The 219,758-nt window shown below is 36.7% G+C and overlaps 28 protein-coding genes, 1 long non-coding RNA gene, 1 other non-coding gene and 2 pseudogenes across 39 annotated transcripts; 18 read left to right on the top strand and 14 right to left on the bottom strand.

Moving 5' to 3' along the window:
• The first annotated feature begins 4,985 nt into the window (after window positions 1-4,985).
• On the top strand, window positions 4,986-5,766 carry LOC121764933. Its single transcript, XR_006042662.1, has 2 exons — window positions 4,986-5,287; window positions 5,375-5,766. It is a non-coding gene; the product is annotated as an uncharacterized LOC121764933 (long non-coding RNA).
• A 7,051-nt stretch (window positions 5,767-12,817) lies between these two features.
• LOC121765307 (rhomboid-like protein 19) lies at window positions 12,818-15,724 on the top strand. The gene is made up of 8 exons (XM_042161402.1): window positions 12,818-12,935; window positions 13,081-13,208; window positions 13,974-14,034; window positions 14,151-14,317; window positions 14,718-14,823; window positions 14,950-15,152; window positions 15,229-15,369; window positions 15,478-15,724. The coding sequence occupies exons 1-8, from the start codon at window positions 12,912-12,914 to the stop codon at window positions 15,578-15,580; spliced, it is 933 nt and encodes a 310-aa protein (XP_042017336.1). The 5' UTR covers window positions 12,818-12,911; the 3' UTR covers window positions 15,581-15,724.
• Window positions 15,725-15,835: 111 nt separating this feature from the next.
• On the bottom strand, window positions 15,836-22,957 carry LOC121765306 (annotated as a pseudogene).
• A 7,692-nt stretch (window positions 22,958-30,649) lies between these two features.
• On the top strand, window positions 30,650-38,694 carry LOC121766160. The gene is made up of 4 exons (XM_042162511.1): window positions 30,650-31,143; window positions 31,629-32,528; window positions 34,037-35,167; window positions 35,366-38,694. Exons 1-4 carry the CDS (start codon window positions 30,903-30,905, stop codon window positions 38,299-38,301), a joined length of 5,208 nt encoding a protein of 1,735 aa, XP_042018445.1. The 5' UTR covers window positions 30,650-30,902; the 3' UTR covers window positions 38,302-38,694.
• A 2,240-nt stretch (window positions 38,695-40,934) lies between these two features.
• Window positions 40,935-43,572, bottom strand: LOC121766063. Its single transcript, XM_042162395.1, has 4 exons — window positions 43,317-43,572; window positions 42,379-42,532; window positions 41,961-42,257; window positions 40,935-41,658 (listed from the first exon to the last, which is right to left on the bottom strand). Exons 2-4 carry the CDS (start codon window positions 42,511-42,513, stop codon window positions 41,068-41,070), a joined length of 1,023 nt encoding a protein of 340 aa, XP_042018329.1. The 5' UTR covers window positions 42,514-42,532; window positions 43,317-43,572; the 3' UTR covers window positions 40,935-41,067.
• A 1,754-nt stretch (window positions 43,573-45,326) lies between these two features.
• On the bottom strand, window positions 45,327-48,956 carry LOC121764632 (general transcription factor IIF subunit 2-like). The gene is made up of 6 exons (XM_042160654.1): window positions 48,653-48,956; window positions 46,933-47,041; window positions 46,581-46,711; window positions 46,358-46,432; window positions 46,097-46,240; window positions 45,327-45,650 (listed from the first exon to the last, which is right to left on the bottom strand). Exons 1-6 carry the CDS (start codon window positions 48,911-48,913, stop codon window positions 45,534-45,536), a joined length of 837 nt encoding a protein of 278 aa, XP_042016588.1. The 5' UTR covers window positions 48,914-48,956; the 3' UTR covers window positions 45,327-45,533.
• A 751-nt stretch (window positions 48,957-49,707) lies between these two features.
• On the bottom strand, window positions 49,708-54,188 carry LOC121765942 (transcription factor GTE6-like). Of its 2 annotated transcripts, XM_042162240.1 has the most exons (9): window positions 53,982-54,187; window positions 53,342-53,428; window positions 52,786-53,019; window positions 52,480-52,560; window positions 51,550-51,774; window positions 51,325-51,423; window positions 51,162-51,220; window positions 50,494-50,644; window positions 49,708-50,350 (listed from the first exon to the last, which is right to left on the bottom strand). In XM_042162240.1, the coding sequence occupies exons 2-9, from the start codon at window positions 53,426-53,428 to the stop codon at window positions 50,105-50,107; spliced, it is 1,182 nt and encodes a 393-aa protein (XP_042018174.1). In that variant the 5' UTR covers window positions 53,982-54,187; the 3' UTR covers window positions 49,708-50,104. The 2 variants fall into 2 exon arrangements, with proteins under 2 accessions (XP_042018174.1, XP_042018175.1); XM_042162241.1 differs by lacking the exon at window positions 52,480-52,560 and having other exon boundaries at window positions 53,982-54,188.
• Window positions 54,189-54,973: 785 nt separating this feature from the next.
• Window positions 54,974-58,133, bottom strand: LOC121763257. 2 transcript variants are annotated; one of them, XM_042159232.1, is made up of 7 exons: window positions 57,862-58,133; window positions 57,010-57,084; window positions 56,842-56,909; window positions 56,592-56,732; window positions 55,968-56,009; window positions 55,435-55,712; window positions 54,974-55,365 (listed from the first exon to the last, which is right to left on the bottom strand). In XM_042159232.1, exons 1-7 carry the CDS (start codon window positions 58,074-58,076, stop codon window positions 55,231-55,233), a joined length of 954 nt encoding a protein of 317 aa, XP_042015166.1. In that variant the 5' UTR covers window positions 58,077-58,133; the 3' UTR covers window positions 54,974-55,230. The 2 variants fall into 2 exon arrangements, with proteins under 2 accessions (XP_042015166.1, XP_042015167.1); XM_042159233.1 differs by having other exon boundaries at window positions 57,010-57,089; window positions 57,862-58,000.
• Window positions 58,070-58,141, bottom strand: TRNAP-AGG. The gene has a single exon. It is a non-coding gene; the product is annotated as a tRNA-Pro (tRNA).
• Window positions 58,142-58,171: 30 nt separating this feature from the next.
• LOC121763258 lies at window positions 58,172-61,152 on the top strand. Its single transcript, XM_042159234.1, has 2 exons — window positions 58,172-58,317; window positions 59,466-61,152. Exons 1-2 carry the CDS (start codon window positions 58,260-58,262, stop codon window positions 60,116-60,118), a joined length of 711 nt encoding a protein of 236 aa, XP_042015168.1. The 5' UTR covers window positions 58,172-58,259; the 3' UTR covers window positions 60,119-61,152.
• Window positions 61,153-64,611: 3,459 nt separating this feature from the next.
• LOC121764534 lies at window positions 64,612-65,313 on the top strand. Its single transcript, XM_042160543.1, has one exon. The coding sequence runs from the start codon at window positions 64,612-64,614 to the stop codon at window positions 65,311-65,313; it is 702 nt and encodes a 233-aa protein (XP_042016477.1).
• Window positions 65,314-66,100: 787 nt separating this feature from the next.
• LOC121766018 (mRNA-decapping enzyme subunit 2-like) lies at window positions 66,101-70,264 on the bottom strand. Its single transcript, XM_042162349.1, has 8 exons — window positions 70,132-70,264; window positions 69,014-69,165; window positions 68,596-68,723; window positions 68,232-68,327; window positions 67,677-67,829; window positions 67,284-67,387; window positions 67,139-67,206; window positions 66,101-66,583 (listed from the first exon to the last, which is right to left on the bottom strand). Exons 1-8 carry the CDS (start codon window positions 70,212-70,214, stop codon window positions 66,402-66,404), a joined length of 966 nt encoding a protein of 321 aa, XP_042018283.1. The 5' UTR covers window positions 70,215-70,264; the 3' UTR covers window positions 66,101-66,401.
• A 2,495-nt stretch (window positions 70,265-72,759) lies between these two features.
• On the top strand, window positions 72,760-82,832 carry LOC121764533 (receptor-like protein 35). The gene is made up of 2 exons (XM_042160542.1): window positions 72,760-73,117; window positions 80,986-82,832. The coding sequence occupies exons 1-2, from the start codon at window positions 72,760-72,762 to the stop codon at window positions 82,830-82,832; spliced, it is 2,205 nt and encodes a 734-aa protein (XP_042016476.1).
• Window positions 82,833-85,530: 2,698 nt separating this feature from the next.
• LOC121763253 (receptor-like protein 7) lies at window positions 85,531-88,357 on the top strand. Of its 2 annotated transcripts, XM_042159215.1 has the most exons (2): window positions 85,747-85,894; window positions 85,957-88,357. In XM_042159215.1, exons 1-2 carry the CDS (start codon window positions 85,868-85,870, stop codon window positions 88,171-88,173), a joined length of 2,244 nt encoding a protein of 747 aa, XP_042015149.1. In that variant the 5' UTR covers window positions 85,747-85,867; the 3' UTR covers window positions 88,174-88,357. The 2 variants fall into 2 exon arrangements, with proteins under 2 accessions (XP_042015148.1, XP_042015149.1); XM_042159214.1 differs by having other exon boundaries at window positions 85,531-88,357.
• Window positions 88,358-90,637: 2,280 nt separating this feature from the next.
• On the top strand, window positions 90,638-93,499 carry LOC121764532 (receptor-like protein 7). Its single transcript, XM_042160541.1, has one exon. The coding sequence runs from the start codon at window positions 90,638-90,640 to the stop codon at window positions 93,497-93,499; it is 2,862 nt and encodes a 953-aa protein (XP_042016475.1).
• A 2,377-nt stretch (window positions 93,500-95,876) lies between these two features.
• LOC121765781 (homeobox-leucine zipper protein HOX9-like) lies at window positions 95,877-105,950 on the top strand. Its single transcript, XM_042162008.1, has 18 exons — window positions 95,877-97,463; window positions 98,182-98,341; window positions 98,795-98,883; window positions 98,969-99,059; window positions 99,139-99,237; window positions 99,487-99,600; window positions 99,696-99,779; window positions 99,986-100,138; window positions 100,232-100,306; window positions 101,183-101,289; window positions 101,827-101,989; window positions 102,871-103,053; window positions 103,201-103,281; window positions 103,864-103,986; window positions 104,300-104,598; window positions 104,875-104,980; window positions 105,210-105,359; window positions 105,595-105,950. Exons 1-18 carry the CDS (start codon window positions 97,225-97,227, stop codon window positions 105,748-105,750), a joined length of 2,472 nt encoding a protein of 823 aa, XP_042017942.1. The 5' UTR covers window positions 95,877-97,224; the 3' UTR covers window positions 105,751-105,950.
• Window positions 105,951-106,944: 994 nt separating this feature from the next.
• On the top strand, window positions 106,945-117,916 carry LOC121765348 (endoplasmic reticulum metallopeptidase 1-like). 2 transcript variants are annotated; one of them, XM_042161460.1, is made up of 15 exons: window positions 106,945-107,085; window positions 107,268-107,651; window positions 108,008-108,246; window positions 108,685-108,841; window positions 109,088-109,165; window positions 109,387-109,461; window positions 109,553-109,672; window positions 110,257-110,409; window positions 110,504-111,029; window positions 111,128-111,284; window positions 111,456-111,565; window positions 111,704-111,816; window positions 112,184-112,541; window positions 112,623-112,973; window positions 117,537-117,916. In XM_042161460.1, the coding sequence occupies exons 2-14, from the start codon at window positions 107,310-107,312 to the stop codon at window positions 112,928-112,930; spliced, it is 2,736 nt and encodes a 911-aa protein (XP_042017394.1). In that variant the 5' UTR covers window positions 106,945-107,085; window positions 107,268-107,309; the 3' UTR covers window positions 112,931-112,973; window positions 117,537-117,916. The 2 variants fall into 2 exon arrangements, with proteins under 2 accessions (XP_042017394.1, XP_042017393.1); XM_042161459.1 differs by lacking the exon at window positions 117,537-117,916 and having other exon boundaries at window positions 112,623-113,353.
• Window positions 117,917-119,054: 1,138 nt separating this feature from the next.
• On the top strand, window positions 119,055-121,718 carry LOC121763488. Its single transcript, XM_042159507.1, has 3 exons — window positions 119,055-119,448; window positions 120,178-120,571; window positions 121,254-121,718. Exons 1-3 carry the CDS (start codon window positions 119,298-119,300, stop codon window positions 121,522-121,524), a joined length of 816 nt encoding a protein of 271 aa, XP_042015441.1. The 5' UTR covers window positions 119,055-119,297; the 3' UTR covers window positions 121,525-121,718.
• Window positions 121,719-123,860: 2,142 nt separating this feature from the next.
• On the bottom strand, window positions 123,861-126,957 carry LOC121763715 (auxin response factor 18-like). 2 transcript variants are annotated; one of them, XM_042159778.1, is made up of 4 exons: window positions 126,920-126,957; window positions 124,915-126,039; window positions 124,264-124,832; window positions 123,861-124,168 (listed from the first exon to the last, which is right to left on the bottom strand). In XM_042159778.1, the coding sequence occupies exons 2-4, from the start codon at window positions 125,989-125,991 to the stop codon at window positions 124,096-124,098; spliced, it is 1,719 nt and encodes a 572-aa protein (XP_042015712.1). In that variant the 5' UTR covers window positions 125,992-126,039; window positions 126,920-126,957; the 3' UTR covers window positions 123,861-124,095. The 2 variants fall into 2 exon arrangements, with proteins under 2 accessions (XP_042015712.1, XP_042015711.1); XM_042159777.1 differs by having other exon boundaries at window positions 126,574-126,951.
• Window positions 126,958-134,628: 7,671 nt separating this feature from the next.
• Window positions 134,629-137,771, bottom strand: LOC121764008 (GATA transcription factor 8-like). Its single transcript, XM_042160101.1, has 4 exons — window positions 137,522-137,771; window positions 136,827-136,869; window positions 136,213-136,474; window positions 134,629-135,715 (listed from the first exon to the last, which is right to left on the bottom strand). The coding sequence occupies exons 3-4, from the start codon at window positions 136,468-136,470 to the stop codon at window positions 134,990-134,992; spliced, it is 984 nt and encodes a 327-aa protein (XP_042016035.1). The 5' UTR covers window positions 136,471-136,474; window positions 136,827-136,869; window positions 137,522-137,771; the 3' UTR covers window positions 134,629-134,989.
• Window positions 137,772-152,525: 14,754 nt separating this feature from the next.
• Window positions 152,526-157,985, bottom strand: LOC121765217 (protein ENHANCED DISEASE RESISTANCE 2-like). Its single transcript, XM_042161267.1, has 20 exons — window positions 157,053-157,985; window positions 156,572-156,646; window positions 156,424-156,477; window positions 156,218-156,336; window positions 155,943-156,070; window positions 155,811-155,857; window positions 155,627-155,727; window positions 155,389-155,484; window positions 155,255-155,319; window positions 155,105-155,176; window positions 154,869-155,015; window positions 154,511-154,794; window positions 154,369-154,432; window positions 154,121-154,296; window positions 153,824-153,925; window positions 153,645-153,695; window positions 153,419-153,562; window positions 153,247-153,342; window positions 153,001-153,102; window positions 152,526-152,907 (listed from the first exon to the last, which is right to left on the bottom strand). The coding sequence occupies exons 1-20, from the start codon at window positions 157,197-157,199 to the stop codon at window positions 152,809-152,811; spliced, it is 2,169 nt and encodes a 722-aa protein (XP_042017201.1). The 5' UTR covers window positions 157,200-157,985; the 3' UTR covers window positions 152,526-152,808.
• Window positions 157,986-158,104: 119 nt separating this feature from the next.
• LOC121765218 (dolichyl-diphosphooligosaccharide--protein glycosyltransferase subunit 1B-like) lies at window positions 158,105-162,265 on the bottom strand. Its single transcript, XM_042161268.1, has 9 exons — window positions 162,117-162,265; window positions 161,916-161,960; window positions 160,727-161,358; window positions 160,271-160,418; window positions 159,740-159,919; window positions 159,556-159,624; window positions 159,036-159,125; window positions 158,448-158,597; window positions 158,105-158,336 (listed from the first exon to the last, which is right to left on the bottom strand). The coding sequence occupies exons 1-8, from the start codon at window positions 162,219-162,221 to the stop codon at window positions 158,469-158,471; spliced, it is 1,398 nt and encodes a 465-aa protein (XP_042017202.1). The 5' UTR covers window positions 162,222-162,265; the 3' UTR covers window positions 158,105-158,336; window positions 158,448-158,468.
• Window positions 162,266-163,154: 889 nt separating this feature from the next.
• On the top strand, window positions 163,155-166,286 carry LOC121764923 (receptor-like protein 7). The gene has a single exon (XM_042160957.1). The coding sequence runs from the start codon at window positions 163,163-163,165 to the stop codon at window positions 166,097-166,099; it is 2,937 nt and encodes a 978-aa protein (XP_042016891.1). The 5' UTR covers window positions 163,155-163,162; the 3' UTR covers window positions 166,100-166,286.
• A 501-nt stretch (window positions 166,287-166,787) lies between these two features.
• On the bottom strand, window positions 166,788-175,854 carry LOC121764531. Its single transcript, XM_042160540.1, has 9 exons — window positions 175,193-175,854; window positions 174,186-174,542; window positions 173,886-174,038; window positions 172,287-173,433; window positions 172,106-172,136; window positions 170,348-170,975; window positions 169,152-169,514; window positions 168,663-168,815; window positions 166,788-168,153 (listed from the first exon to the last, which is right to left on the bottom strand). Exons 1-9 carry the CDS (start codon window positions 175,767-175,769, stop codon window positions 166,964-166,966), a joined length of 4,599 nt encoding a protein of 1,532 aa, XP_042016474.1. The 5' UTR covers window positions 175,770-175,854; the 3' UTR covers window positions 166,788-166,963.
• A 2,037-nt stretch (window positions 175,855-177,891) lies between these two features.
• On the top strand, window positions 177,892-182,018 carry LOC121764530 (annotated as a pseudogene).
• A 4,990-nt stretch (window positions 182,019-187,008) lies between these two features.
• LOC121764994 (ACT domain-containing protein ACR10-like) lies at window positions 187,009-190,613 on the top strand. Of its 2 annotated transcripts, XM_042161022.1 has the most exons (7): window positions 187,010-187,410; window positions 188,135-188,359; window positions 188,749-188,854; window positions 189,274-189,431; window positions 189,486-189,595; window positions 190,009-190,293; window positions 190,385-190,613. In XM_042161022.1, the coding sequence occupies exons 1-7, from the start codon at window positions 187,257-187,259 to the stop codon at window positions 190,520-190,522; spliced, it is 1,176 nt and encodes a 391-aa protein (XP_042016956.1). In that variant the 5' UTR covers window positions 187,010-187,256; the 3' UTR covers window positions 190,523-190,613. The 2 variants fall into 2 exon arrangements, with proteins under 2 accessions (XP_042016957.1, XP_042016956.1); XM_042161023.1 differs by having other exon boundaries at window positions 187,009-187,410; window positions 189,274-189,595.
• A 910-nt stretch (window positions 190,614-191,523) lies between these two features.
• Window positions 191,524-195,221, top strand: LOC121766167 (protein SEEDLING PLASTID DEVELOPMENT 1-like). The gene is made up of 9 exons (XM_042162519.1): window positions 191,524-192,242; window positions 192,500-192,714; window positions 192,803-192,953; window positions 193,039-193,230; window positions 193,339-193,501; window positions 193,587-193,942; window positions 194,024-194,200; window positions 194,287-194,448; window positions 194,758-195,221. The coding sequence occupies exons 1-9, from the start codon at window positions 191,757-191,759 to the stop codon at window positions 195,040-195,042; spliced, it is 2,187 nt and encodes a 728-aa protein (XP_042018453.1). The 5' UTR covers window positions 191,524-191,756; the 3' UTR covers window positions 195,043-195,221.
• A 570-nt stretch (window positions 195,222-195,791) lies between these two features.
• Window positions 195,792-200,008, top strand: LOC121764926 (glycine-rich RNA-binding protein RZ1C-like). Of its 2 annotated transcripts, none has more exons than XM_042160960.1 (4): window positions 195,792-195,913; window positions 196,061-196,199; window positions 199,019-199,524; window positions 199,610-200,008. In XM_042160960.1, exons 2-4 carry the CDS (start codon window positions 196,086-196,088, stop codon window positions 199,854-199,856), a joined length of 867 nt encoding a protein of 288 aa, XP_042016894.1. In that variant the 5' UTR covers window positions 195,792-195,913; window positions 196,061-196,085; the 3' UTR covers window positions 199,857-200,008. The 2 variants fall into 2 exon arrangements, with proteins under 2 accessions (XP_042016894.1, XP_042016893.1); XM_042160959.1 differs by having other exon boundaries at window positions 195,828-195,953.
• Window positions 200,009-200,501: 493 nt separating this feature from the next.
• On the bottom strand, window positions 200,502-204,298 carry LOC121765582 (U-box domain-containing protein 14-like). Its single transcript, XM_042161781.1, has 4 exons — window positions 203,712-204,298; window positions 202,427-202,543; window positions 201,911-202,336; window positions 200,502-201,824 (listed from the first exon to the last, which is right to left on the bottom strand). Exons 1-4 carry the CDS (start codon window positions 203,991-203,993, stop codon window positions 200,748-200,750), a joined length of 1,902 nt encoding a protein of 633 aa, XP_042017715.1. The 5' UTR covers window positions 203,994-204,298; the 3' UTR covers window positions 200,502-200,747.
• A 394-nt stretch (window positions 204,299-204,692) lies between these two features.
• LOC121765583 (amidase 1-like) lies at window positions 204,693-208,504 on the top strand. Of its 2 annotated transcripts, XM_042161783.1 has the most exons (10): window positions 204,693-204,852; window positions 205,409-205,561; window positions 206,206-206,330; window positions 206,430-206,555; window positions 206,704-206,889; window positions 207,228-207,378; window positions 207,453-207,621; window positions 207,715-207,849; window positions 207,924-208,062; window positions 208,364-208,504. In XM_042161783.1, the coding sequence occupies exons 1-9, from the start codon at window positions 204,734-204,736 to the stop codon at window positions 208,059-208,061; spliced, it is 1,302 nt and encodes a 433-aa protein (XP_042017717.1). In that variant the 5' UTR covers window positions 204,693-204,733; the 3' UTR covers window position 208,062; window positions 208,364-208,504. The 2 variants fall into 2 exon arrangements, with proteins under 2 accessions (XP_042017717.1, XP_042017716.1); XM_042161782.1 differs by lacking the exon at window positions 208,364-208,504 and having other exon boundaries at window positions 207,924-208,201.
• Window positions 208,453-210,933, bottom strand: LOC121765585 (ras-related protein RABF1-like). Its single transcript, XM_042161785.1, has 8 exons — window positions 210,720-210,933; window positions 210,381-210,457; window positions 209,625-209,708; window positions 209,443-209,537; window positions 209,232-209,337; window positions 208,933-209,022; window positions 208,756-208,842; window positions 208,453-208,675 (listed from the first exon to the last, which is right to left on the bottom strand). The coding sequence occupies exons 1-8, from the start codon at window positions 210,742-210,744 to the stop codon at window positions 208,634-208,636; spliced, it is 606 nt and encodes a 201-aa protein (XP_042017719.1). The 5' UTR covers window positions 210,745-210,933; the 3' UTR covers window positions 208,453-208,633.
• Window positions 210,934-214,888: 3,955 nt separating this feature from the next.
• Window positions 214,889-218,419, top strand: LOC121765584 (probable protein S-acyltransferase 15). 2 transcript variants are annotated; one of them, XR_006042846.1, is made up of 8 exons: window positions 214,889-215,362; window positions 216,275-216,367; window positions 216,448-216,549; window positions 216,627-216,695; window positions 216,913-217,011; window positions 217,107-217,202; window positions 217,369-217,645; window positions 218,182-218,419. XR_006042846.1 is itself a non-coding variant. In XM_042161784.1 (7 exons), exons 1-7 carry the CDS (start codon window positions 215,090-215,092, stop codon window positions 217,462-217,464), a joined length of 828 nt encoding a protein of 275 aa, XP_042017718.1. In that variant the 5' UTR covers window positions 214,889-215,089; the 3' UTR covers window positions 217,465-217,843. The 2 variants fall into 2 exon arrangements, 1 of the variants encoding a protein (XP_042017718.1); XM_042161784.1 differs by lacking the exon at window positions 218,182-218,419 and having other exon boundaries at window positions 217,369-217,843.
• Window positions 218,420-219,758: the final 1,339 nt, after the last annotated feature.

Raw genomic sequence — 219,758 nt, 5'->3', positions numbered from 1 at the left:
TGTTTTAGTGTACTTGGGTTATTTTCTTACACTTAAAACCCCAAGGTTACACTGATATGGCATGACAAACTATGACTTTGGCGTGTGTCCACTGAGTGCAATAAGTACTCAGCCCTGCATGTTGTTTTCTTAATGTGCAGGTTGAGCGACGATGGGGATGACGAATGTTGAGCAATTAAAGTCAAAATTGTGTTTTTACTTTGCCTTTTGGATGGTGTCGTGTCGTCATACCCGGCATTATCTATCTCTTGGTCTGTTCCGCTGCTTTGTAATCCGATACAATGTTTTCATTTAAGCTCTGTTTACTTTAACTTTAGAAATGTCGCTACAGTACATTGTTTTGAAGTGAACTTCCTCTAATTAAACGTTTTCGGGTCAAGTATTCTTGTTCTCCCCTTTCTTCCCCGCTTCTTTATTCCTCCCCTAGTCGCGGTCCACCGTACTTCCTATCCTTAGGAAATGCGGGCGTGACATTATCAGAATTTTAACCATTTCAAGCATATTCGAAAAATAGCCAATAGCCATACAAATTATCGAAATTGTAACCATTTCAAGAATATTTGAAATATATATGTAAAATATTGAAAAAATATTTGAAATAATTAAAAAATAGCCATAAACATATCATCGAAATTGTCATCATTTTAAGAATATTTGAAAAATAGTTGAAAATTAGCCATGCACTCATTGAAGAAATTACTAAAAAAACATACTTATATAATTAAGTCACAATTAAGTATTGTGTGATAATATAGAGATGATTATTACCCATATCCACACAGAAAAATAAATTTACCCATTACCCAATCTGAGACGGAGGGAATATAAATTTTTTAAATATTCTATTAATATAATAAATTTACCCATTACTAATGCATTTAAAGCAAGATATTTATTAATATTCTATTATTAGAATATCTTACAAAATTAAAGCAAGATATTAAAAGATATCGAAATGATAATTAGAAAGATAACAAATATATATATGTGTGTGTGTGTTAAACTTGTAGACGGAGAGAAAGAAGCAAGACGATCACACATGGGAAATTGGTGCTTCAAGGCTTTATTACAGCCAGAGGTTTTCTTCATTTATTTGTTATTTTTCAAAAAAATTGTTCTATTTTTGTTTAAATTATCTTAAACCTCTTTAAACTTTCTGATATAATTTGGTAAAAATGAAGGATGATTTGTTTACAATTCTACCGCAAGAGATCGCGAAGGAGATCCTACGCAAACTAACGATTAGAAGCATTATAAGGTGCAAGTGTGTTTGTCAATCATGGCGCCATCTTATAGAGGGGGTTGAGTTTGCGACCTTGTATACTCCGGAACAAGGTTTGGCTTTCGCTCGTAAGAGCCATGAGTACGAAGTCTTCGATGAGGCTTTCAAGCCACTTCTCCGAGTCTCGTTGCCTATTCCTAGAGATAATTACGGTTGTGTTGTAATTGATTCAGCTAACGGTTTGCTCTTGGTGTGGAATAAACACGTTCATATTCTTTCCATAAGCAATCCAATGACTCATGAATATAAAGTGCTTCCTCCTCCACCTATTATACCTTTTGAAACCTATGCTGTCATTCTTGGATTTGGATTGAGTAAAATATGTGGGCAATATAAGATTTTATATGGTACATATACATATAAATCTCGGTCTTGGTCTTGTTATGTATACACTCTAGGAGGAAGAGGAGGGTCGTGGAGAAGCCTAGCAGTACCAGCACTAGAACTTCGTATACGACGTCCGGTTGCTCCATTTTTGAATGGAAATTTTCATTGGTTGACATCAGATTTAAGCGGAAATGAATTGATATGTTGCTTTGATATTGAAACTGAGCTTTTTACTAGTCTTTCTCTTCCTGACAGAGTAGAATATTGCTCTCAACTACGTATTTTAGAGGATCGACTATGTTTTTGTTCGTGCTATATTTCTCATATTGTTATCTGGAGGATGAATTCCTATGGAGATACAAATTCTTGGAGTAAGGTATGTACGTCCAACAACCTACCACATACCAGAGGATTTGTTTACCCACTCAAAATATTAGCAAATGGTGACTTGTTGTACGCAACGGAGTATGATGATAATTTATATATCAACTCCAAAATGACTGGAATTATTGTGAAAAGTGGTTTTTGTCTAGGAAAGTACTTAACTTTTTCCAACATTTCTTTTTACACCCCAAGCTTTCTTTCTCTCACGGCTATGGGGATTGACAATGTTGAGTCATTAAAAGACAAAGTATTTCCTAAAAAAGTGTAGGATTCGTACTCTTGATGGTCTATTATATTTTTTCCTTGGATTCATACAGTTTTTTGATTATATGTGTAACATGCAAATTGCAATATAATTGTTATAAAATATAAACTATTTTGGTGGAATACTTGTGTGAATTGGTATATTGTGAAGTGGTTTTAATGTCATCATAAACTATGTTCGATATCTGTTTCTAAAAATTGTGCATACATTTATATCATGATGAAATAAAAAGGAAAAAAAATAAAATAATTTACAAGCCTTGAACTCATTGAAAGAAATTTTGAAATTTGGAATAACCAACCGTATGATAATTTTTCGTACGGAACAAGATTCTTCACAGTTCAAACATTATTTTTTCACATTCGAATACTAAGACATTTCGTGGCTGCCGGGAATTCAATCTGATCCGTAGGCGAGCTGTCGCTCGGCTGGACTTGGACGAGTTCAAAGAGCTCGACTTGTTCATCCGTTGCCATTAGTGTGGTCAAAGCATTGATTAAACGAGATGGATCTAGGTTGTGGACCGTCAAATTTGCATAGTCAGGCGTGACTTCCCCAACTATTGGACGCCCAGTACGATGTCAGGACCATGAATTGCTAGCACAAATTGTTATATGCATGAAATTATGTTAATTCATGTTTCATAATACTATACATTGTGTTACCATTAATGGGCTTATATGCATGAAAATTTTCTATGTGATTTACATAACATTAGAAAATAATGTGATTGTATAATATACACAGACCAAATTTTCTATGTGATTTACCATATCATTTCTTCAATTGAATCCTTTTCTATGGTACTCGAAAGTCAAAATGTCGTGTTCACCAGTATTAAGTGACACCGAAACGTACGAAAAATGAGTAGATATTTTGCATTTTGTTGTTTACAACGTTTTTTACCTATATATATTATCTGCATCCAATTTTAGCAATTCATTTCGGTGGCCTAGTTGGTTGCACAAGCTGCCTTCGGTCCCTGGACATCCCGAGTTCAAATGCCTTTGGGGACTTTGTGTTTCACTACTTTCTATTTATTGAAACATAATTTCTATTTGTTCTTTTTTAAGCATCATATTCTACTTGTTATCCGTAAAATTTATATTTATATTTTATATAGTGATACACAAATAGAAAGGTACTACTCTAAAATCTAACCCCATTTTGGGTTTTGGAACCACTTACCTAAATCGCATTTTTCAAAATTTATAAATGTAAAAAGTAAATGGATAAAAATTTGAGTTTAATATATAAAAAAAGAAGTAAAATCGTTATTTAATAGTATGACATTTATATGTAAACGATTAGAGATAGCAGTAGCTAAATTTCAATAAATTCTAGCCAACTTTGACATAAAGACATTTAAATGTTAATTTGGTACGACCCGTCAATGTGAAAATTAAGTCAAGTTATTTAGAGGCCATTTTGGTCAAATTTTCAATCAAGCTTATGATGCTTCAACTATTCACAAATGAAACAAGCGTATAAAAAATTATTTCACATCGTTGTAAAGTGAGAACTTCTAATTTTCAATTATTTTAGGATGGAGCCTCATAAAATACTGACATGACATGGTATTGGCTCATTGACTGACTAAAATTTTAATTAGCCCAATAGTATATAAGTAAAAAATGAATAATCGACCTAGATTGAAACCATAGTCAAAGTTTAATGGACTCCACCTCCTAATACCAATTGATTTTTAGATGGAACACAAACAACTCTTTTTTACTCATTATAACTTCAATTCATGATAATACTACAGCATATTTTCCCAATTATTCTTATCCCTTATTTCCCCATAGAACCAAATTGTTACATGCATGAATTTATGTTATATTATTTTTGTTTTTGCCTAAGTCACCATATCAAAAGTCTTATTAAGAGTGTATCCCTTAAATTGAATACAATAAACTATAGTACTATTAATGGGCTTATATTTAGGCCTGATAATGCCCCATACAAAATAAGCTAATCATTGTCTAACCAAACCAATGAAAAGGCACCTCTTTTGGTTAGATATATCATTACATTTATACTTTTGATATTCATGTGATTTTTTATATTGAAAGAAATACATTGGATTGTTTTCTATCGTACTCACTCGGCTCTTAAAAAAGAGGAACAACATGAATTTTATTAGTATAAAATTTGTAAAGTAAAAAAAGATATGAAAAAGTAAAAGAGAAAAAAAAAAGTAATGTAACTAGTATTAGTGAATTAGTGTTAGTGAATTATAGGATTTATATTAATATATTGTTAAAAAAATTATTTTTAGATTTAGTCTAGTTTTGGAGATTAACTCAAAGTGATAAAACTGATTTATTCTTTGAGGATCAATAGAGTATTATAAGATATGAAATTTCATCAAACTCTAGTTCTAACAAAATTTCTAGCACTAGTACTTCAACAATAAAACTACTACAAAAGTAAAGAACCCCAACTATATATATTTAAAAATTCAAAGTCTTATATCAAACTATTGAACTGATCAAATGATGCTGTACTAATTTTCCCTTCTAAAATAACAACAACAACAACAAAAAATCAATGTATAACTACGTCAACTTTTCAGTATCCATTAAAGCGATTGTTTAAAATACTCATGTTCTAATCCACCGTTGCTATTATGTCACAGTAATTTCTTCTATGTGATTTACTTGCCATTACCAATAATGTGATACACATAAACCCAATTAAAATTTATATTCCATACAAAATTTCTTCAATTGAATTCTTTTCTACGAAACACTAAAGTCAAAATACCATTTTTCATCCTTAAATATCTTCCCCAAAATATTTTCAGACTTAACTTGTTCACAAGTTAACTGAACTCCACACTCTTCTCTTCCCACATTTTTGGAGTGAAATCCCACATTCTCTGTGTGTGTGTGTGTGTGTGTGTGAAGTTTGATGAATTTCAACCACCTGATCTTCTCCTCTTCCCATCAATCAAGAATTTGCAGAAGCTCAAGTCCAAAATGGCAGAGACATCATCAACAAGAGATAAATTTCTCTAAATCTGGGTACTATGATATTGTGATTCAATAGTTTTTTTTGATGTTTCAATAATTTGATATATACATTTTCTAATTTTTGTGTCTTTATTTCAGAGAAATTTCCTCTTTTTGGGTGTGTCTTCAGCTACCCTAAGCTGGAATGCCAAAAACAACCATATATTAGGGAATTTGCAGAGGTGAAAAACAAGAAATTTGTGATAGCTAAATTGGGAAATGATCCATTGAAGATTAGTAGGAAAAAGGAGTTGCTCTAATTATTGGGACAAGCATTGGCACAGGGATTCTTGCTCTTCCAAAGAAGACTTCCCCTGCAGTAACTCTCTTATCTCTCTCTCTCTAGATTTGCTTAGACATGAAACAAGATTATATGTAGAATTGAAGTGCATAATGTCATTAATTTGCCCATGATGAAATGTGGGGTGTGAAAAAGATTCAATTTTGTGCATATATTTCTTGCAATTCCACTTTTTATTATTAATGTGAAATGTGTTTTTGTCTTCTATCACGTTGGGTTATGACTAAAATGAGTTTTCTTGAGAATGAAATTAATAGACTTTGTTAGAGATAGTCTCTAGGAAAATATTGAACATAGTACTACTAACTAGCTAAATATTGCTTGCTTGCTTCTGATCTAAATTTTGTAGGGGATAGTTCCAAGTTCAATAAAAATGACTTGGTGTTGGGCATTTCTGTTGATAGAGGCCCTCTTACTAGTCGAGATCAACGTCGCTTTGCAGACGAAAAATCATAATAAATAGTTAAAGTAGCGGAAAAGTAAAGTAAGAAAGAGAATAATGTAGAAAAGAGTCTGTTCATATTATTCTTTCTCTTAATTTACTTTTCCTCCATTTTAACTATTTATTATGATTTTCAAAACAAGTGCGAAAAACGAAAGGGTCATCCTCACTGAGACTTTGGAGTACAAGGTTTCTGTATCCCTAGCCCGTGCTCGATTCCTCCCAGTCACAATAACTCATTCTTTCACATTTTTCCTTCCCCTTGAGTCATATGTTAGTTGTATTGTTTTTCTAGTACCTTTTATTTTTTTTATATCTATTATTCATAAAAAAATTATTTTTCTATTTTTTATAAATTAACTTATCAAAATCTATTCATAATTGATAATATTAAATATATAAATATATTAAATAAAATTATTGTAAATTATTTTTAAAAATTTTGTTGTATTAAAGAATAATTTATGATTAACTTTTTTTATCATTTATTTTAAATTTTATTGTGGTTTTTTTTATAAAGATGTATGGTCATTATTATCATTTTTTATCATCTATATTGAATTGTTGGCTCTTCTGACATCGGGCTACTTTTATCGAGTTATTTAAAAATATTCTACAACTGTAACATTGAATTGGACCTCTCAACGTTAAAATCACGTATCTACCACTTATACTACCCAAAAAAAACACAAGATTTCTACCAAACAATAAAGCTTCTTTTATACATGTAACTAATGCTTGTGATTATAAAAAAGTTCACGCTTTACAGATACATTAATCTAGAACAATTTTATTTAATTTCACATACATTTCTATCATGAAGACTTGTCGCCTTAAACTTTTAGTCCTTGAAGACTAAGGCCTATTTTCCTTCATTTTATCACATTTTAAAAAAATTACTCCATGAAATATATATAAAAAATTAATACTACATGATAATGATTATACAAAATCCATGGTTTGACTCATGATTATGTACCTACCACTAACAAATTGATATCATTTCTCACACTATTTCTTTTATTCTAATTATTTCTTGTCACACCAAATTCTTTGACTTCTAAGTAGGGCGTGCTTATTTGTTCTTAATTGCTTTATCAATAAAATCACCTGGACCACAACTATATGGTTATTCATTATGTTTTGATAATTTTAGATGTCGATATTACATGTGTAAATCATAAATGTATATAGTACTCTGTATACATATTGCCGCTAATTGTGAAATGTAAAATGAAAAATGCCTAGAAATTGAATATGACCGCTAATAATTTTTATTGTTAAGGACTTTAAGAGATATTGAATCTCACCGCTAATAATTTTTATAGTACTCCTTGTAATGCAATATAAATACGAACAATTATTACTTTTGTTGTTTGTTAATTTAGGGTTATGATCAATTAGCGATCTAAAATTGAGACCAATTTTTAACAATTAGATTAGGAGATCTAGTGGTTGATATAATGTCAAGTGAAAATTTTAAATGAGTATTAAATAAAATTGAAGGGTATTAATGTCAATTCTCTCTTATTAAAATTATCATAAAACTTTAAATTTACGTAACTCTTTCGATTTATATTATTTTTTTCGCAAAAAATATATCAAATTAAAGGTAATTTTATAAGGATTCTAACGAGATCTCACTTGCATATGTTCCGACGACGTTCGGATGATGAAATTTGATAATTTTTGTTTCAGTTTTAGTAACATATTTTTTATCAGCAAATACATCAAAAAATCTCAATATAATGCATATACAATCTCAATATATTGCATGTAAAATCTCAATAGAATATAATGCATGTGAAATCTCAATAAAACTGTGTTGATATTTTGTCTACTATTTATTGATATTAGTAAGATTTAATCTCATCCACTCATTTTAAATCTAAGGGTAGAGTTTTGATCTTAATTTTGGATTATGATGCTATAAGCATTAGAGGAGGACCCCGTTAATTTAATACCAAAAGGTGGATAATTATGTGCATATACTCAATTAGTCATTTTGAGTCCAACACACGCTATATTTAAGCTACGAATATTATCACACAATAATTTATAGTAACTATTGTTTTACAAAATTATATACGTATTTTCTAAAATTCCGTGAGCTCCATATAATTACTATAATTTATAAGTACCACAAACAAAAAAAATGCATCTTCTGTGTTACGATTGCAATAAATTCAACTAGAATTCAATATAACTTTATTACTCTATACTTCACATTGTTGATTTCATCGTGTCTTAAAATGTGGAGGTCCAATTTTTCGTCGAATATGGAAGTGACAATTGTACAAACCTTTTATGATTATTCACCTTACTGTAGTTGACTTTATTTTATTTTTAATAAAATCTGAAAATAAAATTTACTAAATCCATTGCCCACAGCTTTGATATAGTAAATCAGAGTTACATAGTTGAATTGTTTGCAGATCAATTTAGTATTAGTGAATTTGAATTTGCCAAACAGCTTTGATTTACTAAAAGAACATATAAATGCATGCAAAATGTAATTTTTTTATTATTATTTGAAAAACGAATCTAAAGTCTAGCTATGACTATGTTATAGATGGAAGTATTTGTTTAATATTTTGAGCCTCATAGTTAAGTGCGATAAAGTAGAATGATAAAGACGATTAAATATTTTAATGAAAAAAAGGAGAAATATTTATTTTCAAATATATAAAATAGACTTCTTAAGTAATATAAACTAAAAAGGAAAGTTGGACTTCTTGAATGGAATGGAATGAGTAATAGAGATTAGAGATCATATTGAATTAAGTATTGATATAAATATAGATACAAATTTTATAATACTATCGTCGTCGATCGGTTCCACAATCTTTGTAACCTAACTTCATTAATAATCTATATTCTTTGGTTGACACTAAGACGTATATATACCTTAGAGTATTACTTAATTTTCAAGGATTTATGAAAATGAAGATTTATTGTTTATTTGTGATAGATTGAGTTTAACCAGTACTCGTATTGGAGCGGATTCGTTTACTTTAGTTAATCTATAATCATACTCCTATATTTATTCAATACAATTTTTTGTTGCATTTCCTCTAGCTATTTCAAATGTCACCTTTTCATGCATGAAACGGGACACGAAAAAAGAATTCGAAAACACAATGATGGCATCTTGTGAATTCTATATCACTAATTATTATGTCGTAGAAAATGCAATTTTTTGAAAAAATAAAAAAAATTCTGTTCAGTTTCTAGCCCTACTTTATTTTGACTGGTTATCACCTTTTCCATTTGTCCCTTCTTTTATCATACCGTGTAGTAATAATTTTTACACCATGACATGCCTTTATATATCGTTTAATTTAATTATTACAAGCAATGCGACTGATAACAAAATGTGTACATAGTCTCGTTAATAGATAGCATTAGATATGAGTATTATATTTAGTTCAAATTTATGCTTTCTTTTAATCGATGAAAAAATTGATCGATAACAAAATATGTACACAGTGTCGTTAATAGGTAGCATTAGATAGGACTATTATATTTAGTTAAAATTTATGCTTTCTTTTAATCGATGAAAAAATTGATTATCTTCAATCGAATTGTTGTCGGCGTCGGCAATATTAGTCTGATATAATCCACTTTGGGTTTAAACTCGCACAGATTTGTTTTTTCCACTCGAACATGGGACTCGACACCAACCTGACTCTGATACCATTTGTCAGGATTGTCGGCGTCGGCAATATTAGTTTGATATTGTCCGTTTTGGGTCAAGCCTGCGCGGATTTTTTTTGGTCATTCCCAAAAGGCTTCAAACTAATTGGGGTTGGATATGAATTATATACACCTTCCAACTTCCTTCAGATTTCCGATGTGGGATTGGTTTGTACTCTAACACTAATTATTATCAAAGATTAAATAAACTTTAATGTATATAGAATCCGAGCTTGCAAAAATAAAAATGTTCGATCGAATTCAAATAATGCGACGTGCAAACAATTAGCCAATTTTCACAATTTAACTAGCTATCAAAAAATTGTTGCTAAATCAAACCTTAACGAAGAAAAAAACGAATTAAGACCAAGAAAAAAAGGACGCTTTCAAACTAAACTAGGATTAGGGAATTTACATGAACCAAGTTACAACCTATTCATTTGGATATCCCTTTATGACTAAAGTAGTACGATACTACCGATGTGTGCATCCATACGTGTATATTAATGAAGTCATTTTTCTATTATTCTCTTTGCAAAAATAATTTCTGTCTTAGTATTATCTCTCGTACCAATAAATACCCCGTGATCTCTCTCTCTCTCTTTTTAAACCCTACAATGCTCCACCTTTGACTGATACGAAACCCCACAAGCAAAAACCATCATTACACATACATCAAAGAAACCCTTTTTTTGCATGAATTTAGTTTTATGTATGTTGTTTATGTGTTTAAGTGTGTGTTTTCATCTTCTTTCTTTTCGAAAAGGGGTTTGAATGATTGTGGTTTCTACCTGCAACATTCTTTTTAACCTTTTTTGACCCATTTTTGCCCTTTGATCTCCAATTTTTTCTACTATATATAGTCGTGTATGTTTAAACTACAAGAGCACCACTCACTCACTCTCTCTCTCTCACACACACACACTATCAATCTCTCTAGATCTCTCTCACACACACAATATAACAATTCAACTAGTAGTATTACATGCAGGTAGAGCTAGCTAGTTTGCATTGTCTCCCTCACACACACTTACAAGAAGTTGCTAGTATTGAAGCAAATCAAGTGGTGTGATATGTCCCTATAAATTTGACGGGCTATTCGGGCCAGCCCACGGGTTGCGGGCTACACTGACATCCCTAGATATATACTTCTCTCCCTCTCTCTCTCTATATATCGTATAAAATACTAGCAAATTTGTAGTATTTCATGAACGAATTTGTATATGTATACACGTACTGGCGTACTGATTAATATGCCTGGCTCCCTGTATGCCATCTGCAGAGCTTGTCGAAGAAAATCGACGGTCCTTTGTAGATGGCGTATGAGGAGCCAAGCATGCATCCGATACATAGTATATGTGTTCACTTAAACTATGAATCTTTTGAAACAAAAATTTAATAGATCGGATACTAGGAAGGTTTGTTAATTTGCGAAATAGGAGTTAGATTACTAATTTATGCAAGTGAAGTCCCATTTCACATTTTTGTTGGCGTGACACATTTTCGAATTTTTATTTTTTATATTTGATTTTGATAATTTTATATCGGATATATGACTATAGTTTGGCACTTTATTTCAAGTTTTCATGGTAAAATTTTTTAATCTTCAACTTCAAATTAGTAAGCTTCTTGTTGCTAGTTCATTTGTCCCGTGTGTAGATACTAAAGTAAATTCGTTGTATAAAATAACTAGTATTGTTTACTGAACTTAAAATATGAAGTGTTCAACCCTCACGGAGGCCGGCGGTGATGAGTTTTTTTGTAGCACATCAGATTCAATAATTTTATATACTATTCGATATAGTGAATTGACATACTGAGGATAATAAAGGGATCAATAATAATTGATCACCCCTAAATATATGTATGCATTAATTGACGTACTATTTCTCTAAATGGGCAAAAGGGATGAGCCCCAAACCCAAAGTGCTCCCCACATCCCGGCCCGACAAGACATTTGAAATGACGTAAATCAGGTTCTCAGCGGCCCGCTAAAGGGGAGGTTAGCTGCCCACGAAATTGAGAAATGTTACTCCCAACCTACAGGGTATGAGACCATGAATAGTTGGTTACACGAAGAAAATGAACCGTGAACAAATCAAGATTACTCCAGCCTCAAATTTTAGGGTAAATAGTAGTAGTATTACTTCAAATTCCTATTTTTTTTTTATCATGTTAGGGTTTTAAAATTTCAGTGTGGCTCGTTTGATGCCAATGTGTAGCAGAGTTGGAAAATGGATTCTTATCGCGTTTGGCCAAAATATGATTGTTTGATTTAAACAAGGACAATGGTCTCTAAAACCGTCAACTTGGGGCTAGTATATGCTTTTTGCTTAAACTTTCAAATTGGTGTGTAATATTATAAACTTTTGCGAACTATGTCAATTCCTCAATTCAAGGCGACCCTTTATTTCCGATGTAATTTACACAGGCGTGTCATCGCTGACATTATATGTGGAAAATTTGATAACTAAACAAAACATCGTCATTTATGGTGTGCTAAACGGCATCATTTTGTTTACCATTTGTACAATTTACATAATTGATTTAGCATTGCTTCATTCGAATATTGATCTCTATTTTTCCCCTTCTTCTCGTCCTCAACTTATTTGATCGATCATGGTTTAGTTTATTGAAGCTCAATTCTTCATTCAATTTAACCATGCATGAGCTAATTATGAAGTAAATATAAAATTTTACTCAACTTATTTGATCGATCATGGTTTTAGTTTATGTTGTTTGATCACATTACAACCTTAACATTTCATACATCATTGTTATTTGCTAAAAGTTTGAGATGTATTTTTTAATTTTGTTTCGGACCTCAACCCGTCCATTTCACTTGAAAACGAGAAGTATTGGTTGGAAAAAAAGTTAGAGTATCAAATCTTATTTAACGAACAAAATCTAATTGAATTGATTTAGCCTATCGAATTTATCGAATTACAAATAAATACTAGTACTTCAGAAATATCACCATAGTACTATTTGTCAAAAAGTAAAAGGGCCAACTCCAAAAATTAAGCAAAGTCTAAGGGGCAAAATGAAAATTTCCCAAATTCAGTTTCTCCATCACATTTAATTACTTAAACCCAAAATCAATACTCCATTTATAAACAAATTAATGTCAATTTCTCAAACAAGTTCAACACACAATCCAAAGATTTCCAAGTAGATTAGATCAGTCCACAACCACAATGAGCTCCCAACAGCTCCCGGGAGTAAGTTCTCCATCGCGGATCACACTATAACAAGCTCACAATTCATGCAATTTAGTCGTTAATCAGTCAATTTTTCGTCAGATCTGAAATGGATTCCGACTGTTTCTGTTTTAGGCTCTGATTCTGTTTCTATTGCTTGAATTAGGGCGGAGTGAGCAATTACAGTGGATACACAAAGCTGTGCAAGGGATTGGCGGTGGTGTTGGCTGGCGGTCACATTGTCGTTCAGATTTTTCCCTCTGCGGTTTCTTATCTTGCTCTGATTCCGGCGAAGTAATCTTCTTGTTCTTTTTTAAAATAAAATTTAAATATGCATTTTCTAGGTTTCATTGTTTTCTTGCTATGTTTATAATTTGTGGTATTGTTGGTTGTGTGTGTGTATTGTTTAATTTAGGTTTAGAGGGTTTTAGCTGGTAGGTTGTGCTAGCTGGCCCGATCTAGGTTGAACTGCGGTTGAGTCTCTGTTTCATGCGATCAAGGTAACAAGATCAGTATTTAAGCTTGTGGCCTTGCTAAGTAGAAGAAGTTTCTGAGAGTCAGGGACAAAATTTGAGGGGCCGAACTATGTTATGCACCGTTAGACTAAGTGTTTGAAGTTTATAATACTTTTGAAGAACATTTATGCAAATGTCTATTATCTATGATGGTCTACATCAATGGCATTGTCTAAATAGATCGGTGAAAACCCAAAATGATTGGCTAATGTTTCAGAAACTCGTAAAAGAACATTTGATCTGCTGTTTGGGAAGGGAATTTAGGTGGTTTTGTTTCGTTGAAACTGCATGATGTTAGTTTGGTTGTCGAGGAGAAGGTTAGGCTAGTTTGATTCTTATCGACTAATACTATTGAATAAGAACAATGAATACATATATATGATCATTGGATTATAATATTTGGCATGCTTTGCAAAAGGCTTATCCCATTTCCTGTTATATTATGTTAAGATGAAAGTTTGAAGCAGTATTGGATTTATCCATATTTCCTTATCTACGTAAAACTAAAAACGCTTAACTTGACTTCCTGTCTGATTTGCCATAGGACGATTCCCTTTGCTTGGAATCTCGTAACTGCTGGATATGTTGAACAGTCTATACCTGGGGTATGTCATCTCTTATTCTGTAACCTGTTAAAAGCTGCTACAATTATCTATATTTATGCCCCTTTTCTTTTGGTCTCTGTGTGTGTGTGTGTAATCCTATAACTGTAACCTTGCAGGTATTTATCAGCATCATCGGCCTCCTTTTCATTGGAAAGCTGCTTGAACCCATATGGGGTTCTAGGGAGTTTCTGAAGTTCATCTTTGTTGTCAACTTTCTAACATCGGTTTGTGTTTTTGTCACGGCAATCTCCTTGTACTACATTACAACACAGGAAAGTTACCTGTAAGTGATGCAAGAAATTTTTTAACCTAGAGTTATTTTTTCATGCTCATTTCTTTAAGCCATTTTAATTTAAATACCTCTATTGATATTTGTCTTTCCCTTTTTTGAAATATATCTTGTTGCTATATTCATTGATCATTGGTGCGAATTCCCCTTAACCTTAACTAGCTGAGGCAGAGCAATTTAACTTGGCTCCAGCTTACAATGATCGAATATGTAAATGCAACATAATTATTTTGTTTATCCATTTGCCTGACTCTAAGAGTTGTATCTTAGTGAATCTTCAGTTTGCACCACACCCCCATCTTCAACACAAGCTCTGGTTCACTAATTACTTCACAGTACTTGCTACTGAAATTTCAATCAAGTTGTACTTGATATCCTTTCTCCTTTTTTGCAGCTATTTTCCTATTTCGGGTTTCCAAGGGGTTCTTTCAGGATTTCTAGTTGGCATCAAACAGATTATACCAGATCAAGAGCTCTCTTTATTGAAGATAAAAGCTAAAGTAATAATCTTGATTTTGGAAAGTTTTTTGTTAAATAAATATTACTAACACATACTAAGTGAAGTCCAAAATCTCAAACCCTCTTGATTGTTACTTATTGATGCCCTTATTTTCTCTCTTATGCAGTGGTTGCCTTCTATTGCACTGTTGTTGTCTGTTGTTGTAAGCTTTTTCACAACAGATTCAGCAGCACATCTTCCTACTGTAATTTTTGGCACATATATTGGTTGGATTTACCTCAGATATTGGCAAAGAAAATCAGAGACAAAACTAAAAGGCGATCCAAGCGATGAATTTTCTTTCTCTACTTTCTTCCCTGAACCCCTAAGGTAGTTTACATTGTTGTCGACTCTTTTTTCTTATAATTGCAAATCTTGGTGGTTAACTTCGGCTTGTGGTTTGCAGACCTGTAATAGATCCTGTTGCCACAATTATTGAGCGGCTGCTTTGCGGAAGAAGATCTGAATCCTCAGATGAAAGTAGGGGCTATACTCTTGGAGGTTCAGTGCTGCCTAGTTCAGATCCTATTGAAGCATCAAGGAGGAGGTAATCTTTTGTTTGCCTATTACAAAGGAGAGGATTGATTTAGTTGACTGATTATAATCAATTAATTTCTTAATTAGTTGGCTGATTAATTGGCATGCTTCGTTTCAGGGAAAGAGGTGCTCGGGCTCTTGAAGAAAGATTGGCAGCTGAGAGTCTGACTGCTCCAGGAATGACCGACGAAACAAAAAGAGATGCAACTGAAAATGTTTAGGAATTGCAAACTTGATATGACTGAATTTCCAGATATGTATATCTTTACATGCTTGTACACCTATTTGTTAATACATAGTTTTTTATTCTATGAGGAATTTCCGTCATATTTTGGTATGATTATGATATGGATATCACTTATGCATGTTTTATTTGGCCACTGTTTTTGGTTGTGGTTGTGGGATCATATGTTTTGAGCTGCCCGTCAATATTGTTGTTATGTCACAACATGTGTGTCTATAAGTTGCTATGTATGTATATCAGAAATATGGATTATAACTAAATTTGTGTGATCATCATATAAATTCACATATTTCAAGATGTTCATTCACCACTTAGAGCTACTCATTCCTGATGGATCTGGCTTATCTCTGAAAGAGAATTCCTGTGAACTAAGTTCAGTATCACTTTCTTCTATCTGACCAGATATGCTGTTCCTCGCCATATCTTCAATATAGTGGTGGCTGGGATGTGCTGATATAGAGCCATCCATCCCCGCTAAATTCTGCCTATTTCCAAAAGAGAAGTTCTGCGAACTAGTTTCAGTGTCATTCCTTTTCATCTTACCTAGATGTCTGCTCTTCCTCATCGTATAATCTATATCACGGTGGCTGGGAGATGCTGATGCTCCTTCACCACCTTCTCTACCTTTGTGGGTATTATTATATTTCATGTGCTCACATAAGAGATGCACTGGTGAAGCACCTCCATCAGCAGGGGTGCTTCCCCCAGATTGCCTCCTCTGTCTCAGTCGCTTGCTTGCTCTTTGGCGCCATGTGCGTAGCGCTGATGCAACTCGCTGACTGAAAATGACTGGCTTGACTGATGAGCCCATCTGAGAAAATGATACTAATAATAGTCATAAGAGAGTAAATCAAAGTTTGTGTTTATTTTCTGTTAAATCTAGTCATGTCCTTAGCTATAGCAGTAGCAGTTGACGCTACCTGTGTGACTAACGCATAGAGGGGGAGGGTTACGTAGCTGCATAAAACCTGTATTGTAACACTAGCAGAATGAAAAAATAGGGACTCTTAGAAGCTCGTGAAATAGTGTGTTGAACAATGGTGAAAGCTGTAGTATACTTACCCCATCGTTATCCTGATTATCATCTCCTCAAGGTTCTCGTGGTAGCAAGATGGGAATCCAAATTCGTACTAAGGAGCAAGAGATGGTGGTTTCAGGGTTCCGTATTGGAAAGTAAGATATACTTTCTAGAAGATACTGATGTACGAGACGTAATAGATAGATAGCTATGCTGCTTACCCAACTCCAGGCAAAGAAAGCAAGCTGAAATGCATTCTGCAGGAAAAAAAAGCACGAAAAACTGATTATATTAGCTGGATCTTGGGATAACTTTACAGAATTAAAATTTACTCATTCAGTTTTAGTTAATGTCTTGCTTCTTGAAATGAAAATTACCTGGAAAAGAACAAAGTGGATTAAGAATAGGATCAATCGTGGTCGACTGAACCAGAACAAGTCGTCGCCAAGCTGTACTACTGGAGTGCCCCTGACTATAGCTCCTCTCTGTAGAATACTTGTTCCCATTTTAGTTATGATAACTTGGAATTTCGCCCCGATCAGAAGAATTATCTGCATGTTCATGTTAGTTCTTCCTGAGTCGAAGAAAGTACTGTAGGCTATGAGATATGCGTATGTTTGCACTTACAATTAGAGGGATGAATGGCAGCCAGAATTGTGAATACCACCCTATTTGTAGAAATACAATACAACAGGATAGATGGTGAAAAGTCATTAGAATCTTCAACTTATGTGCATGTACTATACAGGAAGATAACATACACTACGGGACTGTACTGTGCAACTAGTTCAACTAGCAACTACTTATTGGTTGGCCTACGGTTTAGAGGAGTCTACTTAGTATACCTACTTACATTGAACCGTATATACTTTTTTTGTCGAATGAAGATGAATGTGAAATAGTTTCTAGGCGAGGCCGTGGATGAAGCCACGACATCTCCCTATTTTCCTTTTTTTGGTGGACGTTATAAGAAGTGTGAGTTTCTTGACTCACCATTGGTGTTGTCACGCCCGCATTTTCTAAGGATAGAAAACCCGGTTGATCGCGACTAGGGGAGGATTAAAGAAGCGGGGAAGAAAGGGGAAAAACATACACATTTGACCAAAAATTTACTAACTGAATGAACTTTGAAAACGTCATATTATTATCCTAACAACAATACCAAATCTAAGAAAAAGAATGGACAAAAACAATTTGTCAACGAGTTAGACTCTCCACGGATAAACAATTCTAAAGAAAATGACTCTTAGCGGAAGCGTTCAAGACACGGAAAATGCCGAGTATGAAGACACGACAAATCCAACAATTATTAATCATGACAAAACGATCCATGAATTCTGCTCAACATCCTCCACGCCCATCGCCGCTCAATCTGCACATTAAGAAAAACAATATGCAGGGCTGAGTATTTGATGCACTCAGTGGACACATGCCAAAACATAGTTTGTCAAGCCATAATCAAGTGACCTTGGGGGTTTTAATTAAAAGAAACCCAAGTACACCAAAACATATATTTCACAAGTTCGGTCGGCCAACCATTTTCCATCCACATTCACCATCACCATATCTGAACATACATGACAAGGAACGTGGCCACGAACCAAGTCACTAGACCGGCCAACTCCAAAGAGATAGCACACGATCTACGGGGTGTACACTAGTCCGAGCAGGGTTTGCGGCCCTACTGGGACCCGAATTCGATTAAACATACATGGCATAGCCACTTCAGATAGGTTCATTCAAAAACAAAACATGGCAAGACAAACACTTTCCACCTCCTTTCACATAAAATGTATTTAGGACATAGTCCTTATTTAAAAAGAAAGCCCACCTCAAGTGCTTAACTCCTCAACACTTCCTTGTTCCAATCCGCAACACGTGCACAAATTCACCCTTTTTGAAATATCATGATATGCAAAATTAGACTTTGCTAAATAAATAATTTAACAATGCATGCATCCTAAGTGTGTGCTCAATTTATCCATTTCTCTTTTCTTAGCAAAACCTCATATCTCAAACTTGTTCCAATGTTACTCTAAAAATTAAGAAATCAGTCTCGTCAACTCAAATGGCCATTCCTATTAAATCAAACTAAAGTATGAAAAAGAGCATGTATCTTAAAATACTCCCAAACCCCACACGTCAATACTCCATGCCCACATCTATCTGTTTCCCAACTACTCAAAACAAAGAAAATAAAAAGTAGTACGTATACCCAGCAACTACGCCTATTAAATAAACAATTTAATAATAAAAAAAAATACTCCTAATCAGAAACAACAAATAAAAGAATTTAGCAAAAACTTTCAACATCACACGTATATACTATATATATACTACTAGTATACTCCTCAACCCCATTTACCATATCATGCCAATCCACACAAACAATTTAACCTGCAAAATATAATAAAACTAAAGAAATAATAAACTCAATATTAAACTAAAGAGATGGAAAGGGGTGAGTATCCTAAACAATTAATAAAACTAAAGGAATGGAAAGGATAAGTGTGTCAGTACGTATACTCCCCTTCTCGCCAACACCCAGGCATCTCTTCCATCTGAAAATCAAACCTCTCTGTTCATCGTCTCTCTCTCTTTTTTTTTCCATCGTTCTCAAAATTTTCCTCTCTCTGAAATCAATCTAAAATTTAAAGTTCGGAAACTACAAGTTCATCTCCCTCCTTATTTCGACCATAACTATTCTCCCTGCCTCTCTCGGCCTCTCCTCTTGGATTCAAAAAGGGAACAGACGGCAATTCTCATCCCTCTCTGTGGTAAGTCCCTCTCCCCTTTCCCCCAAAATGAATCTTTTATTAAGTTTCTAATTTGTTCAGTTCACATTTTTTTTTTGGGGGGCAGACAAGGAAATTTTGTGAATTGGAATTGCAGAGAAAAAAAAGGCCCCTTCTAAGCATTAAAGATTGAAGCTTTAGGAGAGAGTATCATCATTCAACAAGTTTCGGGAGAATTACAGTGAATATGTGAACTAAATCATGGAATGGAATGCAGAGACTATCAGAATTGTGTATATACCTTCCCGAAGAGGCAAAACTTGCAGAAGAGAAGGTATTGAAAAATCGCAACTCTCTTGGTTTCTCCCTCAAACTGCGATGTCAAGAATTTGCGTTGTGAAATCAAGAGTATTTGAGATTTTTTTTTCGTTTCAATGGGAGGAGAAAATTACCTTAACAGAGGAGGAGAAAAATTGCAGAACGGAAGACGGTAATTTGCTGAGATTAAGGGAAGATATATATGTATGTGGCGTAAAAGGGGGGGGTTATTTGGTTGGAGAGATTTTAGGAGTGAAGGTTTTGGAGAAGGAAAGAAAACGTGTAGAAGGGTTAAGGAAATAATGGCTATATTAATAATAGCCCAATTGAATAAGAATAAATGGGCTAAAAAAATAGACAAAGATGATAGGCCCAAATATATATAATTTTAGTACCTTGATTAAATTATGGTGTTTTATTATTTTAGTACTTTGGTGTTATTCCAAGTACATTGTAAACGAACGCCCAAATTTTCCCATCGACGATTCTCGCGTCAATCTCGTCGACAATTTACACCACACAATTAATCAACAACACGACTCAAAACATTCGTCGATCTTTCGATAAAACATATTCATAGATTGTCGAAACAAAACAAGGACGCTTAAATAAAAAAAAACCCCAAAAAGAAAGGAAAAAGGCGGGCGTTACAGGTGTTGGTGAGGAGGAACAGAACAGCTGATAGCCATATCACAGGGCTGCAACCGAGACAGAAAACGAGCTCGATCGTTCAAACTGGTGCTATCTACAGAAAACAAGAAGGAAAGTCGAAGAGCAGGTAAATTGTCTAACCTTATTCCAACTAGAACTTTGAAGTCTTCTTCCAGTGATCTGCTGATATACTTTTGAAAATTGAATGTTGCTCGGCTCTGAGAGGTCGGATTCAGATGTGCCTGCAGTTCAATTGTGTGAAAATGTAGCACTAAGAATGCTCGTGCAGAAGCGACGTCGCTTTGTTGTGATGACTTACTGTTATAAATCCATGTCTGAGTGTTAAATAGTCCACTTTTGCTACTGATGTGAAAAATTGCCCAAAGAAACAGCCCTTCACGTGAGAAATGGAGATGAATGAATGAGTCATATACTTAAGCTTAGTAAAATAGTATGGGTTAAATCATAAAAAAATATCAACTCCGACTTGATTTTGATTTTAGACATTTTATAACACGTTGGAAATAATTAAATAAAGTAGTTGAATTTTTGTACAATTTACTCAATCATCATAGTATAAATATACATTGCATTTTCAAGATATTAAAGCAATAATTATAAAATAAATAATACCAAAAAATTAAATTAAATTAATGAAAGGGTATAGAGCATTTTACAATCCATAGGAGGATGGGATACTTGGTCCAAAAACGCAAATGCCTTCGTGAAAATGATGTCTCCCTCACAAATCTGAACCTCTCCGGATCTGCAACCAGGTCGAGACTAATTTTTGTTGACAACCCAAAATGATAAAAATAGATTATTTTTGGTGAATATAGGAAGTATAGTTTAATTATTCATTTCATTATAGTTACCATTGCTGCATTGGTAGTTAACCGTCATTGTCTCTTCTTCCCATGATTTCCATTTCTTTATCTGTATCAATACTCTCAGTAAACAGTTATAATATTTGACAAATCTATCAAATCTGCATATCATTATCATACAATTATTGCATATGTAATATTCATTGGTAAAATAATCATACGATTACTTATAAATATAGGAGAAATAATTTATTACCTTTAGTCCACCCAAATTTAAGGTTGTGACGCTGCATATTATGTGAGAAGCAGCCAATGCAAAAATGAATATATGAAGCTGGTTGATGCCATATGCTGAGACAAGTTGTACCTTATCCTGTAAATGTTATACCCATGAGAAAATGATAAAGTATGAGTATATCACGGATATGTAACAGAGGTTGATTATAGTGTATATTATATACTAGAATTTTTATAAGGACATATAAACATTGTACTAAAGAATCATTGACAACTTTCTTAAATTAATAACTGAGAACTATGTCAACAACATATATTACAGATGTCAACACGAAGGCATTTGTATGTCAAATAAATATAGTTGACATACATATGTCTTCTGTTGACATCTAAATTTATATTTCAACAGAAGACATACGTATGTCAACTACATTTAGTTGACATACGTATGCCTTCGTATTGACATCCATAACAAAGTTGTTGACATAATTGTCAGTTATCAATGTAAGAAATTTATCAACTGATCATAACTCTTGTACTAAATGTATAAACTCATTGCATTCGTGGTAAAAATTAACCACACTATAAAAGTTTCCCCCCTCGGTATCATTTGAACCACAGTACAACATTCATCCAACAAGAAGATGCATCCATCGTAAATTTTTATGACCAAATGAATCGTAATGTTTTAGTTTCACACTATAATAGTGTGTGTGTGTGTGTGTGTGTGTGTATGTGTATGTGTGTGTGTGTGTGTTTTGGACGTGGTGCTATGGATCTTGATATTGTTTACCACTTTTCTCTTTGCAAGGATGCCATGAGTGTCCAACGTTATAGGGAACACATAATTCTGAAAGGTATTGTTGTAAAAGTGATAGCAGCAATGACATGAGCCCCAACATCATAAGCTCTTAAATATACCAAAAAAATGAAATATCATTAGGAAAATTATAGTATCAGTACACAATTCAACATGAGTTGCAGTTACAAAAATGAAGTACTCCATAGTGGAGTCATTTTGCAATTTTAAGACGTTCCATAATAGTGGAGTCATTTCTTTTTCGAGCAAAAGTAAACACATTTATTCTTCCTTTACTTAACTCATTTAACGCAATTTTTCTTAAATCACGTGCCAAAATGTAGTACTACCGTGGAACAGATGGAGTAATTAAAATAACACTAACATACTACTAGTATTTACTCTTCTTGATGATATCTCACGTAACATGGAAATACTAATTTATAGAGTACAAAGTTCGAAATTACTAATCAAATTAACCTGTCTTAATCTTTTCAAGTGCTTCACATAGAGACGATCTTCTCTTTTTATTCAACCACTGCAACCAAAATACACAATAAATTCCATGAAATGTTACTATATATAAACACACACACACACACACACTAAAAAATGTAATAGAGAAAATATGGTGTTGTATTACCGATTCAATAACATGAAAGAATTTCTCAACGAGAATTGATATAGCAATCAGCACAAAGCAAACCACCGCCACCGCCCACGTCGCCGTCGACTCCAGCGACCTCCCTTCGTTCATTACTACGGCCATTCTCTCACTCTTTCCTCTTTTGTAAGTATAAATTTGATTGAACTTTCATATATTTGCAAGATGTAATATATTTATATAGAGTGAGAGAGAGAGAGAAAGAGAGAGATTTGGTCAATAGAATTGAAATTACGAGTCAAGTGATTATGATAGATGACCTTGACTACAACAAATTAATTAAGTTTGATACAGTTGTAAATAAATCAATTAATTGTGTCAATATTGATATATTTGGATGTGCAAACATGTACTCCCTCCGTCATTATCTATTTACAATTGTGTCAAACATGTACTCCCTCCGTAGTAGAGCCGTTTCATTTTCAGCACTCGTTTTGAAAAAATGATAATAAATCATTAAAATAGAGAAAATATAAAATAAGAGAAAGAAAAATACATAGAAGACTCTTAACTATATTATTCTCTTTTTACTTTACTTTCTCTCCACTTTAACTATAATTTTTCGAAAACGAGTGTTCAAAATGAAACGCCTCTACTACAGAGGGACGGAGTATTATTAAATTAATAAATATGATTAACTTTTCCTAGTTAGAATAAATAAATATCAACTAAAGTGATTAATTGCATGTCAAGTATTACGCTCATGGATGGACATCGCACACGTAAGAGTAGCTGTAAATGTATTTAGTTAAATAAGTATAAATAGCAACAAATTCCAATATTTAATATTTATAGATCAAATTATCTACGTGGGGTTGCAATCGTTCTCCTCAAGTTGACAATCCAATGATATTTTGAAAAGTCAGAATATTGCACACACAAGAGAACTTCGAGTATGTCTGAAAAATTTGCACACACAAAGAAAATGTAATCGATTATAAAATGTATTTTTAAATAGCTTGTTTTATTATTTCACGAAATTTATAAGATGGGAATGGGATTGTCGACTTTCCAAGTGATGGAGTTGATACTAATATTTCCATTATATGACTTAATCATCTAAAGTCATTTTTAGACGAATCGTGTCAAGATTCAACTAATATTTCCATCTATATTATGACTTAATCATCTATAAGAGCATTTACAATGGGGCCAGTGGCGAATCCAGATTTTTTGAATTGGGGGTGCGAATTTTACACTCCCTCCATCCACGAAAATAGGCAAGTTTTACCATTTTTGTCCGTCTACGAAAAATAGACTAAGTTCAAAAAGGGAAGTTTTCAACCAATACTAACCTTACACATAATTCTAAATATGGACCTCACAATCCACTAACACTCATTCCACTACATTTTCTCTCCATCTATCTTACTTTTTCCTACCTCTCTCTTACTTTACCAATTATATATTAAAATCCGTGACATTCACAATTTTGTCTATTTTTCATGGACGGAGGAGTATTAAATATAACACATTAAAAATTCAATAATATTTAAAATAACATCAATATTCAATTTTAAAGTCAATAATTAAACTAAGAATTAGTATCACATGAAAATAGTTATAACATAATAATACAACAAAAGAATAAAAAGTGTAACCTATCAAACATCTAATAAAAAACATGAAGACTAATTTAATTTCCGAATTCATATCAAAGTATTAAAATGTTAATAAAATAAATAAATAAAATGCAACTACCTAATATCTAAAATAAAAATAGAAAAAAATTTTATACACATACATTAAAAATATAAATGAGATATAAAAATATAATAAAATACATCTACCTGACACTTAAGATACAAAAGCAACCTAAAATATGCCTCAACAAAAATATGAGACAGTAGGGAATCAAACACGAGTCTTTCCTGTTGAGAAATGATACAACAACCACTAGACCAAATAAGGTTTTTGTTAAAGAAGTATCAGTAATACATTAAGAACACATTATTTTGGAGGTACACTTGTACCCCTTGTTCTTAGCTGGATACGCCAGTGAATGGGGCGCCCGAAGGCGCACCCGATGCGTGCCATCGTCCTCGGGCGCGCCATCGGGCACCATTGTGGGTGCCCGGACGATGCGACGCCCTAAGCCCACGCCCTATGCTTCGTCGGCGGTAGAAGCGCGCCCGATAGGCCATCGGGCACCATTGTGGGCGACGCGGACGATGGCGCGCCCGATGGCACCCGTTTTTATTTTTATTTTTTAATGCTAAATTTGAAAATTTTGTTTAAATGCCCTCTGCCCCACCTTCATTCGTAACATTTCATTACACGATTCCACTCTCGAAACTCACATTTACTACGAAATAGATTCAAGTCCCAAATAGTCCGATGTTTGGTGGTGATGCGCGTTGGCCGGGTACAGAACCCGACGAATATCGGTCGTTCGACGCCAACATGCAGCAATATGGAGCCGTCTCCAAACCGACCCGTCGCTTCTCCCTCCGCGCCGCCGCCCCCGCCGCCAGAAAGAAGCGGATCCGACACCGCGCGTACAAGTTGCCATCTCCGGCAACGAATGAAGAGTACGCTCCCGGCCGTACGAACTACCAGCCGGATGAAACCCTCGTCTTGGCGAGGTGTTGGGTGGATATATCGGAGGACCCGATATTCGCGAACAACCAGAAGCAGCTCGCGTACTGGGAGCGCATCGCCGAGCGCTACAATGAGGCGAAGCCGTCGAGCACAAACAAACGCCAACCGGAGCAGCTCCGCAAGCACTGGGATCAGGTGAAGAAGCAAGTCAACCAGTTCGCGGCGGAGTACGAGAAGTGCTTGAGGGAACAGGGAAGCGGCGAGAGCTTGACCGATGTGCGCGATAGAGCGCTGTTGTCGTACCAGTCCATGTACGGCGACTTCAAGCTTTTCAACATCTGGGCGCTCTTGAGGGACAAGCAGAAATTCCAAGGCGGGATTCTGCACACCGGTGCAACAAAGAGGACGAAGACCACCGAAGCTGGTGGTTACACGAGCAGCGAAAGCGGAACTCGTCTGGTGGACCTCAACCGGACGTACGCTGAGGATGAGAGTTCCGGCACACCGATGTCCTCCCGGCGTCCCATAGGCGTCAAGGCTGAGAAGAACAAGGGGAAGGCGACGGCGACAACATCCTCGACCGCCTCCACCCCATCGCCGATCCCGGTCCCGATCCCGACCCCGAGCCCGACGGCCGCCGCGTATGTGGAGTTGACAACAGCCTCGATGGCGCGGACGTTGTTGCAGACGCACAAGGCCCTCGAGAAGTGCACGGACCCCGGCCAAAGCCGAATACCTCCGGGGGGGTTGATCGATGAGTTTTGCCGGAAGTTGGGAATTTCGTAGATTAGCCAATTTGAATCGTGTAACTTTTGTTAATCAATGCAGTCTTCGCCGGTTTTTATTTAATCGTTGTGTTTTTTAATTAGTTTGCATTATATATTTGAAAACATTTAAATTAATTAACTAAACAATAATAAAACCTATAGGGCGCGCCTTAGGGTGTCCCATAGGAGGATAAAAAAGATGACGTGGCGGTGCATAGGGCGCGCCTTAAGGCGCCCCATTGCTAATGCCTAAGTCATTTAAAGACGTAACATGTCACTATTTTTCAAAGAAATAAATTTGAGAAAGATATATAGCATCATATGACCGGAGTATATGATGTATATCACTTGTGTATGAAATGGTCTTCCAATTCTTTGCATTTAAGTCCTTCAAGTCTTGACTATTTCAAATGTAGGCCTAGTTTTTATGTTTGTCATGAGTTCGATTTATCTCTTTTACATACCCCTCTGTCCCATGTTAGTCGCACTTTTCTTTTTCCGCTCGTCCCAAACTACTTACACTATTTATATTTTAAGTAAGAATTAAGATATTTAATTAATATATTAGAGTTAATTAAGTATTCCATTATTAAATGACTCTTATTATACTTAATATTCTAATTTAATTATACTAAAATATCAATCCCAAATTAATGACTTAAAATGAAGAGTGCGAGTAATATGAGACGGAGAGAATATAATTATTTGAAATTAAAATGGGGATGTTTTATTTTTTAGGTGGGTGCTGATATTTAAGATATTGGAATTATAAATTTAAATTTCGCTGATACTTTTTAGGTCGAATATGTCGTATTTCGATATAGTATTGTAATTTATTTTTTATATCTTTTGACCAACAGATAATGATTACATAATTCTCCTCCTATCAAGGAAGAAATTATAAATAAAAATATGAATATAGAAATAAAAATGCTTGAGTATTTACAGTGACGTGATAAATTGATAATGTAGTGGTATACTGTAATCGTGAGGACAAGTTGGACCATGTCAATTTCAAAGCTATTTTTTTAGTTGGTTGAAATTATGGGTGCTTAAAAGCCCATTAAAGATTGTTACAAATATATGGTTTATGAAGCAAGAAATAATCACTCATTGGGTGTCAAAAAAAAATTTAAATAAATAATCACTCATTGGCTTCTAATCCCACCAACTAATTAAATGTGATACCACATTTGCGACAATCCTTATGGGATAAAGAATTTATAAATGGAATATTGATATAGTATTTTATATCATAGAAAATACAATTGATTTAGTTTGGGAGGTATTGATAGATAAATCTTTTATGCATCTAGAACGAGGTCTCGCGTTCACTTCATATTCTTTTGGCTTCGGTCATTAAAAGCAAAAATAATATAATTTGCTATCGAAAATAATACTATTGACTTATTGCTAACCTGATTTTGGGTTTTGGGTATTTTCTTTAAACCACAAATAAGTTAATCTATAATTTGACACATATTAAGTCATACTCTAATGTTTTAATTTGAATTTTAATAAGACAGTAAATCTTATAAAATTAGCTGAAAATAATAATGTCGACCCACAGTAAAAAGATGAAATTATTATTCTTCATTATCTTTACTTCCCTTTATTGACATATGGTGATGTTTGTTTTTTAGTAGATGGGCCTACCATGTTAGAAACCCAATTTGTTAAAATCATGCAAATGGGGCCCATTGAAAAATAAAGAATTAAGCAGGCTTCCAGAAAATGTTATGTGTGACAATACATAAACACAAATCATAATAAATAAAGATATTATAAAATAAAGGTCTACCTCCTGCATAAGAGGAGGCAGTAGCTAGAGCTATCAAATAAGGGTGGTTGGCCAAATAATTGTGGGTAAAATATTTTTCCTTTTTCTAAGTAATATCACTATTTTGAAATGTTACCTCTTTTAGGTTAATTTGTGTGTGCATGTTGAAGTGGGTATTAATATGTCCATACTAATTAAAGATGCATAAATCCATAATGTGTTCGAATATTGTCAACAACGACTAAACTTAATCAAACAACTTAATTAATAATGCGGGAAGCACGCAAACGCATTGATCATCAAAGAATTGAATCTGATTGCCTACCATCACATTCGGTCGGTATGAGTAAAAGTACTTTAACATGACATGATATACTTAACGACCATACATAATAAAAAGTGATACCATGACCAATGACGGCTAGATAAATAACTTTAATGAATAAGATCCGAGTCGTATTTAACCATCATAGGTTAATAATAGACTAAAGTCCTAATTTGGTCCTTAACATATTGCGTTTTTTTTTATTTTGGTCAAAAACATTATCTTTTGAATTATTCGGTCCCTCACATTTGAAATCGGATCACATTTGGTCCATTTTGGACGGTTCCGTCAAATTTTTGACGGTTTTAATTACCTGGTCACAAATCTGTCACTAACTGGGAAAAACTGATCCGTCACAAATCCGTCACAAACCCGTCACTAATGCGTGACTACGTACACATGCATAAAATTAGTATTTGTAAAGTATATAAATATAGGTATTTACTTTATTAGACTTTATAATTAAATGAAAGTGTATGTAATTGTGTACTTATAGAAAAAGACCCAAATTTTATTAGGCCGCCGCTAAAGATCCGATTTTTTTGCCGTTTGCGGAATTTTGGCTGGAGGAGGCGCCGCCGTTGTCGAGGGAGAAGAGAGACCAGAGAGTGTTCCTCCCTCTAACATCGCAAGATTTCATCTGGGCTCGAAGAATTGGATCAAAGCTTCGTTCTTGGATGCCGAGAATGACTTTGTGCGGCGGAGCTCGGGGAAAAAGGAAGTCTTCGAGGGCTTCTGAGGCAGGAAGAAGTTGTTGTTGCTGGTGGCGGCGGGTTTCGCAGCGGCGGAGGAGGAGGAGAAGAGGGCTTTGATGGCGGCGGAGGAAGGGCGGCGGGAGGAAGAGGGGGTGTTGGCGAAGGATTTGCCGGCGAGAGTGGTGAGGCGCTCGCAGAGGCAGATGGGGCAGAAGCCGGTGAAGTTCTCGGCGGGGTGGCGGTCGCAGCTGAAGGAGGATCGCTGTGGCTGCAACGGCGACTGCTGCGGCGGCGCTGTTGGGTCTACGGAACTGGGTTGATTCATAACCGTTGGAAGCATGTGTCCCCGCCAATTAACAACATTGCGCTCCACAATGTGAAGCTTTCTTCATCGGTGACTCCGTGTGTGTGTGTGTGTGTGAGAGAGAGAGAGAGAGAGAGAGAGAGAGAGAAATTGAGGAGACATGAATTAAAGAAGACGAAGGGAAGGAGAAATGTTTTTTACTTCTCTTTCTTTTTAATGTAAATAATGGCATTTTTTGTAAATTTTGCCAACAATCAGGGTAATTTTGATATCCAAATATGATAAGTAGGAAGAGTGACTCTTAATGGGGGACGAACCGAAATGGAAAAGAGTGACTCTTAATCGGGGACGGAGGGAGTATTTAATTATCATTATTCTAATAATAGTACTTTCATGCCTCAATTTCCTCCTAATTTATGTAACTTACACGTAAATGACTAAAATGATAATTAGTGACGGATTAGTGACAGATCAGTTTCTCCCAGTTAGTGACGGATTAGTAACCCAGTAATTAAAACTGTCAAAAATTTGACGGAACCGCCCAAAATGGACCAAATGTGATCCGATTTCAAATGTGAGGGACTGAATAATTCAAAAGATAATGTTTTGGGCCAAAATAAAAAAAACGCAATATATTAAGGACCAAATTGAGACTTTAGTCTTAATAATACAAAAAAGTAAAAACACTTAAATAATGGAATCAAAAGAAAGATTTGAAAATTCCACATAATAAAAAGTCATTTCTATACCGATCTTGATCAATTAACACCTATACTTATCTACATATTTAGAAAACATGATTTTATAACCATGATGGAATTTAGTTGGATTCCAAGCATCTAAAATTTAGCAAACTTGAGCAACCAAAAAGCTACACTCCCTGTAATTGGGATGAACCACACTTAACAAACTTTATCCAAAAATTACAAACAACAATACGAAATCATCATTATCATCAATATATAAACTATAAAGTAACAAAACGAGAAATAAAGTAAATCCACATGTATGTTTATAAATTATCACAACTCCAATAAAGGTAGCGAAATAAATCAAAAAATCAACATACAAATTGATTTTAAAATAAATAAAAAGCCAACGTACAAATAAAAAACCCGGGGTAATAGGCTTTCCAGAAAGTACAACTTCTCACTGCACAACGTATTTTGGATCAGCTCACCTCATCCCACCCCCCCAAATGGAAAAGAAAAAGAAAAGGAAAAAGGAAAAAAAAACACAAAATCCCTAAAGAAAAAGAAAAAGAAAAAGAAAAGAAAAGAAAAGAAGGTTAGAACTCTCTCACCACTCTCTCCATCTCTCTACTATTTCTCTCTCCTCTTTTTCTTTGTCTCTTATCATTTCACTTCCCCTAACCCCAGATTTTCTTTCCCTTCTTCCTCTTTTCCAACCCCCCCCCCCCAAAAAAAACCAACGCAGAAAGGAAACGCAAAAATTCACAAAAACCTACATAATTCCGCCCCTAATTCGCCCAATTGCTCGGCTCTGGAACCCTGATTTCTCCCCGCCGGTGATTCAGCGGCCGTTGATTTTCCCCCGAGGCGCGAGAGTCCTGTTTTGGATGAGACTGAGAGGCGGCGCCGCAGAGAGAAACGGGAGCAGGAGAAAAATTAATTTTTGATGCCGCCGGAGCAATTGCCCTGGGATCGAAGGGATTTCCGGAAGCACGAGAGATCCGGCTCTGACCCGCGCTTCGGTGGCGGGGGATTCGGCGGCGGGGGCCCACACAGATGGCGGGAGCAGAACCACCACCCGCACGCGCCGCCGCCGCACCCCACGCCCTACCACCACGGCCACAACCAGAACCACCAGCAGCAGCAGCGCTGGTATTCGGACTTCCGCTCGCGCCCTATCCCGCCCGGTGAGTCGTCAATTTGTGGAATTGATTTTCTTTTTCTTTGCCTTTTGGACTGAAATTCATCTAGAAAATTTTAGGTTATAGAAATTTAATATAGGTTCTTGTTCTTGGTTGGAAAAATTAGGTTGTTTTTTGTTTATGATTTTGGCTGTGTGTGGGGGTAAAAGTGGGTTCAGATAATTAAGCATAATTATTTATTTCAGAGGCTTGATTTATTTTGTATGAGTCAGTCGAAGGGGAGGTTTCTATAGACAATTATCTAAGCAGATCTGTGACATATAGAGGCTAGCAGTTGTAATTTGGTGAGTGGGTGGTGTTTCAATAGATCTGAGCTCTAACTTGCTAATCTTTTTTGTTGAAAATATGTAACTATAAATTGGTGTTTTAAGTTATTTGAATGGCTTGGTTTTTTGTAAGGGATATATATGTTTCTTGTGTTGATTGTTTCTTTTCCTGTTCTTTTGGTTTTGGAATGTTTCTGGCTGAAGGTCATGGTAAGCAGGGTGGTTGGCACATGTATCCGGAAGATGCTGGTCCTGGGTTTATGCCTTTCGGGTCTAGGTATGGTGACAGAAACATAGAAGAAGATAATTTTCGCCCTTTCGGAAGTCGTGGAGATGGAAGGTATTTTAGAAATAGCAGGGGAAATAGGGGAGCATCGTTTAACCAGAGAGACTGGAAGTCGACATCTTGGGAACCTGCTGCGTCGTCCGGTGCGAGTGGTCCTGGGAGACCCACCGCAGAGGTTAATACTCAGAAGTCTGTAGAGAATGTTGAGACATGTCATGATAACAACAATAAAAGTAATGGATCTTGTCATCCTCCTCCTGATCCCTTACCAAGTCCATCTCCGCCTCCTGTGAAAGAGAACAATGAGAAGAATGAGGATGGTGGTGATGAGCCGGCCAGCTCAGATCATAAGTCAGAGAAAGAAAATGGCCTGGGATCGATAGATTGGAAACCACTTAAATGGAGCCGGTCTGGAAGCTTGTCTTCAAGGGGATCTGGTTTGAGCCATTCGAGTAGCTCCAAGAGTATGGGAGCAGAATCTGAGATAGTAGTTGATGCTCAGCAGAAGATAGTGACACCTGTTCAGTCTCCGGCTGCTGTTTGTGCTGTGCCAGCTGCTCCGGCTGTTTCTGATGAGACCAGTTCCAGGAAGAAGCCGCGCCTGGGCTGGGGTGAGGGTCTAGCAAAATATGAAAAGAAGAACGTTGAAGGCCCTGAAGATGTTATAACAAAAGATGGCTTGACAGTTTGTGTGAGTGATACAGAAGTCATGCAGTTGCCTTCTGTCAACATACTTGATAAGAGCCCAAGAGTTGCATGCTTTTCTGATTGTACTGAATCTGCTACTCCCACTTCAGTTGCATGTAGTTCTTCGCCAGGTATATATTCCTAACTTCTGTATATGTCCCTTTTCTGTGCTGTTATATTTGATTGGTATTACCTGTTTGTGCCCCTTTTAGCCCAAAAAGGAAATAAAAAGTGATTTAAACGTCTGTCCTGCCAAGGAAATAAACTGTTTCATAAAAAATGCAAGCTAATGTATTACGGCTGTTCTTACCACAATAGATTTTCCTTTACTATAGTTTTAGTTAGTCAGAGACCATTTGCCTGGCTATACCCTGTTTAGCAGATGATGCACTATCGTTGAGTGTTGGCTATACCCTGTGTAGCAGTTGATGCACTATCGTTGAGTGTGAAAGAAAAAAATGTGATTAGTTAATCAATTTGCATTCTGAGGAAAAGTTGATAGTGGGCACTGCTCATGCATGTGGCTTCTGTTACACACAACTCCTGCAAGTAGTTCACATGCCACATATTATCATATGTAGAATTACTTTAGTGTACTGTTGACGCACCTTAATTAGCTCGTGAAGCAAAGCTGTGAACATGCTAGTTTATCTTATTTGTCAAATAAGAAGATAACCGATTTTTATTTTATTTTTATAAATGTTCCTCTCAGGGTTCTGTTTTGTTAATTTATTGTTAAAGCTGGACTGCAATCACAAAGGGTCTTTTGGTTCCTCTTCATTTAGTTTTGAGTTTATACCAAAAGTTGATAAGTTTGTGTTTTGATTGAAGACCAAATATTCATGCTCTTATTTGTCCTCTTCCAATAATTGAAGATGAAAAATATTTGGTTCTTATATGTAGTGTTGACTATTTCTTATTGCATAAATTGAGTGCCAACACGATAACTGCTGTGAAAGGGTTGTATAGACATTGGAGAGATGAGTTAATCAAATTTCGGCTGAGAATGCCCATGATCTCATCTACAATTATGTAGGATGTGCAATAAACACAAAGCTAATAAGTGATTATCTGGATGTTACTCCCAGAGGATTTAAGTTAGTGTCTCATGGCTCACATACAAGGGGAATACTATATAGTGGAGTAAAAATAGTTGATGCTTGCATCCTTGTATTCTGGATGGGGGGTCTATTCACTTTATCACTTACATGTTTATTATCGTGCCATTAGTGAAATTATTTTCACTTTAGTGGTCCCTTAAAGAAATTTCTCATTTTAGGTAAATATGTTTCCTAATTTGGTGAACTATGCTTCTATATCTACCTGACTGTGACAATTGAGATTTTGCTGGTACCCCCTCCTTCCCATGGAAGATGACCCCTTCCTTGGGTGACATAGGATTTATGCTGCTTTATTTTGTGTGTTAAGTGGAGAGAGTAAAGTAAGAGAGAGGAAAAAAATAGAGGTAAAAGTGTTTCCATTTTTAGTAATGGGTCATCTTAGTTGGGACAAATTATAAAGGAAAGTGGGTCATCTTCAGTGGGACGGAGGGAGTATCTTTCTTGATTAAGCTGTCTCCTTTTGTCCTCACATGTTAAAGGTTATCTTCTTCTCATATGGAATCTATTGTACCTCACAGGTATTGAGGAAAAAGAGTCTGCCAAGGCTGCTAATATGGATCATGATACCGCAAATTGGAGCTGTTCACCCAGTGCTATGTCCCATGCTCAGTATGACGGACCAGCTTTTAATTTGGAAAACTTGGAGCTCACATCTATTGCCCATTTAAGCTCTCTGATAAATGAATTGCTACAATCTGATGAGCCAAGATCTGTGGAAACTGGTTATGCACGGTCCACCTCAATAAATAAGTTACTGGTATGGAAAGTTAACATCCTAAAAGCAATTGAGGTGACTGAATCAGAAATTGATTCGCTTGAAACTGAGATGAGGTCACTCGTACCCAATGGCCCTCATCCAACTGATTCCAGCTTGCTACCAGGAGAGTGCCGATTGAAACCTTGTGAAGAGAGGCTTGATGGTTCTAGTTTCACTATTGGACCTGGCCCATTGCGAGTTGATTCATCTGGAGCAACGAATTTTGAAAATGTAGCTGCTGCGTTGGAGGATAGCCATATGGCTGTGAAAGATGAGGAAATTGACAGTCCAGGTAGTGCTACATCTAAATTGGTTGAGAAGCTGCCTTCTGGGGAAGATGCCTTTCCTTCTGAGCCACGGCATTGTGTTGAAGGTAACAAGAGATCGGAGTTTGGTAGTGTTCATAGGCCGGAGCAATGCTTGGAGGACGGTCCTGGAAATCATGATGAAACTTGTTGTACTGATGATCATAAACTTATTGAGACTAGTCAGAGTGGTCTTTCCTGTGATGGTGATACACATTCTGATGTGGATCATATTTACGACTCTATTTTGTCTTCAAATAGAAACTCTGTAAATACTGCGATGAAGGAGTTGAATAAGTTATTGCCCGCACAGCAGAGTTTTCTTGATTTTTCTTCCTTACTAGGCGCCTCTTCTTTACAAAGTGGCCCCTTGGTAATTAAGGACAAGTTTTTAAAGAAAAAGAGGTCTCTCAAATTCAGGGAGAAGATTGTCACCCTCAAATTTAAGGTATTTCAGCATTTCTGGAATGAAGGCCGTGTAGTTTCAATAAGGAAACTTCGAGGAAAGTCTCATAAGAAGTTTGATCTAAGTCATACTGGTTTAAGAAAGTACCGTTCTGCCAATCGAGCTCGAATATCTTATCCTGGTGAGTAATTGTTTGCTTCTTATATTCCTATTCTGCTCATACCCTTTTTTTTGTTGGATTCCTTTATAATTTGTGCTCACAACTTCAATAATGGCAACGTGAACTTGCTGGAGTTATTGTGGACATTATTCTTACACCTCCTTTTATTTACTTTATTGTGGACTTGTTTGAACTTGATTTCCCAATACTGTATTGCAGGTGGGTGCCCCACAACAGTTCCTGCAGAAGAAGTAATTGACTACACTACCAGGTTGCTTTCAGAGTCGCCATTCAAGCCCTGTCGGGCTGCTCTAAAGATGCCAGCTTTGATTTTGGACAAGGAGACACGGATGTCAAGGTTTATTACTAACAATGCACTGGTTGAAGATCCTTGTTCTGTTGAAAAAGAGAAGTCTATAATCAACCCATGGACTGCTGAAGAAAGGGAACTTTTCATCGATAAGCTTGCTATTTTTGGGAAAAACTTTGGGAAGATTGCATCTTTCCTGGAACATAAAACAATAGCTGATTGCATAGAGTTCTACTACAAGAATCACAAGTCGGAAAGCTTTGAGAGAGCTAGGAAGAAGCCAGAGTTTGCAAAGCAAAAGAAGTCTCAATCTAGCACCTACTTGGTAGGCAGTGGTAAAAGATGGAATCGCGAAGTGAATGCTGCTTCTCTTGTTATGCTTGGTGAAGCTTCCATGATTGCAGCTAGTGTCAATGATGGCATAGAAACTCAGCAGAGAAGTGCATCTAGGATCAGTTTTGGAGCATCTAGTTCTCACAAAGTACCAAGGGGTGAAACTCCATTGCAGAGATCAAACAGTCTGGATATGTACAACAATGAAACTGTGGCTGCTGATGTGTTGGCTGGTATATGTGCTTCCTTATCATCTGAGGCTATGAGTTCCTGCATCACGAGCTCAGTTGACCTTATCGATGGGTATCAGGATAGGAAATGTCAGAGAGTTGGTTCCTGTGTGAAACGGCCTTTGACTCCTGATGTTACACAAAATGTTGATGACGAATGCTCCGATGAGAGCTGTGGGGAGATGGATTCTACTGATTGGACTGATGAGGAGAAATCTGCCTTTGTTCAGACTCTTTCATCTTGTGGCAAGGATTTTGCAATGATATCTCAATGTGTCAGAACAAGATCCAGTGAGCAGTGCAAGATATTCTTCAGCAAGGCTCGAAAGTGTCTTGGATTGGATAAGATTCGGCCTGGGGTTGGCACTGGTGTCTCTGATGCCGGTCATGGAGGCAATAGTGACACCGAAGGTGCTTGTGTTGTGCAAACCTGCTCAGTTACTGGAAATGATGGTTCAGATTGCAGGATGGAAGAGGATGTCCCACCTGTGGATGTTAAGCTGAGTAATGAATCTGATGTAGCAGTAAAACACAATTTGAAGCCTGATTGTAGTGGATGTGTTGGTAATGGGGGACCATGCCCTTTGGATTCTATGGATGTTGAACCGGTTGGGGAGAGTTTTTTGGGAAATGCTGTGACAAATGACAATCCAGCTATAGACGTCAATGTGGATGAAGTAACGCATGATAGTGCAAACCATGCAAGTGGACACGAGCCTGAAGTTACAACATTGGCCGTATTCTCCAAAACTGACTCTATAGGAATTAACAAGGGAGATAACAGTGGCCAGCAAAATATATTAAGTGAGGCTGATAGCAAGGCTGTGGCTGAGATTTCTAATGGGCCTCAAGGGGAAGACAACGAAAGGAAAAGGCCTATTTTAACTGAGGGTAATGTGGAATGCAAAAAAGTTCAGGACAAGAGTGCTAGTTCCACTGAAATTACTTCCGTTAGCTCTGCAGTAAATCAGACTGAGTCTTTCCCTCAGGTTGTTCGGAATATTTCCCATCCCTCAGTTAATGCACATTCTCTGATGCAAATTAAATTTGGATGCCAAACGGAAGCCGACCCCCAAACCTGTTCAGAAAAATCTCGTCCCATCTCAGCAGAGCAGAATGACCACTTTGCTTCTGTGGAGTCATCGACGCTGTTCTCTGTGCCCATCAAGTATCAGAGGCACTCGAGTACTAGTGCTTTGTCAAATGTTGCCTCTAATGGGATCAGTGAAAAGGATCCTAAGAGAAGTGTTAGGACAGTGAATGGCCAGCAGCAGCGTATTTCAGGCTACCAGCAGCCGGATCCAGATAAATTTTCACAAGTACTCAGGGGTTACCCGGTTTCTGTGCAGACTGTGAAGGAAACAAATGGGGATGTTAACTGCAAAAAACATATACCACTTCATAATATCTCCAAGCGGGACGATAAGTTTCATACAGACCGGCGTAGAGAATTCTCCCTTCAGAAGTGTGTTACCGGCCCAAAGCATCAGGCTGAAGTCCAGGCACCCTATCCAACCCAAGATAAGAGCAGGGACCATTCGAGACCCCATTCAGGGAGCTCGTCTGATGCGGAGAAGCCTTCCAGGAATGGTGATGTCAAGTTATTCGGAAAAATCTTGACATCAACCCAACAGAAACCTGATTCTTGTGCAGAAAGGGAAGGCGGTGAGGACCAGCACAACAAACCAGTTTGCCAGACACTGAACCTGAGATTCAGGAGTGATCAAAAGGCCACTAATTTAGATTCACCTCGTTCAAAGTTTGACTGTAATAATTATATGGTCTCTGATAATAGTCCTAGGAGTTTTGGTTTTTGGGATGGGAACAGGACGAACACGGGCTTTACTCCTCTGCCTGACTCAGCTCTTTTGCTAGCCAAGTATCCTGCCGCCTTCAGCAATCATCCGATGCCTGCTGCGAAATTAGATCAGCCAACTCTACAAGGAGTCATTAGAAGCAATGACCATTCCTTAAACGGCCTCTCTGTATACCCAAGCAGGGATCCAAGTAGCAGCAATGGAGTAGCAGATTACCAGGTAATAAGGAATCGAGAATTGCCTCCATTCGCCTTAGACATGGAGCAACAATCGAGAGGAGTAGTTGGGGTCGGAATCAATGTTGTTGGGAGAGGGGGGATTCTTGGTCAGGGCCCTGGCGTTACTGACCCTGTTGCTGCCATCAAAATGCACTATGCAAAAGCTCAAAACCTAGGAATGCAGACAGGCAGTGGAGTTAGAGAAGACGATGCATGGACGACGAGTAATGGGGATGTGGGGAAGTAGTAGAAGCGGGAAGAAGGCTTTTATCAGAGGCCACCGTGCGATAAGGTCGCTTGTTGTCGCATTGTATTATAGTTTTTATGTCACCAACTCAGCAGCCAGCATTAGAGTAGTGGACAGTTTCCAGAAACCATCCAATTTTCTTTTCTTTTTTTGGGTCAGAAGATTTCTAGATTTTGTAATATTGCAGGAGCCGGTTGTATTTGTTGTATTTGGTGGATACAGAAATAATCTGTCAAATAGATGTGGAGGAGAAAGAGAAATTTCTGTTTCAGTGCATCTTCTTGTAATGTGGATCATTACCCCAATGAGCTTCACAACGGTATGAGCTCTACTTAATTAGCATCTCTTTTCACCTTCTTTGTTATGGCATATCTAGTTTTGTTTGTTCGGTTATGAGATGGAAAACTGTGTCATTTATTCGTGGTGGGAGTAATATTTTAGTCTCTGTATTTGTGTTGCTGGATATGTTACTGATTTTTTGATTGTGCATCTTTATTCTTTCACTATCTTATTGTTCAGTAGAAATATTTTCAGAGTAAATCTGGTTCCTGTGTATACTGTATAGTCTATGTAAGAGAGGTAAGTAAAACAAATCACGTGTGGTGTGGCTATCAAATTTTTGATTGCGAGTCAAAACCTACCCACTCCTGACTTTCAACGAAAAGGTTGGTGGAATAAAGAAAAATGTTGATTGTGACTCGAGATGAATAAATCTGATTATAGTATTAGCATAATATTTCAACTTTGCTTAAATATCCTTATTACAATATCTTGTCGTGTCAAAAGCGGCTATGCCGGCCCTCCTCTTTTCCCAATAACCGAATATGTATGCCCACTCTTATGTATAGCATCTTTACTCCCCATTTTAAAATTTAACAATGCAATGTCCAATGACCCTCTTTGCTAGAGAGAGAGACTGTTTTACGGCAAGATGAAATAGTGTGTGTGTGTGTGTGTGTGTGTGTGTGTGTGAGAGAGAGAGAGAGAGAGAGAGAGAGAGAGAGAGAGAGAGAGAGAGAGAGAGGGTCCACAATGGTGGCCCTCGAAGACCACCAAAGTTGGCTCGGCCACGAAATGTGGCTCTCCATGGCCCTCCGCAATGGTAAATAAACAAAAACAACAAGGGCCACGAAATGTGGCCCTCTCCAAAAAAAAATTGTTTACTTTTTTTAATTATATTTTTTAATTTAACTACAACAAATGTCGGGGTCTCTGGTGTACCCATCAACTGTTCCCATGTGAATCTATCAGATTCAGACAGAGGAGACTGAGTGTATTGGAATTGGGAGGATTGGAAGTGCTGAGACGGGTTGTTGATACAAATTTAACCCTTATGTTTACATACCTAGAATAGGTGGGAGAGGAGCAATGATTTCAGTCATCTGCTCAATGGAAGAGATAAATTAGCTAAGCATCATGTGCAAAATGTTGTATACTAGAAGACCATTGATCCATGCAAAAGGATCAATTGTAACTGAAACGAAAAACATACGTGTTAACTGAAAAGAACCAAGTAAAGAAGATTATTTTTCCCCCCTTTTTGACTACCTCATTTGTTGCAGGATGTGCAAAAGCTACATGATGAGCATGTAGATGGTAGCCACAGTCACCATGAACGGGTTTTTCAGGCCTCTCGTAACCTCTGAAATCAAGTGAAATACTATTAGAATTTAGTGTCCACTACTGCCTTGTGAACTATATATGATATAGTAGAAACATAAGTAAAAGCAGCAAATAATGGTTATATAGAATACTGACTTGACACATCGGAAGTTTGAAACCATGTTCAATATGCCAACAATTGGAAACTTGATATATAATTTTTACATCCAAATCTGAAATTAGTAGCAGATGCAACAATATTGCACTTATAGAGCAGGTATTTCAACTTTATAGCACAGAATTGTTTCAATCACTGTTTATGGACAGAGGAAAACTCTTCCCATAACAATAATTGTGAATTTTCTTTAATATCAATAGCAGTATAGGCTTCTGCTTCATATTGGAATATATGATAAATGCATGCCATGCAGGAAGGCAATGACAATGTCTAGCAGAAACAAGTCATATAGCTAGAATGATAACATTTCAGGACTTATTCATACCCATCTTGAGCAAAACTTTCATTGACGATTTCTTGATCTGTATACTTCGGTTGCCCATCTGTGTCATAAAGAGGATCATCTGCACCAGTGGGAAATTCTTACATGATGATTGATGCCACAAAAGTAACAGTGCTCCTTATATAAACATTCACTTATGTTTCTTGAAGATTAGAAAGCATCTAGTGGTAGTAATTAAGTATCAACATAAAAAATATACTTTGGACCTTACTTTTTGGTAGAGTTAAGTTGTTCTACATGTTTCAAAACCACTGAGGTAAGAAGATGTTTTAAAATATAGTTATACACTCATATAAGAAGAAAACTACAACAATGATGTTATAATTGTTGTGAAAAGCTGCTGAACATTAAACAGCTTTCCTGCTATATTCAATTAGGTTGTTCAAAGAACAAGAGAAAAGGATAAAAGAGTAGCTTGATAGCACTTCAGAGCTGCTTTTTTTTATTTAATTGATCTGTTCACTAATTCAATGAAATAAACGCTACTATAGTCTATAGTAGCAACTAGCAAGGCAAGAAAATATATCATTATTCATTGATACATGTATAGAATAAATACAAACTCATTACATTTTGTATTAAATCCTCGTTAAAAGGTGTAAAACTCAGCAAAGCTTTGGAATATGGTGAAACCTTTGTAAATTTAGCCGAAAACATGAGCCGATGAAGAAGAAACCAGCAAAGAAGCCGGTTTCAAAGCCTCAACCTCACTGCAATGGCCGCCATGAACTCCGGCAGCACTGTGCTGAGTAGCTCCGGCTGGTGAAATCATTTTCAGCCGGAGCCTCTCCGCCCTCGAACCGATCACCTGCCCGAGAATAGAAGCCCCGATGGTGAACGCCATGGCGGACTTCGGCATCAGCACGGTTTTGCGGAGCATGCCTATGAACGGCACGGCTGCATGAACCGCGACGAACCACGAAGGCGAGAATTTATCGGTGTGCTCTCTCCACACGCCTAGAGGCACGTTTGCTGCCATGCCCAACATGCCTATAACGAGTACTTTTGCGGGCAGTGGCTGTGGCCGGAGGTTCTTAGCGAAGGCTGTTTTTGCTAGGGCGGCTCTGGCGGCGACAATTGCCGGAGGACACCTTATGTGTACCCCAGGAGGGGGCTGAAGCGCCTTTGCTACGAGAGGGACGACGCGGTTCACAGCTCGGTATGACTTTGCAATGGGACAGTTCCCGTTGTTCAACCATTCGTTGCTTGTTGCTTCGTGTTGCGATTTACCTCCCTGAAAGATATGGAAGACTGTGAGACAAATGGAACATGAATGATTTTAGCTTCAAACAACAACTCATTCAAGAAAACTACACAAAAGCTAAACTCATTAACAAAAAACTCATGTAAGACCGTCTGACGAGTAAAAACACGTAAGATCCAACGACATAGACTGAGTTTTAGTGTTTGGATCCAATTCATGACTCGTCTCACACAAGACTCTCTCAAATTTCGTTACGAAGAAGGAATAATCGCTAGTTAAGTCATAATAGGACTATGACAACTAATACAAAACTACACATATCCAATTACTACCTTTGAAGAAGAATCCTTTTTAGATGAATGTGATTGTTTCTTCTTTGAGTTCTTCCACATCTCAGAAAACGCATCAAATCCGAAAGGCCCTCCGTGGCCAAAGGAGGAGAGGCTGATGGCTGCTGCATTTGCAGCCAGGGGATTGAATTGAGCTGACGATAATTCTGAATGAGGCTTCTCTGCGGGAACAAAAGGCTTCTCAGAAAGAGGAACGACACCATTCTGCCCGTGGAAAACCCTGAATGCCACATCAAAATTTGGACCCTCCTCAAAAATAGGGCCTTTCCCGTCCCTCACCTGAAAGGAACGAACAATTGAGATCAAGACAATACAAAGCATTCAAAGAAGATATAAACGACCGGGTACACTAAGTAATGAATGTATTAACATTTGAAGTATAGCACGATCTTCAACTTACCGGAACAGGGAAAGCCATGGCTCTTGAGAAGGACAAACTAGTTGGCGCGTTAATGTTCTGCAAAAACGGACACCTAGCACTCTCCTCGCTGGAAGGAGAGCAGTCACCATTGAAGTTCCCAAAGGCGAAATCCATCAAATAAAATTCAATTGATCTGCAAAAGAATGATAGTGATTTATTAGATAAGACATGTTTATACACAATAAAAACCACAAGAAACAGAACTAGGAAAACACAAATCAAGATTACACTACTTTCAAGCTAAAATAATACTCTTATTGTGTATACGAACAACTAGAAATGTGTATACAATAGCACAAAACAAACATCAATGTGAGGAGTAAAATGATCTCAAGACAAGTATCTACAGCTTTTAAACACGGACGCATTCTAGATACTATCCTAGTACATTCATAGGCCGATTTTGTACATGATCTTTGCACAAGGCACAAGTTTAATCACAAAACATCAAAATATAGAATAACTTCACAAACATCAGAAAAGCAAAACCACCATTCTTTAAAGCTCTACTTTGAAAACCAACAATTATGATTTATGAATGTGTAAAATTGATTTAGCTCATTATCAAAATATGATCAACATAATCAATCATCCTTTCCAAGCACCTTCCTTAAACAACACATCAAAACAATAAAAGATCAGAAAAACAACATTTTTCCTATTAATTCTCCCCCTTCCTTTTCACTTTACTTGAAGGCCAATCAATGAACAAAACAATGCAACATATACTCAAGTAAAGTACAGAAAAGCATAGAATATCAACCATAAAAGTTGAAGAATTACAGCTAGAACACACACACACACGCACACACACAATCCCAATCATATGATTAAACAACAAACTCTCAATTTCACAAACAGTACACGATCAAATCAACAACAAAATGCAGAGCCAGAGGCGAGAAATTGAGCCACACCTAATTGCAACAAGTCAAATGCGGAAATGAGCTGAAATCAAATGAAAAAGATCTCTAGAAAAGGGAGGGAGAGATAAATGGAGTAGGTTGGGTAAAGAAGTTGGAATTGTGATACGATTGAAATGCTACAAGTAGTAGGAATCTAGAGAGAGAGAGAGAGGCGTGTGCTAGAGAGAGAAAGCGACCGCATCAACGCCACAAGCCGGGCGGCTGGGCGAGTGCATGCCGCAGTCTTCCTTTGATTCTGACGAATTACTTTTCCAATTTTGTGTTCAATTTTGGGAAAATTCGTTGGTCAACTAACATCTGCGTGTTCTTTTTTTTATAAAATTATAATTTGTGCCCCGATAAAAATCATTATTCGGTTTTGGCCCCTATAAATTGATGGTTTCACGTTTTACAGCCGTGATTTGCACTAATTAATTGAATTACTTTAAAACAAATAATATATCGTTGTATAGTTCAATGTTTAAACCTTTTTATAAATATATCTCAATGTATTGAAAATTACGGTAAAACAATAGCCATCAGCTTGGGAAAGAAATTTTAAAAAATTATTGAGAATTTAGCAACTTTATTTCAACTTCTTACACTTGTTTCAAGCATGAGACACTGTTAGAAGGAGAATTCGGAATTTTTCTATATAGATCATAGTATTTTTCTGTTTACACTAGAAACGAATAATATTATAATCTTCATAACTTGTTTCTTTATTGAATTGTTATCTATAGCTAAATTAAATCTATTCATTTGTTGATATCTTAATCGAGATGATTTGTTATTGTTTTACGGCAACTTAACACTAGTCACCTCTAAACGGTTATAAGTTAACTTATGAGATTGTTTTGGCTGTTGGATTTAAATTTATGAGATTATTTAGGCTACATTGATGATAACTGATAAGTTTAGTATTCTATTGTAAATTTTGATGTGTTGGGGCATATTAATGAAAAGCAAAAGTTGGAGTGTAACTATATGACTGAAATATGAAACACATTATTTTGAAGTAGAAGGATCTTGTCTAATTTGAATTGTCCATTTCAGAAATATAGTCACCCATTTTAGAATGGATTTATTTAATAATTGATGGACCCTGGATAGTTAGTCATTTCCCACATTTGTAGGGAGCTTCTATTGAATTAGGGGATAATATTAAAGTATTCATTAGTCATAGGCATTTATGTTGGGAACATTAAAAAATTAAAAATGGTTACAAAATGACCAACTCGTGGAATCTTTGGCCACGCCTATATATACATATATATATTTGTTTGTAAACCATAGTTCCTAAACGTATTCTATTAGCTTCAGTTATAAAATCTTGATGGACGTAGATAGAATTGTTTTTTAAATATGAGGTTGTTGACTCAACCACTCCTAGAAATAAGGAGTAGTGTTTTCAGTCAAAAATTCTGAAGTAAATTGCTAATAAAAATTTAATATTGACACGTAAGGAGTTCACAAAATATACTCCAAAGTAGAATAATTAGTTAGTAATATAACATTAAACTTCAATCAGAGAACAAAGTCTTAAATATAGCATTCACACTACAGTGATTATCAATAATATATGAGGTGTGATATTATTCACAGCCACAAGTAGAGCTAGAGATGTAGAATAGGTGGGTCGGCCCAGCCCGATCCGAGCACACTGGACCATACGATAACTCGAGTAGGGTCATGCGAGCCAGCCAAAAAATCTAACTATCTACCGACGAGCCAGTGCAGCCCAACCCCATTTCCACATTTTCCATGTTTAAATTGGGATGTGGAAATAACAACAGTTTTTAAATAAAAACTATCCACAAAAATAGAAAACATTTAGATCTCATGATTCCAGATCGCCATGGATCTCCATGAATTGGGAATGCAATTTCAATTGCTGTTTCCTCAATTAGTATTTTTCACCAGTGAAATAATCAAATAATCAACAAAAATATTCAAGAAAATAAAACAAAAAATACTATACTTTTATATAATGAAGGGAAAAAAATTTAAGTGGGAGGAAAATGAATTTGAAGAAGTTCACATTAATTGTCCAAAGTGGCAGATATATAAGTTCATTCAAGAACGTTACTACAAGAATCGAATGACTACAAAATGACTAAATATTCAAAGTTTAGAGGTTACCACTTACCACAGACAACATCACAATACCAAGGAAGTTGCTGATAAACTTGGACATCCTCTCATGTCCATCATTCAAAATGATGTAGTTTAACTAGCATCGGGGGTCTCGTCTGTCCGATATTCAGGTTTAAGCTCGTACGTTCCTTGGTTGGCTCCCTTGTTATTGTAAACGCACAGACTCTTGAGCATATCTTTGAGAAATTGCTGCCACAAATGTCGTTGAAGAGACATCAGTCTGTGTAGTATATGCTACGTTCGACCTCAAGGGTGAACTGAGCAAGAATATCATGCACAACTCAAAGATGAAGCTATGACAAAAATGAGCTGACCACTTTATCTTTTCTTGGAAAGGGAAATTAGAAACAACTAGTCATTGAGCAATGCTAGGGTCGTAAAGAGATCTATTGCATGACCAGAAATTAAGCAATAAGCGGACTAACTACAATGCCGTTAGCTAGATGCAAGACATAAGCGGATATGCACATGAGTAGCCCATGGGATGACATATGCATAAAAATGAGTGACTAACAGCAGATGTTGATGATATTACGAATGATGCATGATATAACAGCTTAAGCTTATTATTGATTCGTTGCTGCTAATGGAGTGAAATCTGTTGTTTTCCCGAGATCAAGAAAAAGCTGGCATACCTCAGGCTGATCTGTATTCTGAACAAGTTGTTTTAGTGTCCAATTTGGCTTTTTCTCAAAGAGCCTAAACATGATCTTCTCCATTTCTTCGGGGTCTTTTCTAGTTCTTTTCGACTCTGACCCCTTGGCTTGAGATTTTTTCTCCTATACACTCATAATGGGTTACATCTATATTATGTTAGTGTGGTTGTGCACATAAAGAAATAGTTAAACAAACTTGCATTTCATAGAAAACAGAAAACAATGGACAATGTAGTGTACCGTTGACCCAGTGGTCTTAATATCATACATTCCCTGCATGGATCTTATACGGAGTCCACTATCATCATTAATGAACTGCATAACGGGGCGAAGACAGAAGAAGAGAGAAGAAAAAAATATAGGGAGACAGAGAGTGAGAATGTCACATATATAGTGATTGCACTGCTGCATACTTACTATTTGATGAAAACTCTTTGTTCAAGAAAAACAATAAACAACTTACCCTTGTTTGTCTGGGTTTAGCCATAGATTTATTCGTCCTCTCCCTGCAATATCTGCCATAGTCTTCAATATTCTCAGAATGAGGCTTCATGTCGAATTTATGGTTGATTGTCCCCTCCACAGAAGGCTTCCCTATATTAAAACATAATTAGCAGAAAAACGACGTCTTCAAATGCTTAAAGTTATGATTCAAGTCTCGAATATGATAGCATCCATGGATAAAATATTGAAAGAAAAGTTGGAACCACAAGCATGTTGCTTCTGGCCCTGATTCAAAAGTCTGACCTTTTAACTTACAGGAAAAGAATAATAAACAACGTGTAACACATCAACTGTGTCAATTGAGTAGTGACCTTGAGATGACTCAGATAATACAGACATTGGAATAAAATCAGTGGACATGGCCATTGAGTAGCGCTTCAGCAAGTTCCTATCTCCAATGCCAGCCAACTCCATAGTAAACTGATAAATGAGTCAAAGTCAAGAGATTGGAGCACAGTTAAATATGGATTCTTCCACCAAACCTTAGGAAAACAAAGGCTACTCCACTGGTCCTTCTTAACCCTACATGCATTAATAGAGAGAATGTTTTGCACATAAAATGGAGACATGTGTAGCTATTAAAAATATCCTGATATTATTCACCTATCACCGGTGTTCCATCCTAAAACGGAATTTTCTTTACTTATCCTTCATTAATTTTAACAATGATGTAAAAAGTGTAAATATAACGAATATAATTCCCAATTTCAGTTCGCATATCGAACTCCATGTCAAGTCATATTAGGACCACATCTAAGTTAGAGGTAGTATGTTCTTATTATAAATCTCTCTCTATAGTGGCACATGAAGATAAAATTACCAAAAGCTGCCAATATATGAGTTGCTTTTTATAAGGCAGAATATCCAAAAAATCAGACAGAATATATTGAAACATCACTCTTACTCTAAATTTATACATCACTTAAGATGACACAAACAACCCTGTATAAGGCTGACTCCTCCAACCAAACAATTTCCTCATACCACACATGTAAACTGCACCATAGCAGTAACATGCAGAAAAACTTACAGCGACCAAAAAACTTAAGCAATAATACAACTAAAGATGGTTTTTAACTATCAATAACATCTTCACCTTGATAGAACCATATAAACTACAGTTATTTGCAGAAATTTAATCACAATGAATGTCATTTTAAGCAGTGGTGTGAAGGGAGTAGTTTGAAACTCTTTGCACAACAAGATGAACTTTGATAAAACAAATTTCTCAATGGATGACGTCCTTGTCAAGTTTATGCAATTTGAGATTTCTCAGTTTTGCATGCATCTTCTCTAAGTTACTTAACCTCACAATTTACAATGTAGGATTGTAACAGTTTAGGACTGATCAGTAGGGTGATCATTTATCGAATGAAGGGAAAACCAGACATAGTAAGAGAAAGGAACAAACACCACTCTCGAAACAGCAAGCAAAAAAAAGATCAAGACAAAGCAGAGCTACAACAAATGAATAACATACACCACTCTAGCCATAAATAAATTACTACGTGTGTCTCAAATTGGGGGTAATCACTCCAAAGTCCAAACCGAGCTAAGAAATAAAGTACAACCATGAAGATATGATCTTGTATGTGTCAAATTGGGGGATTTCAACAGGAAATTGAGACAAATCGGATTAATAGATTTAAACCACCACATTTTTCACAGTTAGCGCCACCTTCCAAAATATAAACCACAGAGATCATTAGTTTCCTCCCAAACAATTAAATGAGCACAATGAGATTCCGTCCAGTATAAATCCAGAAGAAAATCAGTCTACACGATTAACTAGTGAAATTGAGATAAAAAGCAACAATAATAATGAAATAAACCATGCATGCAAAATCACACTCTATGAAACACCACAAGCTTCACAAAATTCAGTGCGTTGCAATTGAAGATCAAATAGAGCTAACAAAAAATTAAAAGAAGGCAGCGCGGAGAGTTTCAAAATCGAATCGAGAAACATAGGGCAACACATGTCGACACATACTCACACATTTCAGTGTAAATGCGCACACACATATACACCTGCGTGGATGACAAGTCGTCGTTAGGATGCAGCGGATCGACGGCGACGACGACTTTGGCAAAGATTTGGCCGGCGGAAGGGTCGGAGGGTAACGGCGGCGGGGGTTGGTGGTGAGTGGTGTTGCTCTGCATGGCACGTGCGACGACGGGGGGGCACTTCATCATCCACACGCGTCGGTCGGCCTTGCTGGTATCCAGCTGGGCGCTAGTGAGCGCCGCCGCGGGAGCTGAGAATTTGGCGTCTTTCGGTTTCTCCGCCATCAGGATTGAAGACGGCGGTTTTTGGAGTGAGAAGTTTGAGTGAGAGAATTCTGATTTGCTGCGAAGTACGAATCCATTTGATGGTGATATTTTCACCTCGAATTTCGGCAATTATTGTGTGTGGTGGCGCAATGCACCCAGCACTTAACTTTTTTACTATTGATAAATGTATCCCACATAAATTTCTTTATCATTTTTGTCGATTACTCAAAATTAGTCCACTTATTTTTTTCAACCATATTACTATCACACACTCGGATACTCCTACAATAGTACAATACTACCTCTATAAATAATAGTAACACGTCTCACTATTCATTTATACTTGGTTACTTTTCTCTTTCATTTTCGCTTTAAAACTCATTACTTTTCTCTTTCATTTTCACTTTAAAACTCGTGATATTCACAAAGTCTCTATTTTTAAAGAATAGTCAAGATTTACTCACACTGCTAATTTATACCATCAACTTTCTATATATTTTTTAAAACACAAGCTGAGTTGAATTGAGATGGACATTCACTGACTGATGGATTTTTTGTTTGAAAACTCTCTAATGATGTTAAATAAAATTTTAATGATAAATTCAAATTGGATTGAGTTTAATTGATGTCAAATTCTAAATGATGTGCACTGTTTATTTCCAATTAATTTGAACATAAAATAGGATAAGTTAATTGCCTAGTGAACATTTGTTAGTATGTCTTGAAGATAGTACTAGTACTTAATTTTATATTAAAAGTCGCCTAAAATAAATATAATTGAAATTTTCATCATAGAAAATCATACTGCAAACTTCAACCTAAATGCGAATTGTAATTTTATAATTTATCGTAATGTACCATGACACGTTACACTTTAATCTAAATAGCCAAATCCCATCATGGACAAATCAAGAACAGAGACACAAACCCAAATAGCCAAATCTCTTGTCATTTATTGTAGTCATTGCAATATCCTAAGAATTAATAAAACTAATTCAAGGAAAAATCACAAGGGCGGTATGGGAATTCACCATACCGCGAGGCTTCAAAGGTCAGATTCTGCAGCTGCCCTCAAATTCCAAAGTAGCCCTCAGTCATCTGCTACTTGTATGGTTGTCCGTCTATCTTCGAGTTAGACTCTGTTTATGTGCACTACAACGAAGGCTCTGTCTTCCGTTTTTTGGTAGTCTTGGCAAGGGCATCACAATTTTAGCGCTTGCGCTTGTAGTTGATGTTATGATCGCTGTCAGGCGAATTTGGCGAGGTGATATTATTCTTGGCAGTCTTGGCCAGAGCATCACAACTCCAGCGCTTACGCTTGGAGATGATATTATGATCGTTGTCAGCAGCATTTGGAGAGGAGATATTGTTGTTGGCATCTTTGCTCGAACCTCCAGGCTGTTCTTTTAGTATGTCATTCACGAAAAACTTCAACCTCCACAGCGTTGATTCACTCTGTGCTCAAAGAGAGAGGTGTTATTAAATGTACCAAACAAAAAGGAGAGTGTTGATCAGAGAGAGAGAGAAGAGAGAAGAGAGAAGAATATGTTGCACCACCATCCACAGTTGAAGATAAATAGTAGGGGGCTGAAGAGAACCTGAGCACTGATATCAAGCTCCACCTCTTCATCATTTGCTCGGAAGTCGAGGTTACCTTGAGCTATGATCTCCAGTGCCTTATTGAGATCTTCAGGAGATAAATTGGCGAGAGCAACTCCTAGCTTTCTTTTTTCCATTATAGTTATGTTCCTGGAGGAATTAGCTCACTGAAACGTGTTAGATAAAATTACATGGTACTTTTGTAAGGCAATTTTAAACAAGGAAGTGGATTGAAGAGTGACAACTGTAAATTGCAGCACAGATGGATAAACACTATCAGCAATATAAAACAAGCCGATTTAAACCTTTTTTGCTAAGATTAGAGCAGAAAGCTTGAGACAAAAAAAAAGTTAAATCATGTCAAGACACATTCATATAGACGACTTATTTTGTGATATTAAGCAAGGATGGAATAAAGAAGGGATGAAGAACCAACTATCTCTAACAGGAAGTTTTTGTAGTTAGTAGTAGTTACACCTATTATTGTTCTCCTTCAATGTCTATGCCAAGATAAACTCGAAAACGGTTGAATTGGTAGGGGGGTGTTGGGGGGTACAAGTATAAAGCACCATTAGTATAGATCCTTGTAGATGAGCGTTGCTTAGTCTAAAAGGACGAGTTAGAAAGCAGTCCAAAATATTCTCAACAAACATCCACACTTACTAACCTGCACTGTTTAACAACCATTTCTCGGAGCTCGTCTATATGCATATCAATGTCATAAAGCTGAAACACATTTAGGAAAATGGCACATTAGTGATCATGAACATCTACATGATTACACAAATTCTCTTTTCTTCATGTGCTAAAAAATTTGAAATTTATCTTACCTCAGTACTTATATCCCTGGCCAGCTTCGCATGAGAAGCCTCCAGAGCAAGCTGCATGTTTGCTTTTGCTTCAGCTTCCTCCTGTTCTTGTCTTTCTTCCTAAAATACAGATGTACGATCGATATCTCAAATACATTATAAGTATAAGTTGCTTTTGGAATATTGGGATGAGCAGCTAATGTGAAGGTCTACGTTGGGGGCATAAAGTACCCCGGAAATAATTACCTCTTCTGTAACTTTTGGCAAAAACTTTAGCCACTTCTCCTCAAAAATTTCAAGTAATCGCACTGCCTTTTTATGAACTTCACTCTTTTCATCATTGTACTTCATTGCATTTTTAAAAACCAATCGCACATCAGCACATATCTCGCGGACATGCTTGTATCCAGTACCATCATTGGTTTCCATTTGGTTTTTTATAGTACTGAAGTCCATTGGTCTGTCAATGATCTGAAACATGAAGATTACTCCAGGTATAAAATGAGACATATAGGCACTGATTATAAATGTTAAGCATAAAACATTTACATAATTTCCAAATGGGGGAAGAGTGGGCGTAGAGGTATCATAATTTGAACATTCAATAATAATATGCAGTGCTGCTTCCCATACTGGCACAAAACCTATGGTAGAAATTCAATTCTGAGAAAGCTAAATTACATTTCATTAATCAGATTGCAACTCTGAACTGTTCTCTTATAACCATTTGAAAACTGTCAATGGTTAACTTGCACGGAAGAACTACATTGCACTATTATCAACTTTGAAGCCATTCTAGTACTGTCATAAAATCACCAGAGATGCTGGTTTAGTATAATCAATACTATGTGATTAATCAGATGCTTCTAGAATCCATTCTAAAAAAATTCTCAAGCTTTCCAGACTTGTAATGTACTAATGCAGTAAGCAAATCCTTGACCCCATGGACCATTGTACATGACTTTTGAAATATGTAAGTCCTTGTTTTACTTTCTGAGTGATTGTGTTCATATCTGCAATTTAGGAAATAAATATATACACAATATACAAGTTCGAAGTTTCAAACTGAGTTGAGAAGGAAAGGTCCGTAGCTACAGACCTTGTAAACTAGGATCAATGTATATCTTTCATATGCATTTCTTTTTATTTTTGGGTAAAGAATCTAGGAGGCTTTACCTTATAGTAATCATTCAACGCAAGTCCTGCAACATCTACTGGGTGCATAAAGGGCCAAGCCAACTTCTGCAGCCCCGTGATCTAAACACTAGAAAAGGCACATGATAAATCTTTTCTATCCCATAAATCATATTGTATATATGGAAAAGGAGTTTGGAAACATAAATAGTAGCACAAAAAAAGTTCTTTAAATTTACTATGCACATAAACCAGGAGTATATTCTAGAAGAAGCTGGAAGCTGTAGTGAAAATCCCATTGCATGTCATATCATGACACTGTTCAGTAACTTAACTCAAGAGACTTGCCTGACGAAATACACTTCCAAACTGGCGCATAAGGTCTTGCATTCTCTTAGCAGCAGCAGCTTCTCTACGTGAAGCATCCTGTTGTAGTCTTTTCATGCTAAAAACATGTTTCTCCTTTTCCTTTTCCTTTTCCTTTTCCTTCTCCTTTACTTTCGAAGTGTTTCTGGAAGTGCTTGGTTGCTTTGTAGTTGCATTTGAGTAAAACTGTTCAACTTCATTTACTCTTTGCTCAAGCTGCAAGATGGAGAATAGATTAAGACAAGAAAAATATGGCTTGAGAATATGCATGCAACACATATAACGGTCGTGGCATTAGACTGAGCAAGTGAAGCAATTGAATTCTGCATTCTGCAAAAAAGAATATAGGCCAGCAGGTAATAAAATCGACGAATTAGCTCAAACTAAGATCTTAAAAACATATATGAGTGCCATTTTAATCTACTTTTACTAAAAACATTTAAAAGTTCATAGTATATATGAATATAAAATAAAATGACATCATTGCATCATGTAGGCTGAGTACTCAGACCATCATAAACTGAACGAGAATGCTTACTTGCTCAACCTTCGAGAACAGCTCATCAACCGTAGCCATATCTTCTACGTTGGTTGCGCCATTCATTGATGCCTTCACCAGATCCATCTAAACAAATGAATTAAGTTTAGTTCCAATTACTAATTTAACTCTGCAACCAAGATACTTGAATCCCATCCTAATTTTAAGTTACAAAAAATGGTTATTCAAAATTTGCTACAGAAATCCATTAAAGACACCCATAAGCCCCTTCAGTTTTACTCCCGAATCAACGCTCATCCATCAGAAGTACTCCAATTGCGACAAACAAAGCTAAATTCAGCTCAGAACCGAATAAAGTTTATTAAATTCACGAACTGATCATTAGCTCAATCATAGATAAGCACGATAAGATTATGCTGATTTCCTACACAACGAGTAATGCATAATAATTTACCACATGATTGCAAACTACATCACACAAAGATTGAATTTGCCTACACAGACTAAAAAATAGTTGATTTTACTAAGATATATGAACCGAGATGGATTTCATTCATTAAAAACAAATGAACAAGCACATGTATGATACAGAATTTCCAGTTATACAGTTTGCCATATGATTACTGATCACAAAATCGGCGAAATTTAAATTCGAAATAAGTGAACAAATTGGAGCTACCGTGGCTTAGATATTTGGAGTGGTTCTGTGTGTAGAAAGATGAATCTGTTATTGCGCCGGCCTTTTCGACGAGATCCGCCTTGCCTTCTTCCACGTATTCAACGTTTCACCGCCGGCGGCGGCGATGGCGGCGGTTTTTGGGGAATTAGTTTGGATAGCAATGATAATTGGGATACACTGTATAAATCTTGGTTTCAATAATGTGTCAATTAGTAAACATATACTACTACTACTACTACTACATTAACATCTCAACACTTTTTCAATATTTATATAATTACAGATGACTAATTGACTGTTTTATTGAAATGTCAAATTGTATTCAATTGATAATCCATCTATTGTAATATTAGCAAACTTTATTTACTTTTGTAGCAGTAGTTTATTCATGAGTAATGATATGCTACCTCCCCTGCGTGAGGTTCTTATGTGAGCATCACTCTCGTTTAATGCACGTTTAATATTGTTCGTTTTGATTTATATATTTAGTTTAATTCTAATACATTAAAAAATGTTATTGCAATTTTTAATTTCACAAAATTCATAAAAATTAAAGCTCGATTTATTATTTTATTAATTTATTTGAAATTATAGAGAAAACGACGAAATCGAGTTTTGATTTTTATGAATTTTGTGAAATTAAAAATTGCAATAACATTTTTTAATGTATTATAATTAAACTAAATATATAAATCAAAACGAACAACGCATAGTGATGCTCACATAAGGTATGTAACACATAATTTCTCGTTTATTTATCGCCGAACGAAATGTATTATTATATGTATGAATCATAGTAGTACTTAATAATTTTCATAAATACAATTAATTTTATAATAACACTTTTCAATTGGGCAAATACAATTTAATTTTTTCATAAATAAAGTAATGAATTTTATCTTACAAATATTGTACAAAAAATCAATTTACTGCGTACTACCTAATAAAATTAAAATTACGATAAACTAAGGGAATCAGTTATGCACTGACTATACTACAAAAAAGTTGGCCATTTTCATTCATAGTAATAGGATACACAATTCACGATATTAACCAAATATTTAGGTCTCTTTCATTGTTTCTATTGATGTTTCATACTGGAGTATGTCATAAATTCATTCAAAACAACTACATTTAAATCTACTAACTAGTTATAGTCCAAACTAGAAGTGAGGAACAACGGAAGAAAATGAAGATCTTCACCTTCTCTACCAAAAGAAGAGCCTCCACACTAATGAGCCGGAAAACCTCAGCGCCCGGGGACGAGATTCCAAGCTCTACGCACCATGTCATCGTCTACAAACGGCCGCAGAGACCACATCTGGCAATAGGTCTCCAGTTCTTCCTGTGAAGACTTGAGGTTGAGGGAGGAGACTATTCGGTCCTGCAAAGCACGATAGGTCAAGAAACGCCTAGTGATTGTTGTGGCCAGCAAAAGGCGAAGGACGTCTACCTGCATTGTGTAGTCTTGTTTCACCATACTGTATATGATAGCCATCATGGTACCATAGTGTTCAAGATCAGGTCTTCCCTGATCTTGGTCAGTTGAAGTAATAAATGAATTCAAGTTGGAATTAAAATCTTCATCTTTCACAGTTGCAGTTTGCTCAGATGAAGCAATATATAAAACTGAGTTGAAACTATTATCTTCTCTGTTGTTATCATTTGAAGTTTGCACGACGGATGCTGCATTTCCCAGAAAGGATTCGAGTTCATCGACAACAACTTTAGCTGCAGCATCATATTCAGTTTCAACAATTAGCTAAACTCAGAAAACCATAAAAAATAAGTACAGAGCTACTTCAATATAGAACAAATGAAATATCAACTTCCAAGAGAAAGCTTGCTTTGTCAGATTTGCATAATATTAACGACCTTGCAGATACACGAAAGTCGCAAAGATAAGAAATCGCAGATTTGAGATCTCATAACAGTTCTATATCGAAAGAGATTCTGGGCAATAAAAAAAATATGTGAAAGAGCTACCTTTACTTATGTAGTCTTGAAGTCCAAGATGGCATGTATGCACTTCTGCAAGAAATTCACAAATTATCGAGGAAAACAGCAGAACAAACAAGATTGAGTCGCAAAAAACAAAGCTATCACAACACTGGCAATTACTACAAAACAACAAGAACCTATAGAGAGCAGTTTTTTAAGATTGAATCGTGAACTTGCATGCTGCTATGTTTATCCTGACCACTCAACTGGCACTAACAGAAACAGCACGGAATAGCAATGAACACACATCTCGTTGTTGCTCTCTTCACTCCATAACACCAACAAGTCTATCATGATTGTAACCACATAAGAATATCGATGTTTAGTCCAAACACAGAACAAAAAAAGGACCTTCGGAGAGAGAGAGAGAGAGATGAGAAGGTAATTTTAGTCAGATAGACTTTTCTGGCTTATGATAGAAGATATTGTAACAAATCAATCACATAGAAAACTTCAAAGATACATATATCTAGGATCATGGGTGATACACATAAAGTCAGTATGGTGTGAGGAAAGCTGTTTCGTTACGAGACATCAAATAGTTAGATAACTGGGTGCATTAACTCACTTAAGCATACATATATCAGATGAATGCTGTAACAGACTTACACTTGCTCACATTTTGTACCCTGTCATGATTGTGGGCACATCCAGCTTGAAAATAAGACAGAAACCTTCTCGATCCATGAGCATTAATAATGCGCTCCACCAATGTCGAAGTCTTATCGATTGGAGGCCGTCTTAAGAACCCTGCCAGATAATTTTTGCTTATCATCTAACATCATTCATCAATTAATTATTACATGATCGGAATCAATCTGTCCGACTCTCCAATTGCTACTCAGGCAGATTCACTCACCAAGAGCTTGCTGAAAGCTGACAAGAAACCGGCTACCCACAGACACTAGGTCATCAAATTGTCCGATCCTAGCATCGAAGAAAGGGAATGGTTGAGGCTCACACCCAAAAGATGACCATAAATACAATTAGCAACAGAAATCTCAAGTGCACAAGAGTTGAATTCAACCTCATCATGAAATCTGAATATATAGCAACGATTTCCTCTTTCGATTCTCTCTGCAAATGCTCTCCATTTTCCATTCTGCACTGAAAAAGTTTATTAATACAGATGGACTCAACCACAATACAGAATCACAAAGTTATTCAACAACCCATCTTTCATGTTACAATGCTAAACGGTGAAACCCAGTCTCGTATAGGTAAGGCCCGGGATTCAATGCCCATCCACACTCCCCAGCTCAAAAAATAAAAATAAAGATAAATAAAAGCTAAAGGGCGACCCTTGAGGAACTGTGAACTCATGCTATTGCAGAATCACCTAGATTGACCTAGATCATCTAACTTAATATAATCCGGTGACAGAGAAACATCACCAAGCAAATATACCACATTACCAATTCACTTCCATGAACGCAGTTGATGATAAGGGGACCTAAATTCAACATTTACAAATGAATTTACACAAAAAGCTCAAAATGTGTGCTCTTGAGTTTAATCATCGATGCATATATACTAGTAGTAATAATAAAAGGCAAAATTTTATACTGATTTTACACACTAGCTAACTCCATCAGAAGTAATCCGCATTGAATTCCTTTCACATCCAATAACCCTAATTTAACCAATAAAAAAAACAAGACTACGTACACTCAACTGCAACACCATAACCAATAAACAACAATCATTCAAATTGAACAACATAAATGGGAATTAAAAAATCATCTCCACCAATATAAGTACTCGAAGTTAAGACGATGATATCCCCCAATTCAGCTGATAATCCAAAAGTGAAAGTTCATTGCAAATTAAAAACTTTTTATTTTTTTTTGTAAAATTGAATTAGAATTGATAAACATACCTTTCGCCGATGCGATATAGCTGCTGCTGCTTGTGAATTAAAACTTCACACCTTTTACGAAATCCCAATATGGCAATATCAATTCTAGAGAGAGCCCGATATAGAGAGAGAGGAGAGTAAAGCCCAGTATCAACCCTAGAGACAAAGATGTAAAACGAGAGAGAAGAGTAAAGCCCAAGAGAGAAGCCCGAGAGAGAGACACAAAAAAGGGGCATTCCGAGAATTGAACTCGGGACCTCTCGCACCCTAAGCGAGAATCATACCACTAGACCAAATGCCCATTGTTGGCATATTCGTCTCTAACATATTTTATATATAGATTAATTAAACCCTCGCATTCTCTCAAAGGGTTTTATACTACTGAAATCGGAAGCATAATTTCTAGCTCGAGGAGAAAAATGGCGAGAGCTGCGATGTTCCGTTTGCTTAGATCTCAGTCTAAAACCTTCTGTTCAGGTTCTCTATCTCAATCATTCATGATTCTTCAAACTCTCCATATTGTTGCTTACTTGATTTCATCTCTACTGCTCGTAGTATATAAATTTTCAGCTGAATTTTATTGTCTCCGGCTAATTGTGTGTCGTTCTTTCGATAATTTATGTTGAAGAGAATGGGAGAATGATTATAGCTTTTTTATATCTGGAAATTAGAAATGTAGAATTGGGCAGAAATTGGGCTCGTTGCAGTAAGGAACAAAATTTAGGGATGTTGGGACTCGCCTTTTCTTTGAATCAGATACACAATTTTCAAAATCTGAGTGAGTTTGGCTATTTAAGAATCCATTTTTAATCTGTTTTTTGCCCCAAATAGAACTGAGGAGGAATTCATAGTAGTAGTATTTTTGGCAGTGAGCTGGTGTTAAAGACTAGTTTTTTCACGGTCAAGTAGTGATCAAGTTAGTTTTCACCGTAATCCAAGCATAGTTGGAGAGATATTGACAGTTTGCATCGAGTTCGTTGCCATTTTTATGTTTTCATGAGATCAAGCATCGAATTGTTTGAATGTGCATTAAACGTAACACAACAACGCTTTCCTGTATCACGTAGAGCCCGATTCAGTTGTGCTAGATATGTATATATGTTAGCTGAATTATTATGCTCTGAGCTTAGAGTTTTTCCATCGTTTCTCTCCAACTCTCTGGTGTGTCTGTCATGGTCATTTAATTTCATTCATATTCATGTGTTGAGCCCATTTCCGTTGTGCTAGAGGATGATTGTATATAGACTAGCTGCAATTGGCTTCTCCTGTGAGGTAGAGTTTTTCTAATAGTCTCTCTCCAACTCTGCAGTGTCTCGCCTGCTCGTTATACGTGTATTTATGTCAACATCTCTATTGTTGCTTCCTTATGGGACCTTACTTTGTCATAAGATGTATAGGTAGCAAAAACTTGCGGCTGAAAATGGGGAGTCATATTCAGACTAAACAAAAATAGTAGTTGGAAGCGAGCATGCGCTTTAGGACTAGCTCCTTGTATTCATATAATCTTACAATTTAATCCAAGCTGATACTGCTTGGTCGTTGCTATCTGGGTAAACTTGGTAATTCGACATTGCAAAACTAGGTTTCTTTATCGTTGTAATTTATACTGTTGTTCTTTGCATCAGGCAACCACCTCCCTAGGGTTGGTCCGTGGGCCGATGCACTATGCTCCAAAACCAATGCCAACTCTGCAGTGCAGTTTTCTTCCATACAGAGACGATTTATATCTCGATCAGCTGCAGTAGCAGATAGGAACAAGATTAGTATCGGGCGTGAAAACGGGGGAGAAGAGGGAAATGATATCAAGAACTATGAGGTTGTTTACAACGGTCCTATATCAAATACAATCAAGAAAGTGAAGCTCCTCTCACTTTCAACGTGCTGCCTCTCAGTGTCACTAGGCCCCATCGTCACATTAATGACATCTCAAGCCTCGAATGTGATTCTAAAGGGCGCAGTTGCATCTTCGGTCATATTTTTAAGTGCTTCAACCACTGGTGCCCTTCACTGGTTTGTGAGCCCTTATGTCCACAGACTCAGATGGCAGCCTGGCTCTGACAGCTTCGAGGTCGACATGATGTCGTGGCTGGGCACATATTTAACCAGGACCATCATGTTTGCAGATATCCGACCTGCAGAGACCCAGAGGCCATACGTATCATTCAAGGCTAATGGCAATTTCTACTACATCGATGAAGAGCATTGTGATAACAAGGCATTGCTAGCAAGGTTGAACCCTCATGACCGGTCTCGTGATACTGCTTTCAAGAACTTGTGAGGTTCCGTATTTACAGCTGTAACTCTCCTCCTTTCTCCGCATGAACGCATTCAAAACTCTCCCGTGAAGTTTCAGCCTTCAGGCATGAAATAAGGTTATCCCGGTATGTCACAAGGATTACCCCCCTTTTCAAGCAGACACATATAAAACATATATTTCTGCAATTTTGAACATATTTCCTCTCATTTTACATGAAGATGTTCCTCTGTGTGAAATCTTTTTTGCGTTTATATGACTGCTTTTATCGGCATGGTTTATTACGCAGTCAGCCTAGCTTCTCTCTCGTTAACATCCTCAGTTATAAACCAGTTCTTGATTTTGACCCTATATAGATGATTGAAGTCATGTTCTTCTATTTAAAGTGTTTGCCTTTTAAGTTGAGTTTCAAATGAGATGACATACATATCATGAAAATTCAGACACTAAAACAAAATGATGAGTTAGGTTGCCTATTATTCCTACAATGTGGAAGGATTGCAACCTTAGGTTTTCTTCTATGACAGAAGTTATAGTTATAGAAATATGAACGAAGCTTGGTTTTGTGTATTTAAGCCCTTATTCTTTGCCTGGCATGTGTCCATCTAAGACAACCCAGTGCTAAATGATGGAGTTAGGTTGCCTATGTTTTTCCTACAGTGTGGAAGGACTGGAACTTATGTTTTCTTCTATGGCAAAAGTAATAGCTATAGAAATGTGAACGAAGCTCGGTTTTGTGTCTCTAAACCATGTTCTTCGCACGTCGTGTTTGTATCCAACTCGACCCATTGCTCTCCACATGGCATGCGTATACTTAACTCGACCCCATGTTCTTTGCACGCCGTGTGCATATTATCATCTTATTTGATTATAAGGTTGAATTGACTTGAGAGGTGCTGATATAGGAGCAGTGAGTTTTTTTTCTCTCGTTTTCCAGAATAAATTGTATAGTTTGAAAAATATTTTCAAGCCGTTTGTTTGTTTTGTTTGCGAGAGAGAGACTTCGTTGTAATCTGTTTGACTAATAAATTTGACTAATCTGTTTTCTTTTCCTTAAATTCCACCAAATGTTTGATCTTGGTAAAGTTTATGTTCCAAGTCACTGCAAGTCCAAGAACTCAAGACATTACTTAGAGAAAGTGATGTAATAAGTATTCAAGAAGAGTTTAATATGGAATACTTATAAAAGATTAATGAAAATAATAAGGTAAATATGTAAATGGCATCAAATAAAAAAAAACTTTTTCCTTTTTCTACAGTGGAATTTTCTATTTATTTATTACTTCCTCCGTCACACTTGACTCGGCTACTATTTCTTTTTGATTCGTTCCATTTTACATATATGTGGGACGTAAATAGTCCCATTCTCCTAAATAATTTGTCTGGAAAAAAAATGAGTCAACTAAATTGGAACGGATGAAGTATTATTTAAGTCGGAAAATAGAACTTTGCAGCAAATAAATCCAGTCCGCACGCAAACAAAATGGTTGAAGACTGACGCCCAAAAGCAGTCAAAGGGTTGGAGTATTTTTGGCCCCATTTCTAGAATAATGGACCACCACACTTACTATCACCATTTATTAGAATCCCAATCACAAACTTATATCAATAAATCTTAGCTGCCTATACTAATACATTTCAAAATTAAACATGGAGGCTATATTGATACAATTCAAAAAAAAATTTATCAAACGGACCGATCTAGCATGCTCAAGTTGGATTCGTATAGCTAACGAGCATTATTAAATGAGCCTCAAACGAGTGTTTTCAGAAACGAGCTTCGAATAGCTTGTGAGCGGCTTTATTCATCTAGAACTCTTATTATATGGAGTAGTTCATTAGTACTATAAATCGTCAAAAATAGAATCTAGCTTGAAAAATTTATGATATTGCTGATTATAAATTCGATCGTTGAATTATAAAAAAGCTCTCAAATTCATTCCTAGATTTGAACATATTGTGTGTGTTTCTAATGCTCAAACTCAAATATAGTCATTACAACCTTAGCTTAAATTGATTTATCAACCCTAAACAAAATATAACACATACTCCTTCCGTCCCGCACTACTCGCACTTATTTCCTTTTTGGGCGTCCCAAGTTACTTGCACTCTTTCCATTTTTAGTAAAAATTTTCACCCGTCATTTTTGACTTTCCTATACACTCATTCCTTAATCTCCGTGCCGAAAAGAAAAGAGGCGAGTAGCCCGGAGGGAGTACTACAAATTACGGAGTACAATGATGTGTAAAAAAGACAAAAACTTTAAGATAATTTTTTTTGTATGTCAATAGAAATAGGGGGGGCCGTTCAAAGGCGGCACGTGTTGGGGCCCATTTCTAGAACAACACTGATTTGCCCCACATGTCACGTAATTAACTAATTACTAATCAGGATTTAGGAGAACTTTTTTTTAGGGAAATCAATATTGCTAATTAATTGCATACAATGTTTGTTGGCAGCAACCTGCCTACGTAGTATTCTAGAAGACGTGGACACCACTCTGAAAAAATAATTAATTCCTACTATTTAATACTATTAAATAATCACACTCGATTTTATTTGGGGAATTACTAGAAACCATTATATTTAATTGAAAATATAGTAGTATTAAAATTTAAAAATTATCAACTTCATTTATTGTTTATAACACAGTACTGATCTGCCTCACTCTCACATAATATTAATATGGGATGAAAGGAGTAATAATTTCCTCCATGTTAAACATAATTTATTAATTTTGTATATTACGTACGATCCATGAATATATAATTGCCTTTCCATTTGTCATATATTTTGGCGTTGTTAGAAAAAAAAATGTGTTTTGACTTTTGAGGCTGCCCTATCTTCCAACTAGTTTTATACAAGTATTTTCATAAATAAAATACACATATTTATTTAAATTGTTAAATATACAGTTAGTGCTCTTGCTCTAGCTATTTAAGATTCAGCATAAGACTATAATCCTTTTTCTTATTGTCCTTGATCTACATATCTTTTCTTCTAGAAATAAATTACAATTTTATTAAAAATTGATAAAAGGAAAAGTCAGAAATAGTTTGAATTCATTGTTTTGTTAGAAAAGGACAAGAATGGTTGGGCCATAAACCTAATTTCATTATTAGTGGACGGCTCAAATTTGGGAAAATAATATTACTACTAATATATATCATAAATATTATACTGAAAATGCAAGAGAAATAGTATTTATAGCACCCTATTTTCAGTATAATATTTATAGTATGTACCATAAATATTATATTAAAAATAGATTTTGAAGATACATATTTAATTATACCAGTTTCATAAAATAATCGAATGCTATAATATAATCCACAATGATATGGATCGGAGTCATGTTACATTTAGACTAATAAGACATGTCTAAGTTGAGAATGTGGAATAAATATAAAATATAGTTTAACTAGTTGTAGTAGCATATTTTGCCAGAAAATATGCCCCAAAACATGGTATAATTATCGTCAATTTTCTTGTGCGTTCCACCCCACTTCTAGAAAATCACAAGACTGATGACACATGTATATTCAATATAGAGTGTAGGTGTCTAAAATATAATTTTGTATTGCGATTTTTAGTCACGATGCCAAGTATACAATTTGATAGGAGTATAATGTAATCACATCACAACTATAGAAAAATTGTGAAAATGGAGTATTATTATTGTGTAGTTTCATGAAGATAAATAGAATTAATGGATTACATGCCATATTTTTCAGTCACGATGCCAAGTATACAATTTGATATAATGTAATCACATCACAATTATAGAAAAATTGTGAAAATATTATTATTGTGTAGTTTCATGTAGATCATAGGTTTAAATCCCCATAAGAGAAATGGGAAATTATAATTGATCTTCTTTAAAATAAAAACGAAAATAAGATAGACTTAATTAACTGAGTAGCCATCAGTATATCATCGCCTATTTTTAATAATCATCTCTCGTCTCACTTTTGTTCTAAGCTTTTCAACACGTTTATTAAAAAAATACTTCTTTCATTTGTTAATAAATGTCTTTATTTTTAATAACTCATATTTTAGGAATTGTGAAGGATGAGTATAAAAATCACTAGAATATAGATCACATTTGATATATTAACTTTATAATAAAATATAAAAAAGATAAATAAACAAATGTGAGGTAAATTTACTTATACTAAAATAACAAAAGTAAAGTTATACAAATAATAATTGACATACTAAAATGATAAAATGAAACAATCTCATATTTTACATATGTTGGCCTAGTACTTACTTAATATCCCATTCACAATTTCTATTTATTTATCAACAAAAAAAATAATCTCACCTTTTATCTGTCTAGAAGAATGCCATATCCCTAAAAGCAATCATGAATAAACAACAAATCTTACATTTTTTCAGTTAAATAACCACCAAGTCATTTTCATATAATCTATCTCTCTCCAAACCATATATATACCCTCAACCCTCGAATTCCTTCATCCAACTCTCTCAAACCTTTTCTCCCTCTCTCAAACATGGGATTTCAAGACTCTCCCCCTCCACAAACCCTCACACCATCAAACATCCAACAAGAAGAAGAAGAAGAAGAATTAGAAGAAACAGAAACCCTCTCACTATGTGATCTCCCATTATACAGTGATCAAAGCAATGATTGGGATCAACACTCCACCACCACCACCGCCTCCTCCGACCAAGACTACTTCGAATTCTTCAGCCAAGAACTCTCCCCCTCCGCCTCCTCCGCCGCCTTCCTCCCACCGCAAAACATCATCTTCTGCGGCAAGCTCATCCCCTACAAACACCTAGCAACACCCTCACCAAACCGAGCTAATGACAAAAAACAAATCACCACCAACAACCAAACAAGCCCCAACAAAACTAGCCGTTGGCGGTGGCGGCTGACTGGGGCCAAATGTACAACCGCGGCGATGCAGAGGAGGGCGTACAACTCCGGCAAGCAGGTGAAGGTCAAGTGGTACTTTTTCTTATTTGGGGTTTCGAGATTTTCTCCGGTGGTTGAGCTGAGCGACATCAGGAAGAGGCAGAGCCGCCGTCGATCGTCGCCGCCGCCGCCGTCTTCTCCGGTGATGTTTGGATTTAGAGGTGGTGATGATGGTGAGGTGATGGGAGATCGGGGGTGGGGGTTGAGGGGACTGATTAGGGCCCTTAGCTGCGGCGGAGGGCGCCAGCCCACCGTAGTGGCTGCAGGCGGCTGAGCTCCGCCGGAGTGGTTAGGGAGTTATTTAGTTTAGAGATATTAATTCTTGTGCCTTAGTAGAAAACTTGAAATTTTCTTGCTAGTCTATTTTTTTTTCTTTTTTCCTCTGAATCTCTGAGGAATTGCAGATATTTAAAAAATGTGTTTTTTAGTTATAGGGAACTAACATAAATTGACCAACCAACTATTCGTATAAAATTCAAAGTTACCTAATCCCTAAATTAAAACTTTGACTTTCCACTTACGTGACCTGGCTGTCATGTTGAGATTCTAGGTACAATTCATCTAGTTTATAAATTTTAGAGTTGATTTATTAAAAGCATACATATACTCTATTTTGATCAGGGCTTTGATTTTAGACAATTTGTATAAATCATAACAATAATGGTGGAAGTGGTACCTTTTCAATTTGTTGCAGAACAGAGTCATTGAAAAAATTAATGATCAGAAAAATTGGAAATGTATGATTTTTTTGACAAATTGTCATATAAAAGATGAAAGATTGATCAAATTCCAGTTCGTCCAATGCTTTTCAAACAATGAATTATATATAATGAAGTTTATAATATTTGCAATTATCCATGTTATTTCACCAAAAAGGAGACAAATATGATCCTTTCAAAAATTACAAACTTTGTGATTTATAATTAAGTTTATGAAAAATTTGCCAATTTACCCATTTGCCCAACTCACTTTTTGCTACAAAATTTAGAAGCATTGCAAATTATTGCAAAAATATGCAAAAGAATAGAGAGAGGGAAAGAGAGTGCACACCACAAACTATGTAGTTATAAGTCCACACTTTACTTCAAAGAAGAGTCCAACTTAGTAAGGAAACAAATGGACCAAAATACAGTAAGAAAGAGATTAGGGAAGGCAATAAGCAAACTCTCACTCACTCACCCAATCTCTCATCAACAGGTCTCTATGTACAGAAATGTACATACACAGTCTAAACTTCCATTCCACACATGGATATACAGCAACTACGATACCGATATATTGACTTCACCACGAAAGGGGTCACTGGGTCTTCAATATGTGCACGAAAATGCTTTACAACCGGGGGGTCAATTTGTTCGACGTTCAGTTAGAGAATGCAGCGTCCACTGCTTGCAAGATTGGGCCAGTATCGAACCGGAAGCTTCTGAAGGCGCTTACTGGTTGAGCTTCAGGAGGGTGGGCATCAGGTATCGTTTTACTTGGCTGGCGCTCGACTGCTACAGATGGGATTCCACCATTACTGTTTTTAGCCTTCCATACAGTAACTGTTCAAATTTAAGACAAATTGTCAACCAAAGTTTAATCAAGACAACTAGAATCTCAGTCAGGAGACTCATGATTCTAAACCAAAAAAATCGATGTATATGAACTCACAGATAAACATAACTGCCGAAATGCTGCTGTACCACCATATATAAATAGATATGCAAGCATCAAGAAGCCAATTTTTGTAACATACTATATTGGTTTATCCATATTCACCAAGGGGAAGCTGCTTATGTTTAAAGATTAGATATGGGAGAAAATGGAATGTATCTCTGTTTAAAGCATGATGTGATTAATAAACAACATATTAAGAACTAGTGAATTTCCAAGATTTACATAGGGGAATAGCAGAAACTCTATTCACGAAAATGTCAAAGATCTGTGCAAAAGAGAATGTGAGAATATTCAAAACAGGTTTCTTTCTTGGAAGAAGTGGAAATGTAGACGTGAGTTTAGGTAGAAGAGAATAAGTTCTTGTTTGAGCATTTTATAGTCGATAAACAAATAAAGATATATGATGACCAATAAGTGAGAATGATAATGGGAGAAAGGACCTTTTGGAGGTTTGTTATACATAGTTGCTACTTGAGGGGGATGCTTTGAGATCCACGACTTCAAAGATCTGCAGAAAAGATTACCGATTTTTTAGAGCAGAAATGATTAGAAAGTTTTCAACATGAAGATTGAAGAATAACTTACGCCAAAAATGGAGCAACCATATAGAGCTTGAGCCCAGTGACCCCACGAGATATGACATCACCACTCGCTGATTGAAGCTCATCAAGCCGCTGCCATGCAATTTCCTGCAAATAACCATAAAAGTTAAAACAATAACAAAGCTTTTTTAAGGTTGCAACAGATAAGCCTCTGGATATTCATAAGCAACATCATAACACTTTATAAGGGCTTAAAAAATAAATTTGTCAACCACAAAAGCAGCTCAGCTTGCCACTCTTTTGAATGTACTAAACAGAACCGTTACAAGACAATTGGACTGTGATACAGAAAAATAAAGATTGGTACAACAAGTAAAGAGACAATGTATTTCAGGAACTTCCTAAATTCAGATATATCAGAAGGGGAATGACATACACTTATCTCTTTCTTAGTTTGTGGAGCAAAATATGTGTCCTCTTTCACCCCAGAAACTATGTATAGCCTCACTCTCTGCTGTCCGAAAATCATTTCGATGTGCTCGTCTTCATTAAGGAGTTCTGAAACATCAAAACCTGTTTCCTCTAATACCTGCATCCATGACACGAAATTAGAATCTGCTAATACTAGAGCACAAAGAATGCACAAAGAAAGGAATGAGTGATTGGAGGTTAATTAATTATAGCAGATGAACAATGTTTCAAGTAAGATTGTAAGAACCCAGAGTATCAGACTAAGATGTTATCTCTAGGAAATTGTTCCTTTACTCCTAAAAGAGAACACAAAATGAAGTGGGAAATGTATTCTTATTCCGCCTATTTCAGTGTGCAACAGTAAAGACAATCAGAGTATTATATGACTATGAAAGAAAGAGCCCCAAGCAAAACATACTATCATTGATCATGCTTAAAATCAAATTCCAGAACCCTTGTGCTTCAAATTATTCTACAGCCAATCATTCAAATTAAAAAGAGCATAAGAAGACAGGCTTACTTCTCTAATGGCACACTTATGATCTTCCTCGTCTTTGTTCTTCTTTCCACGGGGAAAGCTCCAACTACTTCCTTTCCATCCTTTGACTAACAAGCACTGCAAATAAGAAAATAATGCAAAATCTAAAAATTGGCTAAGTATAATAAGCTGAGTTCACACTCTTTATGCAGAGAGGGAAACGTCAACTCTAGTTATTTAGCACCTAAATTAAACATATAGAGCATGTATAAACACATGAACACATTTGTGATATAAACACATCAATTGAGATAAACAGGCTTCCCTTTTCAATTAAATAGGTTGACTAAGCATATAAATCCTAACGAGGAGACCATATAGATCAGTTATGAGTAGAAGACCTCACCCGTTCATAAGTCTCATCGAGAATAATGGCTCCGGTGACTGGAACTCGAAATTTATAGGATGTGAAGTCCTTAAATATGTCATCTATATGAGGTACGTACGGTTTCAGAACATCACAATTGTTAAACACTGGAATCGGTTAAGGAGAAATGCACACTGTATATGAGACACAGAGCCTTCAAGTTGCATCATGCTTATTTAGATCAGCACACATATATGAAGTCGAAACTATTAGCACCTATCCCTATTCAGAAAAAAAAGAATGAATATGAAAAAGCTGATGAGCAAATGACAACCAGGTAGTAACGAGTATGTAAAACTCACTACAACAAACAAATTTTAATCCTCTTCAACATTTGAACAAATCAGCAAAACCCAGGAATTAGTGAATTAGACTCTGAGGTAGGTCTTAAGGATACATAAGGTAGTAAATTCCTTCAAAGTCAATGACTTCAGTGATGGATTCTTTTCAACAGAATTATCTTCATAAAACCAGTGTGCGTACTCCACTAGAAACAAAATCCTCTCAAAAGATTGCTGGTCTTCCTTGGGAACGTTCAGAACAAACCGACTGCAGAACAACCACAAAAGCAGTCAAGAAACTAATAATCATATTACAAGCTCACTATTGTAAAGGAAAACAACACATGAAATTCGTCAATTTCTCATTGTATAACATTATCAACATCACAACGAGAGGTCAAACAGAAGTTCAATGTATGTCACTCCCTCTTGAATCATGATTTGCTTACTCCTACTCATCTAAATAGACAGAGGTAAAAAGAAACACATATAAATATCACAGTTCACTGTACATAATTGACATCAACAGTTACCCAACAATTCTCAATGACATCCTCTTTCAACCAAAATTACATATAACATAATTACACAAAGAACCCCCTAAAATCATCAAATGGTCCAAAAAGTCCTTCAAATCTCACCCCATTAAACTCCTATTAAAAAAAATCACGAAATTCATTCATCATTTTCTATCCATTACTAACACCACACCATCCTCCTATACGAAACTTGCACTTTTTGCTGGGTTTAATCAATGTTCCATTCAGCATTCAGTTGAGCTACTTGCAGTCAGACCTTCTAATCACTACGAGTTTTATCAATCCCCAGCTGCAACAATCTTCCTCAAACACAACAAACATCTTTCCACTCAACCAAAATAACATAAAAACAACACATTTTCACTAAAAAAAAACCCCTTCAAATCTCACTCAACACTCAACACAACTATTATTAAAAAAAATCACAAAATCCATTCCTCAATCTATAACCACAACTAGCATCACTTCATCTTCCAATGCGCAACTTGCAGTTTTTGCTGAGTTTTACTCAATGTTCAATTCAGCATTCAGCTGTGCAACTTGCTGTTTGCGCTTCTAATTCGTGTGAGTTTTACTCAATCCCTAGCTACACCAACTCTTCCTCAAACACAACAATCGAGTTTCCCAACAAAACTTAATCAGTAGAAATCGAAACTAATTTGAAGAAACGATGAAGTGAATAGATGTGGAAATACCTGCATAGATCGTCGAGAAGTTCCTGAGGAGGGAGGATATTCTTTGTAGGACCACTCGAAGATCGATTGAGCCCGCCTGACATTTTTCTTTCTCTCCTCGAACACTCACCCACTGTGTGTATTCTATGCGAGAGGCGTCATACGGTTTATACAAGTTGCACAAAACGTCGTCGTTCAACAATTTCTCTTTATCTTTTTTTTGTTGGCTATTAACTTTTTTTAATGTAAATATTAGTATAATTTTATCCTACCGTGTATTTTGACGAAAATATAGTTATTCTAAAGGGTAATTAAAAAAAAAAAATTTTATGTTAAATGTATCATAAAAGCTTTCATTGCCATAATGGTATTTCAATATCTCCTACCAAGTACCATGTAAATTTTCTTTAAAATGGTGAGAAAAAATCGACTATCTACTGTAATATAATTATTTCTCCAAAGAAAATGCATAAAATATGATTTAAAAGACTTCCAAAATACCTCTCCTAAAAAGAATACTCTATCAAGGGAAGGATTGAATAATCAAAACTGTACTCAACTGAGCTTTGAAGCCTTTCAACAAAAGCTTGTAATACTGCATTTGCTGCACCCAAAAATTACTTCATCCGTCCCGCAATAAGAGTCCTTTTGATTATGGCACGAGTTTTAAGAAATATAGAGAAAAGTGAGTGAAATAAGTTGGTGGAATGTATGACTTATTTACCATTTATAATAAAAGTGAAATATAACTTTTATTATGAGACGGACCGAAATTGCAAAACTAGACTCTTTATTGTGGGACGAAGAGAATAATATGCAACTATGAGCCAATATAAACATCACAAATGAGAAATTGGGAGAAGTACAATAGTTAATTAGAAGAGACACCTTTTCATCTAATGTTGGATGAAGATGAATACGGCTAAATTTGTGGGACAGAATAAGTAGAATAAAAGAAAAAAAAAGGTTACAGAGCCTTGAGGGTCCAAAACGGCTTCTTCTGAAAGTGACCTTTTTGTGTCTTTTTTAGGAATTGGTAAGATAGAATTGTTTCTTCAAAAGATAAATAATGCTTTTTTATGGGCATGGCATGGCCCAATTCCAGAATTTAGAGACAAAAGCATAATCCAGCCCAATAAAAATTAAGGCTTTCCCAGCCCATTAGCCCACCACATAATTTACCAAGTTAGGTGGGATCAGGTCTGGTTAATGGGCCGAATGGGGGAATTTGGGCCAATCCTGCTGTCCTAAATCTTGTCGAACTTAAATTTATGGCTCGGCAAGGCCCAAGAATTGGCATTTGGTGACGATTAATTAACTGATTACCATATTTTGGCAGATGTGGATATCAATATTTCAAGAACGGAAAAACATAGGAGAGAAAGAGAGAAGTGTGATCGAGTAGGCTAATGAGATAAGCTAACCAAGTGCGTAAAGAAGGGCAGAGGTGTAGATGTTTTCATTTGTTGAGAAACTGTTCGTTGAAATGCTTGAATGAGATGATTTGAGGAAAATAAGCTAGGTGGAGTCTCACATTCAACTATCTTTTACTCCCTCCGTTCCATAGTAATAGAGTCATTTTGCCATTTTGGTACGTTCCATAGTAATATAGTCATTTCCCTTTTTAGTAAAAGTCAACACATTTTTCCACACCTACTTTACTCTCTCTCACTTTTTTCTCTCTTCATCTCTCTACCTTTTTCATTTTCCGCTTTATTCCCCCTTTACTTAACTCACCTAATACATTTTTTCTTAATCTTCGTGCCGAAAAGAAATGGAGGGAGTACTATCAATTTAGACACTGTTAAACTTTAAAGTAAGCCTATTAGTCTTCCAAGTCACGTCTTTGCATAGTCATCTTTGAAAATGTCAAACCTGGCATTATCTCATAAATAGCAGTGGCCTAAACTCACTTCAATCAACACGCTATAATTAATGTACAACTGCATAGACATTGAAGTTTTAGTGAAGTAAGTATAATTGTTAGTCTATCATTAAGTGAAATGGTTGCATGTCGCAATTGTTTCAAAGTCTTAGTCCTTGTAGATAAGGCATAAGGGTGGATGCTGAAATTTGTTTTGGTATTGGACTACATATTCTCAATTTTGCTGAGATAATAATTTTCTTGTATTTCTTTATAAAAGATAGGGTCTTATGCACAACAATTCATATAAATTACCGAAATTTCTGATGATTATACAAATAAGTACTACCTACGTCCCACATTAAGTGTTATATTTTGCCATTTCGGTCCGTCCAACAATAAGAGTTCACTTTTATCATAATTGGTAAGTAGACCCCACATTGCACTAACCAATTCTACTCACATTTTATTATAAAATCAATATATATATATAAGTGTGATTCTGAGTACACTAACTTATTCAACCTACTTTTCTTTACCTTTTTAAAAATCCGCACCCACACTAAATGTGACACTTAATGCGGGACGGAGGTATTATTTTACTTGGTAGGGTCTTAACTCTCTCATTTGCTATAATTGTGTCTGGTAGTGGTTGCATAAGAGACCGTTTGTCACCTCCTCACAGAAAAGACTAAGTCTTTCCATACTGCGATTGTCTATTTAAAGCCACATTCACATATCATCATTTGTACATAAAAAAAGAATCATCAATACCCTCTTTCAAGATGCTTCCAAACTTGATGCTGTTCATTTGTTTCATAATTTCTTCCTCCGTTTTCACTGCCCATTCTTATAACAACAAATGCCTCCGTCATCAGGAAACCTTGTTGCTTCAACTCAAGCATGAGTTGATCTTCAATTCTTCTCATTCGACAAAGCTGGTGCGATGGAATGAAAGTGATGCGTGTTGCAAGTGGCACGGTGTGGAATGTGATGCTTCTGGCTATGTCGTTAGTTTGCAGCTTGATGATGAGGCCATTTTCGGTGGAATTGTGGATTGGTCGAGTCTCTTCAGATTTAAATATCTGCAGAAGCTTAATCTTGCCGACAATGACTTCAACTATACTGATCCCATTCCAAGAGGTATTGGCAATTTCACTTATTTGACACACTTGAATTTGTCACTCGCTGGTTTTTGTGGGCAGGTTCCGGTTGAAATTTCATCGTTGAAGAGATTGGTTAGTCTCGATATCTCCAACAATCCAGTAATTCTCGATCATTCAATTTTGGAGATGCTGGTCGAAAATCTAACAGAGCTTAGAGAGCTCCATCTTGATCGTGTCGATATCACTTCCTTTTACGAAAGGAAAAATTGGGGCAATATTACATTATCACATTCACCCAACCTCACCTCTTTGAGCTTGGTTAGTTGTGGTCTTGATGGCCCTTTGCCTAATTACTTTTGGCAACTTCACTCCCTTTCTATTCTTCGACTAGATTGGAACCATCTTTTAGCGGTATCACTCCATGACTTGATCACCTTTTTTCCAAGTCTGACCACCTTGATGTTGGTTTCTGGGATTACAAGATAACAAAACCGGGCGTAATACAACCCAAAAGAAGGAATACAAAAAAGAACTGAAGTTACAACGAAAATGAAATAACTAAACCAGTATGCTATGACAGCCGAGTCGAGGAGGCCTCTTCCCGCAAGACGAGATACGCCCCGGTAGTGCTCTCGGTTTGGCGTGTCGTCCCCAAAGGTAAAACGGCTACGTCTCTTCTGATGCAGCACCGCAATCAGCAGAGCTCCGGCGAACGGGATGGAGGAGAGGGCAGAGCTTCGACAGAAAGACAATGCAGGGAGAGGGAGAGAGCTTATGCAGAGAATGCTTGTAGGTGTGTGTCCTAATGCAGTGGTATGGCTAGCCTATTTATAGGCCAACCACCATGCAGGGTCAACCAGCCATTGAAGGCTCATCATGGCAAAAACGTAACCGACGTCGGTTACAAGCGTGTGGCTGTAATGTGCCACCCGTGTGTGGAGCGTGTGGATTTCTCACGTGGCAACCGTGACTGTGCCTCGCTTGACGACGTGTCAAGCCACTTGGATTGCTGACTCGGCGGTGGTCCAAAAAGAATAGTTTGGGCCAAGCACCAAGCCCAAAGACCACCCAAAGACCAATTGCCAAGATCCAAGTCCAAGTCCAAGTCCAAGTCCAAGTCCAAGATCAAGATCGAGATCGAGATCGAGATCGGGCCCGAGGCCCGAGGCCCGCGGCCCGCGGCCGGCGAACGCAAGCGCGAGCACGTGCACGGGCACGGGCTCGGGCTCGGGCGGGCGGGCGGCGGCGGCGGCGCGCGCGTGTGCGCGCGTGTGGGCTCTTTCACCCATCTTGGTCCACTATAATTATTAAGTAACATAAAGTCACTTAATTTATACACATTAAAGATGTGTTAATCCTCCAATGTGGGATAATTAACACTAGTTAATTATTCCCTAAGCTCCATCTCCAAGCTTTAATTAAAAGCTAATTATGCCCAACTTTAATCCACTATTTCTCACTCACCGGAAATCGGATTTGAGAAAGTGAATATACTACATTTACCTACGTAAAATGTAGATCGACGCTATGTCATTTAATTTCACAAAATTAAATGTCTCGTCACATTTATTATTTGGTCAAAATCCATTGACCGGGCATATTTAATCCATGATTTTTACAATCCCCCACATGAGTGGAAATAGCCGAATGCATATGCATGCAGACACAAGCTCAACCCTCGCGAGGTATATAAGCATAAGGATAGGTAGTTGTTGACTTTGAACCCTCCATAGTCGACACCATCGGATACACAGGCGGCTTAGTAGCGCGATGCTTTGAACTAATCCCCCACGGCGTGCACCGAGACAATGGTGTTAACACTTAAACACCTCAACCTCATCCGTTCTCACGTTTTGTGTCCATTGCGGTCTTGGACACCACTTTGGATTCATAAGTGCGTTTTTTATGAAGCGACCACACTTCGCACTTACGTAGGTGATTCTTAGTCAAGTACCTTGCCATACTTGGTCTCTTTGAGAATTCCATCTCTTTGAGATCCTTAAGAACCATTAAAAGTCATAGACTTAGCCTTTACCACGAGGCAAGTTCTCCAACACTCTATTGCTCTCTAGGGAATAGATATAGTTTGAGTGTTTTTCCATGAACTCTCATAGCTTAGTTGTCCCTTTGAACCAAGTTCTTGGGATCTCCAGTCATCATGGTTGGGTTACCACTATGACAATTCTTTAGTTTGTGGATTTCAAACCCATTCCCTCTAGCAACTTATTCATTTGATCACGGTTTAACCCTTTGGTTAGCGGATCCGCTAGATTATCTATTGACTTCACATAGTCAATTGTAATCACTCCTGTTGTGATCAAATGTCTCACGGTGTTATGTCGTCGACGTATATGTCGAGACTTACCGTTATAGAAACCATTGTTTGCCCTTCCAATAGCCGCTTGGCTATCGCAGTGAATCAGCACTGGTGGCACTGGCTTAGACCAACATGGAATGTCTTCAAGGAAGTTCTTAAGCCACTCGGCTTCCTCACCAGCCTTATCCAAGGCAATGAACTCCGATTCCATTGTTGATCGGGCTATACAGGTCTGTTTTGTGGATTTCCACGATACAGCACCACCCCCAATAGTAAAGACATATCCACTTGTTGAAAGTGAGTCTCTATTATCGGATATCCAATTGGCATCACAGTACCCTTCAAGCACCGGGGGGTATCTCGAGAAGTGTAGCCCAAGATTTTGAGTGTGTTTTAAATATCTCAAAACCCTCACAAGAGCTCTCCAATGCTCTTTGCTTGGATTGCTCGTGTAACGACTTAACTTGTTCACGGCACAAGCAATGTCAGGTCGAGTGCAATTAGTCAAGTACATAATGCACCCGATGACCCGTGCATACTCTTCTTGTGCAACGGGCTCGCCTTTGTTTTTGCTCAAGTGAACGTCGAGTTCAATTGGAGTCTTAACCGGCGCGCCATCATAGGCTTTGAATTTATTCAATATCTTCTCAACATAATGTGATTGTGTTAAGATGATTCCATCATTCGTTCTTAGAATCTTCATTCCAAGAATTACATCGGCTAGACCCATGTCTTTCATGTCAAAGTTTCTCTTTAACATGGCCTTTGTATCGTTAATTACTTGAGTGTTGCTACCCAAGATTAACATATCATCAACGTAGAGACACACTATAACATGACCGTTATTAGTGCTCTTGATGTAGACACATTTGTCGCACTCGTTGATTTTAAACCCATTTGATAACATCACATTATCAAACTTCAAGTGCCATTGCAATGGCGCTTGTTTCAATCCATATAGGGATTTCACGAGCTTGTATACCTTTTTCTCTTGTCCAGGTACTACAAACCCTTCGGGTTGTTCCATGTAGATTTCGTCTTCTAGTTCACCATTCAGAAACGCGGTCTTTACATCCATTTGATGAATCTCGAGATTGTGCAATGCAGCAATAGCGAGAAGCACCCGGATAGATGTAATCCTTGTTACAGGTGAATAGGTATCGAAGAAGTCATGTCCTTCTTTTTGTTTAAAACCCTTTACTACTAATCGGGCTTTATACTTATCAACTGTTCCATCGGCCTTAAACTTTCTTTTAAGAACCCATTTGCATCCTAAAGGTTTAGCACCTTCGGGCAAATCAACCAACACCCATGTGTGGTTCAGCAAAATTGAATCAATTTCGCTTTGAACAGCTTCTCTCCAATGCAGCCCGTCTGGGCCAGCAAAGGCTACTTTTATCGATGTTGGTTCTTCATCCAACATGAAAGCAATGTAGTCAGGACCAAAAGTTTTTGGTGTTCTGACTCTATTACCACGTCTTAGTACTGTATCTTTTGGATCGGGCCTTGCACGCTTGCGCGATTCAGGTTCCGCATCTGTTGATTTAGAACTAGTGGCTTCTTCTTCCACTTGTTTAGAACTAGTGGCTTCTTCAATTCTTGTCTCAGAATTGGTTGATACTTTTTCCTTATCTTTGCAAGGAAAGGTATTTTCGAGAAATACAGCATTCCTCGACTCAATTGTTGTTCCTACTGTGATAGTCGATATTTCAGACTTGTGAACAACAAATCGATATGCACTACTGTTAAGTGCATATCCAATGAAGATGCAATCAACCATCTTAGGTCCGATTGTAACTTCTTTGGGCGGAGGAACCATCACCTTTGCCAAACACCCCCACACTTTGAGGTATTTGTAGGATGGCTTCCTTCCCTTCCACAACTCATAAGGAGTAACATCTTTTCCTTTGAGAGGGATTTTATTCAAGATATAGTTTGCTGTCAAAACAGCTTCCCCCCACATGTTATGTGGTAATCCTGAACTGAGTAGCAGTGCATTCATCATCTCTTTTAGAGTTCGATTCTTGCGTTCTGCAACACCATTAGATTGTGGTGAATATGGAGCAGTTGTTTGATGAATTATACCACTTGCGTTGCATAACTCCTCAAACGGGGCTACATATTCGCCTCCTCTATCGCTTCGAATCATTTTGATTTTACAACCAAGTTGATTCTCAACTTCGTTCTTATAATTTTTGAACGCCTCTATTGCTTCATCTTTGCTTCTTAAAAGATAAATGTAGCAATATCTTGTGCAATCATCTATGAAAGTGATAAAGTACTTTTTACCACCTCTAGTTTGCAACATCTTTAAATCACATACATCCGTGTGAATTAATTCAAGGGGTTTTGTGCTTCGTTCAACCGAGTGAAACGGCAACTTAGTCATTTTTGCTTCAAGACAAATTTCACATTTATCTTGGATATCCAATTCATTAGCCTTTAGTAAATCTAAATTTACTAATCTTTTAATGGCTTTTGAATTTACATGTCCCAATCTACAATGCCACAAATTTGAAGACTCAATCAAATAAGAGGAAGTAGATGCTTTATTCTTATTGGCCAATGGCTTCGCAACACTTCGAGTTGCTACACTAAGCTTGAAAAGCCCATCGGTTACATAACCTTTTCCGATGGATTTTCCAAACTTATACAAGACAAACCTATCGGACTCAAATACAAGTTTAAACCCTTTATTAACTAGTATTGATCCTGACACTAGGTTCTTGCGGATGTCCGGGACATGCAGCACATCCTTCAAAGTGATAGTTAGGCCAGACGTCATCATGAGAATCACGTTGCCAACGCCGAGGACTTCTGACGATGCTTGATTCCCCATGTTGATCTTCCTCCCTTCAACAGCAGTGTAGGAGGCAAACTTGCTCCTGTCGGAGCAAACATGAGCAGTAGCGCCGGTGTCGATGTACCAGCCTCCCTTGTTATCAACAAGGTTAACCTCTTCAGTGACCACTGCAATGAGGTCGTTCTCATCCCAGTCCTTGAACTCCTTCTCAACGACGTGGGCTGCCGGCTTCTTCTTCTTGCTGCGGCAGTCTTTAGCAAAGTGGCCTGGTTTGCCACACTTGTAGCAGTCGCCTTCAAACTTCTTTGAAGGCTGCTTTCCCTTCCCTTTGTCGTTTGGACGGTTTGGGCGAGGGCGTTTGTTGGAGGGACCGCCCCGCTCCAACAGGTTGGCTTTGGCTTCATTTGGGGTGAAGCCCTTAGCCTTTTGATCACTTTTGCGCACGTCGGCCTCAATGCGCAACTTCACGATCAAGTCTTCAAGGGTCATCTGCTTTCGCTTGTGCTTGAGATAACTCTTGAAGTCCTTCCAACTTGGAGGGAGCTTGTCAATGATCGTGCACCTTAGGAACTTATCGGGCAAGGTCATCCCTTCAGCCACTAAGGAGTGGATGATCATTTGGAGCTCTTGGACTTGCTCCATGATGGGTCGAGAGTCGACCATCTTGTAGTCCATAAACTTGGATGCTACAACCTGTTCAGTCCCTGCAGCATTGTCTATGCTATATTTCTTCTCTAGGCTTTCCCACATTTGTTTAGATGTGGTTACATTGGAGTATACATTATAGAGGCTATCATCTAATGCACTTAAAATAAAGTTTTTACATAGATAATCCCCTTTTCTCCAAGCTTCATAGTCCGCCATGACTTCGAGCCTAGTCTCTTGGTCGCTTGGCGCGGGCGGCTCGTTCTCCGTGAGGAAGTTGGCGACGCCCAATGTTGTCAAGTAGAACAACATCTTCTGGTACCACCGCTTGAAGTCAGATCCTCCAAACTTTGGTGGCTTCTCGGCAGGTGGCATCATTCTTGGTGCCAAAGGTGCCGCAGTTGGTCCTTGGAAGGAACCAATTCCGTTGCCCCCGAAGGAGCCAACAACTTGGTTGGGCATAGAGCCCCCACCATTCATGTTGGGCATAGAGCCCGCCATGGTCGTACCAGCCCCGAAGGGACTAGCACCCGCATGAGACCCGAAGGCCCCAGCATTCGTGTTGATCCCGAAAGATCCAACACTAGTATTGAGCCCGAAGGCACCAACACTCGATCCATTAAAGGATCCGAAGGAACCACTAAAAGTGGAACCAACCGAACCACCAAAGGTGGAACCAGTGGACGCCCCGAAGGGGTTGTCCCAAACCCAAGGGACGGTGGATGAAGCGGCTGGGAAGCCAGGAGTTGGCATCATCGAGGGAATCGATGAAGTGTTGACCGGTCCAGTGGTCGCCATGGTGGAGGGAATGGCGGCGGTGGCGTTGGCAGCAGCAGTGTTGGATTCCGTCGACATCTCCAGCAAAAGGTGTTAATGTTTCGGAAGTTTTAGTTCAGTTTAGAAGTTCAAATTCCTTCAAAGGCAAGCTATCTCGTCTTGCGATTGTTGGTTTCTGGGATTACAAGATAACAAAACCGGGCGTAATACAACCCAAAAGAAGGAATACAAAAAAGAACTGAAGTTACAACGAAAATGAAACAACTAAACCAGTATGCTATGACAGCCGAGTCGAGGAGGCCTCTTCCCGCAAGACGAGATACGCCCCGGTAGTGCTCTCGGTTTGGCGTGTCGTCCCCAAAGGTAAAACGGCTACGTCTCTTCTGATGCAGCACCGCAATCAGCAGAGCTCCGGCGAACGGGATGGAGGAGAGGGCAGAGCTTCGACAGAAAGACAATGCAGGGAGAGGGAGAGAGCTTATGCAGAGAATGCTTGTAGGTGTGTGTCCTAATGCAGTGGTATGGCTAGCCTATTTATAGGCCAACCACCATGCAGGGTCAACCAGCCATTGAAGGCTCATCATGGCAAAAACGTAACCGACGTCGGTTACAAGCGTGTGGCTGTAATGTGCCACCCGTGTGTGGAGCGTGTGGATTTCTCACGTGGCAACCGTGACTGTGCCTCGCTTGACGACGTGTCAAGCCACTTGGATTGCTGACTCGGCGGTGGTCCAAAAAGAATAGTTTGGGCCAAGCACCAAGCCCAAAGACCACCCAAAGACCAATTGCCAAGATCCAAGTCCAAGTCCAAGATCAAGATCAAGATCGGGCTCGGGCCCGCGAGCGCGAGCGCGAGCACGGGCATGGGCACGGGCTCGCGGGCGGCGGCAGCGGCGCGCGCGTGTGCGCGCGTGTGGGCTCTTTCACCCATCTTGGTCCACTATAATTATTAAGTAACATAAAGTCACTTAATTTATACACATTAAAGATGTGTTAATCCTCCAATGTGGGATAATTAACACTAGTTAATTATTCCCTAAGCTCCATCTCCAAGCTTTAATTAAAAGCTAATTATGCCCAACTTTAATCCACTATTTCTCACTCACCGGAAATCGGATTTGAGAAAGTGAATATACTACATTTACCTACGTAAAATGTAGATCGACGCTATGTCATTTAATTTCACAAAATTAAATGTCTCGTCACATTTATTATTTGGTCAAAATCCATTGACCGGGCATATTTAATCCATGATTTTTACACTTGACTCTTAGTTTCTGCGGATTGAATGGTTCTATTCCATCCACCTTTGCTAACCTAACAAAGCTGATTCATGTTGATCTGTCAAATAACTACTTGACAGGTTCGCTTCCTTCTACATTCTTTGAAGGTCTTTCCAATCTCGTTCATCTCGATTTGCAGTACAATTCATTCTCTGGTAACATTCCCCGCTCTCTTTTTGCTCTCTCTTCATTGTTGGAACTTGATCTTCAAAACAACCGATTTAATGGCACTTTTCAAAGCCTTCCCAATCTCACATTGCTTGGTCTATCTTACAATAGCTTGTCAGTAGATGTTGGAAACGTCAATTCAAGCTCATATGGAGGTCTCCAATTAAAAGAATTGTACCTAAATTCGTGTAACTTGTCCAGTTTTCCTGGTTTTATCAAACATTTGGATCTAGAAAGATTGGATCTCTCAAACAATAGTATTCAGGGGGAAATACCTAATTGGATTTGGGGAACACAACTTGAGTCTTTGGTCCTCTCCTTTAATCTTCTAACAAATCTGCAAAAGCCTTATTATATCCCTCCTTCTCTTGACACCCTATACTTGGACTCTAACCAGCTTAGGGATGAGTTGCATCTGCCCATTTCATTTGAATCTAAACTGTCAGTGTTGTTACTTGCTAATAACAGTTTAAGTGGATCAATTCCAACCTCCATCTGTAATGCCACACGGCTGGTTGAACTTTACTTGTATAGTAACAGATTGAGTGGATCAATTCCAACCTGCCTCTGCAATGCCACACAACTCAGTCATCTTGACTTATCTGGAAATAAATTAAGTGGCAGCATACCCGCTTGCCTACTTATAAACCTTACGGATATCAATTTGAGTCGTAATAACATACCCTTTTTCCCACTTGAAAAGATTAGCTTGCTCGATCTGAGTCAAAACAACATCAACGGTAGCATTTTTCCTACGGATTGTGAGCTATTTTATTTGGATCTTAACAATAACAATTTAGAAGGGAAGATCCCAAAGTCCCTTGAACATTGCAAGGGGTTGGAGTACATGAATGTTGGCAACAACATGATGAACGACACTTTCCCATGCATGCTATCATCGACCTTACTTGTTCTTGTTTTGCACTCCAATAGATTCCATGGGGATTTAAGTTGTCACAATAGTTGTCCACATCTCCAGATTCTAGATGCATCTTCGAATAATTTTAGTGGAAGCCTGGAATCAATCAACTTCTCTAGTTGGACGGCTATGATGCTATCGAGTGATGAAAAGTTCCGTATCGACTTTCTGAGCTTTGGCATGACACAAATGGTGAAAGGCCAAATTATGGAGCTTTACAAAATTTTTGCAGACTTTAGTACCATTGATTTGTCCTCCAATAGTTTCTACGGAAAGATACCAAATGCAATTGGTGATCTTACCTCACTTCATCAACTCAACTTCTCCCACAATGCCCTCAATGGAAGCATACCAAAATCATTTGGTAGGTTGAGTAATCTCGAATCACTCGACCTCTCTGTAAACCAACTCGTTGGGCCAATCCCACAGGAGCTCGGAGGGCTCACATTCCTTGCACACTTGAATCTCTCTTACAATATGTTTGTTGGAGCGATCCCAAAAGGTCGTCAAATTCAAACATTCTCAGCTGATTCATTTGAAGGAAACTTGGGGCTATGCGGTTACCCTCTCGACATAAACTGCAGTAATACTAATGTATCGCCGCCAGCTGGATATGATGAAAATGGGGAAGAGGAGAAGGAGATAGAGTGGGAATACGTGTGTGCTGCGGTTGGATATGTTGTGGGAGTAGGAAGCATTGTGTGGCTACTTTTATTCTGTCGAAGCTTCAGACAGAAATACTTTGGCAAAATAGAAGAGGTTGTCGAAGACATGTTCATTGCCAGAGACATGAGAAGAAGGCGTGCAAGAAGAGCAAGGAATCAAGTCAGGAGACATTAGTGTTTGAAATGTACAATTTTATGTTAAATGTATCATAAAAGCTTTCATTGCCATAATGGTATTTCAATATCTCCTACCAAGTACCATGTAAATTTTCTTTAAAATGGTGAGAAAAAATCGACTATCCTACCTAATTTTGTTTTACTTAGGGAGGTTTTTTCTTCTAGAAAAAAATTATAAATAATGATTCCTGTAGTTATTTTCTTGTGACTTTTTAAAATAGCGGAGGATGGACTTTAGAAAATCAATGATATTTTCTATTTACTTTGTGATCGTGATGACTCGAGCTCTTAAAAACGTCTAACCGACTAAACTATACTTTCTCTATCCATGAATAGGAGTTCCGTTTATTTTTTTGCACTTATTTTATAAAAATGATAATAAATAATTAAAATATAAAAATGATAAAGTGAGAGGGAATAACGTAGACAAGTCCTATTATCATCAATTAATGTGCAATTATGAGCCAATATAAACACCACAAATGAGAACTTGGGAAGTGCAGTAGTTAAATAGAAAAGGCATGGCCCAATTCTAGAATTTGGATCGGACTAACAAAAGCATAATATAGCCCAATTGTTTCAAGATAGGAGGATCGGGCTGGTTTCAATCCACGTGTCCTAAACCATGTCGAACTAAATTAAATTTATGGCTCGGCCTAGCCCAAGAATTGACAAGTAGGGAAAATAATATCTTAGATAATTTTGTTCATATTTCACAAATCAACTGAATTGGAAAACAATGCTACATACCCATATGAAAAATTTGCAGATATATAATTAAAATGTGAAATTCACTCAAGTCATCGACACATATTAGAGTCATCTTGTTTTTCGTGGAAAAGCACAAGGAACTTTTAGGACACGGCATTGCATAGTTTTTCTACGACAATAAAGTTTTCAAGTAAGAAAATGACATTCAATCGGGCCGGCCCATCGGGTTTCGGGCCGGGCAGGCCCTGCTCGGGTTGCGGGTCAATCGTGCGGGCTAATCGGGTTGTAAAAAGTTCAACCCTAACCCTAAAAGCTCGAGTTTCGGGCTAGCCCAACGGATTAATCGAATTGTTAGCGATAAGATTAACATGCGATCAATCCAATAAATAAATATGAAAATTAGTTATAATCATAAAATGTAAAATATTTAATTATGATAAATTTGAGATTATGGTCAAACTCAATCATAAACATGATCAAATACTAATATTTCAGATATTTCGTGAAATTTTAATGCATGTTTTAGAAATTTAAATATTTTTTAAGTGAATTTGAAGTTTTTAATTTATTTATTAATTATTATATTAATAAAAATTCAATATATAATTTGTATATTTAATATAAAATTGAAAGTTATTTTTTTAGTTATCTATATTATAAAATTAATCAATGAAGTGTCGAATTAGGAGTAAAAAATAGAATAATAGAAATTTTATCGGGTTTTTGGGCCAGCCCATAGGATTTTCGGGTCTATCCCTAACGGGTCGCGGGTTAATCGGGTGCGGGCTAATCGGGTTTTAATTTTATCGTGCTATAAATTTCCAGCCCTAACCCTATAAATTTAGCAGGCTATTCGGGCTAGCCCACGGATTGCGGGCTACATTGACATCCCTATTCGGCTATTCCTATCATATTTCCGTCAACTGACCACAAAAACCTCAAGTCTATTTCCAAGTCTTTCCAATTCTATAAAGCAACTGCATTGAATTTAGAATTAATTCACATCTACATTTTCATAAAAATTCTATAAACCTTTGAACAATATAGTATATTGGTGATAACGTGTAGAAAAAATCATTTTCATGCATATAACCGTGTCTGTGGAAATTATAATAAGTACTCTCCGTCCCACTAAAGATATCCACATTCTTAGTGACACATGATTTTAGGAAGAGTTGTTAGGTGAGTAAGTAGAGAGAAAAAAATATATGAATATTTTAATGAGGAGGAAGGATACATAAATTTATTTCTAAAATAGAAAGTGGACATTTTGAGTGGGAAAAACTAAAAAGAAAAGATAGACATCTTGAGTGGGAAAAACTAAAAAGAAAAGATAGACATTTTGAGTGGGACAGAGAGAGTATATAATTTTGTTGTCTCGTCAACAACTATGACCAGTTCAAAGTTCTAAATTATACTCCCTCCGTTCCAATAGTAGTGGAGGCGTTTCTTTTCGGCACACGATTTAAATTTTTTTTGTTAAGTGAGTTAAGTAAATGAAGAATAAAGTAGGTAATGAAAAAAAGTAGAGATATAAAGAGAGAATAAAGAAAGTGAGAAAAAATGTGTTGACTTTTACTAAAAGAGGAAATAACTCCGCTATTATGGAACGTATCAAAATAACTTCACTGCTATTAGAACGGGGGAGTAGGTGTTTTTTTTCCAATTATTCTTGATTAGGACTCAGAACGGTCTCAAGTCAAGTCATGGTAGCTTAGATGAGAGTCACATGTATATATCATTTCTATCATTTTCTTCAAATCCTAACCATATAGGCCCTACTTGTGGAATTTACAATAAATGGAGTGTATCATTAATCTTTAGACTATAAGTGAATGATTGAGTTACTTGTGGAATTTTATGCGTTTGATACGGTATGCTTATTTTGCACGATACAAAATAGTACTTTTACATTAACTGAGATGGTCTATTTAAACCCACATTCACATATCTTACTTTGTACACAAAAAAAGGAATTACCAATATCCTCTTTCACCATGCTTTCAAACTTGTTGTTGCTCATTTGTATACTAACTTCGTCCTCCATTTTCACTACCCATTCTTATAATAACAAATGCCTTCGTCATCAGGAAACCTTGTTGCTTCAACTCAAGCATGAGTTGATCTTCTTTCCCTCTAGTTCAACAAAACTGGTGCGATGGAATGAAAGTGCTGAGTGTTGCCTGTGGCATGGTGTGGAATGTGATGCTTCTGGCCACGTCGTTAGTTTGCAGCTCGATGAAGAGGACATTTCCGGTGTAATTGGGGATTTGTCGAGTCTCTTCAGATTTAAATATCTGAAGAAGCTTAACCTCGCCTACAATGGTTTCAATGATGCCATTCCAAAAGGTATAGGCAATCTGACTTGTTTGACACATTTGAATTTGTCACATGCTGGTTTTGTTGGGCAGGTTCCTTCTGAAATTTCATCCTTGACGAGATTGGCTAGTCTCGATATCTCCAACGAGTTTGGCAATACTCTTAGCCTTGAGCACCCAAATTTGGAGATGCTTGTCCAAAATCTAACAGAGCTTAGAGAGCTCTATCTTGATGGTGTCAATATCACTTCTTCAGATGAAAGGCGAAAATGGAGCCACATTGAATTATCACATTTACCCAACCTCACCTCTTTGAGCATGGCTGGTTGTAGTCTTTATGGCCCTTTGCCTACATCCTTTTGGCAACTTCATTCCCTTTCTATTCTTCGACTGGATCGTAACAATCTTTCAGCAGTAGCACTTGATGACCTTTTCACCAATTTTCCAAGTCTGACCACCTTGACTCTTCGTGAATGCAGTTTGAAGTGTTCTATACCATCCACCTTTGGTAATCTAACCGAGCTGATTCATGTCGATTTGTCATATAACTCGTTGATAGGCTCACTTCCTTCTACTTTGTTTGAAGGTCTTTCCAATCTCGTTTATATAAATTTGTGGAGAAATTCATTCTCTGGTAACATTCCCCAATCTCTTTTTGCACTCCCATCATTGTTGTATCTTTTTCTTGGTTACAACCAATTTAATGGCACTTTTCAACTCGACAACTTTCAAAGCCTTCCCAATCTCACTTCACTCGATCTATCCGGCAATAGCTTGTCAGTAGATACTGGCAACGTCAATTCGAGTTCATATGGAGGTCTCAAATTAAAAGGGTTGGGCCTAAATTCATGTAACTTGTCCAGTTTTCCTGATTTCGTCAAACATAATATGGATCTAAAGTATTTGGATCTCTCAAACAATAGTATTGCGGGGGAAGTACCTAGTTGGGTTTGGGGAAAACGACTTGGATATTTGAACTTGTCGTTCAATCTTCTGACGAATCTGCAAAAGCCTTACCATATACCTGCTTCTCTTGAATCTATAAGCTTAGAATCTAACCAGATTAAGGGCGAGTTGCAGCTGTCCATTCCACTTGATTCTCAGCTTTGGTCCTTGTCTCTTGCTAATAATAGTTTTGGTGGATCAATTCCAATCTCCTTCTGCAATGCTACAAACCTCCAAAATCTTGACATGTCTAGAAATAAATTAAGTGGCAGCATACCCCGTTGCCTACTTGAAAACATTAGTGACCTTGATCTGAGTCGAAACAACATCAGCGGTAACATTCCAGATACTTTTCCAATGGTTTGTAGCCTATATTATTTGGATCTTAATAATAATGCTTTAGAGGGGAAGATCCCAAAGTCCATCGGAAGTTGTATGAATTTGGGGTACATGAATGTTGGGAACAACATGATCAACGACACTTTCCCATGCATGCTACCATCGACCTTGCTTGTTCTTGTTTTGCACTCCAACAGATTCCATGGGGATTTAAGATGTAACAAAAATTGGCCAAGTCTTAAAATTCTTGATGTATCATCGAATCATTTTAGTGGAAGTCTTGAATCAATCGACTTCTCTAGTTGGACGTCTATGATGCGTGGATATCTCGATGGCGAATTTGAACGAAAGCTTGACGTGGCATTAATCATGAAAGGGCAAATGGTGGAGCTTTACAAGATTTGGGAAGATTTTAGTACCATTGATTTGTCTTCCAATAGTTTCTACGGAAAGTTACCAAATGCAATTGGTGATCTTACCTCACTTCATCAACTCAACCTCTCCCACAATGCCCTTGATGGAAGCATCCCAAAATCTTTTGGTAGGTTGAGTAATCTCGAATCACTCGACCTCTCTGTAAACCAACTTGCAGGTCAGATCCCAGAGGAGCTTGGAGGTCTCACATTCCTTTCCGTCTTGAATCTCTCCTACAATAAGTTTGTTGGAGCAATCCCAATAGGGCGGCAAATTCAAACATTCACGGCTGATTCATTTGAAGGAAATTCAGGGCTGTGTGGTTTTCCTCTCAGCATAAACTGCAGTAATACTAATGTACCACCACCGGGATATAATGAAACGGGGGAAGAGAGGAAGGAGATAGAGTGGGAATACGTGTGTGCTGCAGTAGGATACGTTGTGGGAGTAGGAAGCATCGTGTGGCTACTTTTATTCTGTCGAGGCTTCAGAGAGAAATACTTTGGTAAAATAGAAGAGGTTGTTGAAGGCATGTTCATTGCTAGAGACATGAGAAGAAGACGTGCGAGAAGAGCCGCAGCAGCAATGAATCGAGTCATCAGGAGGCAGTAGTGTTGGAAATGTTATTTGTTTTATGTAAGAGAGTGAAATAAATAGGGGGTTAAGCATCGCTTGTGTGGTTCCCTATCTGTTTAATCGTGTGCATGTTTTTTCTTAGAGTTTATGAATTTTGGAATGTACGGATTATTTGTGTTTAATTGAGTGCATGTTTGTATTTTGCAAAACTTCATTCAAATATGGTCTCTTCCATTCCATAACAAGTTGGCACTACTAATTTTTACTATCAATATACGCCCTCTTCCTAGAAAATTTATTACATATTTCCATTTGCGTTTGTCCTAAAAAATCTATCACATTTCACTTTTTACAATTTTTTTTAATATGCCTCACATTATACTAACTTATTTTTACTCATATTTTAATATAAACTAATATTTAAAAGTATAACTCATATTTCTCTAATTAATATTTAAAAATAAGACTCATTTTTTCAACTCATGGGCCAGATGGGGAATTCGGGTCAATCCACTTGTCTAAAACTTGTCGAAGTTAAATTTATGGCCCGGCCCAAAATCAAGCCTACTCATTAAGCAACTATATCTTCCACAAGATATGTGATTGGATCCAAATGCTTAATCAAGTGTAAAAAGAAGGGCTGAGTTGTAGATGTTTTCATTTTGTTGAGGAATGTTGTTCGTCAAAATACTTTGAATGAGATGATTTGAGAAAAATAAGCTGGGTGAGAAGTAGCCCACTCCTTGTTTTCATATTAATAAATTATACTATATAATAAAAGTATAAAGTGCCCTAACTATCTAATTAAGATGTTGTTTTGACTAGGGCAAAACAACATTTCAAAATAATTTTGATCTTATATCACAAATTAATTATTATATACAAAAAAATGGAAATATGCAATTGAGTATGAAATACGTGATCGTCGTATGCCACAGGGAATCTATTAAGATTTTTCTCTAGCAGGACAAGAAAAGATTCCATATAGAAAAGTATCATATTGTCTTTATATATATAATAATTTGTCCGTCAACTTAACAAAGATCCAAAATGACTGACCTAGAATGCATCAAATCAATTGCTAAGTCTTTCCATGTCTAAATATTAATTGCACTGAAGTAATTCACGATATTTGCTAAATAACTATACAAGTTCAGTGCAATAATTTATAGTACGATTTTCACGATAATTAAGAAGTTTTAGTTTGAACTACTTCTTATTAATAAAAATATAATACTAATTTTCTATAAACTTTTAGGGTAACAATATAGTACATATCGGTGATTATAGAAAATTTTGTTTTCATTTATATAACTGTGTTTGTGGAAATTATAATGCAGAAAGATAATTTTTGTCTCAATAACAACTAATCTATCATGACCAATTCAAAGTTCTAAAGCCATGATTTATCACCAATGGATTGTTTGGCTGATATTATAGGTGTTTTTTTAAGTAAGATAATTATCCCTCCGTTTCGAGATAATAGAGTAGATGTTGATTTTCAGCATAAAAAATAAAAAATAATATGTGAGACAGAATTGATCTAGAATAAAGTAAAAAATATTAAATGTGTTAACTTTCATACAAAGATATAAATGACTCTATTACGTTGGGACATCCTAAATAGGAAAATGATAATATTACCACAAACTGAGGAGCTATTTGATTGGAACTTGGAAAAACCTCAAAGTTAACTTATTGCACCATTGGCCAATGGCCACATATCAATTCTATCATTTTCGTCAAATCCATATCATTTAGGCCTACTTGCGGAATTTACAAAATATAGATTATTTATTTATCTATGTAGAATATACAAAAAGAACTTATTATTTCCCCATTCCAATAGTAATAGAGTCGTATTCCTCTTTTGATAGTCTCATAGGAACCATTTATGTCTATGCCAAGAATCAACACACATTTAATATCTCTTACATTATCTAGTACTTACTCTTTCCAATTATCTAGTACGTACTAGTTTATTACTTTTTGCCCTCTTCACTTATCTACTTTGATGTCTCTTGTTAAAATTCTTAATATTTTGTCCCATATCGACTTGGTAACGATCCTAGTTCACCTATAAAATTATGGATAATCCTCCTCCTGATAAGGCCTTTTAAGGGGTGAGTGACTCATTTCTAATATGGTATCAGAGCGGGTCTAAGTCGATGATGAAGTTTATCTCTTTATCTCTTCTACCCACGTGATGGAAGTCCGATGTGTCATTCCGTCGATGAAGTTTATCTCTTTATCTCTTCTACCCACGTGATGGAAGTCCGATGTGTCATTCCGTCGGTTAGTGACACATTTCTAATATCTGTCCATTTAATTCATTAAACATTTCTCAAATCTTGTACCATAAAAAACGTCACAGTTACCTTCAAATAGCATTCTTAAAAAGACGTCCAAGTAAACTGCGATTGTCTATTTAAACCCTCACGCACATACCTTCATTTGCACACAAAAGAATTACCATCATTTATCAATATCCTCTTTCACAATGCTTTCAAACTTGTTGTTACTGTTCATTTGTATACTCATTTCGTCCTTCATTTTAACTACTCATTCTTACAATAACAAATGTCTTCGCCATCAGGAAATCTTGTTGCTTCAACTCAAGCATGAGTTGATCTTCGATTCTTCTCTTTCAACAAAGCTAGCGCGATGGAATGAAAGTGGCGAGTGCTGCAAGTGGCACGGTGTGGAATGTGATGCTTCTGGCCACGTCGTTTGTTTGCAGCTCGATGGTGAGGCCATTTCTGGTGGAATTGGGGAGTCGTCGAGTCTCTTCAGATTTAAATATCTGCAGAAGCTTAACCTCGCCTTCAATTATCTAGACTTGAACTACCCTCACAATCTCATTCCCATTCCAAAAAGTATTGGCAATCTGACTTATCTCACACACCTGAATTTGTCACATGCTGGTTTTGGTGGGCAGGTTCCTTCTGAAATTTTATCCTTGACGAGACTGGCTACACTCGATATCTCCACCGGTGCTCAAGGTCGTGAGAAGCCAAATATGGAGATACCGAGGTTGCCTAGTCTCAAGATCCCCACCGTTGCTCTAAGTCTTGAGAGGCCAAATTTGGAGATGCTTTTCCAAAATCTTACAGAGCTTAGAGAGCTCTGTCTTGATTGGGTCAATATCACTTCCTTTCATGAAAGGAAAAATTGGAGCCATATTAAATCATCAAATATATCCAGCCTCACCTCTTTGAGCTTGGTTGGTTGTGGTCTTCATGGCCCTTTGCCTAAATCCTTTTTGCAGCTTCACTCCCTTTCTATTCTTCAACTAGATGCGAATGATCTTTCAGCAGTATCACTCCATGACTTGTTCACCAATTTTCCAAGTCTGACCACCTTGACTCTTTCTGGCTGCGGTTTGAAGGATTCAATTCCATCCACCTTTGCTAACCTAACCAAGTTGACTCATGTCGATTTGTCATATAACTTATTCAAGAGCTCTATCCCATCAACCATTGCTAACCTAACAAAGCTTATTCATGTTGATTTGTCATTTAACTTCTTCAAGGGTTCTATCCCATCAACCTTTGCTAACCTAACAAAGCTGATTCATGTAGATTTGTCGACCAACTTATTGACAGGCTCACTTTCTCCTGCGATGTTTGAAGGCCTTTCCAATCTTGTTCATCTTCATTTGGGGTTTAATTTTTTCTCCGGCTATGTTCCCCGCTCTTTGTTTGGTCTCCCTTCATTGGTGGGACTTCAACTTGGACCCAACCAATTTAATGGTACTTTTCAACTCGACAACTTGAGAAGCCTTCCCAATCTCGCATTCCTTGATCTATCTAGCTTGTCAGTAGATATAGGCAACGTCAATTCGAGTTCATATGGAGGTCTCCAATTAAAAGTGTTACTCCTACCTTCGTGTAACTTATCCCATTTTCCTGATTTCATCAAAGATTTGGATCTGCAAGCGTTGGATCTCGCAGCCAATAGTCTTGCGGGGGAGATACCTAGTTGGATTTGGGGAACACATCTTTTGTTTTTGGCTCTCTCCTTCAATCATTTGACAAATTTGCAAAAGCCTTACCATATTCCTCCTTCTCTTGAAACCCTAAGCTTGCACTCAAACCAGTTTAGGGGCGAGTTGCATCTGCACATTCCACTTGAATCTAGACTCTCGACTTTGACTCTCGATAATAATAGTTTAAGTGGATCAATTCCAACTTCCCTCTGCAATGCTAGACACCTTAGCTATCTTGACTTGTTTAGAAATAAACTGAGTGGTTCCATACCCCCTTGCCTATTTGAAAACATTAGGTTTCTCGATCTGTGTCAAAACAACATCAGCGGCGTCATTCCAGATAGTTTTCCGTTGCATTGTGGTCTACAATTTTTTGATCTAAACAACAATTCTTTAGAAGGGAAGATCCCAAAGTCCATTGAACATTGCAAGGGGTTGGCGTACATGAATGTTGGCAACAACATGATGAATGACACGTTCCCATGCAGTCTATCGTCGACCTTGATTGTTCTTGTTTTGCACTCCAATAGATTCCATGGGGATTTAAGATGTCACACCACTTGGCCATTTCTCCAAATCCTTGATGTATCTTCCAATCATTTTAGTGGAAGTCTGGACTCAATCAACTTCTCCAGTTGGACGGCTATGGTAGTACGAAGTGATGAAAGATTGGCACAGGGCCCTTATCGTCGATTCTCGAGCTCTGGCGTCACATTAATCATGAAAGGGAAAATGGTAGAGCTTTACGAGATTTGGTTTGATTTTAGTTCCATTGATTTGTCTTCCAATAGTTTCTATGGAACTATACCAAATGCAATTGGTAATCTTACCTCACTTCATCATCTCAACTTCTCCCACAATGCTCTCAATGGAAGCATTCCAGAATCGTTTGGTCAGTTGAGTAATCTCGAATCGCTCGACCTCTCTGTGAATGAACTAACAGGGCTGATCCCGGGGGAGCTTGGAGATCTCACATTCCTTGAAGTGTTGAATCTATCTTACAATAAGCTGGTCGGAGAGACCCCAAAAGGCCGCCAAATGCAAACATTTTCAGTTGAGTCCTTTGAAGGAAATCCAGGGCTATGTGGTTTCCCTCTCCACACAAGTTGCAGTCCTCGTGATGACAACCACAATGGCTTATCAACACGAGAACATGATGATTTGGAAGTGGAGAGGGAGATTGGGTGGGAAATCGTATGCGCTGCAGTTGGATATGTTGTGGGATTCGGGGGCCTTATGGGCCTACTTTTATTCCGCCAAAGATTAAGAGAGAGATACTTCGGGAAAATAGAAGAGGTTGTTGAAGACATGTTCATTGCCAGAGATATGCCAAGAATACGTGCAAGAAGGGCAGCAGCATGGAAATCTGGTTAATCACGACTGGAAACATTAGTGTTAGAAATGTTATCTATAATCTGTAAGAGAGTTAAAGAAATAGGGGTTCCCTGTGTACAATTGTGTGCATGCTTTTTATCTTAAAGTTTGTGGGTTGTAAAATTTAATGAATTTTGGAATGAAATGATTATTTGTGGTGCATGTTAGAATTTTGCAAAACTTCCTAGAAGTTCTTTATAATTTTTGTCATATTAATACTGAATTCTTCTCCCAAATTCTATTACATATGTTTAGTTTAAAGCCTATATGAGAGCCTATTACACATTCACATAATGACATATTATAACAAATTAGGGGGGATTGGACCGTAAATGGGGAATATGGGCTACTCCACCTGTCCTAAATATAGTCCAACCTCAAATATATGGCTCGGCCCAACCCAAAATCGAGCCTACGCATCAGACAACAAATAAATTACTACTTATATCACTAGATAAGGCATTGGATCTAAATACTAAATCTTCAATTTTTGGGTCGGGCCGTGCAGCTTTAGATTGGATTGGAGTGTCATCATCACTTTGCAGCTTGATGGTGAGTCCATTTTAGTGAGTATATTTACGAAATGGAAAGAGAGTAAATGGGAGAGAGAGGAAAAAGTAGAGATAATATCGTTTTTATTTTAGGAAATGTTTCATTTTTAATGAGATAATTAAAAAAGGAAAACGTATCATTTTTAATAGGACAATAAAAAAAAGAAATAATAGGATAGAGGGAGTTTCATTTCTAATAAGATAAAGGGAGGAGGGACTCGGGAAGATATTAAACTGAAGCTGAAAATATCTTAATTAACCATCGAGTTTCAAGATGATTTTGGCCAACTATAATTAAAGTATAAAATATCTTAAGTCAGCTATACCGTAAAACAGTGATTTTGATATGCCATACTAATTTTCACTTTTATTTTCAATAATAATCAGTGGCGGATCCAGTATTTGTTATCTGGGGTTACGAATCATATGATAAATAATTACATAATACTAAAAAAATAGTAGAAAATAGCGGTAAAATAATATTTGAAATATTATTCAATTTTGAAACCGTGTACTTTAAAATAAAATAAACCAAAAACTATACATAACATCTAATTTATTTTTCTACGAGTCTTCATTTCCTCAAAGCGATGGGCTCTATCATCATCAGAGACATGTAGAAACATTTCTTTCTCAATGAAAGTCACCAAACAATCATCAAGTTGATCACCAAGTCTATTTCGCAACTTATTCTTACAAACGTCATTCCAGAAAATACCCTCTACACTTGCAGTAGCAACCGGAATAATAAAAATCAACTTGATAAGCAAAAAGACAAAGGTAAGCCACATCCCTCTTTGTTTCAACAAATTTCATTGAAAGAGAACTAAGATCTTGCAATTTCGGAAAGTCATTATCTCTTCTCATATCCTCCATGAATATATCAAGTTGACAATCAAGAGACCTCAAAACAATGCTTGAAAAATTGAAAGGATAAAAAGTTACAAGTTTGAGTACGCATTCTTTGTCAAAAGAAGAGAAGCCATCTCTAGGACTGAAGCAAGCTTATATTCTGATTTATTTCCTTAGATGATTCTTCCTTCAATATTCATAGCTATCTTTTAAAATTTTTTATAAAATACATTACTAATAAAATTATATATATAATAATAGTAGTAAAAATGAAAAAAAATTGGGTACCACTGATAATAATACTGGAATGTTGCATTTAATGTTTTATTCGTCTAAAAATTCTATTTTAGATTCGCCACTGGTCATCATTTATCGCCATTGTAAAACGTGAAAGAAATTAATTTTAAATCTATATATAGTATATAATTCTCCAATGACACTACCGAATACTCTCTTTCGTTCCAAACTAGCCCTATTTTACAATCTACCAAAATCAAAATTATCGGGTGGTTTGTAAATAATAGAAAACCACCATTTCACAAAATAAATAAATTTAATTGTGAATAATAAAGAAAATTATTAATTTGCAACTAATAATATTTGAAATTCTAACTATAACAAAAAAATTAATTCACAATTATAAATACTCACTACTATTAGATGAAATAGATGCAAAAACTTTTAATTTAAAATCGAAAACATTAGTGATAACTAAAATTCACCAATTTACGCTGATAATGAAATGCAATTGCTCTTTCTTTCTTTTTTTTTACTTGTCGTAGTGCTATATGAGTAGATAACTTTTATTTTGATTTATTTCAAATATTTTGTCTTTCAGTATAATAGAATTCATATATATTACCCAAAATTTGTAGAAATTACGAAGCGACCCCTATAATTCGGAAAATTTCAGAAAACATTATTTTCCCTTTCCCAGTTTTCCACCACATCCCTCAAATAAAAAGGGGCCAAATTGAAAATCTGCCCAATGATTTCATTTCACGATACTCAGAAATAAAATTGAATTAGGGCTTTGCTTCGTTTTAATTTGTAGAGTAATTCATATGGAGCATGATTTTCTAATGGCGGTGAATCGAATTGTCCTCCACAGCTGTAAATCATGTGTCAGGGTGAAGCATCTGTATTTTCGTATAGATAAGTGTACATATTGAATTTGATAAACATATGATTTTGTATATATATTATGAGCTCATTACCTTATGCTTTTCTGTTTGTAATGAATTATATCCTTGTGTATGCAAATTCTGAAATTACTGATGCATTTAAGTATATTATTGCAGAATATGTGGGATTGTATATTTATTTGACTGAAGGAGTTGAATTATGAGCATATGTTGTTATAGTATGGTGATTTCTATAAATTTAATTCTTGTGTTGGTTAGCTAGAGTTGCTCGTACAGGATTACCCTTCACTATGCGGATGTCGATGCACACACTGTAAATGCGTGAAAATCATGCTGTGTAATTATAGCTTCTAGATAGGGATATTCCGTGTGTTTATTTATCTTCCTAATTTGGATTGTGGCTAGAGAAATTTCTATGTCCGTATCTAATAATTGCAAATTCACGCTAATTGTGCTTATATGCGTGCTTAATGTGTGTGTATGTAAGTTTGTGTATAGTAAACTACCTTCTTGTAATAATTAGTTTGACGGTGGAATCACTGTTTTGGTGGCTTCAATGTGAAATGGTTCATCTGTTGATTACCAATGTAGAATTCAGTATGCTAATAATGTGAATGGGAATGGTGAATATTTATAAAATTTTATTTTGTAAATAGTAATGGTGAATATTTATGTAGTTTTATTTGTAAGAGGTGCTATACGAAAAGAGAATTGTAACAAATTTGAATTTTTGTAATATTGTTGAAGATTGGGAAAATTTTCACATTCAGCACAGCAAATTTAATGGTTTTAAATGAGTTTTTTACGGACTGAAAAGATTAGCGACTAGTCTTACAGATGCCTTATGGAGATTAGGGGGTTCAAGGACCCTTTCTCATAATGCAATGCATTTTTGAATTGGATTATTAAAAGTAGTATAGGTTGTTTGGAATAGTTCAAATATTTCGCTAGTGAACACGGAATTTGGGCCTTTTGGCTATAAAGCACCTACTACTACAACGGTTTATCGCATCTTTTGAAACCGGGCGTCATACTTTTTATTACTTGTTGTTACGTACTTTTAACAGGATTATAGCTGGATCTGACAAATCATAGTTTTTCATTCAAAAACCTGGTTTCGGAGATATATTTATGTGCTGCATTATAGTTTTAGAGTTATAGTGTTTTGGTAGCAAAAATGGCTAGAACAGAAGTGATAGTTGATGAGAGTATCCAAAAAGGCAAGAGTGTGAGGAAAAGGCGTGAAGAGGGAGGAAAGTATGCTCGATACTCAGAAGATCAGATTGCGGTTCTTGAGAAAGCTTATGCTGTGTGCTCAAACCCAAACCATTTCCAGCGGCAACAGATGATGCGTGACCAACCTGCTCTGAGGGGCATAGACCACAAGCAACTTAAAGTCTGGTTCCAAAACCGCAGGTGAACTTTTTCTTTCTTTTATCGTCTCATTGTCATCTTTCCTTGGGTAAACAAATTACTGATATTCCCCCTTTAGCCATCCCATTCATGATTCTTATGTGGTTGTGATTCATCTATGCCTTTGATACGTTTGATGATTTTAGAGCAGTAGTCAGTTGGTTATGCCGATTCAGATGAGATGCTTAAATGCTGTCCAATCAGCGTTAAATTTTTCATAATACATTTATATCATTGTTGACTACCTTTATTAGTCATCAATATATTCAGTGGTTCATTTTAATCTACCTGGCCATTTGTATATTATTCTGAGTATATATCAGAAATCACATACCTCGAAATATTATAAAACCAAAAAACCTCCCAGTTTGACTGTAAAAGATAACTTCATCAAACTTACTGAAGCCATAAACATTTCTAGGATGCTAGTCCAGTTCAGGTTACATAGCCACCTGCATTTATAACTTGCCGTCAACTCTAGAAAAGCAATGTTACAAAATCCGAAACTTATCTTTAGTTCAATTGTTGAAATTTATTTTGAAATAAGTTCAAGAATGTTTTTCTATTTGGTTTATAAGTGTTAATAGATAGAGACTGATTACAGGAGGGCCATTGGCCACTTAGTTTCCTTAAAGGACTAAATGGTATTCTGTCCAGTTACTGTCGAGAACAAACTTGACACAGGTTATAATACCTCTTTTTTCTTGTTTTCTCTTTTCAGATGTCGTGAAAAGCAGAAGAAAGAAAATGGTGATGTTGCAGCAGAAAACAGGCGGCTGCATGAAGCAAATAAGATGTTAAAGGAAGAGAATGATGGTTTGAATCAAAAGCTGATCATAACAATAAGTGAGAATGGGGAATTGCGGCACCAAGTCTTCAACGTATGTTATTTTTTACTTGCTCAAAACATCTTTAAAGTCAGCATTTGTTGGCCCAAAATTTAAGTACATGACCACTCATAACAAATTAGTAATCTTCCTGATACAGTATTCTGCATATACTTATGTAATCAGTTTTTACATTGAAAGTTGTCCTTTCTAAAGTTTATACATGATCTGGTACTTATTAAAGTATCAGTACCAAATCCTTCTAAATTAGGAAATGATCTTAATGAAATCTATTCTGATACATCTCCATTTGACTTGCAAAATAAATCATGTTAGCTATGAAGTATTACCTGTTACTATCTTGCATTATACAGTTCTATGAAGTGGAAGCTAATTTGTGAGCATAATAGGATGCATATGTGATTGTCTTACTTGATTTGAGAATTTTATTTTGTATGTAAAGTATTTGGAAAACTATCAGCTGCTTATATAAAAATAACTTTGCAGCTAACTTCTATCATTACCACCTACCATATTCGCCATCGGCCTGAAACTAGTAATCCCCAGGAGGTGCCTGTCATTGTTGATGAGAAAGGGTATTATCAAGCGCCAGTAGAATTTTTAGATCTAAATTGTCATCATTTTAATGCTGATTGCACTTTTAATTCTATGATCTTATAGCCTTGTCTCACTGGCTGAGGAAACTAGGACAGAGTTCCTCTCTAAAGCTATTGGAACTGCTATTAATTGGGTCCCTGTTCCATGGCAAAAGGTTTTGGCTCTCAGTCTCTTATTGAGTTATTTTTAAATCATATCCATGTGCTTTTGATCCATTAAAGTTTGTGTTTCAGCTACAAGGTCCTGTTTCAGCCGGCATTGTCTACATCTCATCCTCTTGCATTGGAGTGGCAGCACGTGCATATGTTACAGTACCACTTGAGCCTTTCAAGGTTAAGCCATGTTATAGCAAGTAGCACTTGGTAGATTTATTTTAGATTAGCTTCTTTGTATTTATTCCTCATTATTTACTCTCAATTAAGTTACTGCAAACGAGGAACAAGAGGGATGCTCAAAAGCTGTATTTTTAACCCAGAGATGTTTTTCTATATTACTAATTTGGCATGACCCGACATCGATCCCATTAAGAGAATTTCAATTTTAGTTTGTAATTTTCTTTGATTCATTTGCTCTATATGCAGATAATTGAAATCTACAAAGACCGTACCTCCTGGTCTCGACATTGCCGTAGTATGAATGTCCATGCTCGGCGTTCGGTAAACAATGGGGGAACCATTGAACTGATTCATACACAGGTAAGCAAAGTAAATATTCACTAGCATGGAGGATAATATAGCAAAATCTTATCTTAAACTAGTATTTTTACCAAAACATTGACCTTTGTGTTTAGTATTATGCACCCACTATGGTGGCCTTTGCTCGAGACTTCTGGACAATAAGATACACTTCTCTGTTGGACGATGGCTGCTTTGTGGTAAGATTGATTCTTTGTAAGCAATAGTATTATGTGTGCATCAATAAAGTGACTCACAAATTAGCATTTATATCAACAGTTGACACCAAAATAAGGTGTACCATGGTATGCATATCACATGTAATGGATACATTAACTGTCTCTGTCGTGCTGGATATATACTTTCTCTTGTCATGTTCTTAATTCTTCTTATGTTTTCTTATAAGATATGTGAGAAATCCGTTTCTACTTCTGATGCTGCCCCAAGCTCACCAGCTGCACTAGAATTTGTGAGAGGGAAGTTGCTGGCTAGTGGCTGTATGATTCGCCCTAGTGAAGGGGGATCAACCATATATCTTGTTGAGCACTTGGATTTAGAGGTATTATTCATTTCTTCATGTAACTTGCTGCGAAATTACACATTGGTTACTAGCTTCAGTGAAGGATATATTGAAGGTAGAAATTCCTTACAGGCTTCATCTGTTCCAGAGGTAGTCCGACCTCTTTATGAGTCATCTGAAATTGTGGCAAAGAAGACGATTATTTCTGTAAGTTAACTGTTTAATACAAAAGTGTTCTGGTATATTATATTGAATTACTGTTGTATTTAAAATAATGAAAAATCAATGTAGCCACGATTTAAGTGAAATTGTGGCCAATTATTTAATTTCATCTTCTCCTTTTGCTCAGAAAATAGAAATTTTTGCTATTAGTATTAGATTTAAAGATTTTATAAAATATTCTTATTAGCCATCTAACGAAAAAAGAGATATTGCTTGATGAATTTAAAGATTGCCACAGTTTTTACTTTATTGAGAAAGGTATAACTGGATCAACAATTTTTAGAAACTTGGCTAAAATACAGAATTTGCAAAAGATTTTGAACAGTTTAGTCTGTTAGGCCTAAACATAAATGTCTTGTGGCTAATTGTGTACCATATATTCTTACTTAGCACAAACTAAAAGCCCATCCATATATTGTATTTTTACAAGTGTATTTTATGGAAATACTTTTGGGTTTTTACCCATAACCTATAAGTTTTAAGTTCATGCAGTTCTTTATTATGTTGCAATTGAGTTTTTGACAAAGGGAGTTAAATGAAGAAAATGATGCTTCACTTGTTGGAACTGAAGAAAATAAAATAATAAATGCATTTTTATTGTTACTAGCTGTTTCGTGAAACTTTCTATTCATTAACATTTTCCTTCATACCTTATACGAGTACTATATAACTTTATTTGTACATTAACAAGAAGATGTCTCTTTAAAGGCAATTTTTTTTTCTTGGTTTGCATTTTTTTCGAGGTAGTATCCCTTTGTAATCATCAAATATTATGTTGAACCACACATAGTATCTCAATATCATTGCTAATATAATTGCAAGTTAATTGAGTTTAATTTCTTTCTTCCTTTTCTCATGAAGGTACTCACCCATATTGAAAATGTGGTCAATGAGAATAATGGCACACAGACACTTGATCCCTATGAGGAGCCCACTTTTCGGAGGTCTTTTAGCCACAGACTTAGTAGGTAGGACTCTTGAATCTATGCATGTTAAATTATTATTCTAATTTATATGTCACACACAACACAAGAAAAGGGATCCTGTACCATGCAGTGTTTTATGTTAAACAAGGATAATGTATGAGGCATGGGGCTTCTGTAAAGATGCTAGAGATTTAAGTCAGTATGACAGTATCACAAAGTAATTATATTTTGACAAATAAAGTCATATCAAACTCATTTTGGGTTCAGACTCTTCATCCTGAAGCAGATTTAATTTCATAAACCTCATCTAATGTTATTCTATATTGCTATACCATATAACCGTGCAGTTACTGATTAAAACACAACATAAGTTATAAAAAGAGGATGTAAGCATAGCTACTTTTATCTTTTTATTTTTGGCGGGTACAACCTCTCATCACAGAGTGAGTATTTTCTTTTTTGGCCTCATTTTAGAATGCCAGTACTTGGGGATTTTTCTCCATATTTTGGAGAAGCATTTAGGTGGTGGATATCACAATTTGTATGATATTGCTTAATATTTGTTCTTGTAAAATTTAGGGGTTTCAATGAGGCTGTCAATTGCTTTTCCGAAGATGGGTGGTCAATAATGAATCCTGATGTCTCGGATGATCTCATTATGTCCGTTAAGCGAAAGAAGACTTTTGGAGACTCTGGGAATTTTGATAGCATACTTTGCGTGAAATCCTCTCTGCTACTTCAGGTGAGTTTTTCCCATAAATGGGTAATTTAACATTCTACATTCCAATATTTTTGTTTGTGAATATATGACTAGAACACACTCAGCCTATTTGGATTATGATCTGACCATTTTAACTTGCTATTTTCTAATGACTATTTGATAAGTCTCCTGTGAAATTTTTTTTCTTTTGATTAATGATGATGACATGAAATTTTAATCTGGTAAAATCAATATTATTATATATACAAAATTCCATCAAAAGTAACGTTCGACTATTTGACCTATTTATCCTTATGAGAGCTATGATAGAAAAGGTCATTCATAAGCAATATGTTAATAATTTACGGCAAGCAGAGCAAGATGATGAAATGAATCAGAACATTTGTGCTTTTGTACACTTTATTAGAGATTTAATACAGAAAATACTAGACCATATACAGAGAAGCAAATTACATGGCTAAAGTGATCACATTCAGTTACATGTTTATTACACCTTAATGTGATGGATGATAATTGATGCCAAAAATTTACATAGCGAAAGTACACAATCATCATTTGTAAGAGTAGATATGGGAATAAATTTAGATATATTTATACATGTATGAAAATACTCCCATATTGTTATATTCCTGTTGTCTCGTATTAGTTTTTCTATAGTATTGAATGTGTGATACTAAATGCACTTTTAGTTAATCATTTGACAGAAAGTACCTTAAAACAAGAAGGACCGTAAAACATAATTTGTGATTGTTGTAGATCCTCGATTTAGTCAATAAGCTTCAACATAATTCTTTTGTACTTAAAAATTATATGATGTATGAGATATTCTAGCTGATAAAATCGTATTCATGAATCTTTATCGATCATTTTGTGGGAACAACTATAAGCTTATTTTGTTTCAGAATGTTTTTCCTGCAAGCATGCTGAGGCTTCTGAAAGAGCGCCGATCTAGTTGGATGAATTTCAACTTCACTAGCCACTCTGTAGCATTTTCCAAAGCTGCCTCCTTTGCCCTTCCTGGACTGGGTACTCATAATTTATCTGAAACTACAGTTTTGCTTGGCCACACCAACCATGAGGATGAGGTTTGCTTGAATTTTATGATGCTTTTACTACTTAGTATATTCTAATAACTGATATTTTTAGGAAATGGTGAATTGGAATGATACTGCTATTTACTGAGTAGTCTATAATGTTTCAATCTGTCTATTTTCCTTGTACTCCTATGCCAGATACTGGAAATTGTAAGATTTGATAACATTTTGGATCGTCAGCAGCACAATACTTCTTCAGGGGATTTGTATCATTTACAGGTTAGTTCATAATCTTCTTGTTATTGACTATTCTTAACATTGTGTTCCCCGAAGCAAATCCAACTTTGTTCATTGGTGGTGAATTTTGTCTTTCTATTCTATATTTAAGTGCATATATGCATCACTTTTGAGCTTTCATTTTAGGATTATCATTAGTTATAGGTCCTGTTAAATGTGAAAATAATTTCCACAATTTGTCACAGAGAGTTCTGATAATTGTTTTGACGTTTTCTTTTTCCAATACCTCTTACTTTAAAGTACAGAGAAAAAGTTGTGAACATACTTATTATATAGGTTCTGAATTTTGGCTGACATGCTTGATGTCATCAAACAAAATGATTGCCCTTCAAGGCAGGAGGTGAATCACAACCTTGAACTAGAGATTATATTTGACGACTGTAGTAGTCCATATCTATATCAGAAAATTATAATCAAATTCTAAAATCCATATTTGATCTGTAGCTTAGTAAGTACTAAACAAACAAGCTATTCCTCTTTCTGAATTTAGTGCCTAAACCTGAAATGGATTTGTAGTTGAAATGATTGGTAAGTGAGTATAACTATTTCTGGCTATTTGTGCAGATTAGCAACGGAATGGAAGATAATGATTTTGGGACTTGCTCAGAATTGATCTTCGCCCCAATCGACAGGAATATACCTAATGAATCTGTTCTATTAGCTTCTGGATTACGAATATACTCCATGGTAGGCTCAAATACAGTTCTGTAACTTCTGTTCCCTCTTTTTCTTGCTTTTTCATTTTTCTTTGGTTTGCTATCTTGCTTGATTTCTTCGTACAGTCTTATTCATGTACAAGACATATTATTATCTTTCTAAAAATGTCTATAAGTTTATTGCGTTCTTGGTAGAGGAATGTAAAAGATGGGTGGATTTCAAAATTCTAGATCTGTTGTCCTGTTGATGCTTATATTGTTTGTTTTCTTTTGGTGTCAATTACATTGGTTTGACTGTAATTTATATATTTAATAATTCTATTTTCCTACCAACCACTCTGTAGGGCACAAGTTCACACTCCAATCTGGCATCGAATGAGGGTATTGACAACCCGCTCACAATGGTCATCATAGCCTTCCAGTTTCCATTTCAATCTCATCTTGTGGGAGATGTTGAGGCCATGGCGCGAGGCTATGTTCGACATGTAGTCTCCTCTGTAAAGGAAATCTCTCTGGAAGCAATGCTGCTAGGAGCAACTCCTGAAACAAACTCTATCGCAGCAAATCCGGCCATGGAGTTCAATGTCTCTTCAGAACTGGATTTCACTGTCAACCTCGCCAACTTGATTTGCCAAAGTTACAGGCAAGTTTATGAAATGCTTCTGTCGGAGAAATCCGAAATTGTGATTTATAAAACCCAAATCTATACAATTAAACAAGTATTATGCTCTATTTGACATCCTGGGCATAATCATCAGCATACAAATTAATTTTCTGTCTGACCAAACTGCATTATTTTCTAGTTCTGACAATTCTACCATGTTTGAGGATTTCGCTCATGGTTATGCTGCATTTTCATAGTTTTTGGCATTTAATAATATGCTGGAATAACTGTTTGCTTCTTTTTTGCTTCCAACAGATTGAGTTTAGGTGTGGATATGCTTGGCCTAAACCCCCATTCTACTGATTCACTGCTAGAACAGATGCATAATCACCCGTATGCCATCCTCTGCTTCTCACTGGGGGTACGTTTACGCTGGAATTTTTTTACCATGGAAAGAATCATACTGACATGGCATAGTTTGTATATCTCGAAGTTCAGTTCAGATTGTCTGTACTATAGTTCTTCATGCGATCATGATTTTTTATGATCTCGCCTATCAAATTCTCTTACTTTTCGAATTGGAGAACTGGCAGGTTCAATATGCATCTCATTTTGCTATACATTGACAAACTGCTCCTATGTTCTTGCAGTCGGTCCCAGTCTGCATCTACACCAATCCAGCTGGGTTCACCATGATAGAGACCACACCGAACAATCTGCAGGCGCTCTCACTGGATAGAGTTCTTGGTAGCTCGAATAATTTATTCCTGTATTCCGTCCTCCCAACCATACAACACCAGGTACAATCCAGAAAAAAACTGGCACCCTATGTTTTGATTACAAAACCTTTGCTCATTAATCAAAATGGTTAATTACCGGAAATAATCTAAACATTAACCCAAATTTATTCACATGATTTTAAAACGCTGCAGTAAATGTTGTGTTATTTCTGGGCAAGTTTGGTCATAGAAATCGCTCTTACAGTTTGAGTTTGAGATGCATAGTTTTTGACTCGTGACACTCGATAAATTTCAGGGTTATGTGATACTTCCGCCTGGAAACACTATGTCGATGATGAGCCGGGTCGTTTTGTACGGAAAAGCTGTGGTGTGGCAAGTGCTGGCTGCAGATGGTTCGGTTAATGGCCTCGGATTAGCTTTCATGGATTGGTGCTTCCCTGATATCTCTTGAGCGCTGTGTTGTTGCCGAAGTTTTACTAATAATTTCCACCTGAATTGGTGGAGACTTATATTTCTATTTTCTGAATTGAACTGCAGTCGAACCTAAAACATCATAAATCATTTCATGCATGAATGCATCAATGACTATAGAATTTGATCTATGTTATATTCTGCCAAATTGGTTTCCATATTACTTTGGTTTTTGTTCTATCTTTCTTGGCGCATATTTTCTTTATGATTTTAATTTTGTTCTTTTTTTTTTTGGAATGTTTTAATCTTTGCTGAAATGTGTGTGTGTGAAGCTTTTCGTGCAAAACTATCTCATTTTGAGGAGGGTCAAGATTTGGATCAAAATTCATATTGACTGAGCTTATTTGTGATTTCAAATACCAATGAAATCATAAATACTATTCAAAAATATGTTTAGATTCGGATCTTGATACATCTTACTCAAAGAGACAGCCTTTCACAAATTTATTTAAAAGTATATGACTCCTTGAATTTTTATCCCTCTTTGGTCAACTTAATATATGTAAAATTGAGCAAAGATTTGATACATGTAATGTGTGTAATTAACTTGTTATTATGGCATAAACTTCAATCTAGTAGTAGTATGAATATTTGAAGGAACTTTGCCGGCGCCGCAACTAGATATGATTACTTAATTCATTTAGCCGAAATAATTTTATAACCTTAAAAAGTAGCAGCCCAACTTTTAGTATGGATAAATCATTAATTATCAATAATAGAGAGGAGATATACATCATTAATTATCAATAATAGAGAGGAGATATACATACATTAAAAATAACCGGCTCAAAAAATTAACACTCCCTTATCATACGGCTTTTTTGACTTTTCTATTTTTACAATCATTACTATTATTATTAGGTTATTGTAATTTGTAAAAAATTCTATCCATAAACTAAAATTATAAAAAGGTTTGTAAAAATTTTATCATAATAGTTTGTAAATAAATTGTAAAAAATTCTATCCATAAACTATAATGATTATTATTATTATTATTATTATTACTAGTATATTACTACTATTATTAATAATATTAGGCTTTTAGCTCATCCCTATAATTATTTATTGATATTTCGAGAAATAAATAAATATAGAGAAAAATAAATTAAAAATTGGCTCTATGAAATATGATGAACTCGAAGAGCATACGACGTCGTAGTGAGAGTTTTGACTTCGCAACTATATTTCACAAATCACTGTAAAAGCTGTAAAAGACATCAACAACTCCGAGCCAACAACGAACTCTACTAACCGGAGCTCTCTCTCTCGCCATCTCTCTTGATTTCGACAAAAAAAAAATCCACTCCCAATTCAGGTATTGCTGTTTTATCATGTTTGAATGATCGATGCAAAGCACCATCCCATGTTATCAAAATCCTAAATTCTTGCCATGATTTTGATAACACAAGAATTCAGCTCTGGGTTTCCTATTTTCAATATTTCTTGCCATGATTTTGATGTAAAGCTGCAATCTTGATTTACAATTCATGATTTCAGGGTTATCTCAACTGAATTGACTGTGAACTGAGTTGAGGGGAGATGAGACAGAGGAGTAAATGCGCTTCTTTGAAGCCTAATTCAATTAGTTCTGCTGCTAATCAAGAAAATAGTGGAGGAGAAGGGGAAAGTTCGTCGAGGGATAAGAATGTGGCTCTGATTGCTAAGAGGTCAAGTTATGTAGTTTTTACATTGTTTGTGTTGGTTATATATGGGTCTTGGGGTGTGTATCACTACCAGTTTGAGAGCCTTCCTGCGCCCTTGGCGCTCGAGCATGTCGGGAAGAGGGGGTTCTCGGAGCATGAGGCCATGAAACATGTCGAAGCTCTGGCTCAATTGGGCCCGCACCCCGTTGGTTCTGATGCTCTTGAGAGTGCTGTGAAGGTAGTTTCTTGGCTTCTCATTCATGTCTGTTGAGTACCTTTGCTTGACCTTTTAAATTTCGTTGTTTTGAACTTTTGTTATTGCATATGCCGTATTTGTTGAGTTATGGAGCCTGAAAGTACTGATAATCCAACTTGTTTAAAACTTGATTTGAGGTCTCCGACATGTTTCTTGTTTGTAGTCATGCTGTGACTAATTGAACTACTAATTTCCGTGTTTTTTTCTTGATTTAGTGATTGCGTTGTGCTAATTTTGTAACAGTAGTAAGTAGATGATGTATACTAGAAAACTTGCTTCAACCTGTTTTGTATTTGAGATTTTAATGCACGGCTTCAACTTCTTGTTTTTTGCTGCAGTATGTGACAGAAACAGCAGAAATTATAAAGAAAACGGCTCATTGGGAGGTTAATGTGGAGGTTGATCGATTCCATGTAAAATCTGGTGCTAACATTATGGTTGGTGGACTTTTTAAAGGGAAAAGCCTTGTTTATTCAGATTTGAATCACGTTGTATTGAGAATCACGCCAAAATATGTATCTGAAGCAGAAGAAAGAGCAATTCTGGTGTCCTCCCACATCGACACTGTTTTTGCAGGGTACATTTGCAATATGCTTTCAGTCTATATCATGTCTTGTAGCTTCTCCCGAGATCTGGTTTTCTAGTGTTTCTCGTATTTGTTATCTTCTCTTAAACTCCAATAAACATCCCTTCCTCTAAAACTCACTAAATGTCTATTCAAAACTGGAAATAGCTCGAGGGAATTTGTGATATATTATCTGGATAGACGTTGCATCCATCAATCCATCCTAATTGAATCCTAATTATGATTAAATGTTAATTGGGGTTAGTAAATCCTACTTGGGGTTGGGGGTTTGCCTTTCATGAACGACTTTAGTATTAAGTGGCGACTTTTAGAGTTTTGATTCAAATAAGTAGTACTATTATTCGTTTGTTTTGAACGATGGAGTCAGAAATCTGTGAAGGGGCTGGCGATTGCAAATATTCACTTCTTGTTTTGCCATTCGATTTTCAGGGAAGGGGCTGGCGATTGCAGTTCATGCGTGGCTGTGATGCTGGAGCTTGCTCGAGGAGTTTCACAGTGGGCTCATGGATTCAAGAATTCTGTTATATTTTTATTTAATACCGGAGAAGAGGAAGGTTTGAATGGCGCTCACAGCTTTGTCACTCAGGTTATATTCGCATTCAGCTAATACAATATATAGATAATTCACCACCACCTTAATAAATAGAGGTAGTCCAATTTCATTTGCCAAAATTCTTCCAAAGAAATTTTATGACATAAAGGAATATGAGAATTTATGAAAATTCCGAGTTTCTTATGTAAAATAGATGAGGTGTATAAGTGTTTGTGTGGAACCTGAAGTTTCAATTCTCTGGAGCAATAGTAATATCAACGAAGCGTATATTTTATGCAGCATCCTTGGAGTGATACAGTAAGAGTAGCTGTCGATTTGGAAGCGATGGGCATAGGCGGCAAATCTAGTATTTTCCAGGTATAATCTATACTCGATAAAAACACTTACTCTTATCTTCGTTCTTCCAATGGCTCGTTGTAACTATATATCTGTCGACACATTCCTATCGCCTCACTCGTAATCTATGTAAATTATAACATTGCTCACTTCAATCGATAAAAACAAGCTATATTGCTTTCATAACCACACTGCTTAGTGGATCATATTCCTTTTTGATGTGTTGCTTATTTTTTCAACAGGCTGGTCCTAATCCTTGGGCAATCGAAAACTTCGCTGCCGTAGCAAAGTACCCGTCAGCTCAAATCGTTGCTCAGGTTTGTTGGAAAACTGAAATAATTTTGGAATGATCTCGTCTGCATAACCAAAATCCGTGCTTCCTCCTTACCATATATCTCAATGCTGCAGGATATTTTTTCTTCGGGGGCTATAAAATCAGCAACTGATTTTCAAGTCTACAAAGAGGTTGCGGGGCTTTCAGGTCTTGACTTTGCCTACGTAGATTATACCGCTGTATACCATACCAAGGTAATATGCAAAACTATGCTGCAACTACGACTGATTTAGGCTTACTACTAAAGACGTAGCAATGCATTCTTTATTGTGAGGAAACATAGCATATTTTTTGGGGATAATTGCAAAATAATTACGAACTTATATTCATTTTGCGATTTCAGTCTCCTTTGAAACCTTTGCATATTAATACCAAATCTTTCTTATTTTTGCGATGTCTGGAAATACGATGTGGGCACCAGGCTGGAATAAAGGACGTCGTTTAGTGTGCAATTGAGAGCAAAATTAAAATGTACATTAATCGAATATTATCAAAAAAATTCTTAGTTGCACACTAAACAATGATGTTTAATCTTTCTCTATGGGATTTTTGTCAATGTCGGTGCGCCACGTCATCTTTTTGGTCCGTATAGATGTTCACTTCATCTTTCCCGTGGCCAGAAAAATTAGGGAAAGCCCCAATTGCATATATTATAAATTGCAAAGGTTTGGAAGTGAGGTCAAAATTGCAAAAATGGATATAAAGTTCATGATTTATTTTGCACTTTCCCCTCTATTTATTACAACGCGAGCTTGAGTAACGCCACTTTCTAATGCAGAACGACAAGTTAGAACTATTGCAACCTGGTTCTCTTCAACATCTTGGAGAAAATATGCTCGCATTCTTGCTTCGTGCAGCCGCCTCCCCTAGCCTTCCAGAAAACAAGGCCGTGGAATCCAACGAGGAGAAAGCAATATATTTTGACATTCTGGTATCTTGATCGCCTCTTGTTACGCATATTTCTTCACAAACACTTTTATATATACGCCACTCTAAATTATTGTCTGACTCATGATTCCTAATAGGGAACATACATGGTCACGTTTCGTCAGCGCTTAGCCAACATGCTTTACAATTCGATAATCATGCAGTCCCTTTTGTTATGGACTACGTCGTTGTTGATGGGCGGTTCTTCTGCTGTCATATCGTTGGCCCTAGGGTGTTTGAGTCTCGTGCTAATGTGGATATTTTCCATTAGTTTTTCCGTAGCCGTTGCCTTCGTTCTCACCATCATATCATCCTCACCCGTGCCGTATGTCGCCTACCCATGGCTGGCACTTTGTCTCTTCGGTGCGCCTGCTCTCCTTGGAGCATTCACCGGTCAACACGCTGGTTATATTATCCTCGAATCTTATTTGGCCCGTACTTTCACCGAAAGAAGGAGAAATTTACCTGCTAATTTGCAGACCACTTTGGCGAAGTTAGATGCAGAGAGATGGATCTTTAAATCTGGTTTGGTGCAATGGTTCGTTCTCTTGATGCTCGGAAATTACTACAAGATCGGCTCTTCTTATCTAGCCCTTACTTGGCTAGCGTCACCTGCATTTGCTTGTAAGTTTCCTTGACAGCTGAGGCACATCCCGGCAATAATTATATCCTAATTGTGATTATACCGTTCCTAATCAATCTTCCTCTTCTGGTATGTCTAGATGGTTTTCTCGAAGCAACGTTGTCTCCAACGAGGCTGCCAAAGCCACTCAAAACCGCGACAATTATAATTGGATTGTCCGTGCCCCTTCTACTGTCTTCCGGCATGGTTATTAGGTTGTCAGCTACTATAATGGGAACCTCCATTCGTTTTGTAAGGTAATGGCTCCGGGATCTCTCGTTATCTTTCATTTTATTCTCTTCTCGTGTCTCGTTTCCTTCATCGTATAGATGTATTGAGACTGGTATTAATGAGTTCCTGCAAGTGTTAAAAGATCTCTTTTTTTTACCTAGTTAGACTTGCTTGTAATATGGCTGTTATCGTTGCAGGAATCCCGGTGCTAGCCACGACTGGCTAGGAAATGTCATTCTTGCTATATTCATTGCTGCAGTAGTATGTTTGGCGTTGGTGTATCTACTGTCGTATATTCACATATCAGGTACCCGATACACTGCTATTTCGCTCGTCTCAACTTTTGTAAACGGTTTTCCATCCGAAAAATATATATTTCTATCACAAGAAGGATGGTGAATTTCTGAAAGGTTTATGCTAACGATCGTATGCGCTTCTTCTCTAGGTGCAAAAGTACCGCTTGTCATTGCTACGAGCAGTCTGCTCGTGCTATCTCTAGTTGCCGTGTGGGGAGGCGTCGTCCCACCTTTTACGGAAGATATAGCTAGAGGGGTCAACGTAAGTGTTTGTGGAACCATCAAAGAATGTTAATTTTTTTTATAATGAGTCCATCTAGAGTATAACCGAGACGATACTGGAAAAACCGAATCTTAAGTAGTCGGTTCGGTTTCGGGCGAATCGATCCAAAATTGAACCATTCAGCCGAAACTGAAGCGACTACTTAAAGATTTGGTTTTTCCTAGGCCGAATCTATTGAATAGGTTCGGTTTTGGCCGAATCGACCCAAAACCGAACCTTAGCTTTGGTCAAAATTTCAAAAAATTCCGACCCATCGGTTTGGTTAGGGTTTTGACTGACCGATCACGTGGTAAAGTGACGAAAAAAAGAAGTCATCGTAATATCCTAACATTTTCTTGGTGTCCAGGTCGTACATGTCGTGGATGCAACACGGGTAAACGGTGGAGATCTCGAACCAGTCTCGTACATTTCAATGTTCTCGACGACTCCCGGAAATTTGATCAAGGAGGCGGATCATATCGGAGAAGGATTTGCTTGTGGGAGGAATAGATATTCAGATTTCGTTACATTTTCTGTCAACTACAGTTGCTGGACGGAAAAAGATGCCGGAATCGGCTGGCTGAAATCCGACATTCCGTCGATTCACGTTGCAAAGGATACGAGAGGAGAGAATCGAGAGACTCAAGTCGTCATCGACACCACAATTTCTACGCGCTGGTCTCTAGCGATCAACACCGGAGAAGTCGGGGACTTCCAGCTGAAAGGTATATGCTCTCTCATCTTCAACTCTACAGACACATCGCGCCATTCATTCCGTTTTTAACACATTGTCGTATCGCATACAGATGCGGACTCCGATGAGCTGATTCCACTTGGTGAGAAGAGCAGTGTGGATGGATGGCACACCATCCAGTTCTCGGGCGGGAGGGAGGCGCCGACCAAGTTTCACCTCTCGTTGTTCTGGTCGGGGAACAGCACTCGGACGGCCAGTGCCGGAGACGAGCAGCTCCTGAGGCTCAGAACGGACGTGGACAGATTGACACCGCCGATGGAGACCATTATCCGGAAGCTCCCACGGTGGTGCTCCCTCTTTGGGAAGTCGACGTCTCCCCACACGTTGGCATTCCTGAGCAGTCTACCAGTGTCGTTTTAGGCAACGGGGATGTGAATAATGATTATTAGTTGCTGAGTGTGAGGAAAATAGTAAAGTCCCGAGCTGCCGAGAAGAGTCCCGAGCTCGTAACTGCCGAGAAGAGTCCCGAGCTGCCGAGAAGAGTCCCGAGCTCGTAACTGCCGAGAAGAGTCCCGAGCTGCCGAGAAGAAGGTCACAGCTCCCGAGCTTCAGGAGCCGTCCGATCAAGCGCGCCATCTGCAAGATTGAATGTCAACCGTAGATTCAACTAGCCGTTGGATTTGTAACAGTTTTTTGTGTTTGTTTCAGCTTTCTAGTTTGTTAGTTGTTAAGCTCTCTTATTCGGTTCTCATACATAAGAACGAGAGAGAGATGTTTTCAGTTTGTAACAGATAACATCCATTTTAGATTTTTCTCAAGAAAGCTTTCCAAATTTTTCCCAAAGTGTGTTCATCATTCTTGTTCATTGATTCTTGATTGTGTTTCTCGATACTATTCTAACAAGTGGCGCCGTCTGTGGGAACTATCCGGCAAGAGTATCGATCAAAATCAGATTGAATCGGTGTTGATGATGGCTTCAAGATTCGAAGCAGAAAGATTTACCGGGAAAAACGACTTCAGCCTTTGGAGAATGAAGATGAAGGCGATGTTGATCCAGCAGGGTTTGTCTGAGGCTCTGGCGCCGGCGAGCAAGGAAGGTGAAGGCCAAGTGCTCGATGAAAAGGCCAAGGCCAAGCGCGCAGAGGTTTTTGCAAAGGCACACAGCACGGTGGTGCTGTGCTTGGGCGACAAGGTGTTGCGGGAAGTTGCAAAAGAGACAACCGCCGCTGGGGTTCTTGAGAAACTTGAGGATCTATACATGACAAAGTCCCTCGCAAATCGCCTCTTCATGAAGCAGAGGCTATATTCATACCGGTTTTCGCAGGAAAAGGGAATACTAGAGCAGCTGGAAGACTTTGATAAGGCAGTGGATGATTTGGAAAACATTGATGTTTCCATTGGTGATGAAAACAAGGCCATACTATTATTAAATGCCTTGCCAAAGTCCTATGATCAATTGAGAGATGCCATACTCTTTGGAAGGGAAGGCACGGTTACTTTCCAAGAAGTTCAAAATGCTCTGAGGGCCAAAGAACTGCACAAGAAGGGATGCAAGGAGGCTGAAGTTGTTCCAGAGAGCCTCAATGTCAGAAAGTTCAAAGCCAAGAAGATGTTCAAGAAAATTGGTGAGAATAGCAAGGCACCCTCAATTGATCAAAAGGAGACTCGAGCTTGTTTTTGGTGCAAGAAGCCGGGTCACCTAAAGAAGGATTGCTTCGCTTGGAAAAAGAAACAAGCTGCTGAATCTGGAAAGGGGAAGAACACCACTGATTTTGTGGAAGAAGCTGAGGAGTCCCCTGAGGTATTGAATATTATGGCATATGAGGATGGGAGTTCATGGATTCTTGACTCCGGGTGCAGCTTCCACATATGTCCATGTGTGGAATTTTTCTCTGATTTGAGAGAGTCAACTGGGACAGTTATACTTGGGAACAATCAAGTATGTCATGTTGAAGCTATAGGGAATGTAAAACTCAGGCTGGATAATGGCTCTGAGAAAATCTTGAGCGATGTTAGGCTGATCCCCACAGTGAAGAGAAACCTTATATCACTAGGGATGCTTGAGAAGAAGGGGTGCACTTTTGAGTCCTCGGATGGAGTGATGAAAATCAAGAAGGGGGCCACTGTGATTATGCATGGAGAGAGGAAGGGAAGCCTCTATTACTTGTGTGGAGCTGCAGTCAGGATCAGGGGCAGTCAACTGAACAACATTGTGCCAGAATCTGTGAAAACTTGGCACATGAGACTCGGGCATCCAGCAGCTGGGAGCATTAAGGAGTTGATTAAAAAGGGAGTTATTCATGGGCTGGAAAGCAAGAATGGTGAGCCATGTGAAGAGTGTATTCTTGGCAAGTCAAAGAAGCTCCCTTATCCAAAAGGTAAACATCTATCACAAGCACCTCTTGATTATGCACATAGTGATTTGTGGGGACCCTCCCCTGTGAATTCAGTTGGAGGAGGGAGGTATTATATGACCATAATAGATGATTATTCCAGAAAAATATGGCTATATATCTTGAAGGAAAAATCTGAGGCCTTTACTAAGTTTAGAGATTGGTGCATTATGGTTGAAAGAGAGAAAGGCAGATCTCTGGGCTGTCTGAGGACAGACAATGGACTCGAATTTTTGTCAAAAGAATTTGATAGATTCTGCCAGGATAGAGGGATCAGACGCCACAAAACCGTTCCACTAAACCCCCAACAAAATGGGGTGGCAGAAAGGGCAAACCGCACCATATTAGAGAGAGTAAGGTGTATGTTGCTCAGTTCAGGAATGGAGAAGAAATTTTGGGCTGAAGCTGCTGCAACTGCTGTGAAATTATTGAATAAATGTCCCTCTTCAGCCATTGAGAGTGACACTCCAGACTTTAAATGGTATGGGACATATGGAAACTACTCAGATCTCAAGATATTTGGCTGCCAAGCCTATGCACACCTCAAGCAAAGTAAGCTGGATGCAAGGGCAGTGAAATGTGTGCTTCTGGGATACCAACCTGGTGTAAAGGGATACAGGCTTTGGAGCATTGAACCTGGAAATCACAAGATCATTGTGAGCCGAGATGTAGTCTTCAATGAGTTTGTGATGCCCTTCAATAAGTCACAAGGTTCTGCAAAGGCTGCTGCAGTATCTGATGAAGCTATGAGATCTGGAATACAGCCTGAGGTGGAGCCTGAAGTGGAGTCTGAAGAGGTGGTTCCAGGTGGAGCAAATGATGGAAATATTGATCAGCCACAAGAAGGGTCAGATGCAGAGACTGAGGATCTCAGTCAATATCAGTTAGCTCGAGATAGAGTCAGGAGAAAGAATGTCAAAATGCCAGCCAGATATGCTGACTCAGAGATGCTTTACTTTGCATTATGTGTAGCTGAGGAGGTGGAGTTTGGGGAACCAGCCACATATAAAGCTGCCATGGAATGCAAAGAAAGAAGTGAGTGGATGAAAGCCATGGTTGAGGAGATAGACTCCTTGCTGAAAAATGGGACATGGATATTGGTAGACAAAGTTGAAGGAAGAAGGATTGTGAGCTGCAAGTGGATATTCAAAAAGAAATTGGAGTCGGCTGATAATGTGAAAATCAGATACAAGGCTAGACTTGTAGCAAGGGGCTTCACACAAGAGTATGGAGTTGATTATAGTGAGGTCTTCTCTCCTGTGGTGAAGCACACATCCATAAGGACTCTCTTGGCAGTGGTTGCAAGGCTGGACTGGGAGCTGGAGCAGCTCGATGTGAAAACGGCTTTTTTGCATGGAGATTTGGTGGAAACAATCTTTATGCAACAGCCAGAGGGCTTTGCCAAAGCTGGGGAGGAAAACAAAGTTTGTCTATTGAAAAAGAGTATATATGGCCTCAAGCAAGCTAGTAGGCAATGGCATATCAAGTTTGATAATCATATCTTGGCAAATGGCTTCACTAGATCGAAATATGATGAATGCGTTTATATCAAGAAGAAAGGGGGTCTGGTGGTGGCTTATTTGCTCTTGTACGTGGATGATATGCTAGTTGCTGGTTCAAGCAAGAAGGTGATTCAAGAGATCAAAGAGGATCTGAAGTCAGCATTTGATATGAAAGATCTTGGGAATGCTAGAAGGATCTTGGGCATGAACATTGTTAGAAATAGATCCAAGAAGGAGATTTGGTTGAACCAGTCTGATTACATTTCGAGATTGGTCAGAAAGTTCAAGATGCAAGACACAAAACCTACAGCAACTCCTCTGGCCCAACACTTCAGATTGTCTGTTGAGCAGAAGCCACAAACTGAGGAAGAGAGAGCTGAGATGCAGAAAGTCCCTTATGCCAATATTGTGGGGAGTATCATGTATGCAATGATCAGCTCGAGGCCAGATGTGGCTCAAGCCATCAGTGTAACCAGCAGGTTCATGAGTGACCATGGCAAGGAGCATTGGTCAGCCTTGAAGTGGATATTAAAGTACTTGAATGGAGCAGGAAACCTTGGGATCCTGTTCAAGGGAAATAAGGAGGTAAAAGGGGATGCGTTGGTGGGTTATTGTGATAGTGATTATGCTGGGAATATTGACAGTAGAAAGTCCCAGTCAGGTTACATTTTCACCCTATATGGAAGTGCAGTGAGCTGGAAATCCAGCTTGCAAAGTGTGGTTGCATTGTCCACCACAGAGGCCGAATATATGGCCTTGGTAGCAGCTGTGAAAGAGTCATTTTGGTTGAAGGGGATAGCTGCAGATTTTGGTGTTAGTCAGAAGGCAGTAGCCATTGGTTGTGACAACCAAAGTGCCATCAGCTTAGCTAAGAACAATGTGTTTCATGAGAGGAGCAAGCACATAGATGTGCGTCTGCATTTCATTCGTGAAGAGATAGAGAAGGGAAGGGTGAAGGTGTTTAAGGTAGACACCTTGGAAAATCCAGCCGACATGCTCACCAAAACCTTACCGAGGGAGAAGTTTGAGTTGTGTTTGAAGTTGGTTGGGATGTGTAAAGAAGTTGATCACTCAGCAAATAATATTCAAGGTGGAGATTGTGAATAATGATTATTAGTTGCTGAGTGTGAGGAAAATAGTAAAGTCCCGAGCTGCCGAGAAGAGTCCCGAGCTCGTAACTGCCGAGAAGAGTCCCGAGCTGCCGAGAAGAGTCCCGAGCTCGTAACTGCCGAGAAGAGTCCCGAGCTGCCGAGAAGAAGGTCACAGCTCCCGAGCTTCAGGAGCCGTCCGATCAAGCGCGCCATCTGCAAGATTGAATGTCAACCGTAGATTCAACTAGCCGTTGGATTTGTAACAGTTTTTTGTGTTTGTTTCAGCTTTCTAGTTTGTTAGTTGTTAAGCTCTCTTATTCGGTTCTCATACATAAGAACGAGAGAGAGATGTTTTCAGTTTGTAACAGATAACATCCATTTTAGATTTTTCTCAAGAAAGCTTTCCAAATTTTTCCCAAAGTGTGTTCATCATTCTTGTTCATTGATTCTTGATTGTGTTTCTCGATACTATTCTAACAGGGGAGAAATCAGCAGCTGCTATAATCCTCACACGCACCTCGTTTGAATTGATCGTTATCGTTATCGTTATCGTGTTGACACGAGTGGTCATGCTGAGTGAATCACAGAGAGATTGTTATCGAGTCGACACGAATGGTTGGTGGGAATGATGATTCTTACTTGTTTTTACATTTTATAGTGAAGAAAAAAAAAGAAAAATAAACTATTTAGATGAGTTGTTTTAGTTTTTTTCGTTTGATTTTTATAATTTTTTCAAATGATCAATAATAGTTTTTCATATATTTCTATTTATTCCAAAGCTATGATGACATAAACTCCTAACCTATCTACTTGATGAAATAAAAGCGTCTTACCAATTCAGTCTTACTCGTCAATTATATTTCAGACACATTACGAGTAGGTACGTTTCAAAGCTTGTCTCGATAAATTGTACTCCCTCTGTCCCATTAAAAATGAAACGTTTTCCTTTTTGAGTTGTCATATGAAAAATGAAACGTTTCCTAAAATAGAAATAACTTTATCTCTACTTTTCTCTCACTTACTTTACCCTCTCTTCTTTAACTCACAAAACAACACTACATAAAATCTCGTGCCGAAAAGCAAACATTTCATATTTATTGGGACGGAGGGAGTATATCTCCAAACCTTGTCCTTGCCACTGCTCCTGCTCCGATTTCTATAGGACTGGTGGCCATGGCAGGATTCCTCATATTTAGTTTCGATCTTTCGGTTCAAGTCAATTTTATCCTCGGATGTCTAACCGAAGCAAGACCTCTCATTTACCCTTATCAATTTCATCGTCGGATGTCTAACTGAATCAATCCTTCTCGTACCCTAATTTTCAGTATAAATTCTTTATTAGTAGTATTATTCATACACAGATTTCACAGCTGAAACACCAGTAATCTTTAACAGCCACAATAATCAGGTAGAAATCAAACTAGTGATCATTTGGAGCCAAAAAAGCAATATAGCTTAATCAAGAAATGTCTTTTTCTCAAGCAAAAAGATATTGTTTTTAAGTTCAGATATTTTTAAAAGAGCAGTAAATTTGGACAAAATACATAAGTGAAGATTTACAAATTTACAATTGTCAGTTATCTACCAAAACCAACCGCTTCAGCTAAGCTCCTCTCTCTCTCTCTCTCTCTCTCTCTCTCTCTCTCTCTCTCATCTCTTGAATTCTTTATCAAGAAGCCATTTCAGAAAAGCAGTGAAGAGGAAGAAGAATCCCAAAATCTGGGATTTTTTGATAATTTAGGAGAGATTGCTTTTGTTGTGGGCTTTTCCTATAGAGAGAGATTGCAAGAATTGGTGAGAAATGCAGACAGTAACAACAGTAGTGAATTGCACCAGCTTCAGTCCCAATCTCTCTCTCAAAATCAAGAATCTCAAACCCCACTCCTTTTCCACTCCCTCCAAGATTTTGAATTGTGAAATTCCCCACTCTCCTTCACCTCCACACTTGTTGGGTATGATCAAAATCCAATCTTTTTTATTTCTCTCTTCTTTGTGGGAAATCTGATCAACAGAATTTTGATTAAATTCCTTCTGCTTTGTAGTTTTTGACTGGTATTTTCTTGATTGCATATGATGAAATTGCATGTTGTCATTTATTGTGTGGCTATTTGATGCCTGGCTGATATTGTATTACAGAATTTTGGGATTTTTAGTGTTTTGATTTTTTGTGGATAGGTAAATTCTTATTGGATTATACTAAATTTAATCTAGTGGATTGATGTTGTCTGTCTGTATGAGCAAAATTATACCACTGAATTCAATTTAGAAAGCTTAGAATTGCAAAAAAAAAAGTTGTTACACATTGGTTAGAGCTTGTGAAGATGTCGAAATCAGCATAATTTCGAGGCTTTAGTAAATTTTTGTGTTTTTCTAAGGTTTAGAACTCTTGGAAGTAGAGAGAGTAGTGAGTTTCTTTGATAGTACTGCTTATCGAGTTTGTTAGGAAGCAAGGTGGAAATGTTCGTTCGTTGTATAGAGCAGACGAGCTCGTTCATGTCCTCACTTTTCGGAATTAATTTCATAGCAAAACATGTTTTGTGATGTGTGGTTTTGGAGATTCTATGACTGGTGAAAATCAAGAGAAGAGATGTGTTGTTGAGGAGTTTGTTTTAAGATGTAGCGTTGCTCCATTTCAAATGCTCGTCTCTCTAAGCCCGTTTAAGAGGATATTCACTTTGCAGGGCTTTGCAGGGCAAGTCAAGTGGCTGAGTTGTTCCCGACAACGTCTCCTGAGATTGTTGTCCGGGAGGCCAGGATAGAGGACTGTTGGGAAGTGGCTGAGACACACTGCAGTTGCTTCTTTCCTGAATACTCTTTCCCTCTGGACTTTGTACTGAGATTCGACAGGCTCGTTGGCATGCTGTTTGGGTTCTCGGTGCCTAAGGGCTGCGAGAGGACCTGCCTGGTTGCCGTGATTGGTTCTGGTGAGGACGAGTTCTATATAGGGAGCGATGATTTCAAAATCGGAGGTCTTGAGGGGAAGTTTAGTCTGAACAAAGGCTACGTTGCTGGAATACTTACTGTAGATACTGTAGCCGATTTTTTACCAAGAAAAGGACCTCTTCGACTGAGGAGGTAAGTGTTTTCGATACTTGTCTTCGTCGTTAGTGATTGATATGTGCTAAAGCTGTTGGCTATGGATTGTTTAAAGTCAGAACACTTGAATTAGTCACTGCCTTCGTTGAATATATAGCTCGATTGATTTTTACGTATAGCCATAGACTGGGCGATTATCTGCTCGGGTCTATGGAAGTTTGGTGATCATCACTATTCATAAGTTACTATTGGAAACGGTTTAGTTCAAGGTTCTCGTTGTCGAGAAGATACTCACTTAACTAGGAAGACGAACCGGAACAAGCATGAATTCACTATTCCCAAACCCGAATAACACGACTGACCATATTGATAGTAGAAGTTACAAATGTTGTTATATCACGAAGAATTGTGGTTCTCGATTAGTGTCAACTATTTCGTTGTGAAACTAGACACGAAAACCGTTAAGTAGGCGTACATTGTACGTGTATGAATAGGCGATCTCGTGACTTTTTGTGAGTCATAATTTCGTAATTCTCTTATATTCAAATTGATCTACACGCCTCGTGTAATAACATTTAAGTCGCCCCAACGCATTCCTTTGCACGATACTATCCATTTGTCCGATCCTCGCAACTTTCCATTGTAGTGATCTCATGAGTTTTCGCAATTCTTCTCCAAAAAATGTGGAAAATTGATGGAAAACTTGTTGCATTGTGGACAGGAGAGGAGTTGCATACATATCTAACGTTGCAGTGAGGGAGAATTTTCGTAGAAAGGGGATTGCAAAGCGGCTAATAGCCAAAGCCGAGGCAAAGGCCAAGACGTGGGGATGTCGCGCCATTGCTTTGCATTGTGATCTCAGCAACCCGGAGGCCACGAGGCTCTACACTAGCCAGGGCTTCAAGATCATAAAGATCCCGGACGGGGCCAACTGGCCCCACCCGAGGCTTTCGAGCGACGTGAAGTTCAACTTCATGATGAAGCTCCTCTAACTCCAAACTAAAGTCTCCTGAGTAATATTTAGGTAAGAAGGTTTTTTTTTTTAAATATACTCGATTTTTATTGTAAAAATTGCCAAAAAAAAATGGACTCATGGAGAGGGGATAAGATGTATATATATTGTACAATTTTGGTGGTGGAATGTAGTGATTAAAATAAAAGGCTCGACAAATATTATTTCTGTAAAGCCCAATAAATAAAAATTCGACTTAATCGAGAACAGCCCAATATCAAAAATTTTGATTTAATCAAACTCTTGGGCCTTGCAGAAATATTTTAATTTTTTTAAAAGTAGTTTCGATTAAATTAAAATTTATTTATTGGGACTTTTTAGTAATAGTTGAGCTCGGCCCTTTTGGTTTTGAGTAGACACGTACAATTTTTTTGTTTAAGAAGCATTTTTTTTCCACCAATTTTTTGGAAAAAAAGTTACCAAATCTGGCCTTAATTTTGTATTTCCCCATAAATTTAAGAACGACAACAAAAATTTTAATGCCGAAGATTGGAATTTGAGACTTTCTTCACAAAAATATTCTATAATGACTGTATTCATGCTTGGATAGTAGAAATTGAAGAATGGGAAAAAGGAGCTGAGTTAGCAGAGAAAAAAAAAACAAAAAAAACAAATCCAAACATGATTTTGTGGATATTGAATAATGTATAGGCCAATTCTAGTATGTCAACTTGGGAAAAATCGAAGCTGAGTTGCTAGAAGAATAAAAACAAATCCCAACAACTATATATTCTTATTTAATTTTTCCTTTTAATTTCAACAGTCACATGCACTAACTAGTTGAAATTTTCTAATTAGTTTGCACTGTTGTTCATTATTCACATGTTCCTATTTGGCTGGACCAATTTATAAATTGTATAAGTACTATTTATTTTATATCTTAATATGTTGTACCAACAAATCATTGATTGCACAAACAGCTGTTAATGGTAAGATTAAGACCAATCTGACACTCTGATGAGTATATTCATTGTCATGTTTCTCAATAACTATTATTGTTTGACATTTGTAAATAATTTTATTATTTTTGGTCTATTTCAATATATATATATATATATATATATATATATTTATAGGGTCTTGTTAGGTTGAGATTTTTTAGCTTAATTGAGAATTGAGATGCATTTTCAGCCACTCATTTTGAAATGTCAACTGCAAGTAGATTATGTCAACTAAGGGGTATTATCGTCATTTCATTTCAATAGCCAGAATATCAAATGTCAACAACTCGTATTAAAATGTCAACAACTAAAAAAAAATTAATTTTTTTAATTTTTTTAATTTTTTTTAATTTTTTTTAATTTTTTTAAATTTTTTTTAAATTTTCGCGCGATGTCAACTACTGAGACATTATGTCAACTACGATGTGTAGTCTGCACATCAAATGTCAATAGCTCTGCACATCAAATGTCAACAGCTTATAATTGACATTATATATGTGTAGTTGACATGAATTGTATATGTAGTTGACATTATATGTGTGTAGTTGACATGAATTGTATATGTAGTTGACATTACATGTGTGTAGTTGACATGAATTGTATATGTAGTTGACAAAAAAAAAAATAAATAAATAAATAAAAAAATAAAAAATCGAAAAAAAAATAATTTTTTAAAAAAAATAAAAAAAATATTTATTAAATAAAATATATGATGAAATTACAAATATGCCCTTTCACAATTAATTAATGTAAAAATATTTTCCATGTGGCAAATTCTGGACCACTCATTTAATAAAAATGAGTGGCTTATAATGCATCTCAATTCTCAATTATGCTAAAAAATCTCAATTGATCACAACCCTATATTTATATATATATATATATAGATTAATAACAATATTCACTAAAAAATACTTCATTTGTCTTGAGTAATTATTTTTTGACATATGATTTAAACAAGTTGTATTTCATAGATTAAATTATTACAAAATAGAATTAAAAAAATAAAGTATAAAAGAAAATGTAGACTAAGTGGAAGAGAAATTTTTTTAAAAAAAAGATTTTATTTTTTGTCATAAAAAAGGACTCAAATTATGTGGGGTCATTTCAAAATACGATACGACTCAAGTAACGTGAGATTGGAGAACAGTAAATTAATCAAGAGTGTTCATAAAGAATTGGTAAATTAAAAAAATGTTCATACAAAATTGGTAACATTTCAAGAATTATTTGATGGTAGATTTTACCCAAAATGGTGAACTGTGGTAACATAATTATTGACGTCAAAATAAATCCCTCATTTCACACAAAAATTCTCTAAAATTCATCAAACATTTAAAACTAATTCCTGCATAAATCATGGCAACATAAACCCTTCACAATACCATAAAACATAACTTAATTAGTAAGACATTTCTTCTACATCAATAATTTTGGGGTTCGAGATAGAAAAAATAACATAAACCCTTCTAAAAAAATGCTAAATTATCAAAGCTTCATAGTCCATTGAATGCTCCAAGAACTTGCTTTAGAGCATTCAAATAGAAAGCAAACCTACAACTGTAGTTAACCAAATTTTATGATCTAACGTTAAAAACGGATCGATTTCTTCACTCGTTACCGTCATTGTCGTTGCCCACATCCGTTAGAATCGTAAGCCTCCTTGCTTTCGTCGCGCAATCGCTGCAAGAAGTTGAAAGAAGTCAGTAATGACAGCAATGGTGAGTTTTTGATATGATAAATCGTGCAAGCACGAAAAATAAGTGTCGTGTTCTTGCCTTTCCACCGGAGAGGCTGTTCCCTCGGGCATTGCATCCACGGAGCAACTCTGAGAGATTTGCTGTTCTGTCAGAATCGGCTGACCGAATAGGACGAAAATAGGCGCATTCGCCCCGTTTTTTCCTTCATTGGGTTTCTTTACATGCTGGACAGAGCTCTCTGTTTTCGGATAATGAGGCGAGGCGTTGGAGTTGGGATTCTCCGGGGGGTGGCCGGTGACGAACTTAGGAAGCTCGCTGCCATAATCGAGTGGCTTGAAGTCGAACGGACGAAGTCCCAACTGCAGTTTATTGAGGTGGAGATCCGACGAAGATAACACGAATTGAGCATGCCTGGCTCCCTGTATGCCTGTAGAGATGTTGTCGGGTAAACAACACAAGGGACTGCTTGGACTGAGTGGATTGTTGAGTAGCATCGACAGATATTCCGAATACTGTCGAGGCCTCTTGTTCGTTGGCGAGAACGAGAACGGGGAGAGATGGATCGATGGAATGCTCGATACCAACTCAACCAACCAAGGGTTAACGCGCTTAACATTCTGTAGCAAGTCGGGCTCGTCCCATGCCACCTAAGTAGAAAAGGTCAAAATCAAAATCAAGTCAAAGTTTATACGAATCGAAGTGACAAAGAGCATAGAGCAGATTAGCTACCTGAAGGATTCGCCAAGGAGAATTAGGCCAGTGGATCGGATCATCGACTTGCACAGACGAAATAGTTCCCATGAACCAGCTAATCCGAGAGGAATCTTCCGTTTCGAACGCCATCTTGAATCTGATACCGGGACACCACTGCACCCTCATCGCAGCCCTCACCGCCGACGCCTTGACCACAAACTCCGGCGTGCTTGCGCGCGGATAGTAGACGACCTCGAATGGCTGGCCACTGGCAGCGAGACTCACAGCTTCAATCACAGATTCGGCCTTTACGTTACATTTCTCCTTCACCTCACTCGAAAAACCATACAAACCCGACCTGCCCAACGATGAGCCGCCACTGGCAGCCCCCACGTTCCACCCGGACGAGACCTCGGGTCTGCCCCCGATCCCCAACTTGGCCCTACGTATCCCCACACAAAGCTCCCCATTCTCCGACCTCAAAAACACAATCGAATCCCCCGCCAAAAGCTTCTTCTGGTTCACGAAATTACTCCAACCGGTGGTCAACAAATGCCTCCGAGGCGTTCCCCGATAGATATGCCTAAACTTCCACACCGCACCGTGCACATCCTTCGCCAAGATCGTCTGCACCGGCGGCTCAGCCGTGTAGTCCAGCCTCGGGAATATAGTCTCCGCGCAGTACCTAGGAACAGAGAACCCCCCACCATTGTTCGCATCCGACTGCGTCAACGTCTTAGCAAACGAATTCGGCTTCTCCTTATCCTCCCCGTTCCTATCAAACCCCAACAATCCGACCCCGTCGTCAACCTCACATTCCCCTTCTCTCAAAGGGACCAGCCCGATTTTCGCATAAACCTCATCCGTCCCCGCATCGGCCAGATACCTAATCGACGCTACCCTACACGGTACAAGGGACGAAATTCGGGGGAAACTACGAAAATCGACATTCTTAGCAGCATGCTCAACATGGCCCTGAGGGAAGTAATACACATTGGAATTCAATGGTGGAATTTGAGCCATTCCACCAGCACAAGCATGCCATAATTGAGGATCCAAATTGTTTTCCAACTGATTCATGGGCTTCTCCAATGAATGCATAATATCAATCATGTTTCTCAGCTAAAATCACACCCCCACATAAAAATTCTAGCAAAATCTCTGCATAAAAAGAATAATACAGCAAAGATTAAAGACATAATTAGCCAATAATTTTCAAATAAATACACTATTTCTGCAAAAAAAATCTCAAAAAATGACACCCACACATAAAATTCTACACAGTCAATAGAAAACCTCCATAAATATCTGCATAAACAACATTACAGCAAAGATTAAAAGACATAAGTAGCCAATAATTCAAATAAATACCCTATTTCTGAAAAAAAAATCCAAGCATAAACAATAATAAAGCAAAGATTAAAGACAAAATTAGCCAATAATCCAGATAAATACCCAAATTCTGCAAAACAAAATCCTAAGAAATGGCACCCCATATAAAAATTCCAACACAATCAATAGAAATCTCTGCATAAACAATAATATAGCAAAGGTTAATGCACAATTAGCCAAAATCTCAAAAAAAAAATCATTTTTTTCAATTGGATCAGACCCCAGATCAAAAATCAATCACAGAAACAGATGAAATTGAAATTGAAATTGAAAAAAAAAAAGGTAAAATGAAAATGAACTTACCCAGAAAGATTAAAGATTTGTGTTGTTGAATGAAATTGGAGATAAACTTGACTTGTGTGTGAGTGTGTTTTGAGGTTTCACCTTATCTAGTCGGGGGAAAAGCAAAAGGTGGTCAAATCAAGGGGGAATTGAATTGAATTGAGGAGTTAAACTTGAAGGAAAAGCAAAAAGGTGAAGAATGAGTGGTGGTTGGGAGTGTAGCGCTTTTACACAGCATAAACTGTAACTGAATTTGTGTTGAGTGAGAGAGAGGAGAAGATTTAAGAGAGATGGGGACAGACACAGACAAGAGACAAAGACACACACAACACACAGTCAGTACAGAGTGGGAGAGAGAGAGAGAGACCTGAGATTGAAGTTTCGTTTGCCGACCAGAGGTGGCAGAGGGAATTGATTTTCACAAATGAGGTTAGAATTTGCCTATTTATAAATGCTTCGTATTTCCGGAGTCGTATTTTCGACGCGAAGATAAAGTATTAGAGATATTATTTGCATCTGTTGCATCTTAAGTGGGGCGTATTTTCGATGCGAAGAATAAAGTATTAGAGAATTGATTTCCATTTGTCGCTTCTTACTTGGGGCATATTTTCGACGCAAAGAATAAAATACGATAATTTATTTCCATTCGTCAGCATCTTAATTGGGGCGTATTTTCGACGCGAAGAATAAAGTTTGGAGAAATTGTTTTCATCTGTCGCATCTTAGTTGGGGCGTATTTTCGATGCGAAGAATAGCGTACTAGAGATATTGTTTATATTCGTCGCAACTTAGTTGGGACGTATTTTCGATGCGAAGAATAAAGTATTAGAGAAATTGTTTCCATCCGTCGCAACTTAGTTGGGGCTTATTTTCGATGCGAAGAATAAAGTATTAGAGAAATTATTTATATCCATCGCATCTTAGTTGGGGCGGATTTTAGACGCGAAGAATAAAGTATTCAAGAAAATGTTTTCATCCATCGCATCTTAGCTAGGGTGTATTTTCGACCCGGAAAATAAAATATTAGAGAAAAAGTGCCAATTTTTATGTTTTTTTCGCTAAAAGATAAATGACTTTACTAACTTAAGATAGCTTAAAATCGTAACAACCCAGTTAACTTGTGACGAGGGAAGTATTGTATTTATTTATTTTATATACACAAATTATTTGTTTAAATTAGATTTTAATCAAATAATATTTTAAAATATTTCTGATATAATTAAAAGAAATTTCAGATTTTTTTGATTTTTTTTTATATTTCGATTCTCCTCACATTTAGTTATAAAACTTTTGGATTTTCAACTTCTTATTTTCGATAACTATTTCAAGGTGAGGTAGAATTTGTAATATCTCAATTTAGATTTCTAATTAGGTTCAAATTGGCAAATTTTGATCTGAAATCCTAATGCTCCCCTCGCATACCAAATGATTTGATATGTTTTGTTGAAAATATTTTCATTAATTTCTTAATATTAATTAAAAACTAATGTGGGGATTTTTGTGAAAGTTTTAGTAAGAGGGATTTATATAAATATTTTAGAAGGTATCCTGAATTCAGGATATGTACTGAATTTATAGTTCTTTATTTTAGCGAGGTACAATTATTTTTATTTGTGTGTTATTTATTGAAATATGAACTTATTACAGTATACATACTTTTAGTGTTTTTCATGTGTATAATATTTTATGTTTAATACTCCCACCGTCCCGTCCCTATATAGCTGAGTCGTATTCCTTTTTAGTTGTCCCACTGTAGCTGAGTCATTTCCTATTTTGGCAAAAAGCACTAACTTTTCTTCTCTCTTACTTTACTCTCTTTTACTTTATTCTTCATTTACTTAACTCACTTTTAACACAATTTCTTAAATTACGTGCCGAAAAGAAACGCATCTACTACAGAGAGTAGTATATTGCTTTATTAGTATAGCTAATAGAAGTCCACTATAGTATTTTGAATATTTTTTTATCAATTACTTAAATGGGTGAGAAATACCACTAGATTGCAATTAAATTATTATTCTCGAAACAAAACGCAATTTTGCAAGATGTGTATATAGAATTTATATTTAAACCCCAAATCGAAGGAAATGTTATATCCGTCTTTATTAGTAATTTACTTTAGCCTACATTTTAATGTATTATGTGTGAAGCATATTTCCTAATTTCCAAAAAAAATTAAAAACAATTTATTAAAATATTGCTTCCTTTTAAACATGATGATAAGACAACTCAATGAAAAATCCAATAACTTAGGCTTGTAGTACAATAATGTTTTAATCTCAATACGAACTTTTTTCTGTGAAATTAATTAATGACTACTAAAGTTCAAATAACAATAATAACAACTTCGATGGTTGTCTCAAAGCGTTGATGTGTGAATCAATGGTTGACACGTGTCTGTATCATTAAATTTGTACAGTTAATAGCAATTAATGGAATAAACAATTATTTATTAGAACTATTGACCTAATTGTTGCAAGTAATTAGTCAATACACCGATGTTAAATAAATTTATTTTTCCATTCAATCCTGAAAATGATCCAATTAACTTTTAAACGTCATACTAATGGTTCGTACTTCGTAGACATCAAAGCAATTAAATTTTTATATGTAAGGAGAGATATTTCGAATTCAATCATTATCAATTTATAGGTCGAAAATCCAAATCATCTATTATCTTATTGTGAGGAGTACATATGGGTATATAGGATGAAAAAAATTGTGCACGGATCCAATTTTTTTGAAAATTCAATTAGTGGTCTATAAAATATTAGTATTATTTAATAATTTTATTTTTTGGTAATCATTATAAGAATCGATTATTGAATAAATAAAATAAATACTCTAGCTCCTAGATAATGCTCTCTAATAAACAATCTAAATCGAGTTGCATATCCCTAAAACCAACCACAAGTTAGAGTCTTAGAGATATTATATTTTAATTTTACCAAATTACATAGTAAATTTTTTTGGAATATGCAAGTAACAAACAACTCATATAGAACAAGTTAATGGGCCATTAGCATAGGGGTACAAGATAAGCCAAAAGAACCATCAATTTAGAATATTTTCATTTTAATTATTAATTTTAATTTTTTGTTTTTAATTTTCATTAAGTGCTTAAATTGGTTTAATTCGAGAACATACAAGAAATTATATAGTTGGTATGGTATTCGAGTAAAATAAAAGAAATTATATAGTTTACTTGGTATATATAGCAAGTGACCTTGTAATTAATTTATTTATTTAAAAATCAACCACTATCTACTAGGACGATTTATCTATCGAAAAAATACCCAACTATTAGCCATGATTTCCTTAAAAATGATAAATAAAATACAATTTCAATAACACTAAAGTTATTAATATATCAATAATTAAACAATTTCCCTAAACCAATTAAATAAGTGGTTAGCCGGTCGGAGGTTAGGGTTCCATATAATTTTTTGCTTTTGGATTGAGAATTATAATTCGTTGTTAATTACGTTGTACATGGTATATTTGGTAGTTAATTAGTTTGTTTCTTGTTGTTGTTTTACTTAATTAATTAAGCCCATTGACAAGATTTGTAGTGTTAAAACCAATGATGGATGTGATTATGTGGAAGATTAAACTAATTTAATTACCGTGATAATTTGATATTATACCTCAAAGTGAGATAATGGATAGGATATTAGTAAATCTAATTACTCTATAGTTCCTTGCAACATGTTTATTATCTCTCTATGTTTGGAGGGATAATATCTTCTATATTATGATGATAGTTGATTCTAATTTTAATTACATGAATTATGGCCATATACATATATATATTTGGTTCTGCTACATTCATTAATTTGAGCTTGTCACATGTAATAGTATTGTGCTAACATATTACCATACAAACATATACAATAAATAATGTTTAATCTTGTCACATCTATCATATTTGGTTCTATTGTTCTATAGCTAATAGGGTTGTGATCAATGTCGAACCAATTTTAAAGACCGAACTAGAGACCAAATCTGGGCCATTAGATCTAGTTTTTTTGATGAGATGTGCTGCTGTGTAAATTTTTCGGTCTTCATTACAAGCTCATTTTACTTCATTGTATAGATTTATTACTTCATTCCGTACGTAATACCTTGAAACTACATGTTTTTACTTTCTTCCAGTAGGTTTTGAAATGATTCAACATATGTTTCATTTGAATTCATTGACCTGAGTTTTTACTTTATTTACATTAAAAAATGTAATTTATTCAAGTGTGTTTATTACTTCATTCAGAAACGTTATTACTTCATTGGATAAGGTTTTTACTTCATTCTAGTAGGACTTCACATACTTCATTCCAATAATTTATTGCATCATTCCATGTGTTTATTACATCATATCAGCGTTGTGGCGGTGATGATAGATATTGTAGAGAGAAAGAACGACACGCGACGACGAAACCGCATTTACGTACTGGAATGAAGTAAAAACTTACTGGAATGAAGTAAAAACCTACTGGAATGAATTTAAATCTTTGTAACATGTTTGTATGACTTATTTACCTTCGGATGAATTAAAATAGGCTCGTGATGAAGGTGAAAATAAATTATAAATTTATGCCTCTCATCCATAAAAAAACTAGATCAAAAAACCCTAATTTGGTATGGTTCGGTGGTTCGGTCTTTAAGAGTGGATTTGTGAATAATGTGCCTCTATATATGTACAAATATATCATAATTAGTCTTTTAGGATAAGTTCATATATATGTTTTTTAACATTAGTGCTTTTATCGACAATCTAAACTATTATAGTGATGCCTACAAAATAAAAATGTTAATTTGCAGAATACAATTATGAGACCTACTCAAAATGATGATATGGCAAAGAACAAGATACATGGTTAATAACAACTCGATTAATGTTACTTTATTTTACCCAATTGGAGAGTAAATGAATAGTATTCACATTTTTTCCAACTACACATTTATTTTGTCTTATTATAAAGTCCATTAGCATAGGGTACAAGATAAGACAAAAGCAACCGGCAGTTGATTATCTTTAAGTTGGGAGGAAACAAATAAAATTAGTGCTACTATTTCAGGTAACAGCCACTAAATTATTGATTTTTGTCTTAATTAAAACAACATGATTAATTAAGTTAGCCAATTGGATGTTGCCGTTTCATAAAGCTAGTTTCTGATTGGGTTTAAGGTCACTGTTAATTGCGTTGTGGACATGATTATGTTGTAATTTGTTTGGTTTAATGTACTAAAACTGATAGACAAGATTTTTAGTGCAATAAACAATGGTGGCTGTGATTTTAATTAGTTACTGTATTAATCTATTTTAACGAAGATAAATCACAACCTTATGAAATCAAAATTTCATAGGAGTATACTCCCTCCGGGCATGAATAAAAGACATGTTTTAACACCACATAAGTTTTAAGAAATTATTTTATCTTAGAAAGGAAATACAAGTGAAAAAGTTAATGATATATAAGTTTTATTTTATATATTAAGGTTGTAGTAGAATGTGAATATAAGTAGTTATTGGTATCAACTTTTACAAAAAATGAAAAATTAAAGTAAATATTATTTTTATTTGTGGACACTCCAAAATGACTAAACGCATCTTTTATTCATGAATGAAGAGAGTACTATTTAGATGCTCTTTAATACAATTAATACTACCACACTATTAAATATACATTAATGTATTTATCCGTAAAAAGAATATTTAATAATCTTTTATTCATGAATGAAGAGAGTACTATTTAGATGCTCTTTAATACAATTAATACTACCACACTATTAAGTATACATTAATGTATTTATCCGTAAAAAGAATATTTAATAATGAAAATCCAAGGGTATGGTTGAGCCATAGATGCTCATTTACCCTTAACCAAAAAGCAATAGATTCGGTCATTGACTTTGGATATGAAATTACTTTAAATTATTGGATCAGTTTTCTCATCTACCCAAAATTACTTTAAATTATTGGACCAGTTTTTTCATCTTTTGAGATAACTACAAATCAGTAAAGGAATTAGTCATTGAATTAACTAAATTAAAATAATAATAGATAATAGATAATTTTTTGATGTATGTAGAATTACAACAATATACACATACAAGCTACTATTTGATCAATATTCCATTAACTCATTCACTTCATATTTAATTATAAAATTAATATGTAACTGTGATAAGTGCAAGTTTTTTATTTAAAAGTTTGAGTTAGAGAAGAATGACTCATTTTATCATATGACCCAGTGGGCTCAAATCGGCCCATATAACAATTTGTCCAAATGAAAGTAGGTCCATTTATTCTATGTCAATCAATACAAAAACTTGCTATTTCATTTCTATTTTGACAAAATGCAACAAGAAGGAATAAATTTGATTAGAATTACTTTCAGGGGCAACTAAATAACTAAATCTTGATCATCATCCAACTCTAACTTAATTCACATTAGTACCACTCATTTCTCGAACAATTAAAAAATGGCGAGACGCCAAACGATGTTACCTCTCGTGACATTGATAAAATAAAAACAATAACAAAAACTAAACTAGACTAACCGAACCATGTAAAGTGGTAGTATTGAAATATGCTTAGGTGAACTATATGCAAATAGAAATGGTTGGGAAAGGTCAATAGGAGTACAATTTTTTTGCCTAACTAGTAACTATCCATTTCCATGCAAATTAATGACTTTATTTACTTTTAAGTGAGCGTATCATGCCAAACTTGAATAAATTCTCATTGATTAATCTTCAGCTCAATATTTGAAAACTCAATTTTCCACTATAAGTAGGGGTGGGAATACATCCGTGGCTACCTGACCCGAAAAAATCGGGTACCCAAACCCGAAATCATCTAAAATGTCTACCCAAAAACCGACCCGATATATTTTCGGGTACTCCAATACCCCCAGGTATCCCGACGTATCGGGTACCCAAATACCCGACTCTTTAAATGTGTTAATAACTAATAAAAAAAATTTAAATTTCATATATCAATATACATATAAAATATGTAAATTGACTAGTATCTTTAATGTTGCATTTATTTTGTAGTATAAAAATTCACAAAAAATGGGTCAATTTTATTTTAAAGTATACAATTATATTTATAGGGTTTGGTTATGCAATATGTAAGTAATATAATAAAAGTTACTGATTTAATTAAACTGTAGAAGCAACCAATAATTAGTAAATAAATTAGCCCAACTCTTGAAGCCTCAAAATGGCTAAACCTAATTTAAAAAATGCTTTAAATGATAAATTGGATATTCGGGTAATACCCGATGCCCATTCGGGTTACCCAATACCCGATTCATCTTAATTTCAATACCCAATCCTATAAAATTGGATTTTTGGGTATCCAATACCCGTCGGATATCGAATCGGGTACGGGTAAACCCAATACCCAATATCCGTATTCCCACACCTAACTATAAGGGTTTGAATGCAATTTAAATAGTTTCTAGTTGACTACTTATTAATAGCCCAAGTAAACATCATTCATTTAATTCTAATACCGAAAAAGTTGTTGTTGACCTTATTATTTGCATAAATTGTAATCAAAGCTCAATTTATTATTTTATTTATTTATTTGAAGTTATAGAAAAAATAAATAAATAAATAGATCTTTGATTTTAAGTATTTTATAGACCTAACGACATCAACAATAAAATCTAAAGTAATAAAATCAAAATAAATGTATAAAGGCCCACGGGACAATGATCACAAGTTTATGTTTTCTATTTGTATTTCATTTTTAGGCCCTAATAGAAACATAATTAAAATCTATTACCCTAACTAATATATAAAGTATAAAATATCCGTAAAGGGATTGAAACCATTTTCATCCTAAAAAGACAAAAAAGTGAAAATGGCTTTATGCAAATTGATTATCCTAAATTCAGAGACCACTATTTTTTCCAGAGACCGTTTATGAAATTCAATGTGATATCAAACATTCAAATTTTCATGTATAATCTCCCATAATTTCAAGCATACATAAATCAAGTTAAGATAAAAACATCAAAAAGAGGGCAACTGAAATTTCATAGAAAAAAAAACAAGACAACATAAACCATAAACCAATTTTTAAAAAATCCCTTCAAACTGCAAAAAGAATTTCCCATGAAAGGGATAATCAGACATAGCTATTCGAATAATCTAACAACATCTAGTCCTAAATCTCCCTTTCTTGTCTAAACCCAATCTAGACTCTCTCATTCCTCCTCTCCAACTAGCTAAACTTATCGTCATCAACGCTATGCCCGACACCCCGATCACATACTGTACAACGAACCAACGAACAAAGAAATCGAAATAAAAATGTCTAAACAAGTACCATCGAACTAAACGAGTAGCATCGAACTGATGAAATAAAATACGAGATTTCAGACATACAAGGCAACCCCGTATACCTTTTCTTGCAACGGATTCAGGCCGTGCTCATCTCCACCTCGGCCTCTGAAGTCGTTGGTAGCTTGGTCCTCATCTCAACAACCTTCTTGTGCGAGTTCGAGTGCAGGGACGAGACGAAGGTAGGGCTAGCCGCCGGGCGGTACTCGGGGAACAGGCGGCCGGACTTGTAGCGGACCCCACACGCGTTGCATAGTGATTTCGGCCCCATGGGGCCAGCCCTCCACTGAGGGGTCTTTGTGATCTCGCAGTGCATGCATTTCCGGACGGGCGCCGGGTTATCGGCGAGGCTCGCGGGCGGGGTTATCTTGATCTTCTTTTTCTTCTTCTGCTCGGCTAAGGCCGGTTTGGGGGGCGACTCGGCGAAGCTCTCGTACTCGGCCGGGACGAACTTCGGGGACACCTCAACAGGGACCGGGGGAGGGGAGAGGAGCTGGATGGCGACCCTAGGGTTGAATGTCGCCGGGCGAGGGCGCTTGCTCCGAGCGCGTTGGGCTCCACGCTGGGTAGGAGTAGGACGGAACGGCATAGCATTCCCGCCCGAGAACGAATTGCTACTGCTGTTGCTGTTGCTACTGCTGCTACTCTCCAAAACCGAAACCGGGCTCAAGGTTTCGAATTGGTGATGCGACGGCTCCTTCAGGATGGTCGGGCTCGGGTTCTCCTTCGGTATAGTCATCCCTCCGCCCGAGAACGAATCCTCCACGAAATTCGAGAGCCATTCCAGCTGCAGGATATCCTCATACTGATAGAAAGAAAAACATAACAAAACAGAATCAGCCATATATTTCATCCGACTCGTTTTCCTTTTTGGAACGTCTCAATTAAAGCGATTCATCTCCCAAATATCACTTTCTCTACTTTATTTCACGACTTGACTCACAAATCAACACACCCACGCATTTATTAAGAAATCAAGCAAGAAGTATTCAACAAAAACTCGATTTTTTTCTCGATCTCTCGTTCCCTTCTCCTCCCACCTTATGGAATTCGAAATCACTCGAAACTTTCCCTATCTCGCATTCGTATATGATACATACCATTCATCAAATAAGACAAACTCTAACTAAATTCACAACAAATTAACAACCTCAAAAGTCCACATTCCCATCACCAAATTAATTCCAAATTTGAGCCTGATGTCACACCTAACAACTCCTAACTCACCAAAGACTTCGACAATCCACCAAAAACAATCAATTTTTGCAACCAACAAACAAAAAACAAAGGCCGTTTGCTCACCGGAACAGAGAGCTCAGCAGAGAGGTCGGAAGCAGCGCCTTTGTTCGCAAAATAAAGGTCCGTCTCGGGCAATGCATCGCTCCACATGCTCGGAACATCCTTCTTATCACCAGAGCTAACCAAATCACCCGCTCCAACCGCGCCAGCACCAGCACCGGCACCTCCAACACATTCATTTTCAGGGGGGAACTCAATCAAGTCATCAATTTGATCAAAGAAGTTTGCACAATCAATCTCATCCCCCAAAGTTGGTCCCATTTTCCTGAAAAAAGGAAACAAATAAGAAAAAGTTAAGATACTTGGAAATGAAAACGAGCAAAAATGTGGAAAATTTTGAACTAGAATTGATGCTAACATGCACATGACCTAGAAAAGGGACATTGCTTTGCTAAATGATTCTTGCCAGCTCAAGCGCATTTTAGCATAAAATTCCTCATTCTTTTTTTCCAGTAACATGTAATTTTCACTGAGATTCTGAAAATCTTCTAAAAAATGAAAATCTCAATTAAAAAGGAATAAATTTTGAAAATCAATGTGAACAGAGGCTGCACCAACACTCATAAATTACCATCAATGTTTTTTTTCAAGATGAAGAAGCTTATAATCAAACAAACCTTGTTTTCTTGGGAAATTCAAGTCTCCTCTTAAAAAGAATTCCTGCAGAAAAAAAAAAGAAAGGAAAAATTGTGAGCTAACTGTAATTATAATGAGCTGAAATTGGCAAGAAAATCAAGAATTTACAGAGGCTTATTTAATTCAAACAAGAAAGAAAAAAAAAGGCAAGAATCTTCAAATTTAGTAGCTTAAAATAGAAACTAAAATGAGGGTTTAAAGCAAAAAACTTTCACATTTGAGAGACCTAACAAACAGAAAATTCAGAATATTTTTCTTACTAAAGAATCCAAAATATCAGACTTCACCATTTTCTAAAGCCATTTCCCTTATTTGGACCACAAACAAAAGAATGCAAACCTATAGCTTCAAACTCACATAAAAATCAAGATTTTCTACTGCAAAACACACACACACACAGTGGAAAAAGCAAGCCCCTGATTTCCCGCTTTAAAAAAGCAATCTTTAATCCAAAAAACAGAGTAAATTGGCAGAAAAAAAAACAGAAAATTCACGAATTCTTTCACCAAAGCAAGCATAAACTCACACTCCATCATCTCTCTACAATGCTCATTTCCTCATTCATACTAAAAAAAATTTCAACCACCCCCCACAAATTTTCCCGCCTTAAAAATCCAATCTTTATCCTTAAAAAATTGCAATTTAAAAAAAATCAGAAATGTCAGAATTTTTCTACCTGTTGGCACAGCTCCCAAGAAAGAGAGAGAATTCAAGAACAAAAAATGGAGGAAATGAATGTATAAATGTATCTATCTGAAGCTACCTATCTATCTTTCTATCACTCTATCTCTGTGTTTATATGAAGCTTCTCTCACTCCTAGACTGAGGAGAGAGAGAGAATGAAGAAAGTGATGAAAGGAGAAATGGGGAGTGGTGTGAGTGATTATGAAGAGGTAGAGAGAGAAAAGGACTTAAAAGAAAAAAGGAAAATGTTAGGTGAACTTCTTGCTTCAGAGCAAGCTGTCTTTTGCACTCGCATTTCATTCCTTTGCAAGTCTTCTTCACATACCCCACCCCACCCCACCCCACCAAAATACATATATACGCGTATGCATGTATGTATGTATGTATATTTTTAGAATATGTCTCATATTTGCAGAGTTGGATTCCTAATTGCAAATAATCAAATAGGAGTATGTTTTGAGTATATACTACTCTATATAAGGTGTTTTGAATGGTAATGTACATATCAATTATCAAACACAAGAAAAATATTTTTAATTTTTTTAGTAGTGCATGGTAATGTATTTGGTAAAAAATGATTTCATTATTTTTTATTGTTTGAGATAGAGATTCTCGGTTGAATTTGATTTGATGAATTGAAACGGGGACTCAGTTGACTTTGATTTGATTCGATTATTCTAAAGTTTGACGACAGTACTGCTTATTTTACGCGATTCGTATCTACAATAAAGTTCGGATAAATTTGGTCGGTTATGTTTTTTGGCTGCTCTCGATTAAATGTTTTTTGGAAGATTCTTATTCAGTCGATTATATTTGATGGTTCGAAATATAGACTATCGGTTGAATTTGATTCGATTTGAGGAATTGAAATTGAGACTCAATTGACTCTGATTTGATTCGATTCAATTATTCTAAAGTTTGACTACAATACTGCTTATTTTACGCGATTCGCATCTACAGTGACATTCAGATAAAATTAGTCGGTTATGTTTTTTAGCCGCACTCCATTAATTGTTTTTTGGAAGCACTGATTCAATTTGATTATAATTGATGGTTTGAAATAGAGACCGTTTTGAATTTGATTTGATTCGATGAATCGGAACGGAGACTCAGTTGACTTTGATTTGATTCGATTATTCTAAAGTTTGACGACATTACTGCTTATTTTACGGGATTCGCATCAATAGTAACATTCGGATAAATTTGGCCGGTTATGCTTTTTAGCCGCATTCGGTTAATTGTTTTTTGGATGATTGTGATCCCGATTCGATTCGGTTATATTCAAAACATTGACTTTATTCGATTTTATTTAGAACCTTTGGTTTGTAAAAGTTCATAGTATTATATTTTAGTTTTCGGGTTTTTCAATTCGATTCGTAATTAATATTGTATTCAATAATTAGGTTTTGGTTAGTCTTTATTTTGTGTGTGGGGTGTGAGTAGGATTGGGATAAGCATGGTAATAATATTGTTGACACTTTAATGAATTTTCAATGCTGGCTGGATTCCCTTGAGTTATAACGTGATATTCCGCTGCTTTTTGCTTTTTTTAATTACTTTACTAACGGTTTTAAGGTAAAAATTAAAGTTTTATGATTTATTGAATTGTGGTAATTATGTACTACTACAATCTTGCAAAATTATTATTTGAATAATGTGTCTTGATCCTTGTAAATATTAAATCGGACTCGGAAATTATAATTTGATTATTATTCATATTTGTGTGTTGCGTTATGGATGCTAAATTAAGGAAAAACTTGGCAAATCTAGAATAATTATTAGGGACGATTATTTCTGAAATGTACTAATCCTAATTAACACTTTTTAATTGGATTTGTATAAGAGATTCTCTTTTATTTGTTGGAAATTTGTAATTAGTACAATCAGTTAGTGTACCAATTTTATCTTTTGTCTTTTTATTTTGATATTCCGACTTTTGCTCTGTATCATAAATTGAGCATCATCTATAAAAAGATCCTACTGCTATGAAGTTTGAATTTGAATATTGAAAATATGCTCAAAAAAATTAAATTGAGCTTCATCTATAAAAATATACTTTGAATTTGTATATTAAAAAAGTCTGGTCACTTACGTTACATATAATATACATTATTTATATTTTTCTTCCAAATAATGTTGTTTTCTTTATAAATAAAAAATACTAGTAGTATTTAATTTCTTGGTTGTGATGCCAATTTATAATTTTCAACAGTCATATCAAATACAATTTTAATAACAAAATCTCATTATAGGATAATTGAGAATAAATTGAAATTTTGAAATTTTTGCTAGATTTTTTAAAATTAAAAAAAAAAATCAGAATTGGACCAAATTTTATGATTTTCTTACCAATTTGCCAAGAAAAAATAACAAGACGTACTTCATGCAGAATATAGTTTTTGAGGTACATGCTTCGATACGTAAAGTACAAGCTTTCCATTGTCGTCCATGAATATATGTTTTATACTTTCGTTTTCCTTTTTTCAATCTTATATCAAAGAATATTATTTTTAGTTTGTTTATGTAAAAATGGGATTTTTGGTCAAATTTGTGAGAAATTAATTATTTGAGTAATTTACTAACACGTAGTAGTACTATTTTTTGAAATTATTACTTATCATATATATAAAGCATGCATTTCAATACTTATTACGGATTACAACATTACATCTACTCACATAAATTAGAATATATCATTTGGCAAATTTACTTTATTTTTCCTTTCTAAACTTGATTGCTGGAGAATGACCTCTGACTCTCTGAGTATAAGTTGAATTGAAAAACATCTTATGATTAATGAAATATTAATTGTATTTAATGAAGTTTATTGAGTTGCGTAGCTACTTTACGTTTTAGAAAACTTTGCTATGAACAATTAATGAATTGAATCATAGAATTCTCATATTGTAACTGAAACATTTTAAAAGATACTTTTGTAATTGCAAATTTATAAATTTTGATGCTTATTCCAGTACGATAAAAGTTGGATTAATCAAGCAAAATAACACTATGAAAGTTGTGCTAATTGATTAGAACATTTCGGATTAGTTTTATTTCATAATCAACTTTTGTTGAGCTAAAATCAGTTATATTTGAACAAATAATTAATTTACTCTAGGATTTTAAACCTCTTTATTGGTAGTAGGTATTAACAACTAGAAGGGCATTAGTTGAAACTGAGCATACACTTTAACAAATAACAAAGAAATCTAAGCTATAAAATTGACTTCACATCTGCTTAAATATACAATTAAATTAAAAGTATATCATATATGCATACATTTGAACTAATTTTGCGGTATGGCCCGGAGTTTTTTTTTCTTTAACCATTGTTATACAATTCACGTGTTTATTTGATTAAATAAAAACATAATCAAAGTTTAGGACACAAAAGAAAGTTTCTTAAATTAAGGATAAATTATCTTAATCTTTTGCTTTTTCATGACACTTTTATTTGCATTCTTAATTTTAGTTGGGACATAAAAAATGTGACACCTTTTGAAGTGTTGGTGGTATATTTATAAATAAAAATTAATATCTTTAATTGCATTAAATAATGTCGTAGTCATTTTTTTAGTGAGGTATAAAATTTGGGACTTTAAAAAAATGATCAATACTATTATTCATCATATTTTAAAATATCGTATAAAGTTTACTAGTATTACTATGAAATAATAAATAGATACGATATGTGAGAAGGTGACCCTTGATTGTAAGCATAATACTATTTTCTTTAACTCTAAATATCAGTAATTTTTTTCAATTGCCTAATATATTTAAAGGTCGATAAGTTCATTCCATTATGAAACGATATTCTAGATCTCAAATCAACGGACACACTATATATATTCGATAGTTTTCAAATATTTAAATGGGATTAGAGTAAACATGCTTAAGCATGTTCTCAACATGAGGATCTACACTAATATTCTTGAACATATCAAATTTATTTTTCACTTATTGATATTCAACCTAATTTGATGAATAGCAAATTTTCAAAAATTACAAGTGGTAAAGGATGTAGACCGTACAATATACCAGCTAAAATTCTCCAAGTCCATTTAATTCAAATAAGATAATGATAAAATAAATGACTACGAGGTCAAATATCTTAAATTCGAATTCCACTAATATTTTTTATGGAGTCAAGACATTAAGTCAGTTAAATTTTATTTTATAGTACGATCTCTTTGTTATCTTGAGCGTTCCACCATAATTATTCATGCATACATATATACATATGTTATTAACACATTTGATTAATATTATCACACAAGACTTATACTACAATAAGAATCTTCATGATGATCGTAGTAATTGAGTACCCACATAATTTATATGTCTATCACATATCGTCACAATTCTACGATCCTTATTCTAAATAATTCAATCATCTTATTCTATTTACAGTACATTTCCCTAACTGATTCAATCAAATTATTAAACTTGTGCTATTGTTGCAAATTAAGAACAAAATCGTAAAATCACAAATTTATTTACACTATGCAAAAAAAACAATTCAAAAAGGAGTGTTGCGTGGAATACGGGGGAAGCACATATGCGGCGGAGGGAGTGGGCCCCGTAGCACGTGGCTGGATGGTCGAATCCGATTCGTAGGATCAGACATGTGGCAAAGAGGTGACGGTTTGTGTGGAGCCCACGCGGCGGAATTAGCTGGCTGTTTCCAGCTTGGCAGACATCTCTCACCTGACAGTATCTAGGGATCCGAGCTTCATATATTCTCTTGGTTTTTTTAAATAAAATTAATAATTTTACACTTTTGTCTTTTCAGATCAGAACTCTAGGATTTTGAAAGTATGAAGTTTTGGGATTCAGCAAACTTTTGGACTTTATTCGGTGGATTTGAGGATTTGAGAATGTATTTGGATTTAAGATTTTACATTTTTTTTTCTTTTTAAATGATTTATATTCGGTTGGAATTATATTTGTATCAAATTGTGATCCAAATAATTGTAGTAAATTGAATACAGTGGAGTTGAGATGGATGCAGCTATTCTATTATGAAATAGAGTAAAGGCCAAAATTGGTCCTGAACATATAGTCATTTTACGATTTTGGTCCTAAACATTATCTTTTGGATTTTTTGGTCCTGCACATATGGACATTTGATCATTTTGGTCCTGCACATATGGAAATTTGATCATTTTGGTCCCCCGTCAACATTTTCGTTAAAAACTAACGGTCAACATTATCTTTTGGATTTTTTGGTCCTGCACATATGGATATTTGATCATTTTGGTCCTGCACATATGGAATTTTGATCATTTTGGTCCTTCGTCAACATTTTCGTTAAAAACTAACGGTCAACGGCCGATTTTTGGCTAAAACAATGGGTTGGGTCGGGTCGTGTTTGAGTCGGGTTTGGGTTACACGTTAAGAAAAAAATAATTATTTTTTATTAATTAAAAAATTATAAAACTTTAATTTTTAGTTATTTTATTGATTAAAAATATTATAACGACTAAAACATGATGTTATTATACGATTTAAACATGATATTACACAATAAAATAAAAATTACCAAATTAAAATAATCATTTTTTAATCAAAATAATAAAATTAAAGTATATTAATATTAAATCTATATAATAAAATTAAATAATTAAAAAATTATTTTTAATAAAATCTAAGCATAATATTTTCTTCAAATTCATGAAAAAATTAATTAAAAAATACTATACTTTAATTTTATTAATTAAAAAATATTAATTAATTTTTTAAGAATATTATCCTTAGATTTTAACGAAAATATTATGCTTAGATTTTAAAAAAATATTATTTTTTTCTTAACGTGTAACCCAAACCCGACCCAAACACGACCCGACCCAACCCATTGTTTTAGTCAAAAATCGGCCGTTGACCGTTAGTTTTTAACGAAAATGTTGACGGAGGACCAAAATGATCAAAATTCCATATGTGCAGGACCAAAATGATCAAATGTCCATATGTGCAGGACCAAAAAATCCAAAAGATAATGTTGACCGTTAGTTTTTAACGGAAATATTGACGGAGGACCAAAATGATCAAATGTCCATATGTGCAGGACCAAAAAATCCAAAAGATAATGTTTAGGACCAAAATCGTAAAATGGCTATATGTTCAGGACCAATTTTGGCCTTTACTCTATGAAATATTTCATTTGTTCATCATCTGTAGTATTGATAGTATACCATACGAATTTTTAATAAAATTTGATGAAACAAAAGTGATAAAAAAAAGACAGTATTATTTAATGAAAAAGGATACATTATCATCAGAAAAATAATTTTATTATTAATTAATAGAAATTAATTCGGTGAACAGGCTAAATAAAAGATATGACTATTTTTCATAAAAGGATATATAGTACTCCTACTTTAATTATAGATAATGAGATAAGACCGAATAGTTTTTTCACATGATGTAAAGTTTAGCAAGATATGCTATTGCTGATATAAAGATCTATAGCACACTAACGCAACCCTCTATATATATATATATATATATTTGTATAATTTACGGTTTAAAAAAATACGTGTATTATTACAATGTACAAAATGCATTATAAGAAAAACATATACAATTATAATTGACAAAATGCATTATTACAAGAGATGTATAATTGTATGTGTAACCATGAATTATTCAGCTGTAATATAATTATGTTCAATCTTTTATTTATCAGCACGCAACAAGGGTACGTGGTTTTCATTAGTTTTATTTGAATAATAATTGGTGTTAAATAAAAATTGGAACTAGAAACTGATTTTCTAAAGTATCTATAATTTATAGACTTCTTTTTCAATATTAGATACTGAGTTTATTTCAAAACTATTCAAGAACAGTAACAAAACCCAAATCATGGCAATATGGCGAAACGAATAAATATATTTTATTCTAGAATAATGTTATCTTCTGATACATAATTTGTCGTTATGGAATAAACGAAAGAATTATTCTTACAGAAGGATAATAGGTGTGTGCGCATAATGTATGACATGGCAGTCTCTTGTGGGACCCTAAATCGTGTGTGTGTGTGTGTGAGTGTGTGATTACACTCAATTTGGAACTATATACTATATTGATTCGATTTTCTGTTGAACATTTGTAGTACTATATGTTTATATACTAACACATCTTGATATTAATGTAATAACTCATTAGCATTGTCCCAATCATAGCTCTACTAGTGTATGATTTGCTAATGCTATGATGGATACATGTTTATCTTGTTGAGAAATGTATATATTATGTCCGATATATTCAATAACAGTTTTAGGCGAGTCAAGAGGTTAACTGCTTCTATCGCTGACCCATGAAAGCCGGAGGAATTCTACTAAATTCAGTCATTTAAAGTTGTTGCCGACCTTATAGTGTAATAGCTCAACTCAGCCTTTTAAAGTTGGAGTTGGCTTCATTTTTCATCCGCCGCTCATATTTATATAAAACACATTTTTTTAATGATCAATCCGAATTTGAAAATACTACCCTATGAATATTAGGGCTTTCTTTACTTTCCTAAATATAATCATAATTGTGTCTTCTTAATTCCAAAAATGTTGAACAAACTTATTGCACAAGAGCCATGTGACATTCAAGGGAACACCACCCCACCTATTCATTAAATGCTTTATTTTTAGGTTAGTTTTTTTAGAATTGCTTTAGTTTTTATGTTAAGAAAGTGCACAATAATATGAGTCAAAATCACACCTTTAATGCATGTATTTATAAAGTTATAAATATATTAAATGCTTTTAACGAATGTCTACAACTAATAAAAATCACTAGATTTTGATTTATTGCAAAAAAAGGAAAATTTATAGTTGGGCTCATTTATTAAATTTTACTAATATTATTTTTAGTCAAGTTTTGTGTACATGTTATTTGCACTTTCACAACAAAAGTAAGGACATAGTTACAATGATTTAAATGAAAATACAAGTACTACTTACTTTTATAAATGAAAATCAATAAAACGGCCAATTAAACTAAATTATTCTTAACTATACAACATTAAATGATTTTAGCTCGAAAATGTTATATTTGAGCATGACACTTCCTGCTAATTATATATTAGTTAGTGCTACCTAAAAGTATTAGAAAAACATTTACAAAATAAAATATGAAATAGTTGAGAAGTAGTGACTACTCATATTCGAAGTGTGGGTTGAAGAGTCAAAATCATGCTGGTGTGCCAAATCGATTTTCTTGGTTGTAAGTCACGTGCATACACCTAAGCTTATTAATATTTTTAATATTTATAAAAGTCAAATTATTGGAAACTAATTAATTAAGTGTTATTTATAGTAGTTAGAAGTTTCATATTTCTCCTAATTTATGAAAAAAACATTAAAGTGGAACATTAACAAATCATGTTCGTGCATTCGAATATTTAAACTATATTTAATTTTTGTATTTTATTATATAGTCTGTCATAATATAAAGATAGCAGTAATAGATTTCACGTGAATTTTAATTATTTACACTACTTTTTAATAAAAAAAAACTTTATATCTTGTGAAGTTGAAAGATTGAACACAAATTACTTATTTTCGAATGTAAAATATGCTTACAAAATTTGTAAGGGTTGTTGTGATTGGTCAATAAGGCCCGAGGATCAAGCATTAATTGGCTGTGCATGATTTGGGTGATATACATGGTAGGATTCTTTAATTATATGAAATATATATATTGACTTCGTAATGGTAGCAAATATAAGTAATTAACCCACATTTTTCTACTATAAGTCATACACTCATACTATATTTTATTAATTTAATTCGCCAAGGCTATACATTTTTAAAACGTTTAGAGCATAAAAATTTTCACAAAATTGACATGTCTATAAGTTTGATATGGATTTAATTACTTTATGTTTAATAAATAAGTCGTACTCGCGTACATGTCGATGAAGTACAATTTTTATGCATATATTGAAGTATTCAGGTGATTTTTTTATTAATTATTAATATGTTTGGAACATATTAGGACATTTAGATGGACCTTCTCCAACTAAAATAATCTCTCAATTCAACCTTAGTTTATATTTTAATATTATTTTATTTAGAAAACCAAATAGCATAGTGGCTTTATTTTTAGTTTTGTGTCGGTGGTAATAGGATTTGAATCGATAATACTACAATATAGTACTCCATGATTTAAATAGAAAAATATAATAAAACGCTTTGGCGTCGGTGCGTCGGTTTTCTTAATTCAATGCTAATATATGTTGTGTCGAAATATTTAATTGTGTGCACATGATCAAACGCCTTTCACTTTTGTTTAGATTTTTTTTGAGAAAACTTTTGTGTACATGTATCCTAGATTTGAAAATTAACGAACTACTATACAATAGAAGGGGTTAAGAGCATTAGCAATGGGGCGCCATGTTACGTTTGAAGCGCGATTGATCAAGAACAAGAAGAATACAACACAATAGGTTTTACGTGGCTCGGTTTTACAAACCTACGGTCCACGGGCAAGAAAATGATTCACTCTTTATTGATGTGTGTTTAAGGATGGAATACAATTCAAGAACAACGTATAGCTCTCACTTCTTCACCTCTAATCTCACTTCGCTCAACTCAAAGTTAATCAAATGATGAAGACGGTATACTTTCTTGAATATGGAATGTGTTGTGTGTGTGCATGCTTATGACGTTGAGATCTTTATATACTCAGCTCATAAGCATCTTGTAGCTCGCGGTCCCAGCTCCAACTCACGCGTTTCACAATTGTCAATCTGTTGCGAACATCACAACATCCCTTAACAAATTAACCACCATCTCTCTTTTTCAGCCTTCGATGCACTCCATGCAAATCCAACGGCTATTAAGATTGATGCATGATTATATCCAACACGCCCTAAGGAACGCCCTAAAGCCCGCCCTATGTACCACCACATAAGCATTTTATCCTCCTACCATTCCACCTGCAGTGGGGCGCCCTAAAGGCCGCCCTAAGCATTTTTTTTATTTGAATATTTAAATAACTACAAAAATTGGAAAAAAACCTTCATTTCATTTAAAATTAATACATTACAATACGAATTAAATAAATACGCATTCTCAACGACGGTGGTTACATGCCCAAACTTCTTCAACCATGTCGTTCATGAGCTGAGCATGGTCTTGTTGGTTGCTCATTGAGGCATGTCTAGACAGAACCTCATTGAAGCCCGTCGGTAATCCTCGAGCGTGAGGCCCGGTCGCCGTGCTGGAGCTAGATCCACCTTCATTATCGGCCCAATCGGTGACGCTTTCACATTCGTCTTCGACTATCATGTTGTGCAAGATTATGCATGCATACATGACATCGGTGATGACTTTCTTGAACCAGAGATGCGCCGGCCCTTTCACTATTGCCCATCGGCTAAGCAATCCGCCATTGAGTCATTGACGACATCGAATAAGGCTCGCGTCAAGGTCCGACTAACGCCCTCTGAGGTACTCCAGTCGTCGCCGTGGTTCATTTTTGTTTGTGAGAGATTATCGAAATATTCGTATGGAATGTGAGAGATGAGAGAAATGTTCGTATGAAAAATAGAATGACAAACGAGGTTTAAATAGGGAAAAATTAAAAAAAGATGAAAACGCGTTGCATCGTTCGCGTCGCCCACAATGGACGAACGATGGGGCGGACGATGCCCTATCGTCCGCGGACGATCTATAGGGCGCGAACGATGCATCTGACATCGTCCGCGCACCCACAGTGGGCGGACGATGGCGCGCCCGAGGCATCAGGCGGTCTATCGTCCGCCCCATTGCGGATGCTCTAATTACACTTTTAGTTTTATGGTAGTTCCGATTTTTAAAAATGGAAAATAAACTCTATTTTGATATATACTTGTTTCATTTTAAAATATAAATATAACTGACTAATTAATTATCAAATATTTCGCATTGACAGTCTTAAATATAAGCATTACTCGATGCCCATAATATCGATGCAAAAACGAAATATTGAAATACTAATATAAATGGTCAAATTAAAAGGTAATAGTAGTATATTTTAAATCTAAAAATGAAAATAACTTATTTACGTGTCAAAGTATAATTGAATTTGATAAAATTAGATTAAATAATTATTATCGAGTGTTTGATAAATTTCAAAATTAAAACCGAACTTCGGAAAACATATTATGGTGCATCATCATGAGATTTTGCATTAATTTGGCCCATTTGCATGGATTCATACCATACTAAAAATATAGTTCAACATTGCAAATTTGCAATTACTTTTAGCATTACTTTTTTCGTAATTTGATTCAAATACCTTAAAATCGATATATTAATGCTGATATGCTATCAATTTTATAAATCGTATAAAAATTACAGTTCGATTTTTTTTATTAATTCATTGGTCTATAATTTCTAGGGATGGAAAATCGTGCGGATTGGGTCGTTACTGGGTCAATCTGATAACGACCCAATCCAATAAGGTCTAACCGGAACGCGACCTGTTAAGGAAATTGCAAATCCGAACACAAACCCGACCTGCTACCCTCAAACTTGAACATGGCATGAACCCGTCAACGACACAATATAATATGGGTTGACACGACACGATAACGACCTAAACCCAATGTTACACGATTAAAACCTGATATTGCATGATTAAATCTAATTTTAAACTTGACTTACATGATAAAAATCAATTTTCAAGATTTAAACCCGATTTACAACAAATTAAATAACTAAAGTAATATTTTTTTAAGATAATATTTTAAATAATAAAAATAATATTATTATTTCTTAATGGGTTATCCGCATTCAACCCGAACCCAATCTGAAATTTTCGGGTTCATAACGGGTCAACCCAATAAGGACACGAACCCATTAAGGTGTGATCCAAACCCATTATTTTCGCGCGGATTCGTATCGGATAATAGTGTGGGATCAAAAATTGCCAGCCATAATAATTTCAGTAAACGAATAAAAGAACAAATCGAAGTTTAATTTTTACTTAAAATTATTGATAACGATATTACAATGCATGCTACTAGAATTGAAAATGAGAAAACTAAGAGCATCTCCAGCGGCGGACGTCCGGCTCGGACGTCGGCGACGGGCGACCGGACGTCCGCCATTGTGGCAAAAGGGGTCGGATACGCCCATCAAGGTAGGACGTCGGACGTCCTCGGATATCCGAGGGACGTCCGAGTGGACGGGAACCATTGTGGGGTGGGGGTAGGACGTCCGGTATTTTTGATTTTTGAATTTTTTTTTAACTCTATATATACGGCTCGTTGAACTTCATTTCATTCGCGGAGGGGTTGACGTTGATGTATGTTTTCTTTAAATCATGTATGTTTTTTTAATGAAGTTGTTAAAGTGTTTTTTTAATGAAGTTGTTAAATTTTCCCGTTCGTATTCGTGATGAAATTTTTATTTCCGTAAACGTAAATTGCAAAATAATTTGTGAATTTGTGATTTATTTTATTGCGGGAAGTCCTAGTGGAAAGGGCGATAGGAAGGGTGAATTGTGCAGGGGAAGTCCTACTGACGTGGCAGTGGGATGAGAAGTCCTAGTGACGTGACAGAAGGTATTTTTGGGAAGTCCTAGTGGATGTCCGAGTGGGACGGGCAACCACTGGAGATGCTCTAATGCTAATGTGTGCTATAAAAACTGAAAACCCTATCAAATGCGTCACAATACAAAATATCCTTTATTTTCAAAATTATAATAGAAATAGCTTATATAAGTTACTCCATCCAATGCACTATATAATCCCCGTTCAATGCCTCACAATATATAAAATATACTCTCGTTAATTTTCCGAAATAATACTAGTACAAATACTTTTTGTACAAATACAAATAATTTTAGTATCCTAATAAAATACTCCCTCCGTCCCGCACTACTCGCACTTATTTCCTTTTTTGGCGTCCCAAGTTACTTGCACTCTTTCCATTTCTAGTAAAAAATTTCACCTACAGCCGTCATTTTTTACTTTCCTATACACTCATTCCTTAATCTCCGAGCCGAAAAGGAAATGAGCGAGTAGCCCGGGACGGAGGGAGTATTTAAAACATGTACGTAGAAAATATATGAGTGGCCAAAAACAATTGCCTCACCCAGCAAAAAGATGAGGCGTGTCGGTACCGACAAAGAGGAGATCGCCGACAGTTTCACCGGCTACAGCAGGTGGCAGAGGCCTGACACGTCACATCCACCGGGAATATTCCGGTAAAATCACGGTGGTAGATTCAATTGCGGGTCCCACTCATGGCGTCAGCTGGTAAAATCACGGTGGTAGATTCAAGTTGTGACGGTGACGTGGAAAATAATAAATTCACTTTCATAATGTTGGCAACTACCTAACGATATTTTTTATGCTTATATTTTCCATTTTTTTAATAAAAATTACTTTCTCTTACTTTTTGTATATATATACAAAAATTAAATCGACATTAATTCCATTTCGTAAATATAACCCAAAAAGTTACAATTATTTAAAAAGGATAATATTATAAACTTATATAATGCATTTCATTGAATGTTAGTTAATGAAATTTGGATATAATTTTTTGAAAGGGTGAAAATAATATAATAAATTATCAGTCATCTAGATACTGAATTTGTCGGTCAAAAGCTTAAAAGAAGTGAACGTGCAATCAATGAACATTTTTTTTTGAAGATGAATGAAATATTAATACATTTTGCCATTTTGGAGTAATTTTTTATTTTAGTCAATTGTTATTAAGTCTGTGGATGTTGGGATGATTTTTGAGATTAGGCTAATTTTGGTCAAAAGGTTCTAACGTGATAGAAATAAATGGTGTGTAGGACAATTTTTTGTTAGATAAATATGAAATCTAATTTATGTGATTAAATCAATAATAAATAAAGTGGATTAGATATTGATGGTGATTTATTGATATAATTAATTAAACATTGGCTTTTCACCTAATTAACAATTTGACTGAAATTAAAGATCACACACTTTGTAAGTTATACAAAATTAAAATATCATACACAAGTTGTAATTCACTTCAACTTTTAATTTAAAAAATTGAACCACGAATTATGATTCATTTGAAAATTTGAATCACTGCATGGGATCAAGGTGATGGGCAACCAACAAGTCGAGTGAATTTCCCATTATACCCCTAGTGAATCTTGTCTAGTCATATCCTATTATAGGCATAGAAAGGCTAAACCGTTGAATCTATGCCCCCACGTGGCACGTGCCACATTTCATGGTCTAGTTTTTTCTTTTTAAATAAATAAATGTTTTTATTGGAAAAATTTCAATAAATAAATAGATGAAAGTATTTCGACATTTAAGTAGTTATATAAAGAGATGATAAAATGAATTTAATGGGTAAAACGTACTCCACTCAATAGACTGATAATTCGATTCACCACAGTTTATGACTCAGTAGAATAAATGGAGAATTATTATTAATTTTTACTTAAAAACTAATGATAGAAAGTACCATGTGGGCTTATTTATCAACTATTGGACCAATTCTTTTATTAAAAAAAGATTATGACCCATCAGCCCATAAATTACTGAAAATACATTTACATTAAAAAGGGAAAATAAAAACAGAGGTTGAATGAAAGAAACTAGCCACAAGCACCCTATTGTTTTATTTAAAACCTTATGCAAATTAATAAAATACATTTACATTAAAAAATTGAATCCTAGATTTTAATTATAAATGATGACCAAAAAAGCAGTATGTTGCCCAAAAAAAAACTATAAAACTCAAAAATCCATGAACAATCAACACGTTTTATTTGTATTCAAAATTATTAACTGAAGTCATAAAAAAAGTTTTTCATTTATAAGATTCTTGAGATGGGCAATCAAAAGCAATAAAAATATAGCTGAATTGTGCTTTCTAATCAGAATCCTACAAGTTGTACGTAGGAGTACCTTTTATTTTGTTACATTAAAATTAAACAATCATATTAAATTTTCAAACAAGAATAAATTACTTTCTTATAATTATCTAAACATGAAATAAATAAAACTTGGACATCTCTAAAATACAATACTAAGATTCTTTTATTTAAACTGATTATTACAGTATCTACAAATTTGGTAAAAAAAAAAGAAGCATAAAAATAAGGTTACAAAGGGAGATTTCATGAAACAACATTAATTTCAAAAGTATGAAAAAAACCTCTTCTATTCTCCATCTCCAAGAACACCACAACTATATGTGTGTGTGTGTTTTGATGGGATGGACAAAAAAACACCAAAAAAGACTACAACTTTAGCAATTTCAAACTTCAACCATTTACACTTAAATCAGTTATCCCTCTCTATCTGATGGTGTCAGTGGCAATGGACTTGCCGACGTCTAGGTGGTTGAGGCGGCACGTCCCCAGCAGGGCCTCCGGCAGCTCGTCAGCAGTGTTTCCCTACAAAAAATAAGAGAAAATATTTTTGAAAAATATCTTGAAAATGGTTATGAATCGAAAAGTGGCGTAATTCCTCAAGTATGTCTCACTCGCCTGTATCAAGAATGACATTTCAATCACGAGATTGTTTAGGTAGCCGAGGACGAGGTTTACTACACCCCTTGCCACAGTTGATGAGCCAACATCAATGTCAAGCTGAAAAAAAGTTAGTTAAGTTAGTTAAGATAGTCTAGTAGTTTGAAAAGTTAGTTAAATTAGTTAAGATTCTCAAGCAATCTGAAAAAAGTTAGTTAAGTTGGTTGAGATGCTGAAAAAAGTTAGTTAAGCTAGTTAAGATACCTCCAAGTAGTTATCTCTGCGGATGTAGTTGACCTCGAGGGATTGGCCTAACAAGCACGATTTCTTGCCGACGCTCTGTTTCACTATCCAAGAGCCCTGTGGCGATCATCACATCGAGTGTGTGAGTGTCGGATATAAAAGAAATGGTGAAAAATTGGAGTGGACGCGAGACCTGAGAGATGTAAGGGATGAGCTTGAATCTCGAGTTCCTGAAAGCGTCGTCTCCATTGACAAATTTCTCCAAGAGAGGTGTCTCCTCCAAGGGAGTCTTGAGCATGTAGTAGAGGGTTAAGTTGTACATTGTTGGGCCCGGGATCTGGTTTACGAGACGAAAGAAAATGATGAACAAACGCGCAATTTGGGCAAATTTTAGGCGTATGAGCAAGTTTTAGGCTTACCTGTATGTTGATGACAAAGAAGAACTCAGAACCTCCAACTGCCCCGTATTTCTGCATAACGAAAAAGTCATATCAGGTCGTCTCGTGAGAAAATTGTGCATAGTTTTCTTGATTCACAAATCTATACATCAGGAATGTTAGTTGTGTTTTTTCTTGGAGTGGTGAATCCGAATTCTGACCTGAACAATGCTGCCAGGTCGGCTGGATAGATCGTCTTCGCGCTTGTCTGATCTTAGCCAATCAGCAGCTACCAATTGCATCAAGGTAGTCTTTGCCTTGTTCTAAGAGAGAGAGAGAACAGAGAAAAAACAGATGAAGGCAGCTTCAAGAACGCATTTTTATGAGAGCCCGGAAGCTCGATTTTGTGTTGAAATGAGGACAGTGGATCAGTCATTGCAACCATTGATCAAGAAAATAGAATTTAGGTAGTTTTTATTCAAGAAAGCCTCCCATTTATAGCAAGTGAAAGTGCAAACCTTTTTGTTGTCTTTTAAATAGTTCTCTCCGCGGATCAAGAACGAGGAGGGGTCCGCGGGCGCCCAGCTACACGGCATGGTGTAGCTAGGGTCCTTTGGAAGTGTCGAGCCATAGTAGTGCGACGAACTTTCCTCCATCGACAGCTCGGGCAGCTCAATGTACCCCTTCTTTTGGACTACAAAATCAAGCAAATTTCAAAATTTCATATCTTGCTGTTTGGTAGTAGTACTGATTTTGAGATACTAACCTGCAAGATTCTGCAGCTTCTTCATGAAGGTGGTCGCGGACGAAACCTTCGTCTGTGGCTGCTCCTGCTCGCGCCATTTTGAACACGAAAATCAGTAAATTGGACAATTTTCATGATTGATGAAAACAGGATTAGGCCATACCACGAAGCACATATCCGGGCTCTCAGCCCATCCGCCAGTCTCGAGCCCTCCCTCGTCGTCTGAGGGCTCGGGGACGTCGAAGAACTCATCGACCGAGTCACGGAGGGCCATGAGAGTGGTGTTGGAGGACGAGGCCGGCTGCCTAGAAGACTCATCATCTGTCACACTATGCTGCCTATCAAAGCTAGCTTCTGCCTTCACCACCTCTTCCTTTTCGCTCACCTCTCCCGGGATATAATCGTGGCTCCCTTTCCCTCCCTTTGTCCGGAACAGCTCCCTCAGGGCTAAAACAACAGGGCTCGGCAAATTGGGCCAAAGCAATAACATAATTCATATTAAAAAGCAGCGAAAAACACACCAGCAACTTTCTCAAGCATACGCGTGGTGATGGTCCGGGCGGCCCCCTTCTGGATGTACGACTTCCAGCACTTCCAGTCGATGGCGAGCATGTGCTTAATGACACACACCTTCTCCTCAGGGCTTGGGGAGATCACGTAACCACCGCCTGCTCGTTTTTTGACAGCAAGAAAACAAACACAATAACTAACTTAACTAACTTTTTAAACTGCTTTTAGGGGAAACACGGTGTTTTACTATTGAGGCAGGCGCGGACATATCCATCGTGAGGCGGGCACTTTCTGTGGAAGACGGAGTGGTAGAGGATAACTGAAACGAACGATGGGCATAAGCCTTTCGATTGATTTTGGTTCTGTTTTTTTGTGTTTTTGAGTTGAGAAAATGTACCATATGTGCCATCTTCTTCTCTTCTCCAGTAACGACGAAGCAACAAGTCTCTTCGTTTCATCGCCCTGCAGAAAAAAAACTCTTAAACACTAACCATGGTGTGAAGCAGAAGAATTTAAAGTCACAATTCTAACCATGGTAGCCAGTGGTTGTTGAGTTGAAGGTGAACAATGTCTGTGTGCCCGTCTAGATGCTCGACTACTGTGGCCCGGGAGAACGAGAAATCCCACCTGAAAAACACAACTTTTCAGCAAGAGAATCTCCAAAAACACAATAAAACCAAATCATACTCTTTGAAGACACTAATCAGCAAAAAATCCTCTGAAAAAATGAAGAGAATATGTTAGATTTCCATGAATCGAGCAGGCTTACTCGTTTCTGGAGGTACCAATGGACATGAGTGTACGGAAAACAGCTTCTGGTGTTCCATCAATGACAGCAACGGCCATAATAGCCGGATGCTCATCCCATTCCTAATAAGCAATTGCTATAATTTTCATCTCTAATTTGCAAAATATTAGCTCAAAGTGATGTTGAAACTCGAAAGAGAATCTACCTTCCCAGTTGGATCCGTCTCTTTAGCTTCTTTGAAGAGACGCAGTCCTAAAGAGATAATGGGGAGAAAATATGCATAAAAATGTGACTTTAGACAGCAAGAAAATGACTCAAAATCAAACTATTTTAGTACCATTTTGGCAGCCAAATATCTTCCAGGACGCGGGCGCTACAACATCAGATGTCTTGGTGTTCACTTGCATAGAAGTCGCAGTCCAGTCGATAGAGTTCTTGTTTCGCATTCTCTTTGACACACTCATGCTTTTCAAAGCGAAAAAAATGAATGAAACACAAAAACAGAATTAAACCTAAAAGAAAAAAATAAGTTGCAATTTCGATATATAAAGACAGAAAAAAGGCCTTAAAACACATTTCCACAAAAGTTGATCAACATCTGGACATGCTTACGTGAAAGGCTGCCATTTTCTTTCGTCAGTGCTCGACTCCATATCTGTTCCTGGATGGAGTGCAGCATCCTGCAAGGCTCGGACCCAACGAGCAGCTTCTTCCGAGCTGGTCACTCCCAGCTACAAGAATTCAAGAAACACTCCTATTTAATACGAACCTTCTAAATTTGACGAAAAAGTTGGAGAAATGGAAGACTCTTTTCATACCTTGAGCCTGTCTCTATGATTAGAGGTGTTGTAAAGAGTAAAAATGAAAAATAACTGCAATTCACAAGCAAAAAAGAATGATCATAGCATCAATACATATTGGAACTTAAGATTGTATATATACATATAAATGTAAGGTGAGTTATACTTTTCTACGGTAGCTCTCTCTTCCATTGTCGACAACACGAATGCAAGAGTCTATTATTGCACTTCTCATAGGCTCCTGAGAGTGAAAATTCATCAATATTAAAGAAGTTTAGAATCACAATTAGTCCAAAATTTTACAAAAATTATATGGTTATTGAAGATTAGTGAAAAATGTATGTGGGAATGATGGAAATGAAAGGAAAAGGGAAAAATTAAGAGGCACAAAATCATTACAGAAGAGCCAAAAACTGCAATTCCTATAGATAAAAAGGCTAAAAAATTAGAAATAATAATGTACTACTTATTTCTGCATTAATTTGTTTAAATTACTAAAACTTATAGAGTCAATTTTTCTGTGCTTCAATTTGATGATAGAAGCCTTTGCATGAATATCTCTCTATTTCAAGATTTTATCAGAAAAAATCACAAATACACACACACATGATTATTACATGAATGTGAGAAAGAGGGAGAGAGAGAACCTCATCATCAGAAGTAGGCTCGGCTTTGAACCTCTTGAGGCAATTATGTTCAAGAATGAAGTATCTCTTACGTGAATATTGAAGCCCAAATCTATTGTAACGAATCAAATACAACCATCCCCTCATTTCCCCTTCGTTTCCTGCCATTTTTCCACTACTAAAAACCAAACCAAACCAAAAAAATCAAAAATAAAAAATCCCCTTTTTTTCCAACTACACTTCAAAATACATGCAGATTTATTTCCTCGAAAAAAGAAAATAAATTTTTTTTGGAGGTGTGATCCTCTGATCCCACCAACCAATGGGATGCAGAGAATCCAAGGCTTGAAACTTAAAACAATTTGTTTGAAGTTTTCTACAGAGCTGAAAATTTTCCCAACATTTTTTTCTCTCTTTTTTTTTCGTTCTGTTTTTTTTGACAGTTTTTGTTTTCGGTTTTATCTTTTCTTCTGTCGTTTGAGGAATTTGAATGTAGATTTTGGTGTATTTAAGGTAGTTAGCATTGTTTTGTGAATTTAAGGTTATGCCCTTTGTATCTTCCCCTTTTTGGTGTTTTCTGTGTGTTGAGTAAAAAGGAATTGAGTTGTAAGATTGATGGCTGTGCGACATTTTCTAATCACTATTGCCTTTCAAGTTTTTTAGGAAGTAGTTTTCGTGATATTTGTGAAATTTCTTTCACACCAGTAGATTTAAAGATTTTGTTAAATTGATCATCTTCTTTAGAGGGACATTTTTAATAACAATCAAACATGTCTTTTTTATTTTTTAAGTAGGCATATGATGTGTGGAAATTCGATTTGAATAGGGCATATTCCAACTTCTTGGTGACCAATTTAAGAAAGAAATTCGTGTTATTGAAATCATTGTATTTGTACAAGCTACATCTGTGTCATCACATTATAAAAATCCATACAAAAAATCCAATCAATTCAGCCCAATTGAAAAAATTCGTAGCCCAAAACGAAAAAAAGTTCAAAACCGTTGCTCTTTTTAAGAGGATCAGTAATGGTTTCCCATTTCTCCCTCGAACGTGATGACTCAGAATTCCAGACTCATCACAAAATAAACTATATCATTTCGAATTCGAATTCAAGGCCAAAAAGGTTTCGCTACTCGAATTCAAGGCAAAAGATTCGCCCAGTTTTTCTCATCTAAAGATACGAAGTCAATGTCAAGAACAGATGCAATGTCTCACTATGATGTAAATTATGCAGTTCATGCTACATTTTGGCTAAATCCGCGAAAAAAGTCATTCCTATATCCGTGATCCTCGATGGCATCAACCTAATCACAACAGACGCATTACATTTGAGGTTTTACATATGCAACAGCTCATATTTGAATGCTGCAATAGTTTAGAGAACTAGATTATTGCAATGAGATCAGAAATGATACCTTTTTCAAGTGTTACACCGTTCAGCATTTTTTCCGTATTGAAAGGTCGATGTGGAGGTATACAACAGAAGCAGCAAAGAGAAGGAAAAACGTAGAAGCTAGCATCAAGGGTTCAGCAAGCATAAATAATGGGTTGAACTTGTAATGGACCTGCATGTACGGAATAAGGTGAGGGAGATTGAAAATTTGTATATATAAATAGATATAGAGACCTAAAATTTCATGAAATCTACAAGAAAGTAAAGATTTGATAATAAAGTAGCTCATTTAAGAACAGGGTCTGTAATGTTTTGGGAATTTTCGAAATGATATACAAACTGCTTTATGACAAACCAATATATAGCACATCGGGTCAAGGCCAAACACAAGCAGCTACCTGAATACATATCATGCTTGAACTAAAGGCGAATAACTTTTCATAATTCCCCTCTTTTTTTGTGTGCGCACGTTGAACGTATTTTTTTTGTGTGGATGAATAAGCTCATGATGATATACTACTGGTAGTTAGTTTTCGAAGGCAATATATATAGCTCATATTATAAGAAAGTGTGATTAGACAATTATTTCTGTATAGAAGTTTAGGGTTACCTGGAAAGGAACATGATGCTCAGGGACTACATTTCTCTTTTCCAGAACCACCACAGTCCGTCCAATGACGTCAAGGTACGAGTACTTCTTCTGCAAATGTTGTAAGAGCATTAAATCCAATATCAATCGATGTACATCTCAATCAGATGAACCAAAGATTACAGCATAGAGTAACTATATGATATTGCGGCCCGCATCACAGTTTTGGTGCTTTTGTTGCATAAAGATCACTATAATATTTATAAAAAAGGCTCATTGCTGTGAAAAAACTTCTAATCAGAAATTGATCAATAAATGGAGTTTCACCAGCGTATGCAGAGAAAATTACTAAAACCAGAGCTCTAAAAAAATCGGAAAATAACATGTCACCCAGCGCTGTTATGATCAGATGTTTAATTACAAAGATGAAGATATATGGCACAATAAAAGCTAAAATTTAAAAAAAAAACAAATCTGTTAAGAATGTTTGATGTTTTAGTAGATACTATGAGAACTAGAGGTTTAATTTAAATAATCATACCTCTAAACTTTGTTTGACTGCAAATGGAACTTCAACAGACGGGTCCTTTGAGCCCTCTGGGAGGACAACCTAAAACAATTAAATTTCATGTTATAGCATGTGCTTGCAGACAATTTATTAAATCCTTAACTTATAGAAACATAATTCAATATAACAACGTGTTAACTGATAATAGAGCACATACTTTGATTGTCAGCTTGTCAACTACAGTATCCGCGATAGAGCAGCCAAAAGTGTAATTCAGGTAACGAGCACCAGGAGCTGATTCAAACAGGAAGTCCTTCAGTGGCACTCCATATCCAATGAGAAAGGTTGCTTTCCAGCCTCCAAATAAAGGATAACGCGGCTCTATTAACAACTCAGTCTGGGAGAGAAAAACACGAGCATAAAGTCAGATAAGCCAGCACAACAACGGTGCTAAGACAAGACATCATTATTCTCTTTCCAGAAAGTTTGACTACTATGTAGTGCGAAGATCTATTTTTAAGCATCTAAAATAGGACACAGTTCTTAAATATTCAATTATAGACCACCACTATGGAAGAATCGAAATAGATACAGATTCAATCATAATTGTTCAGAAAGAAGAAATTGAGTCAGCTTTACAAAAAGAAAGAAGGCTAAAAAACCAGCAGCCTAAGATAGGGCCCACTTTTTCCTAGTTTTTGTACATTAGTGATTCATATATTAAAAGAGGTGTAAGAGTGAGAACTACCTTCTTGGAGTTTGTACGCAAACGGGATGTTGATATATTTCCGATCTCATCTCTGTAGTAGACAGAATGAACGCGTGGGGGTAGTACTGCAAGAAGATGCTTGAAAGAGGAGACACCACTACCGCCTGGTCTTGATTGATACTCAACCCTGTAAAAAGACAATTTAATAATGTGAAGGGCCAAAGCAAATTTCAGTTAATCTGTAAATTTAACAGTTACCATGAATTATAACTAACACAAAAATTACACAAAAAAGATCTAACTATTGCAAGCATATAATGCATTGCAAGGCATACGGCCAAGTAAACTTTATAACTTCGAATTTATGAGTAAAACTCTGAAGACATGCTTGGATGATACACGCACAATAAAAACTACATTTAACTTAAGAAAACCACTATAGGAAAGAAACTTAATACTAAAATAGAAGTTCCGTCCATTTCCTTGGAACCTCACCTTGAGAAAGCACCTTTGTGCTTAGCACCGGCATGAGCTAACTTGTAACTCTCAGTGACCTGTACACTTCCCCAGTGAGAGATTTCAATTTCCCGCTCAAGCTCCTCCACAACAGCAAACGGATGGTTATTTTCAAAATGGACTATAATAGGAGAGTATGAGTAAGGACCATGACCCTCATACGGCCCGTATCTCAGTTCACTGCCACTACGGTGAGCAGGATCGACTTGGGTGAAGGATTCCACATTGTTACTTGGGGTTTTAATCATGGTTGCCTGGTGCGCAATATGATATGGTGATAGTATAATTGCACTATCGTGGTAATACACTAATTGAGGATCAGACTGCGCTATCTCCTCTGGGAAGGGTTCGAGAGATTGGGTCAAGATGTAAAGTATTTCTAGATTGGTAGTCTCACCCTTTGCCAATGGTTTGAGCAATGACACAGAATGGTATTTTGTTCCATTAGGTGCGTCAGGTCTTTCGGTTGGCTTGGCTTCAAGAGGAACATAAGATTTCTTCCTCTTTTTTCCGACAGTCACAGCTGCTTTAACCAATGCTAGATGGTCAAACTGCGTAGGTGGGAATGCTAGAAGAACTTCTGTTGCTGGAGCATCCTCAGTGTTCTCTATCTACAGAAAGAAAATTTGATCCGATCAACACTTTCAAACCTTTTCTACTGATCAATAATAAGAAGTTCGTAAACATACTAGCAAGGTAAGTATTTGAGCTCATGCACCATAACCGATAACACGCACACAAACACTCATTCTCCAGTAAAGTTGGAAGTTGCTCGTCTGTTCAGTTTCTGTTTCATTTTCGGTTAATTTTAAGCCATCGTCAATCAAATTGCAACCCCATCGGGCGCTAATTACAGGTATTTCACCAAGTTCGAAAAAAACTAAACAATAATGATATATTTTGAAAATTATTTTGGCTCAAAGTCATTAAAACATCACACTGTCTCTGCAGATCATTCGGTTGCTGGAAAACTAATTACCTCATAGCGCTGGAACGCAGCCCAATTTCATTAAACCACCATCACTCTTACTGCTCCAAAATACAATTAAAACACATAATGATTTCATCCGCGAAGAGACACAAACAAATAATGCATAACATCCTCTTTCACAATAGACCGATTTGCTTATTTCCACTCAATCAATGCGAATAACAGCCGAAAATTTACCTTCAATGTCAGATAAACCCTAACAATGTGCGAAGTCAATTCAATCTGCACCAAATTCAATCGCAGAAGAGTGAATCAAAATGAAATCATCACATAAACATGAAAACAATAATTCATCAACAGATTACATTTGCAGATTAAAATCAAATCCTACCTCTTCGAATTAACGAATGGAGAAAAGGATCGGAGAAGAAAATTCACCTGACGCTCGGCTTGGAGGATCTGCAGGCCAGAGGAGGAGGCCGACGACGTTCCGATCAGCAGCGCGACGACGAAAATGAAGAGAGAGAAAATCGCAGCTGCCATTGGAGTGAAGATTTAGTGAGTTTCTCTCTCTACAGTGATGAGTAGCAAGTTTTCTATGCAGGCCGTGACCCGTCAACTGGTTGTCTGAACCCGGGTTCGGATCTTCGGAAATGGGTCAGTTTATGGAATTAGTTTACGGGTCGGGTTTTTTATGGGAGATTTGCTCAATAGTTCGGATCCATACTCAATAATTTATTTACTCTGGAGTAATTTAAATTTTAATTCTATGCATTAAAAATAATTAAATACTCATCCAATTAATATACTAATACTCTTGCAATCCACGAATAATTATCTCATATTTGCTTTTCCATTCATGTAATGAATAATTATCTTTTATAGTACTACCTTCACCTATTTTTGATAAATAAACTATACTACATTTCATTAATTCATCCTACTCACATTTTATTATTTGTATAAAAGTAAGTACTATATTAAAACTCCTACTTATAAGTAAAATATTCAACTCTTTGCAATGACAATTTCCTTGCTTCATTTTCTTCTCTATATTTGTCACCATTAATTAGCATTGCCCTACCAATGGAATATATGAGCAAAACAACACTTTTGACTTCCAAACTTGATCAATATATTCAATCCACAACTTTAAAATTCTAAAATATAGATTGGTAACACGCTTTCCGCTTATCAATAAGTCGTGAGTTTGATCACCTATGAATTTTATTGGATACACTAATAAATTTTTTATTATTGACAAATTTGAATATTGAATTCTTAGTTCAAATTAAATTTTCTTGTCGGTTCTTCACCTATTTTATAGGTGTAGTATTACATTTTGCATGACAAATTGTATGATAATGATGTATGTTAAAGTCTTTCAAGTGGCTCTCAATAATACTAGTATATTGGATGGCTATTTAAAGCCACACATTTCTTTGCTTGTACACAATTCAATCATCAATATATCAATCTCAACAATGCTTCCAAATTTGCTCTTCATTTGTATGCTTTCCTCCTTCATTTCCACTCATTCCAATAGCCAATGTCTTCCCAATCAGCAAACCTTGTTGCTTCAACTCAAGAAAGAGTTGATATTCAATTCCACCATTTCAACAAAGCTGGTGCAATGGAACCAAAGCGACCAGTGGCACGGTGTGGAGTGCGATGCTGCAGGCAACGTCGTGAGCCTGCAGCTTGACCATGAGGCTATCTCCGGTGGAATGGAGGACTCATCGAGCCTCTTCAAACTCGTGTATCTCCAGAAGCTTAATCTCGCCTACAATGACTTCAGCTACCTTCCCATTCCAAAAGGTATCCACAAGCTCACATACTTGACACACTTGAACTTGTCATATGCTGGTTTCGATGGCCAAGTTCCATCCGAAATTCTGTCGTTGGGGAGATTGGTCAGCCTTGACATGTCGAACGAGTACACCTCTTTAAGCCTCAAGCACCCAAATCTGGAGATGCTTCTCCAGAATCTAACCGGGCTTAGAGAACTCTATCTTGATGGTGCAGGCATTCTTTCGTCGCATGAAAAGACGAACTGGAGCCACATCATATCATCGTATTTACGAAACATCACGCGTTTGAGCATGCGTTCTTGCTTCCTGTCTGGCCCTCTGGCTAAGTCCTTCTGGCAACTCCGTTCCCTTTCTGTTCTTCGACTAGATTCCAACGATCTTTCCACAGTAGTTCCGGACTTGTTTGCCAGTTTTCCAAGTTTAACCAACTTGAGCCTTATTGGCTGCCAGTTGAACAGCTCCTTTCATAGTAAGTTGTTTCAGATTCCTTCTCTGCAGAATCTTGATTTGTCTGAAAATTCACTTAGCGGAAGCATAGGTCCATTTCCTGGCACTGCATCTTTCGAGTCACTAGTGTTAACTGGCAATAACTTTTCCGGGTCGATACCAAGTTCCATTAGCAATGTCGAGAATTTGTCCACGTTAGACTTGTCTCATTGCCAATTCTCCGGATCAATCCCTTCCACCTTCGCTAACCTAACCAAACTAGTTCATGTCGACTTGCAGTATAATCTCTTCACAGGTTCACTTCCTGCTGCGCTGTTTGAAGGTCTTTCCTATCTTTCTTATCTCCGGTTGAATTCCAATTCCTTCTCTGGTCACATTCCCCGCTCGCTCTTTGGTCTACCGTCGATGAAAAGGCTTCATCTTAAGGAGAACCAATTTATTGGACTACTTGAAGAGTTTCCCATTGTAAATGCCTCTAACATGGTTTTACTGGACTTGAGGAGTAATCGACTCGAAGGGCCTATTCCCAACTCTCTGTTCCAGCTTCAGAGCCTCGAGTTGTTGTTGCTTTCTGGAAACATGTTCAATGGAACTGTTCAACTAGACACGATCCGAAGCCTTGCCAATCTTACAAGCCTTGATCTGTCTGGTAACAACTTGTTAGTAGATGGTGGCGACGAAAACTCAAGTACGTATGGACCTTCCCGGATACAGGAGTTGTCGCTAGGCTCATGTAACTTGCGAGTTATCCCGGGATTCTTGAAAGATTCAGACATAAGGCAACTGGACCTCTCAGACAATGGGATTGTTGGAGGGATCCCTAGTTGGATTTGGGAGAAACAACTTGAGGGATTGGATCTTTCTCTCAATCTTTTAACAGATTTGGAAAAGCCTTACTATATCCCGGCTACTCTTGTGAAGCTAGACTTGCACGCGAACCAGCTCAGGGGCGACCTGCATCGGTTCGTTCCACCTAATATCACATCTAATCTTGAAACCTTGTTACTTGGAAACAATAGTTTTAGTGGAACTATTCCAACCTCCCTCTGCACTATCTCATCCCTCTCTGCTATCGACTTGTCTTCTAATAACTTGAGTGGCAACATACCTCCCTGTCTAGTCGAAAACACCCTCGAGTTGGATCTAGGGCGAAACAATCTCAGTGGTGGCATCCCGGATAATTTCCCTACCGATTGCCTCCTAAACTATCTTGATCTTCACAACAACACTTTAGAAGGGAAAATCCCGAGGTCTCTCAAAAGCTGCGTGTCGTTGGAGTTTATGAATATCGGGAACAACATGATCAACGACACGTTCCCATGCATGCTCCCACCGAGCTTGCATGTTCTTGTTTTGCACACCAACAGATTCCATGGCGAAGTGAAGTGTCACAAGGACTGGCCAGAGCTTCAAATTCTGGATATATCTTCGAATAATTTCAGCGGACGTCTGGAGTCAGTGAACTTCACTAGCTGGAAGAGAATGACACAGTTGCAGGGCGACGACGATACAAGCCTCTACACAGGAGGTGTGATCATAACCATGAAAGGCATGCCTAGGGAGTATGGTGGCATCTTGTCTGACTTTGGTACTATTGATTTCTCTTCCAATGATTTTCAAGGGCAAATACCGGATGCGGTTGGTGATCTTATCTCGCTTCGTCAGCTTAACTTCTCCCACAATGCGGTCGCTGGAAGCATCCCAAAGTCGCTTGGTAAGCTGGGGAAGCTCGAATCACTTGACCTTTCTTACAACCGGCTAACAGGGCGGATACCAGTGGAGATTGGAGGGCTCACGTTCCTCGGATTCTTGAATCTGTCCTACAATGATCTGGCTGGACAGATCCCGAATGGCCCTCAGTTACAAAATTTTCCAGCTGATTCGTTTAAAGGGAATCCGAAGCTGTGTGGTTTGAATCTCAACGTAACATGCATTCGTAGCGATAACAATGATTCATCTGATCATGAAAATGTGGAAGAAGATAAGAGGGAGATTGAGTGGAAATATGTCTTTGCTGCGCTTGGATTCGTTGTGGGCGTAGGAATCGTTGTCTGGCTACTTCTGTTCTGTCGAAGATTCAGAGAGAAATACTTCAACAAAATAGATGATATTGTTGATGGTGTGTTTGAAGCCATAAACAAGAGAAGCCATGTCAAGACATAGTTTACTAGCAATTTTTGTGTGTTTTTGTATGACTTAAAAAGTGTTTTTGTTTAAAATGAGTGAACTTTATGAGTGTATTTTCTTGGATCGAGTGTATGTAGTATTCCATAATTAGTGCTAAATGTTCTTGTATTGTGTATGTAGTCTTCAATCAAACTATTTAATTCCCCATACTTTCTTTCCTATACATGATCTTCCCTCAATTCTCTTCTCGATCATCGCTTTGATTCTCGAGTGATTGCATTATTCCAACATTACTGGGCATACGATTTCATGATTGGTGTAGTTCCGTCACTTGCCGCTGCCGATGCTGAAAACGTCAACTGTGTCGGAATGACTTGAAATTTGCACGGTGCATGTGAAACAGGCTGGCGAGTCTAACCATGGCCTATGCCACGACATATGACAGATTTTGGCCATCTTATGTCAATTAAGGGGTGAAATCATCATTTTACTAATTTACCGGACTCTTTTGTTACCATTTTCGTAATTTGGATTTATTTTCTTTTGAGTTCCTAGAGTTGCCAAAGCACTTATAAATAGTGTCGCACGTTATTTCACAATCAATTTTGATCATTATTAATTCAATTCGAATTAAAAAAGCTAGAATTTTTGTGTTTCCGTATCAATTTAATCATCCTCGTAACAGCATCCATTGTATTTGATGTATATGTATGCTAAAAGAAACTGTAATAATTCTATTATCATATTATAAATTTAAATTTATGAACTAAAGAGTTCAATTGTCACCAAAAATAGAAAATAAAATAACATATGAAACAAGAAGTCTTCTAGTACCACACAAAATGCATAAGAAAAGAATTCATGAGAATTATAATGAGAAAGAAGTGCAATCATACTTCTTTAGTCTTTAGACATCAAGGGATGTGCATCTGATGATGATGAGGCAATACCATGATCATGGCTTGTCCATGAGTACTCAATGTCTGAAAACTCTACGTCCTTTGCTTCAGACACTATTGCTTCTTCTTCGAGCTCCATATCATTAGCTGGATGTGATTGGGACAGTACTAAACTTTCCAATTCCATAGCCACTTCTTTCATAGTTGGTCGCATTTGCCCCCTAACATTCAAGCATCTTCGTGCAAGCCTTGCAACTGCAATAACCTCGTCTTTTCTACCTTCCTCCAGAACCTGGGCGTCTAAAATGGCGTCAAGGTTGTCTGCTCCTATATATGCAAGAAAATGTGAAGCCAAGTTTCTTCTCATCTCCGTTCTCTCCATTGATATCGGTCGTTGCCCTGTTAGAAGTTCTAGAAGTACTACTCCAAAGCTGTAAACGTCGCTCTTTTCTGTATATTGACTTGTTTGGTAATACTCTGGATCTAAATACCCAAACGTCCCTTTCACTAGGGTAGTTAGATGAGTCTGGTCCGCTTCAGCAAGTTTGGAAATTCCAAAATCCGACACTTTGACAATGTACTTTTCATCCAGAAGGATATTAGTAGACTTGATGTCTCTGTGATAGATAGGTACAGAAGATGCAGAGTGTAAGTAAGCCAGTGCTCCCGCTACATCTGTGGCTATTTTCAAACGCATGTTCCATGTGAGCGGGAATTCGGGTTTTGGATCATGAATGAAATCGAAAAGAGTCCCATTTGGTAAGAACTCGTAGACAAGAAGAGGATCCTGAGTCGCGAGACAACACCCTAATAACTTGACCACGTTCTTGTGATTGATTTGCGACAGTATCAAGACCTCATTGATGAACTGCTCAAGTTGGTTCTCATCAACCTTGTTTAGTTTCTTGATTGCCACGATTGCGCCATCGGATAACATGCCTTTGTAGACAATGCCTTGCCCTCCTCGTCCGCAGATTCGGCTCTTGTTGAAGTGATCAGTGGCTTTCTCCAACTCTTTTGCAGTGAAAAGTTTGGTTCTTCCAAATGACCCCTCACCTGTTTGTTTTTGGAGGAGAAGAAGGTGTTTGAAGAGATCTTCTTTGCGCTTTCTATTCTTCCTCTTCTCAAACACCTTACGCATGTAAAAACATAGTAAAATAAGTAGTAGAAGTCCCAACGCAGAACCTAAACCTGTGACCATGGATATCAGCACACGGTTAAACAAATATACTAAGGGGTTGTTCGGTTTGAATGATTGAATATGTACGATGGATAATCATACGATAATTAGTCATAGCAACCGAACGTCACCTAATAAGATTAATCATTCTATCAATATAAAATTATCAATACAACGTCTTTGACATCTAAATGGACCACGTTCTGTATTACCTGTATAACTTTTGAAAACAAAATGACTACAAGCATATCATTCAACATATATTAATATTATAGCCAAACCAGTATAGTAATCGAATAATATCATTTCAAATTTAATATCTTACGATGATAACTATCCCTTAGTGGTATAACTACTCCTCCTTCCGTCCACCATTTATAATCCCATTTTGACTTTGTGAAAAGTTAGTGGAACGTGGACTTCATTTTTATATATTGATTTTATGATAAAACGTGAGTGTAATGAGTTAAGTGAATGATGGAGTCCATTTATTTAGAATGGAAAAAGATAAAGGGATTACCTATCAGGACAAATTTGATTGAGCTTGTGCAACCACTCCCACCCTTCTTTCCGTCACCATTATATCCACTATCACACGTACAACTAAAAGAGCCGGGAACATTCTTGCATTGCGCATGTGGAGCACATGGATTATCATCACATTCATTTATATCTGCACCACAAGGCTAGTCACTAGTCTATTGTAATTTGAAACAAGAAGCACATATATATATAAGATGTTTTATAAAATAAAAATCATTTTCTTAAAGCCAAATAAAGAAATTAGGTCACTTGCAAAACATAATTTAATAAGGTTGTTTAAAATAGCACAAAGCCTAGCCAGCCCAGCCCAGCCCAACTTAACTTAGCCCGCTTGGTAATATGGGCATGGGGCCTACTTTGTAAGTGTATAGTTTGGCCCAAAACAAGGATTTGTTAGTGTTTACTCCCTCCTCTCCCTATTAAATATAATGCGGATTTTAAGAAATTGTTTGACTTTGTTACTAACCTGTGCAGCCGGGGTAGAGGTATGGATTGCCGACATATCCATGTGAGCAGTTGCAAAGATATCCCTCAATGTCAGCACCAAAATCAACGCAATGAGAGTTAGCTTGACATGCATAAGTCGAGTTTCTGCGTGCTCGAGAGCAGTTACGGTCGCCGATCCTCCAATCCAGACTAACCACCTGCTGCCATTGATTTTTTTGGGAGAACGCTGCGGAGCTTTGCTGCAGGATGCTGGAATCATATGTGTAGGTAGGTTTGTTGATGATTCCCTTCTCCTTCACAAAGGCATAGCTACAAGGGAAAAGCCTCTTGCGATTCACGATTTTAGTCAGGTCAAACAAACCGATACTAAGGTACCAGGTACCTGTGAAGCAACACCATAAATCAGGGTTGGATACAAAAATCTTTTTATAGGGACTGTATATCTTTAATTTTGAATTTAAAATATTAAAACTACAATTTTCCTATGTTTTATTTTAACTTTTCATGATAAATTATACTCGTACGACTAGGGGCGGGTAGGTACGATATACCTTACTGAAACCACCATACTATAAATTCGGTATGTGAAAAAATCATAGCTTTACCTTACCAAAAATTTCGGTATACCTTATTTTCGGTATGACGAATTTCTATACCGATACTGTCGGTATACCTGACTTTCAACATTAATAAAAATAGATAATTTGAGTTTTTAGAATATTATTTATATTTTACGGTATATACCGAATTTTGGTATACAATGGTATATTAAAATTCATACCGATATATTATGGAAATATTTCGGTTAGGTATCTCATACTGTACCGAAATCACGGTATATCAAAATTTGGTATTTTTCAGTATTTTTTTGGTACGATAAGGCTGGTATTTCGGATTCCGTAGCCCTATATATGACTAGGAAAACATATTAAATCTTAATCACTATAAAAAATATATTAAATCCTAACAACTAAACATTAAATCATAAAATAAGCTAAATAATTATATGGATAGATTATCAGCACTTCTAGAATAAAGAAAAATTCTATCACTAGGCGCCTACTAAAGTCTTAATAAGAATTTAATAAAATTGTGTTAAGTAGATTAAGTAAATGAGATAAAATAAGTGAGATCGGACATTTTATTGTTTGTTTTGCCAGAAAAGGAATGTGACAGGTCGAAATGGAATATGATTCAGTATCGAGGATCAATCACCTTTGGCCATGGGTACCCGGCAACAGCCCTCGCCGACGGAGTTGCTGTCATCGTTGTTCGGGCAAACTCCGACAGCAGACCTATTACCTGAACAGAAGCCTACGCAGGCATCGAGGTGTCCTGGGTCCAAGAAGGATTCTTGGCCCCGAAATGTAATGGTCTCCCCAAAGTCATCGCAGCCAACGGCAATCAGCCAGTTGTTTTCCGACAACGTATATTGGGTCTTCGACAAGTTAATCCCCCTCCGATATCTCCACGTTCCGTTGCCTGATGCTAGATTATAGCAAACTCCATAAAGCAGGTACGGGTACCGGATCCGGATCCGGCTCGGGTCATCACTTCTTATCTCAACCACTTCTAAGTTAACTCTACTGGCGTTGAGACTGAGGTAGGGTTTGGGAGGGGTGGTGGAGGTGTTGCAAGTGATGTTAAACGATGGCTCGAGCGAGCAACGCGGCCCGATTCCGAAGGGATATGGAATTGTTACATTCCCACATCGGGCGGGGCAGCCAGGTTTATGGTATGGGATAGGAGATGAAGGTAGTGGACGAAGAAGAGCAAAGAAGAAGAAAATTAAGTGAAGATATATCATTTGCATTTGAATGCCTTTGCCAAGAGTAGTAGTATGCTAATTCCTTTGTGTATATAAGAATTATATAAATGTCAAACATCATTATAATAGTCAAGAAACAACATCTATCATCCTTTTTTCTCGGGACAAATATTAATAAATATATGGAAATGAGTCTCGTTTGTATATTTTAATTTTATAATATATTAATAGTATAATAATTTAAGTGGAGTTTACTTACATTATATAGTGGAAATGAAATGAGAGCGAACAAAAAATGGCAAAATAGACCCCTATTATCGAACGTGTGGAGTAATTTGTATCAAATACTACCTTTATAATGACCATGCAAATTTATTTATATAAATATCCGCAATTATGATTTCGTTAGAGTACTCAATAAATTACATTTAGTTTGATATATAATGTGTAAGAACAATTTAAAATTGAGAAAATTATATAAAATTAAATTTGTTTTAGGTGAGAGAAAATGATTTTGTGATTTGAGAAACAATTGACAACAAATGAATTAATAAAATTATTTTTTATTAAAATTATTAAAATATTGATTTAGAATAAAAAGTTTTTGATATACTTCATTCGTCACACAAGAGTATGCACTCATTTATTTTTAGTTCGTTCCATAAGAATATGCATAATTAAATGAAGTCCACACATCGAGTGCTTTCGCATTCCAAAACGTGTGGGGCAAAGAGAGGAGAGAGAGTGAACAAACACGTGGACATAATACCAAATGTGTCATATGTTAGGACAATTCCATAACGACTATTCCAAATGTGTCAAATTATAGGACTATTCAATGATAACTTTCAACAATATTTTGTGCCATAAACACATCTTTCTTCTATTATCTTTTTATCACTTTGTTTCTATTAATTCCCAAAAAAACATTTGGGAGGTTTTGTGTGAGAGCTATGGAGACATGGAATTAAACCAAGCTTAGCAGAAACAATTTTGCTTGAGCTTTGTTCACTTGTTTGTCGACCGAAAATTGCAAGTGCTTAATTGAAGCCGAACGAATTTTCTAATATCAATTTTTACATGTATATTTAAGAGAGTAATTAATTTTTAAAATATATTAACTCTTTCCTAATATATGCTCGTTTTTCTTTTTCGGACGAAATTACAAGACCTTAAATTAAAATGGCTCAATGCTAGTGAGGCACTTGGATTTGTTGTGGGCTTAGGAATATAGACCTAAAAATGTATTCTAGAAATTTGAAAAGAACTAAAATCCTAAAAAATTATTAATGGGCTAAAAATAGCCTAAAACGAATTTGGGCTCTTTTCTTAGTGCAACAATAATAATAAGAAAGAAATGAAGCCATACCCCTTTAGTCTTTAGACATCAAGGGATGTGCATCCGATGATGATGTGGAAATACAATGATCATGGCTTGTCCATGAGTACTCCATGTCCTTTGCTTCAGACACTATTGCTTCTTCTTCGAGCTCCATATCATTAGCTGGATGTGTTTGGGACATTACTAAACTTTCTTCTTTCATAGTTGGTCGCATTTGCCCCCTAACATTCAAGCATCTTCGTGCAAGCCTTGCAACTGCAATAACCTCGTCTTTTCTACCTTCCTCCAGAACCTGGGCGTCTAAAATGGCGTCAAGGTTGTCTGCTCCTATATATGCAAGAAAATGTGAAGCCAAGTTTCTTCTCATCTCCGTTCTCTCCATTGATATCGGTCGTTGCCCTGTTAGAAGTTCTAGAAGTACTACTCCAAAGCTGTAAACGTCGCTCTTTTCTGTATATTGACTTGTTTGGTAATACTCTGGATCTAAATACCCAAACGTCCCTTTCACTAGGGTAGTTAGATGAGTCTGGTCCACTTCAACAAGTTTGGAAATTCCAAAATCCGACACTTTGACAATGTATTTTTCATCCAGAAGGATATTAGTAGACTTGATGTCTCTGTGATAGATAGGTACAGAAGATGCAGAGTGTAAGTAAGCCAGTGCTCCCGATACATCTGTGGCTATTTTCAATCGTATGTTCCATGTGAGCGGGAATTCAGGCTTAGGATCATGAATGAAATCGAAAAGCGTCCCATTTGGTAAGAACTCGTAGACAAGAAGAGGATCCTTAGTCGCGAGACAACACCCTAACAACTTGACCACGTTCTTGTGATTGATTTGCGACAGTATCAAGACCTCATTGATGAACTGCTCAAGTTGGTTCTCATCAACCTTGTTTAGTTTCTTGATTGCCACGATTGTGCCATCGGATAACATGCCTTTGTAGACAATGCCTTGCCCTCCTCGTCCGCAGATGCGGCTCTTGTTGAAGTGATCGGTGGCTTTCTCCAACTCTTTTGCAGTGAAAAGTTTGGTTCTTCCAAATGACCCCTCACCTGTTTGTTTTTGGAGGAGGAGAAGGTGTTTGAAGAGATCTTCTTTGCGCTTTCTATTCTTCCTCTTTTCAAACACCTTACGCAGCCAAAAACACAGTAAAAGAAGTTGTAGAAGTCCCAACGCAGAACCTAAACCTGTGACCATGGATATCAGCACACGGTTACACAGTATACTAAGGGGTTGTTCGGTTTGAATGATGGAATATGTATTATTTTTGGTTCATTCTCAAAACTTAATGTTAAAAGGATAATCATACGATAATCATTCTATCAACATAAAATTATCAATACAACGTCTTTGGCATCTAACTGGACCACATTCTATATTACCTCTGTATAGCTTTTGAAAACAAAATGACTATAAGCATATCATTCAACATATATCAATAATAGCCAAACCAGTATAGTATTAGTAATCAAATAATATCATTTCAAATTTAATATCTTAGTGGTATAACTAGTACCAAATATAGTCCGTTAAGTCTTAAAACAAACAAACGGCGAAGATCAAATCTCAGGTGATGTCAATGGGGTATTATTGAGAATTGAATTGTGGATATGTTGAATAGAATAGGAGAAGGGGTTACCTATTAGGACAAATTTGATAGTGTTTGTGCAACCACTTTCACCCTTCTTTCCATCACCATTATATCCACTATCACACGTACAACTAAAAGAGCCGGGAACATTCTTGCATTGCGAATGTGGACCACATGGATTATCATCACATTCATTTATATCTGCACCACAAGGCTGGTCACTAGTCTTTTGTCATTTGATACACTAGTTAGAGGCTAAAATCTAGGGATGTTAATCGGGTCAGCCCACCGAGTTTCGGGCTGTGCTAGGCTAATCGAGTTGTGATTTTATCGTGTTATACTACTAACCTGTGCAGCCTTGGTAGAGGTATGGATTGCCGGTATATCCTTGCGAGCAGTTGCAAAGGTATCCGCTCGTCTCGGCACAAAAATCAACACAATGAGAGTTAGCTTGACATGCATAAGTCGAGTTCAGGCGTGCTCGAGAGCAGTTCTGGTCGCCGATCCTCCAATCCAGACTAACCACCTGCGGCCATTGACTTTTTTTGGAGGTTTGCTGTTGCCGCAGGATGCTGAGATCATACTCGTAGGCAGGTTTCTTGATGCTTCCCTTCTCCTTCACAAAGCCATAGCTGCAAGGGAATAACCTTGTACGGTTCACGATTTTAGTCAGGTCATCTAAACCCATATAAAGGAACCAGGTACCTGTGAAGCAACACCTTAAATTAGGGCACATGTATTTTTAATTTTGAATTTAAAATATTGAAACTAGAATTTTCCTATGTTTTATTTTAACTTTTCATGATAAATTATACTCCCCTCCGTCTCCTAAAAACTGATAGTTTTGCCATTGAGGTGGGTGTAATTCTCTATTAACAATTCGTCAATCACTTTACCAAGTATGCATTAACACCGTGCCGTTTCAAAATGGGTCTATTTTAAAAGGATGTAAGGGAGTATAAAATATCCAAGATCTAGTGAATTATTGAAGTGAATAAAAAAGAGCCCTGAGAAATTGTTGGTCTTAATAAGAAATTAGTAAAAAAATTATATTAAGTACCCCTCCGTCCACGAATAACTGAACCCGTTTAACTTGACTCGGGTTTTAAGAATTATAGTGGAAAGTAGATTGAAAAAGTTAGTAGAACGTGAGACCTACTAGTTTTATAATAAAATGTGAGTGGATAAATTAATGAATATGAGGTCCACTACGAAAAATAAGAAAAAGTAAGTGGTGTCAATTGATTATGGACATAGGGGAGCAGGTTAAATGAGATGAAATTAGACGTTTAATTGCTTGTTTTGCCATAAAAGGAATGTGACAGGTCGAAATGGAATACGACGCAATCAATCACCTTTGGCAATGGGTACCCGGCAACAGCCCTCGCCGACGGAATTGCTGTCGTCGTTGTTCGGGCAGACGCCGACAGTAGACCTATTTCTTGAACAGAAGCCAACGCAGGCATCGAGGTAGTATTCTTGGCCCCGATTTGTAGTCACCGCCGGAAAGTCATCGCAGCCAATGGTAGTCAGCCAGTTGTTTTCCGACAACGTATATTGGGTCTCCGACAAATCAATGTAGTTCTCCTCCCTCCACGTTTTGTTGCCTGAGGTTAGATTATAGCAAACTCCATAAATCAGGTAGGGGTACCGGATCCGGATCCGGGTCGGGTTATCAGCTCTTATCTCAACCACTTCTAAATTATATTTTTTGATGTTGAGATAGGGTTTTGGAGGGGTGGTGGAGGTGTTGCAAGTGATGTTAAACGAGTACCCGAGCGAGCAACCCGACCCGACTCCGAAGGGATATGGAATTGTTACATTCCCACAACGATCAGGGCAATTTGGTTTATGGTATGGGCTAGGAGATGAAGGTAGTGGACGAAGAAGAGCAAAGAAGAAGAAAATCAAGTGAAGATATATCATTTGCATTTGATTGTCTTTGCCAAGAATTGTAGTATGCTAATTCCTTTGTGTATATAAGAATTAGTATATAAATGTCAACATCATTATAATAGACAAGAAACATCAAATATTAGTGATAAATATATGTCGAAAAAAGTTAATAGATATGAGTCTCATTTGTATATTTTAATTTTATAATAAAATAGTAGTACTATAATTTAATGGAGTTTACTGATAGGGACCTGGTATTCTATTTTATTCCGGAAGGGAGCTGTCAGTTTATTTATTTAGTTTATTTATGTTTTAGTATTATTTAGTTGTTATGATTTTATTTACTTTCCATAGTGGTTAGAATTTGATTTGCTTTCCTAATTTATAGGAGATCTTTTTGTATCACACATATTATAAATATAAATATGTGTGGAGTCTTTTATTATTATTATCAAGCAGAATGAATTATATTAATATTTATCATTCTCTCCGGTTCTCCCTCTTGGAGAAACTGATTTCTCTACCATTAGCGCCTCTTTCTCTCAAACTACTCCTTTGATAGGCAAAAGCCTATCATTTACTTACATTTTATAGTGAAAATGAACTGAGAGTGAACGAAAAATGGCAAAATAGACCCCTATTATCGGACGTGTGGAGTAATTTGTATCGAATATTACCTTTATAATGGCCATGCAAATTTTTTTATATAAATATCCGCAATTATGATTTCGTTAGAGTACTCATAAAATTACATGTAGTTTGATATATAATTTGTGTAAGAACAATTTAAAATTGAGAAAATTATATAAAATTAAATTTATTTTAGGTGAGAGAAAAATGATTTTGTGATTTGAGAAACAATTGACAACAAACGAATTAATAAAATTATTTTTTATTAAAATTATTAAAATATCAATTTAGCAAAAAAAAGTTATCAATGTAGTTCCTTCTTCTCATAAAAATATATACTATTTTTTTAGTTCGTCCCAAAAGAATATGGATAACTAAATGAAGTCCACACATCGAGTGCTTTCAAATTCCAAAACGTGTGGGGCAAAGAGACGAGAGTGAGTGAACAAACACGTAGACATAATACCAAATGTGTCATATGTTAGGACAATTCCATAACGACTATTCCAAATGTGTCCAATTGTAGGGCTATTCAATGATAACTATCAACAATATTTTGTGCCATAAACACATCTTTCTTCTATTATCTTTTTATCACTTTGTTTCTATTAATTCCCAAAAAAACATTTGGGAGGTTTTTGTGTGAGAGCTATGGAGAGATGGAATTGAACCAAGCTGAGTGGAAACAATTTTGCTTGAGCTTGGTACGCTTGTTTGTCGAGCGAATTAATTCAAGCCGAACGAATTTTCTAATTACTATTTTTATATGTATATTTAAGAGAGCAATTAATTTTTAAAATATATTAACCCATTCTTAATATATGCTCCATTTTCTTTTTTCCGGACGAAAATAAAGGACATTATTTAACACAGAAATTAAGATGGCTCAATGCTAGTGAGAGCAATGAAGAGTTGAAATTGAACTAAGTCTGAGCAGAACCGGTTGTGCTCAAGCTTGGTTTCTTTACTTGTCAATTTTTACATGTATATTTAAGAGAGTAATTATTTTTCTTTTCGGACGAAATTAAAATGGCTCAATACTAGTGAGGCACTTGGATTTGTTGTGGGCTTAGGAATATAGACCTAAAAATGTATTCTGGAAATTTGAAAAGAACTAAAATCCTACAGAATAACAATTCCAAAATATACAAATCATTAATGGGCTGAAAATGGCCTAAAACGAAATTGGGCTCAGAAGCCCATAGAATTCCACCGGGAGCACTGTTAGTACCATGTGACTTTTTGTCACCAAAGACTCCATCTACCAAGAATCCCATTCAGGCAAAATATCGAACAGGTTGACTGCGCCGACGAAAAACCTACATTTTACATATATATGTACGAGTGTATTAATGATGTAAGGATGAAAACAGAGCGTACCACTGTTGTTGAGATGTGAGGTAAATAGCATCAGAGAAGAAGAATTTTGACCGATTTTCACTTGTTTGATGAAATGCCTGAGTGATTCTGTATTTAAGGCACAATATCATTGCTGCAAATATTCACTTATACAAGAAATTATTTCACAATGCTTCAAAAGTTTATCTTCATTTCCATACTATACTCTTTCATTTTCACTACTCATTCATATAATAAAAATGTCTTCACCATCAGAAAAGTTTGTTGCTTCAACTCAAGAATGAGTTGATCTTCAATTCTTCCATTTCAACAAAATTGGTGCATTGGCCTCAAAGTGATGAGTGGTATGGTGTTGAATGCGATGGTGCAGGAAACGTCGTGAGCCTGCAGCTCGACCATGAGGCTATCTCCGGTGGAATTGGGGACTCGTCGAGTCTGTTCAAACTAATGCATCTGCAGAAGCTAAATCTGGCCTACAATAAGTTCAACTTGTCTCCTATTCCAAAAGGTATTCACAATTTGACCTATTTGATACTCTTGAATTTGTCATTTGCTGGTTTTGGTGGACAGGTTCCCGTGGAGCTTTCCTTCATGAGGAGACTAGTCAGTCTCGACATATCCAACGACGACAAAACCCTAAAGCTCGAATATCCAAATTTGGAGATGGTTGTACGAAACCTAACCGGGCTTAGGGAGCTCTACCTTGATGGTCTCAATGTGACTTCCTCTCATGAGAGGAAAAAATGGAGCCACATTATATCATCACATTTACCCGACCTCACCGGGTTGAGCTTGCGCGATTGTGGCTTGTCTGGCCATTTGGCTAAGTCCTTTTCACAACTCCATTCCCTTTCCATTCTCCGGCTAGATGGCAATGATCTATCAACCGTGGTTCTTGACTCGTTCGCCAATTTCTCGAGTTTGACCACCTTGACTCTTGCTTATTCCAATTTGAAGGGCTCCTTTCCTAGTACCATCTTCCATATACCTACTTTGGAAATTCTTGATTTATCCTTTAATGCACTACTTAGTGGAAGCATTCCTCCGTTTACTCGGAACGGATCGCTTAATACTATAGTGCTGAGGTTCACCAACTTCTTCGGGTCGATTCCAAGCTCAATTAGCAAGCTCAAACCTTTGTCTTACGTGGACCTAGTTAAGTGTCGATTCTCGGGTTCAATACCATCCACCTTTGCTAACCTTACCGAACTAAGGCATGTCGACTTGTCGTATAACTTCCTCTCAGGATCACTCTCTTCCACATTGTTTCATAGTCTCTCCAAACTTGTTGCTTTAGATTTGAGTTGTAATCAACTTGAAGGGCCTATTCCTGACTCTCTCTTCCAACTTCAGAGTCTTGAATTCTGTTAAGGACCTAAATCCTTAACGTCGATTTCCACACAAAATCAAGAAACGAGATGTCGTCGTTGTCGAGCGCCCAATGTTGGGTCGTGACTTGGACGGCAAAAAGGGGCAGCTGAGCGCGAGATCAGCCTCGTCGGCAGCCTTAGGAGATGTTTCTTGTTTGCTACTCAATTGAGCCAAAATAACGATAGTTTCATATATTAATTGAATGAATAAAAAAGATAACAGTCTATCCTATTTATAATGCTACTGACTTAATGAACAAGAAAACAAAGATATAGAAAAAGATATGCTAAATCCCTATAATATCTAAACTAAATAATAATAATAAAGGTTCGTATCAACTCCCCCACGGTTAAAATCCACCTTGTCCTCAAGGTGGGAACCATGAAGCAAAAAGGAGAGTTGAAAGCAGAAGCTTCGGCGAGGCAACTCCTCCTGGATCAAACACACACCGAACAGATGAACGTCTCCCTTCTTCACTTCCATAAAAAATCAACAAAGGAGACCCAACTTTGTCCGAAAAATTCCTTGCCAAATCGAAAAGCTTGTCCATGCCTCCCAGAATGCCCAAGCATGGCATGTCATTACTCGGAGGGATCAACCTTGCATCTTTGTCGAGCGATGTTGATCGATGATTCATACTTGGAACATCACCGACATTCAAATCCACATAGACACAAGCAATTACGGGCAAATCGGTGTAAGCACCATCTCCTTTCTTGCCCCAACAATTTCCAACAACATTTTTGGATGACACTTGAACAACATTGAGTGAGGCGATTATCTTCTCCACTTCACCAATAGAACCATCCTCCTCTTTATCTTCTAGCAATGTCTCCTCATTTTCACCAATCTTCTCATCATACACCCCAACGAGCACTTGCGGTGGCTCACTGTCGTTCTTGACAATCCCTTTGTTCTTGAGGAACTCTCCAGGGGACTCATTGTTTTGAACATCAAGAGGAGCGCCATCATTGTGAACATCGGTAATGCCATGGGGAACATCATCACCGAATACTATCGTGGGAGTATTATCAGTTTTCTCTTCGACTAAATTCTCATCTTGAATGTTCTCCTCAAACTCCTCCCCATTATCCGCATAACAGAGAATGCGTTGTTTACACACATGTTTCATCATCCATTTCTCGGGACAATGCCAGCAGAGACCCAACCTGGACCGTTCTGACTTCTCCGCCTGGGAGACTCGTATTAGCGGCAGGCGTGGCTGCTCCGGAGTTTGACTGGTCATACGTGCGGGCTGACTGTACAGGTCCCGCGTTGGCTTTTCGATGGAGTAGCGGGGCTGGTGGGAGGCGGGCTGGACTCGCGCTCTCACCTCCTCCTGAGGGCAAGGTCGGTCCCCGCACGTCTTCGAGCGTCGAGGCCGGTCAACGGTCGGGTAACCGCGGTCCTCCTGTTGAGCCGGTGGGTCCCAGCACGTTGGGCGGTGCCGCTGTGTTGGGGTTGGCAGGTAGCGATCAAACCCTAATTGGGTCTGATGATCTCCGCGATCAGATAAGTGGCCACCCTTCTCGACGTAGCCACCGCGGTGTCGGGGCCAAGCGTCTTGCGCGCGATCGCGGTACCCGATGGGCTGGTATCTCGGCCGTGGGCGACGATCAGGTGGAGCCAAGTGGTGTGAGACGTAGGGTGATTCTGGATCAGGCCACGACGGAGGACGGAGTACTTCCACCCGGCTGCTCGGAGGGCCCCAACTGGTTACACGGCGAGGTTGGGCCGGATGGTAGGGACGGAATGGCTATGTGGCCTGAGGGAAGTCGTATTGACGACGACGATAGCCGGCGTAGTCGTATGACATGTTGACGGACTGAATCGTGGTTGCGGTAGAAATGGTAGTGGTTTATTTGGGGATATGGATGAACGCAGACGGAGGATGCTGAGCTCTCAATGAAAGCACCAGTTGTTAAGGACCGTCTTCCTTAACGTCGATTTCCACACAAAATCAAGAAACGAGATGTCGTCGTTGTCGAGCGCCCAACGTTGGGTCGTGACTTGGACGGCAAAAAGGGGCAGCTGAGCGCGAGATCAGCCTCGTCGGCAGCCTTAGGAGATGTTTCTTGTTTGCTACTCAATTGAGCCAAAATAACGATAGTTTCATATATTAATTGAATGAATAAAAAAGATAACAGTCTATCCTATTTATAATGCTACTGACTTAATGAACAAGAAAACAAAGATATAGAAAAAGATATGCTAAATCCCTATAATATCTAAACTAAATAATAATAATAAAGGTTCGTATCAAATTCCTATTGCTTTCTAAAAACATGTTCAATGGCGCTTTTCAACTAGAAAAGATTCAAAATCTTGTCAATTCCATGTGGGGTATATAGACTAAATGGGCTCTCCTCTCTCTATCCTAACAGGCTAGTCTTTTGGGTACTTGAAAACACCATGATTCTTCGTGTTACAGCTGGCCGCGTCTTCAAGTTATAGATATATCTTCAAATCATTTCAATGGAAGTCTGGAGTCAATAAACTTCTCTTTCAATGGAAGTCTGGAGTCAATAAACTTCTCTAGTTGGAGGGCGATGTTTACAAGGATTTGGCCCAACGAGTGGGGTGAAATTGATGTTGAAAGAGGTAGAGGAGCAGTTTGTTAAGATTTGGTATGAATTTAATGTCATTGATTTCTCTTGCAATAGTTTCCAAGGCGGGATACCGAATGCACTTGGTGATCTTAACTCGCTTCATGTCCTCAACTTCTCCCAAAACGCGTTGAATGGTGGAATCCCAAAGTTATTTGGCAAGATGAGCAAGCTCGAATCACTCGACCTCTCCATAAATCAATTGTCGGGATCAATTCCTCGGGAGGTTGCAGAACTCACATTCCTTTCATTCTTGAATCTGTCATACAATAAACTCGATGGAGAGATTCCAAACGGTCGATAGTTACAAACATTTTAGATTAGTTTTTCAGATTTTTCATTTTAGATTATACTTTTACTTATTATATGTGGACATTTCATATATGGATAGAGACATAGAGTTTCCTTTGCATCAACCAAAACTCAAAATCAAAATATATACAGTGTTATAATAGCCAAAAAAAAGGTCAATCCTTTCAAACTAGATTGATTTTACACATTACACCTAAACAAGCATCGAACCTACCAAGAAGAATGCAGAGAATGAAACCAGAATACGACAAATCTGAGATCTATTCCGTCGCTAATAAACCCATTCTTGAAATGACAATCGATGTCTTTAGTTAATATCTCGCATTCAGGCAAATCGTCGAACACTTCGAGTGCAGTGGCTAGTTACCCATAAACATACAGTTGCACGAGCGAGGTCGGGATGTACGGGTCTAAATAGAAGCCCAATTTGATTATCATGGAGTGAAGCGCAAGATTTTAGCAGAGAACCAAAATTAATCTTGAACGAGACCACAAGTGTTTGTAAGCTGTTCGAAGATATTTCTGAAAGAGATTGGTTTTAGTGAGTTTGCATGTTGCGCTTTTGTATTATATTGAAAAGCTACTTATTATCACATTATAAATATAAATCGAAATCAAATTTTGGAAATTGCAACAATTATGACAAAATATACTCGTTTGAATTAGTAAAATCAATTAAAAATAACAAATCAAAAACCATATTCAAAGAACCGCCGGAAAAAGTTCCATCATTCTTCCAATCATTTCTCCAAGCCATTATCAGCACAAATTTTCCTCAACAAATCTCTATATTTAGCCAAAACTAACTCTCTTGCCTTCGTTTCATCATCCATCCATTCGATCGAGAGAGAGGAAATACCAAATACGGCGGATAAGAAATCGGCTGATTGTTTGATTTTGTTATGTGTATTGGCAATGATTTTAGCGTGCAAAAGCGATAATCCGAACGATCCGCAGCCGGTGCCGGGAAAGCGGCCGGTTTGGACCTTGTCGAACTGCCTCGAGCAGTGCACGCCGGTGTGTCTCCGAATCGACGCCGCCACGGAGGCCACCTGCTTGTAAATCTCCGAGAGGAATGAGTATTCATAGTTCCCGTTTGTATCCGATATGAGAGAGTTCTTCTTCATTGTATCCATAGTTGATCATCAATGAATTCCTTCTCATTTTGTCCGTGGACGTAGGCTTACACCGAACCACGTAAATCCCTTGTGTTCTTGAATCGTTTTGATCTTGCTCCAATCTTGATTTCTACAAAAAAAATCAGACCAGTAAATGAACTATCAAGCTCTAGATGAGGAAATTGAGCATAGCACATTCAGTTTTACTCATCTAAAACCTTAATCATGTATCTGTGTGTAGATTGGTTGACAAAATTATATAACTATGTATGATTATAATATACATGTCAGCTTGAGAATCTTGAGATGTACTATATATTTTTTTCCCTTTATTGTGAAGAAAGAACGGGGGACCTACGTAGAATTGATTTTCACATAAATCAATGAAATAAATATTTTTTTTTTCAATTAATTTTAACTTCAGTTAGGTGATTTGCTTTACTTACTACAACCACCAGATTCCATTTAAAATTAAATAAATACTCGATTAAGATGATTCATATGAAAGAGAGCACAAAATCATTACAAAAAAATAGAAAATTTAATTTGAATTATGTTATCTTATGACACATTTTAGAGAAATTCAATAATTCTCGTGTTACTATCATATGAAATAATCAAACTTAATAAGAGAGAAGATTATGGGTTCATTGGGGGGATTGAAATTGCAACTTTGTAATTTTGATTTTATATGAGATAAATATGTGTGTTAGTTAGGATTGATAATATTATATAGTATTAAACATCATTGTATTGGTGGCTTTAAATATTCGTAATCGTATAGAAATGGATGAACAAAATCTACAACGTATTTTGAAATTTTAAAAAGTGTAAATAACTCGAAAATTTTGGGTTTATCTAGAAAAATAGCAATTAGGATATGGATTATTTGACTAAACTAAAAAAAGTCGTTATTTAATTAATTTGATGCTGACAAGGCTCCACTGTCGAGCATATAACCGACACAAAATAAATTAATCTACTAATTTATTTAATTGTATTAACTTTTGTTGGAGTTGGATTGACTTTGAGTTGGAACAAAAAGACAAATATTTTCTCCTCATTACATGTTATTCTAGCTAAAATTAAGAAGGGTTAATAATAGTATTTTATATCTACATATTCCATATGTGAAATAACTAAAAAGGGTGAGAAAATTTTAAAACTAAAGACTTACATCAATGGGAATGATAAAATCAGTACTATCACTATTTTTTTGTAATTTATGAAATACTATTCGAATATAAAAAGAAATACTCCCCATATAAAAATAAATCCTTAAAGAATATACTTGGTGTGAAAGAGCGGGAGGGTCAATATCAAGAATTACAAGAAAATCTTTGAGTTTGAATTGGTAATTACATCATGCGATGAAGTCATTGCTTAGCTACCATATGCCAATAAAAATCAAACAAATTAAATGAAATATCTTTCTGTCCTCCATTATTAAAGTTACAACTAACTCCCACCAAAGTGATGTGATACAACTATATATTAGTGGTAAATTAATTCAAGTGTAAATAAACAGTCATCATATGTTAATTAATGGGGGGTAAAGTAACAATACCTTGAACCATTTGTAGTGTAAAAATAATATGTTGAATGGTTAGCTTTTACTTGTTGAGAAACTATTAATCACTATTTTTGTCTACTTAAAACTAAATATGAAAAACACATAATAAGAGAAAAGTTTATACAAATCTTTATTTTTTTAAAATATAAGCAAATATAAAATAATTATAATAAAAGGAAAAAGGAAAAGGAAAAAGTAGTAATTTTTGTTTTACTCAATAAGTACAGGCGTGGCACTTCTTTTTTATATTCTTTTGCCTTAAAGAAAAAGATACTTTGACTCTACGGCACAAAAATATAAAGAAAATATTATTAATTAATTAAAGACAATGAAACCTACTTTCCACGAAATATCAAGTATTATTGAGAAAAGGAAAATATATTTATATGCAGTAAAGTGTGAAATAGTGTTTGATTTTTCTTGTCTCGTTTTTATTTTAACTTTAATAGGAGTACATGTGATATGTGTAATGTGTGTATCTTATAACATAATCCAATATTATGAAATACTATTAGTTACTACTAGTTTATCTATCTAAATAATGGATTACTATCTTCGTATATCAGTGAAATAGATAAATATTTTGCTTTGTTATCACTACTAAAGAAATGAACATTTAAATCGTCGAAATTAGGGCTGGGTATTCGGTTTGTCGGTTCCCGGTTAACCAAGAACCGGACCGAAAATATCGGTTTTCGGTTAACCGAGAACCGAGAACGTCGGTCACGGTTCGGTCTCGGTTAGGAGACCCGCTTTGACGTCGGTTATCAATAAACCGACTACCGAACCGAAAACCGATTAAGCCCAAAGGCCATGAGCCACTTATATTTTGGACTCATATTTATATGGGCCACTAGCCACATATATTTAAGCCCAAAAGCCATGATTTAATTCAGTAAGGAAGAGGCTTATCTTTTATAACAATGTTTTGTATTCTTGTTATGTTGTAAAAGTCGATGTGGGATAATCTTAAGATACATAAGTGATTTTGTGGGTTTATATCATTTTCTTAAATTATGTTTTTAGTAAGGAGGGCCACAAACAAGTATACCACCTGACGTATTCCAACCAACATTAGGCAACATATATTTCCACTTCCTCAACCGGATTGCTGCACAGATGATATATTCTTCACATCTGAGATCAATTGTTTACATGCAACATATATATTTTTTTAGATAAAATTGTGTGATAAAAAAACAACGTATGCTGGAGGCAGCTTGACTGCAGCCTTGTTGGTTATCCATATACCTGGAATCAACTCTTATACACAACTCTTAACAGAGTTTATGGCTTTCCTTTCTGATGATTTGAGATCCCTCAGCTTGTTTAGTAAAGTAACAACAATTCTATGTGATATATAATCATGATAATAATGATAATATAGACTGACAAACATACAAAAATACATAATCATGCAAATGTTTAATCAAAAGAGCTTCATAACAATTCTGATTGTGCTTAAATGCCTTGGGAAAATGGTTGCGAGGGTGCTCCCAGACACATGAGAGCTGAAGTGAAGGATAGAATCTATCCATGCTTCAATTTGATACTTATAACCCACACACCATGTTTTCAAGTGAAGAAAAGAGAATCAAGAAAAGAGATTATAAACATCTGAAAATGTTGTCTGGACCAGTGTAAATTGATTCAAAGATATAACCCAGTTTGTCCCACATCGTTAGTAACAACAAAGAAAGGAGAGAATATGCCATTATAAAATGAAGAAAAATGGAACAAGGTTTTAAATTAATAATCATCGATTGATGCATTGTGATTGGCTGGATCTGAGTTTAAATCTCATGAACAGCAAAGTAATTTCGGTTCCATCGGTTAATGGTTAACCGTTCGGTTCTAACCGAATTAACCGACTCTTTGTCGGTGCCGGTTTCGGTTTTTGTTTTGGAACCGAGACATGGTCGGTTAACCGACTTGTCGGTTCGGTTACTAACCGAACCGACCGAATACCCAGCTCTAGTCGAAATCGAACACAGAAGCATAAAAGAAATCTAATGACTAGAATAATAATTTCTCAATTATCTACATAATTGATGATTCAAATCTTTGATCAATTAATTTATATTACTATAAATAAATATTGTAAGTCATATTAATTGAATTGCGTTTTATCGTACACAATAATGTATTCAAATAATAGTGATGAAAATGTGTGAAATAAAATAAGGAAACATAAAGCTCCTCGAAATGGACGCATTAAAAAATCGATATTAATAGCAACAAAATCAGCAAAATTATTAAATAAAATAAAAGAATTTGATGAATCTTCAATTCAAGTCTTTCTTTTCTCTCTCTTGTCTCTATCAAACATTTGGAATAGAATTCACCCATACACTCAGAGAGAAACACGTCTCCTTTTAATCCAACACCCTTTATCTGTTTGTGAATTGGGGGTTTATTTTGGCACAGTCTCTCCACTTTCATCCATTTCCCACAAAGGGGGAAAAAGCTAGTTAAAAATCGAATCTTTGCTTTAAATTTCAAGAGCAATAAAGATTTGCTCCTTCCCCACTTCTTTAATTTGGTGAGAGATGAGATGGGAATCATCTATGAAGATGCAGTTGAGATTAAAGAAGCTGAAGGGGATTGTGAGCACACTGTGATCACTGTGAATTGTCCAGATAAAACTGGGCTTGGTTGTGATCTCTGTAGAATTATTTTGCTTTTTGGGATTAGCATATCTAGAGGAGGTAGCTCTTTGATGAATCTCACTCTTCTTTTTCAGCTCAAATTTTCACATTTATGTGAAAAATTGCTCAAGTTTTCTGTTCTTGGGTTGAAAAAAAGTGATATTTATGTGTGTGTGTTGTTTATATTTGGGCAGGAAGTTGGATGAGAGATTGAGGGTTAGTGTGTATATATGTGTGTGTTTCTTGAATAGTAGTATCATCTTTTGTTCTAGTATATGTGAAGTTGGATTTGTAACAAGATTTACATCTACCTATTTTAGCTGTTTTGAACTTCATTAATTTGAGCTTTACTTTCAAATGTTCAATAAATTTGGTTTTCTTGGTGCAAATTAGTGTTTTTGAGGAGGAAAAATCTGATCTTTACGTGTGTGTGTGTGTTGTTTATATGTTTCTTGTTTATATATGGGCAGGAATCAGGATATTGGATAAGAGATTGAATGTCAGTTTATGTATGTGTGTGTTTCTTGAGTAGTAATTTTGTGTTCTAGTATATGTAAAGTTGGATTTGTGACAAGATTTACATTTACCTATTTTAGTAGTTTTGATCAAGTTTTGAACTTTCTTAATTTGAGCTTTACATGTATTTAGTGTTGAATAATTTAGGTTATTGTTGCTGTTAGTCGTAGAGGCTTTCAAATTTCCATTTAGTAGTTCTCCTTTTGCCCTGAGTCGATGAAGAAACTGATCCGATATCATTATCCCTTGATTATTTTGCTTGGAACAGATGTTTCAACAGATGGCAAATGGTGCTACTTGGTGTTCTGGGTCGTTGGTAAGCCCACGACTAGGTGGAATCTCTTGAAGAATAGGCTGCTCGAGGTTTGCCCCACTCGCCCACCATCCGCATCGGGGATATTCTACTACATCCCGGAGTTTCAGCAGCCACGCACCCCGGAGGTCTTCCTCCTCAAGTTCTGGTGCTCTTATGACCGGAAAGGCCTTCTACACGGTACCTTTTGACTTAATGAATGATAATAATCGGTTGTTGAATTACTTTATCATCGAATACGTTGTCGTTGAGAACCAGTTGCTCCCCTGTATCAATCATCTATAGCCAAAGTTGACTTCAAAGTTGAGTTCATTGGCTGTTTGAATATGTGAAAAGATATTTAGCAATACCATTATATGCTCGTTGAGGATGAGTTTCCATAGCTTCCCTATGATTCGAGGCTTAGTCGTTTTCACGGTGATGACAGTTTGCAGTCAGCATGATGAATCACAGAGTGGAATTTAAATTGTTGTTTAGAATTAAGTCTACATGTCACTATTCAAAGCTTAGATTTTATCAAGTGTTTGAAGATTTTCTTGGTTTTCTTGCTTTGTTTGTTTCGACTTCAGATGTCACCGAGGTTCTCTGTGAGCTGGAGCTAACGATTAAAAGAGTCAAAGTTTACACGGCACCTGATGGAAGAGTGATGGACCTCTTCTTTGTCACTGATACGAGGTTTGTCCTTATTTATCTCTCGTCTGATTCTGTGCCGTCTGCAGATTTGTTTTTCGTCATTGAAGGTCTAACATCTTATAAAAATTTTCAAAATCGACCGCTCAACTACTTGTCATCTTTGTCTCATGGACCACTAGGTTGATTCCCGGAGAATAGAAACGATCATTACACAACGCTAGTTAGTTTGTCTTCTAATCCTACGAACTTTGCATTCCCTCTAACCATCTTAAACCGGATTCCTCAGTTTATCCTAACTAATAAGACAGTCATCGAGCATCTGCAGTTTGTTTATGGACAATCTAAGCTCGATTTTCCTGTTTATTCATCGTTGTTGATGGACCACGTATCCTCGACTTTCTTGTTTATCATACACGGTGTATATCAAGCTGGAATTTATCTTAATGATCTCTATACTGTAGGGAACTGCTTCGAACACAAACGAGGCAGGATGAGACGATCAAGCGCCTAACGGTTGTACTAGGCGACGCCATGATGAGTTGTGACATCGAGCTGGCTGCCCCTGAAGTTGCTTCGTGCTTGCAGTCGTTCCTTCCATCTTCGGTCTTGGAGAACATCGCGCTTTCAGCCGAACATTTGGCCGGGTTAATTGCCTCCGATTCTATGTCCATCACGTTCGATAACTCCCTCAGCCCTTCTCACACCCTTGTTCAGATCTTTTGCCAGGATCACAAGGGCCTCATCTATGATATCATGAGAACTATGAAAGATTACAACATTCAGGTATATCTCGTAACTACGAATCCCGCCTTTCTTTTTGATTATCCGATTATTTCATTTTTCGTTTTTAGCTGTATCGGTGATGTGATTTTTCGATCTCGAGAAAGTTGATGATAAATTTGGCCTAAAAATGCTAGCCAAGTACTCTCGGGAGAGTCTCGTGTCAGACCGTCTCGCCTTTATGATACATAATGGCGTATTTGTAATTTTTAAAATTACAAAAATGCCACTGGGTACGGACTTGGATCCGAACACGAGCGCCATTGGTCGCATCTTGACCTATCAGACACGACGGTCTGATGCAAGTTTTCGTGAACCTTTTCGAGATTAGAACGTTACATTCAATCGATTCATGCTTTTAAATAGCATATTCACGAGCCCCTCGACAGCAACTGAGACTCTTGCTCTTCCGTCAGATCTCCTACGGCCGTTTTTCCGCGAATCCCAAAGGGAACTGCGAGATGGACTTGTTTCTAATGCACAAAGACGGCAAGAAGATAACGGACACGCACAAGAGGAACGCCCTCACCTCTCGGCTCGAGATGGAGCTCGTCCGCCCCCTCAGAGTCGACGTAGTGAGCAGGGGCCCCGACACTGAGCTCTTGGTGGCCAACCCCGTCGAGCTCTCTGGCCGTGGCCGGCCTCTCGTGTTTTACGACATCACCCTCGCCCTCAAGAATCTCAACATAAACATATTTTCGGTATGCATCGGAAACTCTTCCTTTCCACTTATCCTTCGCTTATACGAATGCACCACCGTCATTTCTTGCTCGTCCGATCATTCTTTTTCAGGTCGAGATAGGCCGGCATAAAATCAACGATCGGGAATGGGAAGTGTACAGGATCCTGCTCGACGAATACGATTGCGTGTCGGCGACTCGAAACGAGATCGAAGAATGTGTGAGGAAGAAGCTGATGGGTTGGGGATGATTTTCTCAAGCCATTTTACTGTACAGAATTAGGTCTGTAAAGAATTTCTGTAAATTATTGTGTAAATGTGTAATTATTTCCATTTTTTTCATCTTTTCTTGGTCAATTTATTGATTTGTAAATTATTTTAGAATTAGAAATGTTAATTCTTTATAAGATGTGTTCGTTTTGTATTGTAAATGCATGTCACGTTGCGTGTATTTAAATATGCAATTGACGAATTAAATTTCTAGGTGAAACTGAAATGGCAAAATTGCAATATTATTACATTTTTGCGTGTGGTTAATGGTTATGTTTTCTGTCAAATAAAATACCATTTGTCAATGAGTTACAATAAGAAAAATTAATAAAATCATTGTCACTATATTTTATTTTTATACATAATCAGGACCTGGACATATTCATCCTCAATCAAATGTCAATAGTCAATAACCTTTTTATCAAATGCTTACAATAAATATCTTTGACTATTATCAATAATATTAAAAAATTCTCACAATATGAAAAACATACATCACAGCAACAAATGTTAAGTATCATAAAGTATTATTCTTGTTTAGTTTTTGTATCACTAATGATTTATTTTAATTAGTAATATTTCAAAATCACTATTAACATTATTAGCTTTATATATAATTAAAAATTATATCTTGATGTAGTTAAGTTTTTTCTACTACTTCAAATAAATAAGTAGAGTGACGAGTCAAGCTTTTATTAATTATTATTAAGTGAATGTCAATAACAAATTTCAAAATATTAAAATAAAATTAAATGTATTAGCAAAATAAATACAGATTAAATAATTACACTGCTAAAATAATTTCATAATGAAAAAAATATTTTATGAAACAATAAACCTAACTTGTAACTACTTCACCTAACAATAATAGCAAAATTCTAACCATCTTTCTGTGATAGTTATTTGGAGCCAATTTTTTTCCAAAATTTTGATGAAATTAGAAATTTCATACATACAGACCAAATCGCCAACGCAACTGAAAGTCTGAAACGTGTGGTCTGAAGCAGCTCCCGTCAATGGACCCCTCTCTCTCATTCCAATCCCATAGGAGATGCCATCGAATCTTCCTCTCTCTCCTCTCAATTCCATTTCTCAACTCCCATTCACGTCTTCGTATTTCACAAGCAATAAAAAAGCTCGATTTTTTTCCGATTAATCAATCTATATATGCGTTGATTAATTTATTCGATCAACAGTAGCAGCTGAGAGGAGAAAATGATAGCTCTGAATTCCCATTTCGTGCTGATCGATCTCCACACCTCATGGTGCTCAGCGCAGCAAATCCCCAACTCAACTTTCGCTTATCTCCAGAAATCGAGCGCTGGCCATTCCTTCTCTGCGGCAATTCGTCGAACACGTCGTGAGCGGGGGAGGATCTCGTCGTCGCGGGCTCCGTCGCCGGATTTGAGGTCGCCGGAGATCCGGAGGCCGACGGCGCTGGGGAATTGCCTCTCCTCGGCTTCCTCGAACGCGTCGAGCTCCGGCCGCGGCGGCGATGAGGTTGTCTCGGATATGGATTTGTTTCTTGAGATTGTGCCTTTGAGAATGAGGGGTGAGCTGATTAGGGATGAGAGAATTGGGGAGCTGATTGAGGTGGTGATGGATTTGGGGAGGAAGCCGCTTGCTCGATTTCCCTCGGGCGATTCGGTGATCTCGGAGGAGCCGGTGAAGCCGGAGGATCTGCTCCATGCCATTTCTAAGGTTGATTTTGGTAACATTTTGGAAAATTGGGATCAATTTTGATGTTTTTGAGCATTAGGTTTAGCTAACAACAGTTAGAAGATGAATGATTGAATGATGATGATTTATTTAGCATTACTGATAACTGCTTTATAATGATGAGTTTGTGTATATGCAAAAATTCATATGAATTAGGGCTTGTTTCAATAGCTTTTGTTTGTAGAATTGTAGATAATTGGGGTTTAGGAATTTGTGTGAAGTTAGTTGATGGTGCTTAGGTAGGTGACTTCTCCGATGACAACCGTTCCGGGATCAATAACTCCCTTCATCGTATAAGCGCCATTCGAAACCGCAAAATGCAAATCATAGGGCTCACGTGCCGGGTGGGCCGAGCAGTATCCGGCAGTGCTGAAATCATACGTGATTTGATTGAAAGCGGGGGATCCATACTCGTCATAGGGCCTCCCGGAGTCGGGAAAACAACCTTGATCAGGTATATATCATGTAAATGCAGTAAAGCACGTTTTTTCTTCGTTGTTCTTGCTTATCTGGGGATTCATGATGATGATGATGCTTTTCAGAGAAACTGCTAGGATTCTTGCGGATGACCAGAAAAAGCGTGTTGTGATTGTTGATACGTCGAATGAAATAGGTGGTGATGGGGACATTCCTCATTCTGGTATTGGTCGTGCTAGGCGAATGCAAGTCCCGAACGTTCATTTGCAGCATGATGTGAGTAGTGCTGACTGTAGTGTTTATCGAGTTTATGTTCGTATTATAGCCTCTGAAGATCGACTTTGTGCTCAAATTTGATTAGGTGATGATTGAAGCGGTTGAGAATCACATGCCGCAGACCATTATAATCGATGAGATTGGGACGGAGCTGGAAGCGTTGGCTGCAAGCACGATAGCCCAAAGAGGGGTTCAGCTTGTTGGCACAGCTCACGGGATTACTATCGAGAGTATCATCAAGAATCCCTCGTTGCAGACTCTTGTTGGTGGAATAGAGGTACGGACATGATTCCTTGCCTCGTTGTAGTACGAGATGTTTATGGCATGGTCCAAAGCATCAGTTTTGCTCATCAAATTTGAGTTGAATTCAACTTTGTTAAAACAGAGTGTTACTCTCGGTGACGAAGAAGCACGTAAAAGGAAAGTGCAGAAAACTATTCTCGAGAGGAAAGGCCCTCCTTCATTCACATGTGCGGTTGAGATTATATCGAAAACTGAGTGCCGAGTTCATCACAGATTGGATGCAACCGTGGATGCTATACTGGCAGGTATTCGAATTTAATCTGTCTCTCGTTAACTTTACTGAGTTTGTCTCTTGGCTCGGTGAATAACTGCGAGTGGCATGTTTCTCAGGAAAATCTCCGTTGTTTGAAGTCAGGCGCGTAGATCCCGAAGAAAATATTTCCACAACACCAATCCAACCTGCTGAAGATGACCATATCAGAGATGCAAAGGTGATAACGTCTCGGAAATCTAAAGTTATTGAAGTCCATGGAGTAGACGACGAAGCTACTATTCCACTAATATTGAGCGAACCTGCTGAAGAACACCATGACCGAAACGTTAGGCTAACAAAAACCGACAAAAAGGGACATACTAACATAGTTTCTGAGTTGGAAGATGAAGATTCTTCTCCTAAGCTCAAGAAAGTGCGTGCTAACGCATCTCCGGCCAGGAAGAGCTACCCGTTGTCCGTTTATACTTACGAGGTGCCAATCGGCCTCCATTATGTGTTCTTTTTCGTCTATTGTTCCGACTGAAATAACCATCTGTCTCTGCCGTTGTTTCAGATCCAAGAAGCTGATTTGTTACAAGTAGCAGCTGTGATGGGGCTCGAGGCAAAGCTAGGCGTAACGGATGATATTGGTTCTGCGGATGCGTTTCTGGCATCGAGTATCGAAATGAAACGGAACCCTTGGATCCAAGGGGTGGCGAAGTTTCATCAGCTGCCCGTATTCGTTATCAAGGTATGCCAAAAGCTGCTTCTTTGCCACAGGAGAAATCGTTAGTTTTGATGTTGAGGGATGATGGCTCATTTTTGGTTTCGTTTCAGTCCACCACAATGGCGCAAATGGTGAAGGCCATACGGATGATTCTTGAAATGGATTCGTTTACTTTCACGCGGAAGCAGTCCGGCTCGACTTCTTCTGATATCGAGGTTGAAGACGACGCACCAAAGAGGAGGCCGTCGTTGGAGGAGATCGATGCATTGGAGGTGTGTGATGTTTTCGCTTACTTTGTTTTCGAAAAAAAAATTAAATAAATAAAAAGTTAGTGGTTTAGTGAGACAAGTTCAACTTACTTCGTAAAATCCTTCCCCTTCAACCAATATAGGTCGGAGGTTCGAGTCACCACGGGGTAAATGTGACATCACTATTGATTTAGTGACAATTTTAGCTCGTTAGTGATTTCTGGCCGTCGGATTTTACGTGTAGCATTTCGATCGATATGGATTTTTTGAACGAGCCCTTAGCAACCGCCAACCGCTAATGCAATGGTATCCTATTTTCATCTTCTCTTGCAGGAAGTCCGACTTGCTATCGAGTACATAGTGATACCGGGCGGTGAGCCGGTCGAGCTTCTCCCGAGGCGGTCTGACATCGTCGCCCGGCAGCTCGAGCTAGTGAAAAGCTATCAACTAGCTGTGGAAAACTCAGGAACCGAATCTAACCCGAGGCTGCAGATCCTTCCCCATAAACTGAGCAAGAAAGCTTCGAGTTTCGTGAAGGTGAGGGTTGGCCGCCCCGGCCCGGCTTCGGCCGGCGAAGCAGGGACGGGCGTTGCTAGGCTGCCGTTTCTGCCAGAATGAATTGATGAGGCAAAGAAATGAAGAAGAAGCTGAGATACACTCCAGTTCTTGTAAACTTGTGTACATTATGTGTATTTATTTTCTTCTTTTTTTCTTATTTTTCACATTTCTAACTCGCAAGTGTAAAATGTCCATTCATTGTGGCAAAGTTTATTGTACAAAATGCGATTTAAATGAAATCTCTTGCGTTGTTGCTGCTGCGATGACTCGAACATTCGACTTATTGATTGGAGGATACGAGTTAGTACTAATTAAACTATGTTTTATCGTCTTATACAACTTTATGTTAAATAGTGGAAGTCCACAAATTTTGTTGCTTCGACCCGTTGTACAATATGAGACTCAGAGTCCTTGATGAGTTTTCATATGTTAAATATCCTAACACATTTTTTTATAGTGCTTTTAAGTAATACTGAAAAAAATATTTTCTATGTATAATATCAATTGTTTTAGTAGACGATGCGATTTGAATGTAAAATTGAAAAAGTATAAACGAAACAGAGAGAAAAGTAACTGATGCATCGTCAGTAGAAATTGAAATCAAAATCATTGTATAGAGAAATTTATAGTTTGTTGTGCACGATAGAACAAAAAAAATAAAATCAAATTATTGTGGATGGATTAAGTAACAATTTTTTGGTGGTGATAAAGGCAAAATGATACTAGATTATTACAAAATCATCCAACTATATTGAAAAATCACATTGGATAATTTATTTTATCTAATTTCGAAATTGAAAATCAAATTACCAAAATATAGATAAATACTTAATTATTTATATATTTACTCTAGGGTTTGATTGCTAAACCAAACTCCATATAAAGATAAGCATATTCTCTCAGCTCTCAAAATTCAACCTTTTCGAATTTGGTTCGCAATTTCTGGCAACCCTAATTTTCCACCGCTTTCTGTAAATTTCTACCTTTTCTCTACGCATATGTTTCAATTACTCTCTGTTTTTCGAATTTTGTTCGGTCATTTTATGCAATTGAGTTTTTTTTATCGCGTTGAATTCAGGGTTTTTTTCTGAGATTTCGTCGAGATGGGGGACAAGGACCAGGATTACCGTATATTTGTAGGAGGTTTATCGTGGGATGTTACTGAGCGGCAGCTCGAAAGCGCTTTTACCCGTTTTGGGAAGATTGTCAGCTGCCAGGTTTCGTTTTCCTTGAATTGTTCAGTTGTGCGATTTTTTTTCACGTATGGTGGATCTTATACCTGTTTTGGCGTGATTCCTCGTAATTTATCTGCGTGTTTGAGTTCAATTTTGGACTGCCTTTTGTTTGGGAGGATAATCGAAGGTATATGTGTGTTTTTTGCTTGATTTCCTTTAAAATATAACACTTATGTATTTGATTTTCATGAATTTCTCCTGTACAAATATGATGATGTTTAGCTTTCCAGAGACGCATGGAATTAGGTTTCTTATAATAGTGTGAAAATGGATTTTTATAGATAAATATGGTAAAAATTTTGTTACGAACTGTTCCTTTTTGTTTGTAATGAATTAGTTGAATATATTATTCCTATTCTCTTCACGTTTTGATGATTTTCCTGAACTCTTCCTGTATGAGACAGGTTAAACTATTGAACTTTGTGGTTAAAGCTGATAAAATCTGAGTACTTAGGTTTTGTTCTGATTGCATTACTTTTTATATCCTGGCTGCTAATCTCATACTGTTTTGTTTGTTTTGTTTACAACTTCTGAAATTCTTTTTGTATGGAATTGGGAGGACTTTGGGTCCGTTGGATTTCCAGCACTGCTGAAGCACAGATTATGTTGTGTTTCTGGCGTTGCAATCGGCTAACCTTTTTTTCTAGAATCAGATATGGGCATTGGCTAACAGTTTTAGTTGGGAGGTCTTAATCTTCTGCTCAGTGAATTTTGCTGCTCCATTTGTTCTGACCTGGCTGTTTTTAAATCATGTTTGCTTTGAAGAAAGTTATAGATTAGACTCATGAAGCATAAGACACAATAAGGGTTGGATTTTGCTTACGAAGTGGCATTTGTGAATATTTTTTTGTGGGAAATTGTTTGTGTTTCACCGTTAAGGGGTTTGAGTAGGGAAGCAACTGGCTAGCTCCATATTTGGGCGCACTTCTTGAAGATTTCACTTCTTGCATAAACTCAGTTGTTTTCACCTTGGTGCACTTTACAGACTATAGGAGCAGAAGTTAAATCTTTCCATATGACGACAGCGTATTTGAGTCATCTGCTGTATAAGAAAGGATGTTATTTTGTAAGCTAGGTCTCACATAATGATACACCCAAAAAAAGAATTAAGTAGAAAGAAACATGCCCGAGCCTTTTTAGGGTGGCCCATCAGTATCTGGAGCTGTCAGTAAAAAAATGTAGCTGCAAGGGTTGCTGGTGGTGAATGTTTTGTAGAGAACGCAGAGAAAGAATGGTCAACTTTGATCTGTTCTTTATTTGCAAGAAACTTTTTATCTCTATGAGCTTCCAGAATGTTCAGATAACAGATTTGTGGCCCAAGCTTTCATGAAATGTTTTCTCAGAGCTGGCCAGCTGGGAAAGTTCGTATTGCCTTTGCACGCTGTTGTGAAGTCTTTTGTTTTTCTGTTTCATTTCCATGATTGACCATGCCTCAACTAGTATTTGCTTCGTATATCTGCAGCCGATGTCAGAACTGTTTAAACTGAACATTTTGATAATGAAATATTTTAAATGGAAAGACAGTACCGTTTAGAAGAATTAGCTTTATCTGAAACAAGAATGAATGAAGTTCAGCTGTTAAGTTGTCTGGGGCAGTGTCCATATTTGGTCAACATGTCAGGTGATAAGTTGTCTGAGGGGGTGAACAAGGACGAAGGATATTGATAGTTTCCCTGGCTCATGCTGCAGGATAACATTGCTTATGGGTGCTGTATGCGACTCTACAAATGATACTTTTGATGTTGTGCAGAGTGGTTGTGTTGTGTGGTCTGGAAAGAACCAGTCCTGCATGAGAGCCTACGTTTTGGTTGCCCTTCCTTTTTTTGTTTTTCGCAGAAGTTAGAATCTATGTTCATTTCTTAGGCGGATGTCCTGACAAAGATTGTGGGAAAAGTTATCCTTGACGAAAGTTTACCGACAATTTGGGATCTTTTTCTTGCTGATTCTACCACAGTTCAGTAGCTTTTCGGTAACTAGTAACCCAGTCTGTCTGATATAAATCTTGAATAGGTATTGAAGTGAACTCCCGAAAAGAGTTCTCTCTAGGTTGCAACTTACTTCTTTTAGCTGTAATATGATACTAGAAACTGATATTAGCATCCCAACCGAACATTAGTTTTAGTGAACCTGTGTATACCACTCCTTGATGCCTTGGATTCATTGTTACGGGATGTGTCCGTACCTCTCAGATATGTAGACAAATGTTGGAGATCTACATGACAAGTTCAAGCTTTTAATGCAACAACTATAGCCATAGACTGAGGTCTTTTCAGTAGTACACAGATATCGAGCAGCCATCTGATTGTTGCATTCTGATTCAGTTTCCTGTCGTTGTTTGGTTGCATGATTTTCTGTTACTGGTCTTTGAATTTGGAATTTGAGAGGTCAGAATGAAAACTAATATCAGATGATGGTACCTACAGTTGTGCTGATTCTTCTACTCATGTAAGATCTTCTTGTACTATACATATATGAATTATGAGCTAGCCCTGCTCTAATTTATCGTAATGGCTTTAATACAACTTAATAGGAAAATCAAAAACCCTACATTGGCTTTTTTGAAGGAAATTATGTAATCGATTTACATAACGCATCCTAGGAGAAATTTGTGATCAACTCGATCACAAATATTCCCTCCTTTCTCAGACTCAGTTTTGTAGCTGACTCCACTCAGTTACATGACTATACCTTTCAGTATCTTTTACTACGTGTATGCCAATCAGATCTTTGCGATTATTTGCCCGACCTTTTGCATTAGCTGTTGTTTAGTTAGTTAATTCTCACACACAAGCTTTCTGTAGGTTGTGCTTGAAAGAGATACAGGCCGTCCTCGGGGATTTGGCTTCTTGACATTTGCAGACCGCAGGGCAATGGAGGATGCAATTCGCGATATGCATGGTAGAGAACTTGGAGATAGAGTCATATCTGTTAACAAGGCCCAGCCAAAGGGAGGCGAAGATCAAGGGCCTCGCTATGGAAGTTATTCTGGAGGTGGAAGGGGGGGTTATGGTGGAAGAGACCGGCCAGCAGCAGGGCAGGATGACTGCTTCAAATGTGGCCGGCCTGGACATTGGGCCCGAGACTGTCCATCAGTTGGGGGCGGAGGTGGAGGTGGTCGAGGAGGTGGTCGCCCATTCTCTCCTCCACGTTCTAGGTATCCTGGGGCTGCCCCCCGTGGAGATCGTTACGCAGATGTTCGCGATAGGTACATGGATGACAAATACGATAGAGGTCGTTACGATGACAGAGATCGTTATGAAATCAAAGATGATCGTTACGGGAGTCGCGATCGTTATGCTGCTGACAGGTATTTACTTAGTTTAGCCTCTCAACTCTTACAAGCATCTGCAACTACAATTAGTGATTTGACATATATACCCATCTGATTTCAGGTACCCCCCACCCGTCGACCGATTCCCCCCTGTTGACCGCTTCCCTGTCGCTGACCGTTACCCTGTGAACGGGTACGGGAAAGATCGAGCTTATGACAGAGATGCCGGACCAAGAGGCAGCGGTGACAGATATGGAGGTGGAGTGGCACCTGCACGATACGATGGAAGAAGCAACTACCGCGAGAGGCCGGGTCCGTATGACCGGCCCCGTAAGGGTGGGCGCCCGCCTTCCCTGGATCGGTACTGAGCTGCGCGGTATCTTCAGCCTAACAAGACTTGTATCTGCAAGGCATAGCACACTGTTTTATGAACTAGTACTTCGACTTTGCTTTTATGTAGCGTTGTGACCTTATGTGTTCGAATTTGGAGGATGGTTTATGTTTAAGTTGCTTTGTCTTTTTTTTTTGTCTGAGTGTGATATTTAGCCAACATGTCTGTGATAATAGCCCCATCTGCTCGTGCCTATTTGTATGTGTTAGGTCTAACGAATCTCGCCCCGTCGGACGATCTTTCTTCATAATCCGATCGTATCTTTTTTAAGAGGATCAATAATAGTTTTCCGTTTGCATCCATGACTACTTGAACTCTCTTAATCTATTGGACGAAGATAATCGTCAACCAACTAAGCTCTGTTTCATCGTCTATCTTGATCGTAACCCATCCGCCTGGGGTTTATCGGATACGCTTTTGTATACTTGAATCACGCTATCGTTGATTGAATTTCTACATGAAAAGCTCAAATTTACATCTAAGAAAAGTGCTTAGGCTTTTCGTTCACAATTTCATTTTACAGCCAACTTTTCTTCTCTTTTAAAATAAAAGGATTAGTAATGGTTATCATTTGTCCCGACTAAAACTTTTGAATGATTAGTTGGAATTAAAACATGTATACTTTTTAGTTGGAAAAAAACATACTAATACGCTTCATCGTCTCATTTTACAGCCAATTTCACACACAATACAACAATATGAATATTGAGAAAGGTTTATATCTATCTACAGCTCTATACAAATTACCTTACTATTGAAATAATACACTTTCCCTTCGTGTAAAAATAACATTAGCAAACTCTCCTTTAACTCACAAAATCAAGCCAATATGAATGATGAATCTTCACAAACCTCAACAACTGGGCTGTCACGAACCAACAACCTCTTCATCAACTCGCAGCAGCAGCTCCAGAACGCTCCCGGCCTTCCGTTTCGCCCGGTCAGTGCCGTTCTCCGACAGCTCCTTGAGCGCCTCCACCGCCCCGAGCTCCCTTGCGATTCTCAGATAATCACCATTACCTGTGCAGAGTGACCAGAGTATCGCGGCCGCGTTCTCCCGGTTGCGTGGCGACCCCGACCGGATCAACTCGACTAGCACCGAGACGGGGTCGGCCAGCCCGACGGCGGCTTTCCCTTCTTGATGGCTCGCGAGGATAGCCAGGATCGCTAGCGCTTCATCCACCATCCCGCCCCCGGGATCCTTGAGCAGCGCCACGAGTGGGGGTACGATTCCGGCTCTCACCGCTCTCACCTTGTTCCCTTGGTAGATTGAGAGGTTGAATATGGCCGTGGCCGCGTCTTTCTTCCCTCGAGGCGACCCGTTGCAGAGCAGCTCGATCAGTGGGGGGATGGCCCCGGCGGCGCCTATAGCGACTTTGTTCTCGTCCACGACCGAGAGGCTGAAAAGGGTGGCGGCTGCATTTTCTCTAGCCTCCATGCTTCCGTTCTTCAGCACGTCTACAATATCCGGTATGGCGCCTGCATTTACGATGGTGCCCTTGTTCGCCTCATTTATGGAGAGATTGAGAAGCGCTGTGACGGCGTGCTCTTGAATCCTCGAGTCGGAGGAGGACAGCAGCTCGACTAATAGAGGAATGGCGCCGGCTTCAGCAATGCATACCCTGTTATCAGCGTTTCTCTTAGCTAGCAAACGAAGCTCGCCGGAAGCTGCCCTTTGTTGATCGGTGTTGCCGTTTGCTAGTTTTTGCAGCAACGCGTTGATAGCAGCACGATCACAGTCCGAACCACTAGCTCCCGGTCGTCTGTTCCGATAGTTCCCCTGCTTCTTTGGTAGCTCCACGCCATTACTCTCACACCAGAGAGCAATAAGACTTTTCAGCACATAGTTGGGAGTTAACGCCGTGTGCACTAGCGTCTGCTGAGTCTTAGGGCACGTCTTGTGGCCTGCATCGAGCCACTTCTGAATGCACAGTCGTTCGTATGTCTGCATTTATGTATCGCCAATCTAATTTATCACAGCATAAAACATGATAAAAACATCGAAGGAGCTTGAGGGTTCGGACATCAAACCTGCCCGGTGGACACAATTACGGGATCTTGCATCAACTCTAATGATATTGGACAACGGAAGTTATCCGGGATGATCGGAGATCTGTGCTTCATCGAACTCTTGTCAATATCAGCAGCATCAACATCTGGATTATCCGCTGAGACGCACTCCTTTATCTTCTTCAGAAGGAACGACATAGTTTCAATATACTCCTCCGAAACTCCTTCTGGAACCCCACCACACGAGATGACCATCTCGTGGATGGCAAGCAACTCCCGCTTTAGATCAGCCGTAGTTCTCAAATGCAGCTTTTCCGAAAGCCTTTTGAAAACTGCGGGATCAGGGTCATCATCCATTTGCGCTGCGGCCAAGTCCTTCACCAACTGCAGATCAGGTGAATCCAGCTGACTTATTGCTCGTTTGAATTGCGCATGTAGGAGTTCGATCTAGCATGGAATAGCAAAGCATTATGAATAAAGGGAAGTTAAAGCCAACGGACATAACTAGTGTCGGGTGTAAAAATGTCAAAGCTTCACCTGTTCTCGAACCTCCTCAGGTATATCAAGCTCGTTATAGGGAACCTGACTCAATGCTGCTTCGATCTGTATGGTGATGTCTTCAAACTTTCCAGCAAGTTTGTCAATCTGCAGAGCCTGTAACGAACAAGAATTTCACTCAGACATTCGAGCACAATCTGTATGTGAAAAAAGCTAGTTTCTTCTATCAGAATTACACTTAAATTGATAAAAAATCTCATTCTTCAAACATCTAAATTCTTCCAAGAAAGCGGACACATAACCAACTAAACTCTTCTATCTGTAGGCAGCATACAACTAAAACATTTATTCTAAAACCTCACGAAACAAGTTTATTGAAAGGCAATGCAGGCGGAAAAGAGAGAAAAACATCATTTCTACGACCAAGGAAGACAACTAATCTGAGGATATTAATCCAGTCCAGTTCCATTCGTATGTTTCTTGATTCACTATCCCAATACGCCATTATCTGTTAATTCGTTGATATTTCGTCCATCCTCATTGTAGAAGTAAAACTAAGACGAATTCATAGAGTGCTATAACTCATGATCATAATTCACCACCCCAATATGTAACCAGAATCACAAGTAGTTGCTACTGTACAATGCTTTTTTTAAACAAGCATATATGCTTCATTCATCCTTGTTATAGAAGTAAAGCTACGACAAATTCACTGAGAAGCATAACTCACGATTCATAATCTAATTCACTATCCCGGTATGTCATCAAAATCATAACTAATTGCAAGTGTATAATGCTTTTTCAGCTGAACATGCATAAAATGTTTCATCCATCATCGTTATATTAGTAACACTAAAACAAATTCACGGAGTAGCATAACTTATGATTTGTAATACACTATTCCAATATATCATCCAAGATTCAAAATCATAACAAATTGCAAGTAATGCTTTTTCTTTAGCTGAACAAGTATGTAATGCTTCATCCACCATTGTTTAGTCGAAAGACTCAAAACCACATCATATTCATGAAATAGAGACTGCTAGCTCTTAAATTTTCTTATCAACAATCATTCAATTCTCACATACATAATAACAATCAAAAGAAAAACACAAATAATTATATCTGAGCAATGATCAGCCACAATCACCAATCTTCAAACTATCATAAATCCCTAATTCGCCAGATTCCAACTCTTTACAAAGAAAAAAAAAATCATTTCTACTAATTAAATCTTAATTCAGATTCCACAAAAAAACGTAAACACAAAATCTCAAGCTAAAAAGCAATAATTAACTTCAAATAAAAGAAATTTTCCAATTACCTGAAAAATCTTGCTACCCTCATGGACAGATTTGAGAAGCTCAAGAGCCGAGTCAATAGCGATTCTGAGCGAGTCAAGCCCCTTGACGACGTCGTTTCCGAGCTCAATCCCGCCCCCACCATCCTGCAGCTCCTCAAACAAAGGGCTCAAGAGCTTCACCCTCCTCACCAGATTTCCGTACATCCTCTTCGCAACCGTTCTGCACTCCGGCAGCACGCAGATAGCCGTCGCCGTCTCACTGAGTTGACTCACCAACCCCTCCAGCTCCGGATTTTCCGCCATCACCAACGAAAAACTAAAATCCCCAAATCGGACTCAAATTCCACCAGAGGTTTAGCAAATCCACCAAAAAAGAGGGAAATTAGACAGTATGATTGCAAAATTGAATGATCAAACACTATCCACAAAATTCCTTGAGCTGAAAACGGCCGAATTATAGGGGTTTTGAAGGAAATGAAGGGAATTGAATAATGCGAGGCATGAATCTGACAATGGAAGGTTTTATCTATGAAATGTTTGGAAGAAGTCCACTTTTTAGAGAGAGAGAGAGAGAGAGGAATCTGTAACTTAACTGTAATGGTTTGGTGATTCTAAATGTCTGATTATTCTTTTAATAAAGCTGATTATGATTATAAAAGTGTTTAATTAAGAGGGTGATTAGTTTTATTATTTATTTTAAAATAATATAACGAAGACAAATATGGCAAAAGGAATCTTCCTAGAATTTTATTTGTCATAAAAAGAAAAGGTCACACGTTAACTCATAGTGTTCACATCAAAATTTCGTTTATTCAGACTTATTTGTCATAAAATTAGTCTCTTAGTAAGTGGTTTTACTAGAAAATTCTCTTATTAATCAAATTAATTTAATTAAATGAACAGAAATGAAAATTTATTTTATCCGGATAATGGTAAATATGATGTGACCCATTACATTTGTAATTATTCAAGATTTTTAATTGATTCATGAGTTTTTTTCAGATAAGCTTAAAAATATATCAAATCAATTGAGATAAGAGAAAATGGCGAGGAGCTTATCGGCAACAGATTATGGAGCGTTCATGGAGAAATTCAGTCTGCTGCCTCACTCTTCGTCTCAGCATCTTCCCCTAGCTTCCCTTACCTTTGCTGTTAAAGATATGTCAGTCTCTCTCTCTCTCTCTCTCTCTCTCTTCATTTTTATGAATGATTGATTATAGATTACTTCATTTGTGTGAATTGGGATTGCTTCTTTGTCTGAATAAAAGCTGTTTTCTTTAACAATATCACTGTGAATTGTGAAATGAAATAGGGGTTCATTTTAGCAACCTTTTTATCTGTGCTGATTGTTGTAGGGTTTAGTTTGTTAGGATAAGAAAAGTGCTCAAGAGTGAAATCATCAACAAATTGCAAACAATGTAAAGTTTGTTTATTTGAAATTCACATGAATAGCTGAAATTGGGCAGATATTAACCATTTTGACAAAAATGTAGTGTAACAAAACAAGTAGTTCTAAAGCTTGGGTGGGTACCATTTACTTCCTCCGTCCCATTCAAATCGAAGTATTTCCCTTCCGTACAAGATTTATGCAGTGTTGTTTAGAATGCGAGAGAATAAAGTAGAGATAATTCACTGAGTGAGACATTTTAAAAAGAAAAATCTGTTACTTTGAGTGGGACGAATGGAGTATTTGCTAATTTCTCGATCTTGGTCACCAGATTCGACGTGGAGGGTCATGTCACGGGCTTCGGGAACCCGGATTGGGCGAGGACGCACTCGGCTGCCTCAGCGACTGCCCCGGCTGTGCTGTCCATGCTCGAGGCAGGCGCAACATGTGTTGGCAAAACAGTGATGGATGAAATGGCTTACAGGTTTGTTCCATCAAACCATAGAAATTGCATTATGTTTATAACTCTATTTTCTTGATATTATTCATAGTCAACACCCCCATGAAAAGAAGACCTCAAATCTTGATTCTAACTGAATTTCTCACCAACTAGTTTGACCAGTTCAGAAACATTTGTGTAGTCGTGAAATAGTTTTTCTTGAAGAAATGAGGGTTAGTTTTCATGACATAATAAGCTACTTTTGGAAAAAATTCTTTGTTTTCTGATGTAAGAGTAAGTGACTTATTTGGAAAAGAAAAATTAATCATCTGACTTTTTTGAAGTTGCTGTCATAGAATAATCACTGTCTAAGTTTGCTTGTGTCAACTAAGGTTGTTGGAGACTTGGAGAGATTTTTTAGTAAATTTTGAATTTCACCAAGAATACTACTCACTGAGGTGAATTAAGAACTATCCAAGCACTACAAAGATAGTTCGAAAGAGGAAGAAATGGAGTTAGAAGAGAGAAGATGATACGAGAGATAGGGAAGGCAACGAGAGATAGAGAAATAGAGTATTTGTTAATACTTCTTGCTTGATTTCTTATGAACTGCATGACGCATATTCAAATCAAACATGGAAATAAATCGTAAAGACAAGGATGACACTAAGCTCATATTTTCATGGCAGCATAAATGGTGAAAATGTTCATTATGGAACACCAAGAAATCCATGTGCAGCAGATAGAGTGCCCGGAGGCTCCTCCAGTGGTTCTGCTGTAGCAGTTGGAGCAACACTTTCCGATTTCTCCTTAGGCAAATTTCTCTTATCCTTTTTCAGAAGTAGTCTCAGATTTGATGGATATTTGGGATCAATTATCATCAGTTTGTTTGAATTATCATTTATTACTTCAGGTACTGATACTGGAGGAAGTGTGAGGGTTCCAGCTTCATACTGCGGAATCTACGGCTTCCGCCCCTCTCACGGCCTCGTCTCCACATCTGGAGTCACGCCAATGGCTCAGAGCTTCGACACAGTCGGTAATTGGTCAAGATATTCAGATCCACAGCCTTTGTTTTAGTAGAAACATCTATGAGTTATTATATCTCTATTGAATGGATGAGAAATGTCTTACCAACTAAGTTGCGCTTTATCTGACATGAATTTCCATGTAAACGTTTTATTCAGGGTGGTTTGCTAGGGATCCGGTTATATTGAAGAAGGTCGGGAAGGTTCTGCTGCAACTGCAAGATGATCATAATGCTAGTAGAGTTGATCAGCTTATTGTCGCTGAAGATTGTTTCGATCTCGTAAACATCCCTCCTCGCCAGCTCAAAGATGTTCTCACAACCTCTGTCGAGAAACTATATGGAAGTAAGCCTGTTACTAAACCATTTTCGTGATTCTGTCTTATCGACTTTGACCAATTAATATCCAAACTATGCAAATCTTTTTCGTTCCGGTACCTGAAAGTTGAGAAGGATCGTCGTGATGGACCAGAATTTGACCAAACTATTTCATTTTCTGGCAATTTGTTCTTTTATTTTTGTTTTGAATGTTTTGAAAGGTGTGACATTTTTGCAAATCCAATAATGATTTGGTTTAACATTTAATTTTCCCATGGTGATTCGAACCTCCCGACTTATTGGTCAGAATGAAAGCGTCTTACTGACTAAGTGAAGTTGCACTTCGTCGTCAAATATTTGGTGCAGGTCAGATAATACGATACACGAATTTGGGTGATTTCATTGAATCAAAACTCCCAAATCTAAAGGTTTTCATGAACACAACTGGTGGAGCAAAAGAGGATAATATACCGCCATCATTAGCAGCTCTCTCAACCGCCATGAGATTGCTTCAAAGGTGCATATTGTTAATATTTTCATCTCAATATATATTTGCATTGGTTGAATGAAAATTTGATGATTGAAGATCAGGCATGAGTTCAAGAACAATCATGGCGAATGGGTCGAGTCAGTCAAGCCCAGTTTAGGCCCCGGCATATCGGAACGAGTCTGGGAAGCTGTCAGATCTACGGATGAAAATATCACCGTGTGTCGTTCGCTCCGTGGCGAGCTGCGTGCAGCTCTCGATGATCTATTGGGGGTAAGCTTGCTTGTTTTTATCGAGTTGGATCCTCTGTCGTATCATTGTGCAAGTAACCAAAGATGGGTAACAGAATGACCATGTTTGATGCAGGATTTCAGCATCTTGGCGATGCCTACGGTTCCAGGGCCACCACCGAAACTACAAACGGACCCAACGACATTGGAAAGCTTTCGTGCCAAGGCCTTCAGCTTGCTTTCTGTATCCGGCGTGTCCGGTTTGTGCCAGGTTCTTCTCTCTCTCTCCATCGACCTCTCTCTTTCCCATCGTTTTCGCTCAAAAAAACTGTGAATATCGAGCAGGTGAGCATACCATTAGGTACGTACGAAGATCTCCCGGTCGCTGTTTCGTTGGTGGCGAAACATGGCTCAGATGGGTTCTTGCTTAGCTTTGTGGAGACTCTTCACAAAGCTCTCAAGGAGGAATGCATACTTTCTTGAGGTTTTCTTGAATTGTTTGTAAAACTCTATTTCCAAACTTTTAAAATTTAAAAAAATAACAGAATGTCGCCCAAATTTTTTGATTTTGAAGACAATATATATATAACATTATTGTATTCAGTTTCACAATTTTTCTCCTACATAGAAAATCAAATATTACAAAAGTGTGTTGTAGTTGATGATAGGCACAAATATCCTTGTTTGTAGATCAACAATGAATAAACACACCTCATACAATCAACATATATTGCTAAATACTTTCTTCATACTATATCCAAAGTGATACGACGCAAATTATGCAGGTAAAAAAGTCATATGCATACCCAGAATTTATGCCAGAAAAATAAGAAGCAAGAACAAGAGTCGGCTGGTGAGCCCGATACAACAAACGTGTAAAAGGTCGTTATATTATACATCCATCGTAACAGTCACACATATACGGAGCCAAGGTTCTGCTAGTCAACAAGAATGCGTGTACAACAAAAACGACGGTTAGAATATACATTTAAATGCAAGGCGAATGGAGGTACCCCGCCCACGCTGCATATAATTGGATTCTGAGATTTGAAGAGTTACGAGGGAGGAGCTGGGCGCGGTAGCCTCTTGGCGATTTCCTGGAAAACGAAATCGAAGAATGTCAGCAAGCAGCAAGTGGAAGGCAATTGAAAGGAAGTGTGGAAATATGAGAAAGCACCTCAAAGAGCTGGTTTATGTTGTCTGCCGTCTTTGCAGATGTCTCAATAAAATACATTCCATTCTTCTCCGCATAATCAATTCCATCCTTCATGAATGCAAGAAAACATCACCCATATTCAGAAATGACATATGTTAAAGCAACGGAATGGAATCCAATGTATATATGCTGCTTTGCCTGAGTTGGTACTTCTCGTTTTTCATTTAGATCTGCTTTGTTGCCAACTAAAGCCATGACTATGTCCGGACTCCCGTGTTTTTGTAATTCCTACGTATATCAAAATAGACAATATGATAAGGTGATGGTTTTCCAGAACCATGGCAACTACTGTACAGTAAATTATAAGAATTCTGAAACTCGGGTATTAGCGATAAAAATTGGAAACTTTATACTAGCTATTTCCTTGTGTTACATCTCATCACGAACACCACCTGTGTTAATCATTGCAATCATCATATTAAGTTAATAAAACATACCTTGACCCAATACTTGGCCTTGTGAAACGATTCTGGACTAGTTATATCGTAAACAATTATGGAAACCGCAGCTCCTCTGTAATACAGTGGTGCCAGAGCTGCATATCTGAGTCGAAACAGAGTATAGGTCGATAAAGGTAGGACATTCTTCGCATAATGACACGCACAAATGAAAAATATGGTATGACAAGTAATATCAACTTAAAGATACCTTTCTTGCCCTGCAGTGTCCCAAATTTCAAATTTCACAGTAGTAGAATCCTGTAAGGCTATTGTCTGAGACAAAAAGGATGCTCCGATGGTGACCTGAATCGTGAAAGCATTAGAAGTTCGAATTAGTTACTCAGAGTCAGAAACATATACGATCCAAAAATCAATTTATGTTTCTATTACCTTGGACGTTGGATCAAACTGGCCACGAACAAATCGGAGAACAATGCAACTTTTCCCAACACCGGAATCACCTAACAGCACCAACTGCAGACATCAAGAATAAAATGAGTGCCAAAGATCAGATATTTTTGTTCCTTTGCTCCACATTATACAAACATAGGATAGAAGGGTTTATAATGTGACATTAAACAAAAGAAAAATATTGCCTGCACCCATACCGATTAAATTGCAAAGTTCAACCGACAGGACCAACTCATTAAATTGAACATGGGTTGACCAAAGTTGCAAATTATTTGCTCAACCTACAGATTCTTATCTCCCATTCAATAATGGTACCAAATCAAGAAGAAACTATGTAAAGACCCAATCAGTATCCAACTATCCATATGAAAACACATATCTTGCCCATAACATTGACTTCTCAATGAGCCAAAAAAATCATTCAGACACACCCAACACCTCATAGAAAAAACAAATTGAGCTCAAAGTCATGAAAACGATACTACAGGGATTAATACCCAAACCTACGTCTCCAACCACACTATTCTAATCCACATCTCAACCATCAAAATTGTTCCTTTGTAATCTGCGGCATGCATTCTTCACCAAATACATCTAATAATATCACAAAATTGAAAAGTCTAACAGCTTCAAATTTATTCCACCGGATCCTTACATGCTTCCTGATGAACTAGCAAAATAACACTTACTAAAAAGCATGATCGACCATCCAAAATCAAGCAAAACAATATTCACCTTGACTTTAAGGTTCTTCGGGTCATTCGCCCCGCCATTATCAATGTTAACACCCCGGATCTGCCCAGCACTTCTATCTGCAAAACACGATTCAACATAAAACTCTAAAACACACCGATCAAGCTATCAAACATCCAAAATCTCCTAAAATCCCAAGTTTACAGCTACCAAATCAGCTGAAATACTCCAAATCAATAGATAAATGAACCGTTATCAAACATCGATTTCAATCTAGTCTTAACACAATCAATCAATAATTCACGAATAAAACGGCACTTAGGGGAAATAGGTTGATTCATTAAGAAATATCAATTGGAAACCTAAAATGCTGAAATTCACCTGGAGCTGACGAAGCGCAACCCATGGAGGAGCGGATCGCCGGGTGTTGAGATTATAGCTACACGAATGTATCGGCCTCGATCTCAATTACAAATCACAGCAAAGGCTGAGAGAGTTGATGATCTTCGTAATGCGATAGAATCTATGATTGGAATGTGCGTGTGTGTATGTGAGAGAGAAAATTAATAAATTAGTTTTTCTTTTCTTAAAAAACATGAGGAACGTGTACCAACGAAATATTACAATTTTCTAATACTTATATCAAATTTGAATAAAATTAGGGTAAATTGTCAAATAAATGTCGCCACTTTTTAAATTTGAAATATAAAGCACGAATTTTGAAATTTCTGCAAATATCTCATTATTCTCTTTTTTTTACTAACCGAGCGTTGACGTAGTAACTAGTTTAAAGCTTGTGAATAAAACGTCATTTCGAACTTAATTAGACGTTGTCATTTTATCTACGTATTTAAAATCAACTGTCTATCAGTGCCTAATTCACCAAAAAATGAAAGGATGAGATGATTGTAAAAAATCTCAAACTTCGTGAATTTTTTCCAAATTTTAAATAATGTGACATACCAAAATTTGGCCTATCTTTTATCATTTATATGGCAGTTTACCCCTAAAAAAAGGGAAATTGCAGAAAAACTTTGAATCAAGTTAAGTATAGATTGTCTTGTAATTTTCAAAACCAATAAAAAAAGTTATAAGTTTAGATTTGTTTGCAATTTTTCAATGAAAAAGTAGTCTGAAAAATCGAAATAACAGAATAACTGACGATAGTTTTCGAGTAGGTCAAAATTCCGACATGGCTAATACAGTGCACTCTTAGTGCTCAGAAATTTGTTTAGTATCTCCTTTTTCACCGAGCACTATTTCCTTAGTATACTACTTCCTTCGTCCTAGCTAAGTTGATACAAAACTTTTGAGTATGGAGTTTAAGAAATTGTGTTAAAAAGTATGCGAGAGGAATAAAGTATGAAAGATATAGAGAGAGGGTAAAGGGGTGATATAATAACGTAAGAGTGATTAGATGTTTTTTTGTTAAAATGAGAAATGACTCACTTTGTTGGGACATCCCTAAAAAGAATACAACTCAATTTAGTTGGGACGGAAGAAGTATAAACTAGTTCGGTGTTTGGTATACACTTTTTTTTAATTAAATAGTGCATGAATCATGCATTCCTACTATTTTACTAACTTACAATAACTATTACTAGTAGAATGATACTCGTATTATCAAGCAAAACACACTAGATAAGATCTACATAGAATAAAAAGATTAGAAAACCGACATAATTGAATAATTCTTCAATTTAATAAATGGCAGACAGTGAGACAAAGGTTACCTAGAGCCACTACATAAATCCACCATTACACTTAACCAACAATTGGGACAAATTAAATCAGAACATTCATTCATGCATCCTACTTCATTTAGTACATTCATAAAAACACAAAATTATTGGTCAAGCTCAAATTGGCAATCATATTCAAAGAATTTTCAAATGTTTGGTACAACAATAAAACTTTTTGTGCTATAATTGGTATTTGTTCATGCGAATTTTTTGTCCATTTTCATACAAATATTGATGGGTTTTGAATTTCTATTTGATGTTTATTTGAGTAGACTTGCCAACTTCCTCTTAGGGGGACAATCCCACCTGATCTGTAATAATTGAGAATGTGTGTTCATATTTTTTTCCTATTGTAAACGATATAGTTTTATTTTCCAGTCATTTAATTATTTCTATTTTATTTTAATGACAATGGGATGCAAATTATCGATTGTAGCCAATTTTTAATTTAATTACTAACGAGATTAGATTTCCAGTTAACAAGACCTTCGTGTTCGAATCGCTTAATTAAGTTTATCATATCATATATAAATCGAAAAACGATTATACTTTAATTAGTATTTTAATTGGCTAATTTTGTGATCTCGAATCTTAATATTAATTATCATGTCATTATTACATTAGACAGGAATCCAACTCTTAGCAAAAATGAATAGGAGATTGATCATTTCAAAACTATCTTGAAATAAATAAATTCAAAAATATCAATAATTTTCATACATATATTTAAGTTATTGTGTATAATTTATATTATTGGGTGACATGACATCATGTATGTTTATCGTCGATACATTATTAAAAGTATTACGCAACTACACACGAGGCTTGATTTGATTATGACAATTCGGAGAAAAAATATTCATTACATATCATCATATTTTGTTGATTGTGAGTAGTACTGAAGGTTTATTTTATTGAGAATTTAAGATTGTATACGAGTCAATGAAAATAAATCATTTTATATCATTTTTTGAAAGAGATTTTATATTATTAATAACGAATATCACCTTTAATTTTTATTTTTAAATAATATAAGGATAATAATATTATCATGTACTTACGTGATATTAATAACTAGTCACAACATATAAGATTATCATTTTTTTTTGTGAAATTATTGCTATTCATGGCATTGGCAATACTTGTATATATCATGATCACTATTAAATTTGAAAAAGCAAAATTACAAAATTATGATAACTGTATATTAACATCAAAATAGCTCCTATAATACCATACGTTGTTTAATTCACTTGCTACAAACTATATATTGTAATATTGTTAATGCATACTATTATATAGGCATGAAGACAACAAGAAAATAAGTTTCAAAATAACTAAATTTTTTCATTGCAACCAACCAGATGTCCGAATAAGTCATCATAGAATTTATGGATCACGAATTCAGAAAACACAAAAATTGTTCATCAAGATCAATTTTTTCATTGTAACTAACCGAATTTTGAATAAATGATCATAGAATTTATATCAAAACTCAAAACCTTTTTATTTTATCATATGATACAAAACTAATCTAGATTAATTTATAATATGATTATATTATCATGAATCAGTGCAATCTTGCCAGCAAATGAGCAAGACGATGCAGCGGCGGAGGATGTAAAATCTGGCTCTTTGCTCCTTCACCACGCGGCCGGAGCTCCGCCGGAATGATCTCAGTGGCCCTCTCCCGTGTCTCTCGCAGAAGCTCATTCTTTCTCTTATAGTTATGAGAGAGAGAGGGAGAGAGTTGAGGGAGAGAGTGCTAAATTACTATCTTGATTCTTACATATAGGAGAGAGAGAGACATGAGGGAGAGGGTACTAAACTATCTTGATGCTCTTATATATATAGTCAGGAGCAATTTGGCATAGAAAATAAATAAACAAAATATAATACAAAATATTACTTTTTTTTTATCATATAACTATAACATAGATGAGTTATCTACCTTGCCAAACGATCTGTATAGTAGGAGAACTATATTACCAGATCGGAATGTGTGTCTGTGAGAGAGAGATAGAGAGAGAGCTATGCTATTAGAGCATCCACAATGTTGTTAATGTTAGGTTTTAGTTTGAGTGTTGTTAATGTAATTTATGAATGTATGGTTGAATTTCATTATCTAGTGAATGAATTGTTTTGGTAGATTTTTATTTTAAAAGAATATATGGTGGGACACAATCACACAATGCACTTCACTTTAAGGAATTTGATTGACGATATATAGCATTCGAGAAATGAATTGGAACTTAGCATTTTATTAGTAATTAAATAAAGAGTGATTTAGAGCATTATTGAAACTATTAAATTGGAGACAAAAATATATTGACATGGGAATAAAATAAACCAACTCAAACTTTTCCATTGCACATGGCACAATAGTGTGTTTGTCAAAATTTATGTCAAGTGACAAGTGATGTTTTAAGAAGATTGCAATGGATTTTTAATTTTGAAATAAAATTTATTTTTATGAGTTTCAAATTTTGAAATATTATTACTACTATATTAAAACATAGTAATAAACAAATATACATTTTAAATGATTCCGTTAAAAAGGAGAAAAAATGTATCCAACACTGACAAGTCAAGTGCGAACTAAATCGAACGTCGAAAGTCAATCGGGTGACCAACCGAACTCTAGCATGAAAAATGAGATTCGATCGAGTTTAGATCAGGTCTGATTATACCTTATCCAGCCTAGCTCAAGTATGCTTTTATTAGGTTCAACTAGACTGGTCTACAATTAAAATTATCATTACTTCAGTTCGACTCGATTCGCTTCGATTTGACTCATCTTCAATTAATTTTTGATTTTAAAATTTTGAACTTAGTAGTAGATCTATTAAATTGGGCTCATATATCTAGTAAATTAAATGGGCTATTTTATTAAAAAAGGGGCAAAAAGTGGATGAATTTTCAAAATCGACCAAATATTTCATAAATCTAGCGTTTGGCCCAAATTCAAAGATACGAGGTTGTGATGATTACTGGAAAAATTATAGCAAAATGAAGCTGAAAAGATTTGTTTCAATCCCAGTTTTATCAGTAATTACTCTAGTCGGATTCGTATACTACACGACCCTGTTTGTGTTCATTGAAGATTGGATTGGGTTACAGAGCTCAGCTGGATTTCTCAACTCTTTGATCTTCACTGCTTTGGCTTCCATGTGTGTATTTTCGTTTCTAGTGTGTGTTCTAGCGGATCCCGGCGGCGTACCGTCTGGATTTCTCCCTGATGTTGAAGATAGCTACGCCTCAGATCAGGAAACCAAGAGAAACGTGAGCTTTTTTTAGACTCGTTTTAGCAATTTCGAATGAAATTGGGGAAAATTAGGTTTATGTGAAGATTGAATTATTGATTATGCAATTTATGATCTGTGTTTGTTTGTGTCAGTGTTAGCTTTCCTGTTGTTAGATGAACTCTGTGAAAGTTCATTGCAGTTTTCTCTTGAAATAAGAAGAAAGCTTACATTTTGTGAAGTTTGTGGATGTGATTTAGCACCTGCAATTTTAATTTAGGTGTATGGAGAATTAGCGACTCGAAAAATTCGAGATTAGTAGCATTCTTAGGGGTTCGGGGGCAATTCATGGAACTATTAGGTTTGTGCATTTGGTTTCAGAGATGATGTTCTGTTCTGGTGGAATTGGTAAACACTGCTGGATCAGTTTTAGTTATCCGGAGATTGCTAATCCCTACCTCCGGATGAGATTGACTGTTTCTACTGTTATTACTTTTCGCACTTCTTTTTGATGTCATTGTGAGGGCCAACTTCTGCAGCCTTTTAGGATGAGTAGTTATATTCTAACTCAGTGAATCAATGATAATCACTAGGATCGTATTAGGCATCAACGGGTGACAATTTTCCGAGGTAGTCATCAAATGTCTCTTACGTAGTTTGCGAGTAGTGAGTACATGAATTTGTCGGTATTTCATTCTTCTCAATAACAAAAGTACATTTGCTGAAAGAAAGATCAAATGTTTTTGATTTACACTGTTAAAATCTGATGATTCTGTGAAACCATGTCCAGTGAGAATCGCAGTTTTCCACTTTTTTTTTATATTTTATTAGACGTGATTTCTGATTTCCTACCATAAGTGAGCATGCTTCGTTGATCAAACTTATACTATTATTTTTCTAAATAAAAAAGAATCTTGTACTATCATTCTAATTTAGGATTAATACCTTTCAGGGTGTGGTTCCAAAGAAATGTGATAAGTGTTCGGCATACAAGCCTCCTAGAGCTCATCATTGCCGGGTCTGCAGAAGGTGTGTTCTGAGGATGGTGGGTGCCTTTTAGACGTATCGATTTCTCATGTAGCATCAAAGTCCCATTATTATCTTGTAATCCAATCTTCCTTTTAGGATCACCACTGTACCTGGATTAATAACTGCGTGGGACAGAGAAATTATAAGCCGTTTCTTCTTTTAGTCTTCTACGCAACTGCTGCAACCACATACTCTGCGGTATGCATAAAAATGTATTTCTATGTACATTAGTTGATGTTTTTTTCGTATTATGATTTATTTTTCTCGATTCACAGGCTATCATAATAAGCTGCATAATCAAGGACTGGGATACTGGTGCCAGTTCCACTTCAAAGACCTTTCGAGTAAGTTTCTCTTAGATCATTATTCCTCCACCAAATCCATGTCTGTTGCATACTATAATCCAGAACAAGATACTGGGTTGATAGTTCTCCTTTTCAGTCCCTTTCTGGCTATTTAAAATCTAGGATGGCTCATTTTCAGCTCCGAACTAAGCTTTTGTAACCTTAAATCATCTATTGGTTTTTAAGAATGTCTCATTGAGTTGTTTGTAACTTTCAGATTGGTATTGGATTGTGGATTACAGCTTTAAGTTTGACACTTGGAAGTCTCTTAATCTGGAATATATACCTTGCTTCTCATAACATGACAACTATAGAGGTAAGGATTGTGTCTTGACGATTTATCGCTACTTCCTCATATCCAACTTTGGTAATGAGTTCTAATTAATGGTCTGTCAATGATTTGCTTCTCAGTACCACGAGGGAAAACGAGCTGCTTGGTTGGCGAGGAAATCTGGACTGAGCTACCACCATCCTTACGATGTTGGCTTTTACAAAAACGCAACCCTGGTCTCGCCTTACCTTCTTCTCAGTGCCTACATCTGATTGTCCATAGCACTCACCGTCCATGTTTAAGATTTTTATTTTATTTTGAGTGACAATACAAATGTTTTTGTTTTGTATCTGAAGTATTACCTATGAATATCAGCTGAAGTTTAATATCTTTCTTTATCAGGTTTTGGGTTCTAATATGCTAAAATGGCTTTGGCCAACGGCAACCAGTCACATCAAAGACGGACTTAGCTTCCCTACCATACGTGAAAGCTCATAACCCGCATTGATCTTGTATCATCTCCTGAAAACACCAAATTCCCTTGACTCGGTTATTTTTAGTATGTGTTGGATCAGTGACATCTGCATCTCCTCTGGGTAAAAACTGTGTATATGCTGCTGACCTGGGAAAATGCATTCAGGCCCCTCGAATCGCTTGATATCATATTTGCTCAAAACCGGTAAGTATTATTGTCAAAACCTTGTACCGTGCTTTAGCAGATCCTATCGATCTCAGCTAAGATACCTCATTCAAAAACATTGCTGGAATATATAGTCTCTGTTTGTTGACTTGTTCATATCCAAATCCACAAATCCTTCTGTACCGATTATATAGCATTTGTCCTCAATTTATCAAGTTTGTCTGCGATAAAGTATAATCTCTGCTCGAGTTTAGACGATCCAACTGATATGTGTGCATCATAACATGTTGGATTTATCTCGCGTTTGATCTAACTTATAAGATGCATGAATACATACATCGAGCTGATCGGACTATCCCAATTCAGCCGAGATTCGGGAAAAATTTAGGCTCTTTATTGCCAAGGGAATCAAGAATGAATACTGAAATTACTCCACAATCTACATATTGTTTCATAAGTATTCATAAGTATTTAGTTGAATGGCAAGAAATCTGTGAGATGATTGGAAGTGTAATGGATGATAAGAGGGGCCCTCCTCACTATGTGTTGTGTGTTTTACATGTTTTTGGTGACAGTGACTTGTGAAGGATTGGGATTTTTCAGCTCTCCCTTATTAGGTGAAAAGGAACTTTGAGATTCAGACAAGGCATTTGGCAAGATTGAAATTTGAACTAACCTCATGTCGTCTAATTGAAAAACTCCCAATTTTGGGCTCAAATGTTGTCTTTTCAATTGAAACTATTCTTGTGTCGTGTAATTGAATACTCCCAATTTGGGCTTAAATGTTGTCTTTTCAATGTTTTCATCTCCCAACCCTACATGTGGAGAACTTATCCACAATGTGGTTAGTGATGCCTACTTCATTCATGATTGTTCGATTGTTCGAGATTGAATTGATCCGGGATTACTCCGTATTAATTTTGTGACATGAGTCAATGCTCATAAGCCGAAACTAATCCTACATTGCATTGTCGTAAGATTAAAGTATGAAATCGTATTCATTCCATCAAAAAAATCACAAGACTCAATTTTGTCTAATCCATCAAATTAAGCGTAACCAATAATGTTATCGCAATGTTTCTTCACATAAGAACGTCGAGATGGCAAAATCTTTAGGTCTGGCTGCAGTCTACCAAGGTAACGAGAGAAATCGGGTAGGATAGTGCCCATATTTGCGGTGGTGCCCATCCGAAGACATTGATAGTTCGGGCCATCCCTTTGGGCCCAGATGGCCGTATTTTTGGCCTATAAAAATACGTCGAAAAGATAGGTCGGACACACCTACATTAGTGTGGAATACATGGAACTCAGTCATAGACTCATATTGACCTTAGTTGGTAAACTAATGAGTTGTGGTATTATTATGTTTCAGAGATATCATATATTACGTGGAGATGAAGTATAAGTCAAAACTATATTAGAAAAAAAAATCATATTGAAATTAATCAAGAAGCGTTTGGATAATGCTAGAAAGTGATATCAAGATTGTCCTAGGACATTAAAGATGTCCCAAATGTATTTGAGATCCACTTTTAAGGTTTAAACGATTGAAGTGGACATGTCATTATTGAAGTAGAGTTGGATTTAGTTGATCAAATTTAACATTAAATCTTTCGATCTCCAAGTTGGATAATTTGAATATCAAATGAAAAAGTAAAAAGGAGTGAAATAGATTCTGTTACTTTGTTAATGAGGCCGGTGAAAAATGCAAGGACGTGTCTGTAAAAATCATGGATTAAATATGCCCGGTCAATGGATTTTGACCAAATAATAAATGTGACGAGACATTTAATTTTGTGAAATTAAATGACATAGCGTCGATCTACATTTTACGTAGATAAATATAGTATATTCACTTTCTCAAATCCGATTTCCGGTGAGTGAGAAATAGTGGATTAAAGTTGGGCATAATTAGCTTTTAATTAAAGCTTGGAGTTGGAGCTTAGGGAATAATTAACTATGTTAATTATCCCACATTGGAGGATTAACACATCTTTTAATGTGTATAAATTAAGTGAATTTATGTTACTTAATAATTATAGTGGACCAAGATGGGTGAAAGAGCCCACACGCGCGCGCCGCCGCCGCCCGCCCGAGCCCGAGCCCGTGCTCGTACTCGCGGGCCGCGGGCCGATCTCGATCTTGGACTTGG

Source organism: Salvia splendens, chromosome 14, assembly GCF_004379255.2.
Source record: "Salvia splendens isolate huo1 chromosome 14, SspV2, whole genome shotgun sequence".
Classification (NCBI taxonomy): Eukaryota; Viridiplantae; Streptophyta; class Magnoliopsida; order Lamiales; family Lamiaceae; genus Salvia; species Salvia splendens.
Note: the sequence above shows the minus strand (reverse complement) of the source record. Positions and strands in the feature narration are given on the sequence as shown.

Coding starts and splice junctions, on each gene's coding strand:
- LOC121765307 (XM_042161402.1), top strand. CDS start 12,912: ATGAGCTCCCAACAGCTCCCGGGA. Junction 13,209..13,973: donor CTTGCTCTGATTCCGGCGAA/GTAATCTTCTTG, acceptor GATTTGCCATAG/GACGATTCCCTTTGCTTGGA. Junction 15,370..15,477: donor ATTGAAGCATCAAGGAGGAG/GTAATCTTTTGT, acceptor GCTTCGTTTCAG/GGAAAGAGGTGCTCGGGCTC.
- LOC121766160 (XM_042162511.1), top strand. CDS start 30,903: ATGCCGCCGGAGCAATTGCCCTGGGATCGAAGGGATTTCCGGAAGCAC. Junction 32,529..34,036: donor TGCATGTAGTTCTTCGCCAG/GTATATATTCCT, acceptor TGTACCTCACAG/GTATTGAGGAAAAAGAGTCT. Junction 35,168..35,365: donor AGCTCGAATATCTTATCCTG/GTGAGTAATTGT, acceptor ACTGTATTGCAG/GTGGGTGCCCCACAACAGTT.
- LOC121766063 (XM_042162395.1), bottom strand. CDS start 42,513: ATGGATTTCGCCTTTGGGAACTTCAATGGTGACTGCTCTCCTTCCAGC. Junction 42,258..42,378: donor CCATGGCTTTCCCTGTTCCG/GTAAGTTGAAGA, acceptor CGTTCCTTTCAG/GTGAGGGACGGGAAAGGCCC. Junction 41,659..41,960: donor AAAAGGATTCTTCTTCAAAG/GTAGTAATTGGA, acceptor CATATCTTTCAG/GGAGGTAAATCGCAACACGA.
- LOC121764632 (XM_042160654.1), bottom strand. CDS start 48,913: ATGGCGGAGAAACCGAAAGACGCCAAATTCTCAGCTCCCGCGGCGGCG. Junction 46,712..46,932: donor ATTATCTGAGTCATCTCAAG/GTCACTACTCAA, acceptor GTTTTAATATAG/GGAAGCCTTCTGTGGAGGGG. Junction 46,433..46,580: donor CTAAACCCAGACAAACAAGG/GTAAGTTGTTTA, acceptor CCCGTTATGCAG/TTCATTAATGATGATAGTGG.
- LOC121765942 (XM_042162240.1), bottom strand. CDS start 53,428: ATGGATCTGGTGAAGGCATCAATGAATGGCGCAACCAACGTAGAAGAT. Junction 51,775..52,479: donor CGTTGAATGATTACTATAAG/GTAAAGCCTCCT, acceptor TTCATGTTTCAG/ATCATTGACAGACCAATGGA. Junction 50,645..51,161: donor ATGGTTGTTAAACAGTGCAG/GTTAGTAAGTGT, acceptor TAATTCCTCCAG/GAACATAACTATAATGGAAA.
- LOC121763257 (XM_042159232.1), bottom strand. CDS start 58,076: ATGCCCCTTTTTTGTGTCTCTCTCTCGGGCTTCTCTCTTGGGCTTTAC. Junction 56,910..57,009: donor TATTCAGATTTCATGATGAG/GTTGAATTCAAC, acceptor CTTCGATGCTAG/GATCGGACAATTTGATGACC. Junction 55,366..55,434: donor AACAAGACTACACAATGCAG/GTAGACGTCCTT, acceptor CGTGCTTTGCAG/GACCGAATAGTCTCCTCCCT.
- LOC121763258 (XM_042159234.1), top strand. CDS start 58,260: ATGGCGAGAGCTGCGATGTTCCGTTTGCTTAGATCTCAGTCTAAAACC. Junction 58,318..59,465: donor GTCTAAAACCTTCTGTTCAG/GTTCTCTATCTC, acceptor TCTTTGCATCAG/GCAACCACCTCCCTAGGGTT.
- LOC121764534 (XM_042160543.1), top strand. CDS start 64,612: ATGGGATTTCAAGACTCTCCCCCTCCACAAACCCTCACACCATCAAAC.
- LOC121766018 (XM_042162349.1), bottom strand. CDS start 70,214: ATGTCAGGCGGGCTCAATCGATCTTCGAGTGGTCCTACAAAGAATATC. Junction 68,724..69,013: donor GAAGGAATTTACTACCTTAT/GTATCCTTAAGA, acceptor AACCGATTCCAG/TGTTTAACAATTGTGATGTT. Junction 66,584..67,138: donor GTATAACAAACCTCCAAAAG/GTCCTTTCTCCC, acceptor AAATTTGAACAG/TTACTGTATGGAAGGCTAAA.
- LOC121764533 (XM_042160542.1), top strand. CDS start 72,760: ATGCTTCCAAACTTGATGCTGTTCATTTGTTTCATAATTTCTTCCTCC. Junction 73,118..80,985: donor TACTGATCCCATTCCAAGAG/GTATTGGCAATT, acceptor ACTACTTGACAG/GTTCGCTTCCTTCTACATTC.
- LOC121763253 (XM_042159214.1), top strand. CDS start 85,543: ATGCTTTCAAACTTGTTGTTGCTCATTTGTATACTAACTTCGTCCTCC.
- LOC121764532 (XM_042160541.1), top strand. CDS start 90,638: ATGCTTTCAAACTTGTTGTTACTGTTCATTTGTATACTCATTTCGTCC.
- LOC121765781 (XM_042162008.1), top strand. CDS start 97,225: ATGGCTAGAACAGAAGTGATAGTTGATGAGAGTATCCAAAAAGGCAAG. Junction 99,601..99,695: donor TTGAACTGATTCATACACAG/GTAAGCAAAGTA, acceptor CTTTGTGTTTAG/TATTATGCACCCACTATGGT. Junction 104,981..105,209: donor TCCTCTGCTTCTCACTGGGG/GTACGTTTACGC, acceptor ATGTTCTTGCAG/TCGGTCCCAGTCTGCATCTA.
- LOC121765348 (XM_042161460.1), top strand. CDS start 107,310: ATGAGACAGAGGAGTAAATGCGCTTCTTTGAAGCCTAATTCAATTAGT. Junction 108,247..108,684: donor ATCGACACTGTTTTTGCAGG/GTACATTTGCAA, acceptor TTCGATTTTCAG/GGAAGGGGCTGGCGATTGCA. Junction 112,542..112,622: donor CGGGGACTTCCAGCTGAAAG/GTATATGCTCTC, acceptor TATCGCATACAG/ATGCGGACTCCGATGAGCTG.
- LOC121763488 (XM_042159507.1), top strand. CDS start 119,298: ATGCAGACAGTAACAACAGTAGTGAATTGCACCAGCTTCAGTCCCAAT. Junction 119,449..120,177: donor TTCACCTCCACACTTGTTGG/GTATGATCAAAA, acceptor TTCACTTTGCAG/GGCTTTGCAGGGCAAGTCAA. Junction 120,572..121,253: donor GGACCTCTTCGACTGAGGAG/GTAAGTGTTTTC, acceptor CATTGTGGACAG/GAGAGGAGTTGCATACATAT.
- LOC121763715 (XM_042159778.1), bottom strand. CDS start 125,991: ATGATTGATATTATGCATTCATTGGAGAAGCCCATGAATCAGTTGGAA. Junction 124,833..124,914: donor CTCCTTGGCGAATCCTTCAG/GTAGCTAATCTG, acceptor TTTTCTACTTAG/GTGGCATGGGACGAGCCCGA. Junction 124,169..124,263: donor ACAGCCTCTCCGGTGGAAAG/GCAAGAACACGA, acceptor AACTTCTTGCAG/CGATTGCGCGACGAAAGCAA.
- LOC121764008 (XM_042160101.1), bottom strand. CDS start 136,470: ATGGGACCAACTTTGGGGGATGAGATTGATTGTGCAAACTTCTTTGAT. Junction 135,716..136,212: donor CTGCTGAGCTCTCTGTTCCG/GTGAGCAAACGG, acceptor TCTTTCTATCAG/TATGAGGATATCCTGCAGCT.
- LOC121765217 (XM_042161267.1), bottom strand. CDS start 157,199: ATGGCAGGAAACGAAGGGGAAATGAGGGGATGGTTGTATTTGATTCGT. Junction 156,071..156,217: donor AGAAAATGGCAGCCTTTCAC/GTAAGCATGTCC, acceptor CGCTTTGAAAAG/CATGAGTGTGTCAAAGAGAA. Junction 155,320..155,388: donor AACAACCACTGGCTACCATG/GTTAGAATTGTG, acceptor TTTTTTCTGCAG/GGCGATGAAACGAAGAGACT.
- LOC121765218 (XM_042161268.1), bottom strand. CDS start 162,221: ATGGCAGCTGCGATTTTCTCTCTCTTCATTTTCGTCGTCGCGCTGCTG. Junction 159,126..159,555: donor CAGTCAAACAAAGTTTAGAG/GTATGATTATTT, acceptor CAACATTTGCAG/AAGAAGTACTCGTACCTTGA. Junction 158,598..159,035: donor AGCATCATGTTCCTTTCCAG/GTAACCCTAAAC, acceptor CCGTACATGCAG/GTCCATTACAAGTTCAACCC.
- LOC121764923 (XM_042160957.1), top strand. CDS start 163,163: ATGCTTCCAAATTTGCTCTTCATTTGTATGCTTTCCTCCTTCATTTCC.
- LOC121764531 (XM_042160540.1), bottom strand. CDS start 175,769: ATGCAAATGATATATCTTCACTTGATTTTCTTCTTCTTTGCTCTTCTT. Junction 170,976..172,105: donor TAAGCCCACAACAAATCCAA/GTGCCTCACTAG, acceptor CAAAGGAATTAG/CATACTACTACTCTTGGCAA. Junction 168,154..168,662: donor AATCAAATTTGTCCTGATAG/GTAATCCCTTTA, acceptor CCATGGTCACAG/GTTTAGGTTCTGCGTTGGGA.
- LOC121764994 (XM_042161023.1), top strand. CDS start 187,257: ATGGGAATCATCTATGAAGATGCAGTTGAGATTAAAGAAGCTGAAGGG. Junction 188,360..188,748: donor CCGGAAAGGCCTTCTACACG/GTACCTTTTGAC, acceptor TTTCGACTTCAG/ATGTCACCGAGGTTCTCTGT. Junction 189,596..190,008: donor TGAAAGATTACAACATTCAG/GTATATCTCGTA, acceptor CTCTTCCGTCAG/ATCTCCTACGGCCGTTTTTC.
- LOC121766167 (XM_042162519.1), top strand. CDS start 191,757: ATGATAGCTCTGAATTCCCATTTCGTGCTGATCGATCTCCACACCTCA. Junction 192,715..192,802: donor GGGAAAACAACCTTGATCAG/GTATATATCATG, acceptor GATGCTTTTCAG/AGAAACTGCTAGGATTCTTG. Junction 192,954..193,038: donor ACGTTCATTTGCAGCATGAT/GTGAGTAGTGCT, acceptor AAATTTGATTAG/GTGATGATTGAAGCGGTTGA.
- LOC121764926 (XM_042160960.1), top strand. CDS start 196,086: ATGGGGGACAAGGACCAGGATTACCGTATATTTGTAGGAGGTTTATCG. Junction 196,200..199,018: donor GGAAGATTGTCAGCTGCCAG/GTTTCGTTTTCC, acceptor AGCTTTCTGTAG/GTTGTGCTTGAAAGAGATAC. Junction 199,525..199,609: donor GATCGTTATGCTGCTGACAG/GTATTTACTTAG, acceptor ATCTGATTTCAG/GTACCCCCCACCCGTCGACC.
- LOC121765582 (XM_042161781.1), bottom strand. CDS start 203,993: ATGGCGGAAAATCCGGAGCTGGAGGGGTTGGTGAGTCAACTCAGTGAG. Junction 202,337..202,426: donor CTGAGGAGGTTCGAGAACAG/GTGAAGCTTTGA, acceptor ATTCCATGCTAG/ATCGAACTCCTACATGCGCA. Junction 201,825..201,910: donor TAATTGTGTCCACCGGGCAG/GTTTGATGTCCG, acceptor ACATAAATGCAG/ACATACGAACGACTGTGCAT.
- LOC121765583 (XM_042161783.1), top strand. CDS start 204,734: ATGGCGAGGAGCTTATCGGCAACAGATTATGGAGCGTTCATGGAGAAA. Junction 206,556..206,703: donor TCAGAGCTTCGACACAGTCG/GTAATTGGTCAA, acceptor CGTTTTATTCAG/GGTGGTTTGCTAGGGATCCG. Junction 207,622..207,714: donor CTCTCGATGATCTATTGGGG/GTAAGCTTGCTT, acceptor TGTTTGATGCAG/GATTTCAGCATCTTGGCGAT.
- LOC121765585 (XM_042161785.1), bottom strand. CDS start 210,744: ATGGGTTGCGCTTCGTCAGCTCCAG. Junction 210,458..210,719: donor TTGCGCTTCGTCAGCTCCAG/GTGAATTTCAGC, acceptor CGTGTTTTGCAG/ATAGAAGTGCTGGGCAGATC. Junction 209,338..209,442: donor GACACTGCAGGGCAAGAAAG/GTATCTTTAAGT, acceptor GTTTCGACTCAG/ATATGCAGCTCTGGCACCAC.
- LOC121765584 (XM_042161784.1), top strand. CDS start 215,090: ATGAAGCTGAAAAGATTTGTTTCAATCCCAGTTTTATCAGTAATTACT. Junction 216,368..216,447: donor GAAGGTGTGTTCTGAGGATG/GTGGGTGCCTTT, acceptor TCTTCCTTTTAG/GATCACCACTGTACCTGGAT. Junction 217,203..217,368: donor TTTACAAAAACGCAACCCTG/GTCTCGCCTTAC, acceptor TTTCTTTATCAG/GTTTTGGGTTCTAATATGCT.